At 50.1% G+C, this 277,733-nt stretch overlaps 13 protein-coding genes, 3 long non-coding RNA genes and 2 pseudogenes across 23 annotated transcripts in view; 8 read left to right on the plus strand and 10 right to left on the minus strand.

The window, feature by feature from the left end:
- Positions 1–20,297: 20,297 nt before the first annotated feature.
- On the minus strand, positions 20,298–20,776 carry LOC138822987 (ubiquitin-ribosomal protein eS31 fusion protein-like; annotated as a pseudogene).
- A 16,823-nt stretch (positions 20,777–37,599) lies between these two features.
- Positions 37,600–75,540, plus strand: Gata4 (GATA binding protein 4). 2 transcript variants are annotated; one of them, XM_070016803.1, is made up of 6 exons: positions 37,600–38,312; positions 68,707–68,876; positions 69,527–69,652; positions 71,408–71,495; positions 73,249–73,394; positions 74,068–75,540. In XM_070016803.1, exons 1-6 carry the CDS (start codon positions 37,700–37,702, stop codon positions 74,248–74,250), a joined length of 1,326 nt encoding a protein of 441 aa, XP_069872904.1. In that variant the 5' UTR covers positions 37,600–37,699; the 3' UTR covers positions 74,251–75,540. The 2 variants fall into 2 exon arrangements, with proteins under 2 accessions (XP_069872904.1, XP_069872905.1); XM_070016804.1 differs by having other exon boundaries at positions 68,710–68,876.
- A 3,687-nt stretch (positions 75,541–79,227) lies between these two features.
- Positions 79,228–87,872, plus strand: Neil2 (nei like DNA glycosylase 2). 4 transcript variants are annotated; one of them, XM_070016806.1, is made up of 5 exons: positions 79,228–79,312; positions 80,483–80,622; positions 81,248–81,600; positions 85,577–85,773; positions 86,820–87,872. In XM_070016806.1, the coding sequence occupies exons 2-5, from the start codon at positions 80,485–80,487 to the stop codon at positions 87,116–87,118; spliced, it is 987 nt and encodes a 328-aa protein (XP_069872907.1). In that variant the 5' UTR covers positions 79,228–79,312; positions 80,483–80,484; the 3' UTR covers positions 87,119–87,872. The 4 variants fall into 4 exon arrangements, 3 of the variants coding, with proteins under 3 accessions (XP_069872907.1, XP_069872906.1, XP_069872908.1); XR_011370797.1 differs by lacking the exon at positions 79,228–79,312 and adding an exon at positions 79,523–80,066 and having other exon boundaries at positions 85,577–86,661; positions 86,820–86,902; XM_070016805.1 differs by lacking the exon at positions 79,228–79,312 and adding an exon at positions 79,523–80,066.
- A 2,403-nt stretch (positions 87,873–90,275) lies between these two features.
- Positions 90,276–109,819, plus strand: Fdft1 (farnesyl-diphosphate farnesyltransferase 1). 2 transcript variants are annotated; one of them, XM_070016809.1, is made up of 8 exons: positions 90,276–90,537; positions 95,920–96,017; positions 96,805–96,988; positions 101,987–102,115; positions 102,856–103,047; positions 105,866–106,042; positions 107,382–107,534; positions 109,333–109,819. In XM_070016809.1, exons 1-8 carry the CDS (start codon positions 90,439–90,441, stop codon positions 109,552–109,554), a joined length of 1,254 nt encoding a protein of 417 aa, XP_069872910.1. In that variant the 5' UTR covers positions 90,276–90,438; the 3' UTR covers positions 109,555–109,819. The 2 variants fall into 2 exon arrangements, with proteins under 2 accessions (XP_069872910.1, XP_069872909.1); XM_070016808.1 differs by lacking the exon at positions 90,276–90,537 and having other exon boundaries at positions 95,689–96,017.
- Positions 109,820–112,115: 2,296 nt separating this feature from the next.
- On the minus strand, positions 112,116–130,235 carry Ctsb (cathepsin B). Its single transcript, XM_070016811.1, has 10 exons — positions 130,135–130,235; positions 119,697–119,847; positions 119,156–119,241; positions 118,085–118,199; positions 116,446–116,564; positions 115,476–115,561; positions 115,104–115,247; positions 114,760–114,876; positions 113,371–113,499; positions 112,116–112,990 (listed from the first exon to the last, which is right to left on the minus strand). The coding sequence occupies exons 2-10, from the start codon at positions 119,820–119,822 to the stop codon at positions 112,893–112,895; spliced, it is 1,020 nt and encodes a 339-aa protein (XP_069872912.1). The 5' UTR covers positions 119,823–119,847; positions 130,135–130,235; the 3' UTR covers positions 112,116–112,892.
- A 665-nt stretch (positions 130,236–130,900) lies between these two features.
- On the plus strand, positions 130,901–186,252 carry LOC138823430 (uncharacterized). The gene is made up of 3 exons (XR_011370799.1): positions 130,901–131,259; positions 182,244–182,531; positions 186,173–186,252. It is a non-coding gene; the product is annotated as an uncharacterized lncRNA (long non-coding RNA).
- LOC138823426 (uncharacterized) lies at positions 168,070–173,902 on the minus strand. The gene is made up of 3 exons (XR_011370798.1): positions 173,665–173,902; positions 171,253–171,343; positions 168,070–168,400 (listed from the first exon to the last, which is right to left on the minus strand). It is a non-coding gene; the product is annotated as an uncharacterized lncRNA (long non-coding RNA).
- On the minus strand, positions 182,039–186,178 carry LOC138823428 (beta-defensin 43-like). The gene is made up of 3 exons (XM_070016812.1): positions 184,949–186,178; positions 184,201–184,334; positions 182,039–182,352 (listed from the first exon to the last, which is right to left on the minus strand). The coding sequence occupies exons 1-3, from the start codon at positions 184,966–184,968 to the stop codon at positions 182,198–182,200; spliced, it is 309 nt and encodes a 102-aa protein (XP_069872913.1). The 5' UTR covers positions 184,969–186,178; the 3' UTR covers positions 182,039–182,197.
- A 42-nt stretch (positions 186,253–186,294) lies between the features above and the next one.
- On the minus strand, positions 186,295–190,310 carry Defb130b (defensin beta 130B). 3 transcript variants are annotated; one of them, XM_070016814.1, is made up of 2 exons: positions 190,194–190,310; positions 186,295–186,610 (listed from the first exon to the last, which is right to left on the minus strand). In XM_070016814.1, the coding sequence occupies exons 1-2, from the start codon at positions 190,249–190,251 to the stop codon at positions 186,429–186,431; spliced, it is 240 nt and encodes a 79-aa protein (XP_069872915.1). In that variant the 5' UTR covers positions 190,252–190,310; the 3' UTR covers positions 186,295–186,428. The 3 variants fall into 3 exon arrangements, with proteins under 3 accessions (XP_069872915.1, XP_069872916.1, XP_069872914.1); XM_070016815.1 differs by lacking the exon at positions 190,194–190,310 and adding an exon at positions 190,071–190,173; XM_070016813.1 differs by lacking the exon at positions 190,194–190,310 and adding an exon at positions 190,026–190,169.
- A 2,496-nt stretch (positions 190,311–192,806) lies between these two features.
- On the minus strand, positions 192,807–197,117 carry Defb108b (defensin beta 108B). The gene is made up of 2 exons (XM_070016025.1): positions 196,918–197,117; positions 192,807–193,066 (listed from the first exon to the last, which is right to left on the minus strand). The coding sequence occupies exons 1-2, from the start codon at positions 196,964–196,966 to the stop codon at positions 192,903–192,905; spliced, it is 213 nt and encodes a 70-aa protein (XP_069872126.1). The 5' UTR covers positions 196,967–197,117; the 3' UTR covers positions 192,807–192,902.
- A 3,162-nt stretch (positions 197,118–200,279) lies between these two features.
- On the minus strand, positions 200,280–218,235 carry LOC138822988 (zinc finger protein ZFP2-like). Its single transcript, XM_070015934.1, has 9 exons — positions 218,204–218,235; positions 218,053–218,109; positions 214,770–214,783; positions 213,079–213,146; positions 212,774–212,926; positions 205,534–205,660; positions 203,420–203,499; positions 201,244–201,662; positions 200,280–201,168 (listed from the first exon to the last, which is right to left on the minus strand). The coding sequence occupies exons 1-9, from the start codon at positions 218,233–218,235 to the stop codon at positions 200,280–200,282; spliced, it is 1,839 nt and encodes a 612-aa protein (XP_069872035.1).
- A 2,173-nt stretch (positions 218,236–220,408) lies between these two features.
- LOC138823432 (beta-defensin 107A-like) lies at positions 220,409–224,666 on the minus strand. Its single transcript, XM_070016818.1, has 2 exons — positions 224,252–224,666; positions 220,409–221,806 (listed from the first exon to the last, which is right to left on the minus strand). The coding sequence occupies exons 1-2, from the start codon at positions 224,307–224,309 to the stop codon at positions 221,658–221,660; spliced, it is 207 nt and encodes a 68-aa protein (XP_069872919.1). The 5' UTR covers positions 224,310–224,666; the 3' UTR covers positions 220,409–221,657.
- Positions 224,667–224,761: 95 nt separating this feature from the next.
- On the minus strand, positions 224,762–228,267 carry LOC138823431 (beta-defensin 105-like). The gene is made up of 3 exons (XM_070016816.1): positions 228,171–228,267; positions 227,773–227,814; positions 224,762–226,154 (listed from the first exon to the last, which is right to left on the minus strand). Exons 1-3 carry the CDS (start codon positions 228,238–228,240, stop codon positions 226,030–226,032), a joined length of 237 nt encoding a protein of 78 aa, XP_069872917.1. The 5' UTR covers positions 228,241–228,267; the 3' UTR covers positions 224,762–226,029.
- Positions 228,268–228,838: 571 nt separating this feature from the next.
- On the minus strand, positions 228,839–229,405 carry LOC138823087 (large ribosomal subunit protein uL6 pseudogene; annotated as a pseudogene).
- A 13,492-nt stretch (positions 229,406–242,897) lies between these two features.
- LOC138823088 (uncharacterized) lies at positions 242,898–245,017 on the plus strand. The gene is made up of 3 exons (XR_011370740.1): positions 242,898–242,994; positions 243,913–244,050; positions 244,626–245,017. It is a non-coding gene; the product is annotated as an uncharacterized lncRNA (long non-coding RNA).
- A 9,375-nt stretch (positions 245,018–254,392) lies between these two features.
- LOC138823433 (sperm-associated antigen 11A-like) lies at positions 254,393–256,442 on the plus strand. Its single transcript, XM_070016819.1, has 2 exons — positions 254,393–254,514; positions 256,157–256,442. Exons 1-2 carry the CDS (start codon positions 254,457–254,459, stop codon positions 256,327–256,329), a joined length of 231 nt encoding a protein of 76 aa, XP_069872920.1. The 5' UTR covers positions 254,393–254,456; the 3' UTR covers positions 256,330–256,442.
- A 13,128-nt stretch (positions 256,443–269,570) lies between these two features.
- On the plus strand, positions 269,571–270,521 carry LOC138822989 (beta-defensin 103A-like). The gene is made up of 2 exons (XM_070015935.1): positions 269,571–269,628; positions 270,376–270,521. Exons 1-2 carry the CDS (start codon positions 269,571–269,573, stop codon positions 270,519–270,521), a joined length of 204 nt encoding a protein of 67 aa, XP_069872036.1.
- A 4,991-nt stretch (positions 270,522–275,512) lies between these two features.
- The window catches only part of LOC138823434 (beta-defensin 3-like), a 2,732-nt gene continuing 511 nt past the window's right edge, over positions 275,513–277,733 (plus strand). The window contains exon 1 of the mRNA XM_070016820.1: positions 275,513–275,741. Within this exon, the coding sequence (XP_069872921.1) occupies positions 275,684–275,741 (58 nt within the window). The 5' untranslated portion in view covers positions 275,513–275,683. The remainder of the gene's footprint in view (positions 275,742–277,733) is intronic.

Below are 277,733 nucleotides of genomic sequence, written 5' to 3' on the forward strand. Positions count from 1 at the left end.
GGGACCTGAACTCTGGACCTAGGCGCTGTCCCTCAGCTCTTCAGCTCAAGGCTAGCGCTCTACCACTTGAGCCACAGTGCCACTTCCAGCTTTTTCTGCTTATGTGGTGCTGAGGAATCGAACCCAGGACCTCATGCATGCAAGGCAAGCACTCTGCCACTGAGCCACCTTCCCAGCCCAGCATACATCTTTTCTTAGTAAAATGGAAATGCTGGCTAGTGATGAAATCAATGATGCACCTTTTTTCCTTTTAGAACATGTAATGTCCAAGGAAGCCTTAATTGTTGGAAAATTGCTATAAAATATTTGTCATACTATAAGAAGAAATATTGTGTATCTGCTGGGTGCAGGTGGCTCATGCCTGTACCCCCTAGCTACTCAGGAGGCTGAGATCTGAGAATCATGGTTCAAAGCCAGTCAGGGCAGGAAAAGTCCGTGAGACTCTTATCTCCAATAAACCACTCAGAAAACTGGAAGTGGCCCTGTGGCTCTAATGGTAGAGTGGGAGCCTTGAGCTGAAGAGCTGAGGGACAGTGCCCAGGCCCAGAGTTCAAGCCCCACAACCGACAAAAGAAAGAAAGAAAGAAAGAAAGAAAGAAAGAAAGAAAGAAAGAAAGAAAGAAAGAAAGAAAGAAAGAAAGAAAGAAAGAAAGAAAGAAAGAAAGGAAGAAAGGAAGGAAGGAAGGAAGGAAGGAAGGAAGGAAGGAAGGAAGAAAGGAAGGAAGGAAGGAAGAAAGGAAGAAAGAAAGAAAAGATTGTATATCCACAATTTTCCTTTATAGATAGCCAATCAGTCAATAGGATGTGAGGTATCCTGTTTGTCAGTGTTCTTCCTGTTTCAAATGTCAAGAAAATTCAATGGACCTAATTAAGGCACCACTGAATCTAGAGACCCCAAATATATGTTTTTTGGAGCCTCTACGGTCCATATTTCACCATCTTCAGAACCTAATGTATATATGGGTTTTGCCCATGATCCCTGCTGGAAATCCCAGGAGAAATCTGAGTGTCTCTTCAAGGTAGCCAGGCTTAGGGTACTCATTACCCCTAAACCATTGACAGTGTTAGTTTCCATCTCTTAGAGAGAGGCTACATGAAGTCAGAAGAGACCCTGTGTTGGAACCAACCCTTGCAGACCTTCCCAAGTTCACAATGTGTGCACATACCCACATAAGATAGAGGGGACTGTGAATCTACACAGACTGAACCTCAACCTCATGAGCAGGTATCCATCCATCTGAGATTCTAAACTTGTCTCCCAGGGCTGATTCTGGCGCAGAGTGATTCCTCTGAGCAAGTTCAAAGGAGGCCAAGGATGAAAAGTATTTGCCCCTCAAACACAAGTTAAGGGGAGGATCAAATGGGAAAACAGATGTGAACACTTTGTAAACTGTCCACCACTGGGCAAATAGCTGCTCACATGGCTTAGCAAAGAGTCCAAACAGAGAATGCAAGTCCAGAAGAAGAGGGGTAAAGCCAGAGCCAGCCCAGCCCAGCAGGAAGATAAGACTGCAAGGCTTTCTTGTAACATGAGATATGAGGATAAATGATCATTCACATGGAGCTGAGGGCAGGTCTCATTGGTAGTATGACTGCTGAGTATATCCGGCCCTGAACTTCATCAAGACAGAGAGACAGACAGACAGACAGACAGAATGTGTGTGTTAGGATAAGAAGTATCTGCCCAACAGTCCCCTATACTAAAGGCTTAATCCCCAGATGATGTAACCAGCCATTGGGAAGTGACTGGATCACGAGAACTCTGACTTTATCAATGGATTCATCCTCTGATGGGCTCATACATAATATAATGGCATTATTAGGAAATGGCAGAAAGTAGCAGGTGGGGCCTACTTGGATGAAGTAGTTTGCTGGAGACATACTGAAAGATACCTGGGCACACCTATGTCCCTCATCGCATCCCAGCTCTCCTCACCTCTGTCTCTCTGTGTGTCTCTCTGTTTCTCTCTCCTTCCCAGCCATCATTAGGCAAAATACTCTGTTCACTATGCCATGATGCTCTGCTTTCACCATAGGTCTACAGCAATGCCGCCAAGTGACGTGGACTGAAACCTCTCAACCACAAGTCAAAGTGAACTGGGAATGATGGGAGGGTTGACATAGATCGAGATGCATCGTACGCACAGCCTGACTTCTGGGATTAAAACCCCTTTCTACAACTACTTAACTTTTTTAAGTTAAAAATAAAAAGTTAGACCCCTTTTTATGGTGTTGCTCTCAGGTGTTTGTCATAGCAACTAAAAGTGACAGATAAGGGACATATATAGAGCTGCTGGTGCAGCATCTGGTACCTGGTGGGTACACAGCAGTGATCACCACAAGCGCCAGTAACCCTGGTCCACCAGCATCAGTGAACAGAAGGAACAGGGAGTAGGTGTGACCTGGGGACAGACTCACACCCTCAAGCCGGCCTGGAGCTGGACTAACAAAGCGACCAGTACTGTCTGAGCAGATGCCTGGAGTTTTACACAAGAAACTGGCAGCAGTCATTTTTTGAATCCAACCAGCCCCCAGCCCCCGGGGATAAACATGTTCCGGTGTAGATGCCGATGCTAGCTGCGTCACCTTCTGAAACCACTGAAAAGCTGTGAATGTTTAAAGAGTGAGTTTTATGGTGAGTGAATTGTATTTTCCATTTACAGTTTTGAAGTGTGGCGGACTGGAGCAAAGAGCAGCCATCAGAACCGAGCAGAAGTGAGGCGTGGACTCGGAATCGAGCCCTGTGAACAGCTTGCTTTCAAATCCTCTGCCCATACTGCAGGGACTTCAGGGAATCTGAGAGTTGCTGAGCCCTGGCAAAGAAGGTGCCAGCCCCAGGAGTTAGTCACAAAGGAACCCACTGTCCTCTGGCCATGTCCACAGTACAGAGAACTGCCCACAGAGCTCCTTGTCCTGCTGGGGCCATGGCTAGCTAATACTAGCCACCAGTTGCCCATTGGCATAGAAGGCCAGAGCAAGGTCACTAGTTTGAAGACAAGCCTCCCCTCCTACCATAGCTAACACTGACAATACAAGTAGTGAGTGATTATTTTTGAAGTACCAGGCATCAGACTACGTGGTTCTCATGGCTATCATACAAAACCTTACTAAGAACTCTATGAAAGAAGAATTCTTACTGCATCCATTCTACAGACTTGAAAACAGAGGCTTTAGAGGTGAAGCTGCTCATGCTAGAGTTAGGAATGTCATTTCTGGCAGCTATCACTTAATCGTATGCTCAGTGTCAAACATGCCAGCAAAAGGACACTCCTTAGAAGGAAGTCCCAGTGTAAGAGGCACCTGGTAAGGGCATAGGGCAAAGGGAAGAGCTTGTCTCTCTGTCTCTATCTTCCATCCTACTTGCAAGTTTAGCAGCATTAGCAACTGTTACACACTTGTAATAGTTCATTAAGAAAAAGGTGCCAGAGTACCAGAGGCTCACGCCTGTAATCCTTGCTCAGGAGGCTGAGATCTGAGGATCACAGTTCAAAGCCAGCCCAGGCAGGAAAACCTGTGAGACTCTCATCTCCAATTAGCCACCAGAAAACTGGAAGTGGTGTTGTGGCTCAAAGTGGTAGAGTGCTAGCTTTGAGCAAAAACAGCTAAGGGACAGCACCCAGGCCATGAGTACAAGCCCCATGACTGACCAAAAATTTTTAAAAAATGAAAAAGAGAAGGAAAAAGTTTATGTGCACATTTGCATGTCTGCCTGTGTGTCCATGAACATAAGTATACATGTATGCACATTGTTCTGTTTGTGTTTATAGGGGAGGAAACCTCACAAATGACTCCTCAGAAAGTCTTCCTGGCCTCTTGAGCCTGTGGGTATGCTGCAGTTGGGGAAAACGAAGCTCTGGCTGGTGTTATCAATAGCCAAGACTCCACATCCCTCATCCCCAGGTTGACAATGCAGACCAAAAGCATGAGCACAGGAACATGGGAGACAACCAGCCTTTGCCAAGGACAGACACACTCCAAAGTCACCGGCAGCTGCTTCTCTAGCTCTGTCCCATCAAGCCCTGCCCACCTGAGCTACCGCAGGGCCTTAACTCCAGGCCCAGCAGTGAGTAAACCCCACTAGGGGTGTGATCTCCCCCTCCCAAAGACTCTCACCGGCACAAGAGTCTTCAAAGTCACAGGTGGAGTTTCAAGTTCCCCCAATTACATAAATCCTGTGGAAATTTTGAAGTCTAGAACTTCCTTCAGCCTCACAAAATAAATCACAATTGGATGGAGAGATGTGTCTTGAAGGCTCCTAGGTTGCCTCTTTTTTTGTCCTTCATTTTGCAACACAGGAATATGTTTGCTATGGCTTGGGGCTTCTTCCTGGCCACTGGTGACCCTGTGTTGCTGTAGGAACCCAGACTCCCATGGTCACACATAGAGGACAGAGTCAAGGAGATGTCAGAGCTAGAGTAAATGCAAGTCTTCTCCGAGGTGTTCTGTGAGGCTGGGGTTTCCTCCCTAATAGTTTAGTGTAGAATGAGCATCCTCTGTGATCCAATACATGTGTTCTCTTTACAAAACGTCTGAGCAGGCAGGGCAATCAGCTCCTCAATATGACAACAATTAGGATAAGTGGATATTTCTGCTCTCCAATTTTTAGATCCAAACTCCATAAAAGGTAGAAAATTTTATGGCCATGATTCAAAATATGAAACATGGAATTCCCATACGATCCAGCAATCCCACTTCTGGGAATATACCCAAAAGAACTGGAAACAGGAACTGAGGCAGATATCTGCACCCATGCTTATAACAGTATGATTTCCAACAACCCAAAGTGGCAACAACCCAAACAGCCATCAACAGATGGATGAATGTGGTCCGCACACAGGCTACAATGTCACCCGGCCACAGAAAGGGCAGAAATGCTGATGTGTACTGCCACATAGATGAACTCTAAAGCTGTAACACTACATTCAGTCACAAAGGACAAACACCATAGAGTCCATGGATGCCTGTCGAGAGTAGCCAAATTCACAGAGGTAGAAAGTAGAGCAATGGCCAGGCACTGGTGGCTCAGCACCTGTAATATTAGCTATTCAGGAGGCTGAGATCTGAGGATCCGCTCAGGCAGGAAACTTCGTGAGACTCTTAGCTCCAACAAACTACTTGTCAAAAAGCTAGAAGTGGTGCTGTGGCTCAAGTGGTAGAGTGCTCACCTTCAGCAAAAATGCTAAGGAGCAGCGCCCAGGCCCTGAGTTCAAGCTCCAGCACCAGTGTACAGAAGGTAAGTAAAATTAAATGATTGAACTGGTAAACCTGGTGTTGTGTGTGTTTTACACTGATAGCAGCAACTCTGCAGGGAGATCTTCCCCGTGAGCCAATCACTGTGCTGGTGACTGTGACTAGGAGGCTGCACTTGGGAGGGTGGCAGGGTTTTGCATGTGCACAGCCTCCCGCACAGCTCACTCTTCAGGAATTTTAATGATCTGACACTGCAACCGTGTCTTCTGTGGCACACAAGTCATAGTTCAGGGAACAGCGCAGAGACAGAAAGCAATAATGGACACCTTATTCATCACTTAGAAAGTATTTATAACAGGAATGTGGGGGGAAAGGAACTCTCACTGTTGGGGTGGAGACCAGGACGACCACTCTGGACAGCAGTCTGGATCTAAACACAGATCTTCCTTTCGACCCAGCCATTCCACCCCTGGGCATTACCCAGAACATCACTAGCCAGGATACCATAAAAACACTCTTATCCCTGTTCACTGCAGCACTAGACACAATAGCCACGTTATGGAAACAGCCAGATGACCTACAATCGATGAGTGGGTCCAAGAAATATGGTACCTGTACATGATAGAACTTTATGCAGCCATTAGAAAGAATAATATTATGTCACTTGCAGGGAAATGGATGACTCTAGAACAAATCATGTTAAATGAGGTAAGCCAAGCTCAGAGAGACAAACAGCACATGTTTTCTCTCTATGCAGAAGCTAGATCTAAAATATACTGGGACAGGATAAATTATTCAGGACTTTCGGCATTCATACACAGTGAGAGGACATTCAGTGAAGAGTGCATCTGATCATACAAAATAACATTTATCAACATGAACTCCAGGAAATGGAAACAAGACTTTTTTCCTGGTTGCGATTTTTTGACTTGTTTGCTCATTTATCTGTCTTGGGGGTGGGGGGGAGAAAGGGGTACAGAAATGGAGGGACAAAGGGTAACAAATGTAGCAGTGTTACTCATGATGTTGAAGATTAACTACACAACTGTGAGTGGCAGTGGGAGGAAAAAACTGGGAGAAAGTGAGGGAAGACGTGACTTTGTCCAAAAAGAAATGCACTCTATATGACCACAGAAGATGCTGCTAAGGGAAATGAACCCCAAGATAGAGACACAAGAGGTTTTATCTTTGTTGCTGTTGTTTTGGATGTACTTATAATGTACTATGTGATTTTTTTTGTTTCTTTTGTATGTTCCTCCCCCATGGTATAGCCCCTGTTTTCACTGTATTTGATTCCAGTGCCTTACATCTTGTATATACATTTTTCTAATTTGGGAGGGGAAGGGAAATAACAAAATGCGGAAACAAGGATACAGGTTGACCCATTGTAACAATGAGATGTACAAGACACTATGTTGAAAACGAACTTTACAACTTCAGGGGAAGGGGGGAGTAGGGGAGGTGGGGAGGGAAGGGATGGTAGGGGAAAAACAAAGGAGGGGGTAACAATACTCGATAGGAAATGTACTCATTACCTTACTCATGTAACTATAACTCCTTTGCACGGTATTTTCACAATAAAAAAATATACATTAAGAAAAAGAAATGTACTCCTTATCTGACTTATGTAACTGTAACCCCTCTGTACATCAGCTTTAAAATAACAATACAAAAACAAAAACTTCAACCCAATGAAACTCTGGGGACTTCAAGTTGTTTGGGACCTCAAAAAAAGAAACTGAGAGAAGGACAGAGATAAAGAAACAAAGAAACAGAGAAAGACATGGAAGGAAGGAAGGAAGGAAGGAAGGAAGGAAGGAAGGAAGGAAGGAAGGAAGGAAGGAAGAAGGGAGGAAGGAGGGAGGAAGGAGGGAGGGAGGGAGGGAGGGAGGGAGGAAGGAAGGAAGGAAGGAAGGAAGGAAGGAAGGAAGGAGGGAGGAAGGAAGGAGGGAGGAATGTTCATAAGAAAGCTTCTTGGAAGGGAAAACTATTCCTGTGTGTCTTCTATTCTCCCTTCTTGCATGCCTGCATCTTTCTAGTTTCTTTCCTACCACACACTGGCTCTTTGATATATGGCGATTCCCCTGTCGTCTGTTCCAGATTCCTGATCTATATCTAATAACATCTAATAATCCTCTTGCCTGGAAGGAATTGTGGTTACATGGAAGGAAGCTACTCACTGGGGACCGTGTTTGTATGTACAGGTTTGGTGTTTTGTTTTCTTTGCTATGAAGACACCCGATGTTCCTTCATGAGTTCTCGGCCCTGCCATCACTTGGGGGCCAGCAGAGTACTGCTGAGCACCCCACAACCATGAGAACTGAGCACCCCAGGACCATGAGAACTCAAGTAGTGCAGACAGTTGCCTATGGGGGAGCGGTGGGAATTGTTGATTGCAGAGGCGATTGGAATTTCAAGGTCTCTCACTATTGTAAGAATCCATTGCTTTCTTTACTACCAGACTCCATTGATCTGGATTTCAATTTGGGCTCCATGCCCTCCTTGCTGTGTGACTGGGCCTGTCTGAGCTCTGTTACCTCATCCGGAGTATCTACACCCTGCTTAGCTGCCATTGCAGTGAGGAGCCCCTACAAGCTGATGAGCAGGGCGCTGGCAACAAGTATCAACGCCATTGCCAAACCAGGTGTAGCACTGCTGTTATTATTTCTAGCCCATCACAGCAAATTCAGCCGAGCGGTCCTCCCTGCCTGTCAGCGTGGCCCTGTGTCTCAGCGGGCTGGGGCCTGGAACAAGCCTTCTCCCCAGCAGTTCCACAGGTCCTTCTGAATGACCTTGAAAAGCAGCTCTGGAGCTTCATGAGCACAGGCTTAAAAAAAAAATTCAGCCAGGCTCCATTCCCTAGCAGGGTTTCCTTGTACTTCTACACATACCAAAAGGAAAAGGAAAAAAAAAAACCCACAGGGCTTTGCTGAATTAATGAACCACTTCTCTTATCTATTTTTCCTGTTATCTAATTCTGAGAGGAAAGCTGGGAGCTCCAGGGAGCTGGGAGACGCAACTCACAAAGTCTCCCTCCCACCCAGATGAGAGCAGCCTGGAATCCTGCCCCTGAGAATTTGCCTCCACCGGGCCTGGAAGAGCTGCAGCCCCATGGGTGAGTCCTCTCCTGATCCTTCCAGTGGTCCTCTGCCCCTGGGCCAGGAGGAGCCTGGTGGGGGAGGGATGGTGGAGGGCACATTTGTAGAGGGAAAGACATCAGAGAGCAGACCTAGAGCACCAAGGCCCAAGGCCGTGGGGGAGGCTCTCCCATCTTGTAGAAGGGAGAAAGGAACGGATTGTTTTCAAGGCCTCTGCTTCACAAAGGCTTCTTCCTGTCCCACTTTCTCTCTCTGCTTCCTTCTCTCTGTTTCCCTCTCTTACAGTTGGCTGATAGTTTAGTTTCAGAAATGGGAGGGAAAGCTGGTCACCTAAAAAATTTTTTTTGGTTTAAAGGCTAACTGAATAAATCAGGCTTCTGAGCAGGTGTGGCTGGGTGCGGGGTCTTTGCTCCTCCAGGCAAACCCAGATCGCATTGCTGTCATCCTGAGAACCCCACTGGGAAACACAGGCAAGCCCTTCAGACCTGGCCCACGGTGGAGCCGGCCTACAGGGCTTCTGGACAGAAAGTCTCCATGCTGATTCCTGGGGGCTCATTGGCTGGCTAGCAAGGGTCTGACAGTTTCTCTGCCTGTGTGCAAGGCTCCGCCAGGCTTGATGTCCGGTTTTAATTTTTGTTTACTCTGAAGCCAGCGGTGAGAGGGGAGGGTGGCAGCGATGAGTCTTGCCCGTGTACCTCTGCAAGCTTTTGTCCTGAGCTTCACTTTCTTCCTGCTTTGAAGGGTCGATGGCCTATGCTGTGGGCTGGGCATGCGTTGGCAGATGAGTCAAACTTAACCTTTTCTTCCTCTAAAGCCCAAGCGTGAGCAAATGAACTTTGCATTTAGCTACAACTGAAGGGCTGAGGAAGTCTGAAAGAAGAGGTAGAAAAGTAGAGTCCGGCTTTGAGAGGATCCTCATGGAGAACGGAGGCATTGTCTGTGGCTCAGGCTGTGGGAGTCTGCACCCTCCTAAGTTGTCTCTGCTTCCTTCTCCTAGATTTGGTTGGAAACGGACAATAGCACTCTGAGGTCTGTAACCTTAGAACTAGGAGAGGCTTCTCTAATGCCGGGTAGGATCTAGCAAAGTCTTTCTCTGAGTCCCTGTGTACTAAGAAGATGAGCCCTGTCAAGGAGAGACTAGAACGGTGTTTCCCGTGGACATTTTCCCCCCTCCGGCTGACACATGCATTTCTAGCTGTCTCAAATTGTACCCCACCTCCCCCACATCTCCAGCTTCCACACCCCACTCACTCTTCCCAAGGCTGACATTCTCACTCCTGCTTCTGCTCTACAAATTAAGGAAAACTGAAAGGATTTCAGCTGTGTGTGTGTGTGTGTGTGTGAGAGAGAGAGAGAGAGAGAGAGAGAGAGAGAGAGAGAGAGAGAGAGAGAGAGAGAGAGAGAGAGAGAGAGAGAGAGAGAGAGATAGGGAAGAGAGAGAGAGAAAGAAAGAAAGAAAGAAAGAAAGAAAGAAAGAAAGAAAGAAAGAAAGAAAGAAAGAAAGAAAGAAGGACGTGTCCTTCTGAATTGTAGTCAAACTTTGCTGTGTAAAGGCTGGTAGAACCCTGTGATTTATCATCACAAAAGCGTCTTAGTTGGTCTTCTTGTCATTCTGTTGTATTTCTTGGTAGTAGTAACATCAAGGGTTGGGTTTCTGCTAGCTGTGAGGAAAGGATTTTTGGAAACAGGGTTTGTTAGCTTTTTTACAGGGTTCATTTCTAGCCACATAGACTTTGTCGTCAGTTTCCTTCCAAGGATTTGTCTCTGCAAATGCTTTTCCATTTCCTGGGGTCGTTGGTTGGGAAGGGTACATCTTCAAGACAGGTTTTGGTGTTTGGTGCTGAGGAGATGTTAAGTTGCTCTTCTTGCTCTTCCTTTATTCCTGTTCTCTCCCTCGACCCCAATAAAACACACGTTTCAAGTGGCTTTCTAACGCCTTGTTCTATTTGCCCAGTGATTTACAGGACGGCGAGTGTGTGGCTCAGGGATGGTTTAGAGCGCGACTTGGAGAGGAGGAGGCTCGGGGCTGGGGGAGACTCAAGAGACCCGGGCCATCAATCTCCAGCTGTCTAAACACGGGAGGGCGGAGGACCCCAAGCAATTATCCGAATAATTGGAGGTGGGGGGGGGATACTTTCACCTGAATTATCCAGATAAAAAGGGGCACCACGAGGAGATGGCGGCCGGGCTTCTCGGTGGGCGGAATTCAGCCCACTGTTCTGTAAATCCTGGGATCAGAGAGGGGGCTGGGGGGCTGGGGAAGGGAAGCGAGGTTTAAAGCTGGGGGGGGTGACCACCGCCCCACGGGGCCGGGGGCGCCACGGGACGCCCGGCCCGGCTGATAACGCCCAGGCCGATCTTAGGTCAATAAACCCGGCGGCGTCAGGCGCAGAGGAGGGTCGGCGGGCGATGGAGGGGCGGCGGGGGCGGGGGGGGGGGGTGATGGGATCCAGAACCGGCGGAGCCCGGGGCGCCGCGGGCCGCCGCCTGGCCCAGCTCCGTCCTGGGCGGACGGCGAGGATTCCCTTGTTTCTTCTGTTAAGGGTGGAGGGGGGCGAGAAGGTGCGGTGCATCTCGTTCCAGATTCTGGAACGTTCTGGCACAGAGCCGGAGCCCAGCGCGATCGGTGGCGAGTGGGCGCGCGGGGACCAGGGAGGGACCAGGGAGGCCGGGCCGCGGACTTCCGTCGCCAACTTGGAAGCGCTTTCCAACGAAAACGGCTCTGGAAGTTTCTCCCGCTCCCCGCCCCCAAGCCGGCGAGGCTGGGAGACGTGACTCGATCCAAAATCACGCCGGGGCGGGGGGGACGGTTCACCGCGGGCTCCCCGCCACGCACGCGCCCCGACGCCCAGGGCCCGGGGCGCAGCAGCCCCCGGGGCGCGCGGGCCCCGAGGCCCGAACGGGGCGACGCGGGCGCCTGACCCGCGACCCCGCCGCCGGCCGCGCGGGTGGGAGCGCGGTGCCGGCGCTGGGGGGTCCCCGGTAACACCGTGGGGCCGCGCCCCGGGGCAAACCACCAGGCCTGGGATTCGACGCCGCGAGGCCCGGCTCGCCCGTCCTTCCCGTGCTCGGTCCCCGCGGCGCGCGACGCTGGGTCCGGGACCCGGGGCCCCAGGAGCGCGGTCCTGAGCGCGCCTCGCCGCTCTCCGAGCGCGCGGCCGGGGGTCGGGGTCCCCGGGAAGCCATCGAGGCCGGGGTCCGGTCCCCACCGCTCGCGCTGCTCGGCAGAGCCCCAACCCAACGCCGGCTCCAGCTCCCCAGCCGGCCCCCCAGCTCTTCCAGTCGCCCCCAAACGGGCTGGGGTCCTTCGCCCACGTGGAGCCCAGCGGAGGGGCCGGGGCCTCGCCCTCAAAGAGTGGCGGGCAAGAAACCCCAGGCCCACGCCCGCAGCCCAGGCCCCCCAGCTCTCCTACCCCTCCATACCGTGCAGAGCCCCCCACCCCCCCGGCAAGCCCGGGTTCCAGTCCCTCCCCGGGCGGCGTCGGGGAGGGGCCCGGGCGGGCAGCCCCGGCTGGGCCCAGACAGAAGTGGTTTGGGGGTTTCAGGGCGGTTCTCAGAGGCACTGGCTTTGCCCCCAGGCCTGGGCCGCGTGGGACCCGGGCTGGAGGGCTTGTCCGGGCCCTGGGCTTCCCAGGCTCGGGTCCCGGGGAGGGGGTCCCGCGTGTTACAAACGCCGCGCCTCCCAAAAACCGGTGGCGGGGACTCGCCCTGGGTCGGGGCGAGCGGGAGGGAGGGGTCCGGCCGGGGAGCCGCGCTCGGAGGGAGGGGGTCCGCCCTTCGCTCCCACACCCCAGCGTCCGCGGGACCCTTCCTTCGCTCCGCTTTCCTTCCCCTCTCCTTTCCTGGGTTCTGCGCTCCCAGCTCCCAGACGGTGTTCCAGAGTGTTCCTTTTCTGGCTGAACCCATCTCGCACCCGCCCCCACCCCACAAGCGCTGCCTTTGTTAATTCTTCTCTACCTTCTACCTGCCGCCTCCCCTTCCTAGCGTCCGAAGCGGGCCCGGCTGCGCGGCGCTTCCCCGGCTCTGCCCCGCCGGGCCTCCCCGTCCACTCGGCTGCCCGACCCTCCCAGCAGCCGCCTCTCACGCATGAATTTGTGGCAGAATAAAGATCCCGGGTCAGAGGACCCAGCAGCCTTCTTGTTGGCGAATATTCTTTATTCTTTGTTGCTGGTTGAATATTCTTGCTGGTGAATATTCAATATTCTTTCTTTATAGTAAACGACGACAGCGGTAGCCAAGCCATTTGTCCTTCGGGAGTTACTTAAAATTCCCACCAGCGAATAATTATCAAACTCTAATAACTTTTCAAAATTCCAGTAATTTGAGGGTGGGTATCTCTAATTAAATTGTGATGTGAGATTTTTTTAATGTTGTATAAACTTACTAAACTGAGCCAGATGATTTATCCTGTCACAATATTTATTATGGTTTTTCTACTAACCCCTAAGATTTAACAGGAAATTGATATGGTTCAAATAGATAACTTTTCCTTGTTCACTAGCTAAGATTTTATTTGCTTTCTGTTAGATCTCAGTACTTCTATCATAATAATGATAGAACAATTAGCCTTTCCTTGTAGATAAATAATGATTTTGAGTGCGTAGTGTTTGCTTTCTGTAGAATTTGTTGTAAGATCACACTGGAGAATTTTCGATGCAATGGTGTTGGTAGATAGTAGGTGGGATTTGCTTTCAGAAAGTGATTAGAGGGAAAAACGCTCTTAAGGAAATTTTTTTCAAGAAACAAAAAAATTGCTCTTTTTAAATGCTTATGAAACCTTAAGAAGCAAGATCCTTGGAAAATAAAAATTGGGATGAGCTCTGGTGGCTCATACCTGTAATCTTAGCTATACAGGAAACTGTGGTCTGAGGATTGTGGTTCGAATACAGTCCAAGTAGTAAAGTCCACAGACTCTTGTCCTCATCCCAAAAAGCTGGAAGCAGAGCTGTGCCTCAAGTGGTAGAGCACTAGCTTCCAGCAAAATAAAACTGAGAGACAGTGCCTAGGCCCTGAGTTCAAATCCCAGGACTAGCACAGTTTTTTTTAAGTTGTAATAATAATGATAAAATTTTTGCAAAGGATGAACAGTGGTATTCACTAGAAACCATGTGGAAAATGAACTTGTAAGTGAGACCAGAGGGGAAAAACTGGGAGAGAGGGAAGGAAGGGGTGACATTGTCCAAAAAGAAATGTTAACTGACTTATGAAACTGTGAGCCCTTTCTACATAACCTTTATAATAACAATTGAAAATCTGGAAACAAATAAAAATTTGACCCTGACAGATTGAGAATGGGAGGGCGGAAGCCAGCTCTGCCCCTCCGCCGTCCCTGACTGAAGAGCTAAGGAAAGTGCCTGCCTGCTGTGGGGCTTGGTTGTCCCTGTTTCAACAAAAATCTTAAGCATAGGAGTGTCTCCACGTGTTCCTGGCTTTTTAAAAGGTTGAGCAGGAGAATGCAAGAGTTATTGTCTTCCAAGTACACCCTCCAAAGCGGCAGATAGCAGCTACGGATCCAACCCCCTAGCTCACCTGCCTTATTAAAAGCTATGGGGTTGGGGGAAGACTTAATGTCCTGGAAAGTTCTGGAATAGGGATGCAGTGGAAAGAGCCTCCATGCCTACAGGCTTTCCCACAGCTCTCTAGGCTTCAAGCCCTCTCTGTCCCCTAGCCTTCCCTTGGGGCCGCCTTGGAAAACTTGGTGGGGGCCACAGGGGTGGACTCCAGCTCTGATAACAGAGGCACTGCTATCTAATCTGGGCAGCAGCATGAACAATCCATTAGACTTCTGCATTTATCTGGGGTTGGAGGGGGGAGGAATGGAAGGAAGGGGCTTGGCTGTCCTACCCAGCCCTGGAAAGCTCTGAGAGGGAGCTACACACCCCCTCCGGGTAGGGGGAAAGGGCACTAATGAAATGGGGAGTTTTGTGTAGACTTCCCACTCATCGCATTGAATGATGCTTCCTGATTGATTCCGATCCATGGCAAGACCGCCCTTGTCACTGGAAGGAAGAAGAACCCTTTGAGACGGTGGGATCACTGTCCGCGCTCCACCTCATCTCCTGTAAGCTCGTGGGAGGACGGTGTAAGATTCCAATTTGGACTGGTATTCCTTCAGACTCAACTCCATCCGCCCATTCTTTCATTCGGCAAACATTTACAAAGCTTTACTCCTCGCCAGGCATTGTGCCTTGTACTGACAGGTTAAATTATTTGCCCAAGATGAGGACTGTGCTGGTCACCGGGCGGGACCCTAAATCAATGATCCCAGTCCCATGACTGCTCACTTCTCTCCCCCAAGACACACAAATCAGAGATGCAGGGAAGGGAAGGGCCGCAGAGGTTATCTGGTCCAGCCTTCCATTCCCTGCAGGAATCCCCTCCCCAGGGGGCCGGTGGTCAGGCCCTTGCTCTGCCCCCCCACCAGAGAGGAAGGTCCAGCCCCTGGCAGTGAAGTGGGCAGGCCCTCCCCTGGGGAAGATGGCCCAGGCCGACTTCATGCCTCACACTTCCCGGGCAAGGACTCTACTTTCCTGGGCTCACCTCGGCCTCTGCCGTGACTGTTGGCCTCTAACCCAGCTGTGTGATCCCTCTCCTTCAGCCAGAGCCTGGCCGTCCCAGTTGCTGATGCTGACCCCTTGAAACTTTAAAGCAAGTTGACCTTCCTCAGTGGACCATAGGGGACATCAGCTGTTTGGTGAGAAACCACAGGAGGAAGTTAGCCAAAGAACTGCCTGAGCCTGGGTTCTTGTTCCAGCACAGCCACCAACAAGCTGAGTGCCCCTGAAGAAGTCATTTGATTTCTATTTCCAGCATATTCTAAAAATACAACACCTCAGTGGCCTTCTCAATAGCTGAGCCCACCACCTATTTTCAAAGATAAAATCGTTCCTAATACATAATCTAAGATTATAAAAAGAGCAATTACTGGACAATAAGTTTACCACAAAGAACATTCCAGAAGGTTTTTGGCTCCAGTGCAGTACTAAGTGTACATTGTCCCTGGGTAAGAGTCTAGACTCCAATGTTAGAATGATATGACCTGAGCCCCATGTGACTTACTTACTGCCTGATTAACTTGGGCAAAAGACTTCAACATTTCTGTCCACTTGGATTTCTAATGCTTTAAAGCGTCTATCCATGAGACTCACCTCCAATTAATTACCAAAAAGTCAGAAATGGAGCTGTGGCTCCAGTGGTCGAGCACTAGCCTTGAATGCAAAAGCTCAGAGACAGTATCCAGGCCTGAGTTCAAGTCCCAGTACTGGCACAAACACAGAAAAATCCTTATACAACTTGATTAAAGCAAGTCTCCCCAATCACTGAGACAAGGTCTTCAAATCAATGTATTTGCTTATAACGTAGTTTTGTTTTGTTTCTTAACCTAGAATTTGAAACTCTTCAAAAATTAAATGTACGTTACAATTTAAGTGACAAATTCATAAACATGTTTTTGACTTGCTTACCTGAAATTGAGTGCTGCTGGTGGGTGTAGAATTGTGGGAGACATTTGGGCAATTCAAATACAAAACCGGAAGTGGTTGAATCTTTCATGGTCTTTTCCCCATGAACAGAAATTCACCTTAAAGAAATTAGTTTTATACGATTCTTTGATTATCAAAATGCATGATTTCACAGTCACACATCAAAAATGCATTTTATTATGCATTTATTATAGTGAAGAATAGGGACTAACCTAAACACTGAACAATTCACATTGAGATTAACTGTGTTAAATTCATGACAAGTTATGTTTTCTTAAGATATTTAAACTACGTAAGAAAGTTTCCTTTTTTAAGAAAAATTTTTTGAGGTTTTCGTTTGTCATTGGGAGCTAGGGCTCCAACCCTGGCCTTGCACACACTAAACACATTCTTTCTCAAAGTTGCTTGCTATTTGTTTTTATGTTTTTGAGACTCCTGCCTCCTGAGTGTTGGGATTACACGTGTGTGCCACTATACCTGGCTTGTATTTGTTAAACTGCATGCATGCATACACATATGCATACATACATACAGGAAAGGGCTTGAGAAGCAGAGGGGAGCCTAGTGATTTCAGGAGCGCTTTCCCGGGATTGGTTAAGAATACTCTTGCTTTTCCTCATTACACTTTTCTGAACTCCAGATGAACCACAAATGAGGTCTTATTTATTTTATTTTGTTTTGTTTTTATTTACTTATTTTTTGGGGTCCGGTCGTGGGCCTGAACTCTGGGCCTGGGTGCTGTCCCTCAGCTCTTCAGCTCAAGGCTAGCGCTCTACCACTTGAGCCACAGCGTCACTTCTGGCTTTTTTCTTTTTGCTTATGTGGTGTTGAGGAATCGAACCCAGGGCCTCATGCATGCAAGGCAAGCGCTCTACCACTGAGCCACCTTCCCAGCCCCTTATTTATTTTAAATTAGAAAAATAACCATTTTGCGAGGGATGAGGAAGACTGACCCAATCCTGGCTGAGCCAGGCTTCCGAGGACCTTGCGGCTGGGTTTTTCATAACAAAGGCTTCATAAAATGTGAGTCCCAGCACGAGAGCCCTTGTGGAGGCCACCAGCCTCCAAGGCTGAACTCCCCAGCTCTGGGAGGATTTTCCACCAGCATATTCTCCCCTCAGCCATCCAGACTGCGGAGCTCTTCCCTGACAACCTTGAAACTGCCACGGATAGTGGGGGTAGTGGGGGGTTCCTGTAACTTTTCCCTAGGCTGCAGCCCCTGGCTGGCAGGAGGACATGAGCTGAAAGGCCAGGTGCTAAGCCAGCTGGAAAGGGAGCTGATTATCCCAGCCCAGGCCCAGGGAAAGGAGGAGGGAGCCGGGGGGAGAGGAAAGTCAGACCTTCAGCCGTGCCAAGAAGCCTGGGGCTGTTCAGAAAGAACTCTCTGGTGAAGGCCAGAGAATTCTAACTAGAACGCCAGAGCCTGGAAACCAAATGAACTGCTAGACAGCTATTAATAATCCCCACGTGCTACGTTTGAAGTTGAACTCCTCAGCCATTTAGAGGCCAAGGCTGCCTTCCTCTACCTTGTCAACAGGGTGGGAGGGGGAAGGGAGAAAGGAAGAAGCAAGACCAGGCAACCAAAGCCTTCCTCAGTATAGAGCCTTCTCTGTGTGTGTGTGTGTGTGTGTGTGTGTGTGTGTGTGTGTGTGTGTGTTTATGTAACACATCCAGAGAAGAGAAGACACATGTAACACTTTTATATTGGTTACTCAGCAGGAAAGTTTTCAGAAAGGAATTTGTATTATGAGACTAGCAGGGGTTGGATACACAGGCAAAACTTCTATCTTCTTTCTGGAATTGTACAATTGTTTTTTGAGGTCAGCTTTTGTTTGTTATTTGGGTGGGTGCATGATGGTTGCAAAGGCAGAATTTTAGGTCATTGTAGCCTGGAGTCTGCCCCACCTCTGCTCATCTCGGCCCTTCTCCATCAACAATGCAGCAGGGAAGCACACTGCAGTTTTATCTTCCAGCTCATTTGCTGACCCTCTGCTCAGCATTAGCACGGTAGATGGTACTGACTTGGAGATTGATTTGCACAGAGCAAATTCTTAAAAAACTAGTGTTAAGTAGGTGTACAATGATGATTTCTAGTCCACAAATCAGTTAATAAGTACAATGTATCGAGTGTGTGTGTGTGTGTGTGTGTGCGCGTGCACGCGCGCTGGGACTGGAACTCAGGGCTTGAACACTGATGTCTAGTGCTCTATCACTTGACTCGAGTCACAGCTCTACTTCTGACTCTTTGGTAGTTAATTGGAGATAAGAGTCTCATGGACTTCCCTGCCCAGGCTGGCAAATCTCAAATCTCAGCTCCCAAAGTAGCTAGGGTGAAAGGAGTGAGCCACCAGTGCCTGGCTAGTAGAAGCATCTTGATCAGCATTTCCCCTTCCATCATTCTCCCCCATCTCTCCCCTACCCACCACCCACTCCCTCAAGTTATGGTGGTTCTGTTTTCACCCAGGTACATAGGATAGAATGACTATGTTGGACCACTCTTCCTCTCCCCATCATCTGCTCCTCTCTCCTTGTCCACCCCCTATACCCCCAATCATGTTTCAGCTTCCTGGTATTCATTTTGTTAAACTGTTCTTCAGTTGTTGTTCGTTCAGAGTTATACCATTGGGATCCTCTCCTGGGGACAAGTTCTAAATCCCTCTGCTGACTGAATTCTCTGCAGTCCAAATCCTCTGTTCCCCATCTCGGATGGGGATCTGACTAACCCTTGAACAACAATCTGTGACCCTGACCTGGCCAGGATCTTTCCCAGAGCAAGCCCTGTGAGGCTGTGAGGTGGGAGGAGAGCCAGGCTGGGAGAGCCCATACCTCTGTCCTTGACAACGACTTCATTTCCTTCTAGCTGGGAACGCTGTGACTGTGCTCTCTATGATAGCTGGCAACTTTCTCGTCACTTTACTATTTCATCTTCTAGAAAAGTCCCTACAACACACGTTTTCGTGAAACAGCCATAGATTCCAAGCTCAATCTTTGTATAATTTTAAAATAATTTCACTTTTCCTCAACATAGATTGGAAAACCAGTCAGTCCTCTTGGCCCTGCTTCCAGTGGTTCAACCTAGCAGCACCTGGTCTGCCTCATCTGTGTGCTGAGAACAATGAATAGCATTTATGGTGTAACAAAGTGCACTGAATTCTCCCAGCAACACCCCCTCCCACAGGGGTAATCAGCCTGAGTATTATTAGATATTATGCCCCTTTTATAGTTGAGGAAACTGAGACTCAGAAGCGTTGTCTCATCAAAGGTCATACCACTAATAAGTAACAGAATTAAACTCCAGGGCTCTGCTCTAACAACCAAGCATTACCCCACCGGCCACACCTTCTTCCATTGCTCTAATAGATACTATCAGCGCCCCTCAATTTAACCATCAGAAAATCATGGAATCGAGGAGTGATGCGGCTACCAGGCTCCTGGAGTTGGCAGCGCTGGACCCATCCTCCTGTGTTTCTTGGGTGGAGCACCTGGAGGTTACATGACCTGCCAAAGGTCACCCCCGGAGTGAGTGGAAAATGACCAATGTCATTTTTTAAAATTAGTTAAAAGAACTGCCAACCAAGCCCACTTTTATGGCTTATTTTAAACAAGTTAATAAGTATACCAAGCACAGGTTTAAACCCAAGTGAGTAAATGCTGACACTAGTTTATAGATCGGGCTGATAAGAAGCAATAAGGAATTATTCTTCTCTCATTTATCATCTAGCCCCTCCAACATGCAAGTTATAAAGAGAAGCAAATAGCAGTTCAGAACTCCCACATCTGGGGCTGGGAATGTGGTTTAGTGGTAGAGTGCTTGCCTAGCATGCATGAAGCCCTGGGTTCGATTTCTTAGTACCACATAAACAGAAAAAGCTGGAAGTGGCACTGTAGCTCAACTGTTAGAATGCTAGCCTTGTGAGCAGAAGAAGCTCAGGGACAGTGCCCAGGCCCTGAATTCAACCCCCAGGACTGGCAAAAAAAAAAAAAAATCCCACATCTGAGATCAAAACACTGAAAAGAAAAGAAAATTGCCCATTTATATTGCATCTCTGCCCAAAGACTCCTGAGATGTGAAAAAATAAAATATTTGGGAACTATATCTGCATTTCACAAGTAGATACATTTTGTTTGTGCTAGTCATGGGGCTTGAACTCAGAGACTGGATGGTGTGCCATTCAACACGGTCCGTCTTCCACGTGAACCACACTTCCACTTTAAGCTTTTTTGTTTTCTTTTGGTGGTTAATTGGAGATGAAATTGCATGGACTTTCCTGCCTGGGCTAGCTTCAAATGGGGATCTTCAGATCTCAGCCTCCTAAGTAGCTAGTATTACAGTCCTGCGCCACTGGTACCCAGAAGCACATTTCTTATATAGAACTCTACGTTTGGTCTTCAGATGTATTTAATCATTAATTCTTTCTTCAGAGTAAGTATTGAGCACCTACTGCATACTGTGGACAATTATAACATTATTATATACCATTCTGGCCATCAAGAATCTTGCAAGTTTTTTTTCAGCTTATGCCTTTCATTAATTCATACATAATCGCTTGTCTTCTGGTTTGTTGAAGCAGAAAGTTAGACAACACTTGCTACAATAATGTCTGTCAAAATGGCTAACAATAAAAACCCAGGCACCACATTCATCTGAAGGGCACTCTCGACAAAGATGGCTAATTTTGCCATTTTCATTCACATTATAGTATTCCAGGACAGCCAGTTTAACCTTTCTCTTGTGCTTGTTCTTCTTGGGAGTTGGTGTGAGACTTTTTCTTTCTTAGCACAACCCTGAAATCTCAACACTAGGTGAAGAGTGGACTCCTTTTGAATGCTGTAGTCAGATAAAGTACATCCATCTTCCAGCTGCTTACCTGCAAAGATCAGGCTTTGCTGATCAGAAGGAATTCCTTCCTTAGCCTGGATCTTGGCCATTACATTTTCTATAGTATCCCAGGGCTCAACTTCGAGTGTGATGGTCTTCCCTGTAAGGATTTTGCTGAAAATCTGCATCTTGGCAGTGGTCTCACTGCTGATGGCTGGTAGATTGGAAAGGGCGTCACCTGCCCCCTGGGATTTCCTGTCTCCCTTGTAAGTTTAAAGCCTACAGACATACTTGAATCTCTACTCCATGGAACTCTAAGAAGGTGCCTTGAACAGGGGAAGGCTGCTTGGTAGGGCTGGAGTAGCCACAACAGAGCTGCAGGAAGAGGTGGCTTTGCTTCCTCCCTGTCCCCAGCAACATAATGAGAATGGGGCGAGCAAAGAAGAGTAGAACTTCATCTAAAAATTCCCGAGAAGCCCAAACAACCTGGTAGAGAAATGGACTGTGTCCATCCATCTATTACTATATATTTGCAAAATATGTGAACAGACAATTTTGCTTATAAGGGAGGTGAGCCTAATAATTCTTCAGGTGTTGTTTAGTGAGCTGCTTTATTTTTATTTTACTTTTTATCAGGTCACATTTACCAATGGATCTCAGGCCCAAAGTTCAATGTCAGTACAGAGCAGCCACGATCTAATAAGTGACTTTACACTCAGCTCCCCACACAGGAAGCCTTGAGACACTGCTGGGAGAAGCAATGGCCGCTCCTTCACCTTTTCTCCAGTGCTGGCCTGGGGCTTCTGGGCCCATCGCCGTAAAACAGGTCATGTTTTATGGATGGATGGAGGATATTTATTCTAAAATGCTTTACTTAGTCCCCAGAGTAATTGAAGCTCAGCAAATTCTAGTGACTTCTACATAAGGTAACCATACAACTTAGGTAAATCATGAGCATTTGCCTATGCCACTAAGAATTACACAGAATGGCAGGTGTTCACTAAATTGTGTCACAGGTGACCAGGGACATTGTGTCACCCCATACAATGACAGGAAAAATAAGACCCAAGTCAGAACTGTTGTGTTTCCTCCATGCCTACAATTGGCATATTGTTTTTATTTTGATGTTTATCCATCCACCGGGTATTTGGAAGATACAGAGTCTAGAATGTGACATGTGCTCAGTGCCCATCAGGTAAGGCCTCTCCTCAGTCTGAGGAGAGCATATGGTGCCTGTGGTTCCACTCCCAATCCTTCACCAAGCTTTTACCCATCACTGCCACTGACTGGCCCATGATAACTGTGTCTAGCTCTTTGCAAAGGGTGGGAGCTAAACCAGGGTCCAAGGCCCCGGGATTTACCCTGGGAGTCCAGAGCTGCCTTATCACTAATTGCTAATCCTCTTACACTCTGATTGCATTGCAGTGAGGAAAGTCTGGCCTTGGGATTCAGATTTATGGCGAGAGATATCAGTATCCCAGGCAATAGGTTGAGGTGGAAAAGCAGACTGTGTATGACCTCTCAGGACACCTAGTACTGGCCAGCCACATACATCCCCGGCTGTGCCCCTCAAGGCCTCTTTGACTTCTATAGGTGTCCGTTGTCTGCTCTGTGTGCTAATTGCTTCATCTGGATTGGACCAGAATCCTACAGGTCCAGTGCCACCCCAGAATTGTGTGTCAGTGTCCCAAAGAGGCCGCCCCTGACTGATAAGTGGGCCAAGGGTAGGTAGGTAGGCTCATGGTCACCCTACCAACAGGGGACTTTCCCGCTAAGGGGCTGATGCGACATCGCATGGCATCTTCTGCATGTGATCCTCTCTGGGCCTGCATCCAGGGGAAGACACCCTGGCCTATGTGTCTCAAGCACATCTCATTGATGCAAGGTGGCATTTAACACAGTCTAAGATAAGCTGGAAGCCTGATTTTCTGAATTTAAGTCAGTGAACTGTCACAAAACGTCTAGTACATGTCAGAAACTACAGAAAATACAAAGCTATCTGGCAGGATTTCTGTCCTCAAGGATATTGGTATTTGAGAGGGATGTATGCAGAGATTAAATTGACACCTAATGCATTAGAGCCAGAACAGTAGGGAAGGGTGTGTGTGTGTGTGTGTGTGTGTGTGTGTGTGTGTGTGTGTGTGTGTGTGTGTGTGTGTGTGTGTGTGTAAGAGACAGAGAGAGAGAGAGAGAGAGAGAGAGAGAGAGAGAGAGAGAGAGAGAGAGAGAGAGAGAGAGAGAGAGAGAGAGAGAGAGAGAGAGAGACCGGAATGGATATGGAAGCTTTTTTAATATAAAATAAGAAGATACGTTAGAAAGTTCTCACCTTCTTCCCTTCATTCCCATAGCACCAGTACAGGCTCAGAGGGCAGTTCCTTCCTTCCTTCCTTCCTTCCTTCCTTCCTTCCTTTCCTTCCTTCCTTCTTTCCTTCCTTCCTTCCTTCCTTTGTGCCAGTCCTGAACTTTTTTGCTCAAACCTAGTGCTCTACCACTTGAGCCACAGCTCCACTTCCAGCTTTTTCTGAGTAGTTTATTGGAGATATGAGTCTCACAGACTTTCCTGCCCAGACTGTCTTTGAACTGCAATCCTCAGATCTCAGCCTCCTAAGTAACTAGGACTACAAGTGTGAGCCACCAGTGCCTGGCTTTTTTCTTTTCTTTATTTATTTAGTTTCAGTACCAGAGCTTGAACTCAAGACACTTGCATCACAGCTCCAATTTTGGCTTTTTGCTGGTTAATTTCCTGCCCTGGCTGGCTTCAAATCAGGACCCTCAGATTCAACCTCTTGAGTAGCTTGGATTATAGGACAGCCCCTGGCTTAGAGGGGCAGTTTTTGCATTCTGAAATCAAGGCCCATGAGTGGTTACCTCCACTGCTGATTAAGCTGGACAGCTAGTTAGTGTCTTCACCTGTAAGATGGGAGATGGATTAACTGTGCAGATAGAGATAATTCCTGCAGCATACTTGGCACCATGCCTGACAAATAGTGATGCCCAGTGTTAGGTATTACTGCAGGTTTCCACTTGCAGTCTTTATCATACTTACTCAAATGGGTCTCCCATTCCGAATTCCTCATGGAACACAATTATTATCTATGGCTAAGACTGAGTTCAAATCTAGAGGCCCGTGTCTCCAGACTCCATTATCTGGGACCAAGAATGAGCCCGTGGTAGAGAACTACTTCACTTGCACACCTTGGCAAAAATCAATCTGTCACTCAAAGCCACAAAACACTGGCAGAGGAAGGGGTGCAGACATTTACCTCGATCTCTTCATTTTACAGCTACCCAAGGCCCAAATAAATAAAGTGACTAGCTTGTGGTAACCGCCTCATCGGGTGGCAGTCACAGGGACAGAGCTACCAGGTCCCCAGGTCCAGGACAGAACCAAGATGGAGAAAGGCGGAGACGGGAGAGGAGGCGCGTTGGCTGGGAGGGAATGAGGCGCCCGGCCCCTTTCGGGCCGAGCAGGCCGGTGTTCCTTCCAAGCGGGGGACAGAGCCCGGGAGAACGCGCGAACGGAGCGGCGCGGAACCCTCCCTGCCGCCCTCCCCTGCGCACGCACCCGCTCTTCCGCACAGGTCTGCCGGGTCTGACCCTGTGCACACACCCGCACGAACTCGTACACAACCGTCACCGCTGTTCTGACGGCGCCGATCGCGCGCGGCGTCGGTCACCGGTGGGACGGCCGGGAGCGGTGGGTCTGGACTCCCGCGTCCGCGGCGCTTTCCCCGGGACGCGGACCCGGCGCGGGTAAGAGCGTGGGGACCCCGGGCGGGCGGGCGGGCGCGCGGACCCGGCGCGGGGACGAGGTCGGGAAGGGCCGCGCAGGGCTGCGCACGCGCGGGGCGGGGAAGGGAGCGGGGTCGGCGCACCGGGCGCCAGGTCCGGGAGATGCTTCTCGGCGGGGCCCGGGCCCGGGCGCGCCGGCGGGGCGGGGGACGGCCGGCCGGGGGCTGACCCCGAGCGCCGCGGAGTCTGCGCCCGCCCACCGCCCCGCGCTCGCCTCCCGCCGCCTCGGGTTACGGGCGGGCCGTCAGTGCGCACCCCATCAATAAGGCCTGACAGGCCGCCGGCCCCGCGGCCATCCATCACCCCGGGCGGCGCGGCCGGCGGCCGTCGGGCGGGGCCGGGCACGCGGGAGCCGGGAGCCGGCGCCCGCACCCCCCGGGGACGACCAGCAGGGTCCCCTCCCCGGCGGGCCCCGCGCGTCCCGGGCCGGGTGGACCCGGTGGAGGCCCCCGGGGGCCCGCAGAGCCGGCGATGGGACAGCGTCGGTCGGTCCAGCGACCCGCGTTCGGCTCGACCCCACTGTTTCATCCCAGTGCCGCTCAAAGACGCGTTCGTTTGCGGGGCCGTGAACGTGGCCCGCACCCGCCGTGCGCCCGGGGGGCGGAAGCGCGGTCCACGGCGCGCGGGGCGACCACGGCCGTGTTCCACGGGCGACGCCGTGCGTGTCCTAGATCCCGGACGCGCGTGTGAGCAACGCGGGGTCCCCTCGTGTGCGTGCTCGCGCGTGCACAGCCACGCGGAAAACGGAAGCGAGGGTCAAAGGAGGAAAAACACCCTTGAATAGAATACGTCTCCTTCCCAATCGAACTTCCGGCCCGGCGTCCCTTCCTCTCCGGAAGGGACCTGGGCTTTCTTCCCGCGTCCATCCGCCCGGGGCTCTCCCCAGATTCGGGGCACGGGATCCCCGTCCTCTCCGTCCTGCACGGTTGGGGGTGGACACCTGGTTCGGCTGGCACCACCACGCCGAGCGCAGGACTCGCGGGGATCGCTGGAGCTGGAGCGCAGGGCCTCCCGCCGTTCGGCGAGGGTGGGGAATTCAGATAATCCGGCTGCCGGGACCGAGAGGCTGAAAGAAGTCAAAGATCCCGAGGCCAAGTTCACCCTCTCGGGCGGAGAGCGGGCTCACGGCGTCGGTCTGACTCACCTAGGCCCTCCCGGGGGCCTCGGGAGCCCCTTTTTCTTAGGTCCCCGGAATCTCCCCGCAGGCTGCGCGGTTCCCCCTGTTCAGGGTCCCGAGCTTCTTTCCTTTCTCACCTTTTGTTCCCTGGCGGCTTCATTTAGCCAGCGCTGCAGGGGTTGGGATGAGCTCTGCCCCGCCACCAAACGGCTTTGTTTCTGGTTTGTTTTTGTTATGGTGATGTTTGTTTTTTTTTTATATGTCTCTGCTGTTTTTTTTTTCTTCCTCTAATTTCGAGTGTAAAAGATGAAATTAAAACCACTGAGGGAGAGCGTGTGTTAACCTTAACACTCCCTCCTCTCCCCTCCCCTGCATGGGTGCGAAGCCTGGGGGCGGGGGGAGACGTAGCTGGGGCAGAGCAGTTCCCGCGTGCAGGTCCTGGGTTGGGTTTGGTGTCCAGCTCAAGCGGGAAAGCCACCTCGTGTCCCGCGTAGTCAGCTTTGAGGCGCCCAGGTGGTGTCCATCAGATGATAAAAATCTGCACATTCAGGTGCCACCATGGCTTTATCTGGCACAGAGCAGTTTTACTCGTTCTTCCTGCCTAGTTTACCTATTGGGCATGTGAGCCCCATAAACCACCCAAGTGTAATGAAAACGGACGGAAGAATCAGAGCTATCCGGCTTCTGCAGAGGCATCCTGTGCTGGAAATGCAGTGTCTCACCCCTAATCCGTTCAGTCCTATGGTGGGGGGGGGGGGAACGCAGACCCATTCCTCCGGGTTCCTCTTTCAAGCTGGGACTCTGGCTTAAGGTTGCTTCGTGGGACTAGATGCATGAAAACTGCTGAGCATCTGGGTGACGGGCAGGTCCCTGTCAGGGAACCTTCACCCCTGCGGCCAGGGGGTGGCCAGGGCCAGCAGAGTTACTGCGTGACTTGGCACTTGCCAGGCGCAGAATGATCTTGCTCCCTCGCTGCCTTCCCATAGCAGGGACCAGGTGAAGTCCTGTCATTGGTGCTTGACTAGACACCGTGGCCTTTCCCGTGGAGCATGGATGGGCTCTGCAAGGTGGGGAAGACCAGCCCTGACAGCCCATCTTAAAAAGAAATGCAGACGTTTCTTTGGCGTAGAAGGCACTGTTCTGAAGCATTTTAGACACGAGTACCAGGAATGTGGAGGTTCCCTAAGGGAGGACGAGGTGGGGGTGGGCATGCTTTTTACACAGTCAGAGTTACATACACTAAGCACACTCCTTTCCGTGTACCATTTTATGCCTTTTGAGAAGCACACATTGTGTCCCTGTCAAGGTAAGGAAGGTACCAGAACACCAAGAACACCTGACAACCCTGATTCCCCCCCCCCCCTTTGTACTCAGCTCTTCTAAGCAGCCTCTCTCGTTTGTTTTCAGTCTCTCTGGTTTTCCTTTCTCCAGAATGTCACACATGGTTTCTGCATATAGTCTTTTTTTTTTTTTTTTTTTTGGGTCCGGTCGTGGGGCCTGAACTCTGGGCCTGGGCGCTGTCCCTCAGCTCTTCAGCTCAAGGCTAGCGCTCTACCACTTGAGCCATAGCGCCACTTTCCGGCTTTTTTCTTTTTGCTTATGTGGTGCTGAGGAATCGAACCCAGGGCCTCGAGCATGCAAGGCAAGCACTCTACCACTGAGCCACCTTCCCAGCCCTGCATATAGTCTTTTTAAGTCTTCTTTTGGACATCAAAGTGTATTTATGGTGCATCTGAGTCACTAAGTGTGATTGCCTAATGCTTTATTATTTTTTGGTTTCTGAGCAAGTAATATTCCATTGTCTGGACAGGCCTAGACTTGTTTATCCCTTTTCCATTTAGTGATCATCTGTGTGCTTCTCAGTCTGGGACAATTATGAGCAAAATTGTAGGTTTTGAAGATCCTTGGAATAGGTTTGGGTTTTTTTTTTTTTAGATGAAAACATAACTTATATTGAGCCTTTCTTTCTCCCAAGGAATTTTGTAATTGGTTCACCTGCTGGACCAGGATGTCATAGTCTTTCACAAAAACTAATGTATAGCCAGGCACCAGTGGCTCACACCTGTAATCCTAGCTATTCAGGAGGCTGAGATCTAAGGATCTCAGTTCAAAGCCATCCCCAGCAGGAAAGTCTGTGAGACTCTTATCTCCAATTAAACACCAGAAAACCAGAAATGGTGCTGTGTCTCAAGTGGTAGAGCGCTTGCCTTGAGATGAAGAGCTGAGGGACAGCGCCCAGGCCCAGAGTTCAAGCCCCATGACTGATGAAACAAACAACAAATAATCCCTAGTGTATTGAGACATAACTGTGTTGTGGCTGCCCTTGATGGATCCTGTCCCCCGTGTCCCGTGGGGGGGGGGTCAGAGTGGACAGCTGCTGCTGCACATCTGGAGCTGTCCTGGGGTGGGGTGGGAGTAGACCGTGCCTCTCACTGACTAAAACCCCAGTCCTGGTGGAAAAGTAATGTGAAAATAGAGGAGCCAGGGCTGCCAGTGGCTCTCCTGTAATCCTGGTGACAGGAGCCTCAGAGAGCTGCACACCTTCCTAAATGAACCCTTGCAAAGTGAACTCCTTTCCTAAGTGAGCACGTATGTGCATGCGTATGAGCCAGTCCTGGAGCTTGAACTCAAAGCCTAGGCACTGTTGCTGATCTACGGCTTGAGTCATGGCACCATTTCCATAGTTTGGTTGTTAGCTGGAGCTCAGAATCTCTTGGACTTTACTGCTAGGACTGGTTTTGCACTGTGATCCTCAGAACTCAGCCTCCCCAGTAGCTAGGATTACAGGGCCACTGGCACAGGTGTAAATGAGCACTTTTATCCAAGCGCCCATCCTTGGCTGCCCTCCCTGGTGGATCTCGTTTTTGGTCTTTGCACCTTGGCAATTTGCTGTTCATCCCCAGAGCAGCGGCAGGGCCAGAGTGGAGAGGCCGCCAAGGAGGTGGAATGGTGCTCTCCTGCTCTCCGTGTCTTCCTTCGCTCGGTTCAGGATACACTCAGCACACTTTTGTCAGAAAAGGCTCCATGCCCACCCGCCTTCATCCTCTTGCCAACGCCACCCGGACTTCGTGCCAGTGAGCGGCACCTGCTGCGGCCCTGCGGCTGCGGCCCAGCAGGGAAGCAGGCCTGGAGTGGAGGGGCCACTTCCTACCCCGCCTCGGGCCCCCATGCTGGCTGGGCAGACGCCGTTTTCGCACTTGGCCTTCGCACTTCCTAGACGTTTTCCTGTCCTGCGCTGGGCCGTCTCGGGTCTCGGCGCCCGCCAAGGCGTCTTCCTGGCTCCGGGTCACCTGGGGCTCCGCAGGGAGGCCAAGGGTGCTGGGGTGAGACGTGCGAATGTTGGCTGGATCTGGCGCCGGCAGCGCCAGGGCCCGAGGGTCCCAGAAGTCCCCTGGTGTCCAGGGACGCACAACACCCCAGTTCCCACTGCTGACCACTGTCCTGCCCGGAAATAGGCCAGCGGAACCCTCCTTCCGGGATGATGAGCTCTTTGTCCTTAAAATGTCTTCTTCTCTCCCTTCCTCTGTGTCTGTTTGTCTTTCCTGTCTCCATCAATCTCTGCTCTCTACGCACATCCCGCTTTATTTTCCCACTGTTTAACACCCGCATCATTGGTTGAACCTATTGCACGCCGTTCTTTCATGGAATGTGCGCTCCTCGAGGGCAGACATTTCGTCTGTTTCATTCCTGGCTGAGTATCCTGGCCCAGAATGGGATGAATGGGCAAATGAAGGACTGCGCCCCTCCCCCACCCCGCCTGCTGGCTCTTTCCTCTCTGCCCTCTCCGTCTCTTCATGCTTTCCTCTCCCTGCTCCTCTCCTCGGCTTCCTTTCGTTTCTCTGTTCTCAAGTGTGTGAGCTGATCCCGCAGTCATTCCAGGACGGGGGGGGGGGTCTGGGCCCCCCCAGATGGTGGAGACTGGGGCCTGAATTCCTCTGCCACCAGCACCCTGAGTGTCCTCACTGCCTCCGTCGACAGTTGAGGCCAATTTCCAAAATTCTGGGTGTGCCCAGAAATCCTCCTCCCACCCCTCCTCGGGGATTTCTGTGTTCCCTTTGGAGTGACCTCGATTGTAGCTAGTGTGTGAGGACAGAGACTTGATCAACGTCTTCTGTGTGTTCTGGTCCCCACGGTCCTCCTCTGGGAGGCAGCCTGGTGCCCCCCCCCCAGCAGAGCTTAGGGTGGATTCTTTCATCCTCTCTCTCCCCCCCCCCCATCTTGAGAGTGCAATTAGCAACTCCTTTTGTGAGTTCAACCACTCCACCAATCTTGATGGAACACGTACTAGGTTGCCTTCATGGGATTCCTGGTGGAATGAGAGTCTGGGCACTCAATCCCAGGGGAGACAAAAGGCCTGGCAATAAAGCAGGTGAATCTTTTATATGAGTTAGGGTTTTGGTTAGTTTTTGTTCATTTTCTGGGATCTGTGCTGGGGGAACAGTCTGATGGGAAGGGGAAGGGTTCCCACAAACGAAAAGATTGGGGCTCCAATCGCCAAGAGAGATACAGAAGGGGCAGCTTCAGTCCTCCAGGAGAAGGGTGGGGACAGAGCTTAGGAGCCAGCAGCCGAGCCGAGGGCCAGGGGGTGGTAGCTGCCACTTGCTGCTGCTGTTTTCCCCAGGTCCTTCCCAGAGGAAGGGTGGGTGAGCTTCAATTGAGGAGCAGCATGAAGGGCCACATGCACAGGGCTTCAGTGCAGCCGTGGTGCCCAGAGCGCAGGACTCCCTGACCCCTCCCTCCCACCGGGGACCTCGGCTGGACTCCAGGGCGTGGAGATCCGGTCTGCCCCTGGCCTCCACTGCCCTGGGACACAGAGCGCCTTCCCTATTCCAAAAGGCTCTGGCATCCTTCCAGAATGTTCCAAAAAAGTTCAGACACTGTTTTCCAGTTTTCATTCCCTTCCCACGGACTCTGAGGTCACTAGACACAAACTTATTTTAAATCGATTTTCAACTTTAAATGTCTGATGTGCTCATTAAAGGAGATGTGGAGATTAAATGTAGGACTACAGTTGCAAAGTCTTTTCTAGTAGAAGGTCGTCATTATATAGAATGGCGGAAAGATGTCAAACTGGATTCTAAATTAGACACGTGGAGGCTTTGCCACCTTGAACGAGCGCCCTAACCTCTCTGGGCCTCTTCCGGCCCCTTCCTCCCGGGAGGGTGGCTTCCCCTCTTCTAGCCTGACACACATTTTCTGGAGAAAAATGGAGACACAGCATGCGCGTGCCCCATAATCTGGACAGGACTCTAAAGTGAAAAGGTGTGCCTCTGATTCGGGTCCAGGGCTAGAAGCACCCTTGTGCAGAGGTGGAGGGGCGAGCCTGTGCGTGGGCCGCCTGGCGCTACTTTTAAAGCGAGACGAATCGACGAGTTACTTCCTCCTTGCTGGGCTTCTGTGGGGGAGAGTTGAAGAGCCAAGCCGGGGCGCAGAGCCGGGCAGCCCGAGGGCCGGGGCCGGGTCCGCGTCCGCATCTACGCCTCTCCCCTCAAGAATTGCAGGTGGCCGAAAATCAAGAAAGGTGGTCGTCTCCCCGGACGAGCAGCTGAATTCGAGCTCCCGTCGCGAGCTCGCGCCCCTGCCCGGCCCCCTTGCCCAAGGCAGGAGACGGGAGCCCGGGAGGACGGGATGCGGCCTTCGTCCAGCGCGGGTCTCCGTGCGCGTCGGCCCCGCGGGTAGGAATGGGCTCCGCGTCCGGGTTCTGCTGCTCTCTGAAGAGTCGGGGTGAGGGTTCGGAGGACAAGGACCGGGGACTCGGGGTGAGGGGACACTTTAAATGTCTGATGTGAAAGTTTTAGGCGTCGTTTTCCTCTGGGTGCGGTGCTCACCAAGGCCGATTCCCAGTGCGCAGGGAGAGGGGGTCAGAGAGGGGGTCTTGTCCTAGAACTTGAACTTCCTCCTCCCTCCCCACGGGGCACTTGGTGGAAGGCCGTCCTGACCGGGTCTGGCCAGGACCTCGCTAGAAGCGGGGCCAGGAAGCCCGACCTGCGCTGCCCGCCTCCCTCACCGGATCATCAAGTATGGTCTGTCTGTCTGTCTTGTCTTGTCCATCTATCTATCTAATCTGTTTCGATGCAATCTCAGCCCGGATTCTCCATTCTTGGGTTCAGTCTACAATTTCGTCTCTGCCCGGAACAGACGGACTTCCGCGGGTCGGGGAAACGCCACGTATTCTTGTATTCTGCCCTTGAGAGGACCGCACAACCTGGTACTTCCCATTTGTCAAAAGTCCCCCGACTTGATGCGGGGTGCTCAGCCCGCGGCCTGGGTGAGAAGAGATCGAAGGGGAGAGAGGGAGGCTGGAGGGTTGATTTTTCCTGGCAGAACACGGGAAAGGCAAGGCGGGAGGAGGACTTCAAAAACTGTCCGAAGCTCAAAGGCCGGCCCCCCTCCGCGGCCTCCGGACGCGCCCCCCGCGCCTGGCACCGCGGCGCCGACGCCCCGCGCGCCCGGAGAGGAGAGGAAGGGGGCAAGTCGAGGGGGGCACGGGGGAGGGGAGCCACCCCCCCAGCACAGGCATTTGCCCAGCACCTGGGGTAGGTTTTTGAGCCCTAGGAGAGAAATTTGGTGCTCTGGACCCGCGCGCGCGAGAAAGCCACAGGAAACAGAAACAAATGTTCCGCCGCCGGCGCCTGGAGGGGCCGAGCGCCGCCCCTGCCCCCCCCCCCGCGCCCCGCTCGGGCTCCGCGCCAGCCCCGCGGGGCTCGCGATTAGGAGGCGGGGGTGGGGGTGGGGGAGGGCACCTGGGCGGGGAGAGGCAGGAGCCGGCTGCCCCGGATCGAATCCCGGGTTTGCGGGTCCCGGGCTCAGCGGCAGCTGCTCCTCCGTCCAGGGGTCTCAGGGCCAAGTCTATCGCCGCCCCAACCCGGGGGAGGGAGACACTGACTGGGGGGGGGGGGGGGCGATGCCGGGCAGGCGTGAGAGCTCACTGCGGGGCGCGGCAGCCCCGCGTCCCCCTCCTCCTCGCCCCGACTCCCGCGAGCGGCCGCACAATAAACCCTGGGATTTTTGGGGGGTGGGGTGGGGGTCGGCCTGGTCTCGAGGCTCAGCCCTGGTGCCCGCGGGCCGTGGAGATGGGGCACGTTCGGGGTCGCTCCAGCCTGGACTTCCCACTTCTCCGGCGAACAGGCCGGCTAGATGCCCCCCCCCGCGTGAGAACGGGGTTCACACGGGGAGGCCGCACACCGGGGTTCCCGCGCGAGGTCGCTCCTCCCTAGCGCCCCCTTCCCGAACCTCCCGGGGCCGTTATCGGGCCTCGCGCACGCGGCGCTGGATCGGAGTGGGGAGAACGCCGCGAGGGGACCCCTACCGCGCGGCTCTGGGGTTCGCGGACTGCGGGGCCCGGGCAGGGGGGGGGGCGCCCCGCGCCGGCGCGTCTCCAGCGGCCGGGCCTCGGCGCCTCCGGGTCCCCCCTCCGCCGCGGCCGCGTGGATCCCCCTCCCCGCCCGGCTCAGGTCGCCCGGCTCCTCCCGGGCGCTGGCGGCGGCCCTCGCTCGTCCCCAGCGCCCCGCGTTCCTGCGTTCCCACCACAAAAGCGAGTGTGGGGCGTGTGCGGGAGCGGGACGGGGCTCATCCCCGCCCCGGACCAGTGCTCGGCCCGGGTTGGAGAAGAGAGTGCTGGGAGACAAATTCTACCCGGAGAGACAGGCAGACAGACACACAGAGAGAGACGGGGCTACAGAGCGAGAGCGAGCGAGGTGCAAGGCGCGGGAGACCCCCGCCGCTGGGTCCCGGGGCCGCTCCGTTAACCTTGAGCCGTCGGAGGGACGCTGGGCTCCGGCTCGCGCGCCGCCCCGGGCGCCGACGCCGACGCCGGCTCCCGCCTGACCGCCCCCTCCCCCGGGGGAAGGCGAGCCGGGCCCTCCGCGGCCCCGGGCACGGCTGCCGGGGGAGGCGGGGAGGCCGCGGGGCCGGGCTGGAGGGCTGGGGCCGGCTCCCCGGCTTCGGTTCTCGCCCTGACGGCTAAGTCCGAGAGTTCGAGGCCAGGAGGAGCCCCTGGACGCCCGCCGGGAAGCCGGGACACCCCGGGTGACCCCGCGCCCCACCAGGGACTGGGAGCCCAGGCGGGAGGTCACCTTCCCCCCCCCGCCCCGCCCTCCGCGGTGGACGCGAACCCCCGGGGTGGGGTGGGGCGGGGGAGACGGAATTCTTCCCAAAGCCGTCCCTGGGCAAAAGAGCGAACCGCCCGACCTCCGGGCGGCGGGGGGCGCAGGCCCGGGCCGGCCCCGCGCTTCGCGTTCCTGGAGACCCCGCGCCTGGACTTTGCCTGTGGGGAGCGCTCGCCGCAGCCCGGTGGGCGGGCGCTGGGCCGCGGGGCGCCCCGCCCCGCCCCGCCCCGCACGTGACCCGCCCGGGCCACTCCGCGCGTCCGAGCGCGGCGCAGGGGCGCGGGGACGGGCGCGGGCAGCCGCGGGACCCGCCGGAGGCCGGCACAGGGGCCGCCGCCGCCGCTGCCGCCTCGGGGGCGCCCGGGCCTGCGCCCCTCTCCAGACACCCGAGGCCCAGCAGGTAGGGCTTAAAACACTAAACCTCGCCCTCCGCTGCCTCCCCGCTGCCAGGCCCGAGCTCCCGCGCCGCCTTCACCCCGGAGTCCAGGCAGCGCAGGTGGGACGAAAAGGGGGCGTCGGGCACCCCGGGACCCCAACTCGTCCCCAGCCAGCTCCGCGTGGGACTCTGGCTTCTTTACCTAGAAGCCGAGGGGGCGGGCGACCGGGCTCCTCTCGGGCGGCCTTGCGTACTCGGGATCCGTTTCCGAGCGTCGGTTCTCGAGCTCAGGTTTGCGCCCGCGCCGAGCCGCGGTGGGCGGCGGCCGTGTGGAGCCGCCCGGGCCGCCCGATCGCCCCGCGGACGGCGGGGACGGCGGGGACCGCGGGGCCGGACCCCGGGCCGGGCAGCGGAGTCGCCGGACTTGTATCGGTTTCCTTCTAGCCGGCCTCCTGATCTCGGAGCCCTAGGCCCGGGAGCTCAGCCCCCCGGAAGGCGAGCGATTTCGCCCTCCCAGGGCGCTCCGGGGTGACCCTCCCCGCGGGCCGCGGACCCACGAGCCTGGTGCTCGTGGGGGTCGAGTCCCCTGCGCAATGAGGGCTCCCCAGGGGGTGCACTTTCACCAGATCGCGAGAAGGGGTTTGGGACCGGCGGCCGGCGAGGCCGGAGCCGCGGGGCCCGGGGCGCTGGGGCGTCCGGGCGCGCTCCGGGGACGCACTTCCGTGCTTTTAGCGAAGCCAGGCGGCCCGGAGCCGATCTAGGGGCGCTTCACGGAGGAAACGTGGTCCAGGACCGCCAACCCCGACCCTGCCTCGGGACGGCTGGCGGGCGTGTGGGGTCTCTGGTGAAGATGGTGCGGGGCAGGCCCGGAGCGAGGGCGCGAGCCGACCCGGCTTGGGGAGGAACGACATCCCTGGGCGCTTTCGCTTCTCCCACTCCCCAAAGTAGATCGGAATATGGCTGGTAGCTAAATTCAGGGAAGGAGAGAAGCGTTTCCCGTTGTTTTGCGAAGCTGGGGTGAGCTGGGATGAGGGAAGTTGGGGTGAACGGGGGGGGGGCAGGGGGCCTTCTCGCTGGGCTGCCTCTGCGGTGCGCAGGTCTGAGGCCCAGTAACCGGGAACAGGTTCTTACCTTCTCAGAACAGCACTGGGGAAAGGATACCCCAACTTCCACTGGCCACTGCGGGCACTGCAGCTGCCATTGGAAACGGCAGAGCGCACGGAGGACGAGGGGAGGTTTGTTCGTATTTTTAGAGATTACATTTTCAAGCCTCTCGGGTTGACACCTGTTTGTGTACTCCAAGTTAGGTGACAAAACTCGAAGTTGCCTTCCTTTCCCGCAGTTATGTGAGGAAAAGAAAATTTACAGCGTTGTCTTTTAGAACTGCGGGAGTACCACAGAAAATAAGTGAAATGGGTCAACTACTGGATTTAAAAGTCAAATACTGAATATATCTCAGGCAAATGTATGTATTTACTGACTGAAGGCCAGAGATTACTAGGCAGTATTTTTTTTCTTGGCCTTTATTTTCATAGAGAAGGTTTGATGATGTCAGGTCAGAAATTGTTCACCAAACCCAAAAATGAATTGTATGTTTTGGAAGCAAATAATAAAGCATTAGCAGTTATCATGCAATATATAATCCACACTATTGGCTTTGCTGTTAGTAGCAGTAACATTGCAACATGGCAAAGTGTTAGAGTTTATGTATTAAAGGCTCCATTTTTTGAATTTTTACAATAATAAATGTGATGATTATTACATCCCAGGTACTTTCCTACAGCATAATAGAAATCTGTAAGAATAGCCAACCTTTGCATACAACCGATTTTTTTTGGGGGGGGTACCTGATTAAACAGTCCAAAAAGGTCTTGTTACAAGTGCCTTATGGACATTCATTTATGACCCACTCCCAATTCTCAAAGATTCTCTGAGGTAGGCCCCTTAAATGTTTGCCCTTGGCAGATAAGGAAACTGAGGTACTGAGAGGGTGGGAGATTTGTCTAAAGTTACTCATTCGCCAGCGGCAGAGCTTGCACTCAGTGTGTAGTTCTGTTACTATTCTTGCAAGTGTACTGTTGCAATGAAAAACAATCCAGTGTCAGATGTCCCGCCTCTTCTAAGGGAAAATGTGGGTGTCATGAACCACCTAAGATCCCCCCCTTGACAGGTTTCAAATTTACATGCTTTAATTCCCCCTCCCCTTTTTTTTTTTTTTGTAAAATATGGACTGATACTTTTACTTTATGGAGACTGATGACACACAGGTATGTTAGAAAGTGAAGATATTATTATAATTAAAAGTCCCTGGTCATACCCTAACATAGGAAGCTAGGGAGCATACAAGCAAATTCTAGAAACTCCTTCCCCACAAGCAGTCTCCTTACTTTTAGGTGGACCTGTGACTCCACAGGAGAAAAGGAAGAGAAAAGAAAGGTTCTGCGACTTAAGAGTCGTTCATTCAGTTGTCTATAAAGTGACCTTGTACATTCCTATTCCTCCTTCTTCTCCTTCTTCTCCTCCTCCTCCTCCTGCTCCCCCTCCTTCCCGCCCCCCCCCCCAGTCCCCATCTGCAAAATGTCTAAAATGTAGCTCTTGGAGAAACTTGTAGCTTGTCCATTTGACACCGCGTGTATGATGAAGAGGCTTCCCGACCCCTTACGAGGCTGAGCAGACACTTGCCCATTTATAAACATTTAGACTCTACCTCGAGTGGTTTTTTTTTTTAAGGATTACAAACAAAACTTTCTTAGGTTGCTGGTTTTTATAAAGTTTGTCACGGTCTCCCGCCTCCCCTCCCCCTCTCGGTCGGGAAGGCTGGGGAGACGCGGCGGGAAAGACAGGACTCCACGCGTCCCATTCTTGAGAAATCGAAACCCCGGTTCCCACAGAACCCTGCAGCAGAAGAAATGTGCTTGAAGGGAGAAGGAGAAAAAGAAAAGACAATTAAAGCCCTTCCCGACAACCCCAACGTGTCCTAGAACGCAAAGGCCTCCCCCGCCGGGCGCTGGGGGGGGTGGTCGTGCACCGGGCTCGACCGGGGTTCGAAAGCTTGGCGGTGACCTCCTCTCTCCTTTTTTTGTCTCTCCAGGACTGCGGCGCATGTGAGGGTCAGCCCGCCTGGCCTTCGCGGGGCAGTCGGCGGCGAGTGACGCGGAGGCCCGCGGCCGCAACCCACGCCCGCGCCCCACCGCGTCTGCAGCTGCGGGCGCCGGGAACCCGGGAACCCCCGGCCGCGGGCTGGGCGGACAGCGTCTGCAGCTTCCCCGGCAAACCACCCGACGGAGGTCGGGGGGCCTCTCGGCGTCGGCCTGCGCGCCGGGCCCGCGCCCGCCCGCCCGCGCCTGGCTTTTTGAGTGACTTTTCTTCTTTTTGGTGCCCGTCGGGGCTTGGCGACCTCGGGGCCTGGGCGCTGCCGTCCCCCGGCTTCCTCGCCCAGGCTGGCGCTTTCCAGCCACTCCTCCACCTCTGCCTTTGCTCCCCCTGGTCTGTGAAGATAAGAGGCCCGCGGACTTTCCTGCCCGGGCTGGCTTCGAACTGCGCCCCTCGGACCCCGGCCTCCTGAGCAGCCAGGACTCCAGGCGAGAGCGGCAGGCGCCTTGATTGTCTTCTGTTTTGTCGCCCTGGTCGGCTTTCGTGTTGTCTGGGGGCGCGCGGCCCTGCTCTCCGGTCCCCTCGCCCCGCGTGGCCTCTCGCCCCGCGAGGGCTCGCCAGGGCCATGTACCAGAGCCTGGCCATGGCCGCCAACCACGGCCCCCCGCCCGGGGCCTACGAAGCGGGCGGCGCGGGCGCCTTCATGCCGGGCGCGGGCGCAGCGTCCTCGCCGGTCTACGTGCCCACGCCGCGGGTGCCCTCCTCCGTGCTGGGCCTGTCTTACCTGCCGGGCGGCGGCGGCGCGGCGGGGGCCGCGGCGGGGGGCGGCTCCGGGGCCGCCCCGTCGGGCGCGGGGCCCGGGGCCCAGCAGGGCAGCCCCGGCTGGAGCCAGGCGGGCGCCGAGGGCGCGGCCTACACGCCGCCGCCGGTGTCGCCGCGCTTCTCCTTCCCGGGGACCCCCGGGTCCCTGGCGGCCGCTGCCGCCGCCGCCGCCGCCGCCCGGGAAGCCGCGGCCTATGGCGGAGGGGGCGGCGGGGCGGCGGGCGCGGGGCTGGCGGGCCGCGAGCAGTACGGGCGCGCGGGCTTCGCGGGCTCCTACTCCAGCCCCTACCCGGCCTACATGGCCGACGTGGGCGCCTCCTGGGCCGCGGCCGCCGCCGCCTCCGCCGGGCCCTTCGACAGCCCGGTCCTGCACAGCCTGCCCGGCCGGGCCACCCCCGCCCGACACCCCAACCTCGGTGAGTACGGGGGCGCTGTGGGCGCGCGGGGACGCGTGGGTGCTGGGAGCCGTCGAGGCTCCGAGAGAGGCCGAATGGAGCAGCGCGGGGCGGGGGGGGGGGGTCCCAGCTCCCCGTTCCCGGAGCCTGGCCACCGGGCATCGCTGGGGCTCGGGCGCCCCTGGCCTCGCGGACCCCGGCTGCGGGGACGGGACCGAGCGCCAGGTGGCAGCGCCGTTGGGGCGGCCCCCGAGGGCCGATGACCCTCCTGGAGGAGGGAGGTCACGCCGGAAACAAGAGGACCAGCCTTGGAGGCGCCCGGACGGCTGCGGCCGGCGGGCCTGGGGGCGCCGACCCGGGCCTGGTTCTTCATCACGGCCCGGGGCTGGGGACAGAAATGACCGTCGGGCGATGCGCTCGGGGCGGGGGGCGGGGGTGCCCCTCCCCATCGGTCCTGCGTGGCCTGGGAAGGTCCCCGCGGGGATCCCGCCACGTCCGTACCCCGGGGGAGCGGAGCGGCCGCGGCGCAGGTGCGGGGTTCGTGGCTCCCACGGCCCCGGCCTCGGTCTTGCTCAGAACTCGCCCGGGAAGCTTCGGCCCGGGGGCGGGACAGCAGGCCTGCCCTGCCTGGGAGGCAGAGGGTGGAGGACGCGAGCGGGCGACGCAGCCAGACTGCCACAAAACACCGAAAACGAAACGAAGCGAGACGAGTGAAGAAGGAAGGGTCTCCATTCTGCTTTTACATTGGGGCTCTGGACGCGTGCTTTGTAGCGCTTACAATCGCGTGCTGAGAATTTGGTGTCGGGTTGAGAGACAGACAGACAGACAGAGACAGGGAGACAGAGAGAGAAGTTCCAAATGGAAGATGGAGGAGACTTTCAGATCTCTGACTGTAAGAGCCCAGTGAGGGACAGGGTGTGGGCACAAGGCAGGCATTCAGAGTTCTCAGTGGGTGCTGAACTTAGTAACGTCCCCAAATCCCAGTGTCAACCCAGGGCTAGCATCTCTGGGATCCTCGAAGCCGAGGTTTTTCCCTCCTGCCGCACCCCGCCCACCCCGGGCCGGGCACTCAGGTCTTCAGCTCTGCTGGCTTCCACACACAGGCGTTAAAGAGCTGCACAGACACGGGTTTGGGTTCTTCAGTGAGACCTAGGACAGCACACTAAGAGAACCAGTTCCAGAATCTTCACAGAGGCCTGGCCCCTCTGGGGAGTTACTGCCACCCCTGGAACATATGGCTTACACCTCTCCATGGAGCCTCTTTCCCTGTAAAACGGGATAGGAAGTTCTTTGAGTGTTGTCTGAAATCAGATATTCAGGAAGATGGTTTGGTGTTGGCTCTTCATAATGATGTGACTTCGCTGATGTCATCCCTGTCCTGTATAGTGAACTACTTTTCTGGCAGGACTTAGGCCTTTCAGTGACAACTGTCCCCAGTAAGTGGGGCTCCTGTTCTCCCCAAGTAGAACTGAAAATGAGCAAATGCAGTATCATTGTTGTAGGGGCAATGAGCTGAGAGGAAAGGAGAGAAAGCAAAGCAGGTTCTTCTATCTGAGCGCTGCAAGTTCTTCACCAGAGTGTGACATTTACTTAGGGTCTTGAAGGGTGGTTTGTCAGGGAAGTGACCTACGAATAAAGAAGAGAAAAGAAAGATAAGCTGGCATCTACTCCATACAGTGTATACTCCATGAAATAATGGAACTCAGACTGTCTTTTCCATAGTAGGTAAAAACGCAGACTGTTCAGCCTTAACTCATCTTCAGTGAGGTGAAGTAAGAGAACACCTTTGTTTTTCTATGAGGTATTATCTTGTTTAGTAGGCAGAGTGAACATATTGCCAGAGTTCTTATACTGGAAACAAGCAAAAATCAAAGTGGTAAAAGCCAACAAGGGCAGGGCTCTATGCTTAGGTTGGAAATGATTTTGTCCTAACTATAATAATGTATGTGCCCTTTAATTCATTCCAAGTTCAATAAGACCTGCAACCCTGAAACAATTGTAGAAGCCATTAATTAGGCTCATTAATGGACTTCTGTGCCCTTACTGAGGGCAGGTGCAGAATCTTACTCAGATTTAAGTGCCTGGCACATGCTGGACACTTAACAAATATTTGAGTAGAAATCTAGGAGGTAATTGCCCCAGGACTCTGTCCTGCCCTGGTCAAACCACACAGAGTGCCTGCGGAGTCCTTTAAGAGGCAAAGCAGAGCAGGGTGTGGTGCTACATTCAGTAATCCCAGCATTTTGGATGCCAAGGCAGGAAGATTGTGGTTGAGGCCAGTCTGGGCTGTATAGTGAATTCCAGACCACCCCGAGCTACAGAGCAAGATGCTTTCTCAACAAACAAACAAACAAGCCACACAAAAAAACAGCAACAACAACAACAACAAAAAGAGTGGGCAGGATGGCAGGGAGCGGGTCCTTGGGGAAGCCACTGGAAAAAGATGGACTCTGAAGGTCTGTGGCCTCCCACGCTGCTCTAGGGAAGCAGGTACTAAGAAGAATGGTGGAGTGCATGGCTGTACTTGCTGGTAGATGCAGTTCGTGCTCTTGGGGTTGTTTTTCTGATAAGCTGGACATCCAAGAACTTACATCTGCCCTGCAAGCTGTGCCACAGGCACAGCTGTAGAACTGTGTGTGATGAAATGCGAACAGTCTTCTCTTAAAGAGCTGAGCTGTGTGACGCTATCCATTCCGCAGAACTCATGGAGATGTACTCCTTTTTTTTTTTTTTTTTGGCAGAACTGGGGATTGAACTCAAGGCCTTGCATTTGCTAGGTGAGCGCTCTCTCTGCCTGGGCTGGGCTGGGCTGCGGTCCTCCAGTCTGTGCTTCCCTTTGTCACTTGAGATGACAGGCACATGCCACTATGCCCAGCTATTAGTTAAGACAGAGCCTCCCCAACTACTTTTTACTAGGGCTAGCCTTGAACCATGAACGCCCAATCTCCGCCTCCCAAGTAGCTAGGATTAGACTTGAGCCACTGCACCAGGCTGGAGATAAACTGTTTTTTGTTTTTGCTAGTTCTGGGGCTTGAACTCAGGGCCTGGGGGCTGTTCCTAAGCATTTTTGCTCAAGGCTAGGGCTCTACCACTTGAACTCCAGCTTTTTGGTGATTAATTGGAGACGAGACTCTCCTGTCTGGGGTAGCTTCAAACCACATCGTCAGATCTCAGCTCCTATGTAGCTAGGTTTGCAGATGTGAGCTACCAATGGTTGGCTGGAGATACATTCTTAAAAGAGGAGTCTTTTATTTAAATATATCAGTTTCTTTTTGTATCGATTCACGCTAGTGTATGCTTAGGGCTCAAAGAGCGACTGAAATGGAAATTATATGTAAGTATGCCTTGGAGGACATAGCATGGTGGTAGACACTGCTAGAAAAGCTAACATATATTTTAGTAAGGAATAATTCTTTCATCATGGAGAAAGAAGCAATCCCGCAGTTCTCAAAGCATCCAAAATCACAAACCATTTGCAGGTTCTGTGAAAGCAACCCACAGTGCAATGTGCATGTCTCAGTCCTGTCAAAACCTTCACCTGGAAACACGGTCACCCCATTACGTGTGGGGAGGGGGACTCGGGGTTCAGGGAGTTTATGAGGAGGTCAGGGGAAAATACTGCAGTGTTTGCTGGATCTTTGGGGTGCTGCTTATCGATGAAGCCAGCTGCTTTCAGAGCCAGCTCATTTGTGCAGGAAACCAACCTTGTGAGGCCAACTCTGAAGTCGCCTGCTTGGCCAGAGAACAATTTGTCAGTCTTCAGGGAAACCACAGTTGTTTGACTTTCCGGTTACCACCCTGAGCAGGTCGATCAGAGTTGGAATTGGTCTTCAGGGCTAAGTGGAGAAGCAATTAAATAAAGCCGGTGCTCTGGGGTGGCCTGGGGTGTGTCACTGCCTCTGGTGACACCTGTCACTTGCCCAATTGTATCCCCAGAAGAGGTCAGGCCACATTTGCTAGGCACTTTCCACGCCCGTGCTGGAGCGATGCTCATGAGGCAGTTTTAAATAACGCTTTCCTCTGTGTCATTCACCACTTCTGTTTCTTTTTTCTTCCTTAAATGCACTAAGAAAACAAACGCACTCTAAGGTGAAGGGAAACAGGGCCTCTGAACTGTGAGGTGGGAGTGTAAATTGGTACTATCTTCATAGAGCAGCTTTGGGAAAATCAGATGGATTATAAAGTAGATGGCTTTGCTGCAGGATTTGAACTCTGTGAATTTCTTCCGTGCTGCATATTAATATCATCGCTACATATAATACTTCACATCAGAAAACAAAAATGGGAAATTAAAACCCAAATTGGAAGTCCCCCTTCAGGAAGTATTTGGACACAAGGGGTACAAAGCTACCACAAGCCGTCGCGTGGACATAGAAAGATGAAGGTCGCTGGAGGGGGGTGGTATCTTTCCCAAGACATTTGTGTTTACATAATTTGTAAACAAATGGTTGTGTGTGTGCTGGTGCCAGGGCCTGAGTGCTCTTAGTTTTGTTTTGTTTTGCTTAAGGCTGGTGCTCTACCACTTGAACCATACTTCCACTTCTGGCTTTTTTGCTGGTTCATTGGAAATAAGAATCTCACAGACTTCCCTGGATAGGCTGGCCATGAACCAGAATCCTCAGATGCAGACCTCCTAGTAGCTAGATTAGAGGCAGGAGCTATCAGTGCCCACCTATGTAATAAATATTAAAATATAAATTGTTACTTGGAATGTGTAATGCTGATAGCCAGGGGGCGGGGGGAGTGTGGGATGATGGGTAGGGTAGGGATACAGGTAAAAGGGTGTAGAATAAGTGTTTGGAACTTCAAAAAAAATTTAACGATCTTAACATTACTTATAGTCACATATATGCTTCATTATTAGTCTACTAAATAAGAAAATATATTTGAAGTATGGGAATGTTGAAGTTAGGTTTGGTTTGAATAGTTATTTTTGTTTTGTTTTGTTGTCGTCCTGGGGCTTGAACTCAGGGCTTGGGCACTGTCTCCGAGCTTCTTCTGCTCAAGGCTAGCACTCTTACCACTTGAGCCACAATGCCACTTCTGGCTTTTTCTGGTTATATGATACTGTGGAATCGAACCCAGGGCTGCATGCATGCTAGGCAAGCACTCTACCACTAAGCCACATTCCCAGACCCTGGTTTGAATATTCTTACTACCTGGATTATTAAAGGAAGAGCTCAGTAGTGTTACATACGGTCACATTGTTGTATAACAGCACTTTTTATCTTTTAAAATGGAAACTCTACCTACTACAAACCAGCCCCCAGCCCTGTCCTGAGTGTTGCCCTTGTTCTACTTCCTGTCCCTATGAACTTGACTCCCTCAGGACCTCAGATCAGTGGAATTATTGTGCTCAGCAGGATGCCTTCATGGACCATCTACGCTATAGCACATGCCCACTTCGTTCCTTGGGTTATTTGAATAGTATTCCATTGTATGGGCAGACTACATTGCGTTTACCCATTCATCCTCAGATGCTCACTTAACAGCCACTGGTGTTACAAATAATGCTGTTGTGTGAATGCAAAAAGAATCTTTTGAATTAAAAATAGATAGAAATGTAGATGTTATTACTTATTTCCAAAAATGTATGTTAAACTAATTAAGCTTTTTTAAAAAAAATTATTGTCATATAATTTCTTTTTTTGCCAGTCCTGGAGCTTGAACTCAGGGCCTGGGCACTGTCCCTGAGCTCCTCTTTGCTCAAGGCTAGCGCTCTACCACTTGAGCCACAGTGCCACTTCCAGCTTTTCCTGTGTATGTGGTGCTGAGGAATTGAACCCAGTGCTTCATGCATGCAAGGCAAGCACTCTAGCCACATTCCCAGCCCCCACCAATTAAGCTTTTTTAAAAACAGACATATGTAATTCATGAATCAGCTTCCTGAAAGTCTCGAGACCTTTTGGATATTTAAGTTTAAGGATTCTATTTAGTGTTTCTGGATACACAGGGGAAACTCTTTAACATATAACTCATTGTTTATTGAGCTTAATTTTTTCTGTAGCAGTACATGGCCCAGAAGCTGCTGTACGATTCAGCTAGGCAGATCAACGCCATCGTTACCAAAATCCTGACTTTGGCTTTGGTTTTGCCCAGTTCAAGGCTGCTTTTCTGAGGGCACTGTCCTGTCCCATCTCCTTGTTTCAGTACTGGGAGAAAATAAGTCAGGAGTTGCCCGGGGTGCCTACTCAGGCTGATGAGCCCCTTCACGGGCACAGACACCCACCCAGCTGTAGTTGAAGCCCTCTCCTGGTGGGTTTGCCCTCAGGTTACATTGGGATAGAACCTGCTAGAAAACCACTAACCTCGTTACCTTTCTCCAGGATACAGAGTGATTCTTCTACTACAGTCTTGTGAAAGACTGGCCAGGCTGGCCTTTGAAAATGATGGGGTGGTATGAATTTAAAATGAGCCCTCTGCAGAAGTCCAGTGTCGACTTGCATGAGAGGGGACGAAGGCCTGCTGATGTTTCCTTCTTAGTCCCAGGAGGGCTGCAGCCTGAGCTGCTGCCTTAAGAACGCAATGGGACCTTTGATAGACCGTGCCCGGCCTCTGTAACACATCCACCAGTATGTTACTCGGACACTGCATTGGCTGTCTATAGAGCCGCTCCTTTGTCATCTTCTAAAGACAGGAAAATAATATGAATGCCATTGTAATAGGAATAACCTCAACCTGTTAATTATGTAAGACCAGTTTATAGTTTGGGTACATCAATGTACCCCAAAGTACTGACTTTTGAGGGATGGGAGCTGGGGTACCTTGTACAGTGTCCCTTTGGAGTATGTTGGCTCCTTTGTCATGGGTCAGTGAGGAAATCCCCAGGGATGTTTAAGTCTTTCCTTAAAAAGAAATGAGTGTTAGCCGGGTGCCAGTGGTGCACACCTGTCATCCTAGCTACTCTGGAGGCTGAGATCTGAGGATCATGGTTCAAAGCCAGCCCAGGCAGGAAAGTCCTTGCGACTTTTTTTTTTTTTTTTTTTTTTTGTCGGTCGTGGGGCTTGAACTCTGGGCCTGGGCGCTGTCCCTCAGCTCTTCAGCTCAAAGCGAGCGCTCTACCACTTGAGCTACAGCGCCACTTCCGGTTTTCTGGTGGTTTATTGGACATAGGAGTCTCACGGTCTCTCCTGCCCGGGCTGGCTTTGAACCGCGATCCTCAGATCTCAGCCTCCTGAGTAGCTAGGATTACAGGCGTGAGCCACCAGTGCCCGGCTAGTCCTTGCGACTTTTATCTCTAATTAACCTCCAAAAAGCTGGAAGTGGAGGTGTGGTTCAAGTGATAGAGCAGTAGCCTTGAGGGAAAAAGCTAAAGGACCGAGCTCAGGTTGAGTTCAAGCCCCATGACTGGCAGAAAGGAAAGAAAGAGAAAAGAGTAAGAAAGAGAGAAAGAGGAGATCTCTATTTTGCTAGAAGGAAACAGATGGAGAAAGATGAAGTAAGCGGCCCTGCCTTAGAATGCAGGGCAAGGCAGGCTCTAGGTTTGTAGCTGCCTTTCTGCCACAGTTTGCATTTGTCACACGCAGGGCAGGGTGCTAATCCCTTCTGAACCACCAGTGAGCAGCAGCTGGAGCCCAGGCTTCTCACAATTCCACCCCACTGGCTTTTCCCCTGATGGACCCCTGCCACCAGCCGTAGGCTCTGCAGTGTCCTCCTGCAGTCACCCCTGTCTGTCCCCGCAGAGCTTGTGGTGGAATTCCTGGAAGGACTTTCAGCCCTGTGTAGACTGCCTGCTTTGCTGTCCCTCCCTCCTGCATACAGGGAATGGACGAGGACCCCAGAACTCACACCCTCCAGACTGCAGGCTGCTCTCAGGCCAACCCTACCTCTCTCTGTCTTTGCCTGTCTCTGAAGATTGCACTGTGGTTGCTGTAGGAGCTGAGACAGGAAGGGAGACAGGGAACACTAGTTAGGATTTTAATAAAGGTGCCACTGAGGCAGGGATCACAGACCCTGGGTGAAAGCGCAGGGGTGAGTTCTGAGCTGAATGGAGCAGCACCGGTGAGTAGCAGTTTGCTGGTTTCTGGCAGGCAGGCTGTGGTTTTATCTTTTTACTCTCTAGTCAGAATTGGGCCTGGATAATCAAGTTTATCTGAATGAAGAGAGTTTGGTTTTCTGGCCTTTGGCATTTTGCAGGAGCTCCATTTATGACTTGATGTTTTAAATAATTGTCTTGCCCACTAAAGGCAAGCATGTCCAGGCAGGTAAACCTGGGTTACAGTTATTATTACACGGCCCCTGCCTGTGGAAGTTGAGGCTGTCCTTTTCCTCCATATTGAATGACCATACACATACTTTATTTTGGAGGATAAGAAATCCAAAATTGCCACTCAGATTTGGTAGGAATCTTTGAAGATTAGTAAACCATGAACTTTGGGAACCACTTCAATCCCAGATCAAGTTTTGCTGCTGCTGCTGCTTCCTCCTCCTCCTCCTCCTCCTCCTCCTCTTTTTCATCCTCCTTCTCCTCCTCCTCCTTCTTTTAAGTTTTTGCTTCTTAAAACAGAATTCAGTCTTATTTCTTAAGCTTCCTTCCCCCTCTTCCGGTTTAAATCTTTATTTCTACTTCCAGAAATCCAGTCAAACTTTATCACCTCCATTTAGAACTGATCGATAGCAACTGGTGAGCAGGTTAATTATAATCACAGAATAAACGCCCCAGTCTCAAAGTTCACCACTTTTGCAATGTTTTCAAACCCCTGGGGGACCCAAGAGGCTCTCGTTGACCCGTTTGAAGCAGGTGTGGGGAGTTTGGACTGAGGGCAGACAATCCGATCTGATTTAGGACAACTCAATTTGTTTTCTTATCTGTAGCGTTTCCTATCTTATGATGTCTTGTTGTTTCAGATAAAAAAAATTTAAAAGTCCATCAATTGAGCTGGGAAATGGCAAGTTATATTTTCTTCTGATAAAAGTGTTGAGGTTGCTTTATCAGACTGGACTGAAGCTATGCTTGTCTCCGTCAAGGTGGTCATGACCTTTCCTGATATTTTATCAGGTATTAGGTGGATTTTTTTTTTAATTTTCTTTCTTCGACCTAGGAAAGAATGACCTGACTTCCAAGATCATAAATCAAACCGAGTAAAGAGAGGTGATAGATAATACAAGTTGCCCCTCAAAATTGAGTAGGCGGAGAAAAACAAACAACAAATAAAACCCTTCCCCGGCCTGTGGGGAGAACTTGACTTGACCCTAAGAAAGAATGTGGCTCCCACGGCCCAGTTAACAGGGGAATGCTGCTTATTTTAAAGAAAGTGTTTTCTAGGTTTCGGAAGTAGTTTTTTTTTTTTTTTTTAAATTTAAAGTAGTGTCAGTAAACTTTTAGTTATCCTATTAAACTCAATGTATGTTTAATATGCCAAAATGAAAACCTCAGATACACAGATAGAAAAGGGCATTAATCCTTGAAAAATATAAATGTGTGTGTGTGTGTAGTTTTTTTTTTTTTTTTTTTTTTTTTTTTTTTTTTTGGTCAGTTGTAAATTCTGGCCCTGGGCGCTGTCCCTCAGCTCTTCAGCTCAAGGTTAGCACTCTACCACTTGAGCCACAGCGCCACTCCTGGTTTTCTGGTGCTTTATTGGAGATGAGTCTCACGGACTTTCCTGCTGGAGCTGGCTTTGAACTCAGATCCCAGCCTTCTGAGTAATTAGGATGACAGGCATGAGCCACTGGCGCCTGGCTTAGTGTACAATTTTAAGTAATCATAAAACACAAAAGTTGCTGTTTAATGTCACTTAGCACCGAAAATCACGTCTCTTTGTGATGGTACTGAGGCTTGAACCCAGGGCCTGGACACTGTCCCTACATTTTATTGTTGTTGTTTTTTTGATCAAGGCTGGTGTTCATCCACTTGAGCCATAGCCCCACTTCGGGTTTTTGGTGGTTAATGGAGATAAGAGTCTCATGCACTTTCTTGCCTGGGCTGGTTTTGGACTGGATCTTCAGATCACAGCCTCCTGAGTAGCTAGGATGACAGGCATGAACCCCTGGTGCCTGGTTGAAAGATAATTACTTTAAGATTAGTGAGCCACACTGGCTTACAAAGACTGCGTGTATTTTAAATAAAGCAAAATTGGGGAAGTGGCCAAAAGAACAGGCAAGAATGGTGTAGGGGGGATTTATGTGTATAAAGATGATTTTCAAGCTGGTGGGCATGGCTCAAGTGGGTGAGCATGTACCTGGCCTGCTGCAGTTTTAAATGGGCACCACGGTGGCAGAGTATATTGGCTGTAACTGTCCACCTGCAGCTTAGGAGGGTCCAGGAGCCCAGCAGAGTCGAGAAGGTGCAGACGTCCTGGAGTCTGCGCAGGCCTCCCTGCCTGTACATACACATCCGTCGTAAGCTGCTCCGAGAGAGCCCACTGGAGATACTGCACAATCCAGCATCCCCAGAGAGAGTGGCCCATCTTCACCAAGCCCATAGCTGTGGTGGTGATACTGACCTTCATGAGCCCACCCAGACAGCAAATTCACACTCCTACTATCGTCATCAAGCTGGTTTCCATGGCTACCTGCCTTCTTCAGCAACTGCATTCTTCACATCTTCCATCAGATGAACTCACTTGGTTTTCTCTTCTATCTTCGAAGAAGCTGCTGTATGCACTGGTACCAGGTCTGGCCTTTCCTAACCCACCAGGCCAAGAAACCTTCCTTCTTGTTCTGTGAGACAGTCCATAAACTGAGCAAGATGATCTCTGAATTCCAGCAGCTCAGACAGGGCCAGGAGATTAAAATTAAATGTGGCCAGGTGCAGGTGGCTCACGCCTGTAATCCTAGCTACTCTAGAGACTAAGATCTGAGGATCTCCGTTTAAAGCCAGCCTGGGAAAGTTCCAAGAGACTCTTATTTTCAGTTAAGCACCAGAAAACCAGAAGTGGCACTGTGGCTCCAAGTGGTAGAGTGCTAGCCTTGAGCAAAAAGAGCTCAAAATTACTGTTCCATCTGAACAGTTGCAGGGGAAAAATTGTGGTTCTTCTGGAGCCTATAGACACTTAGTCCTGCCCTGGGGTGGCAGGGGTAGGGGTGGGAGTACAAGGGGAAGTTTGGAGCAAGGCCTTGTCTGTGGGGTCCTGAAGGCTGAGTGAATGTTCATGGGGGAAGGGTAATGCCAACTGGGGACCATGCTGGGGTCGCTTTTCTGTGCTCTCAACTGGGAGCTAGAAAACAGAGGCCTCAAGAGTTTGGAGCTGGCCTGGTCGTATTGGAGGTCTTGGAAGTGGAGGCTTTGCTTACCTCAAGCCCCCTTCTCTCCAGCCCTAGCACTGCACACCACCCCGCCCCCCCCACATGGTAGCGTATGGTGATGTCCCTCTGTCATGGGCTGTGCCCCTCGGCACAAAGGCCTCAAGCTCCCTTGGTGAACCCACATGCTGGCATCTCCTTCCGCAACGGATGACCATGTTTGTCCATGTGCTCATCCGCCCATGGGCACGCGAGCTGCCTCTGCCCTCCGAATGCTGCGAGCAGTGCTACCGATTGCACACATTCTAAGCCCCCGCTTCCACCTCTCCCGAGGATGGCCACATCCCCTGGGGTTCTGTGTGGTTTGGATGGCCCACCTTTCTGCTTCTCCCACCGTGGTGGCACCATTTTATATCCTTTGTGGCGTCTCGCCTAACATCTCTCAGTTGTGAGCACACCCCAGATCTCATTCTGGGCGGCGCCATTGCAATTGATCGTTCACATGCCACCCATGGCAAGTGCACGGAAGCCCATTTGTGCTGTTCCCCGTGGCTCCTTGCCTTTGTTTTGTGTTTTCCCCCCTTTGGCAGGGCCGGGGATCAGACTCAGGTCCTTCCTCATGCTCAGCTGGCATGCTACCACTCAGCCACACCCCAGCCCTTTCCTGGCACTGGCCTTTGAACTTACCTGGAGTGTGTCTAGCTCTTGGCTTCAGGCTCCTCCCCTTCAGCCCCAGGTGTTTCAGAGATGGTAGCATCTGTGCCTCAGGCCTTCCTCCCCCGCCCCCCCCCCCCCCCCCCGCAGCCTGGCTCCCCTTTAGACTCGGCAAGGTCGGTTCGGCTTGGGAAGCAGGCGAGGAAGGTCTTGGCGCTGTGTGTGTGGCAAAGGCACCAGCTTGGGCACATGAGTATACAGCTCCCTCGCTGCACAGAGGTGAAGCCAGGAGCTCTGCGAGGAGCACGGGGCGTCGTTGGACCTTGGCAATGAGTGAGGGACTGAGATGGGAGCCGAGGAAGGCTAAGGGGAGATCTGCAGGTCCTCTAGGCAGGGTGAAGATGGCGTCAGCATTTCCTCTTGGGCTCCTGTAGCCATCCGTAGCGTAGCGTGGGGATGGAAGCGCTGCGCGGGCCTGCGCAGGACACTCCCCATGCTTCCCAGAGCCCCGTTGAGGTGGCAGGTGCGCGTCCTACATTACCTGCCCAGACCTGGCGCCTGCATTTGATTCTTCTCCTTTGGCTCCTAGGCTGGCTTCCCTGTGGAAGGCGGTGCTGGGGAGCCCCCTGCTCAGGGCACACACTCCCTGTGGGGTGGAGGAGGACAGGGTCTTGGCTAGAATGCTTGGACCTGAGGCCCACGGCTGATGGTCATGTGATCTGGACCATTCCCACCTCCTTGCTTCTCAGACCCTCCCCCTCTGCGGGTTAGAGATGTCTGGAGGACCTTTGAACGGGAGCTGGGTAAATTTGAATAGGCTGTGGCAATTACAAGAGCGCTTTGCACTCCCACTCCTGTTTCTGCCTCCACCGTGGCCCAGGGCAGGGCCTCTGGTGGTGGCATTTGCCTCTGCTGCCTGGCACGATGCCTGCTGAGGACACAGGATGGGACAAATGGCCCTGCTGCAGAGACCAGCTTGAAGATCTGGTGACCTTTTTGAATTTCACTTGCTGTGGAGAAGAGTGGGTCCTGGGGTGTTTCTGGAGAGTGCTGGGGTTCAGGTAGGTCTTGGTCGTTGTTGGAGTGCGTGGACGTTTGCGCCTGGCTGGTGAGTGTGGAGGTCAGGTTTTGTGGTGAAGGGTGTGAACAACCCAACGGCACTGGACTCTCTGGTGCCACTGTTTCCTTCTGCCCTGGTAGTGTCTTAGTGACTGGACGCAGACACTCCATGTATTTGTTCTATGTCACCTGACTGCGGAAGAGCTGGGAGGAAAGGGGGAAGAGTCCACAAGCTCAAGTTCAAAGAGAACAGGAAGGCTGTGGGCTGTGAGTGCCGCAAGCCATGTGCTCCCCGACTCATCTCTGTGGGCAGCTCCCTACCGTCCCCAGCCTGCCACCTCAAGACCAGCCCGTGGGCCCCACGCTGCTTGTCCTACTTGGAGTTGCTTTACACTGGAAGCATTTCTGGGTGTCATCGTGGGATCGTCATACGATTGCCTAGAAAAGCCAGACAAGTGTCATTAACGGAAGAGATAAAGCCTGGCCTTCGCCCTGAAGTCCCGGCCCTCTTGGTTCCACATTCATACCTGCATGACGGCGCTTCCCAGACATCCCTGGGGAGGAAGGGAGCCATGCCTATTTGTAAAAGGGGTCCCCATGGCAGAAGAAGGCCAGAGTGGAGCTTGTCGACTGCTTTTACAGTGAGAGGGACTCGGGCCCGGGAGCAGAACAAGGGAGCCGTAAGAATTGTGCAAAGGTGTCCAGACCTAGCAGGCTAGAGGGTAAGAGACAGCTTGGCACCTCCATGGCACCCTGTCAACGTGGTCAGGGCCCGTGGGGGGCCGCAGTGGCTGTCCACAGGTCATGGCCTCAGGCTGAAGCCTTCTGAGTGGAGGAGCCCCGCCCCTTCCCAGGGGGCTGGGGGGCAGTGCCCGGAGGGCAGAGGAGGATCACAAAGGGCGCGCTACCCTGTGAACCAAGCCGGGCACATGGCTGGCCCCACGCTGCTCCTCAGGCCCTCATGGTGCCTGCTGGGCTTTCAAGGGCTCCCTGGAGACCTTCACATCCTGGGCTTGGCAGCAGGCTCCGGTTTTACCCTCTGGTCTAGAGAGTCCTGGAGTTTGCACCCATCCAGTTTGCCCTCTGCAAGTTCATGTGATCTGGCCCGGTATGGGGCCTTGCCAGCGCCTTCTTGCGATGCCAGGAGGGAGTTTTGTGCATCAGGGTCGCTTCCTCTCAGCTCGCGTTTCTCTGCAGACTGAGACTCCCCGGCAGACTCTGTTTAAAGCACCTAATGGAGGAGAATCCCTCCCTGCCTGAAGTGCTTCGCCCACGTGAGAAGACACCTTCCTTCGGGGAATGTTGATATTAAGTTTCCTGCTGGGTATAAACACATCTCCAGGAATGGCATTAATACTGGGGACCCTTTCTCCTCAGACAGGGCAGAGGGGGAGAGGGAGCGCAGGAAGGGGAGGAAGAGCGAGCTGGCCAAATGGACCCCAGAACCGGCTGTGAGCACAGAGGGAGAGCCTTGTCTCTAGCAGACTTTCTGCTGTCCTTTTCACTTCTGCCTATACTCCTCACCCAGCCCTCAGCTGCTCAACTCTTCATTGGATCACCACTGAGGCACAGTGTGGCCAAAGTCAGATACCTGATTTTAAAATCCTTGCTTTAGCCAGGCACCGGTGGCTCATGCCTATAATCCTGGCTACTCAGGAGGCTGAGATCTGAGGACTGCGGTTCAAAGCCAGCCCAGGCAAGAAAGTCCATGAGACTCCTATCTTCAATTAACCACCAGAAAACCAAAAGTGGCGCTGTGGCTGAACTGGTAGAGTGCTCGCCTTGAGCTGAAGAACTGAGGGACAGAGCCAGGCCCAGAGTTCAAGTCCCATGACCAACAAAAACCGAAACAAAATCTTGGCTTTACTCTTTATAATATTCCTGGTATTCATACCATAGATTTGAGTAGAGAGCTGGAGGATGATGCAGGACCCTTGCCTGGCATGCATGAAGCTCTGGGTACCATCCCCAGCACAGAAAAAAATCAAGAAGAAGCTACTTGCTTAGCACTGGTAGCTCATGTCTATAATTCTAACTACTCTGAAGGCTGGGATCTGAGGATCTTGGTTCAAAGCCAGCCCAGACAGAAAAGTCTATGAGACTCTTATCTCAAATTAGCCAGCAAAAATCTAGAAATGGAGCTATGGTTCAAGTGGTAGAGCATTAGCCTTGAGTGGAAAAGCCAAGTGACCTCAGGCCCTCAGTACAAGACACACAACAACAGAAGCAAGTTCATGAGGTTGCTGAAATAGTGTGCCTAAAGCATAGTGCTTGGTATGTGCTGCCACATGGCCCACTGGCCACTCACGTGAACGTGTTAGTTTTGGGACCAGACCTTTGGTTCAGCACTTGGGAGGCTGAGACAGGAAGACGTCGAATTCAAGGCCAGCTTGGACTACATCAGTAGAAGAGTGGTTACTTACAACAGAGTATCTTGGGGTCCACTAGGAGATGGTGGCTTAGTGACTGTGCTTAGCCGCAGCCCTCAGGTGGGGTCAGTCCTTCCTCCGAAGGGCACACTGACAGAAGAGGAAGCTAGTCGGGGTTATAGATGTGGAAAGAGTGAGATTTGTCTCTCTTCCATCCTTCCAAGAAAGTTGGGACCAGTTGTTTGTCTCTAGAACTGACCCAGAAGAAAGCAGAGTGGCAGGGGGAGCAGGGAGAGAGTGCGAGTTCTGCCTGTGACCCATCCCTGGCGTCCCTGGGGACGTCTGAGACACCCCCCACCCAAGGGAAGCCGAGCAGCGCTGGTGGTGTTCGCACAGGGCTAACCTTGTTCAATGAAACGTTTGCACTGTCTGCTGCCTGTGCACCTGGCCACGGGACACCGGCTTCATAGTGCATGTAGAGGATGCCAGGAGGAGTCCCTGGTTAATTGTGTGGTGCCCAGGGTATACCTTCTATGGAATCAGGGCCCAAGTATTGGGTGCTTCTGTCCCTACTCTAGCATGCTGGGAACTTGTTGACCGTGCTAGAGGATGTGTACAGGTTGCCCTTGGTTTGTGTTCTTGGTAAAAATAAAGGAATTGGCTCCAGCACCTCAGCGCGCTTTTCCAGCCTTGACATCTGTCTGTGAGCGTCAGGTGGAGCAAGACTGCTGGGCATGTTGTAAGACTGTGCCAGAAACAGGAAGTGAGTATGAGATGTGGGAGACTGAGAAGGGCCTGTGCTGGTCAAAGGGGGGGCTGCTGAGGGCTGCAGGCCAGCAGGGGGCAGAGCCAGAGCCCGCAGGTCTCGAGGACACTGGAGGGTGGCCAGGACGCGGAGCCCTTCCTGGGCTCCTTCTTCTCTGCTTGCGTTGTTCACTTCATTCCTGGCCACTGTCCTGTGGGAGGAATTGCACTGACTGCAGCCGGTGAAGACACCGGATACAGGACCTGGCCAAGGCCACCAAAGGGCTGAGGCTGGTGGGGACCACTGCGGTCGAGATTTGACTGATGGCCGGTCCCCCCTGGCTCACACCTGTAATCCTAGCTACTCAGGAGGCTAAGATCTGAGGATTGGGGTTCAAAGCCAGCCCTGGCAGGAAAGTCTGTGAGACTCTTATCTCCAATAAACCACTCAGAAAACCAGAAGTGGTGCTGTGGCTCAGGTGGTAGAGCACTCACCTTGAGCTGAAGAGCTGAAGACAGCGCCCAAGCCCAGAGTTCAAGCCCCATGACCTACAAAAAACAAAAACAAAAACAAAATAAAACAAAACAAAGATTTGGCTGATGTCATTTAGCTCCTATGTTTTGAGACATTGAGTTATTACACAGCCCGGGCCAGTCTTGAATTCATGATCCTTCTGCCTCAGCCTCCTCCATGCTGCGGTGGACAGGCTTTGATAGATTGATTTAGCAGTAATGTTTATTGATTGAGGAGAGAGATGAATACAATAACCCAGACGTGGAAGGAAGCTCAACTGTCCATCCATAAGTGACAGATAAATAGATATGGTATATTCACTCAGCAGAGTATTATTCAGCCTTAAAAAAAGAAATTCTGGGTTGGAGGCGTGGCTCAGTTGGTAGAGCACCAGCTAATGAATGACAGTGTCAGGTGCCAGTCTCAGACGTAAAAGGGGAAAAGAAGCTCCGACATGCTTCAGCACGGGCAAGGCCTTGAGGACATTATATAACGAGAAATAGATTCGTCACAAAAAGAAGCAGTGTTATACCACCTCCTCTGACAGGAGAATGGAGAGAAGTCAAATTCACAGAAGGAGGGAAGATGGAGATTGTTGGGTGCAGAGTTTTGGTCTTGTAGGATGAAAACATTTAGTAGAGTAGTATGAATGGCCATGCCACTGGGCTGTGTCAGGTGGCCTGCTTTGTGTCACTAATGAGAAAGCTGTCCCAAGTGGTGGGTGACAAGGGGTGGTTCTCTACCCAGTTAACCCAAGCAACTAGCCAGATTTTAATCTGCATATTTATTATGCTTTATAATTCCATTAAAATGTGAAGTGACTTTAAAAAAACAAATGCAACGATTTTATCTTTTCCTCATTTGGAATGCAAATTTTACAGATAAGGCGTGGGTGGTTCTCTGTGGCCTGGGGCCTTTCTTTCCCAGTTTCCCTGGGGGAGGGCCGAGGAAGTGAAAGGGAAAGGCTGGGCTGAGGGAGGCCTGGCATCACTGGACTGTTCATGGCTACCAGTCCGCCTCTGTGCCTGTCAGCAGCCGGGCTGAGCTCCAGCTCTCTATCGCCCCAGGATCATGGAGAAACTTCGCTCCATTTGCTTTATATTTGTTTTGTAAATGTTTGTTGAGTTAAAGAGTTCTAAGGCTAGAGTCACCTAAAGGAGAAAAGATGGAGATCCACTTTAAAGAACACAATGCATGATCACTATCGTTTGCTAGACAGAATGAGATGCTACTGTAAGCGAAGTGATATTCCAAAGGTAATTCCAAATAGAAGCGGCAGAAAGCCTGCCAAGAGCTGTGGAAGCCCTGGGCCAGCCCTCCTGGGCCCAGAAGGCCGCTGAGGAGAGCCAGGGACGAATGGGAGGCGGCTGAGTGTTATGGGCTGAGGAGCCATGGGTTTCTGGGGAAAGATGGCGGAGGAAAGGGGTGCCTTCCCTCTCTCCTGGAAGATCACCCAAACAAGCCAAGACACCTTTCCAAATAAAGCAAATATTCTCTAGATCCCAGCTCACATCCCCAGCTTGGAATTACTACCAAATGGAATAGCATTCGGGCCAGGTTAGGGGAAAGACTGTATTTCTCAGATTTCTAGCTGGGAGCAAATTCCCCTGTTGATAAAATAAAGGGGTGTGTGTGTGTGTGTGTGTGTGTGTGTGTGTGTGTGTGTGTGTGTGTGTGTGTGTGTGTGTGTGTGTGTGTGTGTGTGTGTGTGTGTGTGTGTGTGTGTGTGTGTGTGTGTGTGTGTGTGTGGTGGAGCACTTGCCTAGCAAGCTCAAGATCCTGAGTTCAAACCCCTAGAACCACTAAAATAAACACAAAAAATGAGGTTAGAAAAAATTTAGTAGCATTTATATTATTTGCAAGTGAAAGATGGTTAATTCAGTAAGCAAATATGTCAGATCTTTATGGCGAAAGTATAAACCATTTCTCCCAGGGACTGGTGCTCACACCTATAATCCTAGCTAGACAGGGGACCAAGCTCTGAGAACCCAGGTTTGGAGCCAACCTCCGCAGGAAACTTAATGAGACTTCTATCTCCAAAGAACCAGTAAGAAGCCAGAAGTGGGGCTGTGGCTCAAGCGGTAGAGCACCAGCCTTGAGTGAAAAAGCTAAGGGACAGCGCCAGGTGCTGAGTTCAAGGCTCAGTATCAGCACCAAAAAACAAAACAACGACAAAATCAAATCTTTCCTGAAGAAGGAAAAAAAAAGGGAACCAAAGAATGGGGGGAAAAAGGTTATATTCTGGGACTGGAATTCTTTATTCTTTGTTCTTTATTCCAACATTTCCCAAACAAATCTATAAATTTAATGCAGGCCAAGGAAACATCCCAACAGAATTTCTTAAGTGCAACTTGTCAACTTGATTATAGAATTTACGTGGAAATGTTACTGTACAAGAATAGCCAAGATAAGTTTTAAAAAGAAGACTTAAGAAAAGGGAACTTGCCTTATCAGAAATCAAAACAAACTAAAGAGGTGCTGGCGCAGAAACAGACACAGCCTGGTCACTGCCACACAGTTGTGTGGAGAGGTGAAAAATGACCTCCTGGAACACAGCCAAAGGCACTGGGGCCGGGGAACCCGGGGCATAAAAAGACTGGCATTCGCACTGGATTCTTTTAGTTAGCAAGTATGGCTAAACAACTGTGGGAATTATGGAGTGCAATGTAAACGTTGTTCCTTTACCTTGTAAAACTAATAAATCCTCTTAAAAGATCGAAATAGATCTGTGCAGACGTGGAAAAAGTTCTAAAGAGCGATATTTCCATGAAGAAACGAAGCTGCAGAAAGTTACATATGTGGTACCTCATCAAGGTTGCTTTACACTCCTCCTTCTGCTCCCTGGAGAGACCATATCCCTGCCCTGAGGACATAGGGCGCTTCTTAGTTCAATGACGTGACTTGAAGTCACCCTGCGACCTCCAGGCAGAGGCCTGAGTAGCTACTACATGCTTCCACCATGACTTTGACTTTGTCTCCTGCCAAGATGTTCACATACAACCCAAATCCCAGAATGAAACACATACATATATCAGAATTGCAGTAACTGCTGTGGAAATCAGATAAAGAAATCCTTATTGCTGTAACATTGATATGTAGGGGATGTGTTACAACATAAATCAGCAACAGAGTGTGTGCTGTGTATGTGCTTTTGAACAAGGCTGTACCAAATCTAGGACATCCTTGGAGAACTCTTCTCCAGCATAAACAGATAATTACAAAAACTGAATGCAACTGGAGTACACACCAGTGACTATCTTAGTTTAATTGCTATAAAAGAATATTATACTATGGTGCTGGGAAGGTGGCTGAGTGGTAGAGCGCTTGCCTTGCATGCCTGAGGCCCTGGGTTCGATTCCTCAGCACCACATAAGAAAGAAAAAAGCCGGAAGTGACACTGTGGCTCAAGTGGTAGAGTGCTAGCCTTGAGCTGAAGAGCTGAGGGACAGCGCCCAGGCCCAGAGTTCAGGACCCATGACCGGACCCAAAAAAAAAAAAAAAAAAAGAATATTATACTATAGATTGTATGTCTTAACAACACATCCTTATTTCTCACAGTTACTGAATCTAGGAAGTCCAAGATCAAGGCCTGGCATGTCCAGAGTCTGGTGAAGGCCTCATCCTAGTTTGCCCTTGGTGATGTTCCAGCCCCAGTGCCACCATGCTGGGGGTTAGGATGTAAAAGGTAGGGCAGGCATGGATGGGACACAGACATATTCAGTCTCTCACAATCAGGAAACACGTGTGTAAAAGTGATGGAAAACTAAATCTTTACAGGTAAAGTAGGTCCACGTGATTAGAACTCAGAAATAATCACAGACAATAGAAGGTTGGCATGGTGGGTTGCCAAGGAAGAATGGACTGTAGTAGGAAGTTAGACACTAACTTTGCCAAAGGCTTCATTGCTGAGGCCTGGTATTTGCGAAGCAGGACCACCTCTAGTATTTGAGCCACACCCCCAGTCCTTTTTTGCTTTATTTTTTCGGATAGGGTCTTGTGCTTTTGCCTGGGACCCACCTTGGAATGTGATCCTCCTATGTATTCCTTCCACATAGCTGGGACAGCAGGCGCGACTGCCCTGCTCTGCTTGTTAGTTGTGATTGTAGCTTGGTAATTTTTTGTTGAGATGAGCCTTGGATCTTTATCCTCCTGATTTCTGCCCCCCAAAGCTGGGATTATAGGCTTAAGTACTTCACGTTCAAGTTGTGGAGAACAGACCAAGAGAGGTAAAATAGCAGGGAGCATTTTCATCTCTGTTTACTTCTGGACTTGATTCCTACAGTCCTTGCCTTGAGGTCTGAGACGTGTACTTTCTGATATTGACACAATGGGTGAGCCATTCCTCAATGGTAGAGAAAGCTGAATGACACTTGGTTGCTTGTGGCGTCCTCTAGGGACTGGAGGACCATCTTCGAGGCTGTGTGCATGTGGATATGGGTAGACTGGGTATCTTTTTACCAGTTAGCTGCAAGCCTGTCTTTTAGGGTAGACTTGTCAGATAAAACTAGCTTTTAAAAAAAGCTCCTGGGGCTGGGAAGGTAGCTCAGCAGTAGAGTGCATGCCTTGCAAGCATGAGGCCCTGGGTTCGATTCCTCAGCACCACATAAACAGAAAAAGCCAGAAGTGGTGCTGTGGCTCCAGTAGTAGAGTGCTAGCCTTGAGCTGAAGAGCTGAGGGACAGCACCCAGACCCAGAGTTCAGGCCCCATGACCAGCAAAAAAAAAAAAAAAAGAAAAAAGAAAAGCTCCTTACAACTTAAAAAAATTAAACTGAGTGATGTTGAAGATCACTGGTGCAAGAGCTGTGGGTAGATTTAACTTTGCTCTGATAATAATGCAGATAATTTTCAAACCAGGGAGAACCACAGTCATCTAGTGTGGCACTGTCTTTCACAAAGAAGTTTCCAGGCAGAGACAGGTGAGCTGTGAACAGCACAGAGTCCGCTGCCAGGAGGGCCGCCTCCCGAGCCTGAGCTTGCCTTAAACCCTGTGAGGCTGCAGAGTTAGGGGGTGGATTAGCAGAAGAGGAGAAAAGCTGGCGATGGGAGCTTAACCCTGATTGATTAAGTAATCGGAGGGAAAGCCCTAGAGGGGAACCCTCCCTGTGGATCAATTTCTACACCCCTGCTCCCTCCCTGGCTTGAAAGGCGTAAATCTCCCCTGAACCACTTCCCTAGCGTTCAGGGCAATAAAGAGGTCACATTATATCTCCATAAATCTCCCTGCTGGCTGGCTGGTTGCTGCCTTTCCCTTCGAGAAGGGGAAATTGCTTCCTTGTGACCCTGGCCATGGGCCCATGAGGAAAAGCCTTTCCCCAGACCCATTGTCTCGGCCCCGAGGGAGCTGCCCTGGCAATTTGTTCCATGTTTCCGTCCACCCTGCCAGCCTGCAGCTCGCCGGATAGGCTTTCAGGGAAGCACATGGGTCTGGCCAGAACCTCCCCTGGCAAATTCCCTTTTGGGGGCCAACTAAAGCAAAGGAGCTAGGTGTGCTGCAGGTGTGCGGCCGGGTATGAGAGGCCAAGCAGGGCTGGTGCAGGGGTGGCTGGGGTGCAGCCAGGGTCCGGGGAAGGGTGGCAGGTGCTGGCTGCACAGTGGGGCGAAGAGCCCTTTGGCAAATGGGGTGCATTTCCTCACTTGGTAGCCAGGTTGCTTCTGTGAGTGAGGTAAGGCTCTTACGGAAAATGCTGTGGATGGAAGCTGCCCAGCTCATCGATTCGCCTGCTCGTTCCCACACGGACGGTGAAACTGCCACTCTTGCTAGGAGCCACTCTGCCGCTGGAGCTGTCTTTAGCCCTTGTGTTTTGTTTCGGACATAGAATCTTGCAAACTATCTGGGTCAGCCCTGAACTCAAGATCCTCCTGCTTCTGCCTCTCACGTAGCTGAAATTGCAGGCATGTGCTACCACATTCAACTAAAACCTGCCTGGCTTCACGTTAAGGATTTCGCTACAGGAAACAGTTGACAGTGGTCCACAGGAAATAATCACATAGTACTACAAGGGTTACATAAAGGCAGGTAGTGAAAAAAAATTCCCCAGCTATGATCTCCAGAATGCCTCTCAGGAAGCAGCTAGCAGTATTAGCAGTCTGTCTTTGTAGAGATACTTATTTTATACACAAAGGATCCCACAAGCCTACCCTTCCTCCCTTCTTTTTGTAAGAGGTATCGTCTGTATTGGTCCTTACTTTGCTCCAGGTGTTGGAAAGGCTTTCCTATCAGTAATAGAGACCACCTCTGTTCTTGGCTGTGTAGTACACCCTCACTGACCCTGCCAGTTCACACTGGAGAACATTTCAGTTGCTTGCCACAACTGTCCCAGTAGGTCTCCTGCTGCCCTGGCCCTCTGTACAAGCGCCAGCACCTCCGCGGGATAGATCCCTGGCGTGGAATTTGTGGATCCACTACACAGGCTTTTGACGAGCTATGGCCAGGTGCCTTTCCTGCGAGGTGCGCTGTGTCACAGCCCTCACGCCCAGGACGCTCAGCCCCCACCCCCACCCTGGGCATCGTGAGATGGGGCAGGCTGGGAGGAGGGCTGGCAAGGATGCCAGCACAGCCTGGTGACAGGAGGCGCAAGCACCGTGCTGGACTTCGCCCACGGGGTGGTTGGCAGGAGCGTTTGATCTCTTCCCACGTGTGCTGGGATTGCACCCAGGGGAGAGGCTTCCCTCTTCCTTCCGATGTCACCCTGCCAGATGGGGTAGCACCTGGGCCCAGGGTGCAAAAGGTGTTGTGTGGAGTCTTTGGGACTATTTTGAAATGAAATGCTGTCGGGAAACTGAAGGTGGGGGGTGAAGGAATAAACATCTCTAATGCTCCAAGTCCTAGGCCAAGATTCTTGTTTTATTAACTATTTATTTAATTTAAAATGCTTTAGAAAAAAATGTTAACATTTAGTCCAATTTGAGTTTAAAAACTCAAATTTCTAGGTAGGCGCCAATGGCTCACACCTGTAAGCCCAGCTACTCAGGGGGCTGAGATCTGAGGATTGCTGTTTGAAGCCAGTCTAGGAGGGAAAGTCAGAGAGACTCTCATCTCCAGTTAACCACCAACCATCCTGCAGTGGAGCTACAGCTCACGAGGTAGCACTCCAGCCTTCAGGGAAAGACTGAGAAAGAGCTCCCTGGTCCTGAGTTCAGACCTGAGCACCGGCACCAAAAACCAAACCAAACCAACAGACACAAACTCTCAATGACAAAAGCAAACTAGGAAAGAATGTATTCTAGTGGATTCTTAGAGTGGCTTGACTTCGGCGGGGTGTGCTGGTGATTAGTGCTACCCTCTGTACACACACGTGTGCCACTGGCAAACCTCGGCCCGGCAAACATAGCTACGAGGTGTGTGCATCACGAATCCATCTCTGCATTGGCCGGGAGCAGAGCTCTCAGATGCATCCTGTCTTGCCTACGATTCTGCTGCTCACCAGATACTGTGGGGTGCAGAGCAGTGTGCACCGAGTTCACATGACGCAGCAGGGAGCCGTGTGCTGGGGGAGGGGGGTGGAGACCAGGGCACTGACCTTTGGGAGTGTCACTCTGGACCTTGTTTTCCGCTTCCGAGTAGTCTCAGGTTGGACCCAGGACCGCTGGTCTTCAGGACCCTCAGGGCCTTAACTGGAAGGAGCTATACTCACAGAGCAAGGCCGGCTTCAGAGAAGGGTGGGCACGAACCCAGGGAGTCCGTGAAGCAGCCAGAGGTTTGCTCCTGCGCCCAGCAAGGCTCTGGTGCTTGTCACTCAGCCTGTGGCCGTCAGCCTGTGAACCAGGGAGTGAGCGCTGCCAGGGACACAGGACACAGGTGTGTGGTGCAGTGGTGCATTTGTGGGTGTCGCAGGATGTTCGTGGAGCGCCACAGCCCGCAGCCTGCATCGAGCGAGCTCCGCATGTCCACCATAGATCCACCGCCAGGTTCAAATGCCAGTACTCCCTTCCCACCCTCCTTCATAGGGAGGGTTTGTCCTATAATCGTACCCCACTGGAGGGGCTTCCTAACAATCCCAGAGTCTAATCCTGACTGGGATGAAGGAGGCAGATCTGCCTCTGTCTGAGATTGGGTGAGCAGAGAGTCGGACAGTGTGGACCTGGGCTTCCTGTGACCCTCGCTGGCCCAGCCAATGAGCCCTATTGCCACACTAGCTACTGACCCCAGAAAAAGCTGAGTCTAGGGGGACAGTTAAGGCCTCTGGGAGAGGCTGCCAACCGGGGTTCAGTCCCAGCTCTGCCATGTAGCTCCAGCCTAGGTAAGACCTATTAGGCCGCACTAACATTTCTTTATGGCTACCCTCTCCTGCGCACCGGCCACCCCCTCTGCCCACCCTCCTGTGCATGGACCAGGTGCAGCAGAAGTAGGAATCTGATCTGGGGCACTGCACTGTGAGCACTTCCCTCCTCTTCTGTCTCTCTGTCCCTCCTCCCTCCTTTCTTCTTTCCTGCCTTCTTGTTCCTGGTGTTTTTCTTCCTTCCAGAACGCTCGGGGCTTGTTTGCGACTTGGCTGATGACCCGAGTCCTGTCCTCTCTGCTTGGGAGGCAGTCCTGGGTGGACACGGCGGGCGCTCGGAGTATCAGCCGGGCAGGAGCTGAGGCTGCAGCGGTGCCGGGCAAGTCCACGAGGCCCAGGTGCCATCACCACTTCTCTCCGCAGCCCAGGAAGCTTCCAAAATAGGTGCTTTAATCCTGACCCCTGGAGGCCCAGCCCCAAGCCTCCCCGCCAGCCTGCTGTCACAGGCCCTGCCCAGGGCCTGACAAAGCCCAGAAGCCAAGGCTCAAGGGCTGCCAGGAAAATCAGGGCTGGTTTGTACCTCGCGCCCTGCACCCAGGCGCCAGCCACGGGGGCAGATCTGGGCCAGTCAGGAAATCCAGGCCCAATCTCTGGTGAACTTTGGATGCAACGTGGGGCTGGGGCTCAACAAGAGACATTTAGGTGGGGCTTGAGACTTTGTTCCTGAAGCCCCTCAGTTGGGGGAGGGGGAGATCTGGGCAGGTGACCTCCCCTCTCCTTAACCAGCCTAGGTAAAGGCTGGCTTTTCAAGGACGAGTTCTCCACCTTCCAGCTGCTGAAAATAGATAGATGACTGTCCTCCACGCTTCCCTCCCCCAACAGATCCCGGAGTGATCTGGGATGGAGGAGGAAGCCCCGGGAGGAGACTATAAGGCTCAGGCCTGCGGCAGGGGGTCACATCTCATAGAATCATTTGTTTTGAGCCTCTGGCCACAGTTAGACCAGGGTACCTCTTACCGAAGACTCTGCTACCTTTCTAATGTGCCTGTGTGCCCAGTGCTGGCACGGGAAGCAAGGGGCAGATGTTCTTCTGTGGATATTGGTGCTGTGGTGCATCCGGCAGAAGCAACGCCAACCGCACAGCGGCGTGAGGTCCCTCCAGTGTGGGCCGACTCAAGGCCTGGCTCTCCTTTAGCAAGCGCAAGGCCCTCGGGGCAGGTCCCCAGCTGGTCAGGGCGTGGCCCTGCAGGGCCAGCTGGCATGTGGGCCCTGCTGGGTTCTCCAGCCATGCCCAGCTGGGGCCAGTGCTCCCAGGGTGCTGCACCAGGACTCCGATCTCTTTTCCCTCCCTCCCTCCCTCCTGCTCCTTTCCTTCTCTCAACCTGGAGTCCCAGAGCAGAGCCAAGGTGGACAGGCTTCTGGGAGCGAAGGAGGGTTGAGCTAGAGCCTCTGAGGACACCAGCTCCTGCAGAAACCACTTGGGCGAGACCAGTTCGCCATGATTGCTAGGAAGAGCCATCCTGATGGGAGGCAGTGTGGCCTGGGACGTCGAGGACTGAGAGGTCCAGTTTGGGGTCTAGGACACAGTTTGTTTTGACCTTTTGATTACAAAAATAATCATCAGTCATAATTCCCATGATCAGGAACTCTGAGATCTCTGGGCCTAGCTTTTACAAGGCCTCAAACTTGGGCCAAGCCTGTGATCCTGATTCCGAAACTGTGATCCTCCAACCGCGTGCCTGCCCCGGCTTGAGAAGGGGTCAGATTCCCCAGTCTCCTGGCTCTTTTATCTGTTGTCTCCCCTCCCCCAGACCCTCACCAAGCTTTGCCCCTCCCCCCCATCCCAGCCCCTAACCATCATCCATCATGGCTATCTCATTTTGTGTTTGCAAAGCACTCCTTGGCCATTGTGCTCAAGTTTTTCTTCTTGTTTGCAAAGTACTTTACAACTAGTACCACAACCCTGCCCTGTCCAAGTGGGGAGGGGCTGACCCACTTCCAAGGGTGAGGTTCCCACTGGTCCCAGGTGGGTGGTGAGTGGGCCAGAGCCCCCATGCCCACGCAGGCCCTGCTGGTGGAGCTGCCTCCGGAGGTCCTGCCCAGTGTCCTTCCTATGAAGAAATGTATATGGTGGTTACTAAGTCTCAAGTCCGGTTTCAGAGTTTCTCTTCCCCTAGAGGTAGTGCTAAAAGGCAGACCTTCATTCTTTTCATTCTTCAGCCCAAGGGAGGTGGAGAATAGATACTCTGTCAGATACAACGGGGTAAAATAGCTACTCCCTCAATGAAGACTGGGAGCAGTGTGGAATGGTGAGATTTCTGTGTGTGTGTGTGTGTGTGTGTGTGTGTGTGTGTGTGTGTGTGTGTGTGTGTGTGTGTGTGTGTGTGTGTGTGTGTGTGTGTGTGTGTGTGTGTGGTACACTGTTACTGGAGCTCTAATTCTGGATTTTACATTCAGCTTTTTCACTCAGGGTGCCACTCTACCACTTGAGCCAAGTCCAACTTTTTGCTGGTCAGTTGGAGTGAGAGTCTTGAGGATTTGCTTCTCAGACCGGCTTTGAACTGTGGTGCTCACATCTCAGTCTTTTGAGTATCAGCCATTGGCACCCAGCTAGATTTCTTAATTTTTTAGCTCATTTGTTTTTAAAGTGGGTAATACGATCTCTGACATCTTTTCAGTCATCGACCCCTCTGATGGTCTTTGCTGCCACCACCGTCTACAGAATTTATTTTTTAATTTTACTGTCAAGGTGATGTGCAAAGGTTACTGTTACGGATGTAATCATCTATGGAATTCATGTGCTCTACTTTCCTCAATGATGACCTTGTCTTTGTCATAACCAGTTAAAGTTTTGATATGTAACATTACTGAACAGTCTGGATGGCAAGTTTGAAGTAGAAAATATGGGAACTTCTATAGCTTTGGAGTTACAGGGTTATTGTGGAGAGACCTAGACCTGTCCGATGGAGAGCTTTGAAGAAGCATGGCTTTCATTTCCTGTCCAGCTCTTCCTTTTGGCTGTGGTGTAAGCACTGACCCTTCCATCTGGAATGGACTCCACACTTCCTGTCCTAGACTAGCAGCGTCTGCCACTAGTCCTACACTAGGTGGAGGATGTTTGTTCTGAGCACAGATTGAGTGATCCTGCAACTTCTAATTGATACCTTGGGCCCCATTGACCAGCTACATCATTAGGCACCCTATTGGCTCCTGATGATGCATAAATAGCAGGTGTTCAATATATATTTCTCACTGACAAACCTATTTGCAGCCAGGAAAATAATTGAACTCATTCTTTGAGGCAGGCAGGCAGGCCTGTGGGAGTTGCAGGTGAAACTTCTGTGTGTTTCTCAAGGCAAGAGAACACGGCCAAAAACGGCTGGGTCCCTTGACAAGATTCCATCCTGTGTGGAGAGAAGGGGCCCTTCCTTCCCCAGAGTGGAACAGAGGAGCTTTTCCACTGGGGAAAGCAGCTGGTCTGCTTCACTCTCATGGCAGAAGAGTACAAATCTTACCTGTTGGAGAACCACACTGAGACCCAAGAGAAAAATGACAGACTATCTTAGATTTTCTTTGATAGTGAAAGATGGGGGGAAAGTGGGTAGAAGTATAGATGAGAAAAGATTAGCTTTGGTTACAAATTGTTGAAAGCTGAGTGATGGTGATATTATATTCTGCCCTCGTCTGAATATAGTGGGTTTTTTGTTTGTTTTAATGGAACATTTCATACCAATTGGAGATGATCCAGAAAGTCCTCCACCCCCAAGCCTGGCATAAGTGACACTTCAGGCATGGTTCAATGTTGAGGATGTAGTGCCATCTAGTGTTTATTGCAAATAAGACTCTGACATCACTAGTCAGCCCTCTGGGCGGTGGTCTCTCCCTGGTTTCCCTCCTGGGAGGACCTGGGTGGAAGGCACAGGGCTGGCCGGCTGCAGATATGCTGACCATGCTGTTGATGCTGGAGGTGCAGGCTCTGGAGATCGGTGACCTTGGTGAAAGGGCCTCAGTATGACCTGAGAATAAAAATAGCCTCTGTGCCTGCTGCGCTCAGCTCCCGGCCTGAGCAAACAGCCCTGCGCACCTGCACACTGTTTACCCGGCACTCACACAGCTACCTGTCTGCAGGTGCGGATGACTGTTTGCGTACCCAGAGTTGGGGGAGGGTCCCCCATCCTCCAGCCCACATTCCCTTAGAGCTGGCAGCTGGGCCCTAAACCCCCAGGGCTGGGCCCTGAGGAGAGAAAGTGCTGGAACTCCCTCTCCTAGAGCACACCCCACTCACAGGGATGGAGAAGGGGAGTGGATCTACCTCACTGTCGGACCGCAGGACAAAAATGAGGGGCAGGAAACTTGGATGACACGGAGTCAGAGCTTCTGGAAGTTCTGAGCCGGGCTTGATACTGGCCTCACGTCTCTCACCAGGGTAAAGAGACACAGTGCAAGGAATTTGTCAGTAGTGAAATTGTACAGCCAGGAGAAAGGTGCGGTGAGTGAGTGACAGGCTGATGCTGGAGGTCAGCAGCCATCTGGAGCGCCCCATCCCGGGTCCACTCTGAGATGCTGTCGCTTATTACATAGAGGTGTTTATGTGCCTGTGAGCCAGGGAGCTGTCCACCCACTGCTGGACAAGCAGGCCAGGAGGATGCATTAAAGTGGGAGAAAGGAGGCAATGAAGCCTTTCCCAGGGCAATCTGGAGATTTCAAGAATATAAGTAGAAATCTAGGCCCAGTGAGCTAGACATTCTATTTCTAGGAGAGTGTCCGAAAGAATAGCCGGAAGTTCTTAGATTTACATGCAGAAGGATCAATATTTATGAAAGAAAGACCAGACATTAGATAAAGATTACCTGATTATTGAATGAAGAGTAAGAAGATGATATGTATTTTCAATGATGGAATATTACACTGTGCTAAAGTGAGCATTAGAAAATGCTTTGATAGTCTGTAAACAAGACAAGGCCTGACCTTATATAGCTTGATCCCAGCCAGGTAGAAAGTTGTCCACATAGAAAGTCTTGCAAAGGCTTCTATAGAACAAAATGTGCGCTGGACACTGGTGGCTTATACCTGCAATCCTGGCTGAGATCGCGGTTCAAAGCCAGCCTGGGCAGGAAAGTCTGTGAAACTCTTATCTCCAATGAACCGCCAGAAAACCGGAAGTGGAGCTGTGGTTCAAAGTAGTGTATTGCTAGCCTTGAGCAGAAAAGCTCAAGGTTAGTGCTCAGGCCCTGAGTTCAGGCCCCATGACTGACCACACACACACACACACACACACACACACACACACACACACACACACACACACACACACACACACACACACACACACTCTCACACACACAGAACAAAATGTGTGTCATAGTGGGAGTGATCTATAGTGCTTTCTAGTTTTCCTAATGTAAATATTTATCATACTTTCAGTCAATGGAAAAAGTAACCATTTCAAAAGGGAAAAGAAAGGTCTGATCAGAGTACTGTGTGAGGTGAAAATCTTAGAGGTGAGACTGGAGGTGAGACCTGGACTGAAATCGAGGTGTCCCCTCCAGCCCAGGTCCCTGGTGACTCCAACAAGAGGCCCTTAGTTCTGGGCTTCTAGATCTCCAGGTGGCAGGTGAATGGTGTAGAAAAAGCCTTGACCTCTGTGTCCCTTCTTCTCTGCTCCCTCCCCCAGTAGATATGTTCGATGACTTCTCGGAAGGGAGAGAGTGCGTCAACTGTGGGGCGATGTCCACTCCGCTCTGGAGGCGGGACGGGACAGGGCACTACCTGTGCAACGCCTGTGGCCTCTACCACAAGATGAACGGCATCAACCGGCCCCTCATTAAGCCCCAGCGCCGGCTGGTACGTAAGCTCCCGACAGCCTGTAGCCGCCAGCATCTCCCTCTGCTCTGCGCCTGGTTCATGGGACTTTGGAATTGGTGGTTGAGGAGTCGGGTGGGTGGGAGCAAGATGGTGGGGCCCCAGACCTTGCCCTGGCCTTGGGCTCCATGTGTGGGCTGTGCGGGAAGGTGCTTAGTCTGCTCTCCCTCTGCAGAGCGCCTCAGCCACAGAGAGCTTCGGCTCCCTGGTTGTCTGGGGGCTCTGGGTCAGCCCCTGGCAAAAGGCTGGTTCCTCCTCAGTTGATCAGTTAATACAACCCGGAGCCAGGACGGCCAGGCGGCCGAGGCTGGGAGGCCTGCCCCCGAGTCCTGAGCAGGCTTAGACCTGGAAGACCATATCTCCTTCCACTTTGACCAGCACCAACAACGCTTCTTGGAGAAGCCCCCGCCCACAGTGCCCGGCTTTGCCAGGCCATTTGTGCGACAAGGAGTGACCCGAAGCCAGTTTTTGGTGCCCGCATTGGCTGTGCTCATGGGCGGAGGCCTTACTGTTGGCCCCAGGCCTGGCCTAGGCAACCACTCAGGTGCTAAAACTGCCGGGAGCCTCCCGAGGGGCCTGGGCCCCCCCTCACCTCCCCCACATGACCCAGAGGGCTTTTTCCTGTGTTGCAGTCCGCCTCTCGCCGAGTGGGTCTCTCCTGTGCCAACTGCCAGACCACCACCACCACGCTGTGGCGCCGCAACGCCGAGGGTGAGCCGGTGTGCAACGCCTGTGGCCTCTACATGAAGCTCCACGGGGTGAGTCGGGCCGGCCGCTCCTCGCCGGCCCCTGTGAGCCAGCGCCCCACACCTGCGCCATCCCAGCCCCACGCCACCTCCCTCAGACCAGAATCCACGTTCCTTTCTGAAAGAGACCGAGATCTGGAGGGAGGCTGAGGTCTGAGGATTGCGGTTCAGAGCCAGCCCAGGGAAGGGAAGTCCGTGAGACTCTGATCTCCAATGAACTACCAGAAAACTGGAAGTGGCGCTGTGGCTCAAGTGGTAGAGCGCTCACCTTGAGCTGAAGAGCTGAGGGACAGCGCCCAGGCCCAGAGTTCAAGCCCCAGGACCATCCAGAAAAGAAAAACCACAAAACCCAAAAATGAGTTGGTGCAAATAACCACTTGTCTGGTAAAGCAAAGCAAGACCTTCATATTTACCTTAAACAAAAGTAAATTTAGATGAATTAAAGACATGAAATGTAAGGCACACTTGAAATATAATTAACTGAAAGTACTGGACAATAAAATGCTGCAACAAACATACTGAACAACAAACTAAATACAGTTAAAACACCAGGCAATGAAAATGTAAAGAAACCGATTGCCGGTGGCTGGAGCCTATAATCTTAGCTACTCAGGAGACTGAGATCTGAAGATCTCAAAGCCAACTCAGACAGGAAAGGCTGTGAGTCTCTGGTCAGTGATTAGCCACCTAAAGCTGGAAGTAGAGGTATGGCTCAAGGAGTAGAGTGCCAGCCTTGAGGAAAACAGTGCCCAGGCCATGAATTCAGGCTCCAGTATTGGCGGGAGGGCACACACACACACGCACACACACACACACACACACACACACACACACACGTGAAGAGAATGTAAGATAAAATACATAATTTTGGGGATGGCAAAAGAACTTCTGAAGCAAGTTTTAAATCTCTTAAATCAAGCAGGAAAAATTAACATATAACATGGTCTGTATCGTGCACATGGAGCTGTGTAGGGAAACATACAGGCAGCCTCTCCAGCCTCCAGCCTTGCGCTCTGGTCCTCCCGTGAACTCCACTGTTGGCTGTGTGCAGCCAGACCCGGTGCAGGGCAGAGCTGCAGTCCTCCATGCCTTCCTTCCCCACCTGCCTGTTTCTGCCTGCCTTCCCGGCATCCCTTTCATTTTCAGTATCTTGGTGCGAATGTTAAGGCTTTTGCATGCAGTGATCCTGCTGTATAAACTGTGTGTCTGTCTCATACAGCTCTGTGACACCTCCTAAGGAAGCCCCCCGGGATAGCCTCATGTTTCCTCTCCTACTGTTTCTCCTTTGTTTGCTTGGACCACCCCTCAGTCTTGTCTGGTTATTTCTACTCATCTGTCTTTCTCACTAAACCAAACTTATGGTGGGAAGAAACTCCACTTCTCCAGTATAAATGATGTACCAGGTAGTATAGTTGCGCAGTAATAGTTTTATTCAGCACTGGGATCAAACCTAGAGCTTCATGTATGCCTGGCCAGCTCTCTACCATCTGCCACACCTACAGCCTGCAGTGATTCTCATGAAAAACTGCCCACCTAGTCTTGGGTCCTGGGTTTGTTGAGGATTGCTTAGATGTTGGGCTGTGTGTGTGTGTGTGTGTGTGTGTGTGTGTGTGTGTGTGTGTGTGTGTGTGTGTGTGTGTGTGTGTGTGTGTGTGTGTGTGTGTGTGTGTGTGTGTGTGTGTGTGTGTGTGTGTGTGTGTGTGTGTGTGTGTACTCTGGCAGATGATACAAGTAGGAAGCCTACTGACCTGTGACTCTCTCTTCTAGGTCCCTAGACCTCTTGCAATGAGGAAAGAAGGAATTCAAACCAGAAAACGGAAGCCCAAGAACTTGAATAAAGCTAAGACACCAGCAGGTGAGGAGATCTGTGTGTAAGTAGGTGGGTGGTCAGTAGCCCTGGGAGCATGAGCACAGGATCTTCTTGGGTGGGCGGGCCAGCCCAGGTCACCCAGGTCCGTCCTTGGCTCTCAGACAGAATTAATTGCCCAGTTAAAGTAATAATAATAATAATAATAATAATAATAATAATACCATAGAACAAGACCTTTGAAGCAGGCTGTGCTCTGGTTACTGCTGCTTGCAGTGGACCAGGGGAGGTCTGGAGGAGAGATGTTCTCTTTGGAGGACAAAGTCCCGTTAACCATGTTCCCAATGATTGATCTGCAGCCAAAGCATCACTACCATTATGTGGTGTTTTGTACTCTACAAACTTCTTCATAGTGTCTCATAGTCCGTGATCCTTACAAGACCTAATCTCTTATGAGAAACAGTCTGTCTATTCTCTCCCTCCCTCCCTCCCTCCCTCCCTCCTTCCCTTCCTTCCTCCCTTCCTCCCTTCCTTCTTTCTCTTTCTCCCCTCCCTCCCTCCCTCCTTCCCTCCCTCCCTCCTTTCTTTCTGTTTTGCTGTGAAAGCCAGTCTTTGCTGATGGTCTTTAAAGATCAGGTGTCTGCGGGGCAGGCAGGCAGGCAGGCACATCCTGAGTGATTACACCAAGCCGTTTCTTCCCTAGTGCTCAGGTCCCTCCTCTGTTTCCTCACCAGCTGAGTACCATGGGGTGTGCCATCTTCCCGTGTTTCTAATCAGCAAGCTGAGGCCCAAAGAGGGTGATGACTTAACCACAATCACAAAGCTGTTCATCAGCTGATCTGGACTGAAAACCTAGGGTTTTACCACGTCGCTCTGTCTTCTTCTTTGATAGATTAAGAAAAGGGTTGGCAATGCCTCCCACTGCCCAGAGCATTCCCCACCCTGCACTGCTACGGAATCCAGCACACGACTGCTCTTTGTGCAGCCGACAAGTGGGCTACTCTGAAAAGGTTATCTTGTCACGGAAGGCGTGACGGGTCAGATTCATTGCCCGTTTCCACAGCCAACACCATGGTCAAGTTCAAAAGTTCCCAATTCAACAATGGTGTACTCCTCCCAGTAGAAATATCTCCTCCTAGAATGTTCTGACTCCAGTGGAGTTCTTCTACTCCTCCACAGTACCACGGAGCGCCTGGGAAACCCCCCCTCCCCTCCTCCCCACTGCTGCCACAGGTACAGACAGAAAGAGCAGGCAGTTCCTGTGAACCAACACAGGCCATTTACAGCCTCCAAGTGTCCAAATTACCATTACTACTCACATTCTTCTGTGAAGGCATCTATGAATTTAATTGGAGTTACAATATATAGCATTTGCACTTTCGGGAATCTCAAGTTTTGAATCTTAAAACATATGGGGCCTCAATATTGGAATGCTGGGGAGCAAGAAGGGATGAGCAGGTCATTTGAACAAGTGCCTGTTGAAGAATGGAGGGACAAAAGGTGAACAAATGCAGTACTGGTGCTTAGTAGACACTGTGTAGAAAATGAACTCTACAGCTTGTGGGTGGGGATGGGAGGGAGAAACTGGGAGACAGCGTGACATTGTCCAAAAAGAAACGTGTTCTTTATTCATCTTTGTACATCACCCCTTTGTACATCACCTTTGTACTACTACTATTTTTGAAAAGTACCCTTGGAATTCTGACCCTTCTGCCATTCTGGGATGGCTGGGTCTCGGGGGGGGGGGGCCCTGCAGTTGTCCCCCCCCCCATCAGGTGTCATGACTCTCACTTCATTCCAGGTCCTCCGGGCAGCGAGAGCCTCCCTCCCACCTCCAGCACCTCCAACAGTGCCACCACCACCAGCAGCAGCAGCGAGGAGATGCGCCCCATCAAGACAGAGCCCGGGCTGTCAGCCCACTACGGCCACAGCAGCTCCATGTCCCAGGTACGTTCGTGGGCGGAGAGACAGAACTGCCGGGGAGGTAGACCCCAGGAGCTCGGCCGGGGCTGCAGGTGGCAGAAGGAGACGCCCCATTCTAGACTACTGATGGAGGATGGACGGATGCAGGCCTGGTAGCGGCTGGGGGTGGGGTGGTGAGCATGGTAGGCAGGCTACCAGTTCATGAGGTCCAGCCTCAGGCACAGGGCCACAGGCGCCTCTTGTAGGTGACGATGGCGCCGTGCTCTTCTCCCTCTTTCGGGAATGTGATGTTAACCACCTACCTCCCTGTTCTCCTGACACTCCAGCCTCTGATCTCTTGTCTGCTCCGGGGTTAGGCAACGCCATGTCCTAACCAGCTTTACATAGGACCTGGTCCCAGAGAGCCACAGTTCTGGAGAACAGCCGCTTTGTGATGCGCTGGTGATAAGATTGTAGAAAATGTGCCGCGGCCCTCACACCCTTCTGAGAACACACAGCACTTGCAACCCTATTGGCTCACCGCCAGTGACACAGGATGACGCTGACCTCCCTGCAGCCAGGGCGGAGGCAGAGGACAGCACTTGCTGCTTGGTCCCAGCAGAGGGCAGCACTTGCCCTCCTCCTCCTCCTCCCCTCCCCGGCCCCGCCCTCAGCCCTCCCAGCCTCCCATTGACCTCACCTGCTTTCCGCTTTTCAGACGTTCTCGGTCAGTGCAGTGTCCGGCCATGGACCCTCCATCCACCCCGTCCTCTCCACCCTGAAGCTCTCCCCGCAAGGCTACGCGTCTCCCGTCAGCCAGTCGCCGCAGGCCAGCTCCAAGCAGGACTCTTGGAACAGCCTGGTATTGACCGACAGTCACGGGGACATAATCACTGCATAATCTCTCTCCCTCCCTCCTCAAATTCCTGCTCAGACGTGGGACCTGGGGCAGCAGGGACCGAGGCTGGCCCACCCCCCCGCCTCCCCCCTCTTTGGGAATGGCTCCAGAGGAACCCCTGGGAAGAACTTGAAGCCGATGGACGGTCAGCCAGAGGCGGCTGGGGCTGGCTGTCCTCAGATGTCCCTTCCAGGAGCCACCTTGGCCGTGAGCCTGCCAGATCTCAGGCCTGGAGCTGGACGCCTTTCTCATTCTCCCCCACTGCGCTGGACAGAGCCAGGGGCTTCTCCCCTCTTCCTGACACTGTGACCCAGGGCGGTGGTTTTCCATCATGCTCCAGTGCTGGGGACCTGAGGACAGCCAGATGGCCCGGGGCTCTGGGCTCCCAGCACAGGCTGCACAGAGCCTCTGCCTGGGCCGGGGCGGGGCACGCACCCGAGGGGCAGCCCTGGCCTGGCCTAACACTCCCCCCGAGGTGTGGCGATCTGCCTCCACCCAGGAGATGTAGCCCGGAGCGTTTCCGGGGAGACGAAGGAGGAGACACTGCATGACCACATGGGACCACTCCAGGAAACACAGCTTGGCCACCACGCCCTCCCCAGCCTGCCCTCGGTGATTGAGCTTCGCCTTCCCTGAACATGCCCTTCCCTCCTCCAGGGAAGAGTTGGGTAGTGTGGCCCCCCCAGTGGCCCTCCGGTCTGCCGCCTTTCCACATGCCGAGGGCTCCAAGGACGGACAAAACCTGCTGCTATAGCAACGCTGGTGATGCTCATCTCCACCTGGGAGCCCCCCGCCCCCCATCTGTGGACAGCGGCCTGCCCCAGGACTCTAGGAGCCCGCCAGGGCCTTGGCCTCTCCACGGGTCAGATGGTGCCTGACCTGCACCTATCCTCCACAGAGCCTCCGTCCACAAGGTGAAACAAAGATCCGTGGGAAACAAATCCGGAGCCAAACGAAACCCATGGGAAGAAAGAAGGTGCCGGATGCGAGACGGCACTGCGGCCTCCAGGGCCATCAGAGCTGTCCTTGAACTGACCATGTCTGTTCTGTCCTCAGCCGTGGCTGTGGCATTACTCCATCCCCTCCCCAACGCCGCCCCTCCCCCCACACCTCTGGTCGTTGCAGAGAACATCTTTGAACCAAGATCCTGTTCTAATCATCCTGGACGTTGTCTTCCCCTTGAAGGCCGCCCTCCCATCCTTTCCCGACCCCGCAAACCTGTTAACATGGTCTTAAGGTGAAATGGCTGTAAAATCAGTATTTAACTAATAAATTTATCTGTATCCCTCCCTGCTCCTCCCTCCCTTAATGGAACAGTGCTGCTGTGCTGGGCACCGAGTCTCTCCGCAGATCCTCTGCAGGCCGCTCACTGAGGACTTGCCCCCATCCTGTTGGCAGCTGGACGTCTGGGGCAGTGCTGGCTCGTGAACCGGGTGTGCGGCCCAGCCCTTGGCTGGGTCACCTCTGGCTTTTCCTCATTAGAGAGCGCTGCTGTGACCTGAACCCAACGGCCCTGCCCCCGCCCCGTGGGTAGAAGCAGGAGGCGCCCTGCCCTGCGTGGGTTGGTAGGGGGGTTGGGGGAGCCGGGTTAATAGCTCCTGTTTGGACTCCCAAGGCTCCATTTCCCGGGCAGCAGATGACCTCTCCAGGCGCCCTGGCTGAACTTGCACCTTAGAACGTGATCCCCACTGCTTCTGCCTCTTCTGCTCTGCCTTCTGGTTCAATCCAAATGGACGCCTGGAAGCCGGAGCTTTGTCCTACCTGTCCCTGTGCGTTACCTTCTTAGGTGACAGGACAGCTCTTTGCTCCTCCAGACGTGGCTGAGAGGGGAGGAATGTTCCTGAGGCCATGCTGTGGCTCCATCCCTGGGTTTGAACTCAGACCCTGACTTCAAACACTTGCAGATTGTCCCCATCCAGACTGGTCCTACCTGTCACTCGGCTTTTGCCAAACCTGCTGAACATCGGGGCATCATTTAACTTTCCACAGCAGGTAGAAAAAACCCACTGTTCTCTATAAAACCAGCAAAGTTTGGCAAAGGAATAGCCAAACTTACCAAATCAAGCTGCTGGACTGGAGGTGTGGCTCAGGCAGTAGAGTCCCTGCCTAGCAAGTACCTAGGTCCTAAGTTCAAACCCCAGCAGTTGAAATCAGGCTACTGCCAGGAACACAGGTTCCTGATAGATTATGCAACTCTGCAAATAGATTCAAATCCTAAAGCTACAGGGGCTCATGTTGGCCATAGGAAGTACACACTTGCTTAAAATATGTGCTACTTCCTTTAGAACAAATGCCATATAATATCAGATCACCTCACGATGAACTGGTACCTCACTCCAAACAGAATAAGCAGCCTCTTTGCTCACTCGGACCTGACACTCCCCATCAAGATAGCATAAGAGATGTTGTTTCTGGATGGCATGCTGGGGGTGGGGTACATGTCAGTGCCATTCAAAAAGATGCTGGATTCAAGCTGTGCCCCCTCTCATCCCCACCCCACTCCCACCCCGTGGCTGGCTGTAGCAGGAAGGCAGGAACACCTTCAGGGCATCAGGACATCAGCCCCAGGTCCTACCTTTGTGACACCGTCAAGGAGAGGGCACCTTTCCTTGGATATGTCCTAAAGCGACCCCAGCTTTATCCCCACTGCAGTCCCCTGTGCCCTGCTCCCACGACAGCTCCCACATCTTCAGCAGTTCTAGCTACATAATCGCTTTAGTTTTCCTCATTTTTTATACATTAAAAATACAGCTGCATGTAAACTATACTTTTTCTTTTTCTGGAGACAGAGTTATATAGCTCAGGTTGGCCTTGAACTTAAGATCCTCCCAGCTTTTGCCTTCTCAGTGCTGGGACTATAGGCATGTGCCATCATATTCAGTTCTCAGTTTTTAAAGGAATGAGGATTATGACAGTTTAACTCTGTTAAAAAGAGTTCTATGTGCTGGTAGCTCATGTACATAATTTTAACTAGTTGTGAGGCGGAGATTAGGAGGGTCGTGGTTTGAGGCCAGCTCATGCAGAAGTTTCTGAGTCCCTTTCTCAATGGAAAGCCAGGCAAGGTGGTGTTTTCTGCTTGTCCTAGTTATGTGACTGGAGACGTAGCATAAGCAGATGCTTCCCAGGCCCACACTCATGTTCCAGGCATGGAGCAAGACTCCTCAAAATAACCAACAATAAACAGGGCTGGTACGATGGCTCAGTGAGTGGCAAGAGTGTCTGCATACAAGCATCATAACAAGCCCTGACTTCAAACCCCAATATCACACACACACACACACACACACACAGAGCCCATGTCAAGGCAAGGGCTTTTTTGTGATCTGGTGATGGATACAAATGGACAGATACTTAGGGACTTTTTGACACTTAGAAACCGTTTGTGGCTTCCTAGTGGGAGAGTCTGGATCCCTGTGGGCACATTCTTGGGAGGGGCTTTATATCCATAAGTCTCAGGATTCTGGGAATTTGGACAGTGATTTTGAGGCCATGCTGAGCGGCTTGATGCACCTTAGCTGCATCTGCATGTGTTTTACTCTGGGGCCCTCTTGGCATCCTCTGGGCTGATAGGTTTAGCAGGAGGGGATGCTGCAGGTTGTGACCTGGAATAGGGCTTTATGAACTCCAGAAGCTTTTTAATATTCCTCCAATTAAGAACACTCGCTCTACAGCTCTGGTGTAGTCCAGGGCTGAGGCTGGCTTTTCCAGCTGACCAGTTCGACTCTAGTTCGACTCTGTCTTCAGTGCTCCCGTGCTTGGCGGGACAAGGTGAAGGCAGCGTGATCTTCTTCTTTAGCTACAAGGCCAACCAACCAGCTGGCTGGGACCGCCGTCAAGGCCTCTGAAGCCACCGCGGGCTCCGGGGAGGTCCCACAGCTGGAAACCCAGCCGTCAGCACTGTCCTGCAAGGCCAGGATTGGCAAAGCTGGTGTCGCCGGGGTCTCAAGCCGCTGGCCGGAACGAAAACAATCCTGCCAAGGAAAGGAAGTTTGATTGGGCGACTTGCTGACTCATTTAAAGATCAAGGGGTCTCGCCCGAGGGTACAGACCCTGCCGTTTTGCCTTCCAGGGAACATGCCCAGCCTCACCCGGGCCTCGGGAGAAAGGTCCGGGCTGCAGCGAGGGCACTGCCCGGGAGAGGGCGTCCGCATCCGCCCCCGTCACGGCCGGTTACCCGAGATCAGCCCCAGTCCTTCTAACAAACACGCGCGGCGGCGGATTGAGCACTGCTGCGGGTCAGACACTGCCAGTGGACCTAAGATCCACACGCACGCAGCCCGTGGATTTCAGATGTCCCGTGGCTGGTCGCCAGGCCATGAGTGAAGAATCAGAACGCAGGCGTGTCCACCGGACTCCAGGACCGGGGTCTCGGCACCCCACCCGTTTCTCCTGCAAGCTAACCCTGGAGAGGTCGAGGCAGAAATGATCTCAACTGCTAGGGTACTCAGGGCTAACACAGCAGGCCCCGCCCCTGCACCACCCTCCCAGGGAGCCTGGCCAACGGCCTTCCCCTGTGGGCGGGATTCACACAGCAGGCCCCGCCCCTGCACCAACCCAGCCTGGCCAACGGCCTTCTCCTGTGGGCGGGATTAACACAGCAGGCCCCGCCCCTGCACCACCCTCCCAGGGAGCCTGGCCAACGGCCTTCCCCTGTGGGCGGGATTCACACAGCAGGCCCCGCCCCTGCACCACCCACTCTGGGAGCCCCGCCTTCGGGCCCGTGGGCGGGGCTAACAATCAGGCCCTGCCCCCCCAGAACGTCCCTGGGGAGCCCTGCACCGCCCACCCCGGGAAACCTGCCTTCAGCGTCCCCGTGGGCATGATTAGGCAGGCCCCTCCCCCCGGGCGGGCGGAGCTAGTAACAAAGCCACGCCCCACGCAACACCCACCCCGGGAGCTCCGCCTTCGGCATCCCGGAGGGCGGGATGATCGCCTCCGGCCCCGCCCCGCCCCGCGCCCGGCCCCGCCCTGCCGGCCCCGGTCCGTCGGGTCAGAGGGCGTGCGTGCGTGCGGCCACGCGGGCGCGCGCGCTGAGCTCCCGCAGGCTGAGGTCCGCCCGCGGCCGGTGAGTCCCGCCGCCGTCCGCGCCCCCGCGCGGAGGGGGGCCCCACGCGGCGGCCCGCACGTGCCCGCGTCGTCACGCGTTTCCGTCGTGGGAACAGGCCGCGTCTGGTCTTAGCCGGGCGCCCCAAGCCCCCCGAAGGCGGCGGAGGGCGGTCCGAGACCCTCCTGCGCCCCCCCCCCGCTCCCGCCCCACACTGGGGTGCGTGGAAGACGCCAGCTTTCCCCAGAACTCTCCCGTTTTTCCAGAAGCTTCTTGCATTTTCCAGAACTTCCTCAGGGGGCTGGGCCAGGCTGGGACCCCGTGTTAGTTGGGCGGCCTTTGTGGGGGGGGTCCGGAAGCTGGCCGGGCCCGGGCCGCGTCCCTGGGTGTGCAGTTGAAAGTCACTTTAAAGGGTGTTTCCGAAATGCCAGCCGCCTCCGGGGGGACCCGGGACCCCCGAGCCCACAGGGTCTGGTGCCGGGGCGGACGCCGCTGATGAGGGCCCTGGGTAAGGCTAAGGCGCCTTCCCGGGAGGATCAGCACAGGGTAATGGTCTGTGGTTACCGCGGAGACAGCCTCCTGGCTCTGTGAGCATGATTGCTTCCGCGCTTGCTGCACCTGTCGGCTCTGCCTGCCGGGACCTCGCCTCGTGCTGAGAGGACGAAATCAGAAGATGAGTTAGGGGTCCAAGATCCACACAAAAAGTTACAAGGGCTGGCAGGACTCCAGCTGCCAGGATGCTGAGATCTGAGGATCGCAGTTCAAAGCCATCCAGGTGGGAAAGTTCATGCGATTCTGACCTGCAGTTAGCCACCCAAAAGCTGGTAGTGGAACTGTGGCTGAAGCACTAGCCTTGAGAGAATAAGCTAAGAGACAGGGCCCAGGCCTGGAGTGGGCTGCTTTTGAAGTGCATGGTGCTGTTGATCTGCTGCTGACTGGAGACAGGTCTGGGCTGGGAAGACAAAGCATCCACAGGAAGCTGGCCATTCTGTGCTCTGACTCGCACCCTCTGCCCTGCTCTCTTTTGGTCATTTATATTCTTGGAGTTGATAGCAAAAACGAACTACTTGGAGTTCAGCATCACAGAAAGTGTGTGTGTATGTGTAGGGAGGGTGAGAGAGGGGAGGAGTGGGTATGATGGGGAGGGACAGACTAAGTCCAGGGACCTTTTTTGCCTGTTTCTGCCCACAGGGATGCCAGAAGGACCATCCTTGAGGAGATTCTACCACCTGGTCTCCCCCTTTGTGGGCCAGCAGGTGGTCAAGACAGGGGGCAGTAGTAAGAAGCTCTGCCCTGCAGTCCTTCAGTCGCTGTGGCTCCTTGATGCCCAGGTGAGGTTACAGACCAGGCAAGCCAAATTTGCTGGGAAAGGCACTATATTTTACTGAGTGTTATCTCTGGGTATAGTCAGTTTGTGTGTGTGCATGCTGATTGATTAGTTCTAGCATAGAAAATAAATTATGGGCTGGGAAGGTGGCCTAGTGGTAGAGTGCTTGCCTAGCATGCATGAAGCCCTGGGTTTGATTCCTCAGTACCACATACATAGAAGAAGCCAGAAGTGGCATTGTGGTTCCAAGTGGTAGAGTGTTATTAGCCTTGAGCAAAAGCATCTCAGGGACAGTGTCCCGGCCCTGAGTTCAAGCCCCAGGACTGGCAAGAAGAAAAGAAATTCATTAAATTGAATAAAAGAGTGGCAGTTGGTATGTATTACTTAGCTAACCTCTGGATAGTACCAAATCCATTAGGTGTGTAGAGTAGCTGTGCTGTCTGGAGCAGGTCTATCTTAGAGCTAATCTAATTCCATAAGCCAGCCGCCCTAAGCACTGAATTGAGAGCCAAAGCAAGCAGTTCAGGAAGCTGTGGGCGAGGAGTCAGTCTGAGGCCAGGTCTGTCTGCAGAGCCCTTGGGCCCCTGACTGGGCCTACAGGGCTTGGAACTGTGTTTATATTTTTCTAGGTGCATGGCAAGAAATTATTCCTTCAATTTGATCCTGGTGAAGAGCTGGAGCCACCTGGAAGCCACCCGCTGCCAGAGTCTCTCCAGAAAGGAGCGGAGAAGGATGATGCTGTGGACCCCAGGCTGGCCTCGGGGCCCAGCAGTGAGCACACCTGTGCCGGTGCGGCCTGCTCTCTGGAGCCTGGTCCCAGCAGGGCCAGCAGCACCGAGTGCCCGGGAGGACACAGCCCTGTAGCAGGTGCCCAGACCTGGCTGCAGGTCAGGTTTGGTTTGTTCGGCAGCGTCTGGGTGAACAACTTCTCCAGAGCAAAGAAAGCCAACAAGAAAGGTGACTGGAGGGACCCCGTGCCCAGGTAACGTGCTGTCTTGTTGGGGTCTTTGCAACAGGAGGAGGGACAAGGTTTTCCTAGGTTAAGTCTATGAATGTTGAGAACAGTAGCTTTGCACATAAAACTCTCCTACATTTAGGATTATTTCCTTTGGATCAAGTCCCACTGGAATTGCTGGTTGAGAGAGAACATTTTTTTTTTTCTTTTTTTGGTAGGTCATGGGGCTTGAACTCTAGGCCTGGGTGCTGTCCCTGAGCTCTTCAGCTTAATCCAAGTGCTCTACCACTTGAGCCACAGGGCCACTTGCGGTTTTCTGCTGGTTAATTGGAGATAAGAGCCTCACAGACTTCCTGCCCAGGCTGGCTTGGAACCTCAGTCCTCAGATCTCAGCCTCCTGAGTAGCTAGGATAACAGGCGTGAGCCACTGTCGCCCGGCAGAGAGAGCATATTCTTAAAGCTGCCTGTTAGTGACACTGGGGTTTGAACTCAAGGCCTGGAACTTCGAGGCAGGCACTCTGCCACTTGAGTCATGCCTCCAGGACTTTTGCTTTATTTCTCAGATAGGTTCTTGTGTTTTTACCAGGCTGGCCTCAACTGTGTGGTCTCCCTACCTGTGCTTCCAGCATAGCTGAGATTACAGATTTGAACTACGTTGCTTGGTTTGTTAAAATAAATTCCTACTAATTTTTTGCCTGGGTTTGCCTCAAGCTACAATCCTCCAATTCTCTGCCTCCTGAGGTTTCTGGGAGTATAGGTGTGACCGTGTCTAGTCCAGGGTTGCACATTTTTATGTGCTGACTTAATAGAATTCTTCCGAGCATTTGGCCACATGTATGAGCACTATTGACTTGAAGCCTCTTGACAGGAAGGTTGGTCATTTTTTGTGACATGTGTTGCCAGTGTTGTTTCCATGCTTGTGCCTTTGATTCATGAAGCTTATTGGCCTTTGGGATTTTAAATTTTTATGTAGGGGTTGGGAATGTGGCTTAGTGGTAGAGTGCTTGCTTAGCAGGCATGAAGCCCTGGGTTTGATTCCTCAGTACCACATAAACAGAAAAAGCTGGAAGTGGCATTGTGGCTCAAGTGGTAGAGCGCTAGCCTTGAGCAAAAGAGGCTCAGGGACAGTGCCCAGACCCTAAGTTCAAGTTCCAGAACTGGCAAAAAAAAAATTATGTAGTTAACAGTGTTTCTCTTATCACTCTTTAAAAAAAACTGAACACAATGATTACCTTTGCTCACTCGTTCTTTGGCCTCCCTCCTTCCTGCCAACCCCCCCTCCAAATAATTTTATTTGTTCCAGTTTGGGGCTTGAACTCATGGCCTGGGTACTGTCCCTGAGCTTTTGTGCTCAAGACTAGTACTCTACCACTTGAGCCACAGTGCCGCTTCCAGGGGTTTCATTGTGAATGTGCTGACATTGTGCCAGTTCCACATTTTACAAGGTACCCCATCGACCTCACCTACACTACCACTCTCCCTCATCCTTTTCCTCTTTAGGGTGTGTGTGTGTGTGTGTGTGTGTGTGTGTGTGTGTGTGTGTGTGTGTGTGTGTGTGTGTGTGTGTGTGTGTGTGTGTGTGTGTGTGTGTGTGTGTGTGTGTGTGTGTGTGTGTGTGTGTGTGTGTGTGTGTGTGTGTGTTTCTGGGGCTTGGACTCTTTAGGGTGTGTGTGTGTGTGTGTGTGTGTGTGTGTGTGTGTGTGTGTGTGTGTGTGTTTCTGGGGCTTGGACTCAGGGCCTTGAGGCTAGTGCTCCTACCACTTGAGCCACAGTACCACTTCAGTTGTTTTTTTGGTGCCTGATTGGAGATAAGAGTCTCACAGACTTTCCTGCTTGGACTGGCTTTGAACCTTGATCCTTAGGTATCAGCTACCTGAGTAGCTAGGATTACAGACCTGAGCCACCAGCACCTGGCTTCTTCTTCTCCTTCTTACAACAGTTTCAACAGATGAATTTATTCTACTTTCATACATGCAAATAAACTGCATTGTCTAATTGACCAGATGTACTTTGTTTTCCTAATTTTGTTGAATTACCAAGTTCCTTTTCTTCCTTGTTTTATGGCTGCTAAGTTGTATTTTTTATTAGCTAATTACAAAAGATTAAACCCTTTTTTACTCTTTTCCTCTTTCCCTCTGAGATGAATCTTTTTTTTTTGTCGGTCATGGGGCTTGAATTCTGGGCCTGGGTGCTGACCCTCAGCTCTTCAGCTCAAGGCAAGCACTCTACCACTTGGGCTACAGCGCCACTTCCCTGAGATGAATCTTTTAAGATACAAACATAGTAGCATATACCTGTAATTCCATCACTTGGGTGGTATAGATGTAGGATTGCAAGTCGCCGGTCTGGGCTACATTGTGAGACCTTTTTTCAAAAAAGAAGAAAATCCAAAAAAGTGAAAATATGTAAAACATACTTTTATTTTCTATTTCTTTTCTGTGACATCCACCCCAATGTCTGAGGTTGCTATACTAGTTTGGAATTTGATTTCTGGGTTATTTTAAATAATTAGTATTAAGCCCATTAAAAGTTTTTTGTTTTTTTTTTTTGGGTCTGTCGTGGGGCCTGAACTCTGGGCCTGGGCGCTGTCCCTCAGCTCTTCAGCTCAAGGCTAGTGCTCTACCACTTGAGCCATAGTGCCCCTTCCGGCTTTTTACTTTTTGCTTATGTGGTGCTGGGGAATTGAACCCAGGGCCTCAGGCATGCAAGGCAAGCGCTCTACCACTGAGCCACCTTCCCAGCCTGCCTATTAAAAGTATTAAGTGGGTAGTTTTGCTTCAAAATTCTTTCCTAACTAAATCACAGTTCTTTATCTCACTATCATAATCACCATCTCAGCAGTGCTTATTATGAAAGGTTACATCTGGCTCAATAGTACTATTTACGAAGTGGAAAATCTAGACCTCACTGCACTTTCTACAAAATCCAGCCCTCTTCACCATTTTTCCTCCTCTGTATTTCCTTATCTTGAGAGTCTTACCCATTTCCTTCTTGCTGGGTGAGAGCTGCTTCTTGAGTAGCTCCCTATCTATGTTTATGCCTATCTGAGTTTCTCTCTGTCCTCTCTAGGACACTAACTAGGTCAGGGGCAGGCTCTGGTTCTTCCTGTTCTCCCTTTTCTTCCTCTTGTGGAGCCCTAGCTACCTTTACAAAGCAGCCCTTTCTCTCTCAGTTTGTGAGGCTACTGTGCTTTCCTGAGCTTTACCTGGCAGCTGTGGGGAGGGCAGGCTGTGGGGAGGGCAGGCTGTGGGAGGGCAGGTAGGTGTGTCTGGGAAATCTGGCCTGAGGCTGGTCCCCCTCGGAAGCCATCTTTTCACTCATGAGCCTTGTTTCTGGTCTTGTAGCCGTATCTTCAGAACTTCAGAGTTTTCTGCTTTCTAGATTTCCTTTTATAAACTCGGATTGTTATAATCAGAAAAATGAAACTACAGTAGATACATTGCAATGTTTCAGTTACTCCATTAAGTTCTGAGAAGTGTTTGATTTTTGATGAGCTATCCCTTTCTCTCCTTGGGGACCCCCGTCAGTTTCCCCAGATTGATCAGGACTGATGGTGCAGAAACTGAATGTACATGTGAGCTGACTGGAATAGGAGCTGTGCGTGGGGGGCGACATGACAGTGGCAGCTATGTGGTGTGGCTTGGCTGTCTGGTGGCAGGTGCGTGTGCGTATATATGTATGTGACCTGTAGGCGACGTTTCCCTGTGGCCTGGTGCTGCCGTGATGGATGCTGGGTATGTCCTAAGCACATGGAGGCCACTGTGTACTGTGATCTGACTCTGTGGTACCTATAACCTGACTAGCTCTGGGGTGGTTATGTGTACACAGGGCCTGACTGGCGTGGTGGTTGTGTGTGCACTGGTCCTGACCGGCACAGTGGTGGTTGTGTGTGCGTGGGGCCTGGACATACAGAGGTGTGACCTGACTGTAGTGGTCACTACATGCACCTGTGGCCTGACCGCACTGCGGTCTTGCCGTGAGTGTGACCTGACTCCCTTCCCAGGTTGGTCCTGCACTTCGGTGGTGGTGGCTTCCTGGCATTCTACAGCTGCCAAATGTCCTGGAGCCCTCCCCCAGAGCTCAGCCCCACTTGCGACATCTTGTCAGAAGCATTCCATCGAGGACAGGCCCTGGAGGCTCTGGGGCGGGCCCAGCCTGTGTGCTACACACTAATGGACCAGAGATTCTTCTCGGGGTTAGGTAAGCCCCGTGGGAAAGGGCCGAGCCACGGGCTGTGCAGTGAGAAAGCCGCTCCCCTAGGGGTCACCAGACCTCGGGGTCCCCACGTCCCATTGCACCAGCATTGCGGGTCGTGAAGGGACCACTCGGTTTCCTGAGCTTTCCCTTGCTTTTGAACTGAGAGTGTTCCATCAGACAGGCCCTAAATTCTCTCACCCTGACTGGAGGTTTGTTGGGACCTGACAACTGCACTGGAGCGTGACCTTCCAAAGTGCAGAGGTCGTGTCCGCACGCCTGGCGTTCCCAACTGCCTGATGCAGAGAGGCAGGGAGGGAGGGCCCGGCCCAGGACCGCGGGGACGGAAGCCCACATTCATTTTGCTGATGTCCGCTGCTCTTGCGGCTGGAGCATGATGCTGTCAAGGCACAGGAGCATCAGGTCAGCAATAGGCGCTGGGAAGCCACAAGCAAGAAGCAGGTTCCCTCTGCTAGAGGCCGGAGTGCTGAGACAGTACATTTCCGGGTGGGAGAAGAGATGGGTGGTTGGAGAAAGTAGAGAGGGCCTGACTGAAGAGCCTGCTGGTGTCATGCCCGCGGCATGGCAGGAAGTGCCACAACCAGCTTCTAAAGCACATCCGAGGGATGACCCGCTGAGGACCAGGGAGGATCTGCCCAGCGCTGCCGTGCCGCTCACTGAGAAGCACGCGTCCTGATGCCCAGCGCTGCTGTGCCGCTCACTGAGAAGCACGCGTCCTGATGCCCAGCGCTGCCGTGCTGCTCACTGAGAAGCACGCGTCCTGATGCCCAGCGCTGCCGTGCTGCTCACTGAGAAGCACGCGTCCTGATGCCCAGCAGCAGCACTGCGCAGTGGCCACAGCAATATGGTGGTGTTACCCCTGGTCTCCACAGGGTAAGAACGGCCAAGCCCGGTTAGCAGACATGGACTCAGACGCTGCCTCCTGTGACGGCAGGGCGCCACGTCTTCCCATGCGTCTGCTGCCACCCCTCCAGCTGTGGCTTCATTTGGGGGTGGTTGTCCACCCTCATCCTCCGCTTGCTCTGTTGCAGGGAACATCATTAAGAACGAAGCCTTGTACCGAGCAGGGATCCACCCCCTTACTCCAGGGGCGCTCCTGACACCTTCACAGCTGGAGGCCCTGGTGGACCATGCTGTGCAGTTCAGTGCAGAATGGCTGAAGGACAAGTTCCAGGGCACACGTCGTCACACGCAGATCTACCAGAAGGAGCAGTGTCCTGCTGGGCATCAGGTCCTGAAGGAGGCACTTGGGCCTCCAGCCGGGCTCCAGAGGCTCACCTGGTGGTGCCCACAATGCCAGCCTCCTCTTCCCCCTGAAGAGCTGCAGTAGCTGGGACTCTGCTGAGGCTCTCAGGAGCTACTTGACGGCACTTGCCCTTGGGTACCGGGCCAAGTCCGTGTCCGGGACAGAGGACAGGGGAGGGGCTGGCTGGGTAAGAGAAGGATGATAGGAGGGTCAGCATTGTTGATCTTTATGTCACTGGAGTTGTGTTGAAGGCACAGCTTTTATAGAGGTAGATTTTTCCTTTTCTGGTTCAGTTTACTCTTGGGAGCCTTGGGGCTTCCTACTTTCTACTGCTAGAATTTTGGCAGTGGGAAGAAGAGTGCCCGGAAGAGCAGGGCAGAAATGAACACTGGGAAAATGGTTGTACTCACCCAGAACAACGGCATAAATGAACACTGGGACGACAGTGCACCCAGGGTTGCTTTGCGAGTGATGTGTATTGTGTTTTGGGAACTTTGTTGGTTTGGTATGTATAAAGACACAGGAAAAAGACATTGTTCTGGTTCTATTGGAGCCGCTCATCTGCTTCTCTTACCTCAAGGAGACACAGGACTCACCTGGGCGCAAGAAGTGTGCCAGGCCGGCAGGTGTACCCATGGCTTTTAAGGGAAAGCTACCTGTTACTCCTTAACCTGATATACTGGTGACTGTTGATGGTTGAACAATTCAGATGTCAAGAAATGTACAGAAAGTTCCTCTAGAAAAACCTAGCTGAAACCTGAGCACAGATATGAAAATAAAACTTATATTTTGTATCATCTTCATCTGGCAGTGAAGTGTGTGTGTGTGTGTGTGTGTGTGTGTGTGTGTGTGTGTGTGTGTGTGTGTGTGTGTGTGTGTGTGTGTGTGTGTGTGTGTGTGTGTGTGTGTGTGTGTGTGTGTCAGTGCTGCACCGGGCTGCTTGGCTTGTGTGGCCTTACACTGAGCTCCACTGCTAGCCCAGAAAGGTCTTCTGGTGTGAATAGCTGGGCTCTCTACATAGGTGATCTGCGCTTGCTGGGCTGGCCAGGTGACTCACCCTAGAAAGAGCAGGAGAGGGTGGGAGGAGGGAGTGATTGATGAGAGAGAAATCAAAGCTGGCTTTTCTTCTCTTGTCTTCCTGGAACTATTGATTGTTGCCTGCAGAAGGGACGCACTCTACCGTGCTGGGATTCTTTGTTTGATCGTCAAGTGAACTGTGCATTGGGGTCATCTGCCTGCTCTGCACTTGGTGCTCACACAGCTTTGAGTGCTCACCACGCCCTGTGCCTTCCCCCAGAGGGATGGGAGATTCATCTTGAATTTAGGACCCACCTTGCACTATATATTCACCCTGCATTGAGGGTTCTCCATCAGGAGCCTGTCTCAGGGAGAGGGCACACCCCATCTGGACTTGCCCGAATTGTGTTCCCACATTATGACCTTACCTCACAACAGGTGATTACCACTTAAGCTCATTCTTGTGCATTGTCTGTCAAACAACCCATGCAGCTACGTGCTCTTTTTTTTTTTAAATGCTGGTCCCACTGCTTGAACTCACAGCCTGGGTGTTGTCTCTGAGCTGTTTTGGTCAAGGCTAACACTCTACCACTTGAGCCACAGCTCCACTTCTGGATTTTTGGTGGTTAATAGGAGATAAGAGTCTCAGGGACTTTCCCACCTGAGTAGCCAGGATTACAGGTGTGAGCCACCAGTACCTAGCTATATTCATTATTATTTCTTCTTTCTCCTCCTCCTCCTCCTCCTCCTCCTCTTCCTTCTCCTCCTTCTCCCTTCTTTCTTCTCCTCCTTCTCCTTTGTCATCGTTGGTTGTGTGATTTGAACTCTAGGCCTGGGCGCTGTCAGCTTTTCAGCTCATGGTGAGCACTCTCCTACTTGAGTCACAGCGCCACTTTTGGTTTTCTGGTGGTTAATTGGAGCTAAGAGTCTCAGGGATCTTTTTGCCAGGGCTGGCTTTGAACCGATATCCTCAGATCTCAGCCTCCTGAGTAGCTAAGATTACAGGCGTGAGCCACCAGTGCCTGGCTTATACTCATTTGTTACTGTCCTCATTTTATGGTGAGAAAAATCTGGGGAACTACGGAAGGTGCCAAGGAACCCAGACCTAACAAGGTCCAGACCCACTGCCATGGTATAGGCTGCCACAACCGAATATCAAAAGTTGGGTGGCAGTAGATACACACTCGGGTCTGTCCACAGAAGTCCAAGGTCAGCGCAGACTGAATGAGCATTCCTTCCAGGCTTGTAGGTGGTCCCTGCTCACAGTCCCCTACATGGGGAAGAGTGCCTGGATTGCTTTCTCTTAAAAGAGCACTCACCCCTTCCTTGGGTCACGAATTATGGGATTAATTCATGACCTAACTTAGATTGTTCATGACTGCGATGTTAAAGACTGCCACTGCTTCTTTAGTGGGCAGCATCTGGGGCTAGTGATCCTGTGTGGGATTTACAGTCCTACAGGTCAGATTAAGGCTTCAGCTCTCTGCGGGAAGTGGCAGCTACAATGAAGGCCAAACCGCCAGGGAGCCAACAGCCCTGTGTGCTGTCCTGATAACCAGGAGGGGCCGCCTAGTAGGGCAGCTTCCGCTCCTTTCCTCGGGGGTGGGGTCGAACCTGGGGCCTGCCGGCAAGCACCTGTCAGCCTAGCCCGCCTGGCCGATCGGCAGTTTGGTGGTGGGCCTGGGGTTTAAAGCCTGCTCAGGTGGGCTCTGCTGATTCTCCTCTGTAATCCCAGGTACTCGGAAGCCTGAGCTCGGAGGGTCGGAGTTCGAGGCCAGCTCAGAGTGAGACTCACCGCCCAAAGGCAGGAAGTAGTGTGGCTCAAGTGGTAAAGCGCTAGCCTGGAGTGGAAAAGCGAAGAGACAGTGTCCAGGCCCTGGTTCAAGCCCCAGGGCCCGCACTAAATGTGCTCGGATCTCAGCGGACTCCTAACCAGAACCCCACGCGGGCTCGCCACCCGTGCCCAGTTGAGCTCCGGAGCTCACGCGACGCGGCCGCCGCGCCCCCGCGAGCGGAGGAAAACAAAGCCTGCGCTGAGGGACCAATCGCGTCCGCCGGCCTCTTTCTAGTTCTCCAATGGGCTTCTAGGTTGTGCCTGTCACGCCAGGATCATCCCGCCGCCGATTGGCTGTCGTCTCCCTGGTGCGAGAGGCTCTGGCCAATCAGGGCTCATCACTCCACCCCGCAAGCCCAAGGTAGCCGCGCGATCGCCCGCCGCCGGTTGGGATGGGCGGGAAGTGGGCGGGGTGCCTCCGCGTTGGACCCGCCTCCGCGGCGGCCTGGCCGCCTGCGCCTCTTCCACCTCAGTCTGTGCCGAACGCGGGCTGCGTCGGTCCAAGGTTCCCAGAGCGGTTCCCTGAGCCCGGCGGCTCCGGCGTCGCCCCGGCATGGAGTTCCTGAAGTGCCTAGGCCACCCCGAGGAGTTCTACAACCTGCTGCGCTTCCGCATGGGGGGCGGGCGCAAGGTGATTCCCAAGATGGACCAGGTGCGTGGAGCATCCCTGTATCCCCGCAGGGCGCCTGGGGGCCGGCCGGCGGCCTGGATGGGACCGGGGAGGGGGATGGGGGGGCGAGGGGGATGACATGGGGGCGTGGGGGGGAGGCGGGGGGAGCGATGGGGATGACATGGCGGAGGGGGAGGACGGGGGGTGAGGGAGATGACATGGGGGCGGAGGGGGAGGACGGGGGGCGAGGGGATGACATGGGGGCAGAGGGGAGGGCAGGGGGTGAGGAGATGACATGGGGGTGGAGGGGGAGGGCAGGGGGTGAGGGGGATGACATGGGGGCGGAGGGGGAGGACGGGGGGGTGAGGAGATGACATGGGGGCGGAGGGGGAGGACGGGGGGCGAGGGGATGACATGGGGGTGGAGGGGGAGGGCAGGGGGTGAGGGGGATGACATGGGGGCGGAGGGGGAGGGCAGGGGGTGAGGGAGATGACATGGGGGCGGAGGGGGAGGGCAGGGGGTGAGGGGGATGACATGGGGGCGGAGGGGGAGGACGGGGGGGTGAGGAGATGACATGGGGGCGGAGGGGGAGGACGGGGGGGACGAGGAGATGACATGGGGGCGGAGGGGGAGGACGGGGGGGCGAGGACGGTGGGGCGAGGGAGATGACATGGGGGCGTGGGGGGGAGGGCAGGGGGAGAGGGAGATGACATGGGGCGTGGGGGGGAGGGCAGGGGGAGGGAGATGACATGGGGGTGGAGGGGGAGGCAGGGGGCGAGGGGGATGACATGGGGGCGAGGGGGATGACATGGGGGCGAGGGGGGAGGGCTGGGGGCCGAGGGGGAGGGCAGGAGGCGAGGGGGATGACATGGGGGCGTGTGGGGAGGGCTGGGGGCCAGCCGGGCCCCCTCCCCTGCCGGCCCCGCCGAGCCGTGGGCCTGGCGGAGAGGCGGCGCGCAGGTGCCCGCTGGTGCCCGGCCTCCAGATTCGATGGGAAGGTGGGTCGGTCGCGGATGGGAGCCCTGGGACCTAAAGACCTGAGGGAGGCCGCGGCGGGCGGGCGGGCAGGTGGTACGGAGGCAGGAAGTGTTACCCCCGGTGGATTAGGTGCGCAGCCTAAAGACCAGGACCTGCTGGTGGTGTCTCACCTGCCTGGCGTCGGTGCCTTTCACTAACGGCTTCTGAAGGAGTTATTCTTGTGCAATCACTGAATGACCCGGCGCTGGCAGAAGGGTTTCATGCTTGTACTTTGTTTGGGGGTACCCTTTATTGTTTATTTATTTTTAAATTTGAACACTTGAGTTTTCTATCTGAAGGAAATGGCTTTATTTTTATCTCATTACTTAGAATCCTCAGCCTTTAAGGTCTAGCTCCAGCCCAGGCCACCTCTAGTGACCATTCAGATGACATCCAGAACACCTGTTCCCATGCTACTGCCCTGTGGATGGCAGATAGTAAACAGACAAGCAAGACAGTCAGAGTTTACCATCTTGTCAGAACCGTTAGGTGTTATAAAGTTGTTCAGGACTGGGCCTGGTGGTGGACACCTGTAGTTTAAACACCTGCATGATCGATGCAGGCAGGAGGGTCTTGAGTTCCCAGCCATTCTGGGCTATGAGGTAAGTTCAAGGCCAGACCCAATTACATAGTGGGACCCTGCCAAACAACAACAAAAAAGAAAATGTAGGAAGGCATCACACTGATGTGTTTCTTCTAGCATCTATGTGTGTGTAATGTGTGCATAAGCAGACTGAAGAAGTTTGTCTGAAACTGAAAGGAGTAGAATGTAGGTGTGAGAGTTGGTTACTGGGATTTGAACTCAGGTAGAAACAGGTGCTCTGCGACATGAGCCACCACAGCCCCACACCAATGGCTTTTATTACTAGCTGTGAACTTTGCTCCACTGCTTCACTAACTGTGTTTCACCTTACAGCTCAGGCTTGGATTGTGTTACTTGCACATTGACTTAATGCTCCCAAAGCTCTATTCAGATATACAAGTCTCTTACTTGATTATACACCTCAGGCTAATGGAAGTAGCATGTAAAAATAATTTGGTGATGTGATTCGAGATCGTCTTGGATACAATAATAGCTGGTTTATCAATACATGTGAAGCTGACTTTATGAACAAAACTGCCTTCCAGAAGTTTCATTTAGTTTAAACAAGATAAACTTGGGTGAATGCCAGCACATGGGAAATGTCATAAGGAAACTTAATCAGATGGGAGAAAGTTGCTTCTTGCTCAGGTAGGGATTAATCTTTGGAGGGCTGCCTAAGGGAAATGCAGGTTTAAATAGCTTCTGTGCCTTGTTGAATCATTTTACTGTTGTTGATTTTTGTGTGTTGTGTGCCAGTCCTGGGGCTTTAGCTCAGTGCCCGAGGGCCCCTTAGCATCTGGTAGTTAATTGGAGGTCAGGGTCTCACTGACTGTCCTGCCTGGTCTGGCTTTGAACCAGGATCCTCAGATCTCAACCTGCTGAGTAGCTAAGGATTACAGGGTGAGCTACTGGTACCTAGCTTGAATAATTTTTAAACTTGAAATGCTTAAGATTTTTATTTGGGATCCTCTTGAAATTGTCACTACAGGTTAGACATACCTAATTTGAACCTTGAAATGCTCCAAAATATGAAATGCTCCAAAATCAGAATCCTTTTGCTTTGTGTACTGACATGGTAAGACAAATGGAAAATTCCATACTTGTCCTCATAGGACAGGACAGTGCAGGTACCTTGAAAATACTGTGTCAATTGCATGCTTTGGGCTATGTGAGGAATATATACATATATCTCAAATGCATTTCATGTTTAGTTCTATCTCTCACACCTCTAGGGCTGGGAATGTGGCTTAGTGGTCTAGAGTGCTTGCCTAGCATGCATGAAGCCCTGGGTTGGATTCCTCAGTACCACAAAAACAGAAAAAGCCAGAAGTGGCTCTGTGGCTCAAGTAGGATAGAGTGATAGTTTTGAGCAAAAGCAGCTCAGGGACAGCACCCAGGCCCTGAGTTCAAGCCCCAGGCCTGGCCAAAAAAAAAAAAAAAGATTAAAAGGCCAACAGTTTTACGTTCTTTAGTTATTATATATTACACTTTCTAGATCCTATACTGACTTTGACCCTTCCTTAGAATCAGTTTTCACATGTGGTCTGGCCACTTTTGGACTTTACATTCCTTTCTTATAGATGCTGTCATTTACTAATTCCCATACCATAAGATTGACAACCTAAAAATGCCTGGGGGGGGATACTTCATTTCTGAAAGTAAAGAAAATGAGACCAAAATAAGACCAAAAGTTAATATACACTCAGCCTCAGCCACAGCTACCCAGTGGTTTGTTATGGCTGGCGCTCAGCTCTAGGCCTCCTAAGCAGCTAGGATTAGAGGAGTGAGCCACCAGTATCCAGCTGTAATCTCTTAACATTGGAGTGTGGGATGAAAGGTAACATGTGTATTGTATTTGGCAGGAATGGTGGTTACTAGTCTGCATGTTGAAGTCCAGTTCTGAACTTGGTGGGTTTGGTGTTTTCTCATGTTAGGCAAATCTGTTTTATTCAGAATGAGGCTGCAGGGGTGGGTGGGTGAGTGGGTGGCTGTTTTCCCAAGGGGACTGCCTTTCCCCGCTGGACTAGAGCCCCAAGCTCGCACCTTAGCCCTTCATTGTACTGCTCTCTCTTCTCCAAATGCCCAGGTCCTGTGTTTTCCTACCTGGGGTTCTGGGGAATGTACCTGGTGTCTTTCTCCCTCAGTCAGCAATAGAAATAAACATCTGGAGGCCCCAGGGATGGGCACGGAGAACCTCAGGGACTCAACCTGCCCTAACCCCCCCCCAACCCCCACCCCATCACACAACTCAGGGGAATCAAGTCCTGGAAATGTGTAGAGTAGTGTTTTCCATGAAGTAGTCACATTTCCCCACAGTATTCTTCCTTTTTTTCTTTCATCACTCCTGTGGCTTGAACTGAGGGCTGGGCACTGTCCATGAGCTTTTCTTGCTCGCAGCTAGCACTCTACCACTTGGAACTACAGCTCCACTTTCAGTTTTTGGGTGGTAAATTGGAGGTTAGTGTCTCACAGACTTTCCTGCTCTGGGCTGGCCTTGAGCCATGATCTTCAGGTCTCAGCCTCCTGAGAAGCTAGGATTATAGGTGTGAGCCACCAGCGCCTGGCTGCTGCTGCTTTTTCTTTTTGATCGTGCTTGTGTAGCAGCTGCTCTACCACTTGAGCCACTCCACTAAGCCAACATTATTATTCCTGATCACTTGAGGGGACTGTGCAGGTGGTTCACTGAAACAGAGACAGGAAAAGAATGGTGGGGGAAGAGTAAGGTTAACTACAGGTTAGAGTGTTAGGATGTAACTTGCACCCTTCACAGGGATGGGGAGAGGCAGGGAGAGGCAGTGTGTGGGTCTGTTAAACTAGTTCCTGAGATTGTTGATCTTCAAATCCAATGAGATTATGCCCTATTTTTTTTTTAGTCGGTTGTAAGGCTTACACTCTGGGCCTGGGCACTGTCCCAGCCTCCCCTGGCACAGGTGAGGGGGGTGGGGGGGTGGGGGGGGGGTTGGCCTCCCTGAGTTCCCGGCACACAGATGGGGGTGGGTGGGAGGGAGGGTGGGAGGGGCGGGTCCCGCGATCAGGTGAGGGGGGCCGGCCTCCCCGGTCCCGCGCACAGGTAAGGGGGGCAGGTGAGGGGGGGCGGCGCACAGGTGGGGGGTCGGGGGGCGGCTCCCCGGGTCCCCGGTGCACAGGTGGGGGGGGCAGGGAGCGGGGGACGCGCAGGAGCTGTAGGAGCCCCGGGAGGTGGGAAGGCCCATTCTGTCGAGGAAAGCCTTGGAGACCTCGGGGTGGAGCCGGGGTCCGCGGGGTACGAGACTAGTAGGGTCCCCACTCCGCGCCCGGGTGGGCGGGAACCGCGGCGGAGCGGCCGGCCAGCGGGTGTGTGTTGGGGCCGGCGTGGCCTGGTTAGGGCCAGCCCGCCTCCGGCCAGCTGCAGGGACTGCCCGCGGGGGGGGGGGGGAGGAAAGGGGGGAGCGGAAGGGACGGGGGCGGGCCTTGCCCCCTCCCTTGGGGGTCGGGGCAAGGAGGAGGTGAGCCAGTGTAGGCCGGGGCGGGGCCGCAGCGCAGGCGGGGCGGGGCGCGCGGGCAGGCTGCTGTCGGGCTTGGGGCAGGGCCGGGAGCCCACAGCCCAGCCCTCCCGGCCCGGCGCTCCCATGGCCGCCGCCTCCTGCGGCACCAAGGCCATGGCCCTGCTGAAGCGCACGTGGGTGCTGAGCCCCGGCGCCCCCCGGCGCGGCCGCGCCTGGCCCCCCAAGGATGCGCCCTGCCCGCGGAGCCCGCGGCCCGGCCTTGGGGCCCCGGCCCTGCCCTGCGCCTGCGCGCAGCCCCCCGCCGCGCCGCCCAGCGCCCCGGGTCTGCTCTGCCCACAGGACTCGCTCAGCAGCAGCCTGAAGACTTGCTACAAGTACCTGAACCAGACCAGCCGCAGCTTCGCCGCGGTCATCCAGGCGCTGGACGGCGAGCTGCGGTGAGCGAGCGGGCGCGGGGGAGGGGGCGCCCCGTGTTTACTTGAGATCGCCCTTCCAGGCACCCCTGGCCTGGCCCTCTCCACCCCCACGGCTGGGCTGGCCTGGCGCCTGACCCTGGCCCCCAGCCAGCACAGGCACTTTCCTGTGCTTGCCACACGCTGCTTTCCCTTTGCAGCACGGTTCAGTGCAAGTTGGCCACCTGCTGCCTCCCAGGGCACCCGTGCTGAGAAGTCACCGGGCCTTTCACGCCGCTGTCTCCAAAATACTAACGCATCCACACATTTGGCCTACCGCTCCCCCTTGGCACAGCACCTGCGAAACTCACTCTGGGAGCTGTAGTGACAGCCCCCTGGAGTTTACTTTTTTATTTTTATTATCAAGCTACTGAAGTCTATTTACTCTGGTGTAAGATGGGAAAACCAAAATAAGTTTCATTAAGTCTATGAGGGTTTGAATATCTTTTCATAGTTTTGTGTGTGTGTGCGCGCGCGCGCGTCTGTCTGTCTGTCTGTCTCTGTGTGTCTGTTTTGTTCTGGGCTTGAACTCAAGGCCTGGGTGCTGTCCCTTTGCTTTTCATTCGAGGCTGGTGCTCTGAGCCACAGTTCCACATCCAGCATTTTTGCTGGTGAATTGGAGACAAGGTCTTGCTTTGTAGCCCAGGATGGCTTTGAACTCAAGGTTTCCTGACTCAGTCTCCTACGTGCTGGGATTGTAGGTGTGGGCCTCCACACTCGATTTGGATGTCAGGTGTGTGTTGCAGTGTGGTCACTTGTCCCATTCTTGCAGCCATGCGGTGTGCATATTTTACCTGGTGCTCCGAGCTCTGGACACTCTGGAGGACGACATGACTATCAGCGTGGAGAAGAAGGTTCCTCTGCTGCAGAGCTTTCACACCTTCCTTTACCAACCAGAATGGCGCTTCATGGAGAGCAAAGAAAAGGACCGACAAGTGCTCGAGGACTTCCCCACGGTACAGAACCATAGTCCTTCTGTGCACGTGTGTTGATGATTGATAGGGTTTTGTGAGTGAACCTAAAGATGAACAAGTCTGGGGTGCATGGTGTGCTGGGAACTCCTGCAGCTGAGATCCTCTGCAGACTGTCTGAGCTGGAATTCCAGCGTATCTGTTGGTAGGTAATGTGTCTGAGTGCCCTGAGTCTGGTAGCTCAGCCAGGTCACACCTGTGGGGAAGTGTGAGGGCAGGCGATCTGCCACTTGTGGCTTTGAAGTCAGAATCATAAGGACTGAATAATTGCATATAAGTTACTTAGAATAGTACATGACATGTGTTCTGCAAGTATTTCTTTTTCTTTTTTTGGGTCCGGTCGTGGGGCCTGAACTCCGGGCCCAGGACTGTCCAGTTCTTCAGCTCAAGGCTAGCGCTCTACCACTTGAGCCACAGCGCCACTTCCGGCTTTTTTCATTTTGCTTATGTGGTGCTGAGGAATTGAACCCAGGGCCTCAGGCATGCAAGGCAAGCCCTCTACCACTGAGCCACCTTCCCAGGCCCTTCTGCAAGTATTTCTGTCCCATTTTATGGGAGTAAAGTGGCTCGAGAGCCCTAAGTTTACATTGTGTATGTACCCATGATGCTTCCCTGGCTTAGAAATACAAGTTTGGTTTAGCAGTGTCACAGGTTCTCATGTCGGTGCCAGGGCTTGAATTTGGGGCCTTGTATCCTGGCTCTGCTCTTCTCACTCCTGGCTGGTGTGAAACCCTTCTTTCTTTTTTTTTTTTTTTTTTTTTGCCAGTCATGGGGCTTGAACTCTGGGCCTGGGCGTTGTCCCTCAGCTCTTCAGCTCAAGGCGAGCGCTCTACCACTTGAGCTACAGCGCCACTTCCGGTTTTCTGGTGGTTTATTGGAGATAGGAGTCTCACGGTTTCTCCTGCCCGGGCTGGCTTTGAACCGCGATCCTCAGATCTCAGCCTCCTGAGTAGCTAGGATTACAGGCGTGAGCCACCAGCGCCCGGCTTTGAAACCCTTCTTTCTATAGATAGTAGTCTGACCCTTGAAGAAGAACCATCCTCATGTGGCTTTTGCTACTGAGACAAATCTAATCTGTCAATCTTAGTGAGGAGGGATTTGGGTAGACAGGAGACCCACCCATTATGAAAGAAGGTTTGAGAATGACTCGGGGCAGAAATATTTCATGTAGCTGAGAACACTTCCCAAAACCAAAGCCAATATTGGGTAATACAGCTCGCCATGAATCAAAGGAGTTTGTGGAGAACAGAATGAGGCGGTGGAGCTGGGACTGAGGTGGGCGCTGGTAGGTCAGTGTCTCAGGTTGCGTGGTCACCAGAGAATGGGTTTCCTGTGCCTGGCCATCACTAGAAGGTATGGCCATTACTAGCCGGCAAGCTTCAGATTTGAACACGAAATTAAATTTTCCCTGTTTGGAGTAGGAGGGTTAGAAAGCAGAAAATTGTTCCTGGCATAGGGCAGAAGGGAACAGAATGCAGCCAGATGTGAATGCAGCCAGATGTTAACCCCTTCTATCCTCATGGATGAGAAGACCTGTGAAGTTTCAGTTTCCTTGAACACAGCCGAAGGCCTTCCAGGTGCTAATGGCTCATGCCTATAAATCCTAGCTGCTTATGAGGTTGAGATCTGAGGGTGGCAGTTGAGAGCCAGCCTGGGCAGAAAAGTTCATGAGACCCTAATCTCAGTTAATCAGCAAAAAGCAGGCAATAAGGTTGTGCCTCAAGTGGTGGAGCATTAGCCTTGAAGGGAAAAGCTGAGCAAGAGGCCCTGAGTTCAAGCCTCAGTACCAGCACAAAGGAACGAGCCAGAAGGCCTCTCAGTCTGCATTGAGGAAAATGGGGAAGCTTGGATGAAGTCATGAAGTCATTTGTGTGCTGGCAGTCAACCCAGCATCTCCTTGAGCCTGGACACACAGTTTAAATGGCTGACCATTTTGCTAGGGTTAAGGGTACAGGCCATGGCTGGTTGAGCCTACCCGCCTTCCGCCCCCCAGGATGTTGCTCTGGCCCACTTCAGAGGCCCTGACTTTTTCACCCTCAAAGGCTCAAGGGTCCCTGGGGCCTTGCAAATAGGTTTGCCTAGGCCTTAAGCTCCTCCCCTTCTGAGCCCTGGGCACCTGGAAGTCTTTGGCCAGAAGTGATCCTGGGAGCTGGGAGTCTACTGCAGGGGCTCTGCAAAGTGGAAGAAGCCTGGAGTCACGAGGGCATTGCTTGCGGGGGGCGGGGGAACTGAGCTTGGGGGGGGACTGAGCTTGCAGGGGGGAGGACTGGACTAGAGCTGGGGAAGCCCGGAGCTCTGCCTTGTCACTTTTTCCTGCTGATTTTCTTTCCATTTCTTTTTTTTTGGTGGGGGGGCGGTCTGGTTGTGGGGCCTGAACTCTGGGCTAGCGCTCTACCACTTGAACCACAGCACCACTTCCGGCTTTTTTCATTTTTTGCTTATGTGGTGCTGAGGAATCGAACCCAGGGCCTCATGCATGCAAGGCAAGTGCTCTACCACTGAGCCACCTTCCCAGCCCTCTTTCCATTTCTTGAATTACATACTTATGTAATAAGTTCCAAAGAGGAATAGGTCAAACTCAGAAGTGGAAGTGTTTGTTTGTTTTCAGAATCTAAGCACCTCCTCCTGCCCTTACTGGGCTGTTCTCTTATAAATAGAACTTGTCCCGCGGAGGAGTGGCGCAAGGAACGCCCGTCCCCAACGGGGCACGACTTGCAGAGCTCCAGTTGGTTCAGTCCAATCAGCTTTTGGCTTCGACTAGGCGCAGCTGTTCTGCAAAGTCCAGATTAATTTCACGGTTTTTTTATGGGGGCTTCACGTGTGTTGTTCAGCCCACATTATTTTAGACTTTTGAATTGCTGGGGTGCTCTGCAACAGCTGGCACACCCCCAGGCCTCGGGTGTGTCCTGACACATGTAGGCACACACGCATGCACACACACACATCCATGTGGCAGTCTCATAGCACTTCCTTTAAAAAGCTTCCTGGAGGAGCCAGGTGCTGTGGCATTGCCTGCAATCCCAGATGCTCAGCTGGCAGGGGTAGTCAGCTGGCAAGGGTAGAAGGACCGTGAGTTTGAGGCTACCGTGCAACAACATAGCAAGATCCCTCCTAAAAATGCATCGTAAACAAATCATGAGATTCATGCTATTTTTTGTTTTGTTTTGTTTTTTGTCGGTCATGGGGCTTGAACTTTGGGCCTGGGCACTGTCTCTGAGCTCTTCAGCTCAAGGCAAGTGCTCTACCACTTGAGCTACGGCACCACTTCCAGTTTTCTGGTGGTTTTATTAGTTCAAAGTCGGGGCTGGCTTTGAGCCTCAATCCTCAGATCTCAGTCTCCTGAATAGCTAGGATTACAGGCATGAGCCACCAGCGCCCTGCTCATGCTGTTTTTATATTGTATCTTTTTTTTCCTTTTTTAAAAAAATTTATTATTATTTTTTATTGTAAAGATACTATATAGAGGGTTACAGTTACATGAGTGAGGTAATGAGTACACTTCCTCTTGAACATTGTTACCCCCTCCATTGTTTTCCCCCTACCATCCCCTCCCTCCCTACCTTCCCCAAGGTTCTTTTTTTTTTTGATTGTGATTAAGTGATTACATAATTTCCCGAATTTCACAGTATTGTGGAATAATGATGTTCATTCAAAGTCACAAGTTCATTCTAACTTTCCTGGAGCAAATTGTCTATCACAGTCTGTAACATATAACGGTGTTCACCATACATGTGATCAGCCGCATGGGGATATTTAGTAGTGGTTCGACCAGATGAGTGGGAGTTCTTTGTTTCTTAAATCCTGTTAGTTTTTTCGTATCACCTAACATTTTGGATTTAGCATCCACTTATCAGGGAGACCATGTACCGTTTGTCTCTTTGCTCTTGGCTTACCTCGCTCAACATGATTCCTTCTAGCTCCATCCATTTCCCTGCAAATGCCATTATTTTGTCATTTCTAATGGCTGCATAATATTCCATTGTGTATAGATACCACAATTTTTGGATCCATTCATATGTGGTGGGGCATCTGGGTTGTTTCCATATCCTAGCTATTGTGAACAGTGCTGCAATAAACATGGAGGTGCACGTGTCCTTGTATATTGGTTCCTGTTGTTCAGGGTAGATGCCTAGAAGTGGTATGACTGGGTCGTAAGGGAGGTCAATCTTTAGCTTTCTAAGGACCCTCCAGACTGTTTTCCAAAGTGGTTGTATGAGTGTACATTCCCACCAGCAGTGTAATAGGGTTCCTCTTTCTCCACATCCCCTCCAGCATTTGTCGTTGGCTGATTTGTGGATGTGGGACATTCTGACTGGGGTAAGGTGGTATCTCAGGGTTGTCTTTATTTGCATTTCCTTTACCACCAGGGATGATGAACATTTCCTCATGTGTTTCTTTGCCATTTTTATTTCTTCATTTGAGAAGTAAGTCCCTCTTTAGTTCCCTTGCCCATTAAGTAATTGGTTTGTTAGGTTTGGGAGGGATTAGTTTCTTGAGTTCCTGTATATACAGGATGTTTAACCCCTTGTCTGATATATTGCTGGTAAATATTTTTTCCCAATTAGTTGGTTGTCTTTCTAGCTTGGTTGCGATAGATTTAGCTGTGCAGAAGCTTTTTATTTTAAGGTAGTCCCATTTGTCGAGTCTCTCTCCAACTTGTTGTGACCCTGGGATTATATTGTATCTTGATAACATATAGACACTTACGTGAACTTAAACAAGATATCTTTGCAGGAACAACATGTTTCAAAACCAGTGAATGCTACTTTTCTATATCAGAGCTTGGGCTTATAAAGAAAGAAATCTGGCATCAGCTCTGATATTGAACTGGGATTTAAAGGTACAGCTTTCGACTGAGGGAGACACTGTAGCTTCCTGATGAGTGGGGCTGGTTTATCTGCCCTCTGAGATTGTATAAGTGTCTTTTCAGTATCATATAAGTACATTATTTTGCATTTCCTGTTTTTATGGCTTACATTTCAGATCTCCCTGGAATTTAGGAATCTGGCTGAGAAATACCAAACAGTGATTGCTGACGCTTGCCGGAAAATGGGCTTTGGTATGGCAGAGTTTTTGAATAAGGATGTGACCTCCAAACAGGAGTGGGATAAGGTCAGTGGCCCCTATAGCGCTTCCGGGAGGCTCTGAGCAGCCGTCAGTGCTGTTGTGCTGCTCATCTGAGCGGGTTGGATGTCTCCTCATGTGCTCTTAATAGATACTTAAAGTTGAATGCTCTATCAGTGAAATTATCTTATGTCCTGGAGATCTTACCATGAAACAAAGCCAAAGTAAGTTTAGCTTGTTTTAAATGTAGGGACACAGAACTTCAAAAATTGTTTCTGTCTTGCTGTGAAATTTTCAGCAAATGGCTAGCTTGTTTCCTGTAATATATAAATACCAGGAGTTTCCAAATAAAATTTCTTTCCTTTCTGGAATATTTTGTATGTGTACATGCTTTATTATTTATATCATTTCTGATCCTTTGTGTGGTGTGTGTGTCTGTGTGTCTGTGTGTGGATGCCCATAATAGGGCTTGAACTCAGGGCATGGGCACTGTCTCTGAGCTCTTTTGCTCAAGGCTGGCACACTACCACTTTGAGCCATAGCACCACTTCTAGTTTTTTGATGGTTAATTGGAGATAAGAAGATAAGAGTCTCATGGAGGTTCTTGCCTGGGCAGGCTTTGAACCACATCCTGAGCTCTTAAGCCTTCTACGTAGCTAGGATGATAGTCTTGAGGCACCGGCACTTAGCTATGTTTTTTTTTTTTTTTTTTGGTAGCTAATAATATGTAGCATTTTTATTTTAGTGAAAAAGTCATTGTTAAAGTACTTTAAAAATAATTCTTGCAGTACTGTCACTATGTTGCCGGGCTGGTGGGAATTGGCCTTTCCCAGCTGTTCTCTGCCTCCAAGTTTGAAGACCCTTTAGTTGGTGAAGATTCGGAGTGTGCTAACTCAATGGGCCTCTTCCTGCAGAAGACAAACATCATCCGCGATTACCTGGAAGACCAACAGGAAGGAAGAGAGTTTTGGCCTCAAGAGGTAACACAATTAGGGTATTTGGGGAACAGCAAATTCAATTATTTATCTAGTTTTATTTATTTTGATCTTTTATTAGTTTATATTAGCTATATGGTGGGAGATTCCATACAGAACAGTACTTTAAAATTTTTGAATCATCATTATAAAGGTTGATGTACAGAGGGATTACAGTGACATAAGTCAGGTAAAGAATACATTTCTTTTTGGACAAAGTCACCCCAGTTAAAGAAAACAAATATATTCTATGAAAATATTATCATACCTTGTGGTTGCAAGTGACAGAAACCAAGTCAAGGTATGCAAGGTGAGGGTGGAGACTGAGCGGGAGGAGGATGGGTTTCTTTTACGGATTTCTTTTGGGGACTCGTTGGGTCCAGGGATTCAGACTGTGAATAGTTACTTGCTTTCTCTGCATAGATTTCCTGCAAATAGCAGATAGAACCCACGCACAGTAGCTTAACCAAAATGTTTTCTCCCAGGCATCCTCCTCCGGTAGCCAGAGGGCTGTGTCTTGATTGGCCCATGGGGGTTAGATTTTCCCAGTGCTCATTGGGTGGATTCCTCCATGAAGAATTCTGTGGCACTGTGGCAGGAAGCAGGAGAGAGGTAGCCCCTGAAGACCTAGCACCTCGAAGAAAAGGCAAGGGATACTAGATAACCCCAAACTAGGTGCCAGTTCTAAGAGACAGGGCTGGTCTTTGACTTAATAGGGAAAGGAAGAGCTTTGCCATTGGAGGAAAGTTAGAACATGTTGTGGCTGTTAGCTGAGCTCACTCCTGCAGTTGCAATTTTTTTGCTTCCATGAAATAGTTTTCTAAAATCAAGTGCTTTTAAGACAGAGTGAGAAAAAAAAATTGCCACTTATATTGCAGATAAAGGGCTCATATTCCTAATATGTAAAGAATTTGTACAAGTTAAAAAAAATAAACAGAGGGGCTGGGAAGGTGGCTTAGTGGTAGAGTGCTTGCCTCGCATGCATGAGGCCCTGGGTTTGATTCCTAAGCACCACATAAACAGAAAAAGCCGAAGTAGCGCAATGGCTCAAGTGGTAGAGCGCTTGCCTTGAGCTAAAGAGCTGACAGCGCCCGGCCCAGAGTTCAAGCCCCACAACCAACCAAAAATACATAAATAAACAAGAATAAACAGAAAAAGACCAGGCACGTTGTGGAAGATAGTCCAGGAGAAAGAATGGAGTTCACAGAAAGATGCTCAGCCTTCTAGTGAGGAAAATGCAGGTGGGCTCAGCATGGACAATGCTGTGGGGACCCTCTGTACCTCCCGTGGCCACCAGGTGGTGGTGTGCCTCATTAGTGTAAGCTTACCCCACCTTGGTTCAAAGTGCTTCTCAAGCAAGGCCTACCCTGCCATACTCCCATCAGGTGGACAAAAGCCCTTCTAGGTGACACATTCAGGAGGACTGGGCAGAGACCGCTCTGCTGCTGGGCGTATGTGCTATGTTGCAGAGCTAAAGGAGGGCAATTTGGTGAATGGTGTGTGTGAGGTTATTCATTACAGCGATGTTCATAATTGAAGTGTCTTTTCTCCATAGGAAGCTAATTGAATGAATTCTACTATTTCCACACAGTGGAGCATCTAAAAAGAATTATGTGCTGGTCACAGAACTCTGGGTTATAAAATGGGAGATAACCCAAAAGTTAATAAAATATGATCACCAGTCTTGTCAGGCCAGAGGTAGAGCACTTGCCTTGCATGCATGAAACTATGGGTTGAGTTCCAGTAAGTTCATCATATTGTTGGAGATCAGCTTGGAACAACATTTTGTCCTGTGGCATTGTCAGTGTTAGATGATGGGTTTGAGGTTCATGAAGTTATTTTGCAGACATATCCAGCAATATCAACTGTGTGTATTTAAATTCAAATTAAAAACATAACAAATTTGAACTTTAGTAAGTCAATAGAATAGACCTTTTAGGTCTACTTCTTTATTTTAAAGATTATGTAAAATTACATAAAGCAAGATTTTTAGGAAGCTTAAGAATAATAACTAAGAATAAAAGTGAATTATTTGCTAGCTTTAGGGAACCCTCGAATGGCAGTAAACCTGGCTGGTGTATGCTGGTTGCATCTTGTAGTCCCATCGCTCGGGAGAATAAGACTGGAATATCACGAGTTCAAGGCTGTCTAGTGATGTCTTATTTCAAAACTAAACAAAAAAATGACAAAAATAAAGGAAAAAAAACCCAAGAGGGAACCACCCCACTAACCGCACTGTTGGAATCAGGTGTTATTTCACTTTCAAATTCTAAGGTTCAGGGAGATGATTTTTTTGCACTGTACAACCACCTATTTTCCCCACATATGCTGTTTCTTAGCAGAAAAGGAAATGTGGACTTAGTTCTTAAGGAGTTTGAGGTCTGGCTCCCTTGGGCGTTGTAATGTTTCCCTTGCAGTATTGTAGCTGATTTTGTCAGTTGCTAGGTTCTTTCGCAGCAGTAGACAGATCCCTTGTGCAGCCTCTCTCCAGTCTGAGCTCGTCAGGATAGTACTTGTCACATGCTGCACTGAGTGTCTCCCGGGGCACTGAAACCTCTGTCTCCCCCTCCCCTCCCGGGGTGGGACTGGACCTGGTGGGTGGTCATGGATGGCAGCCGTGTAGAACTTGAAACTACTTGATCTGGTGAAAGACCTTGGGTGACGCGGCCTCACCCTTCCTGTCGGCAGGGATGGAATACAGGGCCCCTCACACACAGGCACTGCTCTACCACCGAGCCAGCCCGCGGGCCCCAGGGCCCTGGGTTCCACTGGTAAACCTCCTGGGCACACGCTGACTTGCTGTTGGATGTTTGCGCCTGGCTAGGTGTGGGGCAGGTATGTGAAGAAGCTGGGGGATTTTGCCAAGCCGGAGAACATTGACGTGGCCGTGCAGTGCCTGAACGAGCTCATCACCAACGCGCTGCACCACATCCCGGACGTCATCACCTACCTGTCACGTCTCCGGAATCAGAGCGTGTTTAACTTCTGTGCGATTCCACAGGTACGGAGGGGCACAGCGTGTGGCTCTGCCGAGTTCAGGGGAGATGACCCTCGCCGACTTCCTTTCCCTGCCGAGCCACAGGGACTCAGGACACCAGCACACTCACCTCAGACTCTGGGTTGTCCGTTCTTTTCTAGAAGCTTCCTCCTGGATCTAATCTTCCCTATCAACTATTCCAAAATAGCTAGATCCCGATGCTCACTTGGATGGTGCTATTATCAAAAAAGTTAAACACCAGATTATTCTTGTCCTTTCCTAGCCTTGGGATAACAAAACCTAATCCCATAGACCAGTGTCTCAGTTTCTAGGAGAGTATATGCTAAGTTCCCTTCCTGATGATAGTAGAGACCCAGGTGTCACAGGTGTCACTGATTTGGAAACATGGTTTGGTTTTGTTCCAGTAACTAGCTCTGAGTTGTAGTGGAATGGAAATCTCTGCCCACCTTAGAAATCCGTTTACCGGGGCTGGGAAGGTGGCTCAGTGGTTGAGCGCTTGCCTTGCATGCATGAGGCCCTGGGTTTGATTCCTCAGCAAAAAGAAAAAAAGCCGGAAGTGGTGCTGTGGCTCAAGTGGTAGAGCGCTAGCCTTGAGCTGAAGAGCTGAGGGACAGCGCCCAGGCCCAGAGTTCAGGCCCCACGACCGGACCCAAAAACAAAAAAAACAAAAATACAAAACAAAAAAGAAATCCATTTACCCCAGAAGGGTTCAGCTTTGCGTGTAGGAAGGCATCTCCTCTTCTGTTGTTTTCCCCTCCTGTCTGTCTGTGCCATAGTCGCTGTAGATAACTAAAATAGGAAGCTCTGTCTACATATTTTGAAATATATTGTTTAGTTTAACCTGTTATCTAGTGTAGAAAATGTTGAATTTACTTGTGTTTGTTTTTCTAAATAAAAAAGGGAAGTTTTGTGGCTAAATAACAGATGTGTGTGTGTGTGTGTGTGTGTGTATACATGCTGATACTAGTTGTTAAATTAAAAGCCTCAAGCTTTTTCTCAGCTTTTTCACATGCAACTAGAGTTTTGCTATTAGAGGCATGCCTCCAGCCCAGCATTTTGTTGGTTCATTAGAGGTGGAGTCGCTTGGACTTCTTTGCCTAGGCTGCTTCAAACCTCAGTGTTCCAGGTCTCAGCCTCCTGAGTCCCATGCACCACAGAATCCTTTAACATGGCAAACTGTCGTTGGGAAAAGGAGTGGAAAGACCAGCCTTGGTGTACTTTGTAGGTCTTTTTCTAGATTGGTTGCTCAGCGTTCAGACTGCACAGTCTGCACAGGGATTGCTGTTGGCCCTGGCAAACTGCATGGATTGATTCCTTTTTTCCCCCCTCCTGCTATCTGTAGGTCATGGCCGTTGCCACGTTGGCTGCCTGTTACAATAATCAGCAGGTGTTCAAAGGGGTTGTGAAGATCCGGAAAGGACAAGCAGTTACCCTAATGATGGATGCCACCAATATGCCAGCCGTCAAAGCTATAATATACCAGTACATAGAAGAGGTGAGTTTCTGTCACTGGTAGGGAATTTATAGCGACTTCGATGGTTTTCATAGGATGACTATTGGAGAAGGCCATGTTTGTAATCTAGATGACTCTAACACCTCATTATGGTCTAGAGAGACTGGAGTTGGTCTCCCTTAGAAAAAGAAAATAAAGTTTTATTCTTCTCACGGATTTTAGGGAATCAAAAATTTTATGGACATTTAAAGTTCATGTGTTTTCATCTGGCTTTTCCTTAAATAGTAGGAAGTAATCCTGCCTGTGATTGCAGTGTGAGGGCAAGCTGTCCTTGGCCAGCCTCCTGTTTTTATGTTTATTGGAATTCGGCCACGTCCATTTGTTTTCACTCACGTCTGCTTTTGCAGTTTCAGGGCAGAGTTGAACAGCTTTGACAGGGAAGCCCAGAAAGCTAAAAATATACTTTGGCTCCCTGATCTAGGGCTCCAGATTAAAAGTTAGTCTAGTAAAACGCAAGGTATTCTGAAGGAAATGCTAATAACACTGACGTGGATTTGGTTCAGAGATTGGAAGATCCCAAGCAGTAAACTGTGATGATGGTTTTAATGTCAGCATAAGGACATGATGGGGTTGTAAGTGGAGACTCATGTCAGGCCTTGGGCGCTCTGGCCTCTGTCCAGATGCTGGCTGGACCTGCCTTGCTGTTCTCACTGACAAGGCTGTGTTTGTAGTGAGAGAGGAGGGCACGTTTCTCCTGCCCAGGCTCTGGGCCTGTGGTGCATGGAGAATCCCCTGGCCGGGGCTTCGCCAGGCTCTCCTTGGCCCCTCTGCCTTCACCTGAGGAGGTGCAGGCGGCCTATCCTGCCCAGCAGGTTGACGGCTGCTGAGCCTCGGGCCCTTGTCTGTGTCTGGAGCCCTGCGTCGCGGGCATTCATCCCAAAGTAATAATTTGGGGACAGAAGTAATGTGTGGACAAATGCCAGAGGCTTTATTCCCCTCTCTGCCAGAGGGAATCCCAAGCAAGGCTGTAACTTCCTGTCTCACTCTCCCTGTGGCTACCCGGTTCTTCAGCTGGACAGACTGGCGCTTGAGTGTGTAAAACCCAGAGGATCTAGATGGATTCGTTACAGCTCTTCTCACTAAGTGACGGTCTTTTAATTATAGATCATCAAACTCACTCCTTCCTTCCTTCCTTCCCTCCTCCCCCTTTCTTTCTACAGGGCCTCGCAATGCACTCTGGCTTTAGTTCCTCACTCAGGTCTGGGGGTCAGGAATGGGACATCCAGCCAGGACTCTAGGAGGACCCTTGGGCCTCCTTGCTTCTGGGGCTCAGACCACATGCCGAGTATTACTTGTTGAAGCTGCTTTTGCCCAGTCCTTCTAGAATCATTTTCCTTCTCCACATTACTCTGAACTATGCCAGCATTTACCTGGTATCTGCTGTGAACCAGGCACCCTGAGGTGTTGGGGATCTGAAGGTCAGCATGGCTTGACCTCTCCAGGTGTCCAGGAGCCCCCCCCCCCCACCGGACCCTGGGGCAGCATACACACTGGGTCATGCTTGCTGGGTGGACCAGCCTCGGGTGCCGTCCCTTGCTTTTGGCAAAGGTATTCCAGTTCCTCCATGGTGACAGGCCTGGGTTTCAGTTACCTGCCTGTGGAGACAGCTCAGTACCCACAGAAGATGCTTATAAAGCACCCTGAAGCCAGATGCGGCAGCTCACACCTGTAATCCTAGCTACTCAGGAGGCTGAGATCTGAGGATTGGGGTTTGAAACCAGCCCAGGCAGGAAAGTCCATGAGACTCTTATCTCCTGACTCTTTTTGTTTTCTTGAACAGATATATCAAAGAATCCCCTCCTCGGACCCATGTTCTAGTCAAACAAGACACATCATCTCCACAATCCGGACCCAGAACCTTCCCAACTGTCAGCTGATCTCGCGAAGCCACTATTCCCCCATTTACCTGTCGTTTGTCATGCTGGTGGCCGCCTTGAGCTGGCAGTACCTGAGCACCCTGTCCCAGGTCACGGACGAGTATGTGCAGACTGGCGAACACTGATGCTCAAGTCTACGCACAACTGGATTCCCTTGGCTTCCCTTTGGTTTTCTCCCTCCTACTTTGATTCCTCAGTGAACTCTGTGCTTGGACTTTTGGAAACTGAGGCGCACTGGAGAAGATGACAGTGGAAGGAAGGGACACCTCCCCCGCAGCCTGCTGCTGTGGGCCAGCTGATGGCGCCTGCGCGCCACTGCACTTCAGGTGGTGGCCACCTGGGGGCGCACTCGGTGAATCTGTTATGCTAATTAAAGCTATTTAATTTGAAGCCATCCTGTCCTGTGAATGTGAAGGCTCCCATGCTAGGGTGTATTTCTGCACTTTGTGAGAGTACAGATTTAGTCTTCTGCCGTGGGGGCTAAGAAGGAAGTTGGGGTGTTCGGGCTGCATTATTTTCTCAGCGGGAGACCTTAAGCTTTTGGAGGTAGCGTGGTGGCCCTGCTTTAGACACTTGGGAGGTTTTTGCAGTAACTTGGGCACTAAGCATTTGTTGAGTCACTGCCACTTGCTTGGCTGCGGGCAGGTGGTCAGTGATTGAGGGACAAGGCCATCTGCCAGCACCGGCGGGGGCGGGGGGAGGGCATGGCGGGCCGCCGGCATCCCTGCTGGTGGAGGAGCGGCGGCCGGGTGGTCTCACTCACCACAGTCCACCAGCCCCTTTGCTTTGGGCTCATCCTCTGAGCTAAAAATGGAAGGTTTTTTCTGTTTATTTCCTGAAACTCAAGAAAGGTGCATGATGGTGTTCAGATAGTAGAGTGGGCAGTCAGGTCAAATGATACCTCGTTCTCCCTGGGTGGTTTGTGAAACCCTTCCCCCTCTCCTAGCACATCCCTGGTCTGGGGTTGGAGGAGATGTCCCCAGGCTAGAGGTGTGTCCAGAAAAAAGCCAAAGATCAGTCTAGAAGCCATTACATGTTTTTGCTATATGCATTTGTTTTTTGTCTGAGGCGAGTACTTTACAAAGAGAAAGTGTGGTTTTTGGAGGCTACAAGTCTAAACCCAGGGGCTCCACCTGGGCGGCCAAAGGTGAGTGTCCCAGGGTGATGGTCAGGACGGGCGTATGTGGACGAGGCAGGAAGAAGGGTCAGGCTTAGCCCTGTTTTCTCCTCAGGAGAGCTAACTCCTGAGAACGAGGCCTCCACGATCTGAGTTCCCTGCGTTGGGGCTCACCTCATGATGGATGGTCCCCCTCAATCACTGCCCCCAGTACCAGGCGGACTTAGCCACGTCTAAGTCACCGCAGTGCGCACTGCGCAGGGCCACCTTGGCACTCCTGACAGCTTTAGGAAGGACTCCCAAGCTTCCGTGTGTCCAATTACTAGGACCAAAAGCTTGTGACCAGCCAGGGCTGGTGAGCTGATGAGACCACCGCTAAGGCATTCCTCCAGCTTGAATGTACCTGGGAGTCACCTGCAGTCTGGCATCTAACAGGTGCTAGGGTGAAGTCACCTACTCTGCCCACATCAAATAGCCAGCCTTTGTTATGGTTCCATGGGGCAGAAAGTCTGAGCCATCCCAAGAGGCTGAAAAGGCATCACCCCTCCCACCTGCCTTTTGTCAGTCCTGGGGCTTGAACTCAGGGCCTGCGCACTGTCCCCGCTCTTTTGCTCAAGGCTAGGGCTCTACCACTAGAGCCACAGCACCACTTCCAGTTCTTGAGTGGTTCATTGGAGATGAGGCTCACATGGACTTTCCTGCTCAGGCTGGCTTTGAACCATGATCCTCAGATGTTAGTCTCCTGAGTAGGATTACAGGCATGCGCCACTGGCACCTGCTCCATCTTTCTTGTGAGAACCCAAGAAAACTATGGAATTGGCTAGGTGGAGATCTCTGGGGTCATTTTACATGTTATTACCAGGCAAGATTTTATTTTTTCTTGGTATTGAGGCTTGAATTCAGGGCCTGGGTTGTCTTAGCCTTTTCTGTGCAAGGCTGGTGTTTTACCACTGAGCCACAGTTTAACTTTTGGCTTTTTGGTGGCTACTTGGATAAAAGCATCTTACGGACTTTTCTGTCTGTGCTGCCTTGAAACCACAACTCGCATATCTCAGCCTCCTGAGTAGCTAGGATTATAGGAGTGAGCCACTGACGCCCAGATAAGTGCTTTTTTGATGTAGCTCTGATGCCTAAACTTCCCAGGCTTCTGGAAAGAGGCAGTCCAGCTCACGATGATGGAAGCACTAAGCCACCAGCAGGCTGGCGGGGTGAGCGCTGGGCACTGTAGTCTTCTCTTCCCTAAGAACTCGGTTCCTGTTACTTAGGGGTCCTGACCAGGGCTGACAACCAGCCAGCCTGCCAGCACCTCACACGGGCTCTGCCCCTCCTCGGGGTGGCGGGGCTCTGTGCAGGTTGGGCACGTGGACGGACACCTGGTGCAGGCCTGTGGCATGCGCGTGCACACCCACAGTGGGGCCCAGGCTCATCAAGGCATGGGTACCATTCTGAGAGTCAGGAACTACAGGAGAGAGGTGCCAGGGCCTGCGAACATGGCTGGCAGCTAGAGGTTGGCAGGAGGCTGTGGGGGCTGCCGCAAGCCTCTGCCACAGACACCATCAGAGCACGGACTTCAAGCTGGAGCAATCTTTTATTGGCACAGTCATTCCTTGTTAAAGATGGATGCGGTTAAGCAGTGATTTTTTTTCTCTTTTTTAAAAAAACAGCAAAAGCCGTTTTCTCCCAAACTAAGTTCACTGTGGTAGTGGAGGTCAGTAGATCAGCCAGCAAATCTTGACACCGTGGCTTGCTTCAAGCCAGGCCACGAGGAGAAAATCTTCCAACTCTTGGTCTTGTTCATTCACATGATCAGCTGAGGTGCACAAAACAAAACAAAACCCAAAGCAAACCAAACTCCTATTTAAAAAAAAAAAGCAGCCCAGGGCAAGACTAGAGGTCCTGGAAGGAGAAATGGATGTGGGGGCTTTCTGCAGAGGACGGACCGCACGCATGCTCTCTGCACGGGTCACAGATCAGGAGGTGTGATGCTCAGAGCAGCATTTGTCCTTTTAGGAACTCCGCCCTGGGTGTGCGGTCTGCCTGGGCGGGAGATGCTCCGGAGGAGGGCGGGGGTGGAGGGATGCAGCAGAGCTGGACAGCAGGCGCTACACACAGCACTAGTCTAGATGGGAGACTCTGGGTGTGCTGTCTGTCCACACAAGTCTCCTCGGAAGACCGCTGATGGCAGGCGTGAGTTTGGTTCAATTCAGTCCTTCAGGTTTTGTCTAAAACCTCTTGCATCTAATGTGAACTCCAAGGATAAGAGCTGTTCCTGCCCCATCTCACTCCCAGCTACAAGACTATACCTGTGGGGACACCTCTCCTAGAACCAGCCAGGCCTGCAGCCCATTAGAACCTTCCCCAGTATTGGTCAGTGCGTGGGATTCCTGCCACGATCTCGGATTCGATGCCACAATGATCTTCTCCTCTGAGGATTTTAAAGAAGCCTGGGGAAAGAGAAGTATAATGCTTTGATGTGTGTGATAAGGCATTGTGGTCTATGCCTTAAACTCACGATCTTCCTGCCTAGGCTCCCTGAGTACTACTGGGATTACGGGCATGTGCCACCATGCCTGACTTGGCTCTGACCCTTGCAGTGTATTTGAACTTGGGATGACTTAGGAAATGACTGAGTCAACAAGCCCAGCCTCCAGCAGCTCCCTGGTAGCCTGGCACTCGGGCTGCATCCCAGGTGCCATGCGGCTGTGTGCGCACCACTCTGAGAGCAAAGCCTTAGGCCCGGGGCTCGGGGCCGCGCCAGGCGTGGGGCAGGGAGGCCACCCCGGCCCATGGCTTCCACCTCAGCAGGACGGGGGCTGCCACTCACCCTTGTCACCCCAGTCAACATTCCAGGAGTTGGCCACCAGCCAGTAGGGGACACCGTTCTCGGTTCCCCAGCCCAGGATGCGGATGGCGTGGCCGCCCATCATATCTCCGGTCACGTGCTTGTACACACCTGAGGAAGGGGAGCGGTTCAGGGCAGGCACGAGCCCCCCACCGCCCCCCCACACCCGCGCCGCCCAGCCAGCCCTCCGACAGGAGCCAGCTCAGCGATGGGGAGGAGAGCACCACCGCCCGTCAGCAGGGCCCGGGGTTCCCATGACCTGGGGAGATTACCTCACATACGTTTCATTTCTTTTCAGCCTCCTGAGGATTGCTGGGATTAAAGGTGTGTGCCACTGCACGTGGCTGTAAATATTTCTGAAAGCTGAACCCACTCCAGTGTGAGGAGCAGCTGTGAAAATGAGCGGCAGGCTGCTGAGGAGGACTGTGCGCTCCACCTCCAGTACTCTCGCAAAATAAAGGTCTACTCAGCAAACGCTGACTCATGAAAACCGACGATGCCAAGTGTGCGTCCTGGGATTCCAGCCAGGGGCTCACTTACAGGCCCTGAGATTGCTACTTGTGGGGCACTCTGGAGAGGTGCGTTGGCTGGGCCAGCTGCTGCCCTGCTGCTCAACCAGGTCTTACCCTGGTGGGTGAATCACTGTCAAACTGAGAGTGCATCTTTAGTATATGGGTAGGTAAAGAACTGTCATCATCTGGGCATGGTAGCTCGTGCCCGTCCGTGATCCTAGCTATTAGGGAGGCTGCGATCAGTAGGATCAAGGTGCAAGCCAACATGAGCAAGGTTGGAGAGACCCTGTCTCAGCCTGCCATTCCAGCTATGGTGTGAAGAGTAAAATAGGAGAATCGTGGTCCAGGTGTGGGTGTGGGCAAAGAGCGAGACCATCTCAAAATACCCAGTGGAATAAAGGGTTGAAGGCATGACTTAGTGCTGCAGCACCTGCCCAGTAAGTGCAGGGACCTGTCAAGCCAGGCCAGTGGCTCACACCTGTAATCCTAGCTACATAGGAGGCTGAGATATGAGGACTGCAGTTCGAAGCTAGCCCAGGCAGGAAAGTCCATGAGACTCTCCAATTAACCACGAGAAAACAGAAGTGGTGCTGTGGCTCAAAGTGACAGTGCATTCAAAGCCCCATGACGGACCAAAAAATACAAACAAGAATTGCCATCAGCTGCCGGTGGCGGCCAGCACCTGTAATCCCAGCTGCCGAGGAGGCTCAAAGAGGAGGACTGGGAGTCAGGATGCTCAGCTGGGGGTGCTCATAAAGGACAGAAGCAAAGGCAGAAGAGACCACGCTGGGGCAGAGCCAGGGCGTGGGGGGGGGGGGGGCGGGGGCCCCAGGCTACTCAAGGCAAGCGCTCCCCTCACCTGACTTGTACATCAGGAAATCGGAGAAGACGGTGAAGGCGCCCTCCACCGGGCCGTTTTTGTAGATCTCGGCCATGATCTCCTTCTCGCTTCCAGAGACGCTGTAGGAGGTGTATCCTGAGGAGGAAGGTGAGGGGCGGGGGGGGGGGGGGGGGTGTGAGGGCCGCGGAGGGAGGCCATGTCCACTCACTTCCAGTGGCCCCCCAGGGAAGGGTCAAGGAAGGCCCCTGAGGAAGCGGTCGGCGGGGCCTGGGGCCAAGCAGGACACGGCGGGCCCTGGAGGAGAGGACCCAGGCTTCTGGGGGTTCCCTGGAGTGCCCCAGGCCGGCCACCGGCCACCGTACCGTAGTGCTTGTCTTCTCTGTAGGACGGGGTGTAGCCGGGCTCGCAGGACTTGCTGCACTTGGGGGTGTCACCCTCCCCCGTGCACTGGGGCCGGGAGCCGTTCACGTGGTGCTCGCACGGGGGGATGGAGTACGGTCTGCAGCCTGATGGGATTGGGAGGTGGGGGGGGAGGGGGTCAGCCCGCAGCCTCTGCCCACAGCCAGCCCAGCCCAGGCCAGCCCGGCCCAGCCCGGCCCAGCCCAGCCCAGGCCAGCCCAGGCCAGCCCAGCCCAGCCCAGCCCAGCCCAGCCCAGCCTGCTGCCCTTCCCCTTAATGGCAGAAGCCACCGTGACGCACTGCTTTCCAGCATCCCGGGCCACGTGTGCACTCACCGACATGGGAATTGTACAGGCCGCCGGAAACCAGGCCTTTTTTGGTCCAGAAGTTCCAAGCTCCAGAGGGATAGCCACCATTACAGCTTTAATTAAATGAAAGGTTTCTGTGACATCCACCCAGTTCCAGCTGCTCCCAGTCCCCGCCTGGCCCAAGGACCAGGGTCATCCCCTCAGAAGCCACCACCGCCTCCCCGCCCATCCTCCCTCTTGGACTGCTCCTCCAGGCTGCCCTGCCTGCTGGGCCTCTCCGGAGGATACCAGTCTCTCCAGTTCAGGTCCACCTGTAGCCCAGGTGGTCACTTGGCAGGCATTGTGGGTCTCAGCCCCACAGGTGTGGGCTGGCAGGGTGTGTCCCCAGGAAGCCCTTATTTATTGATAATGGCCCCAGATCAGTAGTGTGGGTGGTGCTGCACCCAATGACTCCTTCAACCCCGAGGCTGAGGAAGGGCTCAGCAGAGCAAGCTAGGTCCTTCCCAGGAAATGGCCACTGTGGGCGGAAGACTGCGCTGTGCACTGTGCAGTGGATTCGCAGGCACGCTCCGGCCTGGCCACGCCCTGGTTTCAGGCACCCACTGCGGGCGTTGGGAGCATCCCAGCTGTGGGTGAGGGGGGCGGCACGTAGAAAAACCCACTATGCTGGTGATGCTGGTGTCACTGGGATGGGGTGAGCCCAGGAGCCTTGTCGCACACCATGGTATAGACCCAGGGCCATGTGTGCCCCTGTTTCGCTGTCAGCCTTCATTAGGATGAGGAATGGGCTCCAGGGCCAGGGCTTCCCCTCAGCAGTGAACAGAACAGCAAGCACAAAAACCACATCAGGAATCTGAAATGTAACCCAATTTGCTGAGGCCATTTTTTTTTTTTTGCCTGGATTCTACCCAGCTCCACAGGCAGTGGCTCCATGGCTCCACCCAGGAGTGCATCCTCATTCCCCAGGCTGCCCCGGCCGGCAGGGGCTGGCCCTCACCCGTCCCCACACTGGCTGCCACAGCAGGTGAGCAAGTCCTCCGCGGACGTCTCCACATTCACGTGCCCGTTGGTGTGGATGCAGATCCGGTCAGAAATAGCTTCCACAGCTCCAAAAGCCTGCGGGAGGAAGGAAGTGTCACGGGGTGCACGGCGTCCCGCCCCTGGGGACTCAGGCCACCCCCAGGAAGCTCGTGGAGCATGAGATCTGTACACACACAGCGCAGAGGGGACCGGCGCTGGAGGGAGAGTCAGGGTTGAGGGGTACCGAATGCCAGTGTGGGGAGATGAAAATATTTGTGGATGGACGGGGAGCCTCACAACACTAGGAAAATACTTAATGCCTCTCCATGGCACTCTGAAAAGTGCTTATGATGGTTGGGTGCCAATGGCTCACGCCTGCCATCCAGCTACTCAGGAGGCTGTGAGCTGAGGATCATGGTTTGAAACCAGCCCAGGCAGAAGTTTCTAGTTCTTTTATCTCCAGTTAACTGCAAAAAGCCAAAACTGGAAGAGTAGCTCAAGGGGTAGAGTTCCAGTCTTGAGTGAAAAAGCTAAAGGACAAGACCCAGGCCCTGAGTTAAAGTTATAGTACTGATGTGCATGCGCACACGCGCACATGCGCACACACACAAACACACACACGTTGTCTTGAGGGTGGGGAGGGGAGAAAGATAGGGGAGAAGGACGGAAGGGATGACATTGATCAAGATGCACAGTGCTCATTAACTGATTTGTTGAGCTGAAACCCCTCTGGGCAACTGCTTAGAGATACGTTTTTAAATAAAAAAATTGGTTAATAACAAGACCACACTAAAGCTACCAGCACAACTATGTTTACTGCAACATTATTTACCATAGCTAAGATATGGATCCTACCCAGATGCCCCTCAGTAGATGAATATATCAAGAAAATGTGGTATATATAATACAATGGAATTCTATGCCTCCATCAGAAAGAATGACATTGCCCCATTTGTTAGGAAATGGAAAGGCTTGGAAAAATTATATTAAGTGAAGTAAGCCAGGCCCAAAGAAACATAGGTCCCATGGTTTCCCTTATTTTTTCTTTCTTGCTATTGTTTCTAACGTATTTATAAGGTACCACGTGATTTTTTGTTGTTTTGCATGTCCCTCCCCCATGGTATAACCCCTGCTTTCACTGTATTTGATGTTGGTATAATTTGGGGAGGGGAAGGGAAAAACAAATAGAGATACAGGTTGACCCATGGCAACACTGAGATATACAAGATGCTATGTCGAAAAACGAACTTTACAATGTAGGCGGGAGGGGGGGAGTGTAATTGAGGAGGTGGGAGGGAAGGGATGGTAAGGGAAAAACAAAAGATGCTTGATAAGAAATGTATTACCTTGCTCTTGTGTCTGTAACTCCTCTGTACAGTATTTTAACAATAAAAAACTTATTTAAAAAAATGGTTAAGCTGACTGCATTATAAGCACAATTCAAAAGCAACATGAAGATGCTTGTTCACAGTGATGGCCACTCAGAAGCAGTGAACAAATGTCACAACGCAGACACGCAGGACTTTGCCCTGCATAACTCCTCACCGCAGGAAGTGTGGCATCTTCGGTCCCTCCCCGCCATGCCAACACCCCGCCAAGGGCCAGCATGGACTTACCCAGCAGGAGCCACAGGAGCCCTGGTCTCTGATCTCCTTGATGGTGGGGCAGTTGGACCAATGTTCCCGTGCATCGAAGCTTTCAGGCAGATCTATGTCCTCAGCAAACTGAACTCTGGAAACAGGAAGCTGTTCATTACACACGCCCATCCTCCTCCCTTCTCCCTCCTCCCTCCAGTCCCTGCAAAAGCTGCTCAGGGGACAGCAGCTGGCCTTGGCCTGGGCTGCGCTCCCCAGAGGGCAACCCAGGCATGACAAGTAGAAAGTAGGCAGGGAGATTGCCTTCAGCATTCCTCTTGCTCTCTGGGATGTAGCTCAGTGGCAAAGCACTTGCCTTGCAAGTGCAAGGTCCTGAGTTTGATCCCCAGTTCCAAACAACGAAAAGACAAAAAAAAAATGCAGAATCCCTCTCAATTTGTGAAGCTTCCTAGACTTGATTAATGAGTATTTGCAAGAATCCTATCCATAGACTCTCATTTTCCCCCATTCCATTCCCCAGTCATGAACACCTGTTCAGATGCCTCAGGAACTGTTTCTGCAGGCAAACCCTCAACTACAGAGTTTTCGTGTGTGTGTGTGTGTGTGTGTGTGTGTGTGTGTGCGCGCGCGCGCGCACGGGCTAGTCTAGGGGACTGAACTCAGGGCCTGGGAGCTGTCTCTGAGCTTCTTTTGCCAAGACCACAGCTCTACTTCTGGCTTTGGGTAGTTTTAGTGGAGGTAAGAGTGTCATAGCCTTTCCTGCCTGGGTTTGTTTCAAACCATCTCAGCCTCCTGAGTAGCTAAGAGTATAAGGGTGCGTCACCGGTGCTGGGTGACTGGAAGGTTTTCTAGAAAAATGAAGTACCAAAGGCAGTTCCTGCAGCCTGTCTGTCAGGTGTTCCTTGCGGAACTGAGTCCGTCCACGCCTCCTCTCCACTCCTGCCCTGGCCTGGGAGAGGTGGGGAGGAAACGCGGGCGTGGGAAGCAGCCTTGCACCGAAAGCTCCCCTCCACCCTCGGGAGCGAGGCCCCCTCTCCCCTCCCCACGTCCCACACTGCGGCCGGGGAGCAGCGCCCCAGGGCTGGCCCTCACCTCTCAGGCAGCCGAGGCCCACCCAGGAGGGTGCCACACAGCTTCTTCAGGTAGCTCACATCCACGTTGTAGAAGTTGTGTCCAGCCTGGAAGAGAGCCACAACCCAGTCACCACCCACACACGCTGCTCACACCGGCCAGGCTCGGGGAGCTTGGGGGGCCACAGAGGCCGGGTATCAGCAAGGGGAGCCATGGGTGGAGTGTGTGGCTCTCATTCCAGTGGTGTCTTCCCCGGTGGGCCTCCATTTGCGCCACACCTTACCTGGTGGGCTTCCCGGGACCCACCCGGCCGTGGACTTTTGTACTCTCCATGCACATACGTCTGCACACGTGCACGTGCGCGCACACACACACAGCATGTATGTGACAGAGAAGTGGGTGTGGTCCTGGTTTCACCTCCCAGGAGGCAGTGTCCCGTGGCCACAGGTAGAGCTACCTCCCTCAGGAGCCAGCACGCATAAGATCTGTCCCGAGGAGGGGACGCGGGGACACACAGCCACCCACACAAGCGGACAGCACAGGCCGTAGCCCCGAGGCCCACCTGCCACGTCGTGTTCTGCTTGTTGATGTAGTTGAGCAGCTCGTCTGACAGCGGGCGGAAGGAAAGCCGGCTCTGGGCACTGGTCAGCACCAGCAGGCAGCACAGGAAGGCTAAGGAGTGCCACATTCTGGAAGCTGGGTCCTGGACTCACCTAGAGAAGACAACGCCAGAAACATCAGGCCGGGTCCCGCACATGAGGATGGGGAGAAGCCGATGCCCCATGCTGGATGTGCCGTGAGCACCCCCTCTGTGCAATAGGACAGGAGACGCTCCAGGACAGGACTCCGTGTCTGCAGCCCAACCACAGTGCGCTGCCCCTCCAGGCCAGCCCGAGGGCTGTGCGGTGACTCCATTACACCAATGCCCTCCTGGCTGGGGGGGAGGGGGGAGAAGGGGGCTGTCCCAAGACTTCACCTTAGTGCAGTGCCCAGGCTCTGTCCCTTAGCTTTTTCCACTCAACGTGGATTGCTCTACCACCGAGCCACAGCTCTACTTCTAGCTTTTCAGTGATTCATTGGAGATAAGAGTCTCACTGACTTTCCTACCCCTGCTGGCTTCAAACCTTGATCCTCAGACCTCAGCCTCCTGAGTATCCAGATTACAGGCGTGAGCCACCAGTGCCCTGCCCTCTTGGCTGTTTCTAAACAGCCTAGGTTTGTTGAACAAAGTCAGAGAGAATGTTGCCCTTGGTGGTCAGGGAGAAAACAGATCACAGGGGTGGGGGCGGGGCCGCGTGGATTACACCTATGGGGTCCACAGGAGAAGAAAACACGACAGGCAGGTGCACAAGGTACAAACCCCATTCCACCGGTTTCAAGCACACACAAGCTGGGTTTGTGCCAGGAGTGTGGGCTAGAAGCAGAGCTGGGTGTGCCAACGGCACAGGGCCTAGGCGCCTGTCTGGCTTTTCCTGTTGGCCAAGGCTCTGCTTCTGGGAAGCGCAGCCATCACACGAATACCCTGGTCCTCTGACTTTGAACCAGTGACTTCTGGCCTGACCCATGAATCACCATCTTGGGCAAGCAGCTACCCAAAGCCAGATGTTTCCTGCCTGTGGCGCCTGCGGGGGCTAGTAAGACGGGCACAGCTGGTGTGGTGGGCGTCCTGATCTCGGGGCTGCAGTGGCGGCGGGGAGGGGAGGCTCAGGACCAGCTCCCGCAGCTTAGAAAACTGTCTGTCACAAAATTCCCTGTGTTTTTGCCCAAACTGGCCTTGAACTCTCCATCCTCCTGCTTCAACCTCCCAAGCGCTGGGATTCCAGGCACAGAATTCTTCCTGAGGAAAACTCAAACTTAGCCGTGGCTTAAGTTCAAGTTACACATTCGTGTCAGTAGGCAGCAGAGGACAGAACACTGGGCTCCGTGTCCTGTGACTCATAAAAGTCTGAAGTTAAGCAATCATATCTGAAAGGACAAATGTGTAAGGGCAGAAAGAGTGTTCTGGTAAAGGCCTGCCTCGATGTTATAATGTATCTTAACATGCCACCCACAAAACCATCACCTGACACTCCGCTCATCCTCGGGGCAGGGACAGAGCATCTGTGGGCCGGTAAGTGACACTGCCACAGCCACGCCCTCACCGCTGGCTGCCAGCCTGGGAAAGCCAGGAAGGCTGAACTTCCCTGGAGCGCCAGTCACCACTCAACACAAGCACGGGATCTGCGCCCGCCATGGCGCATGTGGGTACACGTCAGACCCTGGCAGCCCTGCTGCGGGGCCTGACAGGATGGCCAACACACCCCAGGCCCTCCAGTGTCCCAGCATCTGCCACAGTCATCTGCTCGTCACCAGAGAGACTTCCTCACTAGAGATTTTCTGCTCAGCACATTTAATGTCTGCATCTCCAGCAGCTCACGAGGAAGCTGGGTCTCACATGACGGTGAGTCAGCTACACCCGTGGCCTCCAAACTTAAGGTAAATGGGTTTCCTGGGCAGACATGCCAAGAACAGGCAGACCAGACCACGGGTCCTGTGCTGGGCTGGACTACACAGCAAGAGTGTGCCTAAAAAGAAGAAGAAGAAGAAAAAAAACAAAAACAAAAACCAGAGATATCGAAACAAACTCCAGGAAATGGAAGTGAAAGAGAGACAGACAGACGAGACAGAGCTCACCAGAAAATGGAAACAGCACAGTAGGAAAAAGCATACAGTGACCACAGAAAAACTACCAATGGCCAATGTCTAACATAAAAATGTCTAGCACCTCAGAAGAGGCAAATAAAATCCAGAGTTAGATGGCCAAAGGTCAGGGGGTGGGGCACTCCCAGGGGGAGGCTGTGGGGAAACAAACCAAAGTTGAACAGAAAACCCTGGGGGAGAGGGGTAGGGAAGTACAGTTTTGGAGGCCAGCCTGGGGAGATCGGTCAACTTTCAACCCTGCACGTGTGGGCTGGCACCGTGCCGTTCAGAAATCCACCCTGCAGACATGAGGAGGCATCTGTAAAGGCGCAGTCTCCCCGTCCACCGACGCTGGCTCCTGCAGCCGCGGAAAGGAACGCAGCCATGAACGCAGCAACTCTGGGAAATGGTCACACACAACTCAAAGCAGCCACTGAGAGGGAACTGGTTGAAGGGAAACACGTTGTCTCAGGGATCACCCTGGGAGGTGGGGAAAAGCCAGGTGTACATGTCTGTGATGTCAGAGGCAGGACGCAGAGCAAAGGGCTGGGGGAAATCAAGGCACAGCGGTGCTAACTGTGCTGGGGGTACTCTTCCTCAGTACTGCTGTGGTTGGTGTGGCCTGGGTGACTCCGCAGGTCCATGCGTTGGGAAGCTGGCCTTCACCAGGGCCGGGTCACAGGACTGACCCTCAGCCTCCCAAACTAAGAGCCGAACAAACATTTAAAGTACCCAGCCTCGGGCATTTTGTTATAGGAATAGAAATACACGGACATAAATGTCTACGCCTTTTTTCTGTTTTTGAACGTTTTCAATGATTTGTTTCTCCCAGGAAGAATCCTATCACTGTTACCAAGGATCTTGACATCCCCAAATGAATGAGTTACCGACCAATTGCAATAAGCCCGAGAGGCAGTACCAGGCATCTCCTTGCCGTGAAAGAGATTTGCTTTCTAGACGTTTTCTGCTCATCGCACACAATGTCCACATTTCCGGATCCCATGGGACCATGAGTTGGTCACCACATGACCTCGAAACTGCTAGATAAATGTGTTTGCTGGGCAGACATCAACATTCTGACTTCGATTTAATCTTTTCTCAACAGAAAAGAGGTTCTGGTCGAGTGCTGGGGGCTCCCGCCTGTCATCCTAGCTACTCAGGAGACTGAGATCTGAGGATCACAGTTCAAAGCCAGCCCAGGCAGGAAAGCCCTTGAAACTCTTATCTAATAAACTACTAGAAAACCAGAAGTGCTGTGGCTCAAATGGTAGAGCGCTCGCCTTGAGCTGAAGAGCTGAGGGACAGTGCCCAGGCCCAGAGCTCAAGCCTCATGACTGACAAAAGAGAAGAAAAGAGGTTGTGGTGCAGGTGGGGCTTGGGGACGGGGTGACACGTGGAGACGGAGCCCAGGGCCACCTTCTGCACATCACCGTCCCAACCGGGAGGACAGCAGTGTGCGGGTGCCTGCTGGGGGAGGCTGCGCATTCAGAGATGCTAACTCACAGGCCAAGAGCGGAATAAAAGCGTTCCCATGGCAACTTGAATTTTTAAACAGGATTTCTTTGGCTTCTGTGCTGGCAGAAAACACAGGCACCTCGTCTCCCACCTGCCTTGGGGATTCTGCAGGTCCCATGACCTGCGGCTCCCCTGCTGGCAGCGACAGGGACTCTGGTGTGCTGACTCCATTTCCCATGCCCCATTCCACTCTGCTGTCTGCCTCACAGCCCGGGCTGCTGGGGCTGTAGCTCAGTGCAGGCCCCACTCACCCCGGGCTGAGCATCCAGATGAAGGCTGTAGTCCCTGTGTCTCTGGCATGGACTGGTGGTGTCACAGGGTCTTCTGCTCCTCCCAGAAACACCTGGGATGGGGTTCAAGGGTCTAGCAGCTCTGTAGCTAGTAAGTGGAGAAGCCCTGGGCGTGGGGACCTGCACCTGGAGCCTGGTTCTACCACGAGGGGGCGCCCTCAGGCACAGCCTGAAGGAGCGATCAGCATCATGCCATTGTTGGGAGCTGCCCACCTGACCCGGTCCAGCTCCAGTGGTCTTTGTCCACAACATGGCTCACAACCGTAATTCTAATAACTCAGGAGGGTTGAGGTTTGAAGCCAGCTCAGGCAAGAAAGTTTGTGACTCTTATCTCCCACTGAACACCAAAAAGCTGGAAGTGGATCTGTGGCTCAGTGGTAGCCTTGAGTGAAAAAGCGAAGGGCCAAAGCCCAGATCCTGAGTGCAAGCCCCAGCATGGCACACTCACAGGTGCACACACACGTTAGTGAGAACTCATTTCAACCAAAAAAGCCAGGCATCGTGGTGCCTGTAATCCCAGCTATGGCTGTGGAGGGTTACAGTCCAGTCCATCTACTCAATAAAACAAGACTCCATAGGAAAACGGGAGCAAAAAGGGCTGGAGGCTTGGCTCCAGCAGCAGGGGCTTTCCTAGCAAGTACAAGGCCTTGATTTCAAACCCATCATAAAAGAAAGAAGGAAGGAGGAAGGAAGGATGAGAAGAGAGGAGATAACAAAGCTCTCAGGGAGACTAGCTTCTAAATCTGTAGAGGATGTGGGAGAAAGGACATATGCATACAGCCTCCCCGCCCTCTCCTATGAAGCAACGTCCAGAACTCTCTCCCATCCCAGCGCTCTGCTCTTCCAGCAGGGCCAGAACACTGCGGACATCTTCCACACCAGCCTCTAAAAACTGAACCCAAGAAGGGCTCACAGCTGCCAAGCGCGTGGGACCGCGCCCACAGCCGCGCAGAGTGCTGGAGACCAGGGAGGCTGGGAAGGTGGGAGGGTGGAGACCTGGCCAGACCCACTGGAGAGCTTTATAGGTTTCTTCCATAAAAAACTGATCCTTTGGTTTCGACCACTTCAAACGCACCCCAGAACAAGACCATGCAGGCCCCCGTTCCCCCGACTTCGCCCACGTGCACCTCTGGGCCGATGGTCTCAACTCCCCCGGCCAGGCCAGGGGACCCGTCCCGGCTCAGTCTTGATGTGGTCAACCCCCTTTTCATGTCGGCTTCTGATGCAGGGTTCTGGCAGGGTCTGGGTGGGTCTTGTTGAATGTAAGAAGGGAGCCAGCCTCAGCCCTGCCTAGTACCAAAGAGGGAAAAGAGAAGGAGGAAGAACAGACAAAAAAAGGCCCCCTCGCCCTGACTTCATCTTTCTCCTTCGGAACAGCCGTGGCACCGTCACGTGACTGACGGCCAGGCTGGAGAGGCCGGGCTTTGGTAGGAGCCAGACACGGGTCCATGGAGGGGCAGCCAGGCAGCCAGCAGGAGCCTTGAGCAAACCAGGAAGCATCTGAGTCACCCCAGCCTTCCCGGCACGTCCCTGGGCCACCTGTCCATCATCTGTCCAAAATAAGCCACCCCTTACCCAGGTGAGACAGGGCCAGCCTGCCCCAGGCTGGCTCTCACGCCCGGGACAATGGTGCACAGCCCTCACTAGCCCTGGTCAGATGGCAATCCCACATCCTCCAAGTGACCGCCCCGCACCCGGAGCAGTGGCTGGCACAGAGCCTTCAGCAGCTGGCAGAAACTAACACAACTTAGGCAGCCAACCTTCTGGAAAGTTCTAGAAGCTTCTGCTCCCGAGCTTTGCACTGGATCTCAATTAGTGAGTTACGGGGAGACTTAAGAGATACTTTTCCAAAATGGCCACCGCGGGAAAGCCTGGGACTGCAGGCACAAAGGCCCCTCCCTCGGGAGGCCGAGGGAGGAGGGACGGAGGCTCTCTTGGCTTGAAGCAGCTGTTCTCAGGGAGACCCTCTGTCTGATCATGGGTAGCAGTATATACATCTCCTTATACGTGAGCAGCCAGAGTAAAATAATCGTGTGTGTATGTGTGTGTACACGCATGTGTGCGCCCACATGCTGGGATGTAAACTCTCGAGCCACACTCCTACTTCCAGCTTTTTGGTGGTTCCATGGAAGTAAAGAGCCTGTCAGGGCTGACTTCCAATCTCCATCCTCAGATCTCAGCCTCCTGAGTAGCCAGGGTCACAGGCATGAGCCACTGGTGCCCAGTCATTATTTTCAGAAAAGAGCTCAGCTGGGGTGAATGCGTATTGACAAGGCCTCACATGTGATGCCTTCCACTATTTGTCAAAACAAATCCCAACCCTAGAGACGTTGCAAAGGGGTGGCAGAGATTCCAGTTTGCTGACCGGCTTGACTGGCCCTCAACCGGCAGGAAGGAGCTCTAGCTGGCAGCCCCCTGGGCTGGCAGAGCCCCACCGACTTGCGCAAGCCAGGAAACCGCGTGATTTCTGCTGCGTGAGATGGCCTGCCCTAGCCGGGATCAGCAGGTCAGGGTCAGGAGCAGCTAGGCACCCTGGGCCTTCTAGATTATGCAAATGCTGTCAGCGTTCCACTCAGTCCAGGGCTCCCAGAGCCTCTCGATAACACTAGGTTATCTCAACCAGAAAAAAGGAGCTGGTAAAGACAGATCACAGCCAGCATGGCTACCACAGGCCCTTCCCTACACCTGGCTTCGGTGAAATAGCAGTGCCACGGAAGGATCTGCAGGGCTGTGCAAAGCGTCAGTTTCACGGGGAAGGAAACGGAGGCTGGCGGCAAGAGCACGTAGGCCCAGTTGCGATTGATAACTGTCAGGTGATGGAATTCCAGGTGAAATTCCACCATGGTTACCTAAGCCACAGACAGATGTAGAAACTTGTCTGGTGACTCTGCTTTCACATCGGTAATTAAAACAAGATTTCCGGTCCCTAAACTTCACTGGCCTCCAGAAGTTTAAAAAGAAAAAAAGATCATAAAACTGGGTGTGGCGGTACACTCCCATAATCCCAGAATTTAAGATACTCAAGCTAGGTACCCATAGCTCTTGCCTGTAATCCTAGCTAGTCAAAAGGCAGAGATCTGAGGATATTGGTCCATTCTCCAATAAACCATCAGAAAACTAGAAGTGGTGCTGTGGCTCAACTGGTAGAGTACTAGCCTTGAGCTGAAGAACTGAGGGACAGCGCCCAGGCCCAGAGTTCAAGCCCCACAACTGACAAAACAACAACAACAAAGAGCCTAAGGTAGAAGAATTGTGAGCTTGAATCCAGCGGAGGCTACAAAGCTAGACCAAGTTTCAAACAATAAACAAGCAAAAATCTAACTGCAACAAAAAAGAATATCCTATCTTAACCTCTTGCTGGGAAGTTCTGATACCTTGGACTTACTTTCAAAGAGTTCTAGATGTTTATAAACACATTAAGTGCTATCAGTGACCTCCGGGCAAACCAGGAAAAGCTTCTCAATCAGTGCATTCCCTGGAGCAAATACTAAATTTCTAGCGTGGTCCATTAAAACAGTGTGCTAAATTCTAGTGTTGGTACAGATGGGGACCAGGAAGTCCCACACCGCTGGAATAGAAACTGAGAGGCCGGGGAGGGCATTTCATCAGAATCTACCAAGCCAGAAGACATGTGAGCAATTATTTCTTGTTTTGGTCCAAGAGAAACTCAGCAAATGCTTGGGAGATACAAGGTATCTTCTGTAGCACCCTGGAAATTGCACAGAAATAGAAATAACCTAATTGTCCTGTGATAGGTCAACATCATACTTCAGATGGATGGATTCAACTTTATGTAGCACCACAAATAAATCTTACAAAGCTGAGTGGAAAAGGAGATACACAGCATAATGGAAGTGATATACATTTTTAATCTTGTGGATCAATACACTGTATTATAAAAACAGCACAGAAAACTGCAAGGCGAGCAACAGCAGGAAACAGAAGCCCCTCTGACAAATGGGAAGCATGTCTAGCTGGGCAAGTGACTATGGGGCGGAGACCAGGAAATCTGCTGCCTGGAAACAGCCACCTCCAGGACCCCAACCAGTCTGAGTTTGGAAGGCCTCGAGTCTGCAGAAAGGAGCAGTTAAGGCTTTAAGTAAAAAGCGAGAAAAATATGCCTGGTGAAGTAATCCCAACTACTTCGTAGGCAAAGACCTGGGGGTTGGAAGGCCGATCAGGGCAAAAAAATGTTTTTTAACTTTTTAATTTTTGGTGCCAGTATTGGAGCTTAACTGAGGGCCTGAGTGCTGTCCCTTTAGCTCTTACACTCAAGGCTAGCTTTCTACTTCGTGAGCCATGTACAGCTCTACTTCTGCCTTTCCGTCAACTGTAGATAAGCATCTCAGATTTGTCAGCCTGGGTTGGCTTTGAACCTCTATCCTTGGATCTTAGTTTCTTGAGTAGTTAGGATTACAAGCATGAGCAACTGGTGCCTGGCTTAGAGAGAGACCCCATCTTATCCAGTGGCTGGGCACAGTGGCCATACACCAGTCACCCCAGCCACAAGAAAGGCACAATGAGTGATCAGGGAGATCTGGGCCAGCACAGGTAGGAGGAGCTCTTATCTGGGAAACAATAACTCAAAGAAGGGCTGGGGATGACTGGAGATTTAGTGTATCTGCCTAGCAAGTTTAAGTCTCTGCCAAAAGAAAAAAGAAAAGGGGCTGAAGGCGGGATTGGGTGTAACTCACTGGCAAAGTGAGTCCCCGCACCAAAACATTGGGGTCAATCCCTGCATCTCGCACCACACTCAAACAATAGCCACCCAAGGACCCACGACTTGTCTCCCTACCACCCCTGCACTGAGGACAGACCAGGAGAAGGGACCATAGCCCCCTCCCATGTGGAAGTGTCCCTGCCCTGGAAAGATCCCATTGCACCCAACAGACCCTCCCCACACAGGTCCTGTACTTGCCCAAGCCAGACCCTCAGCAAAACCCCTGCGGGCCAGGGCCTCCTTCCTGTTCCCCGACCCTCCCCCAGGGTATACTCAGCCATTCACCCCCTGCCTGACTCCCCCTCCTCAGGTGGTCCTGTCAGACCATGGCTGGAGGCGGCAGCGTGGTGTCTGGGCCCATGAGGCCCGGGTCCCTTTGTACCCCAGGCTCTGGAACACACACCCAAAGCCTGGCCAGGCCACTTTTCTCCAGGGCACCTACACTCTGGGCACCCCTCCTTTCTCTAGGAAGCTCCAAGGCTCTGGGTGGCAGTCACCAGGCCAAGACAAGGAGAGGTCATCACCCACCCACACCCTGCGGGGCCTCTCCACCTGCAACCCCACTGAATGCCCCTCAGAGACACTGCCCTCCCACAGAAGCACCTGGGAATACTTTCCCAAGACACCTCCTCTGAGCCCCGGCCAGGGGCTGGTCAGTAGAGCCATGCGGGCTGGGGCTAGGTGGGCTTTGGATCTTTCCTCGGTGCTAACCTGCTGGCTTCGCAGTGCCTGGGACAGGGGTGACCTAAGACGGAAGGAGCCAGGGCCAGCCAAGGCCCCTACAGCTGCCTCTGGATGTAATGCCCTGGCTTGCAGGGCCCTAAACCAGAGGCCCAGCCTCCTCTCTGCCCCCGGGGCCTCGTCTGACCTCCGGGCCTCCCCTCCGACCTCTCCAGTCCTCCCTCTGCGAAGTGCTCTCCATCTCGATTTAACTCTTCCTGCTGTTCCACCCCAGCCACCCGGCTCTTGTTTTCACGAAGGTTCCAGGAATGACGTGGGTTTTACGCAGGAAGTTGCACGGCAAACTCTTTAGAATAATAAATAACCTTAAAACATGGATGCAGGTCGATTCTACGGCCCCACAATTTACCCCGTCCCACCCCCCAGATCGTGGGGAGTGGACCCAGATCGCGGGGAGGAGATCGAGATCGCGGGAGATCGCGGGGAGGGGACCGAGATCACGGCGAGGAGATCGAGATCGCGGGGAGGAGATCGAGATCGCGGGGAGGAGATCGAGATCGCGGGGAGGGGACGGAGATCGCGGGGAGGAGATCGAGATCGCGGGAGATCGCGGGGAGGGGACCGAGATCACGGCGAGGAGATCGAGATCGCGGGGAGGAGATCGAGATCGCGGGGAGGGGACGGAGATCGCGGGGAGGAGATCGAGATCGCGGGAGATCGCGGGGAGGTAACCGAGATCACGGCGAGGAGATCGAGATCGCGGGGAGGAGATCGAGATCGCGGGGAGGGGACGGAGATCGCGGGGAGGGGACCCAGATCTCGGGGAGGGGACCGAGATCGCGGGAGGCGGACCGAGATCTCGGGGAGGAGACCTAGATCGCAGGGAGCGGATCCAGATGGCGGGCGGCCGCGTTCACCAGGCCCCTCCCGCAGGCTCCGCCCGAGTCCGCGGTAAAGCCCGGCCTGTCTGGGCCCAGAGTCCCAGGCCCTGCTCCGGGCCGCAGTTGCGGGCAAAGCTGGGCCCGAAGTCCCGGCACGATCGGAGGGGTTGCCCTCAACGAGACGTCTCCAACCCAACAAGGCCCCTCCCGCGGGTGGGCGCTCCCCGCACTCACCGAACGCAGCACCGACAGCCTAGGCCTGCAGCCGCGAGCGCGCAGCCGGAGCCGAGCCCGAACCTCCGAGGCCGCCCCGCCGCCCGTATTTACCGGCGCGGCCCCGCCCCGCGCCCGCTGACGCCCGCGTGATCGCGCCCCGCCCCCGGCGTCCAGCCCGGGCCCCGGCCCCAGCCCCAGCCCCGCCTCCAGCCCCAGCCCCGGCCCCAGCCCCAGCCCGAGCCCCGCCTCCAGCCCCAGCCCCAGCCCCAGTCCCCGCCCCAGTCCCCGCCTCCAGCCCCAGCCCCCGCCTCCAGCCCCCGCCTCCAGCCCCAGCCCCAGCCCCAGCCCCAGCCCCGCCTCCAGCCCCGGCCCCAGCCCCAGCCCCAGCCCCAGCCCCGCCTCCAGCCCCAGCCCCAGCCCCAGCCCCCGCCCCAACCCCAGCCCCGCCTCCAGCCCCGCCTCCAGCCCCAGCCCCGCCTCCAGCCCCAGCCCCAGCCCTCGCCCCCGCCCCAACCCCAGCCCCAACCCCAGCCCCAGCCCCAGCCCCAGCCCCGCCTCCAGCCCCAGCCCCCGCCCCAGCCCCGCCTCCAGCCCCAGCCCCCGCCCCAGCCCCGCCCCAGCCCCAGCCCCGCCTCCAGCCCCAGCCCCGCCTCCAGCCCCAGCCCCCGCCCCAGCCCCGCCTCCAGCCCCAGCCCCGCCTCCAGCCCCAGCCCCAGCCCCAGCCCCGCCTCCAGCCCCAGCCCCGCCTCTAGCCCCAGCCCCGCCTCCAGCCCCAGCCCCAGCCCCAGCCGGGCACCAGCCTCGCCCCAGGCCCAGTCCCGCCTCCAGCCCGGCTCCCGGCCCCGCCTCCGGCCCGTGCCCGGCCCCGCCTCCAGCCCGGCGCCCAGCCCCGTCCCCGGCGCTCAGCCCCGCCTCTAGCCCGGCGCCCCGCCTCGCCCCGGCCCCCGGCCCCGCCCCCAGCCCGGAGCCCAGCAGGTGGGCCGGAAGTGGGGTGCGGGGAGAGGCCGCCCCCCGCTGGGAGAATCCTGGGCGATCCTGCAGAGGGCGGCTTGCTGCATTCACCCCGAAATGGTGAAGCTGGGGTGGAGAGCGGCTTGGGGCGCAGACCCCGGTGTCCCCAAGTCCAGCTCCACGCGCTGCAAGGTAGGAGACTGACCAGGCCGCCCCTTCCCAAGCCCTCCCGCCTTCCCACAGGGGCGGGGGGCTGTCCGCCGCCTCAGGCACCCCGACACCCGCTGAGGGAGGGTGACCCCAGTTTTATTCCCGAGACTCGGGAAGGCCTGGTTGTTTTCTCCGGACTTGTCACAATGGGAAGGCTGGAGGCCTGGAGGCCGAGATCTGAGGATCGCAGCGTGGAGCCAGGCGGGGCAGAGAAGTCTGCAGTCTGTTCTATCTAATTAATCACCAAAGCGCTGGCGGAGGAGCTGTGAGCAAAACAGGCAAGGGAGAGTGCAAAGCCCTGAGTGTAAGCCCCAGTACCAGCACCGGAGCGTGCATGGACACATGAGCATGCACACACACACCCGCTGAGAGCGTGCATGGGCACATGAGCATGCACACACACATACCCGCTGAGGGGAGAGGGGAGGGGAGGGGAGGGACGGGCACTGTAGATCTGGCAGATGCCAAGGGCCTGGGCAGTCTGTGAGAGCCTGCATCTGCCTGGCACTCCCTGCCACATGCCCCCCCAGCCTGCTCAGACCCTCCAGAGAGGTCTCTGGACACAGGTACCCCACAGAGCTCGAACCAAGGGGGAGAAATCCCTAGACCCCAGAAATTATCAAGAGGACTATGTACAGCTGTATGTGGAAACTCTGGTGGCCTGCTGAATACACCTTAAAGAAACAAAAACATGTCCTCACCTAAATGTTCATAGCCGATTATTCACAGTGGCCTAAAGGTGGAAGCAACCCATCTTTATGAACTGATGGCTAAACAACATGTCATAGAATCACAAAATGGAATATTATTCAGCCGGGAAAGGAATGAGGTTCTTCTCCATACCATGGATAAAACTTGAAATGTGCTACCTGAGAGGGGAAAAAGAAGCACATCTCACATGATTCCACTTGCTAGGAATGCCTGGAAGAGGCAGGTTTCTCTATTGGAGACAGGTTCCACCTGGGGGGAGAGAGGGGAGGTTTGGAGCCAGGCTGAAGGGGGTGGAGCAGTGACAATGCTCTAGAATTGATAGTGGTGGAGGGTGGACCAGCCTGTTGATAGGCTGAATGAACATCACTGAACTGTGAGCGGTAAGTGCCTGGCTGGTGTGGTGTGATATTGTATCTCAGTGAAGTTGTTACCAGAGGGGGAAAGAGTTGATTAGGGAAGCTCTGGACAAGGACAAAAGCAGAAGCAATCCTCCCCTCTCTCTCATTTGTGCTGAGGCAGAGGGTCTTGAGTTCAGGACCATCCTGGGCTACTTAGTAATACCCCATCTTTAAAATGCCCCCAGCCCAGGAGTGAATCTCTCTTTACTCTTTTCCTTCTTCAGGCTGAGACACAGATGACACATCCATCAGCTGACAATGACTGGCACAAGGCTGGGGATGTAGCTCAGGGGCAGAGCACACACTGGTTCAGTTTGACAAGGCCCCATGTTTGATCCTAAGCACCATGACAGACAGACTGACAAAAAAAGGCAAGTGACAAAAAAAATGACAATATTTAGCAAGACAGGGCTAGTCAATTTTGGTTTGTATAATCTATTTTGCTAAAGACAACAAGGAAGAAGAATTTTAAGAAATAATTATTGGGGGGCTGGGAAGGTGGCTCAGTGGTAGAGTGCTTGCCTTGCATGCCTGAGGCCCTGGGTTCGATTCCTCAGCACCACATAAGCAAAATGAAAAAAGCCGGAAGTGGCGCTATGGCTCAAGTGGTAGAGCGCTAGCCTTGAGCTGAAGAGCTGAGGGACAGCGCCCAGGCCCAGAGTTCAGGCCCCATGACTGGACCCCCCCCCCCAAAAAAAGAAATAATTATTGGGCTGGGTGCTGGTGGCTCATGCCTGTAATCCTTGCTACTCAGGAGGCTGAGATCTGAGGATTGCAGTTCAAAGTCAGCCAAAGCAGGAAAAGTCTGAGAGAGTCTTATCTCCAATAAACCACTCAGAAAACCAGAAGTGGTGCTGTGGCTCAAGTGGTAGAGCACTAGTCTTGAGCTGAAGAGCTGAGGGACAGTGCCCAGGCCCAGAGTTCAAGCCCCACAACAGACAAGAGAAAAAGAAAGAAAGAAAGAAAGAGGAAGGAAGGAAGAAAGGAAGGAAGGAAGGATTATTGATCATTTACTATGTAAAACATAGTAGTATAAGTGTCAGTATTGATGTTTGAACTCAGGGCTGGGTGCTGTCTCTCTACTTTAGTGCTCAAGGCTCTACCACTTACGGCTTTTTTGGTGGTTACTTGGACATAAGAGTCTCATGGACTTTCCTTCCAGGGTTGTCTTTGAACCACAATCCTTAGATCTCAGCCTCCTGAATAGTTTACAGGTGTGAGCCACCAGCACCTGACTCGTCTATTAGTTTTTGTTTTTTGGTCAGTCGTGGGGCTTGAACTCCGGGGCCTAGGCGCTGTCCCTGCGCTCTTCTGCCCAAATCTAGTGCTCTAGCTCTTGAGCTACCATGCCACTTTCAGTTGTCTGGTGGTCGGCTGGAGGTGAAAGTCTCACAGATCTCAGCCTCCTTAGGACGGCAGGCGAGAGCCACCTGGGCCTGGCTGCGCGTTTGCTTTTGAGATAGGTTTATGAAAGGCCTCCAGGCAGGACTGGAAAGCACGGTGTGGTATAGGCTGGGCCCAAGCTCTGGATCCACTTGACCTGTCCTCCAGAGGGCTGGGGTTATAGACATGTGCTACCACGCCTGGCTTTAGGCCTGTATTTGTCAATATTGTCAAATATATACTTTAGATTTGTGTTTTTGTCATTAGAGATTCATGTTGTATCAAAAGAAGCCCCTGTAAGTGAATCACAGACTAGTTAATGATGTGGAAGTTGGGAGCTATGGACATCTGCATTTTTTCCGAGGCAGAATAAGATGAGAGATGGAGAGAGGGACAGAGAGACAGAGAGAAAGGGAGGGAGAGGGACAGAGAGAGGGAGAGAGAGAGAGGGAGAGGGAGGGAGGAAAAGGGAGAAGGAGGGAGAGAAGGGAGGGACAGCCGGATAGATCTTCTTGACAGAGTAAAGGCAGTAAAATGTTTATTCTGGAACCAAGCCAGTAAGCATACCAGTGTTGGTGCCACATTCAGTCCAAATTTCTCCCAGCTTGCTGTACGGCCGGGCCTCTGTTTCCACATGTTTTACGTCTGTGTACTTCTGCGGGTGTGGGCCACAACCTGTTGAACACTTGCGTGTGTAGGGAACACGTGTGGGCTTGTGTCCTGTCAGTAGTCTGCAATGCAGGAAGAAAGCCACCTCCATAGTGTTGAGTGGAATACGCCGTGGAGAGATGCTTTCATGTGTGCACAGGAACGTGGGAAGGTTCTACACAAACTCTGCCATTTTCACCAAGAGCCTGGAGTTGTGGTGGTTTCTGGCATCTGTGCAGGCTGTCTTGAAGCCAGCCTTCCATAGATTGGGAAGGACACAGGAGCTGGAAAGTTTCATAATAGCACAGAGGAAGAAGGTTCTAATCTTACAAGCATAAGACCTGGAGTCCAAAATGAAACTGACTCCATCAACACTATTCATGATGAATGAGCTCAAATCTCTCCTTTCTCCAGTTAAATTCCCTAATGAATGACACGTATCCCTCCCTGCCCAGCTCTCAGTGCGCTCCCCCACCCGCCCCAGCGCCAGCCCCTCCCAGGTGTGCCTGTCACCTGCGCCATCGCCAGGGCCATCCTGGTGACAAATGGGGACAGCCCCTGTCCAATCCCTCGCGACTCTAGACAATCTTGGAGAGTGGGGCCTGTCATCTTCTTTGTCTAGAGCGCCTCCTTCCAGCTCATCCAATTCTGACTTTATATAAATATGCCCAAACCTGCCCCTGACAGGTATCTGGTAGCCATGCAAGGTGATGCTTTTCTTTGGCTGTGTTGGGAAGGAGCCAGTCCTGCCTCTCAGCTGCCCCTGCGTGGCCGTACTGCTGCTCTGAAGTATACTTGCTGTTCTACTCTCTTTGGAACTAGTCCTAACACCCCACCGTTTCCACAGTCAGGACACAGAATATCTTTTTCGAGGCAGGATCTCAGCATGGATTACAGGCACGAGCCTCCGCTGCCTGGCTGTCATTTGCACCATTTTGTGACTTTGTGATCCTGAAGAGCTTATCAGTGAGATCCCGGGCTGGCCCCATGATCTACCATTTTAAGAATGTTTCCCCTGCTGGGCAAGCTTGGGCAGCCAGCCTGGGCTGCGAGGAAAGGCTTTGTCACCCACAAACCGCCAACAAACAAGCCACTGCCTGATAACTGCGGGGACCATAGGCTGCGTATAAACCTCGTCCATCAGGGCACGTGCAGTGACACAGAAAGGAGCCCAGGCTCCCCGTTGGGTTGGAGCCCCCGCGGCCTTGGGCCGAGTGAGCCCAGCTCAGTGGAGTCTGCTGTTCCCGGGCTGTGGTGAGTCGGTGCCCCCAGGTGCCCGGGGAGGGGCCGTGGTGAGACACAGTCTGCCCACCCTTGAGAGTCACCCCCTGCTGATCCTGATGTTGGCCTCAGCTGGTGAGTCCATCTCCGGGCAACTCCCGCGGCCAGCAGCTATGAGCTGACTCAACAAACAGTACCTTTGGTGTAAGAGGAACAAAATAAGAATTGAGTCGCCCTGGGAAGGCTCCAGGCTGCCCATTTGTTTTGAGAGGGTGGGTGTGTCAGCCTCAATGGCTGACGGCCAGGCCGGTAGCTCTATTGGGAGAACTTACAGGGAGACATGGGCAGCCCAAGACGGCCATCGCATCAGCAATCCACCCGAATGTCTGGTGGCACCAGGTCCTTCCTGTTGAAACTGGGGGTGTCTCAGCGTGCTCCCAGGGAAAGAGGGCAGGGGAGAAGCTGGTGCTTGTGGCATCCAGGCTGGGGTGGGACTGTGTGCGGTGTCTTTAGAACTCAGTGTACTCCGTAGATCTGTCGCAGGGGCCTGCAGGTCAGTGGCCGTTCTTCTGAGTCCCTGAGCTGGGCAGAGGCTGTGGATTGTCACACTCCGGACGGGCACAGCACCAGGCAGGGCTGTGGCGTGTGGATAACTGTTCAGTGGCACACAGGGCACAGGGGGCATGGGCAGCAGCTTCAGCCATGAGCCCTGAGACAAAGATCTGGCTATTACTGGTCTCAGCTGCTGGGTTGAGATAGCCCAGACCACAGACCTTATTTTCTCCCGGTTGTGGAGGTGTTGGTAAGGGGTGGTTGCCCCTGAGGCTTCCCTCCGTGGCTCATAGACATTGTCTTCTCCCTGCGACTCCCCTGAGCGCTAGCTGGTCCATCCTGGTGTCTCACTATGTGTCCAAGTCTCCTCTTGATACCAGGACACGAGTGAAATCAGATGGCTCCGTGAAGGTCTCCCTCATCTACCTGACCTGCCCGTTCTGAGGTCCTGTGGACCAGGACTTTGACATGGATCTGACAGCCCCCTCCCTCCCCCGCTGCGGGCTGTGCTAGAGCAGGGCTGCCTTGGACCTTGGAGAGCTGAGAGACGACACCGACTTGGACACTCCTGACCATCTGTGTCTTAGGAGAGCAAAGAAACCGGAGCCAACGCCGGTCATACACTCAGCGAATGTGTGGCAGGCGACGCCCTCCCGGGCCCCGGCAGCAAACACCAGGCTGTAAACCACACGGGGCTCGGGGCATGTGTGTTAGCAACCACTCCCATTTCCCAGTGACCTTTCCTATATTTGTTTATCGTCTTGGAGTTATTTCCAGGCTTATAAAATTATACATAGTATTTATTCGGCTTTTAACGCGCTCATCATTTCTACGTGGGTTGCTGTCTGGGTGCCTGGCTGGGTCCTGATGTGTGCAGTGGAGACTGTATGGCTGAGCCTGCCCAGGTAGACATGGCAAGAGTCAACAGCGGGCCCAGCACCCCCGTTAGGAAGTTCTCTTGGGGACTGGATGTGATCTGCTGTACAAACAGGATTCCGCCCTCTCCCATTGTGTGAAAATGTCCTGGGACTTGAATTTAGGGCCTGAGCACTCTCTCTTAGCTTTTGTGTTCAAGCGCTCTACTACTTGAGCCACTGCTCCACTTCTGGCTTTTTGAAGATAAAAGTCTCACGGACTTTCTTGCCCAGGCTGACTTTGCACCAAGATCCTCAGATCTCAGCCTCTTGAGTGGCTAGGATGACAGGCGTGAGTCTCTGGTGCTCAGCTATATACTGGTTCACTTCTTACCCCGTTGGAGAGCCGTGTGGGCTGGCGGGCATCTGCTTTGTTGTCAGTGAGGGATGCTGGCTGGTTGTTGTACCAGCTCCTGCAGTGGGAGTCCAAGCCCTGCCCTGCCTGTCTCGCCATGGGGTTTGCCACCTGCTCTTACACTTGTTCCATTAATGAAAACTGTCAGGAAGAAGACTGGCTTTGATGGGCTCTTAGCTGACCTGCACCAGAGCTCTGCATCCCGGCTCCGGCCCCTCCCTTCTGTCCACCCGCACCAGCTCATTAAGCTCTTGGGTCCATTTCCTCTGCTGAGGCGAGGCCCAGCAGTGATGGGCTGGCCTCGGGGCGAGGTTGTCAGCTTTTATTTATTTATTTTTGGCCTGCGTGTCTCTCCCTACGTAGCCCAGGATGACCTTGAGCGTTGAATCCTGCCTCAGTCTCTACAGTGCTTGAGCTTTACCGTCACAATGCCCGGCGGGATGTTGTCAGTTTAGGGGAATTTTTCTGAGGTGCAGGGCTTCGAGCCTGCTAGGCATCATGCTCTACCCCTGAGTTAAGTTCCGAGCTGTGTGCCTGGCGCCCAGCAAGCTCGGCGTATGTTAGGTAACGCCAGCCGCTCCTGGTCATGAGCAGTCTCCAGATCTGTGGGATCATCTGAGGATGCTTGAATTTCCTCTGCAAATGTCAGTCAGTGTAACTGTACGCTGTACTCAACATATTAAACACAATGCAAACATTGCAATTCTTTATTGTTCTGAGAATAATGAGAAGAAAAATTCTGCTTGTGTTCAGTGTAGAACACAATTTTATTTCAATTATTTTTGGCCTGGAGCTGGTTGAATCTGAAGATTAGCAACCTAAACCCACGTGACACACTGCTTCTACACTCAAAGTGATAGTGTCTGAGATGGTCATTTTACTGATGTCTTTTGTCCGGGCTGGTTTTAAATCTTAATCCTGCTAATCTCTGCCTCTTAAGTAGCTAGGAGTACAGGCAGGTGGCACCCGCACTTGGCTGGACATGTCTTTCCTCATTGTTCTGGAGGCTGAAGTCCAAGCCAGAGATAAAAGCTGCAGATAGCGGCTCTGGCCATGGCCACTGCTCTTGGCTGTCTTTGCTCAGTTTTCACAAGGCCTTCCCTCTGTGAGCCTTGTTTCCTCCCCTTCTTTCTTCCTCTTTCCTTTTTAAAGATTTTTAATTAAAATATACTAATTGTACCAGGCGGGGAGTTCATTGTGACATTTCCACCCTGTATCTAATGTACCCAACAACCTAGCCCTCTATGATCTCCTTTAGCCACCTGGAAATAAGAGTTTCACGAGTTTTCCTGACCAGGCTGGCTTTGAACCATGATCCTCAGCCCTCAGCCTGCTGAGTAGCGAGGATTACAGGCGTGAGCCACCAATGCCCAGCCCTAAAAACAACTTCAACAGGTTCTATTTTCACACATTTGTCCTCTCCTCCCTTCCCTGCCATGCGAGGTGCAGACGCTCCTGCAGCTCATCTTCATAATCTTGGTAATCGGCTCTAATTTGTGCCTCTTAGCAACAGTGGGAAGTCAGCATTTACAGGTGAGAATGCGGTGGTCAGGGTCACGCGGCCCTCAGCAGCCCGGCGCCTGGCTGGGCCCAGCGCTTTGCATCACAGACACACCTGGGCATGGCGTGGTCCCTGGGCCCATGCTAAGCCGTGGAGAAACTGGCAAGCATAGAGCTGAGCTGCAGGAACTGAGCTGGTTGCTTTGTTCCTCTACCTGGAGTACTGACAGAATGTTCTAGAGTAAATCTGTCTTGGGTACTTCACAGATCTATTGACTTTGTTCTCTGTGGCCAAGGATGGTGGCAATGGTGAACTATCCCATTTGCATTTCTTTGTCACTTTGGGCTCAGCACGAAGTCCAAATTCCTGGGAGAGAAATTACACGGCCTTGGGTCTGCACAAAAAGTCAAATTGGGGTTGTTTTTGGTAAGAGGAGGGGACAGTAAATGCCAAGGGATCATCACTGGAACGTGATCCAACTGCCCAAAAGGTCATTGTCGGGAACTCATTGGCCTCGTGGCCAGGGCTGTAACCAGCAGTAGAGCAAGGCACCGGGTCCATCCCTCGCACCTGGAAGATTCTGCTGCGGCATGAGGCTGTCTTCAGATTTGAGCTCCGTGGGGAGGCATGAAATCATCTGTTTGGCCAGCTGTTTGTGTGCTAAGCTTTGCATCGTTGTTTGTTTATCTTGTGCGCCAAGTAGGCAAGGTGTTCTGTAGGCCAGGCAACTTCCGCTAATGGCCACTTACTCGTGACACACGAATAACACATTTTCCTGTTGTCAGCGGTCTCTTCTGTGTGTGGCTCAGTCATCAGGAGCACTGGGTGAGTGGGTGAATTTCGCAACATTGCTGATCATTGGAAAGGGTAGGCCCCTCCCCTCAGCCCGGGTTTACTTCCTGTTCTGCTTTTCACCCATCCTCAAGTGTCCTGCAGAACCTGTGGAAGTTTGGCTGGTGGCGCAAACCAGTGTCCTCCCTCCACAGACCCCTCCCTCCGCGGAGGCCGGGGTCTAGCCTGTCCAGATGTGCAGCCTCCACAGCTGGCCCAAAGGCAGGGGTTGAGCTCTGCCCAAAAATGGAGCCAGCCTTTGAGGCAGGAAGGGCACCAACAAAGCCCCAGATACCTGTGCTCCATTAACCACTCCCTTTGGCTTTTACCCAGGACATCCCAGAAACCTTTCTGTGGGGTTCCCTTCCTTGGCCATCTTGCTGCAACTTCTTAGCGTCACCGTTTTAACTTCCCCAAGCCTGCCTGACCTGCGGGGGGGGGGGGGGGGGACCAGAGGCTGGCACTGGGCGGGGCCTGGCAGGAGGGGGGGCTGTCTGTAGAGCCACCGCAGGCTGCAGACAGATTCAGGGCTGTGGTTGCTATAGCCGAAGTGGAAGTGGGGAGGTGGGGATAGTGAGGTGGGGACCTGAGCCCCACTGTACTGAGCTTGAAGGCCCCCTACCCCAGTCTTCAGGACTCGTGGACAGGGGCTTGACCACCAGGCAAGCGCAGAGGGGAGGCGTCACGAGCTGCCTCCCGGCTGCTGTTACCAAGGGCTCCTTTGCTGATTCTGGAATATGCTAACGTGTGGCAGTCGGGTCAGGGGTCAAGTGCTGTGGTTACATCTTCCTGGCCAGGTCTCCATCAGAGGCATTGTTATTTATTTCATTCCCAGATGACGGATGAGGGATTCTCCCAGCTTCCCAGTGTCCACACAAATCCACAGTACCTCGAAGCCTGCAATGAAATCTTGTATTTCAAAGGGTCTCGCAGAGAGGACAGTCTTACGAAGGGGAAGCCTTAGCAAAGGGGGAGAGAGCACCTCCTGCTGGACGGGCCGAGGTGGGGGATGAACTAAATCATGCCCTGCTTGGGGGTTGGATTTTTATTTTCTCCAACCTCTAGTTTTAGGGCCTGTGGTTGTAGGTGCTCAAGCGAGTCTCTGTTTATTGTTCTGACACATGGAGCTGGGATCTAGGACCACCAGAAACCAGACTATCACTTCAGTGCTTTTTCTTTACTACTCAGCGTCTGGACCTCTCATAGGATCACACAGACTCACGCAGCCCAGCTGGCTCCCTTCTTCCAATGTAACTGTCGGGAGGCTCCGGAGGGCAGCTTGTGCGCTAGCTTTTCCATAGACTTCCCAGTTCTAATTTCTGAGTGTGGGGTGTGTGTGTGTGTGTGTGTGTGTGTGTGTGTGTGTGTGTGTGTGTGTGTGTGTGTGTGTGTGTGTGTGTGTGTGTGTGTGTGTGTGTGTGTGTGTGTGTGTGTGTGTGTGTGTCTGTGTGTGTGTAACACAGGGTCACTCATTTTGCTTTTTGGCTCATAATGGGTGATCTACCACTTGAGCCATGTGATGACCCGACAAAAAGAATATAAAATATGAAACCAGAAATAGAAGAAAATTATTGATTAGTAAGAATAGTGCAAAACAGTAAGGGCAGGACCTCTTTGCAGAGAGAAACTCCAGGTTAGTCATTAAAGGGAAAATCCCAAAGGTAAAGGCTTGAAGTAAATGGTGGGCTACACATTGGATTACTGGAATTTGGTAAATAACAATGAAACTCAGAAAGACCCAGAAAACCTGGAAGGTGGTCTGATGTTGGGTGTGATAAGTAAGAGCCTGGAGTGTGTTCCGGTAAATGTTAGCTAAACCCTTATCGGGAATGGCACAAAGGGGGACCCTGGAATGTGGTTTCGCTTGGATTGAAACTGTAAGTGTTACTTGCAGTTACTAACTGCTCGTTCTGCTTCTGCGTGCCTGCTTGCCATCACATACATCACCACCTGCCCACCTGCGTGTGGCTTTAGAACAGCCCTAAAAGAGTTCAGCTGCGGCTCTTCATTGTCCCAATAGTGGGGAGCAGTCGCCCTGGCTAATAAAGATTCCTAGCCTGATTGGCTTGTGGGTTCAAGTCCATGGCCCCTGGAAGTTGGGAGACTTCAAGCCACATCTTTATTCTGGCTTTTTTTTTTTTTTTTTTTTTTTTTTTTTTTTTTTTTGCCGGTTCATTGGAGGTAAGAGTCTTGTGGACTTTTCTACCTGGGCTGATCTTGTTTTTTTTTGTTTTTGTTTTTGTTTTTTGGGTCCCGTCATGGGATTTGAACTCTGGGCCTGGGTGCTGTCCCTCAGCTCTTCAGCTCAAAGCTAGCGCTCTACCACTTGAGCCACAGTGCCACTTCTGGCTTTTTTCTTTTTGCTTATGTGGTGCTGAGGAATCAAACTCAGGACCTCAGGCATGCAAGGCAAGCGCTCTACCACTGAGCCACCTTCCCAGCCCTGGCCTGATCTTGGACTGAGGTCCTCAGATCTCAGGCTCCTGAGTAGCCAGGGTAACAGGCGTGAACCATCGACACCTGGCCTGTGTTTATTATTTGTAATTTCCCTGCCTCTTCATCGTTCGGTGTCTCTTCACCTTGTTATAGTTGTTGAGAGAATGTGAATTATTTGACACTTCAAGGCACCTTGCACGTTCCTGTGCCAGCACTGCTGCGGGAGCCCAGATGTGCAGGGACTGGCAGGCTCCATGCTTCTGTGACAGGTTTTCAGAGTGCCGTTGGTGCCCGGCACTGTCCTCCTGGGCCCAGGAGCCAGGAGATCGCAGGAGAGAAGCTTCGCGTCCCTCCTCCACTCCCGTCTGTCTCTGCGCTCAGCTTTTCACCTTGCAGCCATGTTGGGAGCAGGAAGGGCAGGACTGATGGAGGAGGACGTGTTTACCAGGAGGGCTAAAGGGAGGAGACCAACAGAGGCTCATGACCATTGTGACCCCAGGCCCAAGTCCACGCGTCCCAGGTTAGGTTCGGCCACTCACCACCATATGCCAAATAACACGGCAGGGTGAAGGGTAGAGAAAGGAGATTGCGTCCACGGCAGCCATAGGGAGACAGATACAGTACTTCTTCAGCCATCTTCAAAGGTACAGACGTTGGCTTCAGTTTAAATAGAGAAATCGAGTCAGGGGCTGAGCAGAGTAAGCCCAGTTATGTCCCAGGTCAGACCAAGTTGAAGGTGTGGTTGTGGCCTGGTTGGCCATTAGTTCAGTCTTTGACCCAGGAGTGTTCAGAAATGAGGTTATCACCTGTTTACTGGAATAGAGCAGAAGCCAGGGGGCCTTCCGAGTCCGGAGCTGTTTGCTCTAAGATAATAAGATGGAGCCATTGTCTGTTTGAGGGGCAGCACGCCTTCCACTGAGTTGTTATCGGAATCTTTTCTTTCCACCCAGAGTCAAGGGCTGCTGCAGAAATAGCTCAGGTCGAAGGGCACAGACACAGAGTTAAGGGACTTCCAGCTAGGTCACAAGATGCTGAGCACAGGCATCTGTGAAGTCGCTTCTCACAATAACAACTTTTGTGGAACCCCTTCCATTGAGCGGCACACAAGCCCCCACACCCTCCTCGGACACGGATGCCTACCTCTCCCCCTCTGCCCTAATTCTTGTCCCATTTAAAACCTAAGGCTCATGGGCTGGGAAGGTGGCTCAGTGGTAGAGGGCTTGCCTTGCATGCATGAGGCCCTGGGTTCGATTCTTCAGCACCTCATAAGTAGAAAATGCCGTAGTGGAGCTGTGGCTCAAGTGGTAGAGCGCTAGCCTTGAGCTGAAGAGCTGAGGGACAGCGCCCAGGCCCAGAGTTCAGGCCCCATACTGACCAAAAACAAAAAACAAAAACAACCTAAGGCTCACGTCTGTGCCCCAAGTACCCAGCGCTCCTGTGTCATGCCACGAACCTCCTTCTCTGCCCTTCGCCATTGCTTGTCTCGTTGGCGGGGGTTTGGGGGTGACTGGCTGAATGGGACGTGTGGAACCCCTGCTGTCCCAGCCCGTGTCCACACCTCGATCACTCCCGCGTGATTGGCCGCCAGCATCTCAGTGCGTTGCCCAAAGCTTTACAGCACATGGTGATTTACTCTGTAACGCAAACCTGGGCTGGTGCCGAGGCCCCTTCACTGCAGGGCCGGGTGCTGGCTTCCTCCCAACGCTGTCAGAGCTGGGAGCTGCTTCTCCGGAAGCTGCTCCTCAGCTCTGGTCTGCAGTTATTCCTGCTTCCTCTCTCTCTCTCTCTCTCTCTCTCTCTCTCTCTCTCTCTCTCTCTCTCTCTCTCTCTCTCTCTCTCTCTCTCTCTCTCTGTGTGTGTGTGTGTGTGTGTGTGTGTGTGTGTGTGTGCGCTCACTGGGGCTTGAACTCAGGTCTGGGCACTCACACTCTACACTCTTGGGTTCTTGGTGATTAATGAAGATCCGAGGCTCACAGGCTTTCATATTTGACTTGTCTTTAAACCACAAGCCTCGGATCTCAGCCTTCTGGGTAGTGAGGATGACAGGTTGAGCCACTGGTGCCCGGAATTGCCCCATTTCTGCTGTCACGCTGCTCTGGGAGGCTGGCTGGCTCTGCGAGGAGGGGATATGGCTTTGGTCTGTGCACTTATGTCCCTGGGATTCACGCCAGACCTCACATCGTCTCGGCTGCCTGCCATGTGGCTCTGTCTTCCTGAGAGCCAGTGCTTCTAGAGTGACCCGGCCCTGGAGCGGTGTGAGCATGGGGGGAGCCCCCGGGCGCCGTGTCCTAACCCCACATTCGTCTGAAGCCCGGCCCACGCTCCTCCCCGGCCGGCGCGATGCCTGCAGTCCGTCTCCCCTCCCCTCTGTGGCGATGGACCATCTTAGCTGCCTGCTTGGAAGAATGCTGGCTGGCTCCCGAGGCCCCGTGCTACATCATTAATGGCTTTCTGAAAGCTTGCTGTGTGGTGTGCGCCTCCAAGGGGATGGCGGGCATTCCTTCCACTTTCCGGAATATTCCCAGGTCGCTGTGTGCCCCAGGGCAGGTCCGTACTTCCCTGAGGTCTGGCAGAAGATTCTACCTCTGGGCACAAGGTGAAGAGGCAGATTCAGAAAACCATTCCTCCCCCTTGGTGTCCGGGGCATTGGTTCCAGGACCCCTCCCCCTTGCCAGCCCCGCCCCCCAGGCCTTCCGGAGCGGTGTGTGTGCACAAGGTGCATCTCCCCCTGCCCCGCACGCTTTGAGCTGCCGCTAGGTTGCAACCCCAGATCCGGTGCCAGTGCTGGGCGCGCAGTCTGCCGTGTGCTGTGTGGGGAACAGAGGCAAGACAAAAATCTCCAGGGTCGGGTCAGAAGCAGCAGCACCCAGTAGTAAGCACATCTCGTTTGTTTATTTTTCTGGAATATTTTCAGTCCTGGGTGGATTGAATTCAAGGATTCAGAACCAGAGGTTCTGGACGACCAACCATGCACGTTTTGTTTTAGAACAAGTTAATCTAAGCGATGGTCCCGGGCAACATGTTTTTGTATTTTTGTATTTGTATGTTTGTCCTTTGCTGAGCCTGGCTTCCAGCTCTTCCCTAGCACGTGTTTGTAGTGCAGCGTCGCTCTGGCCTGCCATCAAGTGTGTAAGGGGAAGCCTGGGACAGCCAGAGGTCACGTGTCTGCTCTCAGGCAGGGAGTTTGACAAATAAGTCCAGAGCAGAAACTGAGACCAAGGGTCCTCCATGAGTCAAGCAGCGGGAAGGCCCGGCGAGGAGGGGAGGGCAGGGGGCCACCCCCAGGGCAGGGCAAGTTAGGGCTCTGCGCACCTCTGCCATGGACACCTGAGCCCTCACACACTCATACAGCCTGTATCTAGGAGAGAGAACAACTAAAAGCTTCTAGAGGGCTTCACAAGAGGGCCGAGGGGAAGACAGAAGGATGTCGGCCAGTGGAACCCAGCCAGGAGTGGGCACGTGGGCCGGGGTGAAGCGGGACCGCTGGAGGGCCTGCAGGGGCACTCCTACGGAAGAATGTCCCTCTGGTCTCCCAGCCCTGCCTCTGAAATGTCTTTTGATTTCCTGCTCCCTGGGCTTTAAGTGCCCTCTTGGCAGTTGTTCCTGGAGCTCCAGGCCCAGAACCGGTCCCCTGGGAAGATCACTTTGGGTAGAGGGGACCCGCTCCTGTCCAGCTGGCGTTGATCTTGGCAGTCTCCTCGCTGGGGGCTCTTCTGAGAGCATGGGGAAGGGGAGGCGAGGTGCACACCCCTGCCCTGGCCCTGGCATGGAGTCTGATTGTATCCCACCTTCACTATGGCCCCTCCTACCCACCCTCCCTCCTGCCCTACCATCCTTGGACTCCTTAAGCGTTTGCTCTACTGTGTAACTAAGTGGGTATTTTCTGGTAGTCGGATAAGCCCAGGGGTGCCTGTTGCCTGGTCCTGAGACTCCCTGCCCTTCTCCCAGGCAGAGAGAGGAGGGAGCTGCCCAGGATCCCCACAGAAGCTCCTACAGGTGTTAGGCTTGCTTTAGTCCTCTTCCCGTCTGACACCCAGCTAAAGAACAAAGGTTTAACCGGGAACGGTGGGGCACGCCTGCAGCCTCAGTACTTAGAGGCTGAGGGGGAAGGAGCCTTTAGGTCCCAGGTGTTCAAGACCAGCCTGACTAACAGAGTGAGAGCCATTTCAGAATAAGCACCGCTAGAACTTAGGGGGAAAGGGGAGGGCGTGTGGCGGGCAGTCTTTGGGGACCCCTTCTGCATTAGGGTGTGGTTGCAGTGCCCACCTCTGCCACAGGAGGGGGCTGTAGCTAGGACCCTGTCTGCCTGACTTGGGGAAGAGTGCGCTCCTCACTGCTGGGAAAATGGAGGAGAACGGAAAAGCAATAGGCCGGACTCGATCATAGGCCGGACTCGATTGCCAACAGGCGGGGAGTGTTTATTGAGAAACAGTGAGGAACACAGATCTTCCCCTGGGTTTGGAGGTTGTGCAAGGGACCGATTGGTGTTAGGGAAGGGGGGGCTTATACAGGGCTTAACAAGGAAGCAGGAGATGAAGAATGGGCCGTGGTCTCCCGTGGAGCAAGGGCCGTGTCCTTGGGCAGGCCCACCGGGGAACTCCACCTGGGGTGTGGGGGCTGTTTCCTGGGGGCCAAGGTGGGGACGACCTTCCTTCCTGGGGACCAGCATGTGAGCACACACCTGCTGCTCTGCTTGACCCTGGGGAAGAAGGCAGGATTCGGTCCTTCACTCACAACAGTGAACAAGCACCTGCACAGTGAATGAGGGTGAAAGCAGAATTTCAGGCGCAAAAACACTAGCTCCTGGGCTCCCGATTGTCGTAGACACAGCGACCGTTCCCCAGACACCCAGCAGCGTTGCTGAGGAGAGAGAGAAGGTTTAATCAAAGGCAGCTGAGTCGGGAAGACAAAGGGACTCCGGAGCTCCAGGATTGTCTTCAGGATATTAGGGGGAAATCGTTAGTTTAAGCTCAGGGATGGCTAGGGGGTCGGGATAAGGGGTCCATGCGGGCCACAGCCGGGTCTGGCGGCCATGATGTCGCTGTCTCTGCAGGAGTTCTGGACAAGCGGCCCTCAGCTCACCACAGGCGGGTGGTCTCATGAGCTTAGTTTTACCATGATAGGAAGATGACATGGCAATTTGAAGGGACGTTGGCGTCTGGTGAATGCTGACCTCTGGAGGCTGGGGTGGTTGTAAAGTGAGGCAGGAGAGAGCTTGGATGGAGGTGCACAGGCTCCTGGGTCCAGCTTTTAGTTCCAGGCCCAGCAAATTCATCTTTTACATAGGCTGCTTGCATGACAATGCGTACTTTACAGACCACTGACTCTCTGAGTGCTGGCTTTTTAAGACCAAAACTGGTTTTTGAGTCAGCCTGAGCTGTGGCTCCTGTGGTAGAGCGCTAGCCTTGCGCACAAAAGCTCAGGGACAAGCCACAGGCCGGGAGTTCAAGCCCTGGGGCTGGCAAGAATAAAAGCAAGACCAAAAACCCCCATAGATCTGCACAAGAAAAGGGAGGGAGATATAAGTCAGAACTTGTATAGGACAGTAAGTCTGTGAAGTTCTTCAATTTTATATTAAATTGCACTAAATTTGTGGTGCAGAGTCTCGAATAGACCTTGCATGTGCTAAGAAAGAGCTTCCTATTTAATTTTTTCCCAAAATGATTCATGTATTTACAGTCAATTTTATGGAATATATTACAGTAAATCTGGATGTAAAAATTCAGATTTTTAATCATAATTTCAGAGGGCCAAACTTTCTTCATGGGGACTTGGGGGCATCATTTGATGAATTCATGTTTGTTTCTTCTCCTTCTGTCCCCGGTTTGTGTAGGTCTAAGTTGTTGTCAGGGCAGGTTTAACAGGGTTGATCCACTCCATCCTTTCTGTCCCACAAGGCCTTGGGGCAGGAGGAGCCATTGTGAACGCAGACATTGGACTGTTTGGCACAAAGGCCGGGAGAGTACACAGACTTCGCCGTGCCACAGAACTCTACTTATTTCTTCAAACGTCATCACTAAGCAGCTTTGACTTTTGCCTAGTTTTGCTTTATCTCAGCCCAGTGCACCCAGTGACCCCAGCCTCTCCTGACCACAATCACATGCTCTCTTCTGCTTTGAACTCTTCCTTCTCTCAGCTCTGGCCTGATGTCAGCAGTGGGGAATGATTCTCTCTGCTTTCCTGCACTGCTGGCTGCATGGTCACATACAGACAGACACAGAAACAGACACACACACACACAGACACAGACACAGACACACAGACACACACAGACACAGACACAGACACAGACACACAGACACACACAGTCACACAGACACACAGACACACACACACAGACACACACACAGACACACAGACACAGACACACAGACACACAGACACAGACACACACACACACACACACACACACACACACACACTGACACCGGGAGTAGTAGTATTTGTTTGGTTTTGCAGACTTTACAAACCCTCATTTGACCCATAGCAGAGATCTGAAGTTTGACATTTCTAGTCCATTTCACAGATGGGAAGATTCTTGAAGGAGGCCAGCAGGACGGATGATGTGGAGAGAGGAGACCCAGTATGTCCTAAATCTCAACCTGGGCCTGACATTTAAGACACAGCCCCAAGTACGAGGGAAGGACTAACGGACTGGATCCTGTCACCTCAGGAGACCCTGGTTTCCTGATCATACAGTGCAGCGCCATGCTAACGGAGCGCCGCCCTTCTAGGTGTCTGCCAGGCCCGCCTCAGCCTGCGCTTCTTCCTGGTTCAGGCCTGGAAGCCGGCTGGTGGTTCAAGGCACTTAGAGCTCTTCCTCTCACTCCACCCCTCGCCTTCCTGGCCATGGGCCTGTCCCTTTAAGTCGCACAGCGCCACCGTGTGGACAGTTTGGGGAACAGCAGTAAATTAGCTGCCGACATAGTGGTATATACATCAGAAAGGAGAGCCTGAGTCACAGGCTTTCTGGAACCTTCTGAGGAGCTCCAAAGGTCAAGGAGGTCAAGGACAGAGACTCTAGGGGTAGAGTAAGCTGGGTTGGGTAGCACACAGTTTGTTTGTTTGTTTTGTCAGTGGTGGGGCTGGAACTCTGGGCGCTGTCCCTCAGCTCTTCAGCTCAAGGCGAGCGCTCTACCCCTTGAGCTACAGCGCCACTTCTGGTTTTCTGGTGGTTTAGTGGAGATAAGAGCCTCATGGAGGGCTGGGAAGGTGGCTCTGTGGTAGAGTGCTTACCTTGCATGCATGAGGCCCTGGGTTCGATTCCTCAGCACCACATAAACAGAAAAAGTGGGAAGTGGCTCAAGTGGTAATGAGCCAGCTTTGAGCTGAAGAGCTGAGGGGCAGCACCCAGGCCCAGAGTCCAGGCCCCACAACCAACAACAACAACAAAAGAGTCTCAAGGACTTTCCTTCCCAGGCTGGCCTTGAACCACAATCCTCAGATCTCAGCTCCTGAGTAGCAAGGATGACAGGCGTGAGCGCACAGTTTAAAATGGGAAGACCCCGTTTGGAGGGAGAGGGAATGTGAGGAAGGCAGAGAGGTGGACGTCTGTCTCCACAGACATTGCAGGCTAGGGAAAGAGCCAGTTCCAAGGGCCGGAGGTGTCAGTCGCCCTGTTGTGTTCGGGAACAGCCGACCGGGGACCTGCCAGGCTGGAAGTTATATATGGAGATGTTTGATGAGTGTCTCATCGAGCGAATGCAGGGGCCGGCCTCCCCCCAACCATACTCGGTGCCCTCCTCCCCCCAACCATACTCGGTGCCCTCCTCCCTGGCCCGGGGCCAGTGGTGTGTAGGATCCAGCTCGGGTTAAACCCCAAGCTCCAGGGGCTGTGTTCTTCATCCCAGGAATCTCCCCAGCCTTGCTGTTTTCAAAATAGATTCCGTTTCCTGGAGACGTTTCCTTATCGACTCCGCCTTCCTGTGTTCATCTCCCTCCCACCCTGTGCCCTGATCTCTGGGGGTCTCTTGCATGTCATGGGTCCTGGCCTGGTGCCCAGGCGCACACACACACACACACACACACACACACACACACACACACACACACACACACACACACACACACACACACACACACACACACACACACACACACACACACACACACACACACACACACACACACACACACACACACACACACACACACACACCAGGAAAGTGCCCTTTTGATTATTGAGTGCTGTCTTGAGTTAACATCTCCACCACTACCAACAGCCACCAGTGCCATTGCACACGTGTTATGCAGGATGCTCCCGCATGCAGCGGCCATCTGGCACTGGGCGGGCCCTGAGGCCGCTGCCATGCTGGTGTTGGCCCTGAAATTGTTGGGGTGTGTGTGGCTTTGTGAGGGATCGGGACGGAGGCCCAGGATGGCACCCAGGTATCTGGGCAGCACAGGTTTTAGGGAATTAGTTAGGAGAGCTCCGTACTCCGGGCACAGCAGGCCTGCATCGGCACATAGACTCTTTGAGAGCATTTATCTTTCTCATTGAAAGCTTAGAAAACTGAGATGGAAAGCAAAGTTAAGTGACGTGTTGTTGTTTTTCAACACTAAGGATTGAACCCACGGCCTCACGCATGTCGGGTAGGCGCTCTGCTGCTCAGATCATCCCACCCCATCTGTGCTTTGTGTCTGAGCTAGAGCCTTACTACTTTTGCCTAGGTGGACCTGAGACGCGTGAGCCTCGGCCTTCGCCGCTGGGGTGGGCGGGATTGCAGGTCTGCCTCACCGTACCTCTCAAGCCATTTGTTCAGGATGTTGAATGAGTGACTTTTTCAAATGAAAACGTACTTTCTTTCTGACTGCTGGCTAATCCATGCAGGACTCTTCTCACACATCTGGCTGACGTGGGGACAGGGTGTCCCGTTGGTGGAAAGGTGACACATGCAGGGGCAGGCCTGGGCCGGTTTAGGAAAGCTGCCCAGGTCAGCACCGTGGATAGCTCCTCAGGCACCCCCCCCCCCCGCACGCGCTCCCCCACCATCGGTCTCACTCCCTGCCCACCCCCTCCGAGTGAATGAGTGGCGTGGGATTCATTGATGCGTGTGTCAGCTCCAAAGGATGCTTCCGGATGAGTCCTCAGAGTCCGATGCTGTCTTGTGAGTCCATTCTCCCTGGCTGGCTTGGCTGGGCCAAGTTTGGGAGGACCATATAGAAAGCATGTGAGGACAGCTGTGACCACAGCGGGCTGGGATCCGAGCCTCCGTTCCCACGTCCCCAGAGGGGGCAGACCCTGTCCCCAGCCGTGAGGATGAGCTCGGCCGCGGTGCCCTCCCCGCCCCCACCAGCTGAGTGTGCCCCGCTGGCAGTGTGACTGACGGAGGCCCCGAGCAGAGGACCCGGCAGTCCGTGCGCACTCCTCACCCACGGAAACTTCCAGACAAGAAACAGGAGTGCTGTGAAGCCTCGTGGGGGCTGCTTCCACGGCTATGGGCAGCACACATATACTAAAGTAATGTGAAGCATGCTCAGAGCTTTTATTTGTCCAGCTAAGCTAAAGCTGAAAGGTACACTTGTAGTTTGAAACATAGACGTCACAAAAAGCTGTCTTTTCAAAACTGTAGTCAGTTATGTCTCTAAAATAGTCCTCCTAGACAGAATGTTCTAGATGGAATGTTCCTCCTTCTCCTCCTCTTTCTTCTCCTCTCCTTGTCCTTGCTCTTCTCCTCGTTCTTCCGCAGGGTCTCACTGTGTAGCTCACGCTGAACTTGAGATGAAAAAGGCTCAACTCTGAACCTCCCAAGTGCTGGGATGATAGGGGAGCCACAGAGATGAACAGGAGCCTTCACAGGTGCGTGAGCGCTGAGCAAGGCTGAGGGGTAGGTCATTGGGACCGAATTCCCCTGATGGAAACAGCAAATCAAAAAAAAAAAAAAAAAAGCATTTAAGTATGGACACTAAATATGGACCTGATGGTTCCGATCGTCAGGCCGGGGTTGGAGGTGGAACCGGAGCAGCGATATAGCAGAACTGAAAAGCTGCTGCCGCCTGCGGGGTTGCCGAGCCGGCAGGTTGAACCTTCCTTTGTCAGCCGCGGCTGACGGACGGCCTGTGGGTGACAGGAAGCGGAAATTGAGACCCATGCCCATGGAAATGGAAAAGTCTGGAGGGATACCTCCGCAAAGTGGGGGTGAGCTGGCTGTGGCCTGTCCCCCGGGGCTGCCGATGGCTCCTCACAGCCGGGCTGCACCAAGGAGTAGGAAGCGTGAGGCTTGGATTCATGTGACAGAAGCACCACAAATCCTCTTGGTGTTTGCTTTGTTTCTGCCAGTCCTGGGGTTTGAACTCAGGGCCTGGGCACTGTCCCTGAGCTGCTTTTGCTCAAGGCTAGCGCGCTACCACCTGAGCCACAGCACCACTTCCAGCCTTTTCTGTGTATGTGGTGCTGAGGAATGGAACCCAGGGCTTCATGCATGCAAGGCCAGCACTCTGCCACTGAGCACCTTCCCAGCCCCCGAATCCTCTTTGGTGGGTGCGTTTCCCCTGGGGTCTGAAGGATGTTCAGGAAACTGTTTCCCACCGTGGCAGCACGTGGAGGTGATAACCTGGCCCTGGGACTTAGGTGTGGGAGGAGAGCCGCAGAACGAGCCCACAAAAGAAGCCCATCTGCAGACGCGTTCCCTGTGAGGATGGTCATGGGGACCTCGCACCCCCACACCCCATGGGTGCCTCCACCTCGTGTTCCGCCCGCCGCGCCCCACCCCATCCCACCCTGTCCATCTTACCAGACCCGACCGCTCGTCTGGGATCCTCAGATCTTTGAGACAAATAAACAAACACTGTGCCGTGTCTACAGGCTTTATCCGACAGGGGAGAAGGGGGTTCAGGGTGAATTCTCTGGACACGTGCTTGCTTCCCAGAGCTGGGGTGAAGGGAGTGAGTTTTGAGGGGCCGTGTCTGAGCCAGGCTCTGCCCGTGTGCGTGTGTCCGAGGGGAGGCGGTGCTTTTCTCAATGGAAATCCATCACCCTGTTTCCGTCCGCTGCGGTGATCAGTGCTGCTATTTCAGAGGGCCCTGTGGAGCCCTGGTGGGGCTCAGGCCGGATGCTGGGGTGGCGCGCGGGGTGACGGTGATACGGGGACCCTCTGTCGTCAGAAAGCATGAGCTCATGCCAAGGTTTCTGTGGGTCACCGAGATAGCAGGGGCGCGCGGGGCTCTGGGCGACCTCAGGCCGGCCCAGTCGCTGCACTGAGCCGCTCCGTGTCAGCCTGAGCGCCGGCGAGATAAGCACCCGATAACGCGGCCCAACTCCCACGGCCTCCGGGCCCCAAGGCCAGAGAGAGGGCAGGGCAAGGGGGGCCAGCGCAGAGGTGGGCAGGGAGGCTGGGCGGCGACCAGGCTGCCCTGAGGCCACGTGCAGCCTTTGGCGTCCGCTGCTGGGGCCCAAGGCCTCCTGGGAGCCTGCCCTGTGGGTCAGCACAGAAGGAGATCCCAGGCCGGTGCTGGCCACGTAATGCGGTGGCACCGCTTCCTTCCTGGACTGTTTCTTGTTTTGAATCCTTCTTGCTGTATCTGCTGGAAAGGTCTAGCTAGTGGGGGGGAGGGGAGGGGAGGGGGAAGCGGTGTGTGTGTTCAGGCTACCGTGGATCTGGGGGTGCGGATAATTCATTGGGGTTTTCAAGCTGGAAAAGAGCTTGAGCGTAGTCCCAATGACCCTGGACGTCTCTGAGCCTCCGCACTGCCTGACCCAGAGTCTGCCACCTGCGAGGTCTCACGTGACTGCCCCTGCGTGCACCTGCCAGTTAGTTACCCCATTCTGAACGCAGTGCGGTGCACGGGGACCCCAGCGGGGCGGGGCTCTGGGCCTGGGCTGTGGCTTGCTGGGGTGGACATCCTGTGCACCAGCGGGGGGTGGGGGAGGGGGCTGGGGGGAGGGGAAGAGACGGTGGGCTTCAGGCTAGCAAGCCTGCAGAGCCGGTTACTGGGCAAGAGTCAGCTGCCTCCTTGCCTGCCTCCAAGGAGGGCCGGGGAGCAGAGGACAGCCAGCCAGCCCCGGGCCCAGTTAGAGCCGGAAGGTAGCGGCAGGCCTGCTCTCTAGGGAAAGAGAGAAAGAAATGAGCTGAGATTCATGGTTTCTTTGCTCTCTCACCGCGCCCCCACCCCCCCAACCCCCCCCCGCCCTCCCCTGACCCCGCTTTCATTTAGATGCTGAAAATTAAAGCGCCGGCAGGGTGCTGATCGATTCAAACTGCCAAAGACAACTGGTGGCCAGCTGTCCTTGTCTGCCAACACAGACCAGATTCCTGGCTGACCAGGGCTCTAGCGACATCTACTGGATGAGGCAGGGGGACTGGCCAGTCCCTTCATTCTAATACCGCCCATCTATGCAAAGCGTTTAAGTGTGTGGCTGGACTCCCTGTTTGTAAGTCTGTGTGCAAGCTGGAACCCTTCCTCAGGCACTTGGCTCTGGTGCTAGCGCTGGGGTACACGGCAAGCATCTGTAATGCTCCACTGTTTTCTTCAGCAATCTAAAGCCAATATGGGGAATTAGGAGCAGCTGTGAAGTCCTATCGGCGGTCATATTGGGCTCTGCTTTCTGTACTTACCTGTATGTAAGCTAGTTAATAACAGCAATCATATCATAACTAGTTTCTAGTATAATTACTATACTGTATGAGTTTTGAATCCATCCTATAACTGCATACTGATATTTATGCAAGAACAAGAAAAGTCTACTGCATGTGGACTTCTGGTTTTCCAGCACCACTTGTTGAAGACACCCTTTTTTTTTTTTTTGTCGGTTGTGGGGCTTGAACTCTAGGCCTGAGCGCTGTCCCTCCGCTCTTCAGCTCAAGGTGAGCGCTCTACCGCTTGAGCCACAGTGCCACTTCCAGTTTTTGAGTGGTTTATTGGAGATAAGAGTCTCACAGACTGTCCTGTCTGGGCTGGCCCTGAACCGTGATCTCAGCCTCCTGAGTAGCTAGGATTATAGGCGTGAGCCACTGGTACCCAGCTCTTTTCTTGAACATATACTTTGAGCTTCTTTGTCAAAAAATCAGATGGCTGCAGGTAGATGGATTCCTTTCTGAGTATCTATTCCATTGGTCTTTGGGGCTACTTCATGCCAGTACCATGATGGGTTTTGTTGCTGTTGTTATGGCTGAAGTATAACTTGACATCCAGTATCATGATACCACTGACATTGCTGTTTTGACATCAGGGGTTTGGTGTCAAATTAGCCTTTGGGAGTATGGCCATTTTCTTGATCTTGATTCTACCAGTTCACAAGCCTGCAGTGTGTTTCCATCTTCTATGTCTTCTTTAATGTCTTTCATTAAAGTTGTGTAGTTTTCATAATAGTTTTTCCACTCCCTTGGCTAGGTTTATTCCTAGGTTTTTTTTTTTTTTAAAGGCTATTGCAAGTATAGTTGTTCTCCTGAGTTCCTCTCTTGTCTTATTCACTCTTGGTGTGCAAAAGAGCTGATTTTTAAAATGTTGGCTTTTGTATCTTGCTACATTACTGCATGTGTTTATCAGCTCTAGGAGTTTTGGGGGTGCGTTTCTTAGGGTCTTTTGGGTATTGGATCATGTCCTCTGCAAATCTCTATTTGGATCCCTTTTATTTCCTTTTCTTGCCTTATTGCTCTGGCTAGGATTTCCAGTACTATATTAAATAATAGCAGAGAGAATGGACAGCTTTGTCTTGTTCCTGATTTTACAGGAAATGGTACGTGGTGCTCCCCATTTAATATGGTGCTAGCTATAGGTTTGTCCTGTGTAGCCTTCATTAATTTGTAGAAATTTCCCTGTGTGACTGCTTATATAGAGTAACCCATAAAAATGAACTCTGTGTGGTACTGCATCTCTCCAGGTCCTCTGTGTCAGTTGATTTAAAAAGCCAGTGTTTTCAGTTTTTAAGGCTAGCGCTGTACCATGGGAATTACAGCTCTACTGCCAGACTTTTGGTGGTTAATTGGAAGTGGGAGTCTCATGGCCTTTCCTCTGGAGAGCTGAGTTACAGGCGTCATCTGCTGGCTCCCAGCCTGCTTCCAGGGTTTTGTTTTCTTTCTGATTGCTTTTTTCCTTTGGTGTGCCCCGTTCATCCTTCTTTCTTGCTGTCTACTTCTTTTATAACACGGCACACACAGACAGACTCATACACTGCTGCATTGTATCCAAGTTGCAAATCTATGTCAATATGGTCAGAAGCCATGGAGTGGATAACAGTAGAGACATCCAGGAGTTTGTAGGACCAGGCCCCTGCGGCGGGACACACAAACAGTCCTCTTCCTGGTCTAGATAACAATATTAGTGGGAAAATTGGGCTGGCCTATCTCGCTTCCTCCTGTGGGCAACCCAGATAAGTGGCCTCGAGGCCTGGACAGCACCCCTAGCCTGACAGCTTCTCCCCAGGTCTGGACAGCACCCCCAGTTTGACAGCTTCTCCAGAGGCTCTCTCCTGGGGACCCCAGCAATCAGGGCTGGGGCTGGAGCAGGGATTCAACGCTGAGCAGTCCAGAGCTGTGGGTAGTGATGATGGGGGGTGGTGTGGGTGGGGATGATGGGGGGGGTGAGTGGTGAAGATGGAGGTGGGGTGGGTGGAGATGATGGAGGGGGAGATGATGGAGGGGGGTGGTGATGATGGAGGGGAGATGGGTGGGGATGATGGAAGTAGAGATGATGGAGGGGGGTGGTGATGATGGAGGTGGTGATGATGGAGGGGAGATGGGTGGGGATGATGGAGGGAGAGATGATGGAGGGGAGATGGGTGGGGATAATGGAGGGGGGAGATGAGGAGGGTAGGTATGATGGAGGGGGGATGATGGAGGGGAGATGGTGGAGATGATGGAGGGGGTGGTGATGATGGAGGGGAGATGGGTGGGGATGATGGAGGTGGAGATGATGGAGGGGATGGTGATGATGGAGGGGAGATGGGTGGGGATGATGGAGGTGGAGATGATGGAGGGGAGATGGGTGGGGACGATGGAGGGGGGGATGATGGAGGGGGGGTAGGGATGATGGAGGGGGGATGATGGAGGGGAGATGGTGGGGATGATGGAGGGGGGATGATGGAGGGGGGTGGGGATGATGGAGGTGGAGGGCAGAGTCCACAGTGGTGGTATTCCTGGGGTTGTGTGGAATGAGGCTAGGACCCAGGTTCTCCTTGAGGGGTGACAGCCACAAGTCCCTGTCACAGAGCAATCCTGACCAAGGCTCCTGCGCGAAGGGAGGATGGCAAAGCAGGTGGGGCCGGTGTGTGGTGACAGACCTGCAGCCCCTTCCCTCCATGCCCAGCGCACACGGCTTGGGTGGCGGCTAAGCTCAGCGCCCCTCACGCACAGCTGCCCTCCTTCCCTGCCCTCTCAGGAGTCATGCTGGGCATCCGGGAGCAGCTCTGTAGCCACCAGGAGCACGGCCCACACTGGAGAATAAATGCAAAGAGCAGGGTCCCAGCCCTGCCTGGCCTGCCCTGGAGGATGGAACCTTCCAGACTCCCTGCAGGCCTCTCCTCCCTGTCTTCCCCCTGTGGCTACCTCTGGACTTTGGGTCTTAGTTCCGAGGATCTGGGTTGTGCTTGGTGTGGGCTGTGTCAGCCTTGCACAGTCAGTGGGAGGGTGGGGAAGGGAAGCATGAAGGCCAGGGGTGGTGGGCGGGCTCCTGCTCTGTTAAGGTGGCAGGCCAGGGGTGGGCGGGCTCCTGCTCTGTTAAGGTGGCAGGCCAGTGGTGGTGGGTGGGCTCCTGCTCTGTTAAGGTGGCAGGCCAGGGGTGGGTGGGCTCCTGCTCTGTTAAGGTGGCAGGCCAGGGGTGGTGGGCGGGGCTCCTGCTCTGTTAAGGTGGCAGGCTAGGGGTGGTGGGCGGGGCTCTGCTCTGTTAAGGTGGCAGGCCAGGGGTGGTGGGCGGGGCTCCTGCTCTGTTAAGGTGGCAGGCCAGGGGTGGTGGGCGGGGCTCCTGCTCTGTTAAGGTGGCAGGCTAGGGGTGGTGGGCGGGGCTCTGCTCTGTTAAGGTGGCAGGCCAGAGGTGGGTGGGCTCCTGCTCTGTTAAGGTGGCAGGCCAGGGGTGGGTGGGCTCCTGCTCTGTTAAGGTGGCAGGCCAGGGGTGGGTGGGCTCCTGCTCTGTTAAGGTGGCAGGCCAGGGGTGGTGGGCGGGGCTCTGCTCTGTTAAGGTGGCAGGCCCTTCCTGGGCAGTGGAGGCAGCAGTGAGCAGGGGAGAGGGAGGCTGTTTATCCCCACAGCCAGGGAAGGCAGGGGAGGCCCAGCAGGTGAGACTCTCCTGTCGGGGTGTGGAGGGTGAACATGGGTGATCTTGCGTGAGCCTTAGAATCTGCAAGGGAGAGAGCCCTTCCTCTGTTACACATGAGGCCGCTGAAGCAACAGGAAGTGGCTGAAGCAACCCGGGGTCTGGGCTGGAAGTCTGCAGTCCTGAGCTCATGCACCGGGCTGTGACAAGGCTGGAGGGAAGTCCTGGAGGAATGCTGGGGTGCTCAGGCCTCAGGGAGCTGGGGACAGAGACAGTCAGTCACATTTTTTGCCCCTCTTGGGCCCAGAATGTTGCTGAGATGATGTGTGGTGAAGAAGGGGCTGGGCGCCCCTGGGAGCCTCACGCGTTCACACCGAGCGGGGAATGAAGTCCCGGCCTTGTCTCTGCAAACAGCCGGGGCCTTTTGTCTTCCTGTCTGATGGAGACCTCAGACTGTTTCACTTCCTTATTTACTAAAAATGTGTTTCCCAATTGCAGCACCAGCCCGGTCCTGGGAGCTGTGGGTCGGGTGCTAGGGCCTGCCATCCGGGGAGACCCCTCACCCCCACTACAGCCTGTGTGGGCTGCAGAGAGTCAGGGCTGAGCCGAAAGTTGGCCAAAGCTGGTCGCAGATGCAATCCTAGCTCATCAGGAGGTGGAGATCTGAGGATCATGGTTTAATGCTAGCCTGAACAGACACTCTGAGCTTCTTTTCTCCAATATCCAGCAAAAAGCTGGAAGTAGAACTGTGGCTCAACTGGTAAAACACCAGCCTGAGTACAAAAAGCCAAAGGAAAACACAAGGCCCTGAATTCAAGTCCCAGTACTGGGGAACATGTGTGCGCGCATGCATGCACACACACACACACACACACACACACACACAAAGAATTTAGGGCTAAATGTTGAGGTGTCAGGAGTGAAGAGGGGGTACAAGCTAGGTTCAGAAGTCTGGGCTGGTCATGAGGTGTGAAGTGCGGAGGGAGTCTGGAGGAGAGCCGGGCACTTTAGGACAAAGTTTTCGAGTGTTTTGAACCAGAGTCCAACCTCCTTCTGGGAGAGCCGCTTGCCACCCTGTGGATGACGGTGTGGTTGTTCGGTTGGGCCAGCGACCTTGCTGTTCCTCACGCTCACCAGCCAAATCTCCCCAGTGCCAGAATGTGCTGCAGGGGAGAGCCACACACTGGAGACTCTGTTCTCTCTGAGGCGTGTTGTGAAGGTATTGAAAGGTTACATCATCTCCTGTGAATGTCGACAGTCTGTGTGTGTCAATTAAAAACAAAAACATTGACCAGGTACCCGTGGCTCACGCCTGTCATCCTAGCTACTCAGGAGATCTGAGGATCGTGGTTCAAAGTCAGCCCGGGCAGGAAAGTCCATGAGACTCTTATCTCCAATGAACCACTAGAAAACCAGAAGTGGTGCTGTGGCTCACCTGGTAGAGCACTCGCCTTGAGCTGAAGAGCTGAGGGACAGTGCCCAGGCCCAGAGTTCAGGCCCCATGATTGGCAAAAAGAAACAAACAAACAACAACAACAAAAATCTCAAACCAAACAATGTTCTTTGAAGGGGAGTATCTCATGCAGTCTGGTGCGGGTTGCTCTGCCTGGTCTGGCTCATGCAGTCTGGTGCGGGTTGCTCTGCCTTTCCGGCGTAGGCCCCAGCACGGCTGTGGTGCCCAGTGTGGGGTGGGCTGTCAGCGGATGGGGGTGGGGGGTGGGGGTGGCTCTGCACAGTTGACCCCCAGACCCGTGGCTCCCAGGCCTCTGGAGCGGTGCCCCGTGTGCCCGGGCCCGTGACCCCGAGGGGTGAGTCCTTGTTCCAGGGCCGGATGACAGAGGCAGAGGACTGGCCCTGCCGTGAGCAGGCCGCGTGCCCTCGGTGGCTGATGTCTCGCTTCTTTCTTGGGGCGCAGCACACGGTGTCGGGGTCACTGTAGACGTCAGGATGTGGGATGTGAAAAGCAGCAGACGTGCAGGAAATGGCAGGGATGTGGCATCACACATACTCAAGACCCTTTCCGGCCCTGAGACTCCCCCGGCCCCTGCCCCGGGTCCTGCGCCGTCCACATCAAGGACAGATGGGGAGAGACATGCTGGACAGAATAACCAGGCCTGGCACCTCTGGATTAAAAAAAAGCTGAGGGACAGTGTCCAGGCCCTGAGTTCAAGCCCCAGTACTAACACACGGATCAATCAGTCAATCAATAATGGTGCCTCCTCCTGTCATTTGCGGCCTGGCCAGGCGGTGGCTGCCACTTGCAGCTCTCCGAGAGCCAGTTAGAAGAGGAGGCAGTGTGCAGGGGCAGAGAGGACCGGGGCAGGACCTGCAGAGGGAAGCCAGGGCTCCCTTCACTTGAAGGCTCTCCCTGACAATCCCCAGAACCCTGCTTGGTGCCAAAGTAACAGCCCTGCCCCTGCTCCTGTGCGGCCTTTGCCCCTGCAGGGAGCAGAGAGGGGGGTGCTGATAGGAGCTGGTGCCATGGATGAGGTCATCCGTTTGGGGCCAGGGATGGGGGTGGGAGAGGGAGCAGCTGTCTGGGGCAGGGGCCAGGGCCTGGCTGGCGCCACAGGGTGGATAGCCTCAGTCTAGTGTGGGAAGTACCCAGTGCTGCAGGGGGGTGGGAAGGTGGGGGAGGGGGGAGGTTAGGGCTCTGGAGGGCAGGGAGTGGCCCTTGGCCAGAAAGAGAGAATGAGAGCTGGGGTGGATGGTCCAGCTGGCCTTCTATAGGAGTCCTTCCCTCAGGAATGGAGGTCCAGGGCCTCCCACCGCCGCGTCCTGCTCTGCAGAGCCAAGCCCAGCTCTCTGCAAGGAATCCCCCTCCCCCGGCACCTAGCAAGCTTTCTGTGCAGAACCCGATCAGGTATGACTTTCAGATCTGTTTTCTGGAGAGGTGACAGGCTTACTAAGTCCCTGCGTGTGTGTGTGTGTGTGTGTGTGTGTGTGTGTGTGTGTGTGTGTGTGTGTGTGTGTGTGTGTGTGTGTGTGTGTGTGTGTGTGTGTGTGTGTCTGCAGACCCTGCACTCCCAGAGCCAGCCACACGCTGTGTGAGTGGCTGCGGGGATTCCCCAGCATTCATTGGGCCTCTGTTACTGGAGAGGTGAAAAGTCACATCCAGAGAAGTCACACAAACGTTTTATTAAATCTTTTAAATTGAAAACTTGATTCTGCCTTCTTAAATATTGGTTTTTATTATGTTTTCTAATTATTTCCATGGGTTGACTGTTTTCATGCAGAATGGATGGTTTTCTGTGGTTTATTTCTTTTGTTGTTGTTGTTGTTGTGCTTTTTTTGGTGTGTGTGTGTGTGTGTGTGTGTGTGTGTGTGTGTGTGTGTGTGTTTTAACCAGTTCTGGGCTTGAACTCAGGACCTGGGCACTGTCCCTGAGGGTCGGTCTTTTGCTCAAGGCTAATGTTTTCCACAGCTCCACTTCTGGCTTTTTCTGGTGGTTTATTGGAGATAGAGTCTCATGGACTTTTCTGCCCAGGCTGGCTTCGAATCATGATCTTTAGATCTCAGCTCCTCAGTACTAGATTACGGGCATGAGCTACCAGCTCCCGGCTCATGTGGTTCATTTCTATTTATGTATTTCTTTAATTTCTGGTGGAGCTGGGGTCTGAACTCAGCACCTCGTGCTTGCTGCGCGTTCCCCACCTCCTGCAGGGGGGACACTCGTTTAGAGAAGGTGTAGCACAGCCAGGCCTGGCTCTTGGAAGTCTGCTTTGTTTTTTTTTTTTTTAATTTTGGCTTTTTCACTGTTGTTGATAGAAATGATTACAGAAGGGACATAGAGGACTGCGGTGTTGTCTGGAAGTGGGATTGGGTAAAGAAATGTCTGGCATGCTTATTTTCCTTTCAATCGTAGCACAGAATACAGCATGAAATTACCATCCTACCCCTTCTGAGTGTGTAGTTTGTGGTGTGTACATGCATTGCTATGCAACAGGTCTCCACAACTTTATTGAAAATCTTCGCTATGGAGAATGCTGACCTCATGCCCAGCACTGTGCTGGCCATGAAGACATGGAAGAAAAAAGCAATGCTGGTCAAGCAGGAGTTTAAGAAAGAAAGATTCCACCAGCTGTTGTTGGCCATGGTCCCTAACCCATTATAATGAGGCTGTGGAGCAAAGCAAGCAAAGCAGTGCGTCTGACTGCCCCCTGGTGGCAGACGGTGCACTGCACAAAGGACTCCTAATACGGCATACTTGGCCTTTGGTGCTGGGCACATAGGACATGTTGGCAGATGCAACTCACTTGTGCTTGCCTCGATGTGGGTTGGGTTCTATCAGCCTCATAATCACTTCAACGGGGTCTTTATGACAGGACCTGATTATTCATTCATCCCTTTGTTTACTCAAGAGAGATCATGTGGCTGAAGAGTACTTTTTTCCCTGGCTTGGCACAAGGCAACAGCTTAGCTATTTGCACCTTTAAAGAAAAGATGGGAGCCGGGCGCTGGTGGCTCACACCTGTCATCCCAGCTACTCAGGAGGCTGAGAGCTGAGGATTGCGGTCCAAAGCCAGCCCAGGCAGGAACATCCGTGAGACTCTTATCTCCATTAAACCACTGTGGCACTGTGGCTCAAGTGGTAGAGTGCTCGCCTTGAGCTGAAGAGCACGGGGACAGCACCCAGGCCCAGAGTTCAAGCCCCACGACTGACAAAAAGAAAAAGAAAAAGATGGGGGCTGGGAGCATAGTTCAAGTGGCAGAGCACCTGCCCAGCAAGTACAAGTCCCGGAGTTCGAACTCGAGCAGCATATAATTTAAAAATGTTTTGTGGCAGCCATTTTTCTCCCAGCTTCTTCTCCATCTTGTGCATTGACCCCATGTGTGTTAGAGATTTGAGAAAGGGGGCGGCATGGGAGTCGGGACCCAAGCCATCATCTCCCCCACCATTTTCTTTGCGATGATGGCGTGGCTAGAGCTAGGGTGGTGGGAGCATGATAAAAAGTCAAGCAGATGAAGGTCACTTCATTGCTGCAAGTGTAGCTGGAGACTGGGAGATAGTGGGAATCAATGATAAAAAGCCAAGGATCGAGAGACACAAAACCACATAAAAATGGGCAAAATACATGAAAGATCAAAGTGAGTGGAAGACTGCTCAGCCTTGTGCTTGTCAGGAGAGTGGCATGAGCCAGGGGCTGTCCCCGCATGGTGGAGGAGGGAGGAAGCCCGACACCCCACAGTGGGGGCGTCTGAGAAGATACTAACAAGGCAGCCATAACTCTCACTCGCTGCTGCCAGGGGTTAAGTGGTAGAACCAATCAATCAGGAACTTAGTATTTCTTCAGAAGCCAAAGCATATATTGAAAAGGGAAATACAGGAACAAGAATACTCACAGCAGCTTGATTTTTATCTGTGTGTGTGTGTGTGTGTGTGTGTATGTGTGTGTGGCATGCTCGCGTACATGCCATTACTGGAGTTTGAACTCATGGCCTCTTACACTGGCGTGGTTTTTTTCTCTAAAGACTGTCACACCTCTGCTTCTGTTGTGTTGCTGTTTAATTGGAGGTAAACATCTGAGATTTGTCTGCTAGGGCTAGCTTCGAACCTCGATTCTCAGATCTCAGCCTCCTCATTAGTTCATCTAGTCCTTACCAACTGAGAAGTGATGCACCTCAAAAGCAACGCAGCTGGATCAAGACTGTCTGGGTCTAAAGTCATCCCTAAGTCACTGTTACTCCTTATGTGACCGTTGGAAAACACGTGGACGAATGGAGAGTCATAGGTTTTGTTGTGAGGATTAAGTCATTTGTTAAATGTAGACTATTTCAAACCATTCCCAGCCCGTGGTAAACTGTTGTCTTAATGGTCAAAGTAAGTCATACTTTGGGGCCCGTAGACCTGTATCATTTGTGAATTGAGTCTGAATTGGAACAGGTTGGTGATTTGAGATGAGAAGGCAGACAATGGAACAGCAACGCATTTCACCACAATGTCTCCTCTAAAAAAGACTTTTGGAGCTGGGGGCTGGTGGCTCACGCCTGTCATCCTAGCTACTCAGGAGGCTCAGATCTGAGGATCACGGTTCAAAGCCAGCCCAGGCAGGAAAGTCCATGAAACTCTTTTTTTTTGGGTCTGGTCGTGGGGCCTGAACTCTGGGCCTGGGCACTGTCCCTCAGCTCTTCAGCTCAAGGCTAATGCTCTACCACTTGAGCCACAGTGCCACTTCTGGCTTTTTTCTTTATGTGGTGCTGAGGACTCGAACCCAGGGCCTCAGGCATGCAAGGCAAGTGCTCTGCCACTGAGCCACCTTCCCAGCCCCATCCATGAAATTCTTATCTCCAATAAACTACCAGAAAACTGTAAGTGGCACTGTAGCTCAAGTGGTAGAGCACCTGCCTTGAGCTGAAGAGCTGAGGGACAGCGCCCAGGCCCAGACCAACCAAAAAAAAAAAAAAAAGACTTCTGGAATTTTCCTTTCCAGTGAATTGGATGGAATCTGGCCTCTATTCTGCTACCCATGGCTCATGAAGGAGTTCTTACACTTTTGCATAAATTTGGAGTTTATTCCCTTATTTGTTTATATGACAGAGTCTCACAGTATAGCTCAAACTGGCCTTGAACTTACAATCCTCCTGCCTCTGCTCCTAAGTCCTGAGGTTAGCAGGGTATACCATTATGTCTGTCACATATCCTTCTCCTAATTATGTTTTATTTTTATTTGTGTTTTAAAACTTATCCTGAAATAGTTATATGAAAGCATTCCTATTCAACATGTCAATTTATGCACATAATGCGCCTTGATCTTGCCATTCCTTCTGTCATTCTTCCCTCCCCGTCTCTCCCAACCCCACCCACCCATCCCCTCACATTTCCTCATTTTGTTTTCACGTATGTACATTGGTGGCTCAGCGGTAGAGTGCTTGCCTTGCATGCCTGAGGCCCTGGGTTCGATTCCTCAGCACCACATAAGCAAAAAGAATAAAAGCCAGAAGTGGCGCTGTGGCTCAAGTGGTAGAGCGCTAGCCTTGAGCTGAAGAGCTGAGGGACAGCGCCCAGGCCCAGAGTTCAGGCCCCACGACCATACCCCAAAAAAACAAAAACAAAAAACGTATGTACATTGAGTATGACTGTATTGCTCCCTTCCTCTTCATCAGTCCACGCTTCCTCCCACCCCACCCCCGCCCCGCCACATACACACACACACACACACACACACACACACACATACACACACACACACACACACGAAGACAACAGTTATTTCAGCTTCCTGGTATTCATTTCCACAAAACCTCTTTTTTTAATCTCCCACAGCATGGGTTTCTTTAGTACATGAGAGCTCACTCATCTGCCCGTGTGCAGTCAGCCCTCGGATGCTTTCAGTGGCTTCGGAAGGTGACGGTCATTTTCTGTTGGCTTGGGGAGGAATAAATTTTGTCTGTTTTATACAGCAAGACATCATGTTGTGGCAGAATGCGACCCATGTCCATCCTGAATTACACCCGAAGAAACATAAACCATCCAGGGCTGTGCAAGTTCGAATTTTAATGCCATCATTGTCGTAGAAACAATTCCCTGAAAAGAGAAAAGCATGGCAAAGAGCAGTCAGGGCGCAGGCAGCTGGTGCTCCCCTCGTGCGGGGGCACGGGGTCTGCTGGACCCAGCACTCACTTCCCTTCCCCTCTCGGCAGCGGAGCTGAGTCTAAGGCTATCTGGAAGAAGGTAAGAGAAACAGCAGTCTGCATGGCTGAACGCAGATGTGGAAGATGAGCAGGGTAGAGCCTGGAGATCAGTCTCCGACATGCCACCCGCAGCCTGCTGGGTCATCTCATGTTGGCAGCCCCCCTTGCTAGGCTTACTGGAATCTGTGAGGAGGTCAGCCCTTAAGAGACCCCCTCCCTTTCGAGGTAGCCGCACAGCCGTCTTACCCGAAGGCAATGAGATCACCAGGAAGAAGATCGAACCCCAAACGCACGGGCCCATGGCTGTGGAGAGCACCAACTTAGACTCTCCAGAGTGGGTGTGTGGAAGACTCCCTTTATAGAGCTGGGCTCAGCTGGGTGGGGCGGGGCATCGGCCTCTTCCAGGACAGACTGGGGCGATCACACCTCTGCAGGGTTAGACAGTCCTCGTGCCATTCCTTCCCACGGGTGCCAGGAGGTGCAGGGACTTCGCTGAGGGCAAGAGGCTTCCCTTTCACTGGGAACAGGAGCCCAGGACCCTGTGTGAGGCCCGTGTCCTCCACCAAGTGCAGGGGAAGTTCTTCCAGAGGCCCATGGAGAGTCTAGGAGCCCGGAGAAGCTGTGCTGAAGAACACAAGCTTAATTCAAGACTTCTTATGGGCTGGGAAGGTGGGTCAGTGGTAGCGTGCCTGCCCAGCATGCCTGAAGCCCTGGGTTCGATTCCTCAGTACCACATACACAGAAAAAGCCAGAGGTGGGGGCTGGGAAGGTGGCTCAGTGGTAGAGTGCTTGCCTTGCATGAATGAAGCCCTGGGTTCCATTCCTCAGCACCACATAAACAGAAAAAGCCAGAAGTGATGCTGTGGTTCAAGTGGTAGGGCGCTGGCCTTGAGCTAAAGAGCTGAGGGACAGCACCCAGGCCCAGAGTTCAAGCCCCACAACTGACAAAAAAAAAAAAAAAAAGCCAGAAGTTGTGCTGTGGCTCAAGTGGTAGAATGCTAGCCTTGAATAAAAGAAGCTCAGGGACAGCACGCAGGCCCTGAGTTCAAGCCTCAGGACTGGCAAAAAAAAAAAAAGTTCATAGGATGTAGGCAAGGACTGTTTGCAGGATTTTTTTTTTTTTTTTTTTGGCTGGTTCTGGGGCTTGAACTCGGGGTCCGGGAACTGTCCCTGAGCTGGTTTGCTCAAGGCTAGAGCTCTACCACTTGAGCCACAGTGCCACTTGCAGCTTTTTCTGTGATTAATTGAAGAGTCTCTTGGCTTTTCCTTCCTTCTACCTCAGCCTCCTGAGTAGCTCGGACGCAGACATGGCCTGTTTGCAGGGTTTTATGAAGCCAAGTTTCGATGCGCCGGCGGGGTCTGACTGCCGGTGGATAGGCGGTGGAGAGGGAACCTTTGTCTTTTAGCGTTCCCCTACCTAGAGGCAGAGGCAATGGAAAGATCCCCAAACAGGCTTGATTTTCCAAATGGATAGTCCGAAGTGCTGGAGGAAAGGGCCCATCGTGGGTGGACAGGTTGGAACACTGCCTACTCCCTTGCCTGGAAAGTCAGGTGGGTGCAATGTTGGATGCCCTGGACCAGGGGTGGGGCTGGGAGAGACACAGCTCTTGGGACGGGCCATGGGTGGGCAGCCATGGATGACTGATCACGGGAAGATCTTACCTTGGGTTTTATTCTGTCCCTTGAGGCAGGCTGGGATGCGACCCACGAATGTTGGAATGTGTGTCTGTAGTGAGCCGACACAGCATCGTTTTATTGGTTACGCTCCATTGGAGCCACATGCCCTGAAGACATGAACCTCATGTTCTCCCCAGAAAGAGTCCTCTAGAGGGAGGACTCTACCCTGGAAGGTTCTCAGGAGACCTGCACGGTGGTTGCACGGGGCTCGGGTCTGCACCTGACCGCTGGCCACCGAGACCATGGCCAGAGGCTCCCCAAGGTCCCCTCGGCCTTCCAGGATGGGAGGTGACGGGCCGCGCAGAGGAGGAGGTGCTCGGGAGCCGTGCAGGCCTCTGCACGCGCCGGCTCTGTTAGGAACGCGATTGCTCAGTCACCGTCAGCTGTTCCAGCATGCACTGGGAAAATGGAAAACCCAAACCTCACACCTCCTCTCCCCTTACATATCTTACCAGAGTAGTTAGGTGTACCAGGGGATTTCATTTTGCCGTGTTCTCTTATACATTCTGTGTAGCTCGATCAGACTCACTTCTTCCGACATTCTCCCTCCTCCCCCCTTCCCCAAGCCGTCTCCACCAGCTTCTTGTTCGGTGTCCACACACATGCAAGGGTCCACAGAAACCACATACATGGCTGTCTTAGTTGATGCAGAAAGCAAACTCAGCAGAATGTAGTCATACTAAAAAATGCGAAACAAATTAGGCTTAGAAAGAACATACCTCAGCCGAGTGCTTGTGGCTCATGCCTGTCATCCTAGCTACTCAGGAAGCTGAGACCTGAAGATCGAGGTTCAAAGCCAGCCTAGGCAGGAAAGTTCATGAGACTTTTATCTCCAATTAAGCACCAGAAAAGTGGAAGTGGCGCTGTGGCTCAAGTGGTAGAGCACTAGCCTTGAGTGGAAGAGCTGAGGGACAGTGCCCAGGCCCAGAGTTCAAGCCCCATGACTGACAAAAAAAAAAAAAAAAAAAAAAAAGAAAGAAAGAAAGAAGGAAGGAAAGTACATGCCTCAATGAAACAAAGGTCACATAAACCAACACCTAGCGTTATATGAAACAGGGAAAAGCCCAAAAGTTTTCTAAGATGTAGAGCAAGACAAGCACGCACTTTTACTTCTTTTATTCACTGTAGTTCTGGGAATCTTAGCCAGAGGAACCAGGCCGGCAAAAAAACACAGAGCACTCAAATTGGAGAAGAATCATATAGTCATTGTTGCTAAGACACGATCTTATATAGAGCAAACCTCACAGACTCCATTCCAGGACGTTTAGAACTAGCAAAGGAGTTCAGCAAAGTTGCAGCATACCACATCAGCCTGCACAGCCTGGCAGCATTGCTATATTCCAATAGTGAATTACTTAATAGAAATCAAGGAAGAAACTCAACTTCAGATAGCCACAGATACACTGGGGAACCAAGTTAAAACAGGAAGTGAAAGATAGCTATAATGAAGTGGTGAAGTGGTAAAGACTGGAATTTGAACAAGGAGGTGAGGTCACCTGTGGATGAGCTCGGGCTGGCCCTGGGGCTGCAGAGGGGGTGGGAGAGTTCAGAGAAGTTAGAATGAAAACACCTTCCTGCCCTGCCCCCCCCTCCACTGGAGGGGTGGGGGGCGGTTGAACTGCAGGAATCAGTGGCCTGCTCTGGCTGTGGCAAAGCTGGGTTGAAATCCTGGCCTTTCCGAGACCTTACACAGAATCCTCCACTCCTGTTTGTTGAGTGTATTTTGGAGGTATGGCTTAGAGTGAGGGGTAAAGCTACAGCTTCAGTGTCTTTGAGGTGCTACAGTCAAGGAGAGATGACTTTGACCCCAACGCAAGTGGCAAGTATTGAGCTTTCTTACAGAAGACAGCTACTGAAACACAAGAACAATAGAAAAATCACTGTCTGTGCTGGAGCAGGCTCAAAGTAAGATCCGCTGTCTCAAGTGATCAAAACACACACCCCTGAGAGGCACTTAGTGACCAGGTCAGGGTTTTTATTGCCTTAGATAAGATCTGATGGTACTTGAAGCTTGAGGACATTCTGTAAAGAATAATCGCCTGGGGTTCCTGGCCGTTCCCTGAGAAGAAAGACTTCAGTGCTTGCTTTCAAGATGTAATGGTTCTAAGTGCCTGAGGCACTTAGATAGTTCTTCTTAACTTCTGCCAGATTGCCTACAAGAACAGGATTGTTTGGCCATTTAATTATCGTTCTCCTCTTCTAGTTTCGAACCCAGTTTTAGCCACCTCGTGTCACTCCTGCTCCTGTGAGCTCTGGGAATGAGGAGGGGGATTGGAGGGAGGAAGTTCTACAGTGCAGGCCATGGATCTGACCTGTAACCAACATTTGTCCTCTCTCTGAACAGATGCTCTTCTCAGTCTAAGATTCATAGCGGTAATAAACGAGACACAGATCTAACGCAAGCAAACGTCAAGGGCTGGGATCACTGTGGACATGAGAGAGAAACACAAAGAGAGAAACACAACAGTGGGCATGGAAGCAGGGGTATGTAGACAAGCAGACATTATCCAGGAAGAGATGAGCCCAAGAACATTTGGGGCTTGAACTCAGGGCCTGGGCGCTGTCCCTGGGCTGCTTCTGCTCAAGGCTAGCACTCTACCATTTGAGCCACAGTGCCACTTTTGACCTTTTCTGTGTATGTGGTACTGAGGAACGGAATCCAGGGCTTCATGCATGCTAGGCAAGCACTCTACCACTAAGCCACATTCCCAGCCCTGATGGTATGTTTAAAATGTATTATTACAGTGGAGAGAGAGAGAGAGAGAGAGAGAGAGAGAGAGAGAGAGAGAGAGAGAGAGAGAGAGAGAGAGAGAGAGAGAGAGAGAGAGAGAGGGAGAGGGAGAGAGAGAGAGAGAGAGAGAGAGAGAGAGAGAGAGGAGACAGACAGACAGACAGACAGAGAGAGACAGAGAGACAGAGAGACAGAGAGAGAAAGTGCTCCAAGTAAGGGGAAAGTCACATCTTGACTTTGGACAGATCCATGGAACAGTTCTGTTCAGGATGGATGTAGGGAACAAGGTAATGCTTTTCCCCAAAAACCTTGTGGCAGTATCCTCCATTTTAGATTTCCTTTACGTTTACTGATAGTCAACTGTCAGTTCTGTAAGAAACCACCTAAAAGATGCTTTCCTGGGCCTGTGAATTAAGTAAACTCAGGACAGAAGCTGGGCACCAAGTCCTTCCCTTCCCTCCCCCCCTCAGTTGGCATCCGTGTCCTTTGAGCTGAGACATTCCCTCCTGTGGGCTCCTTACAAGCGTCCTGGGCTCCGGAAGGAATGGGTCTCACCTGTAAACGCCTGGCTGCCAGACAGGCCCGGCTTCTTATCATCTCCAAGAGTGCCCACCCACCCACCTACTCTGCTTTCAGAGACAGAGCAAGATGAGGGCAACCGAGTCATGCCTGAAGCTTGAGACTCTTTGGGACTTTCCTCACTTTCTGTCACCAGTCTTCCCTATTGTCCCGAGGCCGATTCCTGCACCCTTGAAGATGTAGACTGGCCGACACACAGGTGTAGACATGCAGGTGCTTACCCGTGGCTGCCCTGTCACGAATCTCCTCTCTCCGCCCTTTACCATGCCCCTTCATTTGGCATGTAGAGATCAGGGTCCGGGCCTGGGACTCCTGGAATTTAGATCAGAGGCTAAACCAAATTTTTAAATTTTTTTTTGGGGGTCCGGTCGTGGGGCCTGAACTCTGGGCCTAGGCGCTGTCCCCCAGCTCTTCAGCTCAAGGCTAGCGCTCTACCACTTGAGCCACAGCGCCACTTCCGGCTTTTTTCTTTTTGCTTATGTGATGCTGAGTAATTGAACCCAGGGCCTCAGGCATGCAAGGCAAGGGCTCTACCACTGAGCCAACTTCCCAGCCCAATTTTTTAATTAAAAAAAATTTCCACTTATTTATTTTTGAGACGGAGTCTTACTATTTATCCCAGACTCTTCTCAAATTCATGCCCCTCCTCATCACCCTTTTGAGTGCTGAGATTACAGGTATGGACCTCTACCTGGATTTTTTTTGATTAAGCATAATATATACATATATTTTGTACATGCTGCTGAAGCATGCATATACTGAGACATGACTAAGTTGAGCTATCTAGCATATCCATCACCTTACATACTTGCCATTCCTTTCATCGTAAGAACACTCATAGTCTACTACACCCCCACCCCAAAAACTGATTTAACAACTAGATATTACTTGTATGGGAAAGGTTGGAGAGAGAATATGAAGAAAAAGTTCCAGTTGTCACTTGGTGGCCGTCGACACCCACATACGAGTAGGTAAAAATCAAAGAGCAAGCCAGGTGCCGGTGGGTCTCACCTCTAATCCCAGCAACCCGGAGGCTGAGACCTGAGGATGGTGGTTTGAAGCCAGCCCAGGCAGGAAACTCTGTAAGACTCTTATCTCCAATAAACTACTCAAAAAAGCCACAAGTGGCGCTATGGCTCAAGTGGTAGTGCACTAGCCTTGAGCAAAAGAAGCTCAGGGACAGTACCCAGACCCAGAGTTCAAGCCCCAGGACTGACCAAAAAAAAAAAAAAAAAGAAAAAAGAAAAAGAAAAAGAAAAAAAAGAAGCAACTATGCCAATATTTTCATGCCAACAGCATGTAGGCGAATGAAACAGAAAGAATGATGGGGAATTTCCAAATAATGAGTCCATTGGTTGTGGAGAATATGAGGTACCAACTTGCAAATTCAGTAACTGAAAAGGGAGCCTTTTTGCTCACTTCCCTAAGAGGTTCTTGTGGTGAGTTTGCTTCTCGTGGTATTTCCAGCTCAAACGTGCGGAATTCTCTGAGCTCCCCATCAACCCAGCAACCATGAGTATCTCATTGCACAGGTTATGGTCTAAAATTGCCATTTGTAGGGAGAGAAAGGAGGGATTTGGGGGGAAATTTTTGATTCAGATTCAAAGCAGGAAGCATACAAAATGTATCTTATTTTAAGAGAGGACAAGGAAACCGTATCAAAGACAATTATGGGCCAATCTATAGAGGTCTGATCAAAGATGGGGCAAAAGTTGCAGTAACGAGGAAAATGTCAATAGGTAAAAATCCATAAAATATTAGAATGCATGATTTTTAAATATTAAAACAAAACTTAATTGAGCTCAGCATGGGGACACACACTTGTAAGCCTGTCATGTTAGAAGTGATATAAAAAGGGAGCCGGGCGCTGGTGGCTCATGCCTGTAATCCTAGCCACTCAGGAGGCTGAGATCTGAGGATTGCGGTTCAAAGCCAGCCCGGGCAGGAAAGTCTGTGAGACTCTTTTTTTTTGGGGGGGGGTACGGTCGTGGGGCCTGAACTCTGTGCCTGAGCACTGTCCCTCAGCTCTTCAGCTCAAGGCTAGCGCTCTGAGACTCTTATCTCCAATAAACCACTAGAAAACTGGAAGTGGCGCTGTGGCTCAAGCGGTAGAGCACTCATCTTGAGCTGAAGAGCTGGGGGACAGCGCCCAGGCCCAGAGTTCAAGCCCCACGACCGACAAAAAAAAAAAAAAAAATATATATATATATATATATATATATATATATACATATACATATATTGGAAGATGGAGGGGAGAGAGGCAGATTTTCAGGGCAAAGGAAGAGCGTGTGGAAGTTTGAGGGAAGCATGCTGGAGGGCAGAACTGGTCACTAGTTTTCAATAAAGACAGAGGAAGAACCAGAGGAACTGGGTTAGAAGAGACCAGGGCCCAGGCCAGTCTGCCCACTGTGCTGTCTCTAACTCCAAAGGGCACCATGGGAGGGCTCTAAACCTTAATTACCAGACTGTATTAACAAGTTAATGAGTGTGACTGTGACACCACTGAAGGTTTTATATAAGGAAAATGCAAGATCTCATTTTGCAATTTCAGTGTTTATAAGGGCTGTGTCGACCAGTGAGTGGAGGATGAATGGCAAATATCTAAACATCTGGGAGAGCCGGTGACTTACCTTCGTGAAAGAGCTGGTGGACTTGATTGAGTGCCAGTAGTAGAGAGATGGCTAGGTGTTAACCACAATAGAACACGTGTTGCTCTTGATCCTGCATCTGGGCTCCACCAAACTCACAGCCTTCCTTTGCTTACTGATTTTCTTCTAGTTCCTGTTCTATCATATTTTATGAGTCCTTCAAAGATATACCGACTAAATAAAAACATCTTCTTGACATTGAAAAACAAGAACAAGTTCTACCTGTCTCTCTCTTTCTCTCTTTCATCTCCTATCTTCTATCTATCTCTAGTTTTAAAGTCTTCTGTGATAGAAACTTTCAATGTGTACTTCATACAGGGAATTTCATCTAGCCTTCCTTCTCTGAGTTCACAATAAGCCTTGTGACAGGTTAGGACAGATGAAGCAAGCTGCTTTCCCAGTGAAGACCCTCGTGTTCAGGTAAGTGGGATCTGAGTCTTTTAAAAGCTCCACAAGCTAGTTAGTGCCTGCAGAGTGCACACTAGAAGTCAGATTTTCTCATTATGGGTTCTGTGTTCTTTGTACAACAGCAGATAGAGAGTTGCTGTGAAACTTAAAACACTCAGACGCTGTCCAGCCCTGTTGATCTCGAGCCTCTCAAAGCAAGGATGTGGTCTACCTTCTGTGTGTACTTCACATTGCCCAGGACGTGCCCAGCATGGGGCACAGGCCATCCTGGCTCGTGGTGGTGGTGTGTGGGAATTCGTCCATGCCATTTGTGGAGCTTCCATTTTCCTCAAGAAAAAAGAAGAGCCACACTAGGATCAAGTTAGGCCCTGCTTTAATTCTTGTCCATCCAGGACTTAGGAAAGCCTTGTGGATGCTGGGTGGTTTCCCGTGATAATTTGTGCAAACTTGGAAAGTCTTTTATTCCATCTGAGAATTGTACTTCTTCATGGTGAAGGTGAACGCTTGTGTATGTGTAGCAATGAGTTCCGTGTGTGTAAGATATGAAGCAGGCCCTGTGCTTGTGCACATGACTGGCATGCTCAGTGCAAAGAGCGACCGAGCTCCTGGGTGTGGCCTTCCGTCGAGTCTGCTTACAGAGCGGGGACTCAGTTTCTAGCATGCTGTTGGCAAGCAGACTTTTGTGATTAAATGTCATCTTCAAAGTTGGACCTTTTGTTTATGGGACTGCTCAGTGGAGCAAGCAGTTGTTCTTGTTCTCAAAGGTTCATTAGCCACGAGTCTCCCCCTCTCTCGAAAGCTACATAGAGTGGGACCCTCCCTCGCACGCCAGCTGCCTCTGTGTGGATCGCCTTGGCCATGAGGAGCCTACTGTTGGTCCTTGTGGTTCTTGTCTTGCTCTCCTGTGTTCCAGCAGGTAAAGCAGATCTCGTTCCCCGTGGATTTAAGGACAGGGAAGGGAGAGCGAGTGAGGGTTCTACATTGGTGAGACAGGGAAGCCGGGAGAGAGAACGAGAGCAGCAGTAGATGATCTGGGCTGCTTCAGGGTAGAGATGATTTGCTAAGCATGCATAACAGGCTCTCTTCTGCGAAGACACTGGCTCCGGACTTTGAACTGGAGAGTCTATGGAGCTTGTGGAGAAGGTCAGGTTGATATTGGTACAGAGGGAGCAAAGCAGACAAAAAGAGCTTTTAGTTGGGTACAGGTAGCTCATGCTTCTGCTCCCAGCCATTCAGGAGGCTGAGATCTGAAGATTGCCATTTGAAGCCAGCTGAGGCAGGAAAGTCTGTGAGACTCTTATCTCCAATAAACCACCCAGAAAAGACAGGAAGTGGAGCTGTGGCTCAAGTGGTAGAGTGCTAGCCTTGAGCATAAACAGGCTCAGGGACAGCATTCAGCCGAGTTCAAGCCCCAGGACTGGAAAAAAAAAACCCAAAATAAACAAACAAGAAAAAAAAAAAGCACCCAACACACAACCTTTTACAGACAGGAAGGATTCAGTTGGGCAGCATTTTCTTGAGGATTTTTAGAACGTGCCTCTCCTTATGTCAGCTAACTGTGGCCTAGTTCCTAGGGAAAATGTCCTGAGCAGAATGTGCAAGCAGAGCAGTAAACCAACTTCTAGCTCAGCGGGGCCCGATGAAGCATGATTTTTTTTTTTTTCTTTTTTTAGCACTCAGCATTTCTGTTCCTGGACAGACGCAGGGAACTTGACAAAAACCAAGAGCTGACTTAAGTTAGAAGCATGGGAGTTCTCAGGATGACAGAAAGCTCCTACCTTGAGCCTCAGACTTTGACATTCGAGCTATGAGGTCACCGATGGCCCAGGGTGATGTCATAAGTGGCCGCGGTGGATGGGCTGTGCCTGCGGCCCTCCCGCCCGCTGTGTGACCGTGTCTCAGTCTGCACACTCTGCGCCACCACGGAGACTTTTGTCCCCAGAGACCACAGGCACATGGAAGACGGATTTGACTCGATTATTTTCACGTGCTGCTTCACTTTTCCACCACAAAGGCCCAATCCACATAGGGAAACAACTGGTGGGGGGAGAGTAAGATAGAGCCTGCAAAACTGGGGTGACTGGGGGGGCCGCATCATCCTCACCATGTGCCTTCCCGATGCTAATCTTGCACCCCTGATTTCCAAAGAACTTAGATCTTACCATCTGGAAAAGTCACAGGCAAGAGCTTTAGGCGTGGGTTTCATATACGTGAAACCCTGTTGCTCTCTTCATCCACTAGGGGTGTTCTGAGGACCTGAGCCAGGGCCGGCAGGTGGCCACTGAGCAAGATGTGGTGCAGAACAGGATGGGGAAATGCAGTAGAGCCAGGCGCTTCCGGAGCGATGGCGCAGCCATCTTGCGTTCTCCGAGCCCCTGCGTTGGGAATTGCTCACTCAGACGCCGCAGGCCTGCTGCCCACTGAGGCCCCACTGAGCACACCCGGACGATCTTTCCATCCCTAAGGGTTGCTCGCGGAAGCACCGCCGCTCCCTAACACCTGTGTAGAATCGATTTGTGAATCAGGTAGCTGCCGACCATGGGAGCTCATAGCCCATCATAGGACTCCTTTTTTCAGAGAGAAGCAAATTAGAAAGGTGCTATCTAGAACAGTCCACCTTTGGGTATCCTGACTCTGTCATTCATGTTGTAAAGTCCAGCCCTGAGTCTAACCTAACCTTGACCACATGGTCCAGCCGGATACTGACTGAAAATCCACCTTTGTTTCTGTTGGCAGTTCGGGGCGGAGTGAATAATGAAATAAGACAAATGTATTATTCATGTTGGCGAACAAGGGGTGTTTGCAAGACATCGTGTGCATCAGATGAATTGTTTCATATCCTCTGTGATGACATGGATGTGTGCTGTATAAAACCAGAACAAATGCCGCCTTTGGTTGAGCCTGAGCATGTAGAGTTACAGCGCTAAGTGCGGAGTGGCTATGTACTGTGTTAATAGCTAGCTCGATTAAAGTCACATACTCACTCTCTTTGATTTAAGTCTTACATGCTCTTATCAGTTGCAACATTTAGTAGGGGGACAAAAAAGAATAGCTCTCTCCTTGATCAGCCTGCATGCCCAACTGATGAGCATGCTTGGGACTGAGTGGGAAAGTCTTTAAAATATATACTATTTCTGGGAAAGTGACTCCTTTGGGCACAAAAAGTGTTTGTAAAATACTCTGTCTCTCTCACACACACAGATGGACAACTCTTTTTGAAGGGAGCATGTGGCATAATACATTTTTTTTTGTTTAAAAGAAAATCTGGACATCAGTGTTCCAAGTTTAGTGTGTCAACCTTGAAGTCTCTGGGCTCATTTGATTATAAAAATGTAAAAAAGGAACAGTAAGAACAATGAAATGTACCCAGGGTTAGAACAAAGGGAAGCCCTTCTCCAAGGTGAATCTGAGCCAAACCCCAACCTACTTTTCCCTGTAAATACCCATCACGCTGGGGTGCACATTGTACCTGCTGTCCACTGTGCCCACCCCGTCTGGGTAGAGTCCTGTCTTGCTGTCTTTCCCTTGCTTTGCTTTACTAATAGACTTTCTTGGTCTCTACCTTGATGTTTCCTCAAATTCTTTGTTATGACAAAATCACAGTCCTTAAGGTCCAGGCAAAGGCCGCCTCCTCCTGCAGACCTCCTTCCAGCAGCGCCACTGGTCCTTGGTCTGGTCACCGTCCTTTGGTGACTTCACCGGGATGGGCATCATCGGATCTGGGGACAGTGGTTGGTTCTGGGGACAGTGGTCTGGGTCTCTCCAGGGTGAACGCCATCTGGTAAATAGTCTGTTTTCCTCCTCCTCCCTGCTCCCTTTCCCGGTGTGGACCCAGCTCTCTGCAGATCTCAATTCTTGCTTGGCTTTACTGACATGGTCTCTTGGTCTCTGCCTCTTTTTGGTGACATCATCACTGGCATTACATCTGACAAAGGCCTGATATCCAACACGTACAAAGACCTCAAGGAATGGAGCTTACACAGCTGATGGGCAGGGACATGAGGGGGGAAATGGGGGAAAGAGAGGCAAGGGGTGACATTGTTCAAGAAACATTATACTCTTCACCTGACTTAGGGATTGTAACTCGTTTGTACAACTCCTTAATAATAACAATTTAAAAAAAGAAATGGAACCCGTAGAATCAGGGGACATTCTGTGGGTTTCCCATTTCCATAATTTTGAGGATATAAGTTTTATTGGAACCATACAGTCCAGGATATTTCATTACCACACTGGGCTAAGACAGTAACTCAAAAGTTGTCTGAATAGTTCGGTTAGTAAAATTCAGTCAATGCATACAGACATTTTTTTTTTAATTGTATTTTATTTTATTTGAGAACATACTGTACAGAGGGGCTACAATTACATGGGCAGGATAATGCATACATTTCTTACCAAGCATTGCAGCCTCCTCCTTTGTTTACCCTTCACTTCCCTTCCCCACCTCCCCCCTCCCCCCACCCAATTTTACCCCCTCCCCCCACCCAATTATACCCCCCTCCCCCCCCCCACACCGACATTGTAAAGCTGGTTTTGACATGACATTTTGTACTTCTCATTTGCATACAGACATTTAATCATTATTTAATTATTCATTTATTCATTCTGAGGCCAGTTTCTATAAGTTCTGTGACTCAGAGACTGCTGAGGTATAGATCTGAGTATGCTAAAGATCTTAACCACAATGCATTTCTAGCCTAGACAAAAACAAAAACAAACAACAACAACAACAAAGAGGAAATACAAAATGTCCCTGAGAGGAGAAGACAAGACAAATATTACTAGATGTTTGCAGTGTGAAGTGCTCTTGTGAGCTTGCAAGCGGGTGAGATCTCCCTGTAGCTCAGTGCCTTGAGTTAGACTCACAAAGTTTGGAGACATACCACTCCCCAGAATGAGCAAATCTGAATATTCCTCTATTTCTATATATGACAGTGTTAGAAAGAAAATAACAACAGGATTTGCCTGTTCATAGAAGCTTTTAGTCAACACACACCCTATCCAAGTCACCAAGTCCTATGGGATCAATGATCTTCAGGAGAAATGACAGATGTCCTACAGGTTGAAGATGCCTCGAGGCCAAACTTGTATCATCCTCACATCTGAACCTTAGCAGTTCCTGGGTCACGGGATTTATGTAACATGGTCTGTGACTTGGTAACTGAGCTGAGTGAGTGATTATTTAGTGAATGAGTGAATGCTGTCTGCAGGACCGGGTGTTTGAATTAAAAGCGTGGAGGCGGCTGTCTTGGGCCAGGCATTTTTCACATGTACTAGGTTACTTGGTCAGACAGAACCCAGGGACACCCTGGGCGCTCTGGGAAGCGAAAGCCTCATACTGGCGTCACGAGGTGAGAAGTTCCTGTGGCAGCGACAAGCGGGTGAATGTGTCGGGCACTGAAGGGAACGTGATGGGTGATGGTTGTCTGGAGGCTGCGACCCTCTGGTCCTGTCCTCAGCTTAAGGATTCTGGATCTTTACTCAATTCCAGCTGTGGAGTCACACGCTCTGAAGATACTTCCAGGCGCTGCAGAACTACACGGGCTTTGGCTGGATTCAGTAACGTTCAGGGAGGAGACTCTTCAGAGTCAGGAAAAGATAGGCAGGCCAGCTGTGCAGCCCTGCGGGCCTCCTTAGCTGCTGCTTCCTCTGCTCAGACCCCCCTCTCCCACAGAAGCCTCAGGGATTCTTTGGACGCAAGCAGTTTCAACTGTGTTTTCTTCTGTTCATAAGGGATTCACCAGTTAGAAATGGACAGTAAGCTCATTTCTAAGACTAAGCTATCTTTAAAAAGCTTAACAATGAGCTTTTTACTGTTTTGTTGGGTTTGGCTGTCATACAGTTATATTCTTAGATTTGAGACAGAATAGGGCATTACTAGTGAAACGTATAGTACTAGCTCTCAGGAGTCCAGTATCTTTACACCTTATGTACCGGCACATTCTACAGTGATCTTCTTTAATCCCTGCAAGGCCTTGTGGTTTGTATTAGTTCTCTTTCTCTCTTTCTTTCTCTCTTTCTTTCTCTCTTTCTTTCTCTCTTTCTTTCTTTCTTCCTTTTTTGCCAGCCCTGAACTCAGGGCCTGGGCACTGTCCCTGAGCATCATTTGCTCAAGGCTAGCACTCTATAATTGGAGCCACAGCACCACTTCTGGCTTTTTCTGTGTATATGGTACTGAGGAATCGAACCCAGGGCTTCATGCATGCCAGGCAAGAACTCTACCACGGAGCCACCTTCCCAGCCCTACCTTTTTCTTTTTGTTTTTACATGAAGAAACAGACTCACAGAAGCTTAGCTTTGTCCAACAAACAAGTTAAAAAGCCAAGATAAGGCCTAGGCCTTGCTGACATCCCAGCTGATGGATGCCTTTTTCTGTTTTGAAAATTACACGGTCTCTGGGTGAGTGAGGGGCTAGCTCTTCTGGACGGAGCCTCCTCTTGAGGGCACTCCCCTCTGACTGCTGGCACTGGATTCTGAAGGATGGAAGAGGCAAGGCAGTGAGCAGAGGCTTCGTGGCAGGCGGGGTGGGAAGGTGTGTGTGCTCAAGACTCCCAGACCTGGGCGCACCGAGCTCAGGGCAGGCAGGCTAGGCTGAGTAACCCGGAGGAGCCAGACTGACAGCCCTGTCCTGTCTGACAGCTCCTCCTGCTACGTGAGCACAGCTCCTCTTCTGCCCCGAAAGTGGGAAGGGAGGCCCGAGGGCCAGCTGCCTTTTCATTCGCAGATGAATGAAATTCACGTTGTTTAGTCTTTATGTGACAATGTAAACTCAGTCTGTCCAGAAAATTGGTGAAATATTTAAAAATCACAAAAAGGACAAGTTACACCTGACTCTCAGCTCTCAGAGACAACCTTTCTTTCTTTTTTCTTTCTTCCTTTTCTTTTGTTCTTTTGCCAGTTCTGGGACTGAACTCAGACCCTGGGCACTGACCCTAAGCTTCTTTTGCTCAAGGCTAGCACTTTACCACTTGAGCCACAGTGCCACTTCTGGCTTTTTCTATTTATGTGGTACTGAGGAATCGAACCCAGGGCCTCGTGCATGCAAGGCAAGCACTCTACCACTGAGCCACCTTCCCAGCCCAGTTTTTCTGTTTTTGTTTGTTGGCTTTACAGTCAGTATGCCATTGGTATGCTCACAAGGCGAAGAGTAAGTTCCACATATCAGCCCGAACCAAAGTGATACCTTTTCATACTGAATACTGCATGACTCAAGAGATAATTTCCAAAATAATTTGGGTCATGACTCAAGAGATTAATTTCCAAAATGATTTGGGATTGTTGTATGGTAAATCATCCCAGAAGCCACATTTTAAAATATAGAATATTGGAGTCTTTATTATGCAGTTAACAGGCTGCAGGCTGCCAGTTGTTACAAAGGCTGCAGCATGCAAATACACATAACCCATGCTAAAGAGGAAAGAAATAACAAAAACAATACCAACAAGCCAGTTCAGCTCCAATGGAGAGCTGAATTAGGACTCCATGATGACTGGAGACAAGCCAGGAGACAGGACCCAGGACACGATCACGGAGACACTTCTCCGGTTAGGTTGGTCCAGGCCTAAATAGGTCTGTGCAGGGGGCAGTTCCTCGGGAAATTCCCAGTCCCAGGCACTGGACTGACAGATTCAGTAACCTATCAGCCAAGTGCCTGCCCCGGCCTCCAGGGGTACGAGCACCCATTACCTGTGAGGCAGGTGATGGGCGGGCGGTTTCCTTCCCCCAGCATGAAGACAAGATGCCAGACCCTACCACCCACCATGTGGCCAATATGGCGCCAGCCAGACCTGGCCTCCTTACTGCAGGATAATCTTACCTTCCCCAGAGAGGATTTTGAATTGTTTGCTAACTGACTGGGAGGTAGTAGGATAGGTCAAGAAACCGTGTGCTTGTAGATAGAAATTACGGAAGTAAATGCTAAGATTCACACATGACAATAGAGTGGTGAGACTTTATCAGGTTTGTATTTATTTTAACCTGACCATCTAGACATGTAGTTATGGTGACATTTCTTTTATCCATCATATTAATTATTATGGGATACATAAGGGCATTCTACACACTTTTTGTTTGTTTTCCTGGAAATCAAAGAGAATACAGAGACTTTTCACCATTTCTTCTTTTTCTTAATTTCTGATTTCTTGGTCTTACAGCAGATGCTCCAGTCTTCGCAGTATCTAACTGAATATTCATCCATGTTGCACTTCATCCTGCAGCTGTAGTATCTGGTTGAACAGGCAGCTTTGAAAAGGAAGCTTCTGGCTTTGGAAAGAGAAGACAAGATGTAATACACTATGTTGCTTGCCCTTCTTTATCTCTGCAATGCTTCAGCAAGAAAATACAGTAGCAGCAAAGAACCTTCCTGGAAAATAAAATCAATCCATGCGAGATAGTAGAGCCAGAGGGTAAGGGCGGTGATTTTTTCCATAAAGAGAAAAAAGGTAAGACGGGACTTTGTTGTTGTTGTGGGGCTTGAACTCAGGGCCTGGGTGCTGTCCCTGAGCTCTTTTGCTCGATGCTAATGCTCTACCACTTTGAGCCATAGCTCCACTTGCAGTTTTCTGGTGGTTCACTGGAGATAAGAGTCTCATGGAGACTTTTCAGCCTGGGTTGGCTTTGAACTGCGATCCTCAGATCTCAGCCTCCTGAGCAGCTAGGATGACAGGCGTGAGCCACTGAACTCAGGCTGAGGGACAATTTTAATGAACACTTTCACTACATATTTTTGCTGAAATGAACAATTTGGTTGGAAGTTGGAGATTCATGATGCAGGAAAGAGGTTCCATTTCAGAAATGGCAATGGCATCAAACTATGATCCTTTGATGCTCAGCCTTCTGGGTAGCTAGAATTACAGGTGTGATCATTAAAGATCTTCTTAAATTTCTATTTGAATTTCTCTTTGACCTACTAGCTGCTTAAGAATGTTTCCATGAATTTGTAAATTTTGTGAACTTCTTCCTGTTAATGATTTATAGCTGCACGTCACTGTGATTGGAAAAGCTGCCTGGTATGATTTCCATCTTCTTACATGTTCTGCAGTTTGTTTCATGATCACTTGTGGAGAACATCTGTGTGCACTATCTTTCTGCTGTTGGAGGGATTATTTTACATGTTTGTTTGGGATTTTGGTCTAAACTGTAGTCCCAATGCAATGCTTTCTTTTTGAATTTTCTTTATCTATCCATTGCTTGAAGTAGCAATCCCCTCCTATACTAAACTTCTGTTTATTAATCTTTTCATATGGATTACTATCTGTTGTATGAGCCCCTGCAATCTTAGTGGAAGGTTTGTGTTTTTTTTTGCCAGTCCTGAGGCTTGAACTCAGGGCCTGGGCACTGTCCCTGAGCTTCTTTTGCTCAAGGCTAGCACTCTACCACTTGAGCCACAGTGCCACTTCCAGCTCCTTCTGTTTATTATGAAAGTTCTTTTTGAGGGCCCATATGTGTACTTGGCACTGATTCTAAAATCCCCGGTGAGGACAGTGTTTTCCACCTCTTCCCCATCCCCTCTGCCTTCTTCTCATTTCCCCAAATTTCCTGTACTCTGTCTGTAGCCTCCAACCATCTTTTGGTCTAACAGAAATCTCAAGTTAAAGCTCATGCATTAAATTAACAAAAGAACCACCTTATAGATGCTATCTTTAATATCACCTCTCTAACTTTCCACATGCCCTTCTTTGGACAGTAAAAATCTGCCCTTGTTCTTGTATTTTCTTTTTTTTTTTTTTTTTTTTAAGATTTTTTTTTTTGTTTTTGTTTTTGTTTTGTTTTTTTTTTTTTTGTCGGTCGTGGGGCTTGAACTCTGGGCCTGGGCGCTGTCCCTCAGCTCTTCAGCTCAAGGCGAGCGCTCTACCACTTGAGCTACAGCGCCACTTCCGGTTTTCTGGTGGTTTATTGGAGATAGGAGTCTCACGGTCTCTCCTGCCCGGGCTGGCTTTGAACCGAGATCCTCAGATCTCAGCCTCCTGAGTAGCTAGGATTACAGGCGTGAGCCACCAGCGCCCGGCTTTGTTCTTGTATTTTCAAACTCTGTATTTCAAACTCTGGGAAGACCTTGCCTCTCTCTCACCTCCATTTTCTTAACTTTGGAGTGAAAAGTCTCTGTCTTACCTGGAGAAAGCATGGAGAGCAAGGCGAAGGCCCCGAGGAAGGAAAGCAGGGCTCTCATGGTGAGCACACGGATCCCAGCCAGCAGGTGAGATGCCCAGAGCTCCTCTGTGCACGCAACCCCCACGAGGCAGGAGCTAGAGGATTATTGAACCTTTCAGTAGCAAGAACATCTCTGTGTTCCAGGGAAGCTTTGTGTCATAAGATTGCAAGCTGTGGATGTGCCCGCCAGTCACTCCAAGTACATTTGTTAAATGCTGGCAGGGTTTGGACAAAGGTCAGAGAATATATTCAGCATATACTCAGCTATGGTGCAGGGAGGGAGATTTGTTCTGTTGAAACATCAATATTGCCTTATGGTTTCAGGAGTAACTGCGAAGGTTAACATTTACAGAGTCAAAGTATTTATCTCCTTTATCTCCCTCCTCATGGGAAAAGGAAGACTGGATAGAGCAGTGTGTCATTGACTCATCATCTCAGGAAGGTATGGTCACATGATTAAGGGATGGTTGGGTTAGAAAATACACAGGTTGATGGAGATGCCTGGCCTCCAGGCTGCCAGCCCTCCCTCCTGCTAGGCTGCAGGGCCAGGGCTGCTGGGCCCAGCCTCTCTAGCACTCTAGAAGCACAAAGGGTGATCTGAAGGCCACCGTGTGTGTGTGTGTGTGTGTGTGTGTGTGTGTGTGTGTGTGTGTGTGTGTGTGTGTGTGTGTGTGTGTGTGTGTGTGTGTGTGTGTGTGTGTGTGTGTACCTTGTTGGAGAGCACTTCATTCATGGCCACCAGGGCTGATCTGGAATCTTCCCCAGCTCCGATTACAAAGAAGGTACCAGTTTTTCTCCTGGATCTGTGAGTCCTTAGCGTTATGAGGAAAACTCAGCGAGTTCAGTTCTTATTGCAAAGCAGTAACATTCCTGAGGCGAAATCACTGAAGTCCTTCATGGAACAGGAAGAGCAGAAGCTCTGGAGACCTTCTGACAGCTGTAGTCTGATGAGGCGGGCGGGCGGGTGGTCAGGGTCCCCAGGATGCCTGAGAACCACGGCTGGAGACGGGAAGAAGAAGGGTGGGAGGAAGGTCGGCTGATTTATGGGATGGGCTGGTGACACCTAGTGAGCGTGGAATAATGCTTATCCCCAGATTGCGTAGGACCCCTCAGGTGAATGATGAGGTGCTCTGGCAAGGGACTTCCTCAAAGAGCACAGGAGAAAATGGCTCTTAAGTCAAGCTCTTAAGTGCAGGTTGTTACAACAGAAGACTGGAGTTCATTTACCATCAGATAGTGAATTTGACCTAGGAATTTTCAACTTCATTGAGTATAGCTTGCCACAAGGCACAAGCCCTGTGCTCAGCTTCATTGCTGGCTTTCATTGGGTGATCATGACAGCCCATTTAGGTTGTCCATCATGATATTTCAAATGATAGCAGTTATGAAGTTGGTTGCACACAATTCTCACCCATGATGATACACCATTATAAATGTTACTTTTGATTTTTTTCTTAATGCATATTATTCATTTGTTCATAATTGCTCTGCCCCCAGTGTATCTGTTTATGCCTGCAAAGACATATGCATTACTCTTGCCTGTTTCATTTTATTTTTTTATTTATTGCTTAGCAAGGGTCAAGTGCTCTTGCCTATTTTATGGTGCAGTGGCCAGTAAGGTGTTCTGCTTTTGTGTTTTCCAAATGAATTCTGTCTTGTGTAAATAAATGCTTCTTGCAGGAATTTCAATCTTTTTGGATTTTAACCAGTGCAATGCTGTCATTTGGGCCCGTGTATTTTGGGGTGATGGCCCCAGTCGGGTGCCTTATTCGTGGTTTGTGCATGCCAGGCAAGTGCTCCCCTCGTGAGCTATCCTCCCAAATGGAAAAGTGGGGCTTTTCCAGGACCACAGGAGGAAGAGCGCTGACGCCCAATAAGCAAACGCCGCCTGCTGTGAGTTCATTCTGAGTCTTGCCTTTGTCTTTTTTCTTAGGCACTCATATTTTGTATACTTGTCTTCAGGATATGAGGTGACAGTATGACTCAGATGAATCTCATCGCTTTGAAGAGGCTGCTATGCGCATTAATAAGAAATGCCCCAGGGACCAATTCCTATGAAATGAGAACAACATTTTTATTTCCAGTCCAAGAGGAAAAGGAAGTTTGGCTTAACTGAAGTCTACCAGACGTGTCCACACATTCTGTAGTTGAACGCTCCTCGTTTGGGCACGCTCCTCGTTTGCACCCATCTACGAAGGTTTTGCTTTGGGCACTGGAGTTGGGTAGGGCCCGTATATCCACCACTTCCGACAGCACACCTTGCGGCGGCTGCATTCGCCCATCTTGTGTTCTGTGGTTGTGCATCCTTTCTCATGGCACTTTCCTTTCAACATAGTGCATCTCTTTGTCCCTGGAACGAGGCCAGTATTTCCTGCACAGGAGGAGATGTGACATTATTCGTTCACTACCTACACGTTGGAAATATTCATCAAGCAATGACCCCTCCTGCCTCCCCTTGGAGAATGATTTGAACATAATGAAAGATCAGCCACCTAGACAGAAGCAGGATCCTATGTGGAGACAAGGGACTGCAAGAGATCCCACACACCTTGGAAGAAACAGGTTGACTTCTAAAATAGCATAGCGTTGTGGTCTGACCCTCCCCCGGGCACCGCTGGTTGTCGCCAGGACTAGAGGTGTTTTTTGGAATTTAGCTGGTAAGGCACAGCAGAGCTGAATTTCCCATCTAGCGAACCTCATCCTATGACAAATGCTCCACACCTCCTCCCTGATAAACGCTGTTCAGAATGAAATCATTGCTCTTCGGTCCTCCAGTGTACTTATGCCAGCTTCATTTTCATCTCCTTCTGTAGATACCCTATCATTCACATTCCACCTTCATTCAGTTCCCCAGCTATTTAAGAAACAATTGTCCCTACCACTCCTGGGCATCTACCCAGAGCATCACAAGTCAGCAGATGGTAAAGACACGCAAACACACTTGTACTATGCACAATAGCCAAGTTACAGAAACAGCTCAGATGCACTACTGCAGATGAGCGCATCAATAAAATGTGTACCTATACACAATGGAATTTTACTCATCCAGAAGAAAGCATAAGGTTATGTCATTGGCAGGGAAATGGATGGACCAAGAACAAATCATGTTGAATGAAGTAAGCCAGGCTCAGAGACACAAACATCACATGTTTTCTCTTATATGTAGAAGCTAAATCTAAAATATAACTGGACATGAAAACCTATCTGGACTCTATGCATTAACACAAACAGATGAAAGGAGGATGCTTTTCAGGGAGGGACCTCAAGTATAACTCCTCTGAAGATCTAATATGCTATATCAAAAGGAATTCCAGATAATGGAAATAGGAGGTTTTTATTGTTGCTACTAGTGTTTGTGTTTGCTTTTTTTATGAAGGTGGGCAAAGGGTGGGCACAGAAATGCAGGGAGGAGGGTGAACAAATGCACTAATGGTGTTCAGTGTACACTATGTAAACTATGAGCTATGCAACTTGTGGCAGGGACAGGAAGGGAAATCTGGGATAACGTGAAGAAAGGGGTGATATTGTCTGAGAATTGTATTCACTACCTGACTCAGGTACTTGTCAACCCTCTGTACAACACCTTAACAAGAACAATAAATTTATATTAAAAAAGAAATAATGTCCTTGAGCTACTCAATTCCTTTTATGTAGAGATGTATGAAGAGAATTCTTCTCAGAGATAGAAGGTATTATTCCTTAAATGTATCCATATGTTTTTTCCTGGGGATTGAACTCAGGACTCATGTTCTTGTTTAGCTTTTCAATTCAAGGTTGGTGCTCAAATACTTGAGGTATACCTCCATTTCTGGCTTTTTGCTGGCTAACTGAAGATAAAAGTCTTACAGATCTGTCTACCTGGGCTGGCTTAGAACTGTGATCTTCAGAGCTCAGCCTTCTGAGTAGCTAGAAGTATATCTTTAAGCCAGCTTTGCCTGGCTTCATATGTTTTCTTTTCTTTTCTCTTCTTTTCTTTCTTTTTCCTTCCCTCCCTCCTTCCTTCCTTCCTTCCTTCCTTCCTTCCTTCCTTCCTTCCTTCCTTCCTTCCTTCCTTCCTTCCTTCCTTCCTTCCTTCCTATCTTTCTTTCTTTCTTTTTTTTTTGTTGGTCCTAGGGCTTGAACTCTGGGTCTGGGCACTGTCCCTCAGCTCTTCAGCGCAAGGCTAGTGCTCTACCACTTCTGGTTTTTGAGTAGTTAATTGGAGATGAGTCTCACAGACTTTCCTGCCTAGGCTGGCTTTGACCTTGATCCTCAAATCTCAGCCTCCTGAATAGCTAGAATGACAGGTATGAGCCACTGGCACCTGGCTTCCATGTTTTCTTAATTCCTGCCTGCTTAAGATTATACAGCCCATACTCTTCTCAATTTTAGCATCTCCCTTGCCTTTTGAGCATAGCCAAGGGATCACAGTGCATGTTGCAGGAGAAAGAGAGAGAGAGAGAGAGAGAGAGAGAGAGAGAGAGAGAGAGAGAGAGAGAGAGAGAGAGAGAGAGAGAGAGAGAGAGAGAGAGAGAGAGAGAGAGAGAGAGAGAGAGACTTTTGCTAATGTTCTTTAATAGAAGGTAGTTCCTGACCATCCTGCTAAACCTCGATTCCATAATGTACCAGCTCTGATGGGTCTTTGATGTCTATCTTCTTTGACTCTAAGAGTTTGATGGCTTTCTTTGGCTGCATTAAAAAAAAAAGTTGTTATTTCATGTTTAAACACTTAGCTATCCTTGTTTCTAAAGAAAAACAAAAACAAAAACAAAACCATACATAGATAGAGAAGCTGGTGCAGTTTTTTGAACTGAGGGCTCCTAACCTGTGTATGGGTGTGCCCTAGCCTTGGTAGAAACTTCAGCCAGAGCAGTCTCGTGTTCTACTCTGCCCTTAGCGAGTGGTTCCTAATGATCTCTATGCAGTGACGCAGTGGAGTGATGGGAAAGCTGGATGTAGCCCACAACACTAGCTCTGCCTTGTCACGACCATTCTAGATGAGAAAGTCACCATCTTTTGGAGGAAGAGGTGTGGAGCTTTGTTTCCAGTCTAGACTCCAAATGCATGAGTTTGGCAGACAAAGCCAGAACAGCCACCATTTTCTTTGCAGGATAGAGTTTCGTGACGCAGTGGCGTGTACAGTTTACCTGCTGCACGGGGGATAGGACAGAATGAGTCTCTACTTAGGAGATGTTTCTTTCTTTCTTCAGTCAAAAGAAGTAGAAAAATTCATTCTGCCAGTGTTGTGCTTCCTGCTAAATGTAAATCTGAAATTTAAGGGCATCTTTTTCTGAGTAGGAAGCCAAAACGTAATGAGGTCCCAGGGACTGTGACACATGGTCATGCCCCGACAGTAGTTGGAGGCAAAAAGATAATATTAAATCACTTATTGATATTGATACCTAGGAATAAATGCCCTTCCTCATGGATATTTATTTGTAGCTTACTAGACATTGGCATAAACATGTAGACCCACAGAAGAACATGGTTGTCTAGTAGATAAATAGAATTTGTGTAGTTTTCATATGTTATAATGATTATATTACATGGCAGTGGGAGAAAGGATACATAGTTAATCATTGCCGTTGGAAAAAAGAAGCAATGTAGCCTCTCATTTCTATTGTATCACAACATTGGTGTCTGTCGATGAAGCTGGGACAATGGAAACATGCCAAGGATGAAACAGGAGGCAATGGGCCCTCACCCATGCTCTAGAGTCACAACTTCCTTGGAAACAGAATCCCTGAAGTCACGCTGTCTCCGGCACCCCCCCCCCCACCTCCCCAGTGGCCACAGCCTTCTCCTACCGGTAGAGCTCTTGCAACCCATTCTATGTTGGCAGGACTCCTCACCCTGCTTCTTGCTTTTGGCGTCCTTGGGTCTAAAGGGGATGCGCAGGGGCATCCAGTACAATGCTCAGAGTGGAACTGAGGCCTCTTCCACAATCCGCTTCTGGGATCTTGCCACCCGCTTACCTTTTGGTATTATAGTCACACAGAGCAGAAGAACAGAAAGAAGGGGGTGGAACCTCATGGTGGAGCGCCCAGAGGAGTGGAGCGTGGTCCTGGAGAGTGGTCCTGGGGGATCGTGGGCTTTTATGCACTTCTGGGGCCTGAACTTGCTCTTGGTCAGTGAAGCCGAACACATAAAAAGGTGAACCGGCTTCTGCTGGAATGTTTCCAAACTCTAGTCGGGGAAACTTGGTGACAAATTAACCTAATTACAGGAAACCAGTTGGTAATCATTTCCTTTGTCTATGGGCTGTCAGTTTCACCGAGGTCAGAACCATTCACCAGTTTGCTTTTTTGTAAAACTTCTAAATATAATTTCTTCTTTATGTTTTCTTTTCAATTTTGTTTTATTTTAGCTGACATGTTATAATGAGAATATTGTATGTATATAACACGTAATGATAAAATCAGGGCAATCAGGGTAATTATCATTTTAATTTCTTCAAATATTACCCTTTCTATCTTGGGAAGGTTCAAGTTTTTTCCTAGGTTTGTTTTTGGGGTTTTTTTTTTGAGGGGGGGGAGGGTTGGTGCTGGTCCTAGGGCTTGAACTAAGGACCTGGTCACTATTCCTAAGCTTTTGTGCTCAAGACTAGCACTCTACCACAGGTTCACTTCCAGCTTTTTGGTAATTTATTAGAGATAGGAGTCTCATGGACTTTCCTACCCAGGCTGGCCTTGAAGCATGATCTTCAGATCTCAGCCTCCTGAATAGCTAGGATTATAGGTGTGAGCTACTGGGCACCTGGTACTTTTCCAGCTTTTTAGATGTACGATGAACTGTTGTTTACTACAAGTAGTCCTCTGTGATTTATAGCATTAGAACTACTTGTGTTTTGATACCACCTTCTTACTGCTCACACTCTTACTAGCCTTTACTGACTTCAATTGTATACTAAGGCTGTTATAACTGTTTTAGCTTGCACCAATGAGTGAAAACATTACCACATTTATCTTTTCTGTACCTAGTTTCTGTCACTTAACATGTTCTCAAGTTCTATCTGTGCTCTCTTACATGAGAACAGTGTTCAGAAACCTTTGCAAGGCACCATGGGAAAAGAATTACAGAGTTGTCAGTTTGACAAGTATCTAATTCATTAAAAGAACCTAACCTAGTGGATTGAGCTCATGTAGTATTGTCTCCTAGTTTAAATCACTTAATGGTATAATCTCCAGATCCTTTTAAATGGTAAAATAGTTATTTCATTATAGATGTATTTTACAATTTTTTGAAAAACATTTATCCATTGTGGATACTTAGATGGGTTCATTGTCTTAGCGATTGTGAATAGTGTTGCTGTAAACACTGGAGTTTTTGATGTCGGTCAGGTGTGGAGAACATCGCTTACTGTTCATATAAAGTCCATGAGATCATGTCCGGTGCTCTACCACTTGGGCCGCAGCTTCACTTCTGGCTTTTTGCTGCTTACCTGGAGATAAGAGTTTCATAGACTCTCTTGCCTGGACTGGCTTGGAGCTGTCACCCTCAAAACTCAGCTTCCTGGTAGCGAGGCTGATGGGCCTAGTGGCCTGGCTGCCAGTTGAGTGTGAGCAATGAGAATGCTGCCGCAGGATCAGGTGTGATCACAGGGGTCCAGGGTGCTCAAGGGGGCGGAGGACACATTCACAATGATGGTGTGAGCACTGGTTTTAAAGATGGGAAAAGGGCACCGTGATTCATGTTCCACTATTGCCGAATAAGATGGAGGAAGTGAGCCGCAGACCTCTTGGTCCTGATGATTTTGGTCCACTGAGATCTATGCCGAGCTTCTGGTTTTGGATTTGAACCCAGCACCTCATGCTTGCTTGGTAGACAAGTGCTCCTGTCATATGAGCCACTTTGTTTCTTTTCTTTTTTTGCCTTTTCAGATAAGTCTTTTCGTTGAGACTAGCCTTTAAATGTGATCTTCCTTCCTATGCCTCCTTCGTAGTTGGGAATACAGACACATATTATGCCAGGCTTATTTGTTGAAGTGGAATTTGATTAACTTTTTGTATGGGTGGGGGAAGGGAGAGGGAGGAGGGGCTGGGTTGGCCTTGAACCACTTTTGTCCCTATCTCTGCTTCCTAAGTAGCCAGGACAGGCCTGAGTCACCACGCCTGGCCCCTGGGCTAAGTGTCTAATCCATAAAACGGGTAGATAATCACTCTTTATTGCTTCAGTCCACTAAGGTAGTGGCAATTTCTCACAGCAGTTGAAGAAAAGCAATGCAGTAGTTTATACGATGGCAGGAAATGCTCAGTAATGAGCCCCAGTGAGGGTGGAGGACAAGAGAAGTTCCACAGAATCAGCTATAAGTACAGGGACAAGCCAGACATAGATTGTGCTCTGAGCATTGCTCTGTTCACGACCCAGGTTTGTGGTAATGCCTGACATCTGGTTTTTCATTTGGCCTTTGGTCAGAGAGGGGAACGTGGCAGGACTGCATGGAAGTGGAATGGGGGGAGGGGAGGAGTGTAGGACGAACCCAGCAGGGGACAAAGGTGCTCACCCCGCCCAGCTCACTCCCAACCCCACCCAACAGAAGGATGGAATGTGCTGAATTTTCCCATAGGTTTTTGTTCATTTTTCTTTATTGCTTATTGAGGAATCAAGAAGTATATCTGTGAGAAACAAAGATGGGGGAGAGAGCCAGAGGGGGCGGGGAGAAACATTTGAAGGAATAAGATGCTTCAGCTCTTCCTGGACATGGTGTTCTCGATCCTGGGATGCTTGCCTAGGGGCAGGCAGCAGAATCTGTTATCTAAACAGCGCCCCACGTAGACTTCCGTTTCAATGCAGTATCTTTGGCAGGAGCCGTTTGGACGTTCACAGATTTCCTTGAGACTGCATTTGACTGCGCAGAGAGAGGGTTATGGTAACCACTGATCAGTCTGACTGTATTTTTGTACGTGGGGGTGGGGACACCATTTGGAAACCACTTTGTATGGGTGCTTGTTGGTATTTGATTTCTTACACCAGTACTTTAAAAACTGTGAACACTTTTCTTGAAAAGAACCCAGTAATAGTGGGTGCTCCTAAGTAACAAAAGACTGGAGCAGTGTCCCTCTGCCCTGTGTGGTTCCATGGATGCGCGCTACTTTGTACTCATTTGTCACATTACCTTCTCCTTGCCTTGCCTTACCTTCTATTCATTTCCCTTACTCACATTGCATTCTATTCATTTTCCTTATTCCCTACTCTCTCCTCAGACAGATGAAGAGACATTTGTTCTACTTAGTATCATTTATTTTTCTGTGTGAGTGTGTTTCTGATTTTCCTGGAGTAGAATGTTTTTAGAGAAGAGAAATATAGTTCCCTCTCCCTCTCCTCTTATATAATAGGTCATCATATATCTTTAATATGTGTATATCTAAAATATATCTGTACTGGATATGAGAAGTAGAACTGAAATGCAGCCTTAAAGGACAATATACTTCAAATATGTGTATTTGTATATTAATATGTGTATTTCTGTAATATATCTGTATTAAATGTCACAAGTGGAACTGAAATACAGCTTTAAAGGACAATACACTTCAAAGAAATGGGTAGAGAGGAGATTTGCCTGGGGGAAGGAAACCATATTCCTACCTATTCAATGTGTAAATATGTTTGTGTTGGTATTTGCTATGTTCTGATGCTTCATCCCCCAGGTAATATATAATTGTGTGTGTGTGTGTGTGTGTGTGTGTGTGTGTATCTCACAATCAGTTTCAAGTCTTGGAATATGGCAAGGACTCATTAAATGACTGTGAAATGTTTGGTACCATACCCTGTAGTCCGTTTTGAGAACATTTCCTGTTACTCTATGTTCCCATGTCTTGTGCTGTTTCCCTGTAGCTGAAGGAATTGAATCCCCCAATCATAGGACTTTTAAAAAATGTCACATCATTGCTCATTTGCAACAGTTCAAGTCACATGAAGGATATTCTTTGTGTTGGGAGCTCTTTGGGAGTGAGCCTTGATCATTATACATTGTAGACTAATTGCTGTAAGTAAGATTCAGTATTCTAATGCCCCCGTAGACTATCTTTTCTATCCACACAGGAACTGAGTGTGAGGTCAGGAAGCCAGGCCCCCCATGATCACCCATGATCACCTAGGGGTCCAGTGACAGGGCCAGGACCATAGCGTGTGTTCTCAGCTTGATTCTCTGTCCATCTCTTACGACCTTCCATGTCCTCCTTAGCACGGCCAGGCTGTCCCTCGACCTGTGATGGTATTAAGATCACGTGGTCCTCTCCACTGGCCTTGGCAGTCTTCCCATTCTTGCAGCCTCCAGGTCATTTTGCCTCTGTGCTTCCCTGTGGTTAGCAGGGTGACGGCTCAGTGAGTGCTCGTGAGACAAGCCAAGGGGCACACAGGGCAACTCTTGGGCTGGATCGCGAACAAGGACCGTACAGGGGCAGTTACCACCTAATAATTTCTGTGCTAATCATGACAAGGCTATTTTTTTTTTGTTTTATTGAAATACCTTTATATTATCTTGAGAAATTCTTAACCTTCCCTTCAAAGAACAGAAAGCATTGTTGAGGTGATTTCTAACACGTTCCCTGAGATTCTAATGCTAAGTGGTATGTTCTTCACGATGCGATGGAACAGCTTCACACCTGCTCTGGGCACATCTTTCCAGACCAGCCATTCATTCATCTCAAAACCCATGTGGTAGTTAGCGATAGGCTTCATACATGCTCATTAAGGTGCAAATAAAATTGATGGACAACATTAATACTCTTAGTGCTAAAAGGTAATCAACATGATTTTTCCTGTGAAGCCTGTACTTACAAGACTTTTTCAACTTAGTGTTCTAATCTTTCAAATTTGTGTTACTTCCGGTTTTTCTGTTTTAGTCATGTGGTTGCTCTTCCTTCCTCTCTTCTCTCCTTCCTTCCTACTTTCCCTCCCTCCTTCTCCCCACCCTTTTTGTTGATAGTGGGGCTTGAACTTGTGGGACCTGGGTGCTATCTCTGAGCTCTTTTGCTCAAGGCTAGGGCTCTACCACTTTGAGTCACAGCACCACTTCTGGTTTTCTGATGGTTATTAGAGATAAGAATCTCATAGAACTTCTTGTTGGCTTTGAACCACAATCCTCAGATCTGAGCCTCCTGAGTAGCTAGATTTACAGGTATGAGCCACCCGTGCTAGTTCTTCCACAGATCTCACTAGTGAAGTCTCTCTCTTCCTTTTCTAGTGCTCTATTTTAGAAGTGCATGGACTTCTACTTGGACTGCATTGCATTGCATTGCTATGGACTATTACTTTACAGAAATCAGTCATCTTTCTTTCTTTCTTTTTTTTCTTTTTCTTTTTTTTGTCATGGGGCCTGAACTCTGTGGGCTTTGTCCCTCAGCTCTTTAGCTCAAAGCCAGTGCTCTACCACTTGAGCCACAGCACCACTTCCGGCGTTTTCCACTTAAATGGTGCTGAGGAATCAAACCCAGGGCCTCATGCATGTGAGGCAAGCACTCTACCACTGAGCCACCTTCCTAGCGTGAATCAAAGTCATCATATGGGTTTGTTATTGATGCACTTGCTTTCTAACATATAGTGGATATTTAACAAATATCCAGTAAAAGTGGTTGTCCATCTCCATTCTCTCTACATTTCAGTATATAATTATTATTATTAGCATTATTATCATTAAGTAGTTAGGGAGTTGCTGCTTGACAAAGCAATTTATTAATACAATGTATCTTGATCCAGGTCTCCCCTTTCAGCATCCTCCCCATCCCGCCCTCCCACACCCTTGTTGATTTTGTAATATACATTAGATTCCTGACTACATTCTCCCTCTCAGCACCACGTTTGCATTTTCCATTTGCAAAGTCAGAATTATCTTTTAAGCTGCAATAGGAAGTGGTCCTAGTTGTACACATTTAGGAGGAACCTCTGGATTCACAAGAGATAGTTGTGCTTTTTCTGTTGTAAATGTTTGGACCTGTCGGTTGGCATGGGTAAAACTTGTACATTGGCAGCTGGTAAAAATATAAAAGGCTCTCCCATGCCTTCAGTCTCTATGCCTTTTCTACTCTTTCCTAACAGGCCAGGTCCTGGATTCTTAGGAAAAGATAAGAAGATATTCCTATTGGTGTGGAGCAGTGCGTCTGTTCTCCTGGACATATTCAGGAGCCACTAGAAGTTTCCCAATCTATTTCCAGTGTCCATCATTGGAAGCACAACTGCGCAGGCCGGCCTAGGCCTGGATGCTTGTCTGCATGTGGGCAGCTGGAGGACAGTGGTCACAGGGTCTCTGTCCATGTCTAAGCTCTGCTTTAGCTGACTAGATAGATGTTTTAAAGGCAGAAGTAATCCAAAGATTCCAGTGCAACTTCTAAGTGTAGAGTCTAGCCCAAGGAACCAAGAATACTGGCAGCCATTGATTGGGAGCTTTGTAGACAATAGGAATCTGGCAAAGAACACCCCCATACCCCAAATCCTCTGCCTGTGTTCTCATAGCTCCTATGCTAGGGCCTCAGTATGACTTTTTGGTGCTTGAGTAAAGAGATTTTCAAGCACTTGAGACAGGCCCAGCCTGGCTGGATGATTCACAGCACTGCCGTGCTCTTAGTCAGCCGACCTCAACTTTCTGGGGAGACCCGTCCCGCCTTTTCATGGCACAGGTGCCATGAAAGGTTTCACTTCTGAAACCCTACCAGGGCCCTGGCCCTCCACTTTTACCTTTAACTCCAGACCTAATTTTGTTACCTGGTAGAACTTGGCAGAGAATGGTGAAGAGGAGGATGGCGGTCTTCATGGCTGAAGAAAGAAAGAGCTTATTTGCAGAGGCAGAGAACGCTTCCGTCTGTGGCTGTCTAGAATGAGCAGAATGTCTTTGTCTGGGCGAAGAGTGTCCTTCTGTACCTCATTAAGGGATCCTCGGGGACAGAGGTGCTCTTGGTGTGCTGACCAGTCTTGGTGGGAGAACTAAGTGCTTGTTTGTTTGACCCTCGGGGCCTTAGGAAGATGTGGTCTCATAGTTCTGACCATACCACACGGTGCTGTAGAACATCATCTACACACATTTTGGCAACAGATGAAATCTTCTGTTGTAAATTACAAGTGGTTTGGTGACAGTGAGAAGTGATTTGTTTCAGATAGTGCTACCATCCCCAGGGTCGCAGAACTCTGCTCTGTCTGAGAAGCATGCAATTTGATTGCATTTTGAGGATTTGAGTCTGAGGTTTGAGGAGCGTGAGACAAAGAGGCAATGCTAACAAGTAATGTGAACAGGAGAAAGTAAAATGGAGCATGAGATTCAGAGACAGGACCAGGAAGCATTAAGATAGTCAACGCAGGTTCAGTGTTCCCACTGCAGGGCTCATGTTATTTTGTAGAACTCAGTGTCTTAAGCCTCACCATGCCCATGTACATTCTCCTTGTAAATGAGTACCGGCTACAGCATTTACCAGGTGGACTCTTAAATGTTAAATGGATGTTTTGAGCAGAACACTTCAATATTTCTTTTTTTTTTTTTTTGGTCATGGGGCTTGAACTCTGGGCCTGGGCACTGTCCCTGAGCTCTTCAGTTCAAGGCCAGCATTCTACCACTTAATCAATAGCTCCACTTCTGGTTTTCTGCTGGTTAATGGGAGATTAGAGAATTTCCTGCCTGGGCTGGCTTTGAACTGTGATCCTCAGATCTCAGCCTCCTGAATAGCTAGGATTACAGGCGTGAGCCACCAGTTCCTAGCTTTTCAGTATTTCTTAAGGACAAATATTTCATTCTTTTTTCTTTCTTGGAGGTAGTCGGGCTTAACCTCAGGGCTTTGGCACTGTCCCTGAGCTTCTTTTACTCAGGGCTAGCACTCTACCACTTCAGCCACAGTACCACCTCTCGTCTTTTCTGTTTATGTGCTACTTAGGAATTGAACCCAGGGCTTCACACATGGTAGGCAAGCATTGTATTGCAAAACCATGCTTCCAGCCTACACTTGCATAAGATATGGCACCAGCCACCATTTCACACAGCCATGAGACCACAAGTACAGATACCTAATCCTAGAATGCCACCCTGAGATGTTCAGCGGCCATTCCTGCTGTGTCGTCACCACCCACACTGCGTCTACCTCAGCTCCTTGGCTCTCTTCCCTTCTCCTCCCCACCACCAGATACTTCCTGTCTGCACCAATACTGCACCACACCCACCCCTGCGTCTCTAGCCTGGCGTCATGAATGGACTGAGCATCTGCAAAGATCCCCCCATCTTGGAAGGCCCCTCGAGGGCTTGGCTGGCTGGACATTGGTTCAGTCCCAGGAGCAAGCGGTTCAGGAACTTGAGGACGCCATCCATTCTCAGTGTCTCCAGCATGGCATTTCCACATGGTGGCCGATGAACTCTCACACCGCTGCAAGTACGCGTGCCAACTGCATACACACTCACTTTGTCCCAGCCGAGAAAGGGGCCTGGCCCTCAGTCCACCCCCTGCTGTCCTGTGCATGCTACAGAGCCATCACGGAAGCAGCTGACCATGGACTCCACCCTGGAGGCCTTTGAACACGGCTGGTGCTTGCTGCTCCACACTTGAATATCCCCCTTTTCCCCAGAATCTGACAGTACCTGTCTGGTCAGGTCGCTGTTGTGGGGACCCTAAATGGAGCCCTAGGGCTCCTGGGAAATCACGGCGTTCCAGGGACCCAGTAATACAAAGCTTGTCCCTGGGGAATCTCGGCTTCCTCAACAGCCTCTCGGTGCTCTCAGTCCAATGCCTTGTTCCCCCCCCCCCCCCCCCCCCCCGTGAGAAATCCACTGACTTGAATATTTTCCTGCTGGAGCCCTTCGCAGAGCTGTGAACAGGCAAGTGTTGTGCCGCCGCATTCAGCCCTGATTATTCCTAAAGCCATTCTGGGTCACTAAAAGTGTAGAATACATCGAGCCTAATTTGTTTCCTCATTTTTGTAAGCATCTTTGTCTTACCTTTGTTATTTACTTTTCTAACATTGTAATACAATTTAAAGGACAAAAGATGTATTTGGATTCACTACTTCAAAAGATTCTTCTGTTCTTCATTCCTTGGACCTGTGCCCTGGGCAGAACATGAGGGCACCTCATGTCAGCAGAGGCTGAGGGAGAGGGAAAATGATAGAGAGAGGAGGGGGAGAAGGAGTGAGGGAGAGTAAAAAGGAAGGAGAGCAGAATAGATTCCTCCTGGTATGACCTTCAAGGACATACCCCAAATGACCTGCTTCCTCCACTCAGAATTCCACATGCTTTCTAAAAGAGCCCATCGACTGGGGACAATGTATTGAACGCAGGAGTCTAGGGGCTGGGAAGGTGGCTCAGTGATAGAGCACTTGCCTTGCATGTATAAGGCCCTGGGTTCAAGTCCTCAGCACCACATAAACAGAAAAAGCCGGAAGTGGCACTATGGCTCAAGTGGTAGAGTGCTAGCCTTGAGCTGAAAAGCTGAGGGACAGTACCCAGACCCAAAGTTCAGGCCCACGACCGGATTTCCCCCCCCCCCAAAAAAAGAAAACAGGAGTCTATTGGGAATATTTCATTATCAAAACATAAGAACATGAATATATTCTATTAGGCAAAGAAAAAAAAAATAGATAGCAAGCATAGGTGAAAATTTTTGGAAAATTCTCAATGTCTTTACAATTGGTCACTGATTTATTTCTAATTTTGAATATATACATGCATCTTATGGCAAAGTATAATGCTAACATACTTTCAAAGCAACTTGTATTACTTACTGTAAAGAAAATATGCTAATCAGCAACCTGAAAATGCATACTTGGAGAAGTTATACTGAAAAACACATTTCCTTCCCCACAGTATTGAAAGTATTACACCAGTGACTACTTCCACGCTGTCTAAGGTTGTAGGATATACTAGAAACTTTCATCCACAAATCACACTTATGTAGTTCCTTTCCAGTCTGTTCTTTTTTTTTTTTTAATTTAATTTTATTTGAGAACATACTGTACAGAGGAGTTACAATTACATTGGCAGGATAATGCATACATTTCTTACCAAGCATTGCAGCCTCCACCTTTGTTTACCCTTCACCTCCCTTCCCAGCCTCCCCCCTCCCCCCAGTCTGTTCTTTCTTATCCTTGCGAGTTTACATGAGTGTGAATGGTTCCCCACCCCTGGGTGTGTTTACTCTCATGCTGCTTAAGGTGAGAGGAATTCCAGCAGCCTTTCCCACAGAGCGGACACACATGCTGTGTGCTCTCTTATGCTTCCTCATGCTCGAGTGTCTGAGGGTTTTCCCACAGAGCTGACACTCTGGCTTCTCGGCACTGTGCGTTTGCTCGTGGTCCTTAAGATTAGAACACCTAACAAAGGCTTTCCCGCAGAGGCGACACTCGTACGGCTTCTCTCCTGTGTGCGTCCTCGTATGCTCCTTAAGATGCGATGGCCTAGTGAAGGCTTTCCCGCACCGAGGGCACGCGTGCGGCTTCTCCCCAGTGTGTGTTTTCTCGTGCATCCGGAGGCTAGTGGACCTCACAAAGGCCTTCCCGCAGCGCTGACACGCGTGCGGCTTCTCCCCAGCGTGTGTTCTCTCATGCACCCTAAGATTGGATGACTTAACGAAGGCTTTCCCACAGAGCTGACACTCATATGCTTTCTCTGCAGCATGCATTCTCCCATGCTTCTTAAGGTGAGCTAGCCTAGCGAAGGTTATCCCGCAGAGGTGACATTTGTGTGGTTTCTCTCCAGTGTGCATTCTCTTATGCTCCTCAAGATGCGATGACCTAGTGAAGGCTTTCCCACACCAAGGACACATGTATGGCTTCTCCCCAGTGTGTGTTTTCTTGTGCACCCTGAGACCAGTCGACCTCACAAAGGCTTTTCCGCAGAGCTGACACACATGGGGCTTCTCCCCAGTGTGTGTTCTCTCATGCACCCTAAGATTGGATGACTTAACAAAGGCTTTCCCACAGCGCTGACACGCATATGGCTTCTCCCCAGTGTGCGTTCTCTTATGCTCCTGAAGATGAGCTGACCTGGTGAGGGCTTTCCCACAAATAGGACACACGAATGCTTTCTTTCTTTGCTCGTGTTCCCAAGGCTTATATGGCCCAGTGAAGGCTTTGCCAGAGACGTGGCATTCATATGATTTCTGCCTAGTGTGTGCTCTGCTGTGTTTCCTGAGGTTACATGAATAGCTGAAGGCTTTCCCACAGATAGGACAGGTATATGGTTTTTCTCTACTGTGCATTCTCTCATGCTCCCTAACAATAAATTGCCTACTGAAGGCTTTCCCACAGATGTGACATTCATATGGTTTCTCTCCAGTGTGTGTTCTGCTATGTCTCTTAAGTTCGCTTGGCCTTTGGAAGGCTTTCCCACAGAGAGCACACACATGTGCTTTCTTTCTAGCGCGTGTTCTCTCGTGACTCCTACGAGGAGACGGCCTAGTGGTTGCTTCCGCACATAGGGGAGCTTCATATGCCTTCCCTCCGGTGTGCATTTTCTCCTGCTGCCTAACCTGGCTCGACTGAACGGAGGGTTTAGAACACAGATGGAGGCCATAAGCTTTCTGTCTAGTGTCTCCTCTATCCTGCCAGCCCAGCTCACTGGAGCCACTGTGTGCACGCCCCAGTTCACTACCACCACACGCTTTGTCTCCACCATGCGTCTGACTGTGACTGAACTTTGGAGAAGGAACAAAGGCTGTGCCACACAAACTACTAGCGTGTGATTTCTCTCCAGTGGGAGTCACACCGTGGTTACAGTGTTCATAGTTTTCAACAAAGACTTTAGCACATAGATCACAGTCGCATCGTCTGTTTTCCTCGAGAGACTTACTGCATTGTCTAATGTCCAGCCAATTCTTAAAGCCATTACCAATTGGATGATCAATTTCTCTGTGTTCCAGGTGCTCAGGAGTAGGTGAGTATTCACGGTGCTTTTGTCCACAGGAGATGTTTTCTGCATCCTTTAGCAAACTTTGATTCGATGCAGAGCTGTGAGTCTTCGTTTCTGCCAAGTCATTCCTTTCAAATGAGTCTTGCAGAGGAAGAGACTTCTGTGGGAAGATGATGGAAGGCTGTGTTATTACTTGTCCACAATTCATCTCTATGTCCATTTCTCTATGTGAATGCTATGCTACTTAGCCTAGACTAGACATAAAGTGCATTATAACTGGTGCTGGTGGCTCATGTCTGTAATCCTAGCTATTCAGGTGGATGAGATCTGAAGATGGTGGTTCAAAGTCAGCCTGGGCAGGAAAGTCCATGAGATTTTTTTTTTTTTTTTTGGTCTGGTCGTGGGGCCTGAACTCTGGGCCTGGGCCTGGGCACTGTCCCTCAGCTCTTCAGCTCAAGGCTAGCGCTCTATCACTTGAGCCACAGAGCCACTTCGGCTTTTTTCTTTTTGCTTATGTGGTGCTGAGGAATCGAACCCAGGGCCTCAGGCATGCAAGGCAAGCGTTCTACCACTGAGCCACCTTCCCAGCCCAAGTCCATGAGATTTTTATCTCCAATAAACTACTCAGAAAAACCTGGAAGTGGTGTTGCAGTTGAAGGGGTAGAGTGTTAGCCTTGAACAAAAGAAGCTGAGGGACAGCACCCAGGCCCAGTGTTTAAGCCTCAGGACAAGCAAAAATAAAACAAGGCAACAACAACAACAAAAATTTATTATATTTTTTCTTCCACATCCCCTGCTTGAAAGTACTAAAGAGGTGCTCCATGCAGGATGCCAACAACAGAAGGATCAAGTTAATCCTGCCCCCCACATATGTATATATGCACACATACACAGAGATATATAGACAGACAGACAAACAATTGGCTTGGGACTGTGGGGTTTTTTAATTAACCTTTAAATTTTGTCAGTTATGGGGCTTGAACTCTAGGTCTATGCACTATCCCCGAGCTCTTCAGCTCAAGGTGAGTGCTCTACCACTTGAGCCACAGTTCCACTTCTGGTTTCCTGGTGGTTTATTGGAGATAAGAGTCTCACAGACTTTCCTGCCTGGGATGGCTTTGAACCATGATCCTCAGATCTCAGCCTCCTGAGTAGCTAGGATTAAAGGCATGAACCACTGGTGCCCAGCTGGTACTGTTTTATGTTGCATATCTGAGATGAAGGTTGTGACATCTGTTATTTTTCTTACTAAATTCAAACTCTGTGGAGCTTTCATCCAAGAAATTCCTTCACCTCAAATAAGAGCCAGGCAATCGCTTTACCACATCCTCTCTCCACTGCCAGTTCTTCACTGGTCATGATGGGAGTCACGTCTGTGTAACTTACCGATGACTTGGCGATGCAGACCTCGCTGCTGACATGTTGTATGTAAAGACGGCCATGTTTGCCATGTGGACTGGAAATGCCTGCGAGAAGTGTTTAAAAACATAGCTGGTATGAAATTGGGAGGAGATGGTTAAATGCACCTTAGTCCACAATTTTGAGTTGGCATTTAATGAATCAAAGGAAAGAAAACAATTCTTAGGAAAAGCACATTATGTAGCATTCACGATCATAAATGATACTTTGTGTGTCAATACTGAACCTCAGTTTGGTACCTGTGCACTGTCCCTGAGATATTTAGCTCAAGGCGAGTGCTCTAGCCCTTGAGCCAAAGTGGCACTTCCTTCTTTTTGTGGCTAATTGGCGATAACAGGAGTTATATGAAAACTTGGGGGAATATTCCCTGTATTGAAGGCTTAGCTGACCCTGGAGCTTGTACCTGAGCTACTGCCTAATAAGGTCTGCTTTTGTTGAGTTGGGAGCTCCACCCAAACATAGAGTTTTTGTCTTTAAAAAGCTTTGTGTAAGTTCTGTTCTGGGCTCAGGACATCTGCAGAGGCCAGCTCTCCTATAACCACTGCCCTCCCTGCCATTCCACCTCTCAAATTGTAGCTCATCTCTTTCCTTACAATAGGCAAGCCTGAATTCCTAGAGGCAGGTGCAGAGACAGGGACGATATGTTGCTGGACCTGCCAGACCTCTACCTTGAACTTGCCAGACTCTTTGAAATCTCTGTGACTCTGCCCTCTGACCGCGACCCCGTTTCAGCACCATCACCTTGGCCGCCAGTTGGCCTGTGCCTCCTGTCTCCTGACTCTCCTCAGGTCACCACAGTGTCCCTCTTCAACTCTCCATTAGAGTTGATCTGCTTTGTTGAGATTGTGGAGTGAGTTCTTTACCCAGTGCTGAAAAGCCTAGAGGTGAGAGAGGCCATTCATTGAATACGGATGCCTAGCTCTCGGTAAGCCAGAAGAACTCTGCTTAAGAGAAATGCAGATGTCATAGTCTTGGGAAAGCTTTGTACATTCAGAATGCTGTGATTCTACCTTAACTCCCTAAAAGACTTGAATCACCACCCCTGAATAGCCTCTAAGAAAATTTCCCCTATATAGAAGGTTGAGTATATCTTCCCTAGATTGAAAAGTTTTGCTGTACCTGAGCTTGTACTTGAGTATGTCCATGGAAGGTCTGCTTTTGTTAAGGCTTGGTCTCCACCTCAACCATGTGGTTGTTGTCCTTAAAAGCCTGGGGCTAGGGGTTGGGAAGGTGGCTCAGTGGTAGAGCGCTTGCCTTGCAAGCATGAGGCCCTGGGTTCAATTCCTCAGCACCACATAAGCAGAAAAAGCCAGAAGTGGTGCTGTGGCTCGAGTGGTAGAGCGCTAGCCTTGAGCTGAAGACAGCGCCCAGGCCCAGAGTTCAGGCCCCATGACTTAGAACTGTAGATCTTTGAGACTGGAGTCCAACTGCAGTCACTGGCCTTTTAAAAAACATTCCCAGCGCTGGGAATGTGGCTTAGTGGCCTAGCATGCATGAAGCCTTGGGTTAGATTCTACCACATACACAGAAAGGGCTGAAAGTAGCTAGCCTTAAGCAAAAGAAGCTCAAGGACAGTGCCCAGGCCCTGAGTTCAAGCCCAAGGACTGACAAAAAAAAAATCTACTTTCACTTGAAAAAAAAAAAAGACTCCCATTGTGATCTCTCAAAAAATGGCTTCTATTTTCTCCCATTCAAGAACAGTATGAAGTATATTCTAACCTGCAAGTTTCTGGGGGGACATGTGTCTGCGTACAGTCACTGGCTTTCTGATAAAAGACTCCTGAGTGGAATTCTCAAATTTTGGCTTCTCTGGGCTGGGAAGGTGGCTCAGTGGTAGAGTGCTTGCCTTGCATGCATAAGGCCCTGGGTTTGATTCCTCAGCACCAAATACAAAGAAAAAGCCAGAAGTGGGTGCTGTGGCTCAAGTGGTAGAGCACTAGCCTTGAGCTGAAGAGCTGAGGGACAGCACCCAGGCCCAGAGTTCAAGCTCCATGACCACCACCACCAACAACAAAAATTTTTTAAAATAAAATAAATAAAAATGGCTTCGCTGAATCTCGCCGTATAACAGGAGGACTCACCGACGGAGGCTAGATGACTGGCAATTTCTGACATCACATCTCTGCACAGCTTTTTCTGCGCCGGCCCCAGTAGGAGCCACTCTTCCAGGGTGAAGTTCACAGTTACATCCTCCAAGCTCAGTGACTCCTAGAACACCAAAAACACTTTTGATTAGACACATCTGTAAAGACAAGTGTTAACTCGGGTCTAGGCATCCGGTCACTGCACTAAGTCAAGTGCACTCTTCAGCATGATTAATGAGTCTCTGTTTCCCAGGAGGCCACCGACTGAAAGGGAAAGAAGCCGTTTCCTGGGTTCCCTAACCACACCAGACTACGTACTGGAGATCCGAGTATGGAGCTAGTTTTGCAGCTGGTGGGTTTTCTGAGTACTGCTCACTACTTCATTGTCATTTCAAACTTACTCCATTGGAATAAGTTTGAAGAAACTTATTTGCACGTCTTATTTGCACCTGAGATGATAAAATACCTGATGTCGGCGAGTCTTCTCTTATTAGGAGAGGCTTTTGCTACTCACCCCTGAACTCATTGTCCCTTCAGTGTCCTGCTGTCTTCCTCTGGGTTCACGCACTAAGCAGGAAAACGTGAGGCTGGAAAAAGAAGCCAGAGACCAGCATCCTGTTCACAATTTCCAGTTCTATCTGAAACGAGGTCCAGGCTTCTCCCCAGCCGCTACACCCTCCGCCAGAGCATTTGAATAGAGTCACACAGAGGTTTTCCTTTATCAGGCAGAGTCCAGGCTCTGGAAAGGCTGAGATTGAGGGCTGTTAATCACTCAGATACAAATGCAAATACCTTATGGAGAAGAGAATTTCAGGCCACGCTTCCGTACAGGAACTAGCCCCCCCAGCTTTGGAGATTTTCAATCCTTTTCCAGATTTCAAAATATAGGAACCCTGACTCATCCCTCCTATGGTTTTTGACTTCTACCAGCAGATGAATACTGTCAGATTTCTTCATGTCATTCGTTTTCCTCGGCTTGCCAGCACCATCACACACCTTGCGTCCAACTCCTCGCCGCACTCTCTCCGTTCTCATGTCTAGATCTGCCACTCGTGAGCTTAGTTTGGAATCGACCTAGGATCTGTTGTAGGGAAGGTTCTTACAAATGAAGACACCATTTTTTTTTTCTGGGAAGGATCATTGAGACTTACCTCACCAATAGACCTTCAGTTCTTGTTTTGCAAACAGACGAGAGTATATCATAATGGTATGGACACAGCTTTTAAGAGTTATTTAATGCACGGAGGCACAGAAAAATTCTCAAATAGGCTACCAGGGCAACAGGGAGAAACTGAGTTTCGCCACTTATCCTCAAAGCCGATGGCGCAGGGAATCCCCGCGTCTGGATGTGTATGTGCGTCCACGTGGGTGGCAGCAGCATCCCGGCCTCAATCACACACACGTGTGACTACGTGCACATCTCAGCCACTCACAGTGGATCAAAAAATCTCAATGCAGTACTTGAAATTTTGAAAGTACTATGTTAAATATAGTACACGCAATTTGATGGGAATCTGCAATCTCAAAATGTGAAGGCTTATCCATGCACCCCCAACCCCCTCCGGGATCTGTGATCCTCAGATCTCAGCCTCCTGAGTAGCTAGGATGACAGGCGGGAGCCACTAGCACCCGGCTAGAAGATCAGCTTTCTAAGCCTTCCCAGGTAGTAAAGTCTTTAAGACTCTTATCTCCAATAAACTATTTAGAAGAAGCCAGAAATGGCATTGTGGCTCAAGTGGTAGAGAGCTAGCCTTGAGGAAAAGAATCTCAGGGACAAGTGCCCAGGCTCAGAGTTCAGGACCAAGACCCCTAAACACACATACCAAATAGACATGTATCCTGCAAGAGCAAATACTTGGGAAAACAGCTCCTCCTTGCAGGCAGTGAATTCAGACTTCTGTGGCAGGATACATTGTTCCCCCTCCAGGATAAACACCTGCTTTACAATATAAGGCAGGGTGCATTCTTCCCTAAAAGAGATGTCTAGGTGTAATAGTCAAATATTTTAAGAACAGGTCAGTCTTAGAGACCCTGGGCCCAGGCAATAAAGGTGTCACAGCAGCAGTGAAGAAGAGCAAACCGAAACACCTGTCTTTGTTTAACCTTAAGTCAGACCCAGCCTTTATCACGTGAGCGCCCCTGATTTCCCTGGAGACTGACCAGATTCTGTGAGAGTGTGCCTCTGCCTATCCACATGTCTGCCTGTCTGCCTGTCTGGCTGCCACATGTCAGTCTGCATGTGTGCTTGCTTGTTGACACAGTAAAGCTCTGCCAAGTTTTCTTACCATTATGACGTCTCCAGAAACTCTTCTGTGATTCAAGGCAAGGCCCCTAGTGCAGAGACGCTACTTCTGAAGGAGGCGGTGCGCACAGCCTCCCTGGGATCAGTGACAGTGCCCGTTTTCTTTCCACCACTGGGCAGGCCCCAGGTTCTAAGAGGAGAGCAGCCTCGTGCCCACAGCGATGCTCAGAAGCCAGGAGTCACACGTCTGTCCAAGACTGGGCAGAGCACAGAGAAAATGGAAATTGAGAGGAGCTGGGAGGAGGCCCGAGGAACACCGCAGGCTTTCCCTACCCAGCCATAAGTGAGCTCTGCCGAGAGCCAGGACTCCCCACCCAGCTCGGAGAAGGAGCTGAGTGCAGCACGCCCAGCACAAGGGCCCAGCACGCCCAGCACAGGGCCCAGCACGCTGCACCGGGCTCGGGACCGCTTCCCCTCTGGAGGAGGAGTCCAATCCTGGGACTGAGATACCCACCCCCACCTTCCCGCTCTGCCCAAGGCATTCTCCCCCCGCACCCCCCAGGCATTACAATACTAGGCCTGGCTCACGGGTGCATATTGGAGGCTAGGCCTCCCTGCCTCTTGAATTTCCTTAAGGAAAGCCCCACCTACCCCCACCCCACCCCAGGAGTTAGATGCCTTGGTATCCAAGGTCAATTGTATTGAAATACAATTTAACCAAACTCTGTGGTTGAATCCTTTAAGATCTATATCCACTAAGTTTGGGGAGGTACTAGCACAGATCTGGACTGGCCAAAGCTGATGAATGAATAAAATGGCTTCAAGATAAGGTGGAAAAGGTACATAATATCCATGACAAGAGAGGAGAATGAGAAGGAACGAGGGGCAGGAACAAGATAAGTAAGATCTTAAGCACCTAGGAGAGAATTCACATCCATAACTTTGCAGTATTTCCCTGGGAAAGGTGTAACTGTCAGATCCATTAGCAGATTTCCTAGTTTTGGAGATCAGGACCTCCCACACAGGGAAAGTTTTAGAAAGCTCTAAAGCCCTCAGGCTAGTTCACACCAGCAACAATGCTTTCTTATCAGTAAGGAATTTGCATCAGTCTCTGGGTGATTAACAAAGCACTCAGCCACCTCAGAGCCTGGGCCCTGCCTTCTAAAGGAAAACCCTCCTAGCGACTCTGGTCGAATGAGTGCTCGGCAGCGGCTGTTGGTTGGGTGGAGATTAGCTAGGGAGGAGCCAGAACATCACTTCCCTGGAGCTGCGAACTAGAAACCCACCTTCTCCAGCTACACTTTTTCCTGTTTACTGCTTGGGCTGCCTGGGTGAAACCTCAGTGATGACGTAGAATGATGAATTCCCCTGTGAGTAGCGACAGCCTTTCCTAATGACGTGGGACTCTCACATCAGGTGTTTTACCTCCCCCCAGTTTGCCAGTGGAAAGGCTTGAACTCGGGGCCTGAGCTCTATCCCTAGGCTGTTTAGCTCCAGGCTAGCTCTCTACCACCTTGAGCCACAGCCCCACTTTCAGTTTCCTGGTGGTTTGTTGGAGATTAGAGACTCCAGGACACTTCTGGGTGGGCTGGCCCTGAAGCAGGATCCCCAGATCTCAGCTTCATGCGTAGCTTGGATTACAGCCTTCAGCCCACAGTGCTGTGCCATTTTACCCTGTTAAGTACAAATAAGGCTTGCTCATGGGATTGATGCCAACTAAGTTTGAAGTGGCTCTGAAGTAGTAATCACTGCTCAGAAAACACATTATCTACTAAACTTATCCATCACTGGTGTGGTCGGGGAACACAGGGAATGTGTTCTTTCTCTTTCACTTGGTGGCCTCATGGGAAATGTTTGTTACCTGACACAGGTGAGGGTTTATGAAATTTCCCTTTAAATGTAGGGACTCTTCATTTAGGGTCCTTGACTTCCATCATAGAATAAAAATTTCTGGGCAAGTCACGATGGTAAGAACTATTAGGGGAGCTTTACTGAGTAAGCAAGCAGACTAGCAGACAGAAAGCAGACAAGCAGAAGGGCAGAGCACAGAGCTCTCAAAGGGAGACACCCACACACACAGCTCTTTGGCTGTCAGGGGTATTTATATGTAAAGACATGGGGTCTGACTTCAAAGTTATGCAAAGATAGGTGTTTTATTTTTGCTTGAATTACTCCTGGTGTTACTTTCTGAGCTTCTGCATGCGTGGGGGCATGTTTTCCAAGGCCAGAATCCATCCTGCCATCAAACAGATCCTCATCCTTGAGGTGAAGGTCACCATCTTGGCGTCTTGATAGACGTTGAAGGTAGATGGGACTCTGCGGACTCCAGAGGTTACAGAGGACACTCTTTGGATTGCAAATATGCCCTGCCTCTTAGGGCTCCAGGAAGCTCCAGGAAGTGTTTCCCCTAGATCACTGGGGTCCTGATGGTCGCTTATTGTTCTGCTGGATAGCTTGATCCGCCTGTGTGTAGCACTTTTGTTAGGGTTAAGCCTCCCTGTCTCATCTGCTCTGCTTATGTATAACACCTTTATTAGGATTAATTATCTTCACCTAGCTCGCTTTGTTCTATTTTTTACACTTTTGCCAAGGCTGTAAAGGCTAGGTCTCTGCCCCAACATGTGATTTTTGTCCTTAAAAATTATGTGCTAGCTCTGTTCTGGGCTGCTGGTCTTTGAGACTGGAGACTGGAGTCCACCATGCAGTCCCTGGCCTTGTGTGTGAAAGACCCCCGACTTCGGGTGTCCCCCATATCAGGACCTCCCTGCCCCAAGCACCAGTCAGACGACACCAGATGCAAAAGGCAAGAGGGTTTTATTTGGGCATGCCCAGGTTCCCAGGTGCACGTGACCTCGAGATCCGCAAGGTTCGGGTCAGTGGCTGGGAACCCCGAGCAGTCCCGGGGATGGTCCTTTTATGGGACCCCTCTGTCCGTTACAGGAGTGCCCGCGCTTTTTCAGCCAGTAAATTTAAAGTATTACAACCTGGTCTGCACGCAGGCAGCCAATCCTTTTAAAACAAATCATGTGTTTTGGCCAATCACTGTTCGAGGGGGTCCCTCGGTGTACGTGCCGAGTTGTGTGTCTCCGGCCCTTGGTATGAGGAAGTGACCTTTGTCCGAGTCGACGCCTAATCGTTCGCTCACACCAGGGGGCTGACTGCGGGGTGGGGTTAGTTAGTAGGGTGTGGGCTTATTGATTAACTGGTGAGGTTAGTTATCAAAAGGGGGAATATGGGGGTAATATAATTTTCTTAGCAAAGCATGTTACAGAAGCCAGAAATAGCGTGGTTAGATACAAAACTCTGTTCCCCTAAAAAAAAGGAGGCTCAGGGCCTGGTTGGTTAGGGAGGGGGTCTTTCATGTGTATGTATGTATGTATGTATGTATGTATGCATGTATTTATTGCCAGTCCTGCGGCTTGAACTCAGGGCCTGGGCACTGTCCCTGAGCTTCTTTTGCTCAAAGCTAGCACTTGAATGACAGTGCCACTTTCAGCTTTTTCTGTGTATGTGGTACTGAGGAAGAGAACCCAGGGCTTCATGCATGCTAGGCAAGCACTCTACCACTGAGCCACATTCCCAGCCCCCCATCACTGGCTTTTTAATAAAGAATCCCAATTTGACCTTTCAAAATGTGGCTTCTCTGTTTTCTTCTTTCTTTCTTTTTTTTCCTTTCTCTGTTTTCTTGTTTTACAACAAAAGGCTGCTTAAGTCTGGGGGAAGCATTTTTTTCCTCAGGAAAGCATGCATCCTGTCAGACAAGTTGTTAATTCTTGGGAGAGAAATTCATCCCTCAGGAAGGACTGTCTTCTGTTGTCTCTCTTCAAAGTAAAGATGGAACATCTGTGTTTCTAAATACCGTATTTCTGAGTTGCCTTCACTAGGCCTCATTTTGCTCTACTTATTCTGCCTCAGTTTCCACTAGTGACTATTCCATATGAGTTTTGGTCAGCTTACAGCAAATACAGAGGATATTCCTTCAACTACTTCCCTTGAGGTTAAGAGGACAAAGTCATTTTAGGGGTAATGAAGCAGGATAGACAAAGGGAAAATGAGTACAGTCAGCTTACAGCAAATACCAAAGATATTCATTCATCTTCTTCCCTTAAGATGAAGGGACCAAAGGAAAACCAAAGGAAAATGAGGCTGGCGAAGTGACTCAGAATTATGGTATTTGGAAATATAGAAGGAGAGGAAACAGGATTTATTCCCTCCTGAGGGATGCGTCTTTCACTCCAGGAATTAGCTCTTGTCTGACAGGATGGATGCCTTCCGGCAGAACTTCAGCTGCCTCCTATGGAAATGCAGACAACAGGTGGCCTTTCTTATCTCAAGGATACCCATCTGTCATTCTTATCTGGAAAGGGAGCCCTGAACATCCAGAAACTCAAAGGAATGCCAGGAGTGCAGAGCAATTATAAAGCACCTATTTTTGCATAACTTTGACGCCAGACCCCTTTGTCTTTGCCATACAAACACTCCTAACAGCCAAGGAGCTGGGTGTCTCTCTGTCTCTCCTGCCCAGCACCCACACTCTGCTAGAGCGCGCCCCTCCCTTTCTGCTTGTCTGTTTGCTTGTCTACTTGCTTGCTTATTCACTCAATAAAGCGCTGCCAAGTTTTCTTACCCTTGTGACCTGTCCAGAAATTCTTATTCTGCAGTTGAAGTCAAGGACCCTAAGCAAAGCCCCCACTTTTTCTTTTCTTTCTTTTCTTTTTTTCTTTTTTGGTTGGCCATGGGGCTTGAATTCTGTGCTTGGGCGCTGTCCATGAGCTCTTCAGTTCGAGGCGAGTGCTCTACCGCTTGAGCCACAGCACCACTTCCGGTTTTCTGGTGGTTTATTGGAGATAAGAGTCTCACAGACTTTCCTGCCTGGGCTGGCCTTGAACCACGATCCTCAGATCTCAGCTTCCTGAGTAGCTAGGATGACAGGCATGAGCCACCGGAGCCTGACTAGAGTCCCCACGTCTAAGGGAAAACTTCACTAACCCTCACCTGTGTCCAGTGCCGAGCTGACTCATTAATTGTGGGGTCGATTGTGATTGACTGAGTGCTGTGCTGCCCGCTCCGGACAGGGCAGGGCAGGGCCGTCAGCGGAGTCCTTACCTTGTCCTCATGCCGCAGGTTGGACCGCGACCTCTGGTATTGCTGAGGGAAACTGAAAGCCTTAATCTAGAGAAGTCACAAGCACTTGTGTGTTTTATCTAACTTTAAGCTCGGTAAGCATAGGAAGAATACATTTCACCTTTTTACAAGACTCCTGAAACACATCTTGTCATTCTGCTTTCCTCTTACAATACCATCATCATCATCTTGACATTTGATAGCTGAATGTTACCACTAGGAAATTTCATGATCAGAATGCAGTCTGAAGGTGTAGGAGAAAATCAGCAATAAGTGTAGACTATAGGACGAAAATGAAAGCATTGTGTAAAAATTTGAAAATTGGGCAAACCCCAACAAAGAGGCTTCTTTCTATGTGAACAGGATGAGATGATCGAGGTAGAAGAGAGACAGGGATCCATAACCCTGTGTATCAGCGCTGAGGATGGGAGGGGCCGTCAGTGATGAACGGTGGCCCAGTGGGCAGTGGAGAAGCTGCTTTTCCTAAGAATTGTTTTCTTTCCTTTGATTCATTGAATGACAACTCAAAATTGTGGACTAAGGTGCACGTAACTATCTCCTCCCAATTTCATACCAGCTATGCTTTTAAACATTTCTCGCAGGCATTTCCAGTCCACATGGCAAACATGGCCGTCTTTACATACAACATGTCAGCAGCGAGGTCTGCATCGCCAAGTCAGCGGTAAGTTACACAGACGTGACTCCCATCATGACCAGTGAAGAACTGGCAGTGGAGAGAGGATGTGGTCAAGCGACTGCCTGGATCTTATTTGAGGTGAAGGAATTTCTTGGATGAAAGCTCCACAGAGTTTGAATTTAGTAAGGAAAATAACAGATGTCACAATCTCAGATATGCAACATAAAACAGTACCAGCTGGGCACCAGTGGTTCATGCCTTTAATCCTAGCTACTCAGGAGGCTGAGATCTGAGGATCATGGTTCAAAGCCATCCCAGGCAGGAAAGTCTGTGAGACTCTTATCTCCAATAAACCACCAGGAAACCAGAAGTGGAACTGTGGCTCAAGTGGTAGAGCGCTCACCTTGAGCTGAAGAGCTCGAGGACAGTGCACAGGCCTAGAGTTCAAACCCCATAACTGACAAAAATAAAAATTAACAAAAAACCCCACAGTCCCAAGTCAATGATCTGTCTATGTATCTCTTTCTGTGTGTGTGTGGTTTTACACTCTCTCTCTCTCTCTCTCTCTCTCTCTCTCTCTCTCTCTCTCTCTCTCTTTCGCTCTCGCTCTCTCACACACATATATGGAAATTAACCGAATCTTTCTGTTGTTGGCATCCTGCATGGAGCACCTCTTTAGTACTTTCAAGCAGGGGATATGGAAGAAAAAAGTATAATAAATTTTTGTTGTTGTTGCCTTGTTTTATTTTTGCTTGTCCTGAGGCTTGAACACTGGGCCTGGGTGCTGTCCCTCAGCTTCTTTTGCTCAAGGCTAACACTCTACCCCTTCAACTGCAACACCACTTCCAGGTTTTTCTGAGTAGTTTACTGGAGATAAAAATCTCATGGACTTTCCTGCCCAGGCTGACTTTGAACTGCCATCTTCAGATCTCATCCACCTGAATAGCTAGGATTACAGACATGAGCCACCAGCACCAGTTATAATGCACTTTATGTCTAGTCTAGGCTAAGTAGCATAGCATTCACATAGAGAAATGGACATAGAGATGAATTGTGGACAAGTAATAACACAGCCTTCCATTGTCTTCCCACAGAAGTCTCTTCCTCTGCAAGACTCATTTGAAAGGAATGACTTGGCAGAAACGAAGACTCACAGCTCTGCATCGAATCAAAGTTTGCTAAAGGATGCAGAAAACATCTCCTGTGGACAAAAGCACCGTGAATACTCACCTACTCCTGAGCACCTGGAACACAGAGAAATTGATCATCCAATTGGTAATGGCTTTAAGAATTGGCTGGACATTAGACAATGCAGTAAGTCTCTCAAGGAAAACAGACGATGCGACTGTGATCTATGTGCTAAAGTCTTTGTTGAAAACTATGAACACTGTAACCACGGTGTGACTCCCACTGGAGAGAAATCACATGCTAGTAGTTTGTGTGGCACAGCCTTTGTTCCTTCTCCAAAGTTCAGTCACAGTCAGACGCATGGTGGAGACAAAGCGTGTGGTGGTAGTGAACTGGGGCGTGCACACAGTGGCTCCAGTGAGCTGGGCTGGCAGGATAGAGGAGACACTAGACAGAAAGCTTATGGCCTCCATCTGTGTTCTAAACCCTCCGTTCAGTCGAGCCAGGTTAGGCAGCAGGAGAAAATGCACACTGGAGGGAAGGCATATGAAGGTCCCCTATGTGCGGAAGCAACCACTAGGCCGTCTCCTCGTAGGAGTCACGAGAGAACACGCGCTAGAAAGAAAGCACATGTGTGTGCTCTCTGTGGGAAAGCCTTCCAAAGGCCAAGCGAACTTAAGAGACATAGCAGAACACACACTGGAGAGAAACCATATGAATGTCACATCTGTGGGAAAGCCTTCAGTAGGCAATTTATTGTTAGGGAGCATGAGAGAATGCACAGTAGAGAAAAACCATATACCTGTCCTATCTGTGGGAAAGCCTTCACTAGGCCATATTATGTTACCCAGCATGAGATAACGCACACTGGAGAGAAACCATACAAATATCCTATCTGTGGGAAAGCCTTCGCTAGGCCGTCTAGTCTTACTGAGCATGAGAGAATGCACGCTTTAGAGAAACCCTATGAATGTCCTATCTGGGGCAAAGTCTTTCATACATCATCTAGTCTTTGCTCCCATGAGAAAACACACACCAGAGAGAAACTAAATGTGTGTCATCTCTGTGGGAAAGTTTTCAGTTACCTGTCCAACCTTAAGCAGCATCAGAAATTACACACAGAGAAAAATGATATGAGAGTCATCCGTGAGTGAAATCATTCAGTATCTCATTTAAACTTTGCCAGCATGAGAAACCACACATTTGAGAATAACTGCATAAATGCAACCTGTGTGTAAAAGCTTTCGGTACATCCCATGACCTTAGAAAGCACGAGAAATCCTCTGGGAGGGAAATCCTGTGAGTCTCATCTCTGTGAGAAAGTCTGTCAATCAACTCATTGAAGACAACAGGAGAGGACATAGACTAGACAGAAGCCACCTGTGTAAACGTCTTTGTGAGAAAGGCTTTAGACCTGCCTGTCCGTGGGAGAGAAAGGCTCTGGGAAAGCCTTCAGTCAATTATGGAGGCTTGGCCCCATGAAAGAACAAACAGTGGAGGGAAACCATGGGTGTCATTTCTGGGAAAGCCATGAACTGATCTGCTTCCCTCAGACAGGGTAAAATAATACACACTGTTGGACTCCACAAGGACATTTTTCATGTGAGAAATCCTTCCATCTATATTCAGCCCTTCAATGTCATGTGGCAATACAAAAAAGAATGTAGCTGGGTGATTGTATATCTTGCTTGTCTATTACATACGTAAGAACTATGAATGTGACTCAGTCTTATGTGTAAATTTAAACTCGAACTATATGCTCAAGAAACACCCCTGGTAATTAGGATCAAAGATCCAAACTCAGTTTGGCTTGTCCGTCCCTGTGCACAAACACATTTAAAGGAAGTTGTATGTGTAATCCTCATGGCAGTTGAAGTATGTAGTGTCATAGGCAGCGACTGGTGCCCTGGATTATAACCAATGTAGGAATTTATAGATGCACCCTCAGGACCTTAGCAGGAAAGAAACTCCTAATCCACACTCAATGGAGAAGTCTTTCCATCTGTAATTTTTTTTTAGTGGTTATTTTGGTTCTTTGTTGGTCTTGTGGTTTGAACTCAAGGAGTGGGGGTGTGTCTGAGCTCGTTTGCTCTAAGCTAGCACTGCATCACTTTGAACCCCTGCTCCAATTCCAGTTTTCCAATGGTGAACTGGACTTCCCTGCCAGTGCTGGTTTTCAATTTTGATCCTTAGATCTCAGCCTCCTGAGTTGCTGGGATTACAGGCGTGAGCCACCAGCACTGGGATACAATGTATTTTTTTTTCAATTTTTTGTTTTCTTTTTGTCTTATTGATTGTCTTTTCCCCCCTTTTTTATTGTGAAAATACTGTACAGAGTGGTTACAATTACATGGGCAAGATAATGAGTACATTTCTTATCAAGCATTGTTGCCTCCTCCTTTGTTTCCCCTTCCCATCCCTTCCCATCCTCCCCCCCCCCACCAAAGTTGTAAAGTTCCTTTTTTGACATAACGACTGATACAATGTATTTTTAAGTAATAGGAGAATATGTCACTTGATATACCTCATTTGTCTTTAATTTTATGAACAAATATTCATCCAGCACCAGGTATGGCACACAAAATGAGCTCTAAAACAACAAAAATGATAACAGTCTTTAAAGAATACTAAGTATTCCATCTAAGTAAATGATGAAATTTATGTTTTATAGTTGAACAAGTCATCAACTATAGCATTATTTTGAAGTTTCCTCATTTGAACAATTTATATAATATTTAATATAATATATACTATATGTAATATTATATATACTATATATAATATACACACATATGTGCTATATAAAATATAGCAGCCTGGATGCTGTCTTTGAGCTTCTGTGCTTCTGTGCTCAATGCTAGTGCTCTACCAGTTAAGCCACAGTTTTTGGGTGGTTAATTGGAAGTAAGAGTCTCTCAGACTTTGCTGTCCAGGCTGACTTTGAACCATGATCCTCAGATCTCAGCCTTGTGAGTAGCTAGGATTATAGGTGTGAGTCACCAGCACCTGGTAAACAATATTATCACAAACATGGGCATGGAACTAACCACTATGCCAAGATGTTGGCATAATGTGGTCAATTTTGTTGCAGCTTGGATGAATGAACGTAAGTTCCAAGGCTGAGTGAGACTCACGGCCTATTGGCACATTTGCTATCCAGTAACAGGGAAGTGTGGCGTAGGGCATTGGACTGAGAGCACCGAGAGGCTGTTGAGGAGGCTGAGATTCCCCAGGGACAAGCTTTATATTACTGGGTCCCTGGAACGCCGTGATTTCCCAGGAGCCCTAGGGCTCCATTTAGGGTCCCCACAACAGCGACCTGACCAGACAGGTACTGTCAGATTCTGGGGAGAAGGGGGATATTCAAGTGTGGAGCAGCAAGTACCAGACGTGTTCAAAGGCCTCCAGGGTGGAGTCCATGGTCAGCTGTTCCGTGATGGCTCTATAGCATGCACAGGACAGCAGGGGGTGGACTGAGGGCCAGGCCCCTTTCTTGGCTGGGACAAAGTGAGTGTGTATGCAGTTGGCACGCGTACTTGCAGCGGTGTGAGAGTTCATCGGCCACCATGTGGAAATGCCATGCTGGAGACACTGAGAATGGATGGCGTCCTCAAGTTCCTGAACCGCTTGCTCCCGGGACTGAACCAATGTCCAGCCAGCCAAGCCCTCGAGGGGCCTTCCAAGATGGGGGGATCTTTGCAGATGCTCAGTCCATGGATGACACCAGGCTAGAGATGCAGGGGTGGGTGTGGTGCAGTATTGGTGCAGACAGGAAGTATCTGGTGGTGGGGAGGAGAAGGGAAGAGAGCCAAGGAGCTGAGGTAGACGCAGTGTGGGTGGTGACGACGCAGCAGGAATGGCCGCTGAACATCTCATGGTGGCATTCTAGGCATTAACGTGAGTTTGGAGTGGTGGCTGGCCTCTCAGTTCTTAGCCAAGGGTCATATCCTATAATACCCTGATGCTCAGGAAAAAGGTGGAAACAGAGCAGCATCTAGGACTCAGAGGGAGTGATGGAGTCTAGTGCTCATGTCCTAATCAGAGTAACTGTCAGCAAGATGCCACTTCGCTGCGTTACAAGCAAGACCTCCCTGTGTTTGCCAAGATCAAAAGAATCCCCAAATTTACAAAAGTTGAGTGCATGTAAGCAAGTAACATAACCAGAGTCTGATTTTTGTCTGGGATTTCTTTACTTTTTCTTTTGAATTATGGGTACTGCATCAGCAAGTCCTTGGTTGCAGTGGCAGTATAAATTCACTTGAGTTGGAGTTAACAGTCAAGTCAAAAGAATGTGTTTGAACTGGGCGCTGGTGACTTTTGCCTGTAACCCTAGCTACTTAGGAGGCTGAGATCTGAAGATCATGGTTCAAAGCCAGCTTGGGCGGGAAAATCCATGAGACTGTTACCTCTAATAAACCACTCAAAAACCAGAAGTGGTGCTGTGGCTCAAAGTGGTAGCCTTGGAGCCAAAGAGTTTAGGGGACAGTGCCAAACCCTTGAGTTCAAGCCCCCTGACTTACCAAAAAAAAAAAAAAAAAAAAGAATAAATGTTTGCTAAGCATCAGAAAGCCTGTGACCATTTGGGCCAAATCTTGAAGAAGATTGGTCCTCTTATTAGTCCGTATGGAATAGACCCGTAGTACATGGCATCTGTAGAATTCTAAACTGCCTCCTTCTAGACAAACATGACCCGATGGCACGTGACTGATTTTTGAACAACTGCAGATGAGTGGTGAAGATTTTGATGTTTCCCAGATCAATTACTCTTTACCCAATGGTTGACTTTGGGTCACTTCGGCTTTTTGCAATCACAGTATCGCCTCTTTGGATATCATACAAATGTTGATGGAGATTTTCTGCAAAAGACCCTGAGTTTTGAAGTGTGTGTCCCTTGGGTGATCTAGAACACATAGTTCTGTTCTAAAATGCATTCAACTTTTAGGGTAGTGGCATGGTTTCCCGAAAAACAATCTAAAGCTGTCTCAGAGCATGTGTAGCTGATGCATAGTTTCAGGATATCCGAATCCCTCATCAGTCCTCTGGGTTTATTTCCTGGGTGCCTTGTCCGGATCTTTTTGAACCTAGAATTACTTCCACCCTCTTGACATTAGGTGGCACTCTAACTCTACAATGCTGCTGTAGATTTGGAGCCATACAAAGTATTGTGGAATAAATAATGAAGGAAGCAGCCACCAGTTTCCTTAAAACATCATTAATAGCATTGTAATTTCTCAACTTAGTCCCTTACAACTCCTCAACTTCTGTACTATTGATTGGCTGTATTTTCAGTGGCATATGCATGAGAATATTCACAGAGTACAAGAAAATATGATCCAATTAAATCCAGTGGCACGGCAGGATGGGGTTGATTGGCACTCCACGGTCAGTTGATGGCATCCCAGGGATGCACACGTGGCTCAGAGCACACAATGTGAAGGGCAAGATAGCTGCATTGTGTAAAAGTCACGTGCCCAGTCGTCATAGACGAACGTGGCTGTCTGGAGCCATGCAAGGAAGCCCTGTGGGTTTCCGTGTGCTGACTGTATCTTGCTCCTGGCCCTCTACCCTTTCACTCTGATCTCCAATTAACTAGCAACAAGCCAGACTGGAGCTGTGTTTCAGCCTGGAGTGATGAAGCTAAGGGATAGGGCCTAGGCACTAACTTTAGCTCCAGAACTGGCACGTGCCTGGCACATGCGCGTGCACGCACACACACACACACACACACACACGAAAAGAAAACAAAATTTATTACCATAAAGTCAGACCTGTGGTCATCTTTGAAACACCACTTTATATTTTTTTATTTTAAAACATCATATGGACCGATACGTTTCCAAAAATGGTTTTCTTCGTAACTCTATAGGAAGCAAGTTTAACCTCACAGGGTAGGAAAGGAATTCCTCCACAGCAGAGCGAGAACTTCTCCTGCCTTTGGGGGAGAAGCAGCAGATTGCTCATGATGACAGTGGTCTAGGAAAGATACTGTGCTGTGTTTGAAAACATGGATGCCAAGTCTGGGCAAATTAGGGCCAAGAACAAGTTCTAGTTTGTCATGTTCCAGAAAAAGAAAGAATCATAGCATTACAAGAGGGTTTTTGCACGTGTCCATTTCTTAACAGGTTGAAGTAATTTCTTCATCTAGATATTCCCCTCTGCTGGAGAGTTCTGAATGTAGGACTGGCCTCTGTTCTAGCTTCATCTGGAACGCTACATTTAGAGATGTGCTGAGAACATAAGACTAAAACCCTGAAGATGGAACATGGGGATGACTAATGCAATAACTGACATTTTTCATCAGACATCTGTAGTGAGGATGTTGCATGTTATGACTTTCGGGCACACTGCTGCTGGAATAAGCCACGAATTGATCTATATTTACTATAAGTGACCAGAGTGAATCCATAATGCGACTCATTATGTCACCAAGTTGGATTTTGATACGTGCTTTTCTTGTATTTTCCATCTCTGTGTGTGTGTGTGTGTGTGTGAGACAGAGAGAGAGGGGAAAGAGAAAGAGAGGAGAGTCAGCGAACATGTGACAGAGATAGAGAGAGATGACAGGGCAGGGCTACAGGGCTACTTCTGGAGCAGCGTCAGTTAGTGTCTAGCAGGATTCTGTTCCTTACATAGGTCAAGCTCTTCCTATTGCAGACATCAGAATCTCGGTACAAAGGTTTGGTGTGAAGGCAGGTCTCTGTTGAAAGCCAGGGCAACATCTCTGGAACTCAGTGCCCCAAATACCAGTCTAACTTTTCTATCCTCTTCCATTTATCTATTTTCTCACCTACGTTATCAATCAATAAAGTAATTAACAGGCACTGTGCCAGAAAGATGGGGTACAAAGATGAGTCAGATGACTGCCTCCGCCCTGGAGAAGCTTGGGGCTGAGGATGGGAATTTCTTTCTAGAATCTGGATTGTCACAGCTTTGAGCCAAAGGGAAGACGCAGGGAGGGTGTGTCTCCTGCCTCAGGCCTGCAGCCAACGCTTAGCTTTTCAAGTGCGCTCTTTTCTTACAGCAGAAGGGTGTCAGGTCAGACCTGCAGCCCCCGATCCTCACTTCGAAGGTCAGACATTCCACCTCGCAGCGGCCGGCCATTCTGATACAGCGGATTCTTCGGTAAGCTCCTTCCCTGGCTATATCAAGGAAACCGTTAGTTCTTACTTTCTAGAAAGTTTCTAGAAACTGTAGCACCAGTCCCCACTCAGAATTCCTCTTACAGAATATGAATCGAGAGAGCAGACAAGTATGCATTTCCTGAATAGATTGGTCTGAGCTCACACCTCCAGCGCAATATCCTTACTAGTCAATTAGGGAAAATTAGGAAATCTTCATTTCCAAAACATTCAAAGCTATGTTATGTGAGCATATAAAATCATAGCTATGTTATGCTAATAACATATGCTTCTTGCTATTACACTGGCCACATAATTTCCAATTTGAATAAAGTCTTTTCCAACATGTTAAACATATTTCCAAATTTAGTGTCTGAGGTAGAGAAAAATGTAATTGTGTGCAATATACATTACAGGCAGGTAAGCGATAGATCATGTGTATTGTCCTATGTTTGTGGAGTTTCATAATTTTTATACACAAAGCAAAAATAAATACATGCTAGTCTTCCTCATTCTGTTCTGTAAAGTCATGACCTACATCTTCTATGCCATCCTGTTAGAGCATCTTTGGAGCCTAGAAAATGGCCATGCCGGGGATAGCAGGGCTCACCCCCACACCTGTCCCAGTAGGACTTGGTGGAGAGTTCTTGACACAACATATTCAATTACTTTTTGGGTTTGGCTCTTACATTGAAGAGAAACAGACTTCAACCTCATTCCAGTCACTTCTGTTCTTGTTTCCTTATCATAATACGCCAGCTTCTCTCGTCTTTATTCTAATAGCTCTCTTAGTCTTCACCACAGCCATATTATTACTTTTTTTTTTTTTTTTTTGGGTCCGGTCGAGGGGCCTGAACTCTGGGCCTGGGTGCTGTCCCTCAGCTCTTCAGCTCAAGGCTAGCGCTCTACCACTTGAGCCACAGCACTACTTCCGGCTTCTTTCTTTTTGCTTATGTGGTGCTGAGGAATCGAACCCAGGGCCTCAAGCATGCAAGGCAAGCGCTCTACCACTGAGCCACCTTCCCAGCCCCACAGCCATAATATTATTCCCATTTAGAGAGAGGAAATTGCAGCACAGCATTCAGTTGGTGAGGATTAGAATTAGGATTCAAACCCACATGATTTTCCCTAACAACCTGTGTCTCCTTACACGGACCATCAAAGTTATTCCCAGCTCTGAGCTGCTGTGGTCATCAGGGCAGAGCTGACCATAGTGAGTGGCCCAGGGTGGTTATTATCAAACGCACGTGGCTCAGTGTTGAAGAAAGCGTGTGATTCAACATCTCCTTCCCTACAGAATCTATGGTCCTGTAAGGAAGGGATGGAGAAGACAGCCTAAAATGTCATTCTCTTGCCTTAACCCACCATCTACCCTCTGTGGAAAGAGACTAACGCCAGGCCGCGATTTTATAAGTGAGCGCGTCAAGCACGCACGCATCCTACTCAGGCTGTTTCAGTGCTGTGTCCTGCTGTTTCCAGAAGTACATCCCACTCCTTGGGACAACTTTCTGGAACTCTTAGTTATAACCAACTTTCCATTTCTCTGGCTTTTCTTTGTGCTTTGTATCTTTTATGAAAATTATATTAAGGAATTGGTGTATCATTTCACATATTTTTACATTTAAACTTTATTGAGTGTGTTTTCTCTTAGAATCCATTTTTTTTTTCCTTACCAGCAGAAATAATAGTATAATTAACTTTAAGCCATCAGGGGCAAAGACCTGAATCTTATTTCTGTCTCTTCATTTTGCCTAATTTAACAGTGCTCAGAACAATTTCACATGTGGGGTAAGCACACATCCAGTGTCTATTGGCTTGCTGAAACTACCCAGGGAAATACTGACAAAAGTGAACATTCTCAAGTCATGAAGAAGAGGAAAGGAACTTTGCTTACATGGAGAAGGAACATTAACCAAGGTTTTGTAGGGAGAGAAATGGAGAATGGCTGAGGACTGGCCATCAATATCTATTTAGGATGAGATCCTTGTTGCATTCAGCAAGGAGAGCTCAGCTTAAAGAATTCCAAATATTAAAATCAAACAAATCAAGATGTTAATAGTTTCAACGATACAGTTTTCCTTCAGTAGGTAAAACCCTAAATAACAGCTGAAATAGTTTAAGGATAAGCAATTGGTGTCAGCTGCTACAAGGTGGAAAGTTAGCTCATCAAGAACTTATCAACTATAATTTATGCTGCAAAAGTTTTACTTCCCTATATTAATACCTGGGATCGAGATTACCGCGGATAGTTCATCTCATTTTAAGGATTCCTTCCTAGTCAAAAGTGACCTGAATGGGTGTGGCCTCAGTGTTTTATTTCTCAGATCAGAAAAAAAAAAATCTGGTGACTAGTTTGGCCTGTGACTTATTTCATTAACAAAAATGAGTTACTTTTTCTTTTTGGTTCTTGAAATACACACTCTAGACAGATTTACAGCCTTATCTCTCTAAGGACATCTCTCTTACCTGGAAAAAGTTGAAAAAGAAGAATCAGGCCAGTAAAAATGAAGGGAAAGATTTTCATGTCTCCAGATACCCGTGAAGAGATTACAAAGAAGGTGAAGTAGTTGAATCCTTGCTCTTTTATCAAGAGAAGCTGACTGCTTGGAATTGGCCAAGTTTGAAAGCTCACTTTGCATTGTAATGTGCACTAAGAAGTCAGTATTTTCCATGCTCCACTGAATAGTGTGTGGGCGAACAGGTGAGAGGGTTTAAGTAGCAGGGAAAGAGCGCTGCCGTCCTGCTTGAATACCCAATTCTGTGTCTCTGCCTAGATGTCTCCCATTTTTTTCTTCAAGTCCCATTTCAAATACCACTGCTCCATTAATACCCTCTTCTTCCTACCTTCAGATTTTACAGATAGCTCACACTTTTGTAAGTTTCATTCAGCATTTGTTAACTGGTGCCTAGCATAATTACTTAAAAATTGTAATATATAAAGATGAATTTCCTCAAATAAACACTGAACTCCAGAAAGACAAGCAATCTGCCTCTCATTATTTATTTATTTATTTATTTATTTTTTGCCAGTCGTGGGGACTGAACTCTGGGCCTGGGCGCTGTCCCTCAGCTCTTCAGCTCAAGGCTAGCGCTCTACCACTTGAGCCACAGTGCCACTTCTGGGCTTTTTTTTTTTTTTTTTTTTTTTTTTTTTTTTTTTTTTTACTTATGTGGTGCTGAGGAATCGAACCCAGGGCCTCATGCATGCAAGGCAAACACTCTACCACTGAGCCACCTTCCCAGCCCTATTTTTAAACATTCATTTCTTATAGCAGTGCTTTGCAACAAGAGATGATACTTGATTTACTATTGAAAGCTATCTACAGAAATTCGCAGCCAGTTCTATAACTAAAGGAAAATCATTATGTGTTCAAAGTTTGTACAAATCTAGGGTATTTTATGGATCACATTATAAACAAATGTTCCCATATTTCAAATTTTATGAAAATTATATTACTTCAGCAGATATGTGTTGAACAATAATCATCTGAATTTATGCCACACAAGTAGATGGCATTAAGAGATTATACTTTTATTCTAAACCAAAGGAGAGCCATTAAAGGATTTAAAGTAGAAAGTTATCTGACAGCTAAAATTTGAGTGGTCCATTTTCAGGAAAAGAGAGTGATCTTCAAAATCTTCCTACTGGCCACAAAAAAAACCTGAACTGAAAAAAAAAATCAAAAACAAAAAAGAACTGCTGGAAGGATGTGAAAATTGAAGAAAGCGTAAATCTCGGTTAAAGGGACAAAACTAAGCGTGGATTCTTTATGAATTCGATGTGCCACAAACACAGACCCAAACTAAAGGAAACTTCTAATGCTTCTATGAACCTAAGGACAATCACCCCCCAAAAAAACAAAAACAAAAACAAAAACAAACCAGGGCCAAGGGCGGTCAAGGCACTTGAAAATATTTAAATGGTTAGATACAAAAAAGAAGGGGTACCTTAGTCCCTATCTATAAATTAACTCAGTTTAGGACTCTGGCTGATTTCTGAAGTATCCATGATCTGGGTCAATTCAAAGCTGACTTGTAAGGTAAAAACAAAACAACAAAGGAACAATCGTATGCAGATGTCGGAGCCCCTGCCATCAGAGCATCTTAAAACCACAACTGGCAAAGAAACAAAAACAAATACGCGGTGGATCCTGAAACTCCATGGATGGTCGGGAAGCCAGTCTTCTCTGGGTCTTCCCTGGAGATCAATCCACCCCCACTGTCCGGAAGAAGGACAGTCTAACTCAGATCCTCCGGCGGCAACAGAAAATGTTCAGCTTGCAATTTCCATCCACTGTCTCGTCCTCCATGCAGGCCTTCCTGCACTTACCCCGGCCAAGTCTGCATGTCTCACACACGGCAAACTCACCTGTACCAAGAAAAATGGCTAAGTTACCTTTGTGAGCACTCTGGGGGAAAGGGGGTTGTATCAAAGTCCGTCAGAATACAGAATGCTTGTATGAGTAAATAGGTTCAAAAACCAATCCAGATTTTTCATCTGTTTTTTTTTTATTAGCATATGTTGATTGGATAAAGTACTACATACACGTGTTTGAAAATAGAATAATGAAACCCATTCATGGATTAAATTGTCTTAAGAGGATGGTGAGGGGAAAGAAGAATAGTAGGGCTGAATTTGTTTTAAGAATGTTACATACATTCATGGATATATCATAATAGCTAGCCCAGATTTTTTTTTGAAAGATTGCCATGTCTTTGCAGTCTGGAATTTGGTAGAGTTACAAGGAAGAGATAGTCCCAATCTCTGCTCTCTAAATTATTTCATCAGGTAGACAAACTACAGGACTATAAATATACCTACTGTATATGACTGGTGCTTGCTAGACAAAAACAAGAGGGATATAATATAGCATTGGGAAGATTCTTGAAAATGTTAGTAAGACTTTTAGACTCAATTCCTGTTTGGACGTAGTACTGGGCACCTTCCTAGTAAATTGTTTCTCTCAACTTGCTTATTTGTCCCAAGGACATTCTATAAAGACTCTTCTACAATTTTAATTTGTTTAAATAAATGGCATATGACATTCAGGTTTAATAGCACTTACCTATAAGGGTGTTTTGAATGTTAAATGAGATGGTGCATGTATAGATGCATGTAGAGTACCTGACACATTGATGGAAATTTATTAGGAGTACTTGTAATATTTCCAACTCTAAAATCCTACGTAAATTCTTCATGTTGTCTGCAATTACCCAAGCATATTTGCTTCAATTCTGTCTACAATGTGATCTCCTATAAAAGAAATCTCCACAAAGTGAAGTTTGTGGCTATGCTAGGCACCGGTGGCTCATACCTGTAATCCTAGCTTCTTAGGATACTGAGATCTGAGGACCGGCTGGGACAGGGGAGTCCATAAGATTCTTATCTCCAATTAATCACAGAAAAAGCCAGATGTGGAGCTGTGGCTCAAGTGGTAGAGTGCTAATCTCGAAATTAAAAAACAAGGAGCCCAGGGACGGCACCCAGGCTCAGAGTTCAAGCCCCAGGACAGGTAACCCCCGTCCCCCCAAGCCAGGTTTGTGGCTACTCATTATCAATAACTTTTCCGTAATAATGAGTTCTCCTAGAACTATCTTGGTTCATTCAGATGATCTGTGTAAACCAGAGGCAAGCAGTGCTATGGCCCTCATTAGATTTAGAATGTGAGAAACAGACATACTCGCAGGTCACAGGCCCATCAGCTGGCATGACAGTAAACCTGAACCTATGAGCCAAAATCAAAAGGGAAAGTCAATGGATTCCAATCTTGATGGCCAGACTTGTGCTCCTCAACCAAGATATTTCTCTGTAAATGGAAAAAACCTAAATAAGATTCTGTCACCAAGAGGAAGAGAGGATGAGCGTTTGTGGGCTGCAGTTCAGTCCATTTTATTTTCACTACTGTTTTCCTTCTTGGACTCATCAGACATACATAGCACGGGCGAGAGTTCCCAAGGAGAAAATAAATTTAACCAACTGCACTCACCTCCTGGAAATGACTGGGAATACTCAAGTCCTGCCTCACATCCTAAAATTTAAAGCAAAGCATATTTTAGAAAAGAATATCAATGCAAAGAAATGGCATATGAACAATATTAGATAAAACTATTTTCACACATGGGCCCATTGGAGACTGCATATGACAATGCCTCAATCTTAATTCTGTTTCTCTTGGGAATTAGTAAGACCAAGTCACAAAGAAAAGGAAGGAAAAAATACCACATACAATCGTTGGCTCTTAGAAAATGTCACTATAGGTCTGAGAAATTCTCATAAAAAAACACTGTGGTTCCCTGATCAGTACTATTAATTTTAGGGTGGTGCATAGAAGAACCATTGGCATTATGATCTAACCCCATTAAAACCCCATCCATTCTCATTTACCTGATGGCATTTGAGCCAAAATGGAGAACAGAGTGAGGATTAGACAAAACGTCTTCCTGCTTGGGACCATATTTGAGGGGAGACTCTTGGAAACTGAGATGCTGCCACATTTGTTTAGAAGGATGAGAGACTCATTTATATTTGGAAGTAATGGGGTATGCTCTTGGTCAGTGGAGTGAATCAATAAAACGTAATTACACGCTCCATTTCCCAGGATCAAGAGCTGCTATCACAGATAATAACCTTGGCATCCATAAAGTCTTGCTTTCCAGAGTGTCTGCCTGTCTGACAGTCTCGTGGCCTGAAGACTGGTCTAGGAGTGGGAGAAAGCAGGGGTAATGCACAGCTGTGACACAGTAGTATAGGTGGAGGAGCAACTTACTGCCATCTTTCCAGCTTCGTTATCTGGGGGAGAAAGCAAGAACCACTGCAGATGTACTGCTTGTCTCTGCAGGTTTTCACGAATATAGTATTATTCTTATGTAAAAAATTATTTTGAACTTATAGAATGCTGGCAGGCTGCACGAGGCCCCGGAGGGACTCGGCAGATGTGAACCCTGACCCTTCTCCATTTTTTTTCAATAGAATTCTTTTATTGATTGCATCATGGAAGTATCAGAAACTGGTCAGGATCCAGGATAGTCTCCAAAGATGCGTTAACTTAGATCTTATTCATCAGTCTGTTGAACTGTTCCTTTTTCAGAAACATAGATACCTGCCAAACTTTTCTGACATCCTTGTTTTTAACTGTTGTTGCTTGCTGAATCAAAACAGCTGAATTTGAGACAAGTTCAATATCATTTTCTTCAAGGACTAATTCATCTTTCTAGGCTTGAGAGACTGAACAAGCAACAACTGTCCTCATCCTAACACTTCGGATGTATTTCTCACCCAAGAAGTTTCGAATTTCAACTAGAGACCCATTCTCCTGAATAACAATGTTGATGGGGAAGTGCGCATACACAGACCTCATCTTGTAATGAAAGTCCAGAGTAACACTCTTGATCATATTCTGGACGTGACTACGGATAGTGCGCACAGTGGCCAGTTCCTTTCTGTTTCCCCACCATTTGTCAGCTGGGAGCCTCTTCCTTTTCTTTCCAAGGAGGCTGAGCACTACGTTGATGTGGTTGAGATCCCTCCTCAGGGTTCTGTGGGGACCTTTCACAATCACCGTGCGTCCCTTCGATGTTTTCAGGAATGTCGATGGTCTGATTACTGAGAATGGTCTCCATCTCGCCGTAGATGGGGCAAAGAGCGCCGTTCAGATCAGGCACGGTGCTGGCCAGTGTCATGGTGCCTGGCAGGAACAAACGTCTCACCCACTCCAAACTCGGTGCCTCATGCATCCCAGACCGAGGCAGCCGGAGTCCTGCAAACCTCCCGGCCACAATGGAGAGATAATGGCTTGGTCAGACCCGGGCAAGGCCCACTGCTCCAGGGGCTGGTAGAGGTGCGAGCACTGAGTGAGCCACTTGTGAAGGTGGCAGGGGTGGTAGCCGTCTGTGCAGCTCTTCAACTGTCTCTTGAAGGTCTGTGTATCCTAGGGACGGTGACAATAAGGAACAACAAAAAATACTGTGTCATAAGGTCAGAGGCAATTCTAGTGGTTTTAATGTCACCCTTTTCCTGTTGTTTTGAGTATTTCCCGAGATGGTGGTTGCCCTGTGGACAGGGGTGGGCTGTCTGCTCCCAGGGGTCACAGCCTCCCTGCCACATGCCTGGGCCCGTGCGGCCCCTGGGGTTTGGCCCCATGGGGTGGTTCCTTCCTCAGCTCCAGACTCAAGCTGTCCCAGCTCCGTGTTCAGTTTACTACAACTCAAACAGGCACGTGTCCAGCGAGTTAGGGCCTGCTTTGAGTTTAAGGGAGAAGTTGCTCGAAAAGAGGAACTAAAGTGGAATTTCCATTGACTTAACATTCACCTTTCCCACCCCAGGACCCAGTTATATGTGTCTTAGGTTTGTAACTTTAATTTTCTGGCAAATTAGACTCACTGTTAACAACAACAACAAAAAGAAGATATTAAGAAAAATTAAGATGAGGTCACGTGTAAAGAAAGGTGTCTCAAAATCGACATTTTCTTAGGAATCTCTTTTTAAGTGAGGTTTGAATGAGAATCAAGAATATTATTTTCAACTGAGTTATTCAAAATATAAAACTGATGTTTACAAAAATACCTAACAAAAAGCATGATCCTGGAGGCAAAGAATAAATAAGGATACTCTTTATTAATTCTTTTTTTTGGGTCTGGTTGTGGGCCTGAACTCTGGGCCTGGGCGCTGTCCCTCAGCTCTTCAGCTCAAGGCTAGCGCTCTACCACTTGAGCCACAGCACCACTTCTGGCTTTTTTTTCTGCTTATGTGGTGCTGAGGAATCGAACCCAGGGCCTCACGCATGTAAGGCAAGCACTCTACCACTGAACCACCTTCCCAGCCCAATAATTCTTTAAATGAAAGGTTGATGTTTGAGTAATTTTGGAGACATTGAAAATTACAAAGACAGTATGACATTTTCATATACCCTTCCACGTGCTCTCTCTCCCTTATATTTGCACCTGTGTAACCATAATGCATTTATAAAAGCCAAGGCATGTTCATTGACACATTACTGCTAACAGAATTCAAACTGAATCATTGAATCACATGATGGTGCTGGCATGTGGGATTCAAAAGAGGAGAAGCAGAGTTGAAATGTTCCCATCTTGTCCATCATTCCAGAGGGCACCTGGCTTTAATTGTGGGGTTGACACCTGCAAAATTTCTCTACCACCAACTGGTGGTTCGTTTTCTGTTTCCACACTCAAATTCTGAGGAGGCATGTCATTTTCAGTTAAGTTGAGGAGACTTTGATGCTATCTTTGTACACCATTTGAAATACCACTGTTAAAGCGCCCTCCCCCCCCCCTGCTTTTCTTACCTATATTTATTTATCCAATCACGATTGTTATAATCAGTGTGAAGGGAAGAGCCAGGCTGATGGTCTCCTCAGATCACACATGAAAACCCTGTTTCCAGGAGCAGTGATTAGTTCTTTTTTTTTTTTTTTTGGTCGGTCTGGGGCCTGAACTCTGGGCCTGGGCGCTGTCCCTCAGCTCTTCAGCTCAAGGCGAGCGCTCTACCACTTGAGCTACAGCGCCACTTCCGGTTTTCTGGTGGTTTATTGGAGATAGGAGTCTCACGGTCTCTCTTGCCCGGGCTGGCTTTGAACCGCGATCCTCAGATCTTAGCCTCCTGAGTAGCTAGGATTACAGGCGTGAGCCACTAGCGCCCGGCTTCAGTGATTAGTTCTGTTTTAGAACCTTGCATTTATTTATTTAATTGATTTTTTTTCGTCGGTCATGGGGCCTGAACTCTGGGCCTGGGCGCTGTCCCTCAGCTCTTCAGCTCAAGGCGAGCGCTCTACCACTTGAGCCACAGCACACTTCCAGCCTTTTCTGCTTATGTGGTGCTGAGGAATCGAACCCAGGGCCTCATGCATGCAAGGCAAGCACTCTGCCAGCCCCTTGGTTTTGCATTTTAGTGGTTGCTTTGGGGGTAAACCAAAGGAGGAGAAAGGAAGACGAACCTTCATCTCCTTTTCCAAGAGCAGCGCACCTCATGCCTTGTCTCATGAAAGAGAGGAATTCAAGTGGATGATGTGGACCTGCATAGCTGATCTAGTGCAAATTAAGAACAGGGCTCAGTGGGACCAGGGGGGACTGTGACTTCAGAGTGCTTCTGTCCCTGGTTTTACTTAAGCTGTTGGAAGATGTGTACCTTCTACACAATTTTAATCATTGGAAGAACACACAATTCACATTCCACATCTTATGAAATAGCCCCAACGTGGAAAACTGTCTAGGATTAAACAACATGATACGTATCATACTTGGGGGTAGCACACAGCAAGATCCAGAGTTTGTAAGCTGTGAAATGTATGTTGAGGTGAGGCACTCGGTTGGATGTACACTGCTTGCAAAGATTGAATCTGGTCTGGGAGAGGAGTAGAAAGGAGTAATGTCTATGTGGCTCTCCCCATACAAAATAGTATTTTCCAAAATGAACTCCAGGAAATGAAAACAAGAGGTTTTTTTTTTTTCTTTTTTGCTGTTTTCTTTTTGTTCTGTTTGTTGGTTTATCTGTCTTTAGGAGGGAAGGTGGGGCACAGAAATGGTGGGACAAAGGGTGAACAAATGCAGCAGTAATACTCACTAGACGCTGTGTTGAAAATGAACTATACAACTTGTGGGTGGAGATGGGAGGGAAAAACAGGAGAGAGCAAGGGAAGGGGTGACACTGTCCCAAAAGAAATGTACTCTTTACCTGACTTATGTGACTATGATCCTTCTATCCATCACCTGTATAGTAACAATAAATTTTTGTTTAAGAAAAGATTGAATCTGGAATTCAGACTCCATGGGACCACAAGGCACCAGACTTATCAGAAGCACTGCAGTGCTGTCATTTACTTGCTACACACATAAACGGTGCCGTGAGTCGAGACGACTCAAAGCTATTTGAGCTAGATGTTTATGTCTTTATCTTTTCCTCACTGAGGACATTTATACTCAGTCAGAGAAGTTAGTCATTGGCTGGCACCCACGGAGCATTCTGAGTTTTACGTAGCAGAGTTTGGAAGCACGCTCATCTCTGACAAGCCTCACTGATCAAGATATCATTCACTTAAAAAAATCATTTGTCTGGGGAAATGTATAAATGTGCGTGTCGCTGACCTTTCCCCAGGGCATTGTGCTGACATCCCGTGAGTCTCCAGGTCATGAAGACTTTCCTTTTCCTCTTAGCTGTTCTCTTCCTCCTGGCCCCAGGTAAATAAAACACGTAATGAGTGTCTTCATGGGAAGGTGCTCAGAGGAGTGGTGCAGAGGGTTCACCCCTGCTGGCACTGGACTGGATCAAGTCTAGAATCAAAGGCTGCCTGTCTGGTTGTCCTGCAGGGGAGGGCTTGCTGCGGAAGGCCGCGTCCTGGTCAATCTCCCAGTGGTCCTCGGTGCTTCCCGTTGGACTCTAGGCAAGCTTGTCACAGGCTTGAAGGAACTGGAGAGTGCAGTGGAGGAGCCTTTCAGCTCTCCTTACTAACACAGCACAACAAAAACGGGCCAAAACTCAAAATCAAGGAAAGAGCTCCTCAAAGATCCCTAAGGTTAAAATCAAGGGGGAAAACGGGAAAAATCTATGGTTATGGTATTCCATGTGTATGTAATAGGGAGAGAAAGGGGGGGAGAGAGAGAGAGAGAGAGAGAGAGAGAGAGAGAGAGAGAGAGAGAGAGAGAGAGAGAGAGAGAGAGAGAGAGAGAGAGAGAGAGAGAGAGAGAGAGAGAGAGAGAGAGAGAGGAGAGAGAGGGAGAGAGAGGGGAGAGAGAGAGAGAGAGAGAGAGAGAGAGAGAGAGAGAGAGAGAGAGAGAGAGAGAGAGAGAGAGAGAGAGGAGAAAGAGGGGGGGCAAAGGGATCTGGAGGATTCATGGCCCTCCTGGAGTTTGGAGAAATGGCGTAATGTAGATTGTCACTTGTCAATCATATCCGATAAATCTGAATAGTGTAGTAAAAACTTCATGTAACGAAATGCATTTGCTGTCCAGAGGCAGAGCCTTGAAGGAAATCTCTGCCCTATTTCAAATGTAATGATTCTCAGAGTAAAAAAAAAGTGTGTGGCAGGTGCGTTTTATAAACATTCTGCAGACACAGACGCTGAGACTCGGTGGCTAGGCATCTTCTCAGAGTCCTACAGGCCGGGCTCAGGGAGCCAGGACTGGAGCCAACGCTGCCGTGGTGCAGGGAGGCACCATGGGCATCTTCCGTGGTAGGACTCAGCTTCCGGGAAATGCCCAGGGGTCCATCTGTTCCTTCTCGACATAAAGGTGCAGGTCGCGGTCCAGGTCGGGTTCCAGGGAGCGGGAGGAAGGGCTTCTCAGGATCCAGTGTATACAAATTTGTTCTGAATGCGAGAGTTGTTTCAACCTATGTACATTGCTCAGGATTTTCACATGAGCTGCTCGTATCCCTGGTCTGTTTTATGTTTTTATGTGCAGAGATTCTGTGTTAGAACATGGGGACGTAGACCTTCAGAATCAATGACAAATGGACTCTGCTGGCTTCAAGAGAGTAACCAGAGGTCTTTCCTTTCCTTTCCTTTCTTTTCTTTTCCTTCCTTCCTTTCTTTCTTTTTCTTTCTTTTCTTTCTTTTTTAAAAGAGATCACTCATACTCATAACTTATTCAACCTAAGATTATATAACATAGTTATCCAGTATATAAAAATGAAGCCAACCTATTTATGTGACATATGCACACATGTACTCATGCACAGAATCTCAGTAATGTCTGTAATGGTCCTTTGGAAGTCTGTGGTATGGGCTCAGTGGGTTGGTATGGCCCACATGCTTCCTAAGCTAGATACACCAATGCCAGATAATGCATAGAACATTGAACTACCTGAATTAGGTGTTTCACCTGTTGACATTAGATGCTAGCCTTAGCCTAAAGCAGACTGCTCTTACAATTGCTACTGATAAAATGCTAAAGCCAGATCTGGAATTCTGTTTCAAATAAGTGAAAAGGCTTAGGGAGTCAGTACCAACATGCCGCCCCCCTTCTACTGTAAAGTCTGTTTTCTATAGTCCATTTTTTTGATGAAAAGTGGAGGAGAAATCAGCCCCAGCCTTTACAAGCAGCCTCTTCAGGATCTACTCCAGTAAACATTTTCCTCTCTCTCTCTCTCTCTCTCTCTCTCTCTCTCTCTCTCTCTCTCTCTCTGTATATGTATATAAACACACATACACATATACATATATGTATATACACATACATATATACAGATACATTTGCCCTCTTAACGTTAGACTTGATTACTTTCCCTAGCTTCAGATCTTGCTCTACTTGAATCTCAAGGAAGTTCCTTACTCTAGAGTTGTTTACAGAAACACATTGGCAAATATCCCAATAGATTTGGATGAAAGGGTATTGGCAGCTATTTCCAGAGAGCCTAATAAACGTTCAAAGAGAAAGCAATTCATTTTGGTCTTTTACTTGCATGGCCAAAAGACAGAAGTACCACACAGAAGACACCCCCCCTAACCCCCCCTTTACCCTCCCCCCCCCCGCATCCACCAGCTGGGGAGGGCTGAGGCAGCTTTCAGGAAGTCCCCCTGGAAGTGCTGCCACCTGCCAGGTAACTAAACAGGCTTGGCAATGAGCAGATCCTGGCTAACCCGAAGAAATCCTTCCTTCCCTCTACAGCCAAGAATGCATTTTTTGATGAGAAATGCCTCAAACTTAAAGGAAGATGCGGGAATTCTTGCTACAAAAATGAAGAACTCGCTGGTCTCTGCCAGAGGGCTCTGAAGTGCTGTGTGACCATCGAGCCCTGTGGGCGGAGCGACTATGAGTGAACAAGTGGCGGGCACTGGAGACTCGGCTGCCCAGAGGGCTGATCGACTTAGCTTCTGTTCACTCTGGCAGCTGCTGCTGAACATATACTTAAGTAAAAATAAATGACTTGTTCTGTCCTGTGTCAAGGGCTTCTTGGTTTATTTTATTGTCAAAAAATTTTTGTGGGAAGGTAATTTTCATAAAGATAGATTCAATTTTTCTTAAAAGGGAAATAGCAAAGATTTTCCATTGACGGGTAGCTTCATCTCAGCCAGTCGACCCCACCAAATTCCCGAGATGAAAAAGAGCTACAGACAGATGACAGGCAGGTAGATAAGAAGAAGGAGGAGGAGAAATAGTTGAAGGAGAGAAGAAGGGAGGGAACGAAGAAAGAAGGGAAGGTAGAAAATAAGGATAAAGAGGAGAGAGGGAAAGAGGAAGGAAGAAGGAAACTCAGGAGGAAGGAATGAAAGGAATAAAAGAAAAAAATGTATAAATAGAGCCAGGTGACAATGGCTCACGCCTGTAATCCTAGCTACTCTGGAGGCTGAGATCTGAGGATCACAGTTGGAAGCCAGCCATAGCCAGAAAAGTCTGTGAGATTCTTATCTCCAATAAACTACTCAGAAAAGGCTGGAAGTGGAGCTGTGGCTCAAGTGGTAGAGCAAAAGAAGCTCAGGGACAGCACCCAGGCCTTGAGTTCAAGCCCATGAACGGCAAAATAAAAATAAGGGTAAGTAGGTAGACAGCTATAGTAGTATAATAAATGAGATGGATGATAGATAATAGAAATATAAGTGATAGGAAGATAGATAAATAGATGGATACAGATATCAAAGACTTTCATGTATCACACCTGTTTAAATTAATTATTTTGATTTCATTTCTTTAATTGAGCCAACGGAACATTTCTCATGGATTGCCTCCTACCCATAATTCTGAGATTAAATTTACTCATGGTAGAAGGCCTATAAACATCCCTATGATTCTCAGTAGCACCCAGATCTTATTCCCAATCCTCCTCCTCCTCTTCCTCCTCCTCCTCCTCCACTCCCTCTTCCTCCTCCTCCTTCTTCTTCTTTGTTGGTTGTGGGGCTTGAACTCTGGGCCTAGGCACTGTCCCTTAGCTCTTCAGCTCAAGGTGAGCACTCTACCACTTGAGCCTCAGCCCCACTTCTGGCTTTTTCTGCTTATGTGGCACTGTGGAATCGAACCCAGGGCCTCATGCATGCAAGGCAAGCACTCTACCACTGAGCCACCTTCCCAGCCCTGGCAGATTAATTTCTTTTTTTTTTTAATTTTATTTTTTTAATTTAATTTTATTTTATTTGAGAACATACTGTACAGAGGGGCTACAATTACATGGGCAGGATAATGCATACATTTCTTACCAAGCATTGCAGCCTCCTCCTTGGTTTACCCTTCACCTCCCTTCCCAGCCTCCCCCCTCCCCCCACCCAATTATACCCCCCTCCCCCCCTGGCAGATTAATTTCTGAGTTGATGTCTTAATGTCATCCCCATGCTCCAATATATCCCTTCAAAGCTTGTGTCTAAAATGAATCCCTTCAATGGTGTTACGAATTGATTAAGAGACTCCGTCCTCTGCAACAGCATTAAATCCCTTATAAAAGGCATGATGAGGTGCTTCAGCGGGCCTCTTCTCTTCGGTGGAAACACCGTATTCCTCTTCTTGGGATAGATGCCACACTGGAACATTTTGCTGAACACTGTACTCCACTACTGTCTTAGGAGTAATGGCTGACTTGTACAGTTAAGGTTATTAGTGCTGGTCCTAGGGCTTGAACTCAGGACTTGGGTGCTGTCCCCAAGCTTTTATTTTTCCTCAGAGGTTAACATTCCACCGCTTGAGCCACAGCTCTACTTCTAGCTTATTGGTGGTTCATTGGAGATAAGAGTCCTGTGGACTTTCTTGCCTGGGTTGGCTTAGAACTATGATCTTTAGATCTCTGCTTCCTAAGTAGCTAGGATTACAGGTGTGTGTCACTGGCTCTTAACGAGTTTACTTGATGCAGTAGCTAAAGTTCCCCAGCAATGGTCCAACAAGAACTTTTCCAGTTTTAGAGTTTCCCAGAGGCCTGCTCCTCCTCACCCAGTCGCACATTTACTCCACTGAGACTTCCCTTTGTGGACCTCTGGTGGATCCGAAGCTTTTCAGTTCATAAACGGCTGGCTCTTCAAATAAACACTTTACAATTTCAACATTCCCTTTCACCATATCTTTGATTTCTTTGATCAAAGTTTTATGTTTTTAGGCATACAGATGCTGTACAACTCATGAAATGTAGACGTTGGGTGTTATTATAAAAGATATTGTACTTTTATTTCAAATTCTAGTTTAGTTATTACTTGCTAGGATGTATAGTAAACAAGTTTATTTTTGTATTTGAACCTCATAGCTTAAAGTTGTGTTTTTTGTTTGTTTTTAACTATTAATGATTTGGGAAGACTTCCTTTTCCTCCTTTCTCTTTTGTTGTTGGTGGTGGTATTTTTTTGTTTTTGTTTCTTAGATACTAGGGTTTGAACTCAGGGTTAGGCACTTGAATTTTGTCTCCAGTCCTTTTTGCAGTCTCCTTTATTTTGCCTGAGATAGCCTACGAACACCGTCCTCCTAATCTCTGACCTTAGTGACCCAGCCAGGGAGGACACGGGGTAAACCGCTGCAGCAGCACAGGATTGCCTATCTAGATCATCATGACATTCGTGAACAAAGAGGCTTTTATTTCTATATCTGGAACTCATATATCTTTTATATCCCTTTCTTGTTTATTGTACTACCTGTAACTTTCAGCTGAGGATAGCTCTTCTCATAGATGATGATGATCAATGATTTTGGTGCTTAATTAAAATAACTTCCAGTCCATGAATCTCCTTTACCATGGCAGTAGATGAAGGAGATACATCTATTATCCTATGACATTAAATGAGAGTGTGCCGTGAACCACAGAGATAGTGCCAACAGATTCAAAGACAGAAAAGAAACACATTCCCTGCTCCACCAGGCGTGTGTGCATGATGTCCGTGCATCTCTGTATCCCTGACTCACAGCTTCTATCTGCGGCACCTTTGCAACCTGCTCCATCAATACTGTCGTGACACATGCTTCACCAGTGAACACGCACAGGGTGGAAGCAGGGCCGGGCCACGTCCCCCATGGTGACCAGCATTGCTTTGGAGTCCTCATCTTCAATGCTGAGCTTTCCTGCATGGTGGTCTGAGACTCTCCGCCCTTTTCTTCAGCCTTTGAACAAGTGTTATTTCCCATCAAGATTCCTATTGATGTCTGCTTCTTGGAAGACCCCAATGGACATATTTGGAAATCCTTGGCAGTTTACCCTGTATTGTGCAAGGAGACTCTTTATACATTAATAGCTGAATTTTGCGTGAGGTGTGGAAGCCTGTCGAGATTCGTCTAATGTGTGTTCCACAAGAGGACGTCAGCTTCCACAGCTAGATAGCTTTACTTTCTCTACAATGCTTCCTTGGGTGTCATTATGCACTGCCATTTGGTGTCCTGCCTGCGGCTAGGGCGGAGGGCTAAGGACTGGACGTTTTGTGCGTGGGCAGGAGTGAGAGACATGAAAGGCACAGCGGCTTCCACACAGGACAGGAAACATCACCCTTTCTCTCTCAGCATATAATTTGCTTCACTCAGCATAATTTTTTCAGGTCTATCTCTTTCCCTGCAAAGGAATAATGTTATTCTTCCAGATGAACAACATATACATAAATGTATATTTATTTATGTATAACATTTTCTTGATCCATTTGTCAGTTGTAGGTCATCTGGGCTGTTTCCATAACTTGAGTATTATGAATAGTGCTACAATGAACTTGCAATCCTATCCCAGCTTGTACTTGTTTGGATAAATGTCCAAGCGTGGTGTTACTGAATCACAAAGTAGGGCTAGTTGTAGTCTTTGGGGATTTTCCACACTGCCTTCCGCAGTGGTTGCACTAATTTACATTCCACCAACAGTGTAATAGGGTCCTTTCCTCCCTGCATCCTCACCAGCATTTTCTGTCTGCATATTTCTATTCCATGTTACTTCCACCTATATTCTACACTGTATTTCTCCCGACTTCATGCAGCTATGCCCCACGCCTCTGGCGACAGACCGTCAAGGGGCTGACTTCTCAAATATGGCCATTCTACGGAACAGCACGTGCACAGACCCAGCCTCTCATGCCACACTAAAATTGGTTTTGACTCCTTTCTTAATTCCAGTGTGATGCTGGTATTGGTATCATTGGTAGTAAGGCTTAGCTCTGGGTCCTAACACTCATCCACACTAAGAGAAAAAGGTCCTTTACCTAGTTGTATAAAAACACACTTCCATTTAAAAACGTATTTATATACAAATTCATTTACAGTTTTGGCCACAATGTGAGATAAATTCTCAATTCTTCCTTCCCTTCCCTCCCCATCACAGTGCTATGGTTTACAGAAAAACGAAAGGACAGCCAGGTAATAGGCCTATGGAGATTTAGCTCCAGTTACTGCAAGTGAGGGGGACCTTCGATGGGAGGTGAGCGGTGACCATGTTCACTCCCAGTTTGGTATTTCCCTTAGGGTCCCGAGTTTTACTAGGACACCTGTTACAATGCTCTCCTAGAGAGAGGACATCTCATATTTTTTTATTTCAACAACCAAAAAAGGTGATTACTGCGGAGCTTCTGTGTCAGGTTTCAGTGTGCCCTCTTACACCATATTAAGAGTTCTCCTTGCATGGCTAAGATCATTCTAGATCAAAGAGACTTTGAAGATGCAACTTATTCTTTGATCTCTGGCATGGAAAATAAAACAGCTACTAGTATTCTTGCCAGCAAAAACCTCCTGATCTCTGTTGCATTCTCTGAGCTAATTCTTTGACGTCTATCCAGAAGCAGATTTCTTCTCCCACGTCATGTGATTCTGTCTGGTTTCCTTTTTCAAAAAAGGCACTACTATTTGCACCTCTTTCTCTCATATGCCAGGTTCTTTTTTCCTGAAGGAGTGTGTGTCCTGTGTGGATGAGGCCCCCACAGCCCTGTGGTTTTGTTAGAATATTGCATTCTCCTATTTAAATATAAGGAAATCCACATGGGGGATTGGGAGTCTTGTCCAGGATAATTTTCTTTGAGTCATTAGTTATGCAATGAAGTGGTCCAAATTTACTTGCCAGAAACTTCCAGACTCAAATTGTGTTGCACTTGAGTTCCTCTTCTGCCACCGTTGTTTTACAGAAGTCAATGAGATGCCATTTTGGAGATAAGAAACAGGATTAGCCAGTGTTGAGAACATCGTACATACACATTTTTCTATTAGGTCCAAGGATATACACTACAGCACATTCTTTTTGTACTGGTATCCTGTCACTTTAGCCGCCCACTGGATTCAAATGACTCAAGATCGAACTACGAGGCAGCTTTTAAAAGGAGAGCGAGATTTATGGAATAAAAGAAGAAAACTGGAACCAATGACTGGAATGTTCTCGTCATAGAACAGGCAGCAATGGTCTGCCATGGTCCCCTTTGGGATGGATGTGGGTTTCAGCACACGGGTTGCTACACAGTTTTGCTGGTGGAAGAGTTCCTGGTGCGTTAAAAAGCTGCTATCCGCGGCTTATGTCTCCACGCTGCCTCCTATGAAGGATGTGCAGGGACCCAGAAGGCAGAGTGGTTGCCCTGACATTGTGTGGACCACCGTGTGTGTGTGTGTGTGTGTGTGTGTGTGTGTGTGTGTGTGTGTGTGTGTGTGTGTGTGTGTGTACGTGCACGCACAGGTGTTTCTGAGGCCCGCTGTGTGTGTGCACAGGTGTTTCTTTTCTTTTTTCTTTTTTGTTGGTCGTGGGGCTTGAACTCTGGGCCTGGGTGCTGTCCCTCAGTTCTTCAACTCAAGGCTAGTGCTCTACCACTTGGGCCACAGCGCCACTTCCAGTTTTCAGGTGGTTAATTGGAGATAAGAGTCTCACGGAGGGGTTAGGAAAGTGGCTCAGTGGTAGAGTGCTTGCCTTGCATGCATGAGGCCCTGGGTTTGATTCCTTAGCACCATATAAGCAAAAAGAAAAAAGCTGGAAGTGGCGCTGTGGCTCAAGTGGTAGAGTGCTAGCCTTGAGCTGAAGAGCTGAGGGACAGCGCCCAGGCCCAGAGTTCAGGCCCCACAACTGGACCCCCCCGCAAGAAAAGAGTCTCAGGGAGTTTCCAGCCAGGGCTGGCTTTGAACCGCCATCCTCAGATCCCAGCCTCCTGAGTTGGGAGGATGACAGGCGTGAGCCACGGCGCCCGGCACAGCTGTTTCTGAGGCCCCACTGTGTGTGTGCACAGGTGTTTCTGAGGCCCAAATTCTGCATGTTTTTGTTATGTCTCCAAATGCCCACACCTGTGTGGTCTGGCTGCCTCTTTCTGCAGCCAGGTCTGACCTTTCTCCAGGTAGAGTACAAGTGTTTTCCATTAAGACACGTCTTTTGTGTGTGAAGGTGACAATGTACATACACGTGTGACACACGAATTGGCACCATCCTTCACATCTCTTCCACAGGCACTGGTGTCATGTCAGATGTGAAGTGATTGTGAACTCTGGAACCTCTGCCATGGCTACTTTTAATCTGAAATGCACTTCCTGGATTGTGTAGGTCTGACATCAGGCAGCAAATCAAAGACTCACACCTGCTCTGAAAATGAAGGATAAAAGGAAAATAAAAAGAGTATTTTGCTTCCAGAACTTGTTTTTTTTTTTGGGGGGGGGTCTGGTCATGGGGCCTGAACTCTGGGCCTGGGCGCTGTCCCTCAGCTCTTCAGCTCAAGGCTAGTGCTCTACCACTGGAGCCACAGCACCACTTCTGGCTTTTTGTTTTTGCTTCTGTGGTGCTGAGGAATCGAACCCAGAGCTTCATGCATGCAAGGCAAGCGCTCTACCACTGAGCCACCTTCCCAGCCCTGCTTCCAGAACTTGTAAACCCAATGGCAGGATGCTTTTCAGGAGAGCTGGACTGGACCCAGTGATCTTAATAGGAGATGTGTTTGGGGATTAAATAAATGGGGGAGAAAAAAAAACAAAGAAGACTCACATTAGAAAGCAAAAAAAAGCAAAAACCCAGAGGGTCAACACGAGGTGCTAGAGAAGGGAGGAATAAAGACACAGGCCAAGAGTCTCAGGGAGAAGGAAGTTGTAATACGTATTAAAGGCATGGGATTGCATTTAGAAATATCTTCAAGGCCAGAGATGTTTTTCTTAAGCAATGTAAGTCAAGCGCTGGATCTGTGAGCAGTGGGACAATAATGCCCTTTGTGAGTGAGCTTTTCCTGGAGTGCAGTGCTTCCCGTGTTCCCAGCCCACTCAGCAGGCCCGGCTCTATAAAAGACACGGCTGCCGCCGCCCACACGGGCCTCTGCAGACATGAAGCAGGAGCTCCGCCCGCCCCTCGCCAGCCTTCTGCTGATGGCCCTGCTGTTCCCAGGTAAAACAGAGGGGTGTGGAGCCTGCAGGCCAGCCCCTGTCCTCAGTGGTCGCTGAGTCCTAAGAGCCATCTTCTTACATGGCTGAATTTAGCCAGGAACCCCTGAGGTGGGTTCTTGGACACTTTGAATGTGCTGATGCTGTTAGCTTCGCAAGGAAGAAGTTCTCTCTTTTAACTCAATTTTCCTTCGTTCGTTCGTTCGTTCGTTCGTTCCTTCCTTCCTTCTTTCCTTCCTTCCTATTTTTGTCAGTTGTGGGGCTTGAACTCTGGGCCTGGGCACTGTCCCGCAGCTTTTCAGCTCAAGGTTAGAGCTCTACCACTTGAGCCACAGCGCCACTTGCGGTTTTCAGGTGGTTTATTGGAGATAAGAGTCTCATGGACTTTCCTGCCCAGGCTGGCTCTGAACTGTGATGCTCAGATCTCAGCCTCCTGAGTAGCTAGAATGACAGGCTCGAGACTTCCTCTTCTGGAGGAAGACATCATGTCCCAGCTCGCTGGCAATGACCAAGGCAAACATGCCGTTTGACTTGGACATTGTTCTGTGCCCCACTATTTCCTGCACACACATGGCTCACCTCCACTCCACATACACACACATGCACGTGGACACCTGCCACGCACCACATCCCGCTGCCCACCCTCATTCACACGGGTCGTCTGAACAGAGAGCTCTTAAAACAAATTATCCTCACAGAGTTGTACAAAGAAGCTTTAGTTCAATGTGTCAACTTAGGTGTGCAAGACATCTCGATCAGTGTCACCCTTCCTCCATCTCTCCCACCCTCACCTGGTTACCACGTAACGTGGTAACCCTTTTTACATTTCTGCGTCATCTTCTGATTGTACTTGCCTACCCTTCCACTCTACTGAGGAGAGAGCTCTTAACACATCCTCTTCTCTGTGCTTCTAACTCAACAGGGTCACCCAGCACTCAGCCTGGTGACCACCAGGAGGCCTTGCGTGACCCAGAGGGACCAGGGCAAGGAACAAACAGGACGAACTTGGTGCACAAACAAGTGAAACGTTACTTGCCACTACTCGGTCTCTATTTCAAGGGTAAGTCTGACACCACAGCGCATGAAATATCACCAGCACTGAATGATTCCTATGGTGTGGATGGACGTCTAGGGTCATCATTGCTTGGAGAAAATCTTTTCGCTCAAGCTGTCCTAGAACCGCAGTCTTCTGATATCCATACCTCCAGTGGCTAGAATGAGGGCCGTGACACATGAGCGTGGAGAGCCAGCTCTGCCTCGTTCTGTCCCTGCTTCCATCCCCCAGAAACTTCTCCTCAGTTCCTAGTAGTTTATTAGACTTAGACTGATTCTCATCTCACAGGGAGAAAGAAAAGAATATGCAATTGTTGTACCGCTAATATGAACAGAGCTAATATAGTCTGACAGGGTGTTATGAGACAGGATTGCCCTTCACATTGGCTAGTGAGGGAATTGAGAAGACTTGGAAATATCAGGACTAAGTGGAACTTGCTTCTACAGTTTAGAATATCAAATTATGAACAACTGAAACCGTTTTGTATTTGCTGCCTCTCTACCACCCCCTTTAAAGCTAAACTGACCACTGATTCCTGAGATAATCTGCATGATTCTAATGTTGGACATTTCTTTACACAGATTTTGAAGATTTCAAAACTATCAGCTGTGAGAAAAGGAAAGGTTACTGTCAAGAAAATTGTGATCCTACACAAACCCAAGTAGGTTACTTCTGCTCCAAAAAGAAAGATGTCTGCTGTTTACGCACGGACTGATGTTGCTTGTGCTAAAGCCCAAGCTCGGCTTGTCTGCTCGCTCCCTAGGCCAAGTCAACCAAGTGAAAGGTGTTTTGGAGAAATGGCTGAGCAGGGACGAGCTAAGGCAAGGCTAAATATTTTATTGCAGCAAAAATAGGTGACAAGAACTGGCCCGTGTAGTTCTACAAAGTGTGACTTGGCTTAAGATGTGCAGCATCATCACAATCACAATTCATGCTAGTAGTTGAGGCTTTAATAAATCCTCATAGAAAAGCATTCAAACGCTGTCTCCTTTTATTTGACATTGTTTTGGAGTGACTACTCTTATTTTAGGAACTAAGAATCATGGCAGATTTGCAAATATAAATGAAATATCAGGGGAGGCAAATGTCTAAACAAATAAAAACAATAAAGCACTACATATGTGGTGATGTGGCTGGAGCCTAGGCAATATCTGCAGCAGATACATTGAAGAGAATGAAAACACAGTTTCTGGGGAAATCTGAAAAGGGCTTTGCAAGGGGATTTATTCAATTGAGAGACAGAGTTAGAGATTTCTAAGTAGAGGACACAGTTGATGGAAAAGTAAAGAACACAAAAATCAGGGTAGCTAAGTGAATGGGAAGAAGTTCAGCCCAATATGGAAAGAGAAGGGTGAAATCTCAGAAGTAGGTTTGCCTCTCCTCAGGTAGGAAGTGTCAGGAAGTTGTCAAAGCAAACATACTTTGCTAAAGACCTGGGACTGCTAAACAAGAGGAGCTTGACAGATGCTCCCGAGAGCGGTGTGACCACATTGTAAGCTCTTCAATGTCCAGTCTAATAAAAGAGTTGGGAATGCACTGGAAATGTATGTGCTAGACGCACAGAGCCGACAAGGGTGTAGGAGAAGATCTGCAGTGACTCCGGGGAGATGACTGATGTGGGGAAAGCATCCATCCCAGGTCCTAAGGAGATGCAGCGTGCAGGCCCGGTGATGGAGAGTGGGAAGCAGTCGCTGCAACCAGGCGCCTCAGTCAGGACAAAGAGAGTTGGGAGCACAGAGAGATTCGCTGTGGACTTGTTGACATCGCCACACACATCCACAGATAGCGAGTGAGGAGCTGAACAGACTTCTGGGAATTATAGGAAGGAGAAGATGAGAAATACAATAAACATCATTCACCAGTAGGTGATAACACATTTGGAAATACAAACAGCTTCCGGGGGCGGGGACAGGTTCCTCTGATTCCTCTGTAGCTTTGGGGTGAGAGGGACAGAGGGAAATACTAAATAGTGTTAATAATTGAGGTGCAAAGAACAGAGCCCTGTGCAGTGGGGTTGGAGAGCGCGTGGAAGGGCGGGGAATGAATCACTTGAAGCAGGGATGTTCTGTGTGAGGATGAGAAAGGAAGTCCAGGAGGACGTGACAATCCCGGAAACCGGCCGGTGACACTGGCCCAGAGTGACAGCTGCTTCATCCGTCTTTGTCTCAGCCACAACCTCCACGGAGGGCTGGCGGCTGGCTTCCAGATTGAAGTCTCTTGTCAGTATAGACTTGGATAACTGACGGTACAATATCCACATCCCTAAAGTGGTGGGAACAAAGACTTTTTTTTTGGTCAGTTGTGGGTCTTGAACTCTGGTCCTGGGCACTGTCCTTTGGCTCTTCAGCTCAAGAGTAGCACTCTACCACTTGAGCCACAACGCTACTTCCAGTTTTCTGGTGGTTAATTGGAGATGAATCTCATGGACTTTCTTCCCTAGGCTGGCTTTGAACCGCGATCCTCAGATCTCAGCCTCCTGAGTAGCTAGGATGACAGGCGTGAGCCACCGGTGCCTGGCGAAAACAAAGACTTTTTAAGAACTATTTTTGCTTGATTTAGGGGTAAGAGTTAAAACAGTGACTTAAGTATGAGAATGGGGTGGGGCGCATCCATGTGAGGAGGGGATTCAATGAAAGGGCAAAGTTGATTGATTAATTCATTTAATCCTCACACCAACACATCGGCTAGCGGCTGACACCCAAGGAGAAGGAAAGACCCACAACACTGGACATTCATATAAAGCAAGAAGTATGGACAGTGTACATTCGCTCTTTTCTAAGCAATCTGCCGATTCGTGCACAAGGCATAACATACTGTGTTGGTTATTCTACTTTCTCAGAAAAGTTGCAAAAATAGTTATGAAACTTTATGAAAAAAATCTAAATGTTCAAAATTAAAGCAATAGCTCGGAGACATATACCTAATTAACAAGGCACGACATATTCTTTGGGCATAACAAATATAAAAGCAATGAAAACCACAGAAATGTTTTAAAATTTAATGTTTTTTTTTGCTAGCCCTAGGGCTTGGATTCGGGGCCTGGGTACTGTACCTGAGCTTCTTTTGCTCAAGGTTAGCACTCGAGCTTGAGCCAAAGCACCACTTTTGGCCTTTTCTATTTATGTGGTACTGGGGAATTAAACCCATGGCTTCGTGCATGCTAGGCAAGCATTCTACAGCTCTTAAATTAATTTTTTTTTGGTCGGTTGTGGGGCTTGAACTCTGGGCCTGGGCGCTGTCCTTGCACTCCTCAGCTCAAGGTGAGTGCTCTACCGCTTGAGCCACAGAACCACTTCCTGTTTTCGAGTGGTTTATTGGAGATAAGAGTCTCACAGTCTTTCCTGCCCAGGCTGGCTTTGAACCGTGATCCTCAGATGTCAGCCTCCTGAGTAGCTAGGATTACAGGTGTGAGCCACTGGCACCTGGCTGTAAATTAAAATTTTAAGATAGTATTCTATCCTAGGAATTATGGGATGAAAATGTCCATATATTTGATGTAAACTAATTGTGAAAAATATGGTCAGAATCATTGAAGATTCTGTTAAAGTTATTGGCAATTTTGAATTATCTTTTAAAAGTACCCTGTCAAATGAAGGGATTACTTCTCTCTCTCTCTCTCTCTCTCTCTCTCTCTCTCTCTCTCTCTCTCTCTATATATATATATATATATATATATATATATATATATATATATATATATATATATATGTATCTATCTCTATATACAAATCTCTGTATACATATATATTTTGGGTCAGTCCTGGGGCTTGAATTCAAGTCCTGAGTGTGATTCCTGAACTTTGGTGTTCAAAGCTAGCTCTCTGCCACTTGAGCCACGGCTCTACTTCTATCTTTTTCTTTCTGGTGGTTAATTAGAGATAAGAGTCTCATGCCAGGGGATCTCAATCTCCTGAGTAGCTGGGATTACAGGAATGAGCCACTGGTGCCTAGACTAAATGTATATATTTTAAAAGATAAAGAGTAATGGAGCTAAGGATACATATGTATGTAAAAAGTATATATAATGTAAATATAAAGTTATCCTTTGGTCATAGGTAGAGATTCTTAGTAAGACTTAAGTAGTCAAATTTAACAAGGAATAACTTTCTGGACATTAAGATGATAAAACATTAATGCCTGCCACCCAAACAGAGTGTGGACGATATACAAGAACTCACTAAAGAAACAAAAATCTGATTTTTTTTCAACCATTTCTAGGATTTCTCATGTCTCTGCTTGAGACAAGGAAATGAAGCCTTTCAGGACCGGTTTTGAGCCATCAGCTCTGTTGGTCATTGTGGGGTTTTGTTTCTTTCACAGAGCTGTTATTACAGAACTCAGTACTCAGGAGGCCTTGGACACCATCTGTACTGGGAGGAGGAGCCTCTCTCCGGACAGTGGCCTTAGGGCGTTGCAGGGCTCTCTGCGACAGTGTCTGGTCTCCATGCCCACCTGGGCTTGCCGTGCCCTCCCTCCCGCGGTCCCCCGAAGCCATCCCTGTGCTTTGATCACTGTGCCTCGTCCATGGCTTACATTCCCTGAGGCTGGGAAATGCACTTTCCCCTTAGTGACCAAACTCGACTGTGGCAGGCTGGTCAGCCCTGCCCCCTTGACTTCCTGGACTTGATAATGGCCACATGTAAGCGTCTCTACCCTTCTAAACAAGAAGAGGCCACTGTAGCTGTAGCCTGGGTTGGGCTATGCCTGGTCTGGCTTATCTTTATTTCTTGGGTTATGAGGAATGAGGTGTCACGTTCCTGTCATTCCAGCCACGTAAGAGATGGAGATTAAGAAGGCCAAGGCATGAGGCCAGTCCAAGTGGACATTAGGGAGTCTCCATCTCAAACAAGCCAAGCATGGCAGTGTGTGTCTATAATCCCTCCTGCCCACCAAGATAGCATAGATAAGAGGATCGCAGTCTAAGAGCTCAAGAAAAAAACCCAAGGCTATATCTGAAAAATAACTAAGGCCAAAAAAAAAAAAGACTGCCGAGCATGCATGAGGCCTTGAGTTCAAACCACAGTACTGATGAGAGACAGGAAGAAGAGAGAGAGAGAGACAGAGAGAGAGAGAGAGAGAGAGAGAGAGAGGGGGGAAACTGACAACTACCTGTTCCTAGGGAATCTTAGCACCAAGAACAAGAGTGAGTAACCCCAGTGAAGAGACCGAGTTCATTGATGAAGCTCTCTCTCTCTTTCTCTCTCTCTTTCATTTTGTAAGTGATGGGGCTTGAATTCGGGGCCTGGGCACTGTCCCTCAGCTCTTCAGCTTAAGGCCAGCACTCTACCACTTGAGCCACAGTGCCACTTCCAGTTTTCTGGTGGTTTATTGGCCCTAAGAGTCTCGTGGACTTTCCTGCCTGGGCCGGCTTTGAACCCTGATCCTTAGACCTCAGCTTCCTATGTAGCTAGGATGACAGGCGTGAGCCACCAGTGCCAGGCTTCTTTTTTGATGGAACAAATGATTCTCTGGGTAACACCAATAACACTTGAATGACCTGAGGACCAGCCGCGTGCAGCCCTGTGCTGAGGCCAGGGGTCACCCAGAGCGGGTGGTAAGTAGCTCTGTCCAGTGGCCTCTCTTGCTGCTTCTCTTCCTGCCAGGAATCTGCTGTGGGGCCCACACCTTCCCCTCCCTGGGCTCTGAAACCTCTAGAGAATTCTTGTCAAGGCTCCTACATTCTGGTCCTATGCATCGCCAGTTGTCCTTTTCATCTCACTGGGAGACAAGTTAAGGGCCGAGCACTGAAGAACTCTGGGGATGCTTCTATTGGTGAACACAATGGACAAAATGGCCCTTTGATTGGTATCTGTGACAAACAATGACCGTGTGTGCAAAGGAGCAATGTGTGTTGAGAAGCAGGGAGCTTCCCCTGCGAGGAAGCTCCATCAGCAGTGGGCCGGACAGCTCCTAGGGCGAGGGAGCACCGCACAGAGAACCCAGCAGACAGGGAGTCCGCTGATCAGTTACGCTCACTGTGGGAGAGAAAGGAGAACTTGGTGTTCCACTGTGGAAAACAATGAACAGCTGCCCAGCTGAGAGAGTAACTGAGGAATTGAGTCCAGACATTGGAAAGCAAGCCCTGAAGGAGTTTCCAAGAGTACGGGAAGGCCTCGCCTCTGTGTGTGTAAAGATACAAGGATAAAAGCAAAGTGTGACTATGGGGCCACGAGAACTCAGTCGGAAGATTGTTTCAGGGGCCACCGTGCTAAGAAGTGTTGGCCAGACAAATGCTGCCGTCAGGAGCTGGAGAGGACTCTTTGTTATGATCGAAACCCAAGGTCTGTGTTGAAGATACGGAAATAGTTTAAAACTGAAAACTTAGTATAGCCCTCTAAGGACTACAGGAAATGATGTAGGCCATAAGAAGAGTCCCCTAGGGTTATTAGGAGAACCAGAGATTCCACAGAATCACAGACCACGGCTTCTTTCACGAAGGACCCTGGAGAGGGATAGCTGAGAATCTTGAAACAGGGGACATTGATCAAATATAGTGTATTCATACACGGCTTTGTTAAATGGTGATTCCTTTGGACAACTACACCAAAAAGTATACAATGGCAGAGCACCTGCATCAACAAGAGCCCAAAGGTCTGGCTGTTGGTCTCCATGACATCAGTTGTTCTGTCTCTTTTTCCCCAGTAGGAAGCAGATGCAAACCACTTAGTCCCATGCCACGCTGTGGTCACTTCCCTCCGACAGCTAAGCCAGACCATGTTCATTGTCACCAGTATTATTGTTATCAGAAGCAGTGCCCGAGACAGAATCCAAGAACCGCCTCATGTCTGGACTGTAAGTGACTTACAAATCACAGTGCCTCGTTTTATGGATTAAAGGCACTGATGCAGTAGTTAAGATTACAGGCTTGGCCAGGTGCTGGTGGCTCATGCCTATAATCCTAGCTACTCAGGAGGCTGAGCTCTGAGGATCATGGTTCAAAGCCAGCCCGGGCAGGAACATCTGTGAGACTCTTATGAACCACCAGAAAAGTGGAAGTGGTGCTGTGGCTCAAGTGGTAGAGCACTTGCCTTGAGCTGAAGAGCTGAGGGACAGTGCTCAGGCCCAGAGTTCAAGCCCCAAAACTGTCTAAAAAAGAAAGAAAGGAAGGAAGGAAGGAAGGAAGGAAGGAAGGAAGGAAGGAAGGAAGGAAGGAAGGAAGGAAGGAAAGAAGGAAGGAAGGAAAGAAGGAAGGAAGGAAGGAAGGAAGGAAGAAAGAAAAAGAAAGAAAGAAAGAAAGAAAGAAAGAAAGAAAGAAAGAAAGAAAGAAAGAAAGAAAGAAAGAAAGAAAGAGATTGCCTGGCCAGACTGCCTGTTTTTAAGTTAGGTTATTTGTCTTTTTGTTGAATGATATCTGGATTGAATTAATGTCTAAAAAATAATTTGCTACTATCAAATAAATGCTTGCAAACTGTCCTTCTTCTCCTCGTGGGATGTTCTGCTTTTCTCCTCGAGCATGTGTCGGGCTCAATCATTATCTTGGTGCTGGAACAAAGTGTCCTGGAGCCTCTCAGTCCTGTAATTACCTGAACCTGTGACCCAGGGCCAGGATCAATGCCCTGAGTCAGTGAGCCTGATTTTCTAGTTTAGCTTCTTTGGGGTGGCAGGCCTTATTCTCTAGAACAATTGGTGAAGTTCTCCCTTGAGGGTTGCATTCTGAATCTGTGACTTGGAAATAAATTCAAATCTGAAGGAAAAGCTGGGTGTTAAACTTGCTATGATTAAGCTGGGTGCCAGTAGCTCATGCTGTAATCCTAGCAACTCAGGAGGCTGAGATCTGAGGATCGTGATTTGAGGTAGGAAAGTCCATAAGAAGCTTATCTCCAAGTAGCCACCCCAAAAATAAGGCAGAAGTGGAGCTATGGCTTAAAGTGGGAGAGTACTAACCTTGAGTGAAAAAGCTCAGGGATGGCACCCAGGCCCTGAGTTCAAGCACAAAAACAAAGCAAACAAACAAAAACTTGGTGCTATTAATTTATTTCTCCCCTAAGTGACTTGATTTTTTCCAACTTAACTCATAAAGTTTCAAAATATATTGAACATTTTAGGCTATAATTTTACAGCTACTTTATTAGTGGCTGAACTGTAGTATATAACCTCTCCCCTAAACCTCTCTAAATAAGGTATATAAATAGAAAGAATACATATTGCATATAAAATTGTGTTCTATCATTTTATCTATAAGTTAACTTCTTAACAATGACATGTATTTGGGCTTGTATGGTATAATCTTTAAAATTCTTGTCTTTGGTCTATTAGAGATGCCTCCAAAGTTGTAATTATTCATAGACCTTCTTGAGCTTAGGATGTGTTCTTAGCTTGGAGGCCAATCTTCCCAAGGGCGAAATTAAACTGCTTGTGTTTTTTTCTTAAAAAGTGGAGATTTCAGATATTTTTGGAACAAATGTTTCACAGAGAAAGGACTTTAAATTCTAATAATTTTACTCATTTATATTCCATATATGAATATATATATTTGATAATTATTTTACAATGATTAGCATTCCAGATAATTTATTTATATATGTAATTATATATTATATATTTTATGTTTCAGAAATAAAAAAACAGCTTCTAATACCCAGAAAAATTTGCCCCCCCCCCACACACACTGAGGACCAGTGACACCATCTTTGATCTCCATCCAATACTGTGTAACTTCCCAACGAACACTTGGGCATCTTCTTGTTTGAATGATTTGATTGTTCACTCATACAGTAGGTCTGGGACCAAGTGTGACATCTCTTTTGCAAAACTCATTGTTTTAGGCAACTCTCAAGGCCAACTCTATTTTAGCCTGGTTAGCTAAGATGGAAGGCAGACTGTAAGAATATCATGAAGCTATTATAAAGGATGAGACGTTGGTCAAGATGCATTGCCCCCATCATCTGACTTGTTGAATTGAAGCCCCCTTTGTACAACTCCTTAAACTTAGAGAAAGAAATAATAGAAAGCTTTCTGCATTCCCACTTGAACAGATTGCTAAGGTACATCAAATACAAAAGGAAGTCATACCATGCAAAGTTTGTTATTGTTTATATAGAAGAGGGAGTAGACTTTCATATGAACTTACATATAGATAGGAAGCCTACAGAAGGATTAGTAAGAACCTAGCAGAATGGCCATGGTGGCTTGTGGAAGGGGGAGAGACCAAATAGAAGACTTACTTTTCACTTTGTGTTGAGAGGTTAAAGTGAACCTAAGAGATGATAGCTGCAGCTGCATGAACAGTATGTTTCAGCACACGTATCTAAGCCTACATGACAGACCTGTCTTCTGGTCTCCCAGTCAAAGCCTCATGCCTCACAAACACTTCCTTATGTCTGCCCATCCAAACACTTCCTTATGTCTGTCCATCCAAACACTTCCTTATGTCTGTCCATCCAAAGCCAGGAGTCCCCCCCCCCCCCCGCCCCTTCACTCTCCCCCCCCACCACACATACACTAGTCACAGGCCGATTGGATGCTGTGGCCCCAAGGACTCTCTGTCCCCTCCAGACCACAATGAGGAAAATCTGTCTTCTTTCCTCAAAGTGGACAGCATTCTGGCTTCAAGCAAACAGCTTCATTTGGTAAATCTTTACAATAAAACGCTATGTTCTACCCCGTGTGCTGTCTTCACTTAGCACGTTTCTGAGGCTCGTCTCCGTGGTACGCATCTCGAGTTGCTGCTCTTGTCCTGTTTATCTCCTTCATCTTAGTAGAAAATTTTGTTTGTTTATTTGCATAAATTACCTATACCAAGAGGGGTCTCATCCTGATATTTCTGTACACACATTTGATATAATTTGATCAAATTTGCCCTCTATTACTATTTCATAACCTTTTCCCCTCCAAATACCCCTCATTTTTAAAAAAATGGGTGTATTTTTCTATTTTTATTACTATATTGGAAAACAGGAATGACTCCATTACTGTGTTGTAACATGTTATTTAAGCTGTTTTCCATTGACATTCTAATAAATGATCATTTACTGGTGTCTTAGTACTCATTGGACTATGGTTTCTGTTGATTATCTATCTAGGAGTGATTTCCAGTCCACCTTGCTAAATATTGCCCAACAGAAAGCTTTCTGAGGGCAGGCCATACACGTCTCTCTTGTCTATGTCTCTAAAAATCCACTTAAAAGTGTTGGCTCCATTTCTTCTTAAGCCTTCATGCATCAAGTTTTTGGTTAATTTCTGCCTCTAAGGAATGACAAAGTACCCATTTGTAGGCAGAAAGATAAAATTACTCAGTACTTTCTGCCTTCTGTCTTAACTCAGTAGAGCAGATAAATATGCTCATTTGTGATTAGCATTCTAGGAAGTATATAAAGGTCCTATTTCCTCCTTCTTCATCTCACTTCCCGCCACATTCATCAGCCTTGCTTTCCCCAACAGAAAGGCACAGAGGTCCAAGGGACCCCTAAAACATGAGGATCCTCTTTCTTTTTGCTACTTTCTTCTGTTGTTTGGTCCAGAAAAGCTCAGGTACGTGTCACCTGGGAGCTGGAATGGAGCTGTGTGTGAGTGAGCCAGTGCGGGAACAGGGTGTGGGTCTGTCTGTGTGCAGGGAGTGTGTGCAGGGACACCATGCGGGGCTCAGACCCTCACCCCTTTCATCTTCATTAGGAAGAGTTTTAAGACTAAATAAGGAGTATAAGTATCCTGACACAAGACAAAGAGCCTATGTATTCTGAGACAAACAGGACACTCTTGCTGCTGTCTGAGAAAGCTTTTCAGCTTGATGATGGTGAGGGAAGTGTCAGAGCAAATCAAAGATCTTCTCCAGCAGCCCAACAGCCACAGACAGAAACTCAGCGAGCCCAAGAGAACATGCTGCTTATTGCTGTGCAGTGAACGCTTGCAGTCATAAATAATCTTCCTTCTCACAGTAATGTTCCTAGGCCAGATAAACTCCTTTATTGATGAGAAAACCAAAATATTAGCCATCTAAATGAGTCATCCATTATTCACAGAAGACTGGAATCCACATCCCCAGTCCGCGAGGCTGGTGGCACTGATACCTGTTTTAAAAAGTTTTTCAAAAGTTTTTTTGTTATGATAAAGGTGATTTACAAAGGGGTCCCTTTATGTTTATTAAAGGTTTTTTGTTTGGGTTTTTTTTTTTTTTTTTTTGTCGGTCATGGGGCTTGAACTCCGGGCCTGGGCGCTGTCCCTCAGCTCTTCAGCTCAAGGCGAGCGCTCTACCACTTGAGCTACAGTGCCACTTCCGGTTTTCTGGTGGTTTATTGGAGATAGGAGTCTCACGGTCTCTCCTGCCCGGGCTGGCTTTGAACCGCGATCCTCAGATCTCAGCCTCCTGAGTAGCTAGGATTACAGGCGTGAGCCACCAGCGCCCGGCTGGGTTTTTTTTTTTTAACTGTATTTGTTTTGTCTTTTCTTTTTTGGTACTGGGGATCGAACCCAGGACGTTGCACTTGCTAGGCAAGCGCTTTGCCACTGAGCTACATCCCAGCCCTTAAAGGTTTTATTGAGGGCTTCACTCTGCTTTTCCTGCCAAGTAAAAGCAGGATTGAAGTGGTATAGGCTCAGAGTCTTGTCTGTGTGTATATGTGTGTGTGCACACGTGTGATGCGCGTGTGTGGGTGCCAGCCCACGACTCTGTTATTGTGTATGAATCATGACCAGTAGCATTTGCAGACCTGACATGGTTCAGTAAGGCCTTTTATTAATCATGTCTTTCCTGAAGCGTCTTCTTTATGACAACTTTAGGTGGGTGTATGTCTTATAGTTCCACAAGTCAAGGTTTTATTTTCTTAGGAATGAAACTAAAAAAGAAATTGCCTCAAGCTGAGAATCAGAACAATTTCCAATGCTCTTGGAGAGGAAGACCAACCTTTACCACGCTGCTCTCTTTTCTAAAACTTGTGTTTGTTCCCTGCCGTGCATATCTCTTTCTGGAAGGCTGGGGAACCTGGGTGTGAGGGGTGGACACGCCACACGAGAAGAGATATAAAGTGTTGCTTCTGCTTTAAAGCTAAGGGGCTAGCAGGCAGTGGAATCTGATCGTGAATCCCAGGGAAAGCTTTCCCAGGCTGTGGGCTGGGGTTATAACTTCCTCTCTGTACCATGTGAGTCAAATATGAACCCTGTCTTGTCCCATCCGCAGAAGATCTCCCGCCTGGAATTAGAGACACTGTCTGCCTGATGCAACATGGGCAATGCAGACTTTTTTTCTGCCATTTTGGCGAGAGAAAGAGTGACATTTGCTCTGATCCCTGGAATCGATGCTGTGTCCCCTACATGAGTGACGAAGGAAACAGATTTCCGTACCAGGCATGAGATCCAAAACATAAGCTCCTGGAAGCCAGAGACCTTGATGCATCCTTAAAGGTTGAAAAGAATGCAAGGCTGTGAGATGCTTAATAAACGTGTGGAATGAACCCACCACCCAAGGTGAAGGGCTGATGGATGGGTTTTCTTTAAGTCCCCCTCACTTTGTCATTTTCTTTAAGGGAGTTTCCAGATTGTGTAATATTCTACTTTCTTTCCCTATCTTCTTGTTACAGTTTGTAACTATCCAGAGACAGTGGTAGAATAGTAACTAAGCTCAAACAGGAATCTCAAAAGGGTAGAAATGTAGCCGATCTGCCGACCTTCATCCCATCTACTGATGCCTTTTGTATCCAAAATCTTTCTTACAAATTAGCTGAACCTACTTTGAACTCAGCCATAAATGAAGTTGCAATAAATAGTAGCATCACACCTCTTCTCCCCTGCTTTTAACTTTTCTGAGTAAAGTCACACAGACACCTGGGACTGTGCTTCTCAAGCGTGTGGAGTATCTGTTCCATCCCTGGAACAAACACCGATCTGGGAAGGGCCGGTGCCTGCCCAGGCTCAGGTGCCAGCCCAGGCCCAGGCTCAGCCTCGCTCCCGAGAGGAAGGCGGCAAGCTCCGGTCTCCAGGGAGGGCAGGCGGACACGTCCGTTCACAGCCAGCAGTACTGTCACGAAAAAAGATGGACAGCGCCTGGAGAGAGCAAGCGGACACTCAGAGAGGCTGGAGTGGCCTGGTTTAGTTTATGCCTGCGGCCTAGAGCAATGCTCTCCAAGGTGTGAACACTGACTGCTGGCCTGTCCAGGGGATTCGTAAGCCAGTTTAGGTGGGATGCAGGTACATGGAGCAAGTTTCTGGAAGGAACATGTTTTGCAAGGGACAGGGGCAGGGAAGTGGACAGTCTCAGAAAAGTACAGGTGTGCGACAGTGTCTCAGAGATTGCCCCGTGTGTGTGGAAAATCACGCAGAAAGCAAGCGGGGTTGCAGAAACCACAGGCCAAGCTGGTTCTGGTCAAGCTGGTTTGGGCAACGGCTGATTTGCTTTCCACCAGAACGTTCCCTGCAGGTGCGGGGGGTCTTGCCCCATTTCAGGTTTCTGGGCCTGAGGTTCAGGCCGGGGTTCTGGCTCCTCCACGCGCCAAGCTAGGCCTGCGGGAGGGGAGCGGGCGGTGTGCAAACCTGGGAGCCGCAACCCCGGGTGGGGGCTCATGGGTCCTCTGGGGGGGGGAGGGAGGGGAGGGAGGGTGGGGAGTGGGGGGGCTCATGGGTTCTCTGCGGGGGAGGGTGGGGGTGGGGAGTGAGGGGGTGGGGAGTGAGGAGGTGGGGGTGGGGGCTCATGGGTTCTCTGCGGGGGAGGGTGGGGGTGGGGAGGGTGGGGGTGGGGAGTGAGGAGGTGGGGGTGGGGGCTCATGGGTTCTCTGCGGGGGGAGGGTGGGGGTGAGGGGGTGGGGGTGGGGGCTCATGGGTCCTCTGCGGGGGAGGGTGGGGGTGAGGGGCTCATGGGTCCTCTGCGGGGGAGGGTGGGGGTGAGGGGCTCATGGGTCCTCTGCAGGGGGAGGGTGGGGGATGGGGGTAAGGTGGAGGCTCATGGGTCCTCTGCGGGGGAGGGTAGGGAGTGGGGGTGGGGTGGGGGCTCATGGGTCCTCTGCGGGGCAGGGTGGGGGTGAGGGGGTGGGGGTGGGGGTGGGGGCTCATGGGTCCTCTTCAGGGGAAGGTGGGGGTGGGGGGTGAGGGGGTGGGGGTGGGGGTGGAGGGTCATGGGTCCTCTGCAGGGGGAGGGTGGGGGATGGGGGTAAGGTGGGGGCTCTTGGGTCCTCTGCGGGGGGAGGGGAGGGAGTGGGGGTGGGGGCTCATGGGTCCTGGGGGGGGAGGGGTGATTAGACTCCGGCTCCTCCAGGGGCTGATGGACTGATGGGTAAAGCACAGCTGCTCTTTCTGTTGGGTGAGCCGCCCCCGGGCATTGCGGGGAGAGAGGCATTGGAGCAGGAGCCCCGGCGCTGTGGGAACAAGAGGGACCCCAGGAGCAATGTTAGCTGGCGCACGGTACATCCTCCCCTCCTCATCCCCAGGTGCCCAGCCCGTCCCCTCTTCCCCTCAGTGGGCAGCGGATGGCGAGAGAGGCCAGCCCCTCACCTTCACCCACCAGCACTGGTGGGGGACAGAGTGGAGGGAGCAGGGACCGGTGCGCACCACCCTCTCCTACGCCTTCGGAGCAGCGGAGTCGTGTTCAGTGGGGCTGGTGGACGCGTCCTGGGGAACCTCGGTCGGACTCTGGGTGTGGGGACGCACTCCGCGGCCGCTCACAGTCCAGGATCTCATTTGATCTTTTCTGTAACGTGGCAGTCACGGCTCAGAGAGCTGGAACAACTCCAAGAACTGGGGTCGGCGCTTCTCGGCCCTTCGGGAAGGCGCGGAACGTCCTGTACGTGGAGCCGCAGGGCCGCACCGGGCCCCAGTCCGGCTGTGGCTCCGGGACGCGGTTCTGGTCGCGAACCCCGAGGACGCGCTCTTGGCCCGTGGGGCAGCGCCGGCCGCCAGAGGGCGCGCCGCGGCCACCGAAGGCTTTTGTCCCCCAGCGCTGAGCCGTGGAATAATAAAAGCAATCTGCCTGCGCCCCACTATTTCTGGAGCCCACATCCAGAGGTGCGGGGCCAGGGCGGGGTTTGTGGGCTTGGCCAGTCCTGGTGTGCGGCTGACTTTGCTGTGTAGATGATCTACGCTGAGGTTCCCGCCACAGCCTGTGCGCCTGTCACTCTCTGAGTGTGCACAGACACCCAAGTGGGCACAGTCTCCAGCTCTGCCCTCCTGAAGCCGGATCTACCACCTGGAAAGGACACTCTGTAGAGACACTGTGATAACAAATCAATGACACAGGCATTGACAAAACTGGAAAAAGCTTTCCAGTCCTCCTCATGGGATCATAGGCCAGACTCTCGCAGCAACCTGGCCCTGGCTCTAACGATTAAACTTTCCTTTTCCCCCAGGCACCCATGCAGGCACAAATCATCTTCTTGGAAAGAGTCTAGTTTAGCAAGACCATGTAGTTTTCAAAGAAGCAAAGCCCCTGAAAGTCTTAGCCCTGTGTCCCTCCCATCCTCCCCGCCTCCTCCAGCCTTCAGGGAGACACATACCTCTGTCATGCCTGGAAAGCCATGAATGGATCCGCACAACCCTGCCAGGCCTCATGCTAGGCAAACAAGAGCTGGCAGTGTCCCCCACAGAGATGCAGGGAATGCGATCATGGCTGGCAGGTCCTGTAAGTCCGAGAATTCACACAAGGGAGCAATCATCCCATGGATGGATAGAAGGGCAGGAGGTCTCCAAGATTACAAGGGACATTAGCACCGCTCAGCCAGAGTGATGCAAAACTCAGACTAGCTGAGCCCAACGCCCAGATGCAGACAAGAATAGTACTATCTCCCAGGGACCAGGCATGCTGTTAATTAACTTACAATGAAGAAAGGATTATGTGGGCTCAGAGATTTGGAGGCTCCAGCCTCTAAGCCATCTGCTTGGCCACTCAGAGCTTCGGGGTAAATCATTCTTGATTTTTCTTTTGTTTGTTGGTTTGTTTTGGTGCCAGGACTGGGGCTTAAACTCAATGCCCCAAGCTCTTGCTTAGCTTTTTTGCTCAAGGCTGGAGCTCTACCATTTGAGTTACACCACCACTTTTGGGCTTTTTGCTGGTTAATGGGAGATAAGAATCTGGTTTTTCTGCCCGGGCTGGCTTCAAATGTTGATCCTTAAATCTGTTCAGCTTTCTGAGTTGCTAGGATTCCAGATGTGAGCCACCAGCTCCTAGCAGTACACAGTTCTTTCTAGAGCACTTCACTCCATGTCTGTATTCCTGGAAAGAAGAGAGGGAGAAGGTGAGAAGGAAGAAATGAAAGATGGAAAAGGGCTGGCATCCAGAAGTTGGCTTTGTCCAACTCCATCAGAATGTGAGGAGGAGCAAGCAGACCTGTCTTGGCTTGGGTTCCAGTTCATGCAGTACCTGGAGTTGTGGTGAGGGGGCCCAAATAAGACAGCTCAGCTTCCTGGACAGGTAGACATACGGCAGAAGGAAGAAGGGAGGAACAGCAGACAAAAGGGAGGAATGGCTAGCAAGGAAATCCAGATTCTTCCAAGGCGAGCTTGGGCGTTGGAAACAAGGAACATTGTGAAACCTGAAAGCAGCTTTTGTGCATCACCGTGCATCTCCATCCTTCTTCCTATTTAGAGGAAACGCCACTGACTCCTTTCTCAGCACGCGCGGCTTCCGGTCAGGTGTGGAAAGCACCGCAGATGTCAACATAAGCGGGAGTTAGGGCAGAAGGGCGCTGGGCACAGGCACCCATTCATACTGTGGGGCAGAGCCGCAGCATCTGGTCCTCTCCCGGCCAGTCCCGGGCTTCCTGGAAGCCGCACTTGTCTGAACAGCTGACAGCCAGCATCACGGTGACTCACCGGACGGGAGGCTCTGGTGCCGTGCTCACTGATGGGCGCGGTGCCTGCCACAGGTGAGCACAAGCAGAGGAACTAGAAAAACTTCACGTTTCACAGCAGCTGGAACGATGTTGTCACCGAGCTTTGAGGATGACTGTCTGCCAGGCCCCCCGCCCCCAGGGAGCCCAGCTACCTGCCTGACATCGCCTCTTGGCCATTTTTATTAAGGACACACGGATGGCATTGTGAGCCCTACACCTAGTGTCCTGAGCTGTTGTCCTGGGCAGAGCTGTAGCTGGGCCGGGGGCGGTGATACCTGGCTCTTCCTCCAGGAGGCGCCACAGATGTCAGCTCGCCAAGCACCGTCACACACCCCCTAACCCCCAGCACGAGCAGATTGTTTTAAGGAAATTTCTTGGCATTTCTTCAAAGAAAGGCAGAATTGGAAGGCAAGTGGTTCTATGATTTCCCTGGGTTCTAAAGGACGCTCTCCTGACTCCATCTCTTTATGAAGTCAGTTTCCCCACTGCCCATGGAGTCTTTCTTGCTCCAGCCACATGCTTGCTTTTGTCCTCCTCCTTAGGATCTCCCGTCCACCCTCTCGCTCTCCCCCTTCCAGCGTGTCTGGACTCGGTGGCTCTTCGAAGTTTACAGGCTGCAGTAGACGCAGCAGCAGCAGCAGGGCGATTATGAGAGTCCAGAGGGGCCGAAGCTACAGAGAACATGGGGCTGGGCCACGGAGCTTGCAAGCATGTTGTCCATGTGACATGGGTCGGATCTTCCAAAATTCCTTCATGAATGGTCCAGAATAAATACAGACATGCTTAGTTCCTTAGCTCATAGACCCACATGATGGGACATTTCTACAACTCCCCAGGACACTCACTCAGTTTTGGGGATTGAATAAACGAACCCACAGCAAGGAAGGAAATGCCTCTGTGATTACTAACAGGTTTCTCACTTCTCCAAGATGTAGAAAGTCTTTGTTCAACAAAGTAGTGTTGAATTCCTTTCCCAGTGCACCTGCTGTTGCTGGGGTAATATGGCCCCTGAACCGTCTATCTGTCTCAATAGGTGCTGGAGCTGGGTACTTCTGGCCAGGGTCTAATCAGATGATTGTTTATGCCTGAGACTATGAGGGGGGAGAGCAGAGGGAGGTCAGGTCTTTGAAAAGAAGAGCAGATAAAATGCAAGGCATGGTAATAAGTACCCATCTTGTTCATCCCACTACATAGCTTGTATAGACATAAAAAGATGTTTAGAAGCCAGGCGCTGGTGGCTCACGCCTGTAATCCTAGCTACTCAGGAGGCTGAGATCTGAGCATTGTGGTTGAAAGCCAGCCCAGGCAGGAAAGTCCGTGACACTCTTTTTAAAAAAAATTTTTTTTTTTGGTTGGTTGTGAAGTTTGAACTCTGGGCCTGGGCGCTGTCCCTCAGCTCTTCAGCTCAAGGCTAGTGCTTTACCAATTGAACCACAGCGCTACTTCCAGCTTTTTCTGTTTATGTGGTACTGAGGAATCGAACACAGGGCCTCATGCATTGGAGGGAAGCATTCTACCACTGAGCCACCTTCCCAGCCCCTCTGTGAGATTCTTATCTCTAATAAACCGCTAGAAAACCGGAAGTGGCACTGTGGCTCAAGAGGCAGAGTGCTTGCCTTGAGCTGAAGAGCACAAGGACAGCACCCAAGCACAGAGTTCAAGCCTTACGACTGACCAAAAAAAAAAAAAAAGATGTTTAGAAATAAGAACAGCTGTCTTTTAAAAGGAGCAGGTTACAAAGGGCTGTCCTCATAGGATGCCTCAGACCTGCGTGTGAGAAATGCCTAGAATTGAAGGAAGGGGTACAGGGGCTGCGACTGCCAGTCCCACAAGCTTCCAGCTTCAGGAAGTAGATTCCAGTATCTTTGGCGAACATGAAGTTTGTTGGTGTGAAATGATCACACAAGGATCTCATAACTTGACAAGAGGGTGAGGAGGATGAGCAACTATTCAATGCTATGAAAACTTTCAACATTCTCAAAGTTCTGAGCTTTAGGAAGAGAAGAGCAAATTATCTTAGGCCATCTAGTGCTGTCTAACAGAAAACCACAGAAGAAATAGTTTATAAAAGGAAAAAAATTAATGTGGCTCATGTACAGGGACAGATGTCACAAAAAGGGATAGAAGCCATCCTTTTCAAAGGAATTTATTCCCTTCACATCATCATTACTAAGGACTCCAGGCTTCCTGCAGGGATTAAGGTGTTAGTAAGCCTTAGGCCATACCTCACAAAATGGCACATTGGGGTTAAGCTTTCAAAACATAAATTTTGGGGGATTACATTCAAACTAGAACACAAGAAACTTTAAAAAAAGAAATTAATAAAATGGCACTACAAGTTCCTTAGCTATTAAGAACCACAAAAATGTAAATGAATTAATTTTTCCAATGAAAAGTCACAGAGCCGCTTAATGGATATAAAATGATTATGACCAGCTATGTGCTGCCCGTGCCATGCTCTCCACACGAACACTCATATAGGCTGAGAGTCGGGGCATGGACAAAGCTATTCCAGGCAAATTGTACACTGAAGACAGTAGGGCTAAACTATTGACAAAACTATAGTCAAAACGGTAACAAGAACCATAGAAGGTAATTATATAATGATAAAAGAGCCAATTCATCAAAAGGTATAACAATGACAAATTATTATACTTAAGTAATATAGCGCTACATTTTGATTCATTGTATTTTCCCAGAGAAGTCAGAAATCCATATTTTTATGCCAGAATCAGTAGTCTTTTAAATATTGGCAATTAATAATAGATGTAACTATCTCTTTATTTCACCCATGGGTATCTACTAAAGGAGTCCAGTTTAGATATGGCCATCAGCCTGACTAAATGCACAGAATTATGAAGTTGCAACTATTCAACAGAGACCAGATGGTCAGCAAAACCTGGAAATACTTTCTGTTTAGCCCTTTATTGAAAGTTTTGCTGATTCTTGAGAGATGCATTAATTAAATTCTTTGCAGATTATGGATCTATGGTACTTACTTTCCTAAGGTGTTTAGGTGGAGTCTCTCAAAACAGGAGTTACTGTGCAATCTGGGTTGAATGTGTGAGGTGTGTCTTCCTCATTCACTCTTTTCCTTGAATTGTCAAGGTGATACTACAGAGGGGCTATGGTTACAGAACCTCATTCATTCTTTACCACATAGATCCTTCACCTTTCCACTGGGATACTGCATGGACCAAACGTCTTGACAAAAAATATGAACATAGGATGCAGTTATATTGATCTTAAGTAGTAGAATGGATATTTAGCATATTCGTTGTATCTAGAAGCACCTAGGTTCTAAATTTGAATGCCAGGAAGTTATTTCCAACTATTGTACCAGGTAAATCGATTCATGGTTCTTGACTTCAGAAATAGAACTATTTAATGGCTCCTGTTGCCTACTGCACCATCGAACAATGGGTTCGTTTCAATAACCAGTTCTGAGTCAATGATACTGGCATCCCCTGGAGCCAAGCCTCGGTTCTTCAGTCCAGCTTTCCTCCGGGCCAATGAGGAGTTGACCTCAGGACTGTTTTGCAAGAGCCACCTGTATCTTGAAGCTCATGCTCTGGAAAGTGGCTGACTGACTGGCAAGAGCTGCCTTATGGTGAAGTCCCCCGGGGAAAGTGTATGAAATGCTCAGGATCCGGTTAGAGAGACCATGAAAACTCAAAGGTCTCATTGTGCCTGACTTTCCCTGTGGAGCGCTTCTACCCTGCCAGGCGGTTAGGATTTCCAATAAACATCTGTCCCTCTTGACTTCACGCTGAAGAGTCAGGAGAGCCAGGCCGTGCCTGGCCAGGGTGATTTTTAAGAGACTGTGGGAAAGGCATGCAGTTAGCAGATCGCTGCCAAGCCTGAAGATTCTTAAACCAGTCTGAGCTTGCTAAAAGATGAAGTGTCTCAAAGCCTTGCTCCTGCTCCAGATCACGACTGCCTTCACCGCCTCTCTGGCGTCACCACTTTATCACGAATGGTGCCACCATCTACCCTGTCTCCTGGCAGAGCCCCGACCTCCCTGAACTCCAAATGCAGATTGGGGGAGGGGGAGCACTTTCAGCCTGGCTGATGGGGAGCTAGTGTGCTAGGTAGTTGGACTGGGTTCTGTAGATTGTGCAAACCATTGTGTAGAAATAAGTGGCTATATAAAATGAGTGATACAGCGTTTGGGAAGTCAGGAAAAGAGTCAGAAAGAATGCAATCCCAAATCTCCAGCAGCAAACAATTTAGGAAGTGAAGGTGATATTTACAAAGAGAAAACGGATTACAATCTGGGGTGAATGTGAGGTGCTAGATGTTATCAAGGTAGTAATGATCTTTGCGTAGGTGTAAAGACTAGTCAGGAACATTGGGAAAGCCATCCACACTTGAGATAAAAATGGAAACCAGCTGCCTAGAAGCATAGATAAACCACAGACCAAAGTCTGTGTTGGGTAAGAAGAAGGGCAGGGGTAAGACTTTTGTTCTATGGAGAATACGGGGTGTGTTCTCTCTCTAAGCCCTGATGTACTCATCTGTGAAATGCAGACAGTTCCACTGAGCCCTTGCATGATTCAAATGAAACAAATGCATGTAAGTTGTTTAGCAACATGTTGGGAACATAGCATGTGCTAGATCAACTATGATGTGGAGGACGGAAAGGAGGAAGGAGATGAAGTGACAAGTGCCATTATCATTGTCAGGATAACGTTGAATCACTGAAAATGCCCAAGTTCAGAATGAACCAAAGCCAGCAGTCAGAAGGAGAGGAGAAAGTGGACAATGTGTGTGTTACATATGGGATGGCTATATTAGTCTGGCTTTTCCTCCATAAGACTTGGAAATAGGAAAGGCCACATAACCCGAGGAGAAAATATTGTGTTGCAATGTTCCTGTATAGGTTCTCAAACAATGCAGATGTTCACTAAGTTTTCTGGGTGTTAAATTGAAGGAGAGAGATACATGTTAAGCATGGAAGTGTCCCTCAAGTCATGTGATGCAAAGAGGTCATATCACATCATTAGGGACCAGATAAGCCACTGGACTGGAGATGCAAATGTGACTGGTAAGTTTGGAAGGAAAAACTGTGGCGTGTTGAGGTGGAGGTGAGGAAGCAGTGGGTTTAGGGGCCTGAAGTTAGAGGGTAAAGGGGAAGGGGGTGTGGGTGAGTTTGGACCACTGTGAGCTGAAGAAACTTAACAATGAATGAAAGGGAGGAGTTGAGGTGATGATCTTAGCTGTTAGGAGCGCAGGCATTTCCCTTAGGTTAGCCCTGGGGGGTGGGGATGGCTCTGAGGAAGGTCTGCTGAGCCTGCACAGGGTAGTCTGTCCTGACATGTCGGCTGTCCTTCTTGGGGTGGGCTGGGTGTCCAGGAACCTGCCTCTTGCCATTAACAGGCCCAGGAGAAGCATCTTTTTAGTTGCTTCTCACTATACTGTCTTAGGCCGCATCAGGTAAGCAGGATGCTCTTTGAGGGAAGTCAGAGGGGGTACAGGGGTTACCGATCTCATGAAGGGATGAGAGGAGGATCTGCAGAATGGTACAGAATCTGCACACTGAGTTACTTTGCCAATATATCCTCCCTCCCCAAGCCAAGTGGTGTCCTGTGCTTGCTGGATGAGGAGCAGGATCCTGAAGAGCGGCCTAGCACCACGCTGAAGGCACGGAGCCTCGGGCCAGGCTGGGTGAGAGTCATCCAACTGAGAACAAACAAGAATAGCCGAAGCAAAGCAGGACGTGGTCTGGCTGCAGGGCCGCAAAGGACACGGAGAGCACCTCCATCATCATCTCTTCAAGTTCATCCCGTGTCCTCTCACAGAAGGAGAATGGGAAGTGGAGTACAGGATGGCTGCCGCACTTAGCCAGCACCGAGCCCCAGGGACAGAACAAGAGACCACCAAGGAGATGTCCCCTCGCTGTCCCCTGCAGTCCCTGGACCACAGCAGAACCACAGCCACAGAGTGACTCTCAGAACAGCAAGATGGGGAGTGGCTGGGGCCCCCTGGGCTCTCCAATGTCTTCAAAACACAGATTCTTGAAAGCATAGCATCAACCTCAATGACTGAATCCTATCTAACAACTCCTTCCTTCCTTCCTTCCTTCCTTCCTTCCTGCCTTCCTTCCTTCCTTCCTTCCTTCCTTCCTTCCTTCCTTCCTTCCTTCCTTCCTTCCTTGCTTTCCTTCTTTTCTTTTCTTTTCTTTTTATTGGTTATGGGGCTTGAACTCTGGGCCTGGGCACTGTCCCTCAGCTGTTCAGCTCAAGGCAAGCACTCTACCACTTGAGCCACAGCGCCACTTCGAGTTTTCTGGTGGTTTATTGGAGATAAGAGTCTCACGGACTTTCCTGCCCAGGCTGACTTTGAACCATGATCCTCAGATCTCAGTCTCCTGAGTAGCTAAAATTACAGGTGTGAGCCACCAGTGCCCGGCCTAACAATTTCTTTTTTCCCTCTTGTGATTACTTACTTAATTATTTATTTTTAACAGTGAGCTATTATTGTTATTATATTATAAAGGTGATATACAGAGTCAATAATTTCCTAGCTCTTCTCAGTGTTCAAGAAATTATTGATGGGGTCAATTAAAAATAATTGAAGCCATTTAAGAGCTTAGATTTCTAGATCTTTGGTCAGGATTTTCATAAATTGTTGACCCACGTGTCTACCCAGTGAAATGGAAACCTGATCTTCAGCCTTGCCCGCAGGCTTGGACTAGACTCCCTGTGCTCTTTCTCCTGAGGACAACCTGCTTCTCGCTGCCCACCCCACCGCTCCACCACGGCTCAGGCCTTGGAGACACCGTCCAAGGATTCCTCGAGCTGGAATCTTGTCCCTTCTCTGCACACTGCCCTTCAAGACTCCCACCCCCTCAGCAGATGAGACTTAATAACAAACAGAATATTCAAGATCCGCAGGAAGCCAGGGCACCCTCACAGCGCTCCTTCCCGTTACATGCAAAAACGGGAAGACAACTTGCTGTGTGAAGATGGTGAGGATTCCCAGCCCACCCGATGGTTTGCACTGCAGCGGCTGAGCTCCCTGTGTTCCCTGGTTCACTGCCCGGGTGGGGCCTTGTCTTGGCCCTTCTGATGGGAGCTCTTGGCTCAGGTTCCCCAGGGAGATGCGCAGCCTGAGGAAGGCACAAACGGAGCTAACCGTGCCATCCGCAGCTTCCAAAGCTGCTAACTCGGAAACGTGACTTCTATTCTCCAAAAACCACTTCTAATGAAACAAACGATGCAGCCTGGCTGCATTAGTCCAGATCTCCCCCGCGGAGGTCTGTGCTTTGAGGGGTGCACTGTGCCGTCTGTGGGGACTCCTGTCCAGCTCCCTAGGGGAAAGCTGCTCACAACTGCTCTCACCCAGCCCCGCCCTCACCTCTCCCACACCCTGGAAAGACCTGGAAAGATAACAAAGCCAACACCCAGCCCACCTCATGCTCTCTGCCTTCCTCTCTCCCCAGTGAAGTCCCATTTGTCTCCAATCCTGAACGTAGGTGGAAAGTGAGATTTAAAAGCAATAAACTGGAGAGGTGCTGTTGGCTCACACCTGTAATCCTAGTGACTCAGGGGCTGAGATCCGAGGATTTTGATTCTAAGCTGGCTCCGGCAGAAAAGTCTGGGAGACTCTGATCTTTACTTAACCACTAAAAAGCAGGAAGTAGAGCTGTGGCTTAAGGTCCTGAGTTAATGCCCCAGTACTGGTACAAAAATAAATTAACTAATTTTTAAAAATAAAGTGGCTACTACTCCTGAGTCATTTCAAACCTGCTGAGGTAAACCTGCTGTCAGCATGAGACAGGTTTTTCTGCGGTCCTGTGCTTGAACCCATAATGGTGTCAGCTTTCTGCATTGACCCTACATTTGTTATTAGCCCGTGCACCTGTCACCCACCTGACTGACCCTACCTGGGGTTGCTAGAGTGAAGGAGCTGAGATTTAGCCTCCTCTCTGCATTACGCCTTCAGACCCCTCCCCCCCCACTGAGCACCCGTGGTCGTCTCCGTCCAACCAAGGGTCCAGGGTCTGGCTCCTCCGCTGCCAGATGCACAGGCATCGGGGACACACTCTCCTCGCACCGACGTGCCCAGAAGCATGGCTGAGCCATTAGGATGGCCTGGACCCAGTGTGACACCAGCCAGTTTCACACTGGTTTCCATTCCCAGCCAGCCAATCGTACACATAACCCCCCAAGGGGGCTCCATTACATTTACGTCGAATAGTACACAATCAAAAAGATGAGTTTGCCTTTGAAAAACTGAACTTCCACCCAGAGGCGGAGAAGAATTCAGGCCAGGTCTGTGGTGTTCACCCAGAAGCCGTTCTGTGTAGACAATGTCATCTCCAAGGGGCTTGCCAATAAAACCTGTGTTCCTTCCTTTCTTCACGATCTTAAAACCAGTCCTGTCTCCATTTCAGAGCCTGTCCCAGATTGATAGAGCAAATGTACACCGAGGAGACAAGGCAGCCTTGCCCACACCTACCCTGCCCCTACCCCGGCCCCAGCCCCAGCCAGACACCAGCCCAAGCCAGGGAGCATCCACACCTACCCTGCCCCTACCCCGGCCCCAGCCCCAGCCAGACACCAGCCCAAGCCGAGGAGCACCCACACCCACGCATCCCCAGGGAGCTCCCAGGAATGGGCGTGGCTCGGGGTGAGAACCCTAGAATGACACAGGAGGAATGAGGTGATATGGTCATGCTGGTGACAGGATGAGAACGGCAGCCACACTCCCCCGGTATAAAGGTGAGCTCACACACCTCCCAGCCCAGTCTGAGCCGCGGCCGCGCTGTCAGCCATGAAGATCCATTATCTCCTAATTGTGTTGCTCTTCTTGTTCTTGGTGCCCGTTCCAGGTAAGGCAGGGTGGGAAATCACGGGTTGAAGGGACAGCGAAGAGATGATTCAGCCGGTCCCTTTCCCTTCCTCGGGGAGCTGTCCACCCGGTGGATTTGTGGTTGAGTGGGAAGCCAGGATGGCCATTATTTATTTAGTTTTTCTGGCAATAACTATTCAGGCTTGCCAGCCTTGTGTGTTTCACTCTGAGACCAAATAACACCCCTCAGTGTCTCGTCTCCATCTCGCCGTGGAAGGCTATACATAGGACATGAAGAAGTGAGGTAATATTGTAATTTGGGCAGGAAAGATTGGTTCCGTCTGACAGCAGCAGCACAGACTCCAGTTTTGCAAAGCTTTGTGGCTGCAGGTTGCCGGTTCCCGGCAGAGCCCTGGGCTGCTGAGGGCCCTGGGCTGCTGAGGGCCCTGGGCTGCTGAGGGCCCCGGGCTGCTGAGGGCCCCGGGCTGCTGAGGGCCCCGGGCTGCTGAGGGCCCCAGCGGCCACTGTGGCTCCCTCCACCCTTTCAATGGCAGGGCCCAGAGGTCAGGCCGCTTCCCCAAGATAGCTTTCCAACGTCACTTGGGCTCATGACCCACGCACTGCCCATAGAGATACTCTCTGGTGCCTTCATAGGCCTGTCTTAACTTTAGTCTTGATTGTATAGGAAAGGTGTGTGTGGGGGGATTTTAAAGGAAAAGAAAGGTAAAGAGATGGATTATGAGAGGGCTCCCCCAAACCTCTTGCATGTTCTCTTTCCTCCTCTCAGGTAATGGGTGGATCATTAACACTTTGAGAAGATATTATTGCAAGATAAGAAACGGCCGGTGTGCTTTCGTGGGCTGCCTGGCAAAGGAGGAGCAGATAGGCCGCTGCTCCCTGAAAGGCCGGAAATGCTGCAGAAAAAAGAACTGAGGTCACAGGCACGCAGCCGCCTTGCAGGAGGGGGGCCGCCATGCCCGGAAACGTGCCGCAGCGCAGGAGGGGGGCCGCCATGCCTGGAAAAGGGCAAGCAGATTAAAACTGATTTTTTAAAAAAATAAGAAGCTTGATCTTTTCAAATATTCTGCTTAGTATCAGGGCAGTTGTTACCAAATAGACAGCTAAGGATGTCTGATGATTCCTCTTCATTAAACAAAGCAGAATTGCTACCAGGTGCCTAAACTTCTTTTCCAAGAATATGTGCATGAATGTACGTATATATGTGTGTATATATGTATAAAACATAACTATATAGATATCTATAAATATGTATATATTATATATACATATGTAGGTATGTATAAATATCTATATATCATATATCATATTAAATATTTGTCTACACAGATGTGTATTTATGCCTCTGTCTCTGTCTCAATATCTAAAATATTTTCTGGAATTATTATTATTATTTTGCTTTCTTGTCATTCGTGCCTTTGAGCTTTCCAGTTTTCCTACCAGATCTATAGCTCTCCAGATTTATCTCTGAAATCTTAAGGCATCCCTGGGAGCCAGCCCACGTCCTTCTGGAATCTTCACTTCTCACACGCAGGGTGAAGTGGCTCCTCCTTGGATCTCTCCCTCGCTTTCCCTGGGCTCCAGCCCCTGCCCTGGTGACCTTGCATCTGACTCCGTTCTCCCTCCTCCCACCTGCTTCATATCTCAACTTCCTTGTAGCCCTGAGAGGCAGTCTAAGTCCACCTCCTTCTAGGACACATAGCCGTAAGATACGGACACGAGAGCCAGAATACAAGCCCATCTGTCTTCAGAGGGAAACAGTAAATCCATCCCTCAACAGTCAAGGCTTTCTAGTATACAGAATCCTAAGAAAATTTCCCAGGTACACAGAGATGCACAAGGATACAGCTCACAACTAGGAGAAAAGTTTTTCAGTAAAATAGACAATACAATTAGCAAACTTTATAAACATGCCCAAGGCTGGAAAGAACTAGTCATGATATGGAGACAGGAGAAAGATATAAAGTACCAAATGAAACTTCCAGATAAGAACAATATCTGAATAAAAAACCCACTGAACTATAGTAATAGGACATTTAAGACATCTTGAATGCTATAGATAAGACCAGTAAGTATGTATCTATATTAACATAAATAAAGACAAAGCAAGGAGAGAGAAAAAGGCTGAATAAAATGAAGGGTGACTGTATGAAAGTCTGAAGCTTAGCTAATATATGAGTGAGTTTACGGGTGTGGAGGAAGGGGGACAAATTATGGTCTATGGCTTTTTGAATTTGGTGGGACTATAAATCCATCATAATCCCCTCCCAATCCAAGCAGAATAAAATACCAAAAAAAAACCCCCTAAGTACCTCATAGTCAAATTATTTTAAAGCTGTGATTAACAATATCTTGAAATCATCTTGACAGCCAGGTACCAGTGGCTCACGCCTGTGATCTTAGCTACTCGGAAGGCTGAGACCAGAAGGGTCACAGTGTAAGGACAGTCCAAGCAGAAAAGTGTGCTAGAGCCAACCCCAGAATAGCCCATACCAGTCAAGGCTGGAGGCCTGGCTCAAGTGGTAAGGTGCCAGCCCAGGATGAGGCTCGAGTCCAAACTCCAGGAGTGATAAAGAACATTCAACCTGAGAGAAGACACATTAGAAACAGAAAAGGAGAAAGGAAAGGAAAGCCAGCTCTCTACCATATGTGTGGATCCAGGATTCCACACCAACAAAAGTGTATTTCAACACAGAGGAAGTCACGTTCGAATGGGAAAGCTAAAGGGATTCCTTTCCACCAAGCCGAGACTATAAATGCAGGAGAAAGCAAGCAGTGTGGGAGATGAGTGTCAGTTCTATAAGATAGACTGAGGGCTGTCCACACTGTAGACATTCAGGAAAGGTCGGACTCAGCAGTTCAGTAAAAAACAAAACAAACAAAAAACCCCACAGCTTACAGCTGGCCACCTGTGGCTCAGACCTGTAATCCTAGCTACCGAGGAGGCTGAGTTCTGAGGACTGCAGGGTGAAGCCAGCCCCAGCAGGAAAGCACGAGGCTCTTATCTCCAATTAACTACCAGGGCTCAGTGGTACATCGTGTGCCTACCTTGCACAAGGCTCAGTTTCCAGCACTTCAAAAATAAATTAATTAAAAACTAAAATGCCACTAGAACCCACACTACACTAAGATCTCCAGAAAATGAAAAAATTAAATCTTACAAAATAGGATGTCTAGACACAGTGGAATTTACAGTGGAATTGATAACAGTAAGCTGTCTGAAAAATCCTGAATATTTAGAAATCAGTGCTCTTCCAGTGCTTCAAGTAGAAGTCCAAGGGAAATTACAAAATATTTCAAACAGACCAAAAAGAAAAATTGAAATATCCAAATGGGTGGGGATATAGGTAAAGTTGTGCATAGAAGAAGTCTATGGCATTAATAGAGAGGAGAAGAATCCGTAAGTTGACACTCTAAGATTCTTCTGTAAGATGCTAGAATAAAGAGGTTGTCTGAAAGAAGAGCAGCAGCAGCGATTGAGTGAGGGAATGTCTGCAGGGTTCAGTCAGCGCTGCCTGGCAGGTTTGTGAAGGAGAATTCAACGTATAATCCTCATTAGTGGCCACAAGAGGGCCAGGTGGGTGTAAAAGGAAATGAAGAGGCCATTGTAATGAGTGGGATAAGAGTTGATGTTAGAGACAGTAGGATAGAAAGACAGAAAGGCTTTTTACATTTAAAATGTTTGTACTTTATCAAATATGATAAAGATAATAGAGAAGAATTGCCACATAATCTTACAAATTATAAAAGAATATGTTTTTTGGTGTCAGAATCATAAAGAACAATCATAACTAGTAATGGAGTAACCTAATGGGTAAAACAATTTTTCTAGTCAACTTTCCTTCTGCAAATTTGTTTACTTGGTCATCAAAATTTATACACTGAGCAGCTTTTTTTTTTTTTGGTGGGGGAATTTTTTTTGGTGAGGTAATTGCTGGAAAAACATGGAGATATATTATTCTGAAAAATGAATCGATATGTCTAGAGTTGTAATCCTTATGAAGAAAATGGTTAAAGGATTATATTCTTTAAACATATCAGCTTCATGTAAGTTAGAATTTAACTCTAAGTGTGAATTTAATGCTCAGTGTGACTGTATACAATGAGTGCGTGCTATTTTTCCTGCCTTTTTCCTGAAAGTTGTGCAGGCCCAGGAGAGAGAAAATGGCTTTAGGATTTGTGGTTAATTCAGAACTTTTCTTGGTGCATTTGACTGTTACATCTTTAATACTAAATAAAGAAAGAATTTGTAGATTATCTTCCTTATTAGCAAGGCAGATGTGTCCACAAGGACCTGGGCGTGTGTGAATCTACTTTAAAAATAGGTGGGTGAGAAAAATCAATTCCACGGTCTGAAGATATTGACTAGAAACCATATGGTGTTAAGGGGTTATGAGTTTCAAGGTGTATGATTATAATTTATGTAGGCATGTATACCAAGATGGAAGTACTGTGAAGAGTCGTATGTGTTATGGCTTGGGTTGTAGGTGTTTCCCAGAGGCCGGATGCTACTGGCTTGGTCCTTCCAATCACACACGGTTGGGAAGTGGTGAATCTTTTATGGCTGGGGCCTAGTGGGAGGAAGATTGGGCACACAGCCCTCAAGGAAATACTGAAACTCTGGTCCTGACCCTTTTTGCTTCCTGGTTGCTCTAGGTGATCACCTCTCCTCTCCCACAACCTCCCTGCCCAAAACAATGGAGCCAGTGGACCATAGGCTAAAGCCTCTGAGACCAAGAGCCAAAAGAATCCTTTCCTCTTCCTCCTCAATGAGCTCAGACACATTTTGTCACAGTGACAGAGGGTTGCCTAACGATGCTCATCTCTTAGTGGTCAAAGCTGAGATAATAAACACAGCAAACTATCAAAGAACAACGAACTGCTGTCAGCAGAGGATGTATAGTGTTTGGTGAGTTTGAATGTCTGGAGTGAGTGAGCATGCTTTTTCATATGGGCCTGCTCACTACATAAGGAAACAAAGTCGTGTCCAGGCTGGGGTATCCTGAGGTTGTAGCTGGAGGATTTGTTCCTTTGTGGGTGCTGCAGTGCCCTCACGCTGCCCTCTAGCTGCTGGGTTCGTCAGAAGCTTCCTCTTTGGATGGAAACGCTCCAGCTCTGAGGACGTATCAGTGGTGATGGGGGAGGAGCAGCAGGAGGCGGCAGCGAGGTCAGCTAGCAGGAACAAAGACAGAGATGGGATTAGGTCCCAAGCTCCAGGGCCATGCAGGATCCCTGTGGGAAACCATGATTTACTGTGGATTTCAAAATAGCTGTAAGAGAAGATGGGGGGTCTTAACAGTACAAAGAACTTAGGTAAGTCTGAGATGCTTAGGTATGCCAATTACCCTGATCTGGTCATTATATATTATATGCCTGTATTGAAATATCACACATACCTCATAAATATGCACACTATGTGTCAACTAAAAAAAAATATACAAATTGCCCAGGAGAAAACAGAGGTCTTTAAAACATAGTGGTAAAATAAAGAGCAGTGGCTCACAACCAAATTTTCCTTTAGTTGCTGAGGACCTCCATCCACAGCTGGAAAAAACTGCGACTCCCTTAGCAATTCTGGGTTTGATCCAGCGTGCTGAAGGGAGCAGCCAAACAAGCCAGGTATGGACGCGGTGGTGTGGACACGGTGGTGTGGACGAGGTGGTATGGACGAGGTCCCACTTGGGCCTGAGATAGCCAACGCGGAACGGTGTCTACAGCGCAGGGAAGTGGGTTCTGGGGGACGCGGCCCAAGTCTGTGACTCTCTGTAGCAGCCCGGTCAGTCCCTTAGTTCCCAGACCCAAAGGAGCAGGGCAGGAAGGAGTTACGGGTGGCAAGGCAAGGAGGAATGCTCTGGTGTTACCACACTTTAATTTGCATGTGCCTACTGGGTGTGCGTCGCTCTCTAAGAGCCATTCCTCTGACACACCAGCCAAAACGCTCCATTTCTAATCTCTGTAATTATGAGAAATGCAGCCAGTGCCAACTCTATCCCAAGAGCCAGGTCACCTGGACATATAAAAGGTGGAGAAGTCAACTGCTTCTGCAGTCTGCTTGAGAAGTTTACCTGCAACCAGCCATGAGGATCCATTATCTCCTCTTCGCCTTCCTCCTGCTGCTCCTGCTGCCCCCTGCAGGTAAGACAGGCAGGGGAAGGACAGGGCTCTCTGTCTCTGTCTGTCTGTCTGTCTCTGTCTCTCTGTCTCTGTCTCTCTGTCTCTTGTTTTGTGCCAGTCCTGGGGCTTGAACTCAGGGCTGAGCACTGTCCCTGAGCTGTTTTGCTCAAGGCTAGTGATCTACCACTTGAGCTACAGCACCACCACCAGCTTTTTTGGTAGTTAATTGGAGGTAGGAGTCTCATGGAGTTTCCTGCCCAAGCTGGCTTCAAACTATGATGCTCAGATTTGTCTCCTGAGTAGTTTAGGATTATAGGCATGAGCCACCTGGGACTGGCTCTAGATCTTCTTTTCTTTAGTAGTTCTATTTGATTCTTTCTGTAGTTTTCCTCTCTCCTTTTTCCTCCTTCTGCCTTTCTCCTTTCTCCGTACGTCTCCACTCCCTCTCCTTCACCCCTCCCTTTCCCTCCTCTCCTCCCCCCACTTCTGCTCTCCTTTCCCCTCCCTTCATTCCCTTTCCTTCCCTCCAAGTCCCTTCCCCTCTCTCCTCTTCTTTCTCTCCTGTCACCTTCCCTCTCCTCTCCTTTTTGTAGAAGTACATTTTTTAGCCCAAGCAGATTATATGACTTACTTAACAGAACCAACTAAAAAAAGTCTAAGAACTCCAATGTGTAACTCAAAGTGTTTCTAAACCAGTCCACAGCTGTGCCCTCCAGGGCCTCATGACCCCTGCTAAGCCTGCAGAGGCTTCGGGGAAAACCTTTGCTCGGTGACTTTACCCATAGACTAAAAAGCAAAAAGTCACTTTACATATCACTGTGCTTAAACGACGGAAGTCTGGAGTGCTCCAGAGAACCAGAGAGCACCTAGCACAGACCATACTTCTGACCGTCTGTTCCTTAGCCTGTCTGATGGAAGGTCTCCGAGTACGCTCCTCCACAGGGCGCCTGCGGACCTCAGCCCCGGCACAGGCCTGGACATGCGCCTAGGCTTTGTTTTACCCTTCATGAAAAATGTGACAGGAATGGAAAACGAAGGGAGGAAGCGCGCAGAGCGAGATGGGTTAGCGACACAACGTTAGTCTCAGAACTGAGACAATGCGTCAGAAAAATCACGCTGAGGAGAATCAGTTTATCAATTCTGTTTGTGTTACGTTACAGAGAAAGAATAGCATTCTGAGAGATGCCAGAGACTTCCTTATCGTCTGGCCCTTAGAGAAGAACCAGGATGTAAAAAAGGATGGGTGGAAGGAAGGAAGAAAGGAAGAGGGAGGAAGAGCAGAAGAGAAAGGAGAGGGGGGGGAGGGAAAAAAGGACAGATTTTTTAAAATATATATCTTTCCTCCGTTTTTTTTTTTATTGTGAAAATACTGTACAGAGAGGTTACAATTACATGGGCAAGATAACGAGTACATTTCTTATCAAGCATTGTTGCCTCCTCTTTGTTTCCCTTTCCCATCCCTTCCCATACTCCCTCCCTGCCCCCACCCGATCCCCCCCCCACACCCCACCAAGGTTGTAAAGTTTGTTTTTTAACATAACGACTTGTACATCTTGTTGTTGCAATGGGTCCACCTGTATCCCTATTTAAACAATTTGGTTTTTTTCCTTCCTCTCCACAAATTATACCAACATCAAATACAGGGAAAGCAGGGGTTATACCGTGGAGGAGGGACATACAAAACAACAAAGAAATCATCTTATAAATATGTTAGAAACAATCTCATGAAAGAAAAAAACATTTGAACACTTATCTTGGGGTTCATTTCCCTAACATCAACTTCTCTGACAAAAGGACAGATTTTTAAAAAACTTATTTAGATACAAAAGCAATATTTAAAAAATTTACCAAACAATTCCTTTGAGCCGACCCTCTCCCCCACCTGTTCAGATTCTTCATGGACCACATGCCTGAGAATACAAAAACAGCCATAGTTCCCGCTGGCGGGGGCTTGCGTGGATGGGGCTGTGTGCGGGGAGAAGCAGGGTGCTGTGCGTCCACCCTGGGTGGGGT

This window comes from Dipodomys merriami, unplaced genomic scaffold (genome assembly GCF_024711535.1).
Source record: "Dipodomys merriami isolate MVZ:Mamm:240054 unplaced genomic scaffold, mDipMer1.0.p SCAF_12, whole genome shotgun sequence".
NCBI lineage: Eukaryota > Metazoa > Chordata > Mammalia > Rodentia > Heteromyidae > Dipodomys > Dipodomys merriami.

Excerpts from the sequence above, each read along its gene's own strand:
- Defb108b (XM_070016025.1), bottom strand. The coding sequence starts at position 196,966 with ATGAAGACCGCCATCCTCCTCTTCACCATTCTCTGCCAAGTTCTACCA. Across the intron at positions 193,067-196,917 it reads TCTCTGCCAAGTTCTACCAG|TCAAATGCAGTCTCAAGGAA; the intron begins GTAACAAAATTA and ends CTCTCTGCGCAG.
- Fdft1 (XM_070016808.1), top strand. The coding sequence starts at position 95,704 with ATGGCCGCCGCCTCCTGCGGCACCAAGGCCATGGCCCTGCTGAAGCGC. Across the intron at positions 102,116-102,855 it reads CCAAACAGGAGTGGGATAAG|TACTGTCACTATGTTGCCGG; the intron begins GTCAGTGGCCCC and ends TAATTCTTGCAG. Across the intron at positions 106,043-107,381 it reads ACTTCTGTGCGATTCCACAG|GTCATGGCCGTTGCCACGTT; the intron begins GTACGGAGGGGC and ends TGCTATCTGTAG.
- LOC138823428 (XM_070016812.1), bottom strand. The coding sequence starts at position 184,968 with ATGAAGTGCTCTCCAACAAG. Across the intron at positions 184,335-184,948 it reads ATGAAGTGCTCTCCAACAAG|CTCCTGCCTCGTGGGGGTTG; the intron begins GTACACACACAC and ends ATAATCCTCTAG. Across the intron at positions 182,353-184,200 it reads GCTCTCCATGCTTTCTCCAG|CCAGAAGCTTCCTTTTCAAA; the intron begins GTAAGACAGAGA and ends CTCTTTCCAAAG.
- LOC138822989 (XM_070015935.1), top strand. The coding sequence starts at position 269,571 with ATGAAGATCCATTATCTCCTAATTGTGTTGCTCTTCTTGTTCTTGGTG. Across the intron at positions 269,629-270,375 it reads GTTCTTGGTGCCCGTTCCAG|GTAATGGGTGGATCATTAAC; the intron begins GTAAGGCAGGGT and ends TCCTCCTCTCAG.
- Neil2 (XM_070016806.1), top strand. The coding sequence starts at position 80,485 with ATGCCAGAAGGACCATCCTTGAGGAGATTCTACCACCTGGTCTCCCCC. Across the intron at positions 80,623-81,247 it reads TGTGGCTCCTTGATGCCCAG|GTGCATGGCAAGAAATTATT; the intron begins GTGAGGTTACAG and ends ATATTTTTCTAG. Across the intron at positions 81,601-85,576 it reads TGGAGGGACCCCGTGCCCAG|GTTGGTCCTGCACTTCGGTG; the intron begins GTAACGTGCTGT and ends CTCCCTTCCCAG.
- Defb130b (XM_070016813.1), bottom strand. The coding sequence starts at position 190,122 with ATGCCCCTGCGCATCCCCTTTAGACCCAAGGACGCCAAAAGCAAGAAG. Across the intron at positions 186,611-190,025 it reads GGGTTGCAAGAGCTCTACCG|GAAATACTGGCCTCGTTCCA; the intron begins GTAGGAGAAGGC and ends CCTCCTGTGCAG.
- LOC138822988 (XM_070015934.1), bottom strand. The coding sequence starts at position 218,235 with ATGGTGGCCGATGAACTCTCACACCGCTGCAA. Across the intron at positions 212,927-213,078 it reads ATGTCAAGATGATGATGATG|CAATACCAGAGGTCGCGGTC; the intron begins GTATTGTAAGAG and ends AGTTTCCCTCAG. Across the intron at positions 201,663-203,419 it reads TCTGCATCGCCAAGTCATCG|TCGAGCCAGGTTAGGCAGCA; the intron begins GTAAGTTACACA and ends CCCTCCGTTCAG.
- Gata4 (XM_070016803.1), top strand. The coding sequence starts at position 37,700 with ATGTACCAGAGCCTGGCCATGGCCGCCAACCACGGCCCCCCGCCCGGG. Across the intron at positions 38,313-68,706 it reads CGCCCGACACCCCAACCTCG|TAGATATGTTCGATGACTTC; the intron begins GTGAGTACGGGG and ends TCCCTCCCCCAG. Across the intron at positions 73,395-74,067 it reads ACAGCAGCTCCATGTCCCAG|ACGTTCTCGGTCAGTGCAGT; the intron begins GTACGTTCGTGG and ends TCCGCTTTTCAG.
- LOC138823433 (XM_070016819.1), top strand. The coding sequence starts at position 254,457 with ATGAGGATCCTCTTTCTTTTTGCTACTTTCTTCTGTTGTTTGGTCCAG. Across the intron at positions 254,515-256,156 it reads TTTGGTCCAGAAAAGCTCAG|AAGATCTCCCGCCTGGAATT; the intron begins GTACGTGTCACC and ends TCCCATCCGCAG.
- LOC138823431 (XM_070016816.1), bottom strand. The coding sequence starts at position 228,240 with ATGGTCCCAAGCAGGAAGACGTTTTGTCTAATCCTCACTCTGTTCTCC. Across the intron at positions 227,815-228,170 it reads TTTGGCTCAAATGCCATCAG|GATGTGAGGCAGGACTTGAG; the intron begins GTAAATGAGAAT and ends TTTAAATTTTAG. Across the intron at positions 226,155-227,772 it reads TTCCCAGTCATTTCCAGGAG|GTGAGTTTGCCGTGTGTGAG; the intron begins GTGAGTGCAGTT and ends TTCTTGGTACAG.
- LOC138823432 (XM_070016818.1), bottom strand. The coding sequence starts at position 224,309 with ATGAAAATCTTTCCCTTCATTTTTACTGGCCTGATTCTTCTTTTTCAA. Across the intron at positions 221,807-224,251 it reads TCTTTTTCAACTTTTTCCAG|CCAGGGAAGGAGCTTACCGA; the intron begins GTAAGAGAGATG and ends TCCTTGATATAG.
- Ctsb (XM_070016811.1), bottom strand. The coding sequence starts at position 119,822 with ATGTGGCACTCCTTAGCCTTCCTGTGCTGCCTGCTGGTGCTGACCAGT. Across the intron at positions 119,242-119,696 it reads AGCAGAACACGACGTGGCAG|GCTGGACACAACTTCTACAA; the intron begins GTGGGCCTCGGG and ends GCTCTCTTCCAG. Across the intron at positions 118,200-119,155 it reads GGGCCTCGGCTGCCTGAGAG|AGTTCAGTTTGCTGAGGACA; the intron begins GTGAGGGCCAGC and ends TCCTGTTTCCAG.